The 228869-nt window shown below is 42.4% G+C and overlaps 4 protein-coding genes across 8 annotated transcripts; all 4 read right to left on the bottom strand.

The window, feature by feature from the left end:
- Window positions 1-421: 421 nt before the first annotated feature.
- Window positions 422-36231, bottom strand: PARVG (parvin gamma). 4 transcript variants are annotated; one of them, XM_067558985.1, is made up of 14 exons: window positions 36019-36231; window positions 35625-35668; window positions 30678-30770; window positions 30052-30116; window positions 27503-27605; window positions 25924-26064; window positions 25414-25529; window positions 24064-24119; window positions 20824-20846; window positions 18795-18856; window positions 18628-18696; window positions 17140-17241; window positions 2426-2498; window positions 422-673 (listed from the first exon to the last, which is right to left on the bottom strand). In XM_067558985.1, exons 2-14 carry the CDS (start codon window positions 35626-35628, stop codon window positions 594-596), a joined length of 987 nt encoding a protein of 328 aa, XP_067415086.1. In that variant the 5' UTR covers window positions 35629-35668; window positions 36019-36231; the 3' UTR covers window positions 422-593. The 4 variants fall into 4 exon arrangements, with proteins under 4 accessions (XP_067415086.1, XP_067415088.1, XP_067415090.1 ...); XM_067558987.1 differs by lacking the exon at window positions 35625-35668; XM_067558989.1 differs by lacking the exon at window positions 2426-2498 and having other exon boundaries at window positions 586-673.
- Window positions 36232-39430: 3199 nt separating this feature from the next.
- PARVB (parvin beta) lies at window positions 39431-131915 on the bottom strand. 2 transcript variants are annotated; one of them, XM_067559341.1, is made up of 13 exons: window positions 131389-131915; window positions 103082-103171; window positions 95664-95734; window positions 83954-84056; window positions 79071-79211; window positions 77737-77852; window positions 69153-69211; window positions 67416-67435; window positions 64213-64274; window positions 62428-62496; window positions 58811-58912; window positions 48599-48671; window positions 39431-43179 (listed from the first exon to the last, which is right to left on the bottom strand). In XM_067559341.1, exons 1-13 carry the CDS (start codon window positions 131501-131503, stop codon window positions 43103-43105), a joined length of 1098 nt encoding a protein of 365 aa, XP_067415442.1. In that variant the 5' UTR covers window positions 131504-131915; the 3' UTR covers window positions 39431-43102. The 2 variants fall into 2 exon arrangements, with proteins under 2 accessions (XP_067415442.1, XP_067415443.1); XM_067559342.1 differs by lacking the exon at window positions 131389-131915 and adding an exon at window positions 107216-107306.
- A 12445-nt stretch (window positions 131916-144360) lies between these two features.
- Window positions 144361-171780, bottom strand: SAMM50 (SAMM50 sorting and assembly machinery component). The gene is made up of 15 exons (XM_067559340.1): window positions 171627-171780; window positions 169152-169262; window positions 166584-166685; window positions 165199-165286; window positions 160740-160846; window positions 158905-159035; window positions 157728-157815; window positions 157006-157134; window positions 156158-156229; window positions 154827-154913; window positions 148824-148894; window positions 147772-147839; window positions 146466-146612; window positions 145390-145531; window positions 144361-144473 (listed from the first exon to the last, which is right to left on the bottom strand). Exons 1-15 carry the CDS (start codon window positions 171645-171647, stop codon window positions 144428-144430), a joined length of 1410 nt encoding a protein of 469 aa, XP_067415441.1. The 5' UTR covers window positions 171648-171780; the 3' UTR covers window positions 144361-144427.
- A 20913-nt stretch (window positions 171781-192693) lies between these two features.
- On the bottom strand, window positions 192694-228511 carry LOC137160648 (1-acylglycerol-3-phosphate O-acyltransferase Pnpla3-like). The gene is made up of 9 exons (XM_067559339.1): window positions 228152-228511; window positions 218582-218814; window positions 217489-217554; window positions 214080-214289; window positions 212814-212874; window positions 204506-204724; window positions 203011-203143; window positions 197217-197333; window positions 192694-195066 (listed from the first exon to the last, which is right to left on the bottom strand). The coding sequence occupies exons 1-9, from the start codon at window positions 228336-228338 to the stop codon at window positions 194775-194777; spliced, it is 1518 nt and encodes a 505-aa protein (XP_067415440.1). The 5' UTR covers window positions 228339-228511; the 3' UTR covers window positions 192694-194774.
- Window positions 228512-228869: the final 358 nt, after the last annotated feature.

Raw genomic sequence — 228869 nt, 5'->3', positions numbered from 1 at the left:
CGGCTCTCAGTCTTTCCAATGTAAATGTATTTTAAGAGGCAAGCAAGCAGATTTTTTTCAAACATTTTATGCCTTGCCAAATTTCATCCAGCTAGCCACTTTTTAAAATGATTATTCTCATCATCCTGCCTGAAAATGTAGTACAGGAGTCATTAATCTATGGGCTTCAAGCCCCCTTGGAGTGTCTCCAGGGCACCTCAGTCCAAATACAGGTGGGACGTTCTAAAAATGGACCTCCAGCTTCCTCTTTAGTAAAATTTGAAGCCAGGGGTGGGGGAAAGCACATTCATTAGTCTTTGCAGCATCTGGATCTTAGATGGAGCCAGGGGTGAATTTTGTGGCAAAATTCATAGCCAGGGAACAGAAGTATACACTGGGCTCTAAATACATGCACACACATACACACCTATATTATAAAAAGTCCAAGCCATACAAGTTCAGCTTTGCATGCATACACATTTGTATAAGCATTTTAATGCAACAAGCGTCATACACAGGGTGTCTGCACATGCAAAGTGGCAAACATACAGCTGAAGACTGAAAATTAAACCCATAATACACTAGCAAGAAAATGTAGTGCTTGGTTTCACTCTTCATGTTTCTTTGGTCTTGTATTTGGAATACAAGCAGTACAAAACCTGCAGTGTAGTCTTCATATCTCTGTTCACAATATCTGTGGATACACAAGAAAGAAAAAAGCCAGCTGGGAAACATTAGAAATCCTTAAAACAGATAGAAAGACTGTAAATGTCAAAGCATTGAAGGTAATCTTTCACTTTCCCCAAATTACAATGTAAACTTAGACTACCTAACTGCATCAAAAACCAAAACAGGAAATGTAGAGTTATCAGATCTTCTTGATTTCTTAAATGAGTTAGGAGAAGAAAATAGGTTCTTCACCACTTTACCACATTGGAATAAGGATCAGTAATATACAATAAGGAACAATTCTTCACAAGCAGACAGCAGAGTAGATAATTTAATAAGAATTTATGGCTGTATTTTTTGTGATGCTATTACAATATGAGTAGTAGCAGGCATTACCTTAACTCTTCCTTTCCTGGTTTTGTAATGTTTGCATTTTGTTCTGATGTGTGTATTTCCTGCTTTTTGGAGGTTGCAGTTTTCAGCTGCTGACTTCCATATCCTGAAAGTGAGGTACTGCTAAGCAACCTCAACTCATGTTTAACAAAGGTTTTTGCTAATTAATACAACAACTTATATGCAAACTAGTACTTCCTCCAAATGATGAGACATGGAGGACTCGATGTTCCTCTTAAAGTAGTGTAAATGTATGGCTGTACTATACTGTACATGGACCAGCAGTAGGCCCATTAGACTAGATTTTCAGCTTGTGTAAACAGTGCAGCTCCATTAAACACCAACAATCATCATCTTAGGATCTGGCCTATGTAGCTGTACATAAATGACACACAGATGTTGGAGTTTACATTTCCCACATTAATCAACAGGACATAATTCTCCACGTTTAGAGAAATGGATATCCAATGGTTTAAACCTACTCACAGAAAAGGTATATTTAATGTGGAGCCCAGAGGCTTTCACAGATTTTCCTTTCTCAGTTTAACTAGAATGGTTCACTAAACTCCAAGTTCCATACACAGGGCATAAAAGCACTGATTTGTCTCTGCACGCTCACAAATCACTTGCATTGACATTAATGACAGTTACGCCTGAGTAGAGCTAGTTGTAAAAAAAATCCAAAACAAAATGTTAATTTAAAAAAAAACAACCAAAAATTTTCATAATTCCCACAGCCTCCATTTTTTGATAGATGACCCCTCCACATGCTCATGTGTACATATACCCCATACTTGTTCATGAGTGGACTACTCAACCAGGAAAAAATGCAATTTTTAATACTGGAACAGCTTTCTGAAGAACATGGTGAAGTGCCCATCAGCTGACATATTTAAATAAAGACTTGAGGTCTGTCTAAAATATATGCTCTAGTTCAGCAACATGTTGTTGGGCCCAATGCAGAAATGATTGGGTGAAATTAGATGGTCTATATTATTCAGGAGGTTAAACTATATGATCATAATGGTTCCTTCTGGCTCTAAAAATCTACTAATCCATTCACATCCTGATACTGGCAAGGAGGCCCCAAAGACATCACACCTACTCCTAAATGGTAATTTCAACAACAACCACTGCTGTATCTTAGATCATTTCAGTCTTGCTTTAAATACCAAACTGTGGGTATTGTAACAACAGAACTTCTTTTTTTAGTGTAGACTAGATTGTTAAAATATGGGATATATACCGGAGATGTGTAGCAAAGGAAATGTTCTGAATATGTGGGTGTCATGTTGCAGAAGATTCTCTAGCTGATTATTTTAGCTTTTCATGAACCAGAGCAAGAATCATGCTCTTCCAGAAAAATTACTATGTTATGACTCACCCTCAGCATTGACAGGAAAATCTAGAACACCTCCATCTGTCAGCAAAGCCAATGCAAGGTTCACATTGTGAAGCTGTTAATCAGAAGATGAGATCAATGAAACAGAAAGTAAACTCTGGCCAAATGTATTTTCTGGGCAGCTGTAAATGTGAACATTGGGTAATGTTTTAACATATAAAGGTCTACATACATACTAAATATTACTGATAACATCATTGATGCCATACTTGAGAGTTTAAGCACACTTCTCGAAATCAAGTATTTTTCAATTCTTTTGTACTGCCTCTCTTGGCTGGTTGCCTCTTCCCATCAGGAAAACAACATTGCAGATGCATGCATTCATTCACTAGTGTCTGTAGATTTTTATTTATCTACAATTAAAATCCAGATCCCATTCGATTTTAATAATCTAAAGACAGGTTGCATATTTAGGTTCTGTTACAAGATTATTCCTTTAATGAAGTAAGAACAAAAACAAAATTTAAATTGTTTCCTCAGCCATTTTACTTGCTACTGATCAATTTATCCTTCAGGAAGTACCATGTATAATGTTGGCATGCTATACTTTTTTACCTCCCAATGCTAAGCACTTATGTCCAACCATGCATAAACTGAGCAAGAGCTGTATTTTATTCTGAACTAAAGTGATACCTTTATGTTTCACCTGGTTTTGTGATTTACAGACAACGACTCAGGGTTTGAAACTAGGTTTAAATTCTTCTCCAAATCTATGGCAGACAAGGAAAATGAAAGGATTATACAGAGCTACAAACTGTTTACCTTGGAATGAATAAATAAAATGATTGTTTAATGAAGTCACCAAGTGAGGAGGGTCATATATTCCCCTTAACAAGTTCATGAGACTTCCAAGCTAAGGTTGAATGCTGATCTTTTATATTCATCTTAAAACAGAGTATAGACATTTACTGCAGATAGGCAAACTAGTTTGGATAAAGTGAGGACATTCATTTTTCTGCACTTGCAGATGGAACCAGAAGCACTGGAATACTGTTCAGCATTTCCAGCCTGATAGGAAGTGGAAAATATGGAAAGTCTTGGATAAAACAAGGTTACTTACCAGTAACTGATGTTCTTCGAGATATGTTGCTCATGTCCATTCCACTATAGGTGTGTGTACACCTTCATGCACGGTTACCCGGAAATTTTTTCCCTTTAGCAGATCCCATAGGGTCGGCTCCAGCGCTCCCTAGAGCCCCGCACACATGCCACGGTATATGAGGTGCTGCCGGCCCTACACCCTCTCAGTCTCTTCTTTCTGCCAGCTCCGGCAGCGGGTACGGGCGGTGGGTTGTGGAATGGACATGAGCAACACATCTCGAAGAACATCAGTTACTGGTAAGTAACCTTGTTTTCTTCTTCGAGTGCTTACTCATGTCCATTCCACTATAGGTGACTAACAAGCAACACCTTGGAGGTGGGTCGGAGTTACCAGTGAGCTGCCCTCAGCACCACTCTGCCAAATCCCATGTCCACTCTTGCCTGCTGGATGATGGTGTAGTGAGACATGAAGGTATGCACCGACGACCAGATGGCAGCTTTGCAGATGTCCTGCAGAGGCACTCTCTCCAGGAAGGCTGTAGATGAAGCTTGGGGCTCTGGTTGAGTGCGCTGTGATGGTTCCCGGAAGCGGAACCTTCACCTGCTCATAGCAGAACTTGATGCATGATGTAATACACGAAGAGATGCGCTGGGTGGAGACAGATGAGCCTTTCATCCGGTCGGCCACTGCGACGAAGAGCTGCGTCGATTTCCGGAAAGGCTTTGTCCTGTCGATGTAGAAGGCCAGGGCCTGTCTCACGTTCAGCGAATGCCACCTCCTTTCCTCCTCCAAATCATGAGGTTTAGGAAAAAACACAGGTAGAAAAAGGTCTTGATTACAATGAAATTGGGAAACAACCTTGGGCAGGAAGGCTGGATGTGGCCTCAGCTGAACCTTGTTCTTATAGAATACTGTATAAGGGGGCTCCGAGGTCAAGGCCCTAATCTCAGAGACCCTCCTGGCTGAGGTAATGGCCACCAGAAAGGCTACCTTCCATGAAAGCATGAGCAGAGGGCATGAAGCCATGGGTTCAAAGGGGGCCCTGTGAGTCTCGAGAGGACCAGGTTGAGATCCCAGGGAGGCACTGGGACACTGGGTCACAGACCTGCGGATAAAGCTTCTCCACCCCTTTGAGGAACCTGACCGACATGGGATGGGAGAACAGTGATCTCCCTTCTAGTGGCTGATGGGAGGCCAAAATGGCCATCAAGTGCACCTTCAACAAGGCCAGCGCCAGACCCTGGAGCTTTAGCTGTAGCAGGTACTCTAGGATCACCTGTGTAGGCAAAAGGCTGGGCAGAATACCCTGGGACTCCGCCCAACAGATAAACCGCCTCCACTTAGCCCGATACACGACTTGTGTAGAAGGCTTCCTGCTGCCAAGCAGGACTTGTTGGACCTGCATCAAGCAGGCTCTTTCTCCCTCCATCAGTCACAGAGCCTCCAGGCCATGCGGTGCAGGGAATCCAGGTCCAGGTGCAACAGGAGACTGTAGTCCTGGGATAGAAGGTCGTGCCACCTTGGAAGCTCCAGAGGTGAGGTGATCGAAAGGTCCAGCAGCATGCTGAACCAGTGCTGTCTCAGCCAGGCTGGAGCGATGAGTATAACATTCACCCTGTCCTTCTTTATTTTCAGCAGGATCTTGGGCAGGAGCGGAATGGGCGGGAACATGTACATGAGGGTCTCCTTCCAGTCCATGAGGAACGCATTGGAAATAGACTCGGTCTCGCGACCCCGGAGCAAGCAAAACCTCAGACACTTCGTGTTTCAGGCTGACGCAAATAGTCCAGTTGAGGAATGCCCCACTTCTGGAAGATCATAGCCACCACCACTGGGTGCAACGACCAGTTGTGGCGGGGTAGAAACGACCTGCTGAGGTGATCCGCCTCGTTGTTCCTCATTCCCGGGAGGTAAGAGGCAGTCAAGTGGAAGCCGTGCCTCATGGCAAAGTCCCACAGACGGATAGCTTACTCGCAGAGGGCTGAGGAGTGCGCTCCCCCCTGCCTGTTTATGTAAAATATGGTTGCAGTGTTGTCCGTCAGCACCTGCACCACTCTGCCTGTCAGGAATCGGAGGAACACCTTGCACGCTAGGGAAATGGCACTCTGCTCCTTCATGTTGATGTGCAGGTGCCTCTCCTCCCCCGACCAGAGCCCGTGAGTGCCTAGGCTTGCGCTGATGTGAGCTACCCATCCTACATCCGAAGCGTAGGAAATTAAGGTAACCAATGGGACCAGTTCCCTGAACGAAACACCTTTCATCACTGCCTGGAAGTCCATCACCAGTTTAGGCAGACTAAGATGGGCGGGGTAACTGTGATTACCCGGTGCAATGGGTGTCTGCTTGGAATATATACTGAAGCCAACCATGCCTGAAGCGGTCTCAGGCTCAGGCGAGCTAGTCTCACTACATACGTGCAGGCCAATATGTGGCCTAACAGCTGTAGGCAGTGCCTGGCTGTTGTCGTGGGGCATCGGTGCAGCTGGGAGATGACAGAGACTATTGCCTCGAAACGTGGCTGAGGCAGGAAGGCTCTGGCCTGGGAAGCATCCGGGGTTGCCCCAATGAACTCTATTCATTGCACTGGGGTTAGTGTGGACTTCTGCTCATTTATGAGCACTCCCAGCCTGCTGCACATGGAGCAAGTGAGGGTCATGCTTTTCTGCATTTAGGACCTGGACCTGCCCAATCATCTAGGTAAGGAAAAATTTGCACACCCTTTCATCTCAGGTGGGCAGCCACTACCACCATGCACTTGGTAAACACCCTTGGAGCCGAAGATAGGCCAAAGGGTAGGGCTGTAAACTGGTAGTGGGAGCCAGCCACCGTGAAATGGAGAAAACACCTGTGGCTCGGGAGGATAGACACATGAAAGTATGTGTCCTTGAAATCGAGGGCAGCATACCAGTCTCCTGGATCCAGGGAAGGGATTATGGAGACTAGGGAGACCATGCAAAACCTGAGTCGTTTGACATATTTGTTTAGACAACGCAGGTCTAATATGGGTCTCAGGCCCTCCTTTGCCTTGGGGATGAGGAAGTACCTCGAATAGAACCCCTTCCCTCTTCTGCCTTGAGGGACCATTTCCACTGCTCCCAGGCTGAGGAGGGTGTCCACCTTCTGCAAGAGGTGTTGCTCATGAGAGGGGTCCCTGAAGAGGGACGGGGGGGGGGAAGATTGTTGGAGGAGGGTAGATGTAAACTGCAGGGCATAGTCCCCCAAGACTACCCCAAGGACCCAACGGTCCGAAGTGATTTTTGCCCATTTAGGATAGAAGGGCCTTAACCTGTTTAGGAAGGGGTGGAGCAGATCCAGGAGAGCAGTCCAGATGCCACCCTCGGGCGCACCATCAAAATTGTCTCCTTTGGTTGCCCAACCTCCTGGGGGGCCCCTGATGGGGGGCTGAGGATGAGCTGGGGCGCTGATTTCTTCTTCTAAACCCCCTATTCCTATCCCTGTTCATATATGGTTTGAGAGGCCTGGGAGGAGGCCTTGGTTGCTGCTGCGCCTGGGACTGTGACTGCCGCCTGGAAGACTGGGGCGTGTAAAGGTCCAGGAGCAAAGCGTGGCCCTGGAGTCCTTCAGACCGTGCAATTTTGCATCAGTCTGGCCTGAGAATAGAGCTGACGCATCAAAGGGGAGGTCCTGAATAGATTGTTGCACCTCCTGGGACAGGCCCAAGGATTGCAGCCACAAGCACCTTCTCATTACAGATGGCGGAAGGTATGGCCCTGCCCGCCGAGTCACCAGCATCATAGGACGTCTGGAGCACTGTCCTAGCTACTGCAGTTCCTTCCTCCACGACAGTGCTAAAGTTTGCAGCCTGGTCCTGGGGCAGGGCCTCAGCGAACCGCCTGGGTGAAATTATATCTGCCCAGAAGGGCCTGATGTTTGGCAATCCTGAACTGCAGGCTTGCCGTGGAATAAATCTTTCTCCCAAACAAGTCCAGCTTCTTATTGTCCTTGTTCTAGGGAGTCGACCCTGTCTGACCTTGCCTGTCTTGCTGATTAGCCACATCTACAACCAGGGTTCCCAGGGCGGGATGTGTGAACAAATACTCAAACCCCTCGGCCACCTTTGATGTAGGGGCGACCGAGGAAGGGGTTTGCCACAGAGCCTTTATAATCTTAAGCAGCCCTTCATGGACTGGGAGGGCCACTCGCACTGGGGCAGCCACCGCCAGCACATTAAAGAGGCTATCTGTGGCCTCTTTTAACTCCTTCACCTCTAGCCCCAAGTTGGAGGTCACACTCTTGAGCAGCTCCTGGTGCGCCCTGAAATCCTCCAGTGGTGCAGAGTGGTCCCGGGAGACTGCCTTGTCAGGTGAGGAGGAAGAGGACTGCAGAGGTGCAGCCTACAGGTGCACCCCCTCTCGGCGAAGGGTTGCACCCACTGAGATTCCCTCCAGGGGGTCCAATTCCTCAACCGAGGAGTGGTGCTATAGGATTTCTCCTGTGCCAGAGGCACGGACTGCACCCCTGACGACTTAATAGATTGGGGCCCCTGCCCCACCTGGATACCCCATGGGGCCCAGTAAGGCCATTGTTGTGGACACTGTCCCTGGGGCCAACCCGGGGCTGACTGTGCCACAGGCTCTGACATTCTGTTGGGGTGCTGGCTCGCCCAACGACTGTCCCTCCAGAGACCCCAAGTCATCGTCATAGTCAGAGGCCCTGAACCGGTGGTGCCGTGTTCGTCCTCGGTCCTGGGCACCTTTCCATGCCGGGGACTGCCCTCTCGATGCCTCCGACCTGGAGGACGATGAGGACTGCCTCCGTCGCCGCGAGCAGTGCCGACGAGTGGGGGTGCGCTCCAAAGAGCTAGAGGTACCGGAGCGTTGTCTTGGTACCAATGATTTCCGCTGCCGCTTGCCTCACAGCTCTGCAGACACCTTCAGTGACTGAGGTCAGCACCGTCCTGAACTCCTCGAAACCGAGCCAGACTCCAACAACCGGGTTCCACGCCGTGAACTCTGCAGTGCCGGGTCTTCCTCTGGCGACCAGGTTCCGTGTCGCCTCGGTGCGGGCGAACTCATCAGTGCCGGGTCCTCCGATGGCAATTGGGTTCTGCATCGTCTACGTACAGGCAAACTCCTCAGTGCCAGGGATCTGGAGCAGGAGCTGTCCAAGCGCCGCCTGGCAGACCTCGATCAGTGTCACCTCCTGGCATGCACTGCCTCCGGTGCCGGGGATTGACGTCGGCGCCGAGAGGGAGACTCCACATCTCGTGTCGGTGCAGGTCGGCTCGACGACGCTGACCTGGAGTGACTACAACGGGAGCGGCTCTGCTCTACCCTTGGACGCTGTCCGGCGGGAGATCTTCCTCCCCGTACCAGGGATCTCCACAGCCATTCAGGGGGACCCAATGCGGGTTTCCCCCATATCACCGGCCCTTTCTCCCTCGGCAGAGGGGGGAGCAGAGGTGGCGAAGGCAAGGCCAACAAGGCTCTTGTCGCCTGAAAAGCCTCCGGTGTCGACGGCATCAACAGGGCACTCTCCCACTCCCAGGAGTTGGGCGAGGCTCCCTGACTGGAGATGCAGGCACCTGAGAAGTCTCAACGGGCCAGGTCCAGTGCATCTCCATACTCGACCCTGCCCGTACCGACGTCTCAGGGGAGTGTCCACACTCCACGCACTGCTTCTTTCTCTTCGGTGCCCGCAACGTTGCGTGGTGCCAAGTCAAGGGCGGCGCCGACGGTGCGCTCTGTACCAAAGTCATGCTCAGTACCGAGGCAGAGCAGGTCAGCTCAGACGGCAGGCGGAGCACTGCCTCCATCAACAGGGCTTTCAACCAGATTTCTCAGTCCTTCTGAGTCCTCGGTTTGAAAGCCCTGCAGATCTTGCACTTCTCTTTTCTGTGGGCTTTCCCCAAGCACTTAAGGCAGCAGTCATGGGGGTCACTGAGCGGGAAGACCTTCCCGCAGGAGGCACACAGCTTGAAGCCCAGTAACCGGGGCATGGCCCGGATGCTTAAAGTCCCCGCAGGGACTTGCCTCATCTCTAACTACTCTTAACAACACTTAGCAACTACTTAACTAAATAGAAGTAACTTAGAATATCAAACAAGTCCAAACAAGGAGATTAGTACTTGCTGAGAGCCAGGCTAATACCAGCAACCATCACGGGCAGAAAGAAGGAACTGAGGGGGCGTAGGGCCGGCAGTGTCTCATATACCGCAGCATCTGTGTGGGGATCCGGGGGGCGCCAGAGCTGGCCCTACGGGGTCTGCTAAAGGGAAAAAAGTTCTGGGTAACCATGCACAGAGACGTGCACACACCTATAGTGGAAAGGACATGAGCAAGCACTCAAAAAAGAAGTCTATTCTAGTGGTTATAGACTCTTCTGCCCCATGCCATTAGCTTGTCTTTGTCCCCATCTCTTCCTCTCCATCATTTCAAATATCCTCTTTCCTGCCTGAAAACAGAAGGGAGTTCATGTTCATGAAGTGCAAGTTAGTGGCTCTGCTGGAGGAAAAAGATTCTTGGATTGGAGGGGCAAATAGAGATGCTCCTGAGAATCAGAGAAGCTGAGTAGTTCCTAAATAGCCCAGTTCAGGAAACACCATTACCCCAGGTTCAACGGAAAATGGAGCTGGTCACCAAGAAATGAAAGAGAGAGGACATCATAGAGGAGGCCTGGCAATTTGTAACCACCAAAGGCAGGATGTCATGGCCAAGCTTGCTTGCAAAGAGTTCTCCAACTGTCCAAGGAAGACAGATGATCCTTGCTGGAGATTCATACTCAGAATAATCAAAAGAGCATTCTGCAAGGGACAGGCAGACAAAAGGACAGTGTACTGAGTTCCCAGAGACAAGACATGAGACACCACTCTAAGACTGGATAGGCTTCTGAAGTCAACAGGCAAGGATCCACAGGTGATGGTGCATATTGGCACTAATGACACTGTGTTGTGGGATATTTGGCAGATAGTAGATTACTTCAGAAAACTCAGAAGTGTTCTGAAGATGAAAATTGTCCAAGCAATCTTCTCTGGGACCCTTTCCATCCCACAAGTCAAGGAAGGCAGAAGATTCTGGAAGTGAATTGATGGTTAGGTAAGTGGTATAAGGGATTGTTTTTGTGGAACATCCACCTTCTGTGGGGACAGAAGATTGAATGGCCTCCACCTCAGTAGTAGGAAAACCAATCACCTTGGGTACAGACAGGCTAGAGTAGTCAGGAGGGGGCTAAAATAATAGCAAAGGGGGGGAGGGATAAAAAGAGGGAAGATATAAGCATTCAGCACAACATTGAGATGTTGAGAACAAAATTAATCAAGGAACCAAAGGACATGAAGAAAAGAAATTACTGAATTGCCTATACACTAATGCTAGGAGCCTGGGTAACAAACAAGAAGAATTGGAATTGCTCATTTATGAGCATAGATTTGATTTAATTGGCATGACTGAAAGATGATTCTCACTATTGGAATGTTAAAATCAATGGTTATAACCTATTTAGGAAGGATCAAGTAGAGACAAGTGGAGGGAGGTGGGACTCTATGTCAAAAATGGCATTATTTGTTTCCGAGTTCTTGATAACTTAGAAGAAAAAATTATCTTGAATTCTTATGAATCAATGTCCTAATAGATAAAACACACAGATGGGGCACTAGTTGGTGTCTGCTATAGACCATCAAATCAATCAGGAACAGGATAACCACCTCTTTGTGCACCTATCTATAATATGTAGGAAAATAAGCTGCATGATCATGAGAGACATATGCTGGAGATCTCATGCTGCCAGTAATAAAACATCCCCGGAATTTCTAAACATTATAGATGACAATTTCCTAACACAGAAAGTGTTGCAGCCTCCACAGGCAAATTCTTTATTAGACTGTCTCCTAAGAGATAAAGAGGAACTGATCAAAGAATTAAAAATTAATTGTAGCTTAGGTACAAGTGATGATGACTTGCAAGCAAAATAAAGTCCCGACCAGTAATACTCTGGTTCTTTAATGGGGCCAATTTCACAAAGCTGAAAATAATTATGAGCCAAATCAGCTAGAAGGAAGAATTTAATCAGAAAAACGTAAATGATAATTGGGAATCATTTAAGAATATCTTACTAGGTGCCACAATCCCACAATTGAAGAACAAGGCTGTGCTGGTTAAAAACATGACCTGGTTTAGAGAGGAAGTGAAGGCAGCTATAATATATATATATATATGCTTTTCTTATCACTTTTCTACAATTCCTAACTTCAGATTTATATTCATTATTATCACCTTCCCATTTCTTCCATATAAATCTGAAGTTAGGAATTGTAGAAAAGTGATAAGAAAAGCAAAGGGACACAAGGAAAAATCTATGGCCAGCAGGTTAAGGACAATAAAAAGAAATTTAAAAAAAAATATTAGAAACAAATAGAATGCTGACAATGGTATTGGTCCACTGCTAGATGGGAATGGTAGAATTATCCATAACAATGCAGAAAAGGCAGAAGAGTTCAATAAATATTTCTATGCTGTATATGGGAGGGAAAAACAGATGATATAGTCTCTTCATATGGTGAAGATAACACTCTTTCCATTCCATTAGTTTCTCTGGAGGATGTTAAACAGAATCTACTAAAATTAGACATTTTGAAATCAGCAGGTCCAGATAACTTGCATCCAATAATTGTAAAAGACTTGGCTGAGTAGCTCACTGGACCATTCATGTTAATTTTCAGTAAGTCTTGGAGCCCTGGGAAAGTTTTCAGAAAACTGAAAGAAAGCTAATGTAGTGCCAATTTTTTTAAAAGTGTAAACAGGACGACGCTGGTAATTATAGGTCTGTCAGCCTGACATCTATCCCAGTCAAGATAACGGAGCAGCTGATATACGATCGATTAATAAAGAATTAAAGGAGGGTAAAGTAATTAATGCAAATCAGTGTGGGTTTGTGGAAAATAGATCCTGTCAAACTAACTTGATATCTTTTTTAGTTGAGATTACAAATTTGGTTGTTAAAGGTAATGATGTTGACATAAGTATACTTTGACTTGGTACCACATGACATTTTGATTAAAAACTAGAATTATATAAATTAACATGGCACACATTAAATGGATTCAAAACTGGCTAACAAATAGGTCTCAAAATGTAACTGTAAATGGGGAATCATCATTGAGGGGGGGTGTTTCCAGTGGGCCCCACAGAGATAGGTTCTTGGCCCTACGCTATTTAACATTTTTCTCAATGACCTGGAAGAAACCATAAGATCATCACTGATGAAGTTTGCAGTGACACAAAAATGTCAGTAATGAAGAGTGGTCAGTAATGAAGAGAATAGGTCACTGATTCAGAGAAAACTGCATTGTTTGGTAAAGTGGACACAAACAACATGCATTTAATACGGCTAAATGTAAATGTGTACATCTAGGAGAAAAGAATGTAGGCCATGCTTACATGATGTAGGACTCTGTCCAGGGAAGCAGTGATTCTGAAAAGGATTTGAGGGTCATGGTGGATTATCAGCTGAATACAAGCTCCCAGAATGACGCTGTGTCCAAAGAACTAATGTGATCCTTGGATGCATAAATAGAGGACTCTCAAGTAGGAGTAGAGAGAGGTTATTTTACCTTTGTATTTGGCACTGATGTGACCATTGCTGGAAAATTGTGTCCAGTTCTGGTGCCCACAATTCAAGAAGGAAGCAGATAAATTGGTGAGAGTTCAAAGAACAGCCACAAGAATGATTAAAGGATTAGAATACCTGTCTTATGGTGACAGACTCATAGAACTCAATCTATTTAGCTTAATAAAAAGAAGGTTAAGGGTGACTTGATTAGCATCTATAAGTACCTACATGGGGAACAAATATTTAATAATAGACTCCTAAATCTAGCAGAGAAAGGTATAACACGATCCAATTACTGGAAGTTGAAGTTAGACAGATTCAGACTGGAAATAAGACGTAAATGTTTAACAGAAAGGGTAATTAACCATTAGAAAAATTTTACCAAAAGTCGTGATGGATTCTCCATCATTGACAATTTTTAAATCAAGATTGGATGTTTTTCTAAAACAGTGGTTTTCAACCTTTTTTCATGGGCGGACCCCCTAAAAATTTTTGAATGGCAGTTCAGACCACTTTGGAAATCTTAGATATAGTCTGCAGACCACATTTTGAAAACCACTGCTCTAAAAGATATACTCTATGAATTATTCAGGGGAAGTACTATGGTCTGTGTTATACAGGTCAGATTTGATGATCACAATAGTCCTTTCTGGCCTTGAAATCTATGAACCATCCTCCATCCCAATTCTCACAGACTTATAGACTTTAACATCAGAAGGGATTATCTTGATCAGCCTCCTGCACATTGCAGACCACAGAACTTCACCCACGCACTTCTGAAATTGACCCTGACATCTAGCTGAGTTACTGAAGTCCTCAAATCATGATATAAAGACTTCAAGTTACAGAGAATTCATCATTTACACTAATTTAAACTTGCAAGTGACCCATGACCCAGGCTGAAGAAGAAGGCGAAAACCCTGCAGGGTTTCTGCCAATCTGACCCGGGGGAAAATTCCTTCCTGACCCCAGATTTGATGATCAGTTAGACCCTGAACAAGTGGGCAAGACCCACCAGGCAGATACCTGGGAAATAATTCTCTGAAGTAACTCAGAGCCCTCCCCATCTAGTGTCCCATCACTGGCCATTGCAGATCTTTGCTACTAGCAGTCGCAGATCAGCTGCATGCCATTGTAGGCAGTCTCATCATACCATCCCTCCATAAACTTATCAAGCTTTTCTTGAAGCCAGCTAGGTTTTTTGCCCCACTGCTCCCCTTGGAAGGCTGTTCCAGAACTTCACTCCTCTGATAGTTAGAAACCTTCATCTAACTTTGAGCCTAAACTTCCTGATGGCCAGTTTATATCCATTAGTTCTTGTGTCCACATTGGTGCTGAACTTAAATAACTCCTCTCCCTCCCTGGTATTTATCCCTCTGATATATTTATAGAGAGTAATCATTCAAGCTACCCTTTCCCTGACTCCTCTGCTCCTGCTCATCCTCTGGTTCCTGAATCCCTCCCTTTCCTCATTCCCCCTAGGGTGACTTGACATCCCAATAGTAGGGGTTCTGCCTCATATACGCAACTATACCCCTCCCGCCCAAAAAATGTGTCCCAATTTTTCACCCTTGCTATCTGGTCACCCTGACTCCTACTGTGGCTGCTTACTCCTTTTCCTCCACACTGCCTAGGCCCAGCAGCTGGGAACATTGAGAGAACAAGAGAGACTGACTCCAGTGTTCAACCCCACAATAGCCCCCAACTACTGGGAGGAGCAACTGCCAGGCAAGTCTTGTGCATCCTTGCAGCTCAGGGCTTGGAACATACTTGGCTGCTCTGGGAGGATGGTGCATGCACAGTCCTGTCACCCACAGGAGCAGTGAGAGGACGGAGCATGCTCAGTGCAGACAGAATCTTCAGGGAATTTAGCTGCCAAACTCAAACAACTCTCTACTGACCATGTACCAATTGAGCGGCTTAAAACTTGGCCAGATATGGGCAGTTTTTCACAGGAATGGCAAAGACACAAGACATCCCCTGCTCCCAAGAACATAGGAGCTAGGACTTCTCAGCAAATCAGTTGTGAAGATGTTTTTAACATTGACAAAACAATATATTTCCCCCTAACCTCATTCTCAGAAACAGGTGAACTGTTTTAGCTGTGTGTGTGTGTGTTGGGGGGGGATTCACCCTGAGGCAGATATCTTGCCTGGAAAAGTACTGCCCAAATGGTTGAAGTTTGGCAAAGTTATGATCCACTGAGAACAAGGACTTATAATGGGATTTATGTGAAGTATCAAGGCAACTTTAACTATAGGTGGCCCTACCAGCTCCACCTCTAATAAAGGACAGGGAGGAAGAGATAGTATCATCCTCTGATATCAAAGGGAGGATGGTGAAGCAAAAGATCAGAGACCGCTCCATCCACTGATGCCACAGGGTGAGCAGGAGGTAGATGATAAGTGCATCCACTGATGCCCTGATGAGGAGATCTCTAAGAGGGAGAGTTCCGTCCTTTGCTGAGAAAGGTCCTGCCACCACCACATTTGATTTCTTTTGAAATTTACATACAATATTCTAAACTGCTTAATATAGCTTTTGCTTTATTTTTCCGTGTTTTCCCCAACACTAGCATCTATTCCAATTTCCTCTGCCCAGGATACATAAACTGTATGTACTGGCTTTGAACTATCAGCTTTCAGCTTGAGTGAAAGACGAAATGCCATAATGTTCCTGAAGGTATGGCTGGTTGTCACCACTTTTATAACAGGAATGTCATGTTTTAAATCTCAGACGAGTTCTGCAGTGAAGGCTACATTGTCATGTTCTACTGTAGCAATTAATGTCTAAAATGTGGGAGAGTTAGAATACACAAGGGAATTCGGGGAAGTGTTTTAAATTGAAATAAAGTCTCTGAGCTACAGTAGTTAGCTTTTTATATTGCTTGGTGTATATAGACATGAAAAAACTAAGTAAATAATGCTTTGACCAAAAGTTCAATAATATGTCTAGTACCTAAGATTAACTTTGCTAAAATGAAAATTCTTGAGATGTACGGTATCACAGCAGAGTGCTTCACACCCCAATGGATTCCTCTCTGAAAGTAAATGGGCAGAGTCTAGGACGGGGAGTCAGTAGTTAACGATTCTAATCCCAACTCTCTACCACTATCTTATTCTGTAATTTATCTCTGAAAAATAGAGATATCTACCTTCCTCACCAGAAAGTTTTATAGCCATCATTGACTAACAGAGCTGGTCAAAAGAATGGAAATTCTTTCCTACAAAACTTTTGGAACAAACCAGAAACATTTTTATTTGTTCAAATTTTTTCATGGGATTTACTGATTTTTTTTATTCTAGAATTATATGAAATTAAAATGTTTTGTTCCCAATTTAATGGAATCAGAGCCAAAAAAAAAAAAAAATAGTGAGGAAGGGAGGTTGAAAATGAAAAATTTTCATTTTGATTCAATTCAAATATTCCTCCCACCCCCGAAGTCTAAACAGCGAGTTTTAAAACAGGGTCAGTATTTGACAGGCTGTATACACAAGGCTCTCAGCTTTGCTAACAGAGGTTCAAGTGAACTGATGTTAGCAATAGCAGGAAACTTTTAGAAAAGTCACCTAGCATATGTGGGGCTTTAGAGATGGTTCTATCAGGTCATGGTTGAGGTACATTTGTGGGACAATGTGAGGGAGTCTTCCTGGCCCTTAGCCCTGCTGGGTCACCTATGTAGCTAAATGGAAGAAGCAATTTCTAGGGCTGTTGGTCTAACATTACATTCACATTCACACCCACACTGCACACTTATGTTTATTTAAAGTACTTGGAATTCACTACATTGATCTGGTTAACAAATGCAAATAATGATTGCTTTCATTTGTAGGGTCATGGTAGATTTCAGTATAGCCTTTGAGGCAGGGACCTGTTTTTTGTTGTTGTTTTTTTAAATCAATTTATAAAATGCTTAGAGCACTCTTGTATGTTGTATAAGGCTGTTATCCTGAAAACACTTGTTCATATAATTAATTTTACACATTGTAAATAATCTCAGTGATTTCAATGTAGCTATTCATGTACATAAAGCATGTGTATAAAGCATTTGTCGGATCAGGGCCTAAGTAAAGAAATAATAGCCTACCATTTCTGTATCACAGCATGGAGTCAGGAAGAATTCTCTTAAATTCAGGAAATACCCCTCAAGTTGTCCAATTAACAAAAGCAAGATAACTCCATCTGCAAACTATAAGAAGAATGACCTGAGCATTATTTATTAAATTGGCTTTTACCAAAGCCAGAAAAAAAAAAAGATACAAAGCGTTTTACTCAAACAGATTAATGTTGTTCTATGGCAAGAGGAATTGAAAATATACATTATTAATCATACAATCTAGTGACTTATTTCCTTGACCTCTGATTTATACACAGAAAGTCATTTCTATCTATATAAGGCTCAAATTCCTATTAGGAATGTAACACTGTATAGAGGATAGCAATACAAATTACCTTTTTGAAATGTCCTACATTTGAAGAGATTTCAAACAAAAATAAACAAATATATATCACTACATAAAAGGGAATTCCATCCAGGATTCCTGATAGCAACCCCTCTAAAACTCCATTCTCAGTGGTTGATGGTCCAGTCTCCAGTCATACAATGCAAGCCACTGGAATTATTATTGTACCAAAGATTTTCATGGTTAGAATGAAGTTGGAGGCTAGATTTTCCCTCAACCCTTGCATGTGCATGTGAAGAAGGAAAAGAGTACAAGGAACTTCCCCATCCCAATCTGCTCCAACTTGTTCACCCTACTTAGGGGCATGGGAGAATCACAATCCCTTCACTCTTGCAAGAACAAGAACTGTTTCCCTCCCACTCATGTGCCCCAAGAGGTGCCAGTTGCATCGAAGGGAGGTGGGAGGAGGCAGAGCTATAGTTCCACACCTCCTCACTGGAGTGAGCAGGCTGCACTCATTTTCACAGATGGTGCAGTGTGAACTCTTCCTTGTGCTCTGTGAGGAATTGTGTCTGATGAGGTGCAATCCCTCTTGGAACTCTTCCAGTGGTGGTGGCTCCACATTGTCCACAGAGCAGGCCTATGCCTCTAGAACAATCATGCCCTATAAATTAAGGCCTAAATTTTCAAGTATCTAGTGATTTTGGGTGCCCACCTTCAGGCACCTTAAAGGGGGCTGATTTTCAGAGGGCAGATGTTCAACACTTGGTGAAAACCAGGCCTCTCTACCATATCTTAAATTGGGCGCTCAAAAATCACTAGCCACTATTGACAATTTAGGCCTATGGGCCTAATTTTCAAAGGTGCTGAGCACCCACATTTCAAAATTAAGTCATTGTATGGAATACCTTCCCCTGGTTGTAGTCATATAAACTCAAGATCTATATGATTACAAGCAGGGAATGGTACTACATACAAACCACTTATTTTCAATTACTTATCATAATGGCATTAAAAATCCTCCCAAATTGACACTTGATATGCTTGACCTCAGGCTAGGAATGAATTTATGTATTTGCCAAGTTTAAAAGAGAAACATAGGGATTTTGGAGGTGACAGAGAACATTAACATAACTGACAGACATGTTAACATACAGCTCAAAGCGTTCTACCTGAGAGTCAGCATCATTCACATATAATCCTAATTTTCCGACATGCTTGTTGACAAAATGTAAAAACACCTAAAGAATGGAGGGGAAAAAAACAAAATTTTCAGAGACTGCATTAATTATATCTTATAATGCAAATGTCCAGGTCTGTTTAAAATGTAAAAAGTTACCTCTTTCACAGCATCCAGTTTTTCCGGTACATGTGTGAATAATTCCTCAAAGGCATCCGCTTCTACAGCAAAATATTCAATAAATGTGAATTAGGATTATCTGGAGTAACTGCCAGACCGGTGGTTAAAATAAATTAAACCAGGAAGAGGAACCCTCAATACATAAAACAAGGAGAAGTCGAGTTGTGGGAGACCTCTGCTCCCCAATATTCTCTCCCCCACTGCAGATGAGAGAAGGGGGAGTTGTGCATGCCCTTACTTTAATTCCTTTGTCAGACAAAATAGTTTGCTTTAGTCAGCTTCCGTAATGTTCACAGGCATGGGTTCTCATAGTTTGTGCTGCCACTAACATGAGCCCGAGGCAAGCTGAAGTTCCCTGGGTTCTATAGTTCATCTCTTTTCATTTGCACTCCTTAACCCTGAACATCAGGAATAAAAATCAGTAGAAAATAAGGAGCGTATATTACCATCCTTCAGTACCTGACATTTCCATTGGCATCACTGGGAATTTTCCACAAAAACTGGGGGTGGAGAATGGTCCTAAATTCAGTGATAGAAATATTTGCCCATAATTCTAAATCCATAGATTTTTAAGGTCAGAAGGGACCATTACAGTCATCTAGTCTGACCTCCTGCTTAACACAGGCCATAGAACCTCATCCAGTAATTTCTAGTAGAAATTACATGAGAACTAGGCCTGGAAATTGGAATGAAATTTGGACATTTTAAATGAAAAATGGAAATGAAACGTTTGTGAATTCCCATCCTGATTTTCTAACCAGCTCTAATGGGACCTGTGCATGTCTCCTCCCAGTGACCCATGCACAAAATTGCTTTTGCCTCAGATGAACGAAGTTCTCCAACTCCATTAACATCCAGGGCATTATGCCAGTGTAACTAAGAGGAGACTTTGGCTTCTATGGTGTGGGAATTGAATTCAGCTTTTATTTAGGAGACAAAATACTCATCAAAATTAGCAACTATATTATATAAAAAGTCTCCAGTATTGAGAAAGTGCCACTGGGTTTCATTCTCCCTATTAAATTGTTGGTTCAGTATTGTTAGGAAACAAACAAAGTTCACAATAAATCAATAGCTGGACTGTGTTTAAATCCTACAGCATTGTCACAAATCAGAGAGCCTTCTGGAGCTGAGCTTTCTGGTTTTCTTCCTTTATTTAAGCCAGGTTTTGTTTTGTGTTTTTAAATAGATGAAGACTGAAGAGTGAATTTTAAGATTTCTTCCTTTGACAGATTAACACACAGACGCAGACACAGACATTTAATTTTTCTGCATTGTCTCAGTTTATAAATAAAGACCACTTAATGGAATAACTGATAACAAAATACATGTTCCATTAAATACTTTGTCTCTGCACTAGCTGTAACTGGGCATATGAATTGCACATAAGAGAATTAAAATAGCCCCATTTATTCATTGAAGGTGAAATTTACTCCTTTGCAGACAGCCAGGCTCACACAAGCTTATGCCCCTTGTAAGTCCTCAAAATAGAGTGTTTGTGGTATTTAGGTCTTTTACTGGCCCTCTTCACATGGGTGAATTTCACAATGAAATGTTTTACTTCCCTCAGTAGTTCTGATGGTGCATTCTGCTTTGGATTAAGCTGGTTGTTAAAGGGCTGTTGTCAAGTGATAATAAGGTTTCAAAACATTTTTTGCAAACTAAAGAAAGGAGATCTGAATGCAACTGGCAGCAAATCTGCAGCCGTTACACACATAAATAATTCAACTGAAGTCAATAGGATTCCTCTCGCTTCACCCCTTCATCATTTTGCCTCCCTCAATTTTACTTCTCATTGCCAGAATGGATTTGGGTTCTCCTGTGTGAGGATCAAGTAGAACAATGTGGAGGCCAATTCTGAATTCCTCCCCTCCCATGTAACTCCACTGACTCTAGTGGGGTTAGTCCTGATTTCTCATGATGTTAGTGAGATCAGAAGTGGATCCATACAGCTTTTGAAAACAATAGGCAGTAAAGAAACACTGAAGTTAGCCTTAAGAGTACTTACTTGACTTATCTTCTAAATTCTCTCTAAAGATCCAACAACAACAAAAAGAGAATTAGCAAAAACATATAGCAGAATTAATCCTATTTCTAAGCAAAGCATATCTGTGCCATAAGGATCCTTATGAAGTAGGAGATAGAGTACAAAACCTCACTAGTTGTTTGCCAGAAGTAGCTTCCCAACAGACAGTTTTACAGTGCACTGTATTTATGTGTTCTTGGAACAATATAAGATTTTAATTGGCACACAGATTAATACAAATTTATTTTATAAGCATAGTCTGTAACACGCTCTTCCAACAAGCTGCTCATAATACTAGAATTTAAAGTTGTATTAACATATAAAACATAATAGTTGATGATGGAACTGTAGCAGGGAAAAACTGTTTCTAGTTCCTGGTGCAACCTCCATGTTTTCATTGTATCCCATTGCTGAGCTCATGTAATAAATAGGGAATCTCACAAACTGAGCAAGCTAAGTTTGTTCTTTCTTTAGCACCAAAATAAGGAAAAATTGCTTATCTCTAGAAATATATTAATACAATAGCTATAAATTAGTAGTAAGTAAACTGGTTTTGTTTTATACAATTGCACTTTTAGGCTATGTCTACACTGCAGCACTAATTCGAATTAGCTTAATTCAAATTACAGAAAGCGATTTATAGAAAGTGCTGCAGACTGTCCACACTACAGTGTTTGTGCTGGTTTCTTGCGTCCACACTGGCCAGCCTTAATTCAAATTAGAAAGCAGTGCAATGTGGGAAGCTATCCCACAGTGCAACTAACCATAGAGGCTGTTGTGACAAGTCTCATCATCCCAGGATGCAGCACTGCTTCCCCCACCCTCTTCCCCCACCCCCACACAAACAGGAAAAGGATTTTCATGCTGTTTTTTTAACTCCCCCAGTCACCATTGCTGCAGGCACATGGAGCCAGCTGAACTATGCTCTCATTTTGACCCTGACAAATACATCGCAGCTTATCCTGAATTACTTTAGAACTGTATGCTGTTTGTCTTTTATGCTCCCCCCACTAACCCCTGTATATTGCTTGCCTTTGATTTTGATTCTACAGGTGTCTATAGAATGTAAGATAAATAACGGAGTCAGTTAATATATTAATACAGTGATACAAATGTTTCCATTTCACTGATGGAAAGCATGATATAATGTATCCACATGTAGCACTGTGAATAAACTCTTAAGAAAGCATCAATTTCCATGATTGGCCAATGAAACAATGTAGCAAAGAATTTCCTGTCACTGCTGGCATTTAAAACACAGTAAACAAACTTTAAAGGGCTAAACTTTCAAAGGGACAAATCTTAAAGTGACAAACTGCAAAGGGCTTGCTGGGCAGTTAAAACGCATTCACCACGCGGGGAGGGGGGGGTGAAATTTTCAAACCCTTAAAGGGACAAACTGAAAAGGGCTTGTTGTGTGTGTGTGTGGGGGGGGGGGGGGGGGGGTGATCGCAGCTTGGATTTTAAACCCATTCACTGCAGGAAATGAAGATTTAAATCTTCCCGGTGCTGCTTTGGGGGAAGGTACTGAAATGGGGCATCATGGGATACAGTCTGGAGGCCAATTAATTCGAATTAAGTCCCATTGCGTCCACACTCACACTAATGCAAATTAACTGATGCGCTTCAAGTGCTAATCCACTTGCAGAGGTGGTTTTATTAATTCTATTTTAAAGGCTCCTTAATTCGACTTAAAAATGTGCAAGTGTAGACGTGGGAGTAATTAATTCGAATTAAGGGACTTTAATTCGAATTAAGCCACCAGTGTAGACCAGGCCTTAGTCTCAGACGTATAAACCTAACATTAGTTTACTAATGATGTCACTTGTCAGGTCTTGCTGAGACCAGCAAAAACCCAATAAGGGCCCTGCAAGATGAATAAGTGCCTCTACTTCATGCAGTAATTCTGTGGCAATAGTGTTTACTAAACCCTGCAAATACTTAAATTACTGAACAGATTGTAACTAAAGAGCAATCAGGTATGATGTATAATTGTACTTTTTGGTAAAAGCAACTTAAGAATTTTTTTCTGATCAGGTCAGTATGTTGGTGTGACATAGTTGGAATCTGTCTATATGAATTTATAACTTCCAGTTTGACTTTATGAACTCTCTGTATGATTCCACCCTTACTAATTCTTTCACTTTATGCTGTCATATTAAGATTACTTAAGGGGCTGTTCCTAAGTAAATACCTTCAATAGCTGAATAACCTTGCCCTAGCAGGACAGTGGAGACCACTGGCCAGAGATTACTGACATGGCTCTTATTCATTGTAGCTACTACAAAGGATGTTGAAGGCCACAGCTAGAGCTAGTTGAACATTGATTCATTGAAACCTAAATGTTTTGATGGAAATTTTGTCAGGAAGGTTTCTGGGGTCCAGGATGGAATTTTATGACACACCAGCCTACCTCAGAATAGCCAATACCCCAATAGTTAAGGCACTCACCTAGGATATGGGAGAAAAAGGTTGAAGTCCCTGCTCCAAATCAGGCAGAGCAGTGACTTAAACGAGGTGAGTGCCCTAGCCTCTGGACTATTGGCTATTCTTGGGGAATTCTTTTTCTGTCTCTCTTGCATTCATTCATAAAATATTTTGAAAGGTATCACTTTTGATCTGATGCAGAACAAAAACAAATTTTGAAACCTTGAAATTTTTCATAAAACAGAATTTTTGCTTTCCAGCCAACCCAAGCCACCGCTCATAGAGGACCAGAGACTAGAATAACCCCAGGGGAAGAACAGGAAGAGACAAGATGTAAGAAATGACTGTTAAAAGGAGATTTACTTTAGCAAGGGAGGCCAGAACCAGAAGACAAGGCTGAATAGGAAGAGAAGGAGTGTCAAAGAATCCTGGAATCCCTGAAGGACATTGATTAATACCTAGAGAGCTCTCAGGAGGGATGAGTAAAATGAGGGAAGGTCTTGTGTGCAGCTATTTGTTGTTTTAGATCTGAAGATCTCTTGTGATTTTTGTCTATGAGTAAAGACTAAGGAATGGACCCAGGAGGCTTAAAAGCATGTGGGAACCAAAGGTTGGGTCCAGTACAACAGCCTGGTTTCTGACCACAAAAGGGAGATTAAACAGAACTATAACATTTGGTTGCTGGGGATTTTTTTTAAATAGCCACAAGTACACTATTTTTTTTTAATAAATGAAGTGATCATTTCAATCTTCCTTTGTTATACAGTGTATAAAACAAAATATGTCTTCTCTTACCGGCTATGAGTGATACATTCCACTGCATTTTCTGTCCTTAATCCATTTGAGGTACGCTGTTAACAGAAAGCAAATATAGAACAATGCTGTTTAACTGCAGCGGACATACAAGGAAATCTGAACTAGTAAAGGCAAATTCTAGTAACACTTTGCTGCCATAAAACGTTAAGTGTAAAATTTTCAAAAGTGCTTAAGTAACTTAGGAGCCTAGGTCCCATTGACTTTCAGTGAGATCTTGTTTCCTAAATCACTTAAGCACTTCTGAAAATGTTACCCTACAATTCTGAAGCCTACACTGATTATTTGTATATGAGGGTGATGAGAAAAAATCATTAAGAGTTCAGTCCTAAAAGGTACTGAGCAATTTGGTCCTGATCCACTAAAACATATAAACATGTGCTTAAAAGCTACTCTTTGTGTAGTCTTGTTGACATCAATGGAACAATTCGTGTTTTGATGGCTCTGGGCCAGATTGCTCAGTGTCTTGTATGGTCGAGATCTAGATCTTTCTGTCAGATGCTATCCATACAGTAAAGCATTTAAAATCCAGACTCTCCTAGATTTAAATGTGCAGTGAGCAAGCTCAAGGCATATGCATCACTTAAGTCCCATGGGCAGCCCTCGTGCAGTGTTCTATATATGAGTGAACTTCACCCACAGTTAAAAATCTGACCAGTGTTGCCAACTTTCACAATTATATCGCAAGTCATGTGATAGGTGATGTTTTTCTTAAAGCCCCAGATCCTGGAGTCATGTAACTATGTGAGAATCTCAGTTTTCATTTAATTACCTAAATAAATAAAATTTTATTTATTTAGTTAAGTTCCTAGCCCTCATAGGCATAGAGAAAAGCTTGAAAATCTGACCTGAATACAACCTAAAGTCACAAAAAACAAAAAATAAATTAAAACCCCCACATTTTTAAAAGAAAATCTCATGGTTTTTAGGCCAATGTCATGATTTGGTGGAGGGGGGGAAAGACTCATTAATTTTGAACAGTTGGGGTTATAATCAGTTATAATTTTTCATCCACATGAGCCTCTGTCTGCTTTCAGTCTGAATGCCTTTTATTTTACATTAAGTGGAAACAGCAAAAGAATATCAGTAAAGCTTCATGAGAAAGCATAGTGTTTGTAGCCTCTGTAGAACACTACCTGTGAACTGAACACAAAATGGCTGCTTACTTTTACAAACAACAGATTTCTATAAATTAAAAGGTGTAGTACACAGAAAACAAAGGCACAACAGTTATACAGTAATAGATACCACACTTTTCTTCCACTGTGTTTTTTTAATTTCTTGCGAGAGATTTCTGTGACACACAGTAGCAAAGGAGAGAGCCATAATTACCTCAGTGATTATTACTTCCACATTAACATTTGAAGGAATAGCCAGATCAGGTTGGAAGTGCTTTGCTATTGCAATCAGAAGATATAATGTGCTCAGTAAGTCCTTCTGGAAGATAGCTATTTCATGTAAAGAAAGCAAATTATAAGTAATGTGCAAACTCATTACAGCCTAATAGTAATTCTTTGCATTCCCATTGTGCCCTCCACCTGAGAAAATCCTAGTGCTTCACAAATAAAAATGAAATATGCCTCCAAATACCCTTGTGAGGTAGGGAAGATTTTACCCATTTAATAGCTGTGGAAGTGAGGCACAGACAGATTAAAGTGACCTGCTCAGGGTCAATTAGGAAGTTTGCAGTGAGACACAGGAGAAGTGGGTTCAGTTCCTGGCTAAAGTTCAGTGCCTTAACCCCAAGATCATCCTTCCTTTGGCAGCATCTTCTTAGCCCAGTAAAACCCCAGAACAATATATTTTATGAGATAATTTCCCTGCATTTTATTCTGCACGTACAATCAACACTCCATTTCAGTTGGCTCTCTTCAGGTTGTAAACACTGGGCCACGGCTTCCAAAATAACTTCAAGTTTACGTTTCTGTTTTTTTTCTGTCAGTGCAATCTTCTCAACATCCAGTTTGAGAGATCCTAGTTTTTCTGAGAGGGAGAAGAGTTAAAAAAAAAAAAAAAAAAAAACATGGTTGTGTTTTAACAGCGCTGTAGAAACAATACAAAATCATAGCAGAAGTACCAAAATATTCTTGATGTAAGTGTTCAGCATAAATTATATAACACAGACCCGAACCCTGCAACTGGATTTGAATAGATACACCCATGGATTCATGAAAAATCTCAATGAAGTCAATAAGGCACCGTATATGCAGGATTGGGCCATAGATTGCAGAATGACTTTTAGCTACAAGCAGTCCACACTCTGCGTTTCACCAGTGGAAACTGGAGGAATCCAGTGAGTGAATCTGTCCTATAGATTGGTGTGTGTGCTAAGCACATAGGGGTTCATATAAAAAGGAAAATCTCAGGCTTAGTACACACTTACCAGGAAATTCGGCGGCAGTCAATGGGAGTTACACAAGCTACGTAGAGCAGCTAGTGTAACTCTCATTGACTTACTAAATCCTCTTCTGTGTGCTGTCTCCACTACGCCACGCTGACAGGAAATGCATTCCCGTCGACGCAGCACTACACCTTTTGAGGAGGTGGTTTATTTAAATCGACTTCCGGATCGATTGAACAGGTCTTCACTGCCACTCAATTGATGCAGATAGAACAATCTGACAGTGGCGAATTTGCTGCTGTCAGTGTGTACATACCCTTAGCTCATAGATGTGACAACACCTCCCCATATTATAAAAGTAAACCAATCCTATTCATGGGCCTGATACCACCACCATGATTTATCAATTTGATCAATCAGCACCAGCAGATTAGGTGAGACCCACTCCAGTTGAAGTCAAAGTAGACTAGAGAAGAGGGTAAAGGCAGCCATAATTAGAGGGAATGGTAGACTGTAACTTTAGCTGGGCATTGATTCAAGAAGCCAACCTTCAGCTAGCATAAATTGATTCAGCTCCATTGAAGTGAACATAGCCACGCTGATTTACAGCAGCTGAAGTTCTGGCATGAGAGCTCAGACTATGCTTTTATAAAAAATATAAAATTTAAACAGAAAAAAATGGTAATTGTCGAGCTGATTCCAGCTAGTGTTTATGGTAATATCATAAATCATACTCATTGTCATGGTTTATAATGTCATCAGCACCTCTTGGAGGTGTTATAACCTCAGACTTCAAAGTTAACCTTTTTACTCTCTATAGAAACAATGGAATAAAAGGACTTTCCAAGAAGTGGGGCGGAAGGGGAGGTCAAGCATTTGTTCAGGATTGCAATAACCACATATGGTTCACAGTGCAGTGTACTTCTCTATTTAGTCAGAAAGGCATTAATAGTAAGATACTGGCAAGCAAAGCTGTACTTACAGTTCAGTGTGTTTGTTTTTTGTTTCATCTCTGAGCTTCTGCACAGAAGAGCATGCAAAAAGAGTTTTTGGGGAGCAAAGCTCAAAAAAGCGACTTACCCAAGAGATGATGAAGTATCAGCCCATCAAATAGGTCTTCTTCCAGGCTTTTTACTACTATGTGTTCCTGTTGCAGGGTTGTGTTAATCCAATCTATCAAGCACTGCAGGGAAAAAATCAAACAGTCAACAATGATATCCCTGTTGTTAGAACAGAAAGTGGGAAAATAAATGGTGACATTTAACCATCACAAGAGTGCACCTTCCTCTCCATATCCTAGTTCCATCTTTTATTTTGTTTTCATTCTCTATGGATTTTCTCCTTTATTATATTTCAGTCTTCTCTCTCACAATCACTGTGCCCCCATCTTCTCTTTCCAACTTTCTTCTCTCCATTTTCATTCTCTCCCCACTTCCTCCTCATCCACTTTATTTTCATTTCATCTCACTGAATGGCATAAACACATTATAGCGTAACATTACACCTCTTTATGTGAGAAAAGGAGGTGCTCGCACTGTTGGTGTCCCCTCTACTGGGGTTGATGGAATGTGTTTCAGCACTTCAGAATATTAAATGCCAAAAAGGTAGAATTTATCCAGTGCAGAAAGCCAGTGAAAACCACAGGTGAATGTATGTTACAAGTCTGCTTGTGTGCCTGATTCACAGAGAATATTAGTCGGTTACAGCCCAACTACAGAGATTTGGCTCTTTAGCTCAAGCGATGACAGCTCATGTTTTTCGTTCTGGAGGTCCCCAGTTCTATGGTCTATGCTCATGTCTGTCCCAATTAAACCATACTTGGAGGGCTTAACTGGTGTATTAGCTTTGTGCTGGTTCTCTGTGCAGGCTGAGTAATCCTGAATAATCCTATTTTTCTTTCATTAGACTGTTCCACAGGCTGCAAAGTTCCAGTCCATATTGTTACTCTGCAGCCATGCTTCTCAAAGAAAAGTATACAAAAGAAAAGTTCAAAACACTCTGAGATGTTTGTAACTTCACAAGACACTAAAAAAACCTCTCTGCTCTACACTATGAGCTCTCAAAATGTGTGTAATGCACATTTAAAACCAAGAGATACCAGGATTCCACTCAGTGAACTGTGGTTATCCTCACTTAATGCCTGGAGTTCAAGTTCTGATGATGCATTGAATTTGTGTAGTTTGAACTGACAAGCTGAGGGCAGTGGCATAAGCTGTTGAGCCGCATTGCTGAAAACTGAGTTGCAAGCTTCCTTGTTCATCTGTCTTATCTTTTAACTGCCATCTCCCTAGCCTACAGCTTGGCAACATTGCCTGACCTCTAGCTACCAGGGTATCCCTGGGCAGCAGGACAAAGAAGTGTATCTGAAACTGCAGGAGCAAAGAACAGGTAGGGAAAAGAAAAAAGTATAATTGAAGCAGAAGTTTGCTACTCACTTCTTCTTGCTTTAAGCACTTCACATTTTACCTGTACTTTAATATTCAGTACCAGTGAGGTGACCCATCTTGCAGCTTAGATTTCCTTGCCCCCAAAAGACACCCTCATGAGAACACTCAGTTGAATCAGGAAATTAATGTAATATTTTCCACAAGTGAGTTTCTTTGCTTCTCTAATGAAGCCTTTGAAGATACTCTCATGTCTCCTATTATAATCTCCTCTTTAAAAGCTTTGTGTCAGAGCTGTGAACTTTCCAGATAGGGAGGACAATCCCTGCCACTCCTTGATATGCTCAAAGATGTTGTTGATGAGCAACACAAAGCGTTCTTTTTCCCCTGACCAGTGAGGAAACAGTCAGTCAAACTCATGTTTCATGCTTTTGTAATCATAAATGGGGTAAACAGCAAAGCTCACCGGAATCACAGACTAAAGAAATCCTTTATTTTGGCAATTTGTGAAGAATGAATTCAGTATTGTTAGTGGACCATATGATTCCTTCTTGCTATACTATCTCTCAAATTCTTTCTTTTATTAAAATATGGTAATGTAAAAACCTGTTGCAAGAATTAAATCCTTCATGAACTGATTGAGAGCTCATTAGGTTTGAGGAAACATATAATATAGATACACACAAACATATGGTTATGGCTTTGTGAATATGATATATACATTTACATAAACATTCAAAGGCAATTTGTAAAATACCTGTCAGTTTTAATATCTCCATAACTGTGAAAGGTGCTTGTGTGCCTCCAAATGAGATCTGCCATGTTACTTACATTGCCGTTTTCTTAACAATGAATTATCTCCTGGATGTTTGGGGCTCAAAAGTTACCCAGCTGGACACCTTGGGCGTGGCTCAGAAAAAACGCCAAAGTTCTCAAATGCTAGGACTACATTCCCCTTCACACCAAACAGCAAAGTCTGGTTTTTTCTGAGTTAAGCATCTGAGGCTTGATTCTGCCAGGTGCTGAGCACTCAGGCACTGATCCAGCAAATCACCTGGACGCACATGTGTACCTCTAAGCCTGTGTGTAGTCCAGTTGATGTCAATGGGACTACTCATGTGCTTATGTACTTTGCTGGACCGGGGCCAAAGTGCTCAGCACCTCATATGACGGAGCCTGAATACACAGCATTTAAAAACAACAAGGGTTTACATGTAAATAATAACTTAGTAAAAGAAATTATACCATTTGTAGTTCTACCAATTTAGGCGTATTGCGGGAGGTAGGGTTTATGAATTTCCTCTTTTCTCCTATAAATAAAAGTGAACAATATCCATTACAATTCTCTGTTGTGACTAATTCAGGTTTTCTATAACAACTGCCATCAGTTCAATATTACCCCATTTTACTAATTACAGCATGAAAAAGTATTGCTATTTGTAATTTTATAGATTCCCTCTGAGGGAGAAAATGGCATATCAGATCATTACAATTGCCTGTTGGAAATCATATTTCCAGGGAATTCAGATCAATGAGACCTAAGGGACACTTTCTAAAAACAAACAAAAATACAATTTGGTTTGGTTCTTTTGTGTGAAATGTAAGCCTCATTTAGAGGATTAGCTGGAATTTGCATTGACTCTTCATAACCCGCCTATGTAGAGCTGTATACCAAATTCCATGCAAAAGGATGACTTACTTACGCTTGATTAAACCTGGGAACAGTGTTGTAAAGCAAGTGAGATTCATTTGAACTGAAAACTTTCTTTCTTTCTTTTTTTTTTCCTTTCTTTTCTTTTCTTTTTTTTTTTTTTTTGGTTGTTTGGGTCCCCCCTCTCTAGTTCTTCATGACTGGGTCCTAAAACACATACCTTGAATGTCATTCTTAAGTGGCAACTGATTAAGAGCAGTGGACTGTGCAAAACCACTGAGAAAGTCTGGCTCCATTGTATTATTTTTTGCTCCTGGAAAATTGAAAAAAAAAAACATTTTCAAAATGTGCTAGAGCAAAGTAAATAGTAATGAGGGAATAAGCACCAAATGAAATTATTTCTTTCAGCAACTTTGAAGTGTTTATGGATGACTTACTTTTAAACATTCAACAACATATATTTAAGTGACTTTAAAATTAAAATGAAGTTAATCAGGTTCTTTTCTCTGTTTTTTCCTTTAGAAGCATAGCATTACAGTATTAAAAAATGTTTTAACTCCAGTCAGTTCTGCTTAATCTGAATTAGATCAACAAAATCCTATTTCAGTTCAGATGATAAATCCTTCAGCAAGAGACATCAAGGGTACAAGCTTTAAAAGAGGTCAGTACTTAACTCTTTGGGATGAATAAACCGAGAATATATCAGATATAGAAGACTGTATGTATTTTAAAAGGCAGTTAAAAAAAGTGCAAGCTTTGACGTTATTTCCCTTCCCGACCATTGCCATCCTCAAATAAAATGGGAATGACAACACACAAAGGAGAAGAGACCAAAGTATCTTGGCAACATAGAGAGGACAAGAAAGGGATTTTTCAAAAATGGATAGGAACAGTGCGAGAGGGCAGGAAATGCCAAAGTGGGGGTGGATTGGATAGGAGCAAAGAGGGACAAAAACGTCTATAACCTAGTGGACACTAGAGAACATTTCCCTACAGCACCTGGAATTGTACCCTTCAAAATCTTAAACGTATCAGGGAGAGCAGAAGAATAAGTTTGCATACACAACCTTAATCCTGGCATTTCCTAACTTTAGAGTGCTTGACTTTGCAACCTTAACATTCTTTTAACATAGGGTATTTTATATATAGTATCAAAGCCTGAGAAAGCTAGGCTTGCTTGGTCAGGAATGGTAAAGAGTTACAGGAGATTTAGAATTTTAAGATTTTTGAAGAGTATAGTTAAAAACTGAGCAGTGTCTCTTTATTTTGTCCTACAATACAAGAACAAGGGGCTACCTTAATACATTAATGGTAAGTAAATTCAAATTCACTATGGCAGGAAATCAATCACATATTGTAGCTGGATATTAAGGGGTTGGATAATAACTCTTGTAATTACAGTAGGCAAGCTAAAAAATAGGAATATTAAAATCTTATGCTCCAGTGTACAAGATGACTATCTGCAGGAATCAGAAAGGACTACAACTTGCACCAACCTCCAGACATATATAAGCATTATTGCTTATTATTTAGACTTATAGACTTTAAGGTCAGAAGGGACCATCATGATCATCTAGCCTGACCTGCACATTGCAGGCCTCAAAGCCTCACCGCCCACTCTTGTAATAGACCCCTAACCTCTGGCTGAGTTATTGAAGTCCTCAAATCATGATTTAATTATTTCAAGTTACAGAGAATCCACCATTTACAGTTGTCTGAGATTGGGGCTACATCATGCTGGATTCTGTACAAACACATAGCAAGAGCCAGTTTCTGCCCCAGCAATCTTACAATCTAAACAGACAAAGGGCAGGAAGGGAAACAGCACTGCACAGCTAATCAGGTGCATGCTGGAAGTGACGGCCACAGTTCACCATCCTCTGAAGCATCAAATCTTAGCTATTGCTGGAGCCAGTATACCAGATGTCACAGATAAATAATCTCTCCAGTATTATTAATGCTATGTTCCTATGGCCTAATGGATAGAGCACTGCACAGGGACTCCGCACTGCCACAGGCCTGCTTTGGGCAAGTCACTTCCCTCCACCCCTCTCAGTTTCCCCATCTGTAAAATGGGAGTAACAATATTGACCTCTTTTATAGAGCATTTTGGTATCTGTGGATGAAAAGTGCTGTACAAGAGCTAGGTATTATGATGAGGAAACACATTTCCCTCTTACTAAAAAAAAAGTTCCAAGTCCCAAAAAAATGGGGGAAGAAGTACATTTAAAGGGAAGTGAGGCACCTCTTGTTAAACATTCACCCTGTGAGAACAGGAAAGCAGAATAATCCATAGGTGAGAGATCCACTGCAATTGTTATTGCACATCTGACATGGAAGACCTCTGATGTATTGTCTCTTGCTTTGACAGCTTGAAGTTCCAAACAGCATTGTGAGGGTCCCTTTAGAATCTAACTCACATATTTATCAGAGGCTCCAATACAAGGAAAGTATATTAAGAGCATTTGTTGTATTTTAGTACAGCCTTTGATGCTTCTGTTTTAAACATAGGCTTGGAGAGCCAATACTAGCAGAAAACTATGATTATATATTTTTACACATCAGTCTTGTACAACACAATAGACACAAGATTCACAAAGCTGCTGTGGGGAAAGTATTTCATCACTATGGTCGCAAAACCAAATGAAGCTCTAAATATGTAGTTGGCAAGAATAAAATAATTATGAAAAATGGAGCCTTTTACTGCCTGCGGAAGAGTAACAACTGTGCTATTTGAGGAACAGTGGACCAAGGGAAATGAAAAATATAATTAATATAGGGGAAGATTTTCATATGCACTAGTGGCAGTTAGACACCTAACTTGAAAGCCAATGGGGGTTTGGTGGCTAACTGCCACTTTTGCCTTTAAAAATCTCTCATAACAGTTTGTACACTAGCTGTAATTCATACCCTATAGTGCCTCAGTTTTGCTGTACCCCTTACCTGTTATATCGGTCACCCTTCCTTTAATACGTATGTTGGAAAATAACTTGGACTGTCAACAATTATGCTTTGCGCTAATAAGAAGTTAGTAACTAAAACCATCCATGGGATATTGCGGGGGGGTCCCAAAAATCAGAGGCCACCATTGAAAGTCTGGACTTTGGCATCTCAGTTTCCCCATCTGTGACATGAAGAGAGCTACGCCTACCTCCAAGTGGTTGTGTGGGGATTCATTCGATGAGGGCTAGAGAGAGGTTTACTCAGCCCATAGCAAGGTGCAGCAGGTAGCCCAGGCTCGGACTGGAGACTGAATTGTGACTCAATCACCATTCAGTTCCTGCTCCCCCAGTCTGGCTCCCGTGAGGGAAGTAAGCTGCTTTAATGGGATGCCAGCTGTAAATTACTTCCCCCTCTGCACTGGGTCAGCAGTGCTGACTGGCAACTACAGGCGAGACTCTGCCCATTTCCTGTCCTGGCCTGTCCATGTGCACAGGAAAGGAGGGTGTGTTTGGGGGTGGGGGAGGAGGTAGTGGCTCCAATGAGGTTGCTCTCCCTGATGAGTTGTGGCCCACCATATGACTAACCCACCCGGAGGAGTGAGGAAGTGCCCGACACCCCTTTACTTGGCTGCATGGGCATGTAGGGCGAGCCACGATCTTGCCCTAATTATTCATGAAGCATATAAAGCATTCAGGATATAAAGGGACTATATTCATCAGTAGGTATAACATTGTAATATTAATCAATGTATTGATGGCTGCTATCTTGGTTGATACGGTATGTATATTGAGAAATGTCCCATTACTTCTAGGGATAATATTGATATGGAGTTGTTTCAAGCCTTTATTTTACAGCAAAAATAGGTTGTTGGGCAACGTCTGGCAAGTGACCCAGCACTGCATAGCCAGCCCAGTGGAAACCTAGATTCTAGATTAGAATTTGCTACAACCCTCCATAGGTGCTGGAACGTAGCTTGAAATGGGTTCCATCATATACAGGGTTTACAGTTTGGACCAATGGCTTTCAGCACCCCCACAATAAAAAATGTTCCAGCAGCCCTGCAACACTCTCCCTCACAGTCTCTTCACCTCAGCTTCACCCCATTTCTGCCCTTCATACTCTCATCTTCACCCGTGGCCTGTCACCCTCATCTCCACTACAGTGGCCCCTCCCCCTTCGTTTTTCTTTCCATTTAGCATATTTCCTTCTACCTAAACCCACAAAAGTGGGGGGAAATCACATCACTTACATGACATTTACCATCATCATACTGTTCACTCTGCTTGTATATTCTACCCTTTCCCCCTCCCTGTGTCTGTCTTGTCTATTAGATTGTTAGCTTTTAAGAGCAGGGATTATCTGCTACTCTGTACAGTGCCTAGCATCATGGGGTCCCATTTGTTTGATGGTCCTTAGGCATTACCACAATAAATTGATAATAATTATATTATTTTTGCCACTCTGTCCCTTCCCAAGCCAACAGGGGTTGAGAAGGCTATGGGACCTGGCTACTGGGAACCTTGACTCCTCTAATTTATTAAGGAGCTGTTTTGACAAGCCGAAAAACCTTGAGGATCTCATACAAATTTATGACTTAAGCTGGCAAGATGCTGAGTTCCGACTGCTATAGGAGTTGGAGATCTCCGCATGTCACAGGAAGAACTTAGAACCGTGCAAAAACAGGCCTTGACATAAATAAAACCCTTAAGGCTCAACGCAAGGGCCTGCTTAGCAACTGAGAACTGAGGCCTCAGAATTTCATAGGCGCATTAGTTATTATTAAATTGGATTCTGGATCCAGGCCCCAAGTTACACTCTAATGAAAAGCTCAAAAACTTGATACAGTAAGTTTCAGTTTCACAAACCCCCCAGGATGTTTGTACACATCCCAGACAACTGCCTGCTTAAAGTTTATATATTGCACAAACATCATGGGGGAACATGACTGTGTTCGGAATCCCTTTTTCTATTTCAGTTCCTTAATTGTGGGAGAAGTATTAAGACTTGGAGTCTGTCATGCAGGCCTGCTGCAACGGGGCGCTGCTGACCATCTTTTCTATTTTTCTTTTCACTTCTTTTGCTCTCAGGCTATTTTCTCCGGCCTTGTATCCATGTATGCATTATTTACTGGTACATGGAGAACACCGGTTGGAATGAGACAATTGCTTGCATATTGATTGCAACAGTACTATGTGCTGGAATTTTTAAATCATATTGGCCTTACCCATGACTCTTGTAGCAAAATGGCATCATTTGGTTCTGCGTTCTCTGTTACCGAGACAAAATCATAAATTTAGAGCTTGAGACAGGCAGAAGCTATTTATTTATTTTTCTGCATTCTGCTGGGGGTGATCAATTCATCAGCTTTTAGCTGGGTCAAGAGTTGCTAGAATATTCCACGCTGCAATGCAACAGTTCTTTTATTGCCAAAAATAACAGATAAGATGGTTCTGATGGTAAAACAACTGTTTTCTATTAACAGTTCAAATCACCTAACTTTTCCTCTACTGTCCCTTCACAATCTGGTTCCCCCAATTTCATTGAGATATTAAATATATTTTACTGTCATAATGCTACCGTAATTATAATCTACTACAGAATATACATGAAACACTTACTTTTGCAGATGAGGCCACCAAGAAATTGGAAGTGATTTATTTACTGTTGGAAAAAGCCAAAAGCGGTATTCCACATATGCTCAAAAATAGCCCAAGCCCAAGAAAAGGCTTTCTAATCTGAAAAAATGAAACCTGCATGTGCCAGGAGTCAATCAATCCACCTAATTTTATACTGTTGCCCTTACCAGCGATGAGAAAAATAAGCAAGGAACAAAAAGAAAGATTAGTTCTTTGCACTCAGCTTAGAACAACCCCTTCCTTCCTTCCTCATTTTGCACTGTGGTTTTCAAGAGAAGGTTTGCTTGTTAGCAACAGGAAAGAGACAGCTTTATGCCTTGGTTTTAGCCAATATAATCACTTTGCGTATGAACTTATAAAAGAACTGACACCATGTCTTTTTTAATAACTAGGTGTCCCACGAGAGGTCTTTTCAAGGCAAGGTCATGGGAAAGGTGTATGAAACCTATCGGAGTATGACGTTTTGGGCAGCTTTGTGTTGAAATTGCCGCTTTCCATTCAAGTCAGCTTGCAGATTATTAAGAGGCACAAAAGGCAAGTTGCACATAAGAACTATGTGATGTTTTAAAAACAAAACCACAATTCTGGTCAGAACCCTAACGCCAGCAAATATGGCCTCTACTAGCATATATAACAACTGTATTGCAACTGCAGTAAATATGCTTCCAAATTCTGTAGGTGTGACACTGGCTGCATTTCTCATTTCGCCCTTTCCCCCTGAGTGAAATATGAAGAAATCAAAAGTATTAGGAAGTTGTTGCCAGTCTGTACTGCAGTACTACATGACACCTGCTAGGCTACATCCTTGGGGCAACACAGAATGTGTATTTTCCTTGCTTAGTAGAAAAGTCACATGCACCACTCACTTTCTCCAGGCTCTTCTTCCAAACAGCGATTATAATTTTTTTTTTTTTTTTTTTACTCCCATAGAGAAGGCAAGCAAGCCTGAGACCTGCAGCCCTCTGCAACTCCACAGAATGAGACAGCAAGCAGCTATGGTGCTCACTCACTCATAAAGTCACCTTATTGTAATGGTATTAAGAAATTGGACTCCCTATGTTTAACTCTCTATCCTACACAATAAGTGGTTATTCTGCACAGAAGTTGACTAAGCTGAATGGAATATTATAACCAAGTCAAAATGGAACAGAGATCCCCAGTCAATGAACCCTTCGATATTAACAGTTCAGCATGGTATGCTTGATCTTTGGGCCACCACGGTAAACTTGGGTTGTTCCCTCGCAGACACACTTGGAGAGCAGGGAGAAAGGTCAAATCAAAAGCTCAAAACAAAGATATCTGTCTTACCAATCTAACAGCAAGTGTCATGGCCCTGGCACTAACTAAGATGGAAGTATAAAAAGAATTAAGCAAAAGAGATGAAGCGGTGAGCAAAAGAAGAGAGATAGAGACAAGGATATTCAGTGTTGCTGTTGGCACCTTTAGATAAACTGACGTCAGTGGTGGTGGTGAAGTTTGAGGGAGGGGAATGTGTCTGTAATCAGTAGGTTTTAAACTGCTGTATAGATGGGGACCTGATTTTTCAAATGTATTTAGGTATCTAAAGATGCAGATAGCTGCCCACTAGGATTTTCAAAAGTGTGTAAGCAGACTAGAGGCTTCATTGGCACTTACACTTCTTGAAAGGCTCACTAGGCACCTATCTGCATCTTTAGACACCTACATACCTTTGAAACCCTGGCCCATAGATGCTGAAGAGCCATTGAAAGTAAACTAGAGGTAGCTCTTAAGTCACTTTTGAAAATGGGACTCAGGTGCATTTAAAAAATTCAGTCAACGTTATGTGCTCTTTTAAATATTGGTATTTTACTGAAAGGGAAAATTGTGGTCATACTGCACAGAACACTGCATGTCTAGTGTAAGAAGTATACGTGAGCGATTCAATACTTTTCTTTATAAAGAAAAAAAGGTTTTCTTTAGGGTATCATATTTAGATTTTCTCCTAGTCTAATTAACATTTAAAAATATCGAAATGGTCTTACCAATGGGGAAAGCCTATTAGGTCATATCCAACCTGCTGCCAATGCATGATGATTCCCTGAAGTATATTAAAGTGGTTAGTCCAATTTAATTTTCTGCATCATAAGCAATAAGGCATCCCTCACTTCCTTTGGGAGATTATTTCACAGCCTAATGGGCCTCACTCTGATATCATACACCATAATATTTAGGCTAAATTTTCCTTTTTTTTAAATTTCACATTCTTACTCCAAGTTATAGCCCCCAGGCACTACACAATTTCTCACCATACATCCCGTCAGACAACAGTAGATGATTGCCATAGCTCTCCCACATATGCTCACTTATCATTCAACCAAACTGAGTGGGATTTGTTGTCTAAACCCTTTCTCTCATTAACTTCTGCATTCAGAGTCCTTTTTGTTACTGTTTCCCAATTCCCCTCCAATTTGCCCCATATCTCTTTCTACTGATAAGATGCCCTGATCTAAGTATAATAGTCTAAGTGGTGTGTGATGGTGTGTCCACACCACACAAGTCCTGAGCTGGTTAATAAGGGTCAGAAGGAGCCAATTAACCTTAGATACTGCACCTGGAGGGGAATCAGGGCTTGATAGGGCCTAATGGCAGATGAAGCAGAGCTGGGGGAGGAGCTGGGATAGCATCATAAAGACAGGAAGTGAGCATAGGAAAGGGATACAGGCAGGAGATCTGTAGTTGCTACTTAGAGTGAAAAGGTGTTGGCCTGGGACAAGGTGGCGATCCAGGGAGCAAGTATGTCCTGTGCTGGACATTCAGAATAGGCCTAGCAGGTATGGGGATTGGTGGAAGCTCTGGGGTTAACCCCAGAGATAGGCAAGGAGATGGGGGCGGAAATAGCCCAAGGACACTGCAAAAGAGTCTGAGACTGAGCAGACCTCGGTTGCTAGTCATAAGGTTCCTGGGCTGGAACTCAGAGTGGCAGGCAGACCTGGGTTTCCCTACCAGCCACTGGCAAAATGGTGCTGGAGTTGGAATAGAAGACTGCCTGTGAGAATATGTACAGCTTATCTGGGCGGATTTCATTACTCTGGAAGGGTGGAGGGGAAGACTATATAGTGACTGGCTGGAGGGCTGAATCATAAAGTGGAAGCATTCCAAGTCATGGAGGGGGAAGGACAAGAGCAGAGAGAGAGCAACTGATGCAAAACTAATTCCCAGACCCAGGCAGAAGGAGACACACCTGCAGTGAGTGGACCCCTTCCTATGCTGTCCTGCCAGTGTCATACCCCAGCTCTGTTTTTTTACAGCCTGTGCAAATGAATATCTCATCGACAGCTTGGTAAACAGGCAGAATTCATTAAATGCATTCATCATTCATGTCCTTCCTTTTATTATGACTTCATTCATTAAGCAGGGAAAATAAGATCAAGAAAACTGTGATCATCATTTATTTATTAGAATAAATACAGTTGTCACAAACCATGCAATAAGTTCCACAACATTCCTGCTATGACTTTAGAAAACATAAGATTGCATTGTAATTTGCTTACAGTACACTACTTTTACACTCTCACTAAGCCAGACTTGTCCAAGGTATGACAACAAGTGCAGTCTCTCATCTGCAAGGTTTTTTTTAATTTTGTTTTGATTTTTTAGTAACAGAAATGGAGTGAACATTGTTAAAAAATATTAGAAAAATTCTTAAAATACATTAATACACAAAGCACTGGGTTTCTGGGGAGGGGGGGGAGAAAGTTCTGTAAATCTTTACATTGATGTATACTCTGCCTTTGTTGCTTTGCAGTCTTGTGAAATATTAGGACTCAGCTGACCATAGCTCAGGCCTCTTCTGAGCCATACAGCCAATGGTAATACTGAGTCCTAATGAGTTCCAGTTGTAATACAACTGGCTGGAACTGAATGGTGCAGGCATCTGCAGTTCTGCTGATGACTCTACAAGGCACGTTACATTGGCTGCTTTTACCGTATCTCATTAACCATATATAAATGTGGACGCTTGAATGTGGGGCATGTAGTGCTCCACTATGCAGCGGGCCTCAGAATTCCCTTGTCTTTTTTACCCACCTTTACACTGAGGCAGAATTCAAAAACTCCAGTAGCACAAACAAAATACTATCCATCTTGTTCTTTGGCACTGATTGGGGGGGAGAGGCTATATATTAAGCTTTAAAAACAAAACATATTAGCCCATTACAACCCCCAAGTGAACAATGTGATAGACTAGGCATGAAATAAACAATTTTAGGTGGTGGGGAGCTATATCAAGATGATCCTGTTTTAAAACCGATTGCTTTTGGAAAAGCCCTGCTTAAGTTAAAAGCACCCTGTCAGCAATTTGCCCATGTCATAAAAACTAAAAGTCTCAAACCTGCAGTCCCCTGTTCACAGGAGCACTAATATAAGGACTGCAGACAGAGTATAATTTCTCACAGTGCAAGAGCCGGGTCCTCTGCATCCCAGCAAATGGCCAGTGCAGTCCTTAAATGGGCAAAGTTTGGTGCCCCTCTCTTAAAGATGACCTGCAAAGTTTTTTAAATTGGTGTTGTGCCTCTTCATTGCTTCTTTATGATGAAGATAGCTGCTCTTACCCCTTTTCCTAGCACCACCCTAAACATTTTACTTTTACTGCTTGTTTTTTAACATTGGAAATATCGGGAATGTCAAATCTGGGCTTCTCTGGAGGATTCCTGGAGCATTGCAGGCAATGGAAGGCATTGGCCCTCACACCTGAACTGCAGGGATGATGAATTTTTAACAGACTTTTTATTTCTCAACTATTCCCTGAGAAAGTATTCCTTACCTAATAGCCCAGTGGTTACAGCACTCACATGAGATGAGAGAGACCAGGTTAAGTTCAAATCACCACTCTGCCTGACCTGGAGTGGGGGCTTGAAGTCAGGTCTCCCAACTCCTAGTGTAGCACTAATTGCTGGGCTATAGGGTTTTCTAAGGTGGGGATCTCAATCCTTCCTAATGAAGCTGTTCCACGTCCTATACAATATTAAAGCAGGAATTTAGGCACCTACAGAATTAGACAGCAGGTGGAGCAGGGGGTTGAGGATCTAAATTTTGGATTTAGGTGCCTAAAGTATCAGTTTGGCACCTAAATTTCTTTGTGAATCTAGTCCTTAGGATCTAATTCACTGGTTCTTCAGTCACCATAGCATCTTCCATGGTAGATGTGACCTGAATTTCTAACGGAAACAAGTAGAAACCTCTTCCCATTTTTTTTTTTTTTTTTTTGGACAACAGCCCCCTTAGGCCACTCTTATTCAGCATAAAGAAACCCAAAAAAAGTGTTTTCTCCTTTTGCAAGTCACTGCTAAAGTGTCAAGTTGAGAGACAAAAATATTAAGGAAGGGAAAAATATCTTCTGTACAATTACACCACAGTTCACATAGCACAGTAAGGGGACATATGTTTCCTCTTGGTCTTTTAATGCTGAAGTGTAAATTCAGTCCTGGTGTAAGCAGATGTATTTCATTTGTAGTCAATGAGAGATGGGCCTCTGCTTACAACAGGACTGAACTTGGCCCAGATAATGCAGTAACACTGTCTTCCTTGATAGGTCGCTCTGTTAAATGCTTTACATAAAACCTGGCGGCCCATATAATATGACTAATGTGATAAATATAAAGCAATAATATAGTGGTTTTGAATTTCTCCTCCACGTTCTGAGGGAAGGAATGCGATAAAACATATAGCCCACAAATAACTTACTTTAGGATGATAATACTATTTCTTTTAATAGCCCTGCCCATAACCTGCTCACACAAATCACATCCTCGCATTGCCTTCTTTGTACTTTTAACTACATCTATTGCATTGTTGGACGCATAGATAGGTCTGTACAATCAGGTGAAGTCCATCAAGTACTGTGACAAGGTAGATACATTCAAAGGGTCTAGTCTTTTCTCAAGCAGAACTCCCATAGACCTCACTGGGAGTTTTGCCTAAGGGTTACAGCACTGGGTCCAGCGTTCATAGCAGTAGCAAAGTATCATTAGGGATGATGGGATGAAGTCGACTCATCACAGCATCACTGAAAGGAAACATATTATTTTCAGCCCTAGGATTGCATCCCCAAGCTCAGTGCAGACCAGTGTGTTTGACACTGCTGGACACTGTATGGAGGCGTATAACCCAGGAAGCAGAGGCAAAACCTTAGTGAAAAACAACCTGGCTCCATTTTATTTTTAAGACAAAACCTGTAGTTCTGTTTCCAAACTTTGGGCTCTACAATGCTATAACTGCCATTGACTTCAATGAGAGCAGGAGCAGGTGCTTCAGCTTTTCCACATGAAAGTAAAGGCCAACCTTGCACCTCTAAGCAATCAAACTCTTATTCCCCCTGCTCATTCTACAAAGGGTTTTAAAAAGAATGAATATATCCAGCCTATCCATACTGACCAGCTCCTGACCGAGCTGATCCGGCCTGCACCCATGAACAGATTAAGCAATCATTCCATTTCTAGGCTGACTGTGCGTAAACATCAAGTGGCGATAATACTGGGTGGCACGAGGTTAACATGAAAGGTAGAAAAAGTCCTGAAGTTTTCAGGTGGTGTCCTTGGAAACAAATACAACAACACACTGAACGGAAAACATGCCGTTGCTAAATAAATTATAATGCAAGGGTCTGGTTTTGTATTTCTAACACTCAAGCCTAGTGTATCCTCCGACACCAATGGTAACCAAGTGGTTTACAAAAGAAAGTATATTAAGGCATTGCCCCATCAAGAAGGGTTAAAGTTTTCCCTGCTTATTCAAGTAGCTAGTAGTATATTTCTTTATCAACAGAACAAGAAAACTGGTTGACCTTAGCAAAGAGACCCGCCAGATTCTCAGAGCAAAGATGTAAAAACGATAATATTTCAAAAGAGAGCTACATAAAACACACAGAGTATTTTCAGTGGGCATGTCACGCCAAAGAGTTACATAGAGATAGTGTTAACAGAAGGAGGAATGCCATCATGCAGCATGGAATATAGTGTAAGGCACAAAGGGAACACAGAGGGTGTTGTTTTTCCTTTTTTCTCCCCTAAGGAGGTTGTGTGGATTAACCTCTCAGCAGCTTCCAGGATCACTCGACATTCTTGTACTTTGTGAACAGGTTGTATAAAACCCTGAGGGTAGACTTCAGATCCAAGTTAACAACATCTGTGGAAGAAAAGGAGAAATTCTTAGGTTGCTTTTGTGTTTCCTCTGAATGGAACAAAGTGTCTTCTGATCTGTGAACTCAAAAGAATAAAAAATTAAATCAAATTTAACAAAACCAGATCCAGTTCCCTTGGATCGCATCATACGAAGGACTTCAAGAAACCTTAGCCATTACTTTAGTCACTGATATTTTTAAACTTCTCTCTGGGGTGGAGGGGAAGGAACCACCATCCCTCCCTGATCTACAGTTTATCACAGGATGAAGGGTGCTTCTGTCTCAGACCTGATATCTCATGGAAAAACTTGGAAAAATACTCCATGTTAGATACCCTGTCACAGCTTTAACAATTTCTAGTGAGTTTCTACCAGGGACATTGCTAGCCCGGGGTCCAGAGTGGGGGTGTAAGCCCAAATTATATACTTCATGGGAGGTTCTGAACCCACCATTTCTAGACCCTCTGCAATGACTTGCTATGCAGCAAGCAAGGCTTAAACGCCAGCAATCCCCTCTCACTGTGCTGGAGTGTGGGTACATTTTCATTAGAGCAAAGAAGGGAAGAGCACACCAACAGTTACAGCCCACCATAACAACAGGCCTTCCTCCATCCTTCACCTTTGCAAGCTCCAAACTTAACGCTCAGGGGCTTGGTATTCTCCCACCTCAGATGGGGAACAGAGAGCTTCTCTCTTTGCTCTCCCTGTTAACACATTAACACACACAGGAAGCACTACAGAGAAGTAGATTCCAAAGGCTGCCAGGGGAAGGTACAGCACAGATTGCCCTTAAAAGACTGAAGAGAGGATCTCCCAACATAGGCAGCACAGGAGAAGGGAAAAGCAGCAGGTAAAGATGTGGGAAAGGGAGGGGACAGGAGAGAAAAGCAGGGGGAACAGGAAGAGGGAGAAAGCGAGGAAAAGCAGTGCAGATGGAAGAAGAGGAAGAAGGAGAGGGCAAAAAAGAAAAAAATCCCCAACAACAAAACCCCTTCCCAAAAAAATGACATGTGAGAGAAGAACAATAAAGAGCAAAGACGAGAGAAGACAGAGTTATCTGAGCTGGGGAAACCAATCTGAGGTGCAAACCACAGCCGATTTGGAAAAATCATTTCCCATGACACCCTCTCACACCTGCTTCACTCTTCAGATGACAATCCACAAGCGCCCCCACCCCGTGTACACCTCACACCAAATTTTCAGCCTCCTCTCACCCTCTCTTCCTTCGTCTGTTATTGTGCACAGGTATGTGAAAAGAGGCTCTTGGTCTCACTTGGTTAACGTACGGATTGAAGACATGAGAATGGCAGTGGCTGAAGAGCCCCACAGAGAGGACAGAGTGAACAGACTTCCCCACCCTGCCCTGCCATCGTGCCTGACCTGAAATGCACTCTCATTCGGTCGGAGGGATATTCATTCTCCATGAACACATGCTTCTCGGCCTCCATGACAGGACGGCCAACTGGCTCTCAATTAGCGCCACTTCAGGGGCAAGATTTGTGCTTTGCGTGCTTCTTTGAGAAGAAATTAGCTATTTTACGTGAGCCTCTGAACAACTACCAGCGTTACTAATGACTTGCAGCCTCTATCAGCTTGGCCAGATTTGAAGTAGTGACTCAGAAGTGAAAAGTTACATATCCAATTACCAGTTTCCAGAGCCATGCAATCCCCCCATGCTGTCCTCTCTTCCTGACACTTGGACGTGTGCATAAGCATAAGTAGGCGAAGGCCTAAAGAAAGAAAGAGCTTACCTGCACAAAAAATGACCACTATCATAAAGCATGTAAGAAGAGGCATGTAGTTTCAGCAGAAGGGTTTCTGTATATCAAAGGTTTCCAGAAGGCGTAGGAAGCTGTTTAACGCCACAGCATCCCCAGCAGCACAACACTCCCAAATGGCCTGGGAATATGTTCTGAGCAACATCTCTAGCTGCCTCAGAGACTGATTTAAATGTGAATTTAGCCGTAAGGAGCAATGTGCTTCTTACCAGCCACCTCATCCACAATCAGCAAGCCAAGTGGAATCTTTGGTGTGGGCCAGGGAAATTTACTGGCAGATTCAATCCAGTGGTGCTGGCAGCCAACTTGACGTGCCAATGCCAAATGCATAGCTCTGGCAGTGCAGCGTGACCTTACAGCTCGCCTAAGTGGCTAGCTGAGGATACTGTGGTGTGGGCAATCCCCAACTGGCATAGAGCCTGCATAGCCAACTCTACAGCATCCAGCCAACACAGAGAGTGATCCAAAGGAGGGAAGGGTGGCCAGAAAGCATGGCACTCCACCAACCCCCAGTAAGTCCACCACAGGCAGCTGAAAATTAGAGCTGCTCTGACCTCTGCCTGAGACAAATCAGCCTCCAGCAGCCCAGTGGCTTGGGGGAGCATGAAGGTGACATAAAGCCCCTTTCTACTGCTGAACCAAGCACAGCTCAGCCAGAGCCAAGGATCAAGGACTACATCTCCAGGTGCCCAATACCAAGATTAGTTGTCTCTGTTCTTTGTTTTAGTACCTCGTCTGCAAGACAAGTGAACGGTGCAGTTTATTTGCGATCATTGCTTTACAGGTGAAATAAAATGGGATGATTGTTTTTTAAGGTGGCAGGTAGTTCTCCGCCTTTAGGAACTCTCCAGGTATCTGCACCATCTCCCATTGCTTTATCTCTTCCCTTCCCTCCTATTCTCAAGGTCCTGCCTCCCAGAGACCTCCTTTGAACACTAGCTGGGTCTCCTTTCTGAGTCTCTGCCACCACTTCTGCCACAGCTGGTGGGAGGCGATGGGGAAGGAATTATGACATGGTGCTCACTCCTCCTGCTTAAAAGGAATAAACCCGAGTCTTTTACTTGATAATGTAATGTAATGCTTCATAGAATTTAAGATCAGAAGGGTCTATGATCATCTAGTCTGACTTCCTATATAACATAGGCCAGACAACTTCCCCATGTAATTCCTGGATTCAGCTTAATAACTTGTGACTGAACTAGAATATATCATTTAGAAATACATCAATTTTTAATGTAATGCCTTCAAGTGATGGAGAATCCCCCTTGTCTTTTGATCATTCATTCTAGTGGTTAATTACTCTCACTTATAAAATGTACGCCTTATCTCCAGTTTAATTTTTCTCACTTTCAAAGAACTTCCAGTCATCGCATCTTGTTAAACCTTTGTCTGCTAGATTAAAAAAATAACATAATATCAGATATATCCTCACTGCAGAGGTAATTTTAGGCCATGATGAGAAGCACCGACAAGAGGGACATGCCCAAGAAAAAGCATAATCTCAGTCTTCCGCTTCTTCTAAGAGGACATTTGTGCAGTCAAAACCCAGCCAATGCTAACTGACCGAATGCAAACAAAAGGAGGCAATAAATCATAAAAATAGCTTACAATCGAGTTTAAATTAATGACACTTCTACAGCCTATCAAAATCTCTTTGGGGGAGAATAAAGCAGCCCACTAAAATCCACTCAGCTTTAATAACTTGGGGACAAATTTTGCTTTCAGTTGTGTCTACTGTATTTAATGGATGTAACAGAAGCCAGAATTTGGCCTGTAATTTGTGCAGTGTTGTATACGACCTCCAAGATGATTTTTTATATTTTATTGGAGTGGAAGGGAGTGGTGCAGGATATACTAAAATATTAAATTGGACAATAGACCTGTCTCTTGTGAATACTGCAGAAAGCTCTTCCACTGTAAAGTGGTGTTACAGTGCCCCACCCCCAGAAAATCCTACAACAAATAATTACAAAACTTTACTACACAAGTCAAAGCAATCATCCATCAATGTAAATAAATGGCTTCCACTGGGGTGCTTTCCAGTCCATTCAGGAACAAAGTGACAACAGTGAACAGCGCGCACAGCAAATCCCACACATAAAACGTTCTGTGGAGCATGAGAAACAGCACCAGAGTGAATTGTTATTTGGAGGGACGTTAATGTGTGCAAGTGCCTGTCCTTCAGGATTCCACAAAAGGATGAAATGAAACTACTGCAACAAGCACAGCCTCAGATGCTACTGTTCCTTCCACAGAAGCAGCTGTACAAAATCAGTGTCTCCTCTGTTGGAAATCCCAGCTCTGTATGGTAAATCAGCATGCTCACTCAACCCAGTGTAGAAAATGTGAACCTGTGCCAGAGGAGAACAGTTCACATGAGACTGTACATCCCGTAATAGTGGGGGATAATCAGACCGAGAAGATTGCCATATTAGCTAACCTTGCCTTCCTACTTTTATCAAATCAATTTAATTTCTAAAGGGAGCAATGATCCTCCTCTGTACACTGAATCAGAGGGCAAACCACATGGAGTCTGGAGCAAACAGTAAAGCAACATGGCTTTCCTGCATTAATGGTCAAGCTAAGCTACCTGCCTTCTCCTCTTATCACTCTCACCCCCTGCACTCCACCAATGCCAGTTGCCAGCTGCTGCACCCACAACCTTCCCCAGCCCCAATACATGGAATGTATTCCCGATTCTGGTTCTTCAGGCTAGTACGTTCACTTCCTTCAAAACTCTTCTTTAGGTGCACTTTTTCCATAATGCCCCGAGGGAAACAAGAAAAAAAAAAAGCCTGAGCCATGAAGACATGCACATGCCTAAACTGAGTAACCATGTGATCCTGATGCTGTAACCTTTGCCCTTCCTCCCCTCATCTCCTCCCCACTATTTATTATCCTCAGTTATCTCATTCAGACTGTAAGTGCCTCAAGCCTCCATGTCTTTCTGTGTGTTCTGCAAAAGCACCTAGCACATTTCTGGGGTAGGAATAATGAAAATGAAGACTACTTGATTGACAGTCAAGGAGACATAATTCCTCTCTTCAGCCAAAGATCACGCTGTGCAGAGGCAGTGCAAGCTTCTTGACACTGCTCCATTCATTAGCTTCAGTACTCAGAGGTACAACCCTTAAAAAGGCAAAAGGGTCACTCTTCATGCTCATTCAGTACTTAACCCTGCACCAGAAAAGCCAATGGGAGTTTTTGTCACTGATTTCTGTAGGAACAAAATTGGCCCCTCAGTTATTTGTCTCTGTGATCAGGCTGCTAACAAACTAGTACTGATTATGAGGGTAACAGTTTTTATGTAAACTTTCCACTAGGAAAAGGTTTGAAAGCACCAACTTATCTAACAAGTTACTGAACAGCTGTCTCAGAGCATTATCATTTACTAAAATCATGGGCCAGACTTGAACCTGTCAACAGATGAGTCGACTCCAGTTATGATGCACATCAAAGGGAGACAAAGCAGAAATTCATGATAAGTCTTTTGGACCAGAGGAAGTCAGATAAAGTTTATACATAATACATGCACCCCACAATATTATTTCTGATGTAACCCCATTGACTTTAATCTCTCGCATTACTCCATATAACTGCCACTATGTCTGTATAAATAATTTATGCCTATATGGTGTGTATATTACCTTCAGGGCGAGCCTTTGGTTTCTTGAGCCCTCCATCTTGCATCAACTCAAAAGCAAAGGACACGTTATGGACCTGCAAAAAAACAATGTATTTAAATTCCCAAATTCTAACAAATTAATAATAAAAAAAAAAAAACTTCAGTTACTTTCTTCTCCCTTCTCTTGATGTCCAAAATAATGATGCTGGCATTTATTTTGTTGGCTTTAAAATCAACAACATCTATTGATCTGAGACCCACGTGTTTTCCTCCCAAAAGTAAAGGCAACATAAATCAGTTCTACAGAAGGACTCATTTAAGAAAGTTTCCAAATTCAAAGAGTCAAAAATGTAATATGAGTGCTATATGAACTAGGAAACCCCAGGAAAGTTCCGCAGAACAATCAAGTCTCTGTGTTGGAAACCGGTGTGCTATTGAGATCATAGAATCATAGAAACGTAGAACTGGAAGGGACCTTGAGAAGTAAAGATATCACCGTCTTTATACGAGGGCAGAAACATTTGCATTTCTGGTGAGCTCTTCCTGTCTGTATACTCAGGATAGCTTATAGTGTTTCAGACTCCAAGAAACAGATCAGCTACCATGCAAGCAGTAAGAAACTTAACAGCAGTTACTCAACAGAAAACGTGACAATTAGAGAGGAAAGTAACGTCAGGCTTAACATTTTCAAATCTTCACTAGATCATTACAATCTAAGTACCAAGCAGCGACAGTAAAGGGCTGTTCCTACAGTAATAATTAAGAGCAGTATTTTAACAGAGGGAAAGAGTGTTTCTAGGTTCTATGAAAAGGAAGGCAGTCACATTAACAGAGAATCCACAAAAACTACTCTTACAATTAAGGTAAAGTCAGAGTAGAAAACAGGGAGACACAAAGGAAAGAAAATATGAAAAAAGGATCAATCAGAAGAGAAACCTGTTGGGGAGGCAATGTTAGGCTGAAAGGATTTAAGGTGAACAATCAGCTTTCCTACTGGGTGCCTATTGAAGTTTAAGAAATTCTTCCTCTCTGCATGTGGAAAGATAATTTGGATAAAGAGATCTCTGTATTTTTGTCCCTGTAAGTGACTGACTCTGGAGATTTTATGTGGCATGAGGCGGGAGATTTGATTAAAACTACTCATCACAGTGAGTTGGGAAATTATGCCTACAGAACCCCTTTGCGTTAAGATGAGAAAAGGCCCCCTATGTTGGGTTAATTGCTCAGAATTTTAATCGTTCCTTCTACTCCTGTTTTTCCTTGATTTATTTAAGCAAAACCAATGTCAGAGCTAAAATAAAAATAATAAAAATAAAATAAAAATAAAAGCTAACTAATCCCTCCCCCATACTCACATACACAATTTCTTCTTACTACTAAACACTGTTCAAAACAATAAAACAGGGTTACTTACCAGTAACTGTTGTTCTTCGAGATGTGTTGCTCATATCCATTCCCATATAGGTGTTTGCGCGCTCTGTGCACAGTTTCCCGGAACTTTTTTGCCCTTAGCAGTCCCGGTAGGGTCGGCTCAGGCGCCCCCTGGAGTCCCGTGCCCATGTCGCGGTACATAGGGCACTGCCGACCCCACCGGCCCCCAGTCCCTTCTTTCTGCCGATTCCGACAGTGGGGACGGAGGGTGGGTGTGGAATGGATATGAGCAACACATCTCGAAGAACAACAGTTACTGGTAAGTAACCCTGTTTTCTATCCTTGAGTGATTGCTCATATCCATTCCCATATAGGTTAGTAAATAGCCATACCTGGAGGTGGGTAGGAGTTAGCGTTGCGCCGCCCTTGCCAGGACGGCTCTGCCAAACCCCGCGTCCTCTCTCGCCTGCTGTACGATGGCGTAGTGGGACGTAAAGGTGTGAACCGACGACCAGGTCGCTGCTCTGCAGATGTCCTGCAGGGGCACTCTTCCCAGGAAGGCCGCTGATGAGGCCTGGGCCCTGGTCGAGTGCGCTGTTACAGCCCCTGGAAGCGGTACCTTTGCCTGCTCATAAAAGGTTTTGATGCAGGCGGTGATCCAGGTGGAGATGCACTAGGTGGAGACAGGTGAGCCTTTCATCCGATCCACCACTGCAACGAACAGCTGTGTCGACTTCCGGAAGGACTTGGTCCTCTCGAGATAGAAGGCCAAGGCTCGTCTGACATCCAGGGAGTGCCATCTCTGCTCCTCCTCCAAGCCATGTGGTTTGGGAAAAAACACAGGGAGGAAGATATCCTGGTTATAATGAAATTGGGACACCACCTTTGGTAGGAAGGCCGGGTGGGGTCTCAGTCGGACCTTATCTTTCTAAAAAACCGTATAGGGAGGCTCTGAGGTTAAGGCCCTTATCTCAGAGACCCTTCTGGCTGATGTAATGGCCACTAGGAAGGACACCTTCCAGGAGAGTACGAGCAATGGGCATGTCGCCAAGGGCTCGAAGGGGGGTCCTGTCAGCATGGCGAGGACCAGGTTCAAGTCCCAGGGAGGCACCGGGTCATGGACCTGGGGACATAGCCTCTCCACCCCCTTAAGGAACCTAGATGACATGGGGTGTGAAAACAGGGATCTGCCTTCCATCGGCTGGTGGAAGGCCGAGATGGCCGCCAGGTGTACCCTGAGAGAGGCCAGGGCTAAGCCCTGCAGCTTCAGGTGTAGGAGGTACTCCAAAATCGCCTGTATTGGCGAGGAGCTCGGTAGGATACCCCGGGTCTGAGCCCAACATGTAAACCGCTTCCACTTGGCTCGGTACACCACCTGGGTGGAAGGTTTCCTGCTGCTAAGCAGGACCTGCTGCACCTGAATGCAGCAGGTTCTCTCACCCGCCGTTAACCACAGAGTCTCCACGCTGTCAGGTGGAGGAAGTCCAGGTTTGGGTGGAGCAGGCGACCCTGGTCCTCGGAAGCGGCAGGGGCGTGGCTATGGACAGGTCCAGCAATATGCTGAACCAGTGCTGTCTCGGCCAAGCTGGGGCGATCATTATGATGTCTGCCTTGTCTCTCTTGATTTTCAAGAGGACTCTGGATAGCAAGGGGACGGGGGGAAAAGCATACATGAGGGCCCCCGTCCATTCTATCAGGAACGCATCGGAAACAGAGCCCGGTTCGCGCCCTCGGAGTGAGCAGAACCTCGGGCATTTCCTGTTCGAGGCCGATACGAACAGGTCCAGATGGGGAACCCCCCACCTGTGGAAGATGGAATTCACCACCTCCTGGTGTAGTGACCAATCGTGCCGGGGGAGGAACGATCTGCTGAGGCGGTCCGCCTCGTTGTTCCTGACCCCCGGGAGGTGAGAGGCAGCTATGTGGAAGTCGTGCCTCACCGCTAGGTCCCAGAGCAATGTGGCCTCCTGGCACAGGGCCGAGGAGTGTGCTCCCCCCTGCCTGTTCATATAGAACATGGCTGCCGTATTGTCCGTTAGGACCTGTACCACTCTGCCCCGGAGGAACCGGAGGAAGACCTTGCAAGCGAGGCGGACTGCTCTGAGTTCCCTGACATTGATATGCAGGGACATCTCGCTTGGTGACCAGCGCCCTTGGGTGCTGAGGTTGCCAGTGATGTGCGCTCCCCACCCCACGTCGGAGGCGTCGGTGATCAAGGTCACCGACGGTACCATCTCCCTTAAGGGAAATCCCTTCAACACCTCCCTCGGGTCCTTCCATCAAAGTAGGGAAGTCAGTACTGGGGTGGGTAAAGTGACTATCTTGTTGAGAGGATGTCTGCTCGGGGTGTACACTAAGGCTAGCCACATCTGAAGAGGCCTGAGTCTGAGACGAGCTAACCGCACCACATACGTGAAGGCTGCCATGTGTCCCAACAGCTGAAGGCATCGCCTGGCTGTCGTCGTGGGGGACCTGTGAAGGTCGTCTATCAAGGCAGCCATCGCCTTGAAGCGGGGCCTCGGGAGGAAGGCTCTGGCCTGGGTGGCATCTAGTGTGGCCCCAATGAACTCTATGCGCTGCACCGGGGTGAGAATGCATTTCTGCTCGTTGATGAGCAGACCCAGGTCAGTGCATGCCGTGCACGTGAGTTCCAGGCTGTTCCTGACATGGGCCCTGGACCTGCCCCGGATCAGCCAATCGTTCAGGTATGGGAATATCTGGACTCCCTTGCGGCGCAGATGCTCTGCCACCACCGCCATACATTTCGTAAAAACCCTGGGGGCAGACGAAAGACCAAATGGCAGGGCTGTAAATTGGTAGTGGACACCAGCTACCATGAACCGTAGGAACCTTCTGTGTCCTGGTAGGATAGAAATATGAAAATATGCATCCTTGAGATCGAGGGCCGCATACCAGTCCCCTAGGTCTAGGGTAGGAATGATAGAGGCCAGGGAGACCATCCGAAACTTTAGGCGTCTGATAAACCTGTTCAGACGGCGGAGATCTAGAATGGGCCTCAGGCCCCCCTTGGCCTTGGGGATTAAGAAATACCGGGAGTAAAACCCTTGACCCCTTTCCCCCGGAGGAACTTCCTCCACCGCTCCCAGCTGGAGGAGGGAGCAGACTTCCTGCGTGAGGAGTTGCTCGTGCAATGGGTCCCTGGAGAGGGACTGGACCGGAGCGGAGTCCGGGGGGAAGGCCGTGAGCTGTAAGGCATAGCCCCTGCGGACTATACCAAGGACCAATTGGTCCGAAGTGACACTTTGCCAGTGGGCGTAAAATGGCCGCAACCTGTGGGCAAAGGGTCGGTTGAGAGGCAGGGGGCAAGTAAGAGTACCACCCCCTTGCGCACCGTCAAAAAGACTTTTTATTATTTTGGCCCTTATTCGAGCCTTGGGTCCCCGCCGAAGACCCCGAGCGGTTACGGCCTCAGAACCTCTCCCGACCCCTCCTGGGTTGAGCGGGTCTGGGGGGCTGCCTCGGTGGTGGTTGAGGCTGCCGCTGGCCCTGGGGCCGAGACTGTCGCCTCGCAGCCTGAGGGGTGTAAATCCCCAGGGAGCGAAGCGTGGCCCTCGAATCCTTGAGGGCGTGCAGCTTGTTGTCAGTTCTGTCCGAGAATAGTCCAGCTCCATCGAAGGGAAGATCCTGGATGGTGCGCTGGGCTTCCTGGGACAGACCCGAAGACTGGAGCCACGAGGCCCTCCTCATAGTGATGGCCGATGCAATGGCCCGACTGGCAGCATCCGCCGCGTCACTGGAGGAATTTAGGGCTGCTCCTGCCACTGCAGCCCCTTCCTCTATCACCGCCATGAAATCCGCGGTCTTGTCCTGGGGCAGGACCTGGGGAAGGACCTCGGCAAGCCTCTGCAGAGAGGACCATAGGTTGAGGTTGTACCTCCCTAGGAGCGCCTGATGATTGGCGATCCTCAGCTGCAGAGACGCTGTTGTATAGGCCTTCCAGCCGAAGAGGTCCAGTTTTTTGGCGTCTTTATTCTTAGGGGTGTTGGATTGACCCCCTTGTCTCTCTCTCTGATTGACAGCATCGACAACCAGAGAGCACGGTGCAGGGTGAATGTATAAGTACTCCACCCCCTCCACAGGGACGGAGTACTTCTTCTTGGCTCCCTCGGCAGTGGGAGGAACCGAGGCTGGAGTCTGCCAAAGGGACTTGGCCACCTTGAGCATCCTCTCGTGGATAGGGAGGGCTACTCTAGATGGGCCTACCATCCCCGAGGCTCCGAATAGGGGATCCTCCTCCTTGGAGAGCTCCTTCAGGTCTAGTCCCAGGTTGCCAGCAACTCTTTTTAGCATTTCCTGGTGAGCTCTGAAATCTGGCCATGGGCCCTTGCGACCCCGGGAGGTGACATCGTCCGGGGATGAGGAGGAGGACTGAGGAAGGGGCCCTGTGGAGGGGCCTTCTTCCGGATCAGATCCCTCGTCCGAGGGATGATCCTTCTCCATGTGGGACGCTGGAGGAGGCGGTGGCGGCGCTGCAGATGACCGAAGTGAAGCCGTCGCCTGTCCCACCTGTGTACCCCAGGGGCCCCAATAAGGCTACTGCCAAGGTCCCTGGGGCCATGCTGGATCTGGCATCGGTGCCGAGTGGGCTACCTGGTGCCTTGATCTGGAGCCGGATCCGCTGGAGCGGTGCTTGCTCCCGGTCACGGGGGAGCAGCTCCTAGAACCAGAAGACGATGGCGAGTGCTGCGTGAGCGGTGCTGGCATGGAGAGGAGCTGCTCGAGCCCGAGCATCTCCTCCCCCGTGACGACTTCTGACGACGTTTGCCCCCAGGAGATCGGGAGCGGTGCCGTCGGTGCCGGCGAGAGGATCGGGACCGGGATTGGTGCCGACCTGAGGAGCGGGATCGACCGCGGGATGGACTGCATGTCGGTGTCCGGTGAGTCGGTGCCGAGGACGCCAGTGCTGGGTGCAGCGGTGCCAGAGATGTCGGTGCCGCATGTAGTGGTGCCATGGTCGGCGATGGTGCAGCCGGCGGTGCCGTGGGCGGCGATGGCAAAGACGGCAGCGGCAGCGGTGCCGATGACTCTGGCTGTGCTGCCGTGGAGGGCACCGGGATCCGCGCCGGACTGGGTGCCGGGGATCTAGACCGGTGCTGCGTGCTGTGGTGCCGAGCCGGGCTGTCGACGGAGGATGGTGTCGTGGACCCCCGTGAACTCCTCGACCTTCCACAGTGCCGTGGTGTCGAGGAGCTGGACTCAGTGCCGGAGCTGGGAGGGGAGCCCACTCTCTCAACCCTCCTCAACCGTCTGGGGGGAGACTTCGACTCCTGTCTCCTCCACCCACCGGGTCCACCCATTGCGGGCTTACCCCGAGACGCAAGTCCCAACCTCGGCCGAGGGTGGGACGGAGGCGTGGGCAGGCCCATGAGGGCGCGTGCCGCGGCGAACGCCTCCGGCGTTGACGGTCCCTGCAAGGGCTCTGCCCCACTCCAAGGAGTTGGGGAGGGCTCCTTGCGCGGAGATGCCGGTGCCTGAGTACTCTCGACGGCACGTGGCTGGGGCATCTCCGGACTCCCCCGGTGCCGGGTCGGCGGTGCGGAGGAGTCCCGGTGCGCTGTCTCCTTGTGGCGCTTTGGTGCCAGCCCATTGGACGATGTCGGTGCCGGCGGAGCGCTCCGCACCGAGGAGACGCTCGGTGCCGCAGATGACCGCGCTGGCTCGGGGTCCGGACGTAGAGCGGACTCCATCAATATCGCCTTCAGCCGCGCCTCTCTCTCCTTCTGGGTCCGTGGCTTGAAGGCTCTGCAAATCTTGCATTTGTCCCTGCGGTGCTGCTCCCCGAGGCATCGGAGGCAGCGTGAGTGAGGGTCACTCACAGGGACCGGCTTAGCACACTCGGTGCAAGGCTTGAAATCCGTTGAGCGAGGCATGGCCCAACGCAGAGAAAAACCCCTGAGGGTTTTCCAAACTATCTAACTAACTGTACTTGATTTGTAGAACAAAAGAGCTAAGGGTTTGCGACTTGCAAGCAAGAGGCAATGTTCCAGCAACCGTCAACGGGCGGAAAGAAGGAACTGGGGGCCGGTGGGGTCGGCAGTGCCCTATGTACCGCGCCATGGGCGCGGGACTCCAGGGGGCGCCTGAGCCGACCCTACCGGGACTGCTAAGGGCAAAAACGTTCCGGGAAACTGTGCACGGAGCATGCACACACCTATATGGGAATGGATATGAGCAATCACTTGAAGATAGAACCAATAATTTTGGTTCAGCATGAGTCTCATGCAGCTAGACAGTTAAACAAGCAACAGCACAATCACAATCACAGCTGAGTATCTATGGCACTACAGACAAGCACCATATGATTTTATACTCAGGAAAATTCACCCATAAGAAAGAGAGTAAAAGTGTAGGAAGAAAAAGCTAAGCAGTAGCACGGAGGTTTTTTTATGAAGTAATAAAACCAGCCATCTTTCCCAACCTGCTCTATAAACACAGTTCCCACAGAATATGAAGTCCATCATCACCCACTCCCTTGGCATTTCTTTATTAGGAAAGAAAACTCTAAGATAACAAAGATCAGCTCAGATCTTATCCTCAGGTTTGGTTGCTCCTAGGGATTTCTCTCACAGGACTTCTCAGATCACATCCTGGATCCTCTTCTCTCCAGGAAGCCACCCACACTTCCCATACATCCACATCTGTCAACTAATCACCTGCCTCAGTGAGTCAGCAAAATCCACAGAGCTGTTTCTCAGTGGGATCAATACTGGTTAACGGGGCAGGGCGTTTCAGGAAACCACTTCAGCCAGTTACAATACTTTCCTAATTTGGTACAATATATTTTTCACCCCGCAATATTTGTACGATCCCTTCTGATGAGATTGAGCTATATTCATCAAAAGTGAGTTGCAAAGTGAAGACCTGGTCCTTCAATGTAGACGCTGGGCCTCCTCAACCTTCACTAAAGTCACCAGGAACTGAAAGTGCTTAGCATCTTGCAGGATCAGCCCCTTAAAGAGTAGTAAGTTCCTGTAACTTTACTAACATGTCAAACCCGGATGCTGCCAGTTCCGGCTCTGATTCAAACCCCGGAATGCACTATGTGCTCCTATCAGAACTACCACCAAACCACACCAGACTAAGGAGCCAACCTCGCAGGGGAGGGAGCTCCCTGCTACCCCTCTCCCAGCCAGCCACCCTGTGCTGGCATTCACTGCAGCTCTCCCTACTTGTAGCAGGTCTTGAGGCTGTCGTTGAGCAAGTCCTGTGGGCAGAGCAGAGGGGAAAGTTGCTAGAAGTGGGATGAGGGTGGACAAGCCCTGGTGCAGGAGCCAGCCCCACCGCAGCAGCAAGGAGAAGCAGTGCTGGCTGCCTCTCTGCCTCCTCAGGTTTGGCCCTGCTGCCCTTCCATCATGACGACCCATGCACCAGGTTGCCATGCCACTCATTCAATTGTGGCCCCCGCAGCACTCCCAATCATGAGGAAGGGGACATGGGGCCCGGCCTGAGTGGGCAGTCAGCAGCCAGCACTGCTGCTCACCACTGCAGTGGGGAAGGCCCAATACGGACGACCTGTCGCCCCTCCAGGTGGTGCGCAATGTGCATAATATGCATATGGCTCTAGGCGCCAATGGTTTATGCCACCCAGGGGAACAACCTCCTTTAACCAGCATGGCAAATCCTCACCCTCACCTCACGGCTCACTTCGTTTGCAACGCCCATCCACAATAACCCACGCTAGCTCAGATGCTGTCATTCTCATCTTACCAAATGGAAAGAAAGAAAATTCAAGTGCTTAGCTAGAGCCTTGCTCTGGGTCCCCCAATGTGCCATCTGCCTACCTAGGTTATAAACCCAATGGGGGAGGAACAATGGCTCTCGATCTGCAGTGACTTGTGCACCAGCAGATCCCCGAGCCAGTGTCGATTCCTATTGATATCAGCAGGGCTTTGTGCTACATGCGGCCTACGTGGCGCTCACTGTAGGATCAGGGCCCACATCTTGTTGTTGTCTGGTACAGAGTCAATCCCACTATCAGTACTCAGCAAGTGAGTTCTAATCCCCGTACTGTCAGAGACCAGCTGTGCCACGTGACTACTGCTCTGCCTCAGTTTCTCAAGTACCCAGGGGGTAATATGACTTACCTGATAGGGAAGTGACAAAAATTGGGAAAGATAAAAGGATGGCTTTGTGGTGAAGGCACTGAAATGAGACTCAGGACTGGGTTCAATTCCAGGCAGTGTGGTAGTGACTGTCTGTGCTACCTTGGCCAAGTCACTTAGCCTCTTTGTGTCTCAGTTTCCCATCTGTAAAATGGGAATAATACTATTTCCTGTCTCCCCCCTTTTTCCTTTCTTGCACATTTAGATTGTAAGCAGCTCAGGATGGGGATTGTGTTTTACTGGGACTATGTACGATGTCTAATAAAATGCGGCCCTGGTCTCAGAGGGGCCTTTAAGCATTGCTACAATAATAAGTAAATCAATTTGAACATGTAAGAGTTCTACGTAAGTGCAAACTATTTATTATTTTATACCCTTTGGGTTTATAAACATCATTTGACCCGAGCTGTGCTGGACATCAAAGGACCTAGCTTTTCTTCTCTTAAATACCTTTGTAGGTAACAGCATGCTGAATGCCTCTCTTAGCCTAGCTGCTGAGGTCATTCAGGAGGTGTTAGTAAAGTCACTGCAATGGACACCTTTGTTTCACAGGCAACCTTTAAAGTACAGATTGTAGTGACTGCCAAATGTTACAGCGAATGCACTTTGCTACAGCCTTTGAAAGAAAAGATATACTATACTCTGGCTTAATAGGGCATGAAGAGCACAGAGCCAATGGGTGGAAAATAGCTCAGGTGATTTGGTAGCGAGAGGAGCACAAACTGGAATTTCTTACTTACCTTCTGATCAAAACTTTCAGGCGTTAAATAGAAGTTGTGCAGTGGAACAAAATAGTCTTCAAGCAGACCCATGAGCAATACCAAGTAGACGCCATCCGCAAACTGAGGAGAGAGAGAGTGGTGAAATTCCAGATGGCAGGCAGGAGACACCTGGTTTTATGCAAGGCTTTCCAAGCAATGAGAAAAATCAAGATAAATAACCCAAACCACTTACCTCTGCTTGCAGCACTTCATTAGCTCGTTTACAGACCTTTGATAATCTACTTCCTGACCCATTCAGGACTGGAGAGAAGTTTACTGCACTGGTGTCAGAAACAGTAGGATCCCCGGCCAGTCCCTCTTCTTCACAGACTCAACCATCAAGGTCCTGTCTCATGGTCAATATCCTTTCAGCTAAGAAATGCCAAACAGGTTTTTCTTTGGAGTCCATTGACATATCCCTGAGTGGCTAGACAGATTGCTGCAGAGGGACACACAGATGCCTCCCCACATCTGGGAGCACTGGTTTCACCACCCTCTCACTACGAGTAAAATAACGATGAGCTACACTGACAATGGGAAACCACATCTTTAAAACACACCCCAGCAAACCACACAAAACTTTATGTATCTTTTCCTTGTTTTACATCATATATATGTTCACTTGACTGGGGAGGGAGTGCTCCAGTGCAAGAGGAGAGCCACACTCAAGCCTATAAAGAGAGTCAACAGTACAGTTTCTCTGCTGTAAACCAATACAATTCCTTTTAAATGTAGGTAGGTACTGCATATTCCAAAACAGAGTTCCCTATATGGGTTCCACTGTGACCTCTGTGACATACCCTGGACCTTTTATCAGAGATAAGGACGACACATGGCAAAGAGTTCTCTGAGGCCAGGACTGTCTTTTTGGTCTGTGTTTGTACAACTTCTAGCACCATGGGGTCCTGGTCCACGATTAGGGCTCTTATACTCTACAGTAATACAAATGATAAAGCAGTAACAATCCATAGATGCACACACTTCAGAAACCAGAGCCACAGAAATGTGGTATGGAATAAGGATCTACCACGTAAGCAGAAGCAGAACCTCCTATTAGCTGTCACTAGGCTTACAGAGGAGATTTTCAAAGGCACAAATGGCAGAGAGGTGCCTAACTCCAAATGGAAATGCCATTTGTTCCTTTAAAAAAATCTTCCTCTACATCCTCTTTGTAAGCCAACCACTAGAGGGAGAAATTATTTCAAACACTTGACCAAGTCTGATTCCATCTAATAAGGGACGGTAGTACAGATACACCCAAGCCAGCCCGGTAATGCACAATCTGACCAAGGTAAGCAAAAGTTCAGTGATCAAAATTCTGTGTGATCTAGTAACTTTTCAGACATGATAGTTTCTCAACCTACTCTCCAAAGCATAAAAATCCTTGTTAATTCTGACCACTTGGACTGCAGACAGTTTAGCAATTACTTTCACAGTAAGTGCAATGTTAAGAGTTCCAAGACTCTGATCAATTCCTAAAATAGTAGGGTGTCTCATATAACCAATATTTCCACTTACTGTAACCTTCCCTGGCCCATTTTCTTGTACTTTTTTACATTATTTGCACATTTCATCACTTGTGAATGGTGCTGGATTGACAGCCCTTGGAGATCAAAGACCTGTATCCATAAATCAGATACCACATTGACAGGAATCATACAAGACTCTTGGGGCAAGAGAGTTGCTCAAGTCTCCATAGCCCAATTAATCACTGGTGTCTTGGCAAAGATCTAGAGTGTATTTTTGTGATACAGATAGCCAGGTCCCAGAACTGGACTGAAAGCTCCCATTCACTAAAGCCACAAAACTAGGGTTTTCACCCGGACAGTCCTGGTTTCAGCTTGTGTGTCCAGGTGCCATTTCACAAGCCCTGATATCCAGGGGTGGTTTTTTTAATCTGTTTTCCACGGTGGCAACCCTGCTGCCAATTTGAATTTAACTCGCTGAGAGACGCTTACCCAGCAAATGCTCAGTACCCTCATGAGGAGGGGGATAGAGCCCAGACAATCACAGCCCAGTGTCCTGCCCACCCAGCCAATCACAGCCTGCAGCCGTCCCTGCTCTGCCCACTCCCAACCACCCAACTGGGGAAAGTTCAGAAAGTTTCTCAGCCTGGAGTTAGGCAGGGTGCAGGAACTGGGTGGCATGCAACATATGGGTGGGGTGCTCCCTCCTCTTGTCTCTCGGGTGGGTCTGCTGCAAATGGGGGAGCACCTGTCTCTCTTTCTTCCACACACCCACTGAGTGTGATAGTGGGTGGGACCTTCTCTCTCAGGTACTACTGCAAATAAGGGGAGTCTCTTCCCCAGTCTGGGCATCCGTGTAAATGTAGGGGGGAGTCCTCCACCCCAGCTGTACCTGCAAAAGGGGGAGCTCCCTTCCCCTGCTCCCACTGAACAGGTGTGCTCATCTCCCACTCTGTGTGTCTGTGTGCGTGTAAATCAAATCTCCCAGTCTGTGTGTGTCAAATGAGTCAAATGAGTGTCCGTAAAGGAAAATCCCTCCGTGTGTGTGCAAATTGTGCTGATTACCCCTAGGATGTGTAGGCAGATGTACCTCAGAACTGGAAACCCTATGGGGTTGCATGGGAGAGAGGAGCAAGCGATGGGGGTGGGGCCTGCGGGAAGAGGCAGAAAAGGCGGCAGGACCCAGGGGAAGAGGCGGAGAAGGGGCCAGAGCCTCAAGGGAAGAGGAGGAGAAGGGGCAGAGAAATATCACAACCCTACACAGAACATCAATCAATGGATGATCAATTTAATCAACATCAGCCTAGGCTAGATTCAAACCAATTACCTAAATGAAATGCTCACTATTCTGTTACCAATTCTCTAACTATCCAGTGCCCACACTTACTCTCCAGGGCAAACAGCAAAGAATACGTTAATCACTTTGTCCCAATTTAAAGTAGTCTTTATCTTCAGTGAACTCTCTTTCATAACACAGTGTAATTGTTTCTATTACTGCAGTTAGTTATGCAAGCTTCTGATATATTCGCAGCTGAGTGAAAGCAACATGTCCGTGTCTACAGAACTCATGTTTGATTGTATAATAGTGTTTCCAAGAATATCCAACACCTAATCTGAGTGAAACACAGACAGATATATGCCACATCAATTACTGAATCATCTGGGGATTCTTCCTGGTTCAGATCAACAGCCTGAATTCACACAACTGGGAAAGTCATGCTGTGACCTGCTCTCATCCATAAATTAATTAATACAGCTAATGCTTTGCAAATGTTTTCTTTGATGTGTTAGAAAAATTGGTCTGAAACCCAGCCATATATTACAGTCAATAATATAAACAAATATTTAATATTCTAAAACTTCCCTAGTTATTTGAAGCCAAGCATGGTTACAAATTACCAGCAGTATCTGCTATAAGTCATATGTGCAACAGTGGGAAAAGAGAAGCAGCCAGAGGCAAATACTACTGCAAATTATGATCGCCTACAAGGCAAAAACTCTTACACATAAATAACCCTAACTGAGCTACACACCTGCATAAAGATAAGCACATGCATAAGAGTTTGCAGAATCAGGACCTAAATTAGTAATTTATACCTTGAGATTTAGTTTCTTGTATAAAGCTCTTACCTGTGTTTCTAATTCTGTCACTTCCAAATTCAGCTTATTTAGGTGTTTGTTCACAAAGGTGATCAGAGACTGTAAAGGAAGATGACAAGGATCAGTGAGATTAGAAACAAGAACCAATGCCCCTATGGTAGGATTAAATACCGCATTACACTAAAAAGATTGGTGAATTAATTGTCACAATACAATCTTTACCAGTACACAAAAATAAAAGAATTAAAGAGATATAATAGTGTAAATTACTACAGTATCTCCATCACAACAATATTATGGCAGGAGTCACCAGATGGTGCTCTTATACATCTTACAGGCTATTTTTCTTAGCATGCAAGCACATTTTTAGTCCTGGAGGAAATGCTGTGGTGTGTTGGTTCAGTTGCAGGTCCTTTGGGAAAGCCCTGGCAAGCAGCAGGAGTTTGCGCTTTCTGCCTTAATTCTCTAAACCAGAGTCAATTTTTGGGCTAGAATTGTTCTATGGGAACTGGACATTGGTATTAGGCTGAGATTCTTGAATGAAGGGGCTGTCGGTGTGCTCTTTGTGACCACCTCTGTTCCAGAACTGATGTCTATGTATAAATAAACAAGTCACAATAAGAATATATCCAGGCCCTGTGTCACTGATTTCCATCCCAACAGGAAGTTGACCTGCAAGGCCCTGGACATCTGCTAACATTCAGCAGAGAGACAACAGCAGCATAAATATATACTAATGTATTTATCCCAGCAATCTAGCCATCTCCTTAAAATATTTTTAAAGGGGACATGGAGTCAGATTTTAAAATTTATATTAAATCGACAGCATTAACTTAAAATTCAGTCAACTTTTTAAAAATGTTTTTAACAATAGTTTCAGAATGGAAAAATAAAAACTTGTCCATGCTACAAGCCTAAACATATTAATTTAAATGTATACTGGGAAACACCTATTCTGTCCTGGTCCATGACTAGGGCTCCTAGGTGCAACAGTAATACAAATAAAAACCACAACAATCATCATTTAAAGCAAAGAAGCAAATTTCAATTCCAATTTCTATGTAAAATAGTTACTCAGTTTTATGAGTTAAACCAATAGTTTAACATTGGTATTTGGACAAGCTAATGGAATAATGCAAAGTCTTTGTGCTCTATTAACAAAAACCGACACAGATTAATGGCTATTCTTCTTTTTCCCTTTGCCGCCAAAACGAGGCACATTGAAGTGGAAGAGAAGGTGGCCTGTGATCTTATATCGGGAGAACAGACCCAGTGGGCTGTCCCAGCTGTCATAAGTGAGCATCCCAGTGGATGCACTAATAAAAGTGAAGTTTAAGAGTGCAAGTTAAACAAAAGTTCTCAAACTTTTATAGTGTATGTATTACAGCTTCTTGCAGTCATAACGTATGAATCACAACACATATATCTATCCCTCTGACAGATGTGGAAAGGCACCCCTGTTACAAAGCAATTGCTCAGATCAGACACTGGATGATTCTTTTGGATATTAATACCTGTAGTTTTCTTTGAAGTACTATATGGAAGTGTGCAGACAAACACCCAGGGTATGATCCAAAACCCACTTAACATTATGAGAGTCTTAACTGACTCCAAAGAGTTTTGGACCAAGCCACAAAGCTTCAAAAGAAGCACTTCAGTTGTAACTTTTCAGTGAAATTTGTATGATTTTGATGGGCTTATTTTTTCCACTGATTCCACAAATCATTTTCTACAGTTTTCAGACTTTTGGGAGCTCTTTCTGCTTCAAAATCCACTACTACCCACAGCAGAAAATGAAATTTGAAAATATTTTACCTTTTTCACTACACTGAGTTTATCTGGTGCGTGGTCAAAGAGCGTGTCAAAGGCATCTCGTTCTGATTTACAAAGAGATGAAAGCAATGTTAGAAAAATCAATTCTGCCGTACAAATCATATGTGGAAGCAAGTTATGCGTGATAATTTTCTTTGTTACCTGTCTTAGGAAACACACAATGGAGACAAACAAAAATTGGTCAGCCAATATAGGTTTCTAAAAGTCAGAGCAAACTGCATTGGGAACTTTGGGAGTAGCTGAAAATGGTGTCTTAAGTTGGGAGGGGCGGTGGCAGCAGGGGGGTTCCCTACTGCATTTCACATACAGTACAGAAAACATACACATAAAAACAAAACAAATCAGTTAAAAACAGAAAGAAAAGTTGCCCTATGACCTATTTTTCACTTTATCAAATGGCCATTGAATATCACCTGATGTTTGTGCTATTCAGGATTTGTGTATGACCGCTGTTGAGTGATCAGCAATGAGGCCCTGATTCAGCAAGATACTTACTAGCAATCTTAACTTTACGCACACTAGTAGTACCATTGACTTCAATGAAGCTACCCACATGCTTGAAGTTAGTCGCACAAGTAAGTCTCTTGCTGAATCAGGGCCTGAACACAGACATGATTTTTCCCCATCCTTCACCCGAGTTTTAAATATTAAGAATAAGCATTTCGCACTTCTACTGCTCTTTACACTTTCATAGGTCTGCACAAACACTAATTAATGTACATTGATTTAAACTAATTAAATATTAGTGCATTACTTCTGTTGGTATTGTAAGTATAAATCCACTGCATTTTATGAAGGTTGTATTAATGCTGAAGTCAAAGAAGTCATTTTCCTTCTGTATGAAGACAGAGTGTGATTTCCCAGCAGCTCCATATCTCCATGCTCCAAAGGGGTTGCCCAACTCTAGCCCCTCACCCCCTTTTTCTTGGCCTTACATCACTTTCTATGATCTGGATTCATATCACACTATGGAGGTTTCAGCCTTTAGCTTATTATTGGAATGGATTGAAATTTCCCAAAATGTTGAGGGTTTGGATGAAATTTTTCATTGCAAACTGGATTTTCAGCAGAAAAACTAACACCTGAAAAATTTCAAAAAAAAAAAAATTTAGTTGAAAAATGTTCAGTGTTTTATTCGGCTACGGAGCAGGTTGGAATTTTTGGATTGTTGAAAAATTTCAACAAATTTTTGACATTTTGAAAATTCATTAAAATAATTACAAAAAATTCCCACGTCTGTTTGTTTAAAAGCAGGTCTACTTATTATCAAAGTTCATTCACTATCTCTCTAAGGCAGTGTTTCTCAATTATATTTCCCCCCGGAACCCTTGCCCAGACATGCCAGACCCTCCGCCAAAAACTCCAAGAAATCTACCCCTTTTCGGTGGCACGGGATAGGCGGCTTTCGGCGGCACGCTATCTAAGCTGTTTTCGGCGGCGCGCTAACAGCTGTTCGGCGGCCCCATCAGCTGATCGGCGGCGCGATAGCAGTTGATCGGTGGCGCGCAATTAATGTTTATTTCGGCGGCGTGGTTCCGCTTTTTTGTGGAACCCTTCAGCTCAGCCCTATTTGAGAACCCTATTTGAGAAACACTGGTCTAAGGTATATGGTCCCCACATGGCCATAGTATCTGAGCACCTCACAATCTTTAATGTATTTAACTTCACAACACTCCTGTCAGAGAGGGAAATGCTACTATCCCTCACGGAAGGCAAATTGAGGCACAGTAAAGTTACCTGACCTGACCAAGGTTGCAGAGTTTGTGGCAGAGGAGGGATTTGAACCTATGACTCACAAGTCCTTCATGCCTTGAAGGGTTCTCTCTCTCACATTATTTTAAATAAAAATGAGCTGATGCACCTAAGTCCCACACAGTGTGAGAGACACTAAGAAAGGAAAACAAGACGCTCTGTAAGGCAATACCAAAACGCTTGCTTTTCATTAAGGGATCAAATCTAAAGGCACGGAACTAATGCACAATATGGAAAGTGCCATAGCAGAGTCTCCACCACAGGAGAATGGAGTGAGGAGGAAGGACAGAAGGGAAGCTAACTATTCCACGCTACTATATTGGAATGAGGCTGGTTGGCTATTGGAGGCAGCTACCTAGCACACAGATAGAGTTTTCTCAGAGCTTATTAGCTACAGTTCTCACACACTCCATATAGCCTGCTGGTTAGGGCTCTGGCCTGAGATGCAAGATACCCAAGTTCAAGTCCCTGTTCTGCTTGATTGAGAGTAATCCGAGATGGAAAACTCTGTGCTCTCAATCAAGCTGAACAGGGATGTTAATCTGCATCTCCCAGATCAGTGCCCAATCACCAGACCATACACACACATGCCTTTCTGAATAAAAAAAAACTCTGCTTTCGATCTGAGAATGGACATTTTGGATACAGAAGAAAACCAAAATTCAAAATCTCAAAAGCTGCTGTAAAATGGAATTGTTGTCCTCCAGTCAGCTCTACTTATACTTATCTGCCTTTCCTTCAGCTTTTCTAGAGTGCTTATTACCGCAGTGCCTAAATGCTAAGGCCCTAGGGTTGGGGGGCATAACCGCTCCTTGTCAGGGAGCTAGAGAGACCTTTGGTGGGGTTCATTGAGCAAAATTTCTTCTTTAAAATAGAAAACCTTCTTTTGGAATGAAAATAATACACTGAGGTCTAATGTCTCACGGGCAGAGCAGAAGACTCAGGCCTGGTCTACACTGCCGCCAGTGGTCAATGGGAGATACGCAAACATCTCCCATCAATTTACTTAGGTTGCCGTATCGCGGCGTCTTCATTGTGCTGCATCAACTGCAGACGCCCGCCAGTCGACGCAGCCTTACTCCATTCAGAGAGGTGGTTTAATCGCATTGACCGGAGAACGCTACTGGGATTAACTGAGCGGATAGTGGAGACCCGCTCAATCAATTCCGCTGCATTGATCCCCAAGTCACCAGCATTGAAGACATACCCCCGAAGTTCCGCCTCTTTTGGTTGCTGTTCCTTGTGCTCCACCCCCACTCCTCCTTTGTGTTTCAAGCAGGACCCCCCACAGCCAGTATCAGAGTTGTTGCAACCATGTGCTCCCACCCTCTGCAATTGCTTGCTCCACTGTCCTGGATTACTCGAGACACATAGACAGATGCTTTGTCAATGTGTTTGGTGGGGCAATTCCCAAATGCTGATGCATTACTTACCAAATCTTCCCATCATCATCCTGCAAGTGAGAATATGAAAAAATATTCATTTAGTTCATGAATAATTACCTTCAATAAAAAACCCTGGGTTAAATGGGCCTGATCCTGTGCGATGCTAAGGATTCTCAACCCCCACTGAGGTCCAAGTCTCCAGCACCTCACAGGATCAGATGCAACATACTGGAGGAAGAAACTAGGCCAAATTTATCATGGATGTAACTCCACTGATGTCTGTGGACTTACACCAAGATCAAGGAGGCCCAATGAGCTTACACAAAAAGCATAATTATTACTTTTCCAAGTCTAAGGGTGAATGACTAAATATATTAATTTATATTATATACCAAATGTAGACAATAGGTTACACAGTTCAGAATAAGCATTGCCATGGTTAGCTATATCACAGTTTTGTTTAGAGAATATATATCATATATGGTATACATACTTGTATGTTATGTAAACAACATAGGCACATACTACACATGAACCAAATCCTCAGCTAGTGAAATCAATGGAGATATACAGAGTGACATAAACTGAGACTCTGGCCTATATATGTACAGAGGAGTTTTGTGGACACTCTGTACAGGGTTTAGTTTTGTTGGTTGTTATGGGGTTCATTTTTATTATTATTATTATTATTGTTTCTAACTTGTGTCAGAGCACTTAGGATTTTAGATAAATGTCTTATTAATTTATTTAGATTTACACCATATAAAAATATACATTTAATTACACATACACACACACACACAAGCACCTTTCCCCCTTAAAAAAAAATCACTTTACAAACTACATACAGAACCACTGAACCACAGCCACCTCTGAGAAAGAGGATTGCCAAGCACACCACACAAGCTGGCGGAAGAAGAGGAATTTGGGCCAAAGATACCATGGCAAAACTCCATCCCTCTGAAAAGGACCATGAGAGCTTTCATGCCCACACAGAGAAGCTGTGACCTGATTTCATCCAAAAGGACCCCCACTGAGCAAACCACATGGTATTCTATTTATCTACAAAATGATAAAAGGTTGAGACATCCCTACAGGGAGCCTAGACACTGATGAGCTGGAGAGGGTTCATGTAAGCCCCTTGTTAACACTGCCTTTAGGGCCCATGATGCAGAGTCTGAGCTTTCATTTTTAGCCAAAGTGCATTTCTATCCCTTTTCCTTTGGGAGGGCTGTAAAAACAGAAAGCGATGTAAACCAGCTGCAGAGATTAAAAGGACTATGCTGCTGGGCTCCCACTCTGCAGCACGAGGGTGGGGAAATTTACAGATCTTTCCAACACTCAATTTTCATGTGAAATCAGGTAATTAATTTTGAGGTGTCGTCCTAAGGAATCATTTTGCTGACCCTCCCCAAAATCCCTACACTGGTACTTTAGCAGAGTCGCATGATAAGGATGGACAGAAGTTGATTATACACAGTGGGGTAAGGGGACAGCAAAAATTGTTGCACAAAGGTCATCAATGAGATGTTAGGGTAAAGCTAAAATCTTTTGGAACACAGATTTGTCAAGGAGAAATATTTTTCCTTTGCAGTGTATTTCTCATGATAAAGTGATTTCTGCATGAAAAAAGTTGTGCATTAAGGTTTACACAGAGACATTTAATCTGATAAACAGAATTTTTTATGCTTTCATTTTAAGTAATGATATACCACACACACACACACAAACACCCCCCCCCCACACACACACACACACACACACTGATAAGGATTTCCTGCTTACTCTGTTGTGGTTGTGAGCTCCTCTGTAACATGAGCTGTCTGGAGAAGGCCTTCCCGTTTCTGGAAACCAAGATATAAGTCAGAAAGTGGAACTGTAATGGAGGACGAGTTCATAAGAATTGTGCAGCATACACTCCCATTAGAGTCCCAAAGGAGTGCACACATTTTATCTAGCTGTTAAGATTAAGTTTCTGTAGAGATGGGGGCAAGGCAATTGACACAGGAGGTTAAGATTTAGAACAGTGGCATTTATCAGACTGACAGCCAAATGAATGTTGAGGAGGCATATATATATATTTACAGCCTATAAATTCACCAGCAAGTGTTCCTCAGGAGACAGGAATCTAAATTCTGCCTGGATCACAACTGAGAGAGAGAGTTTATCAACCCCATCTTAAGTCCCCTGTGGATATTTGTTCATGACCCAAAAATCAAGAAATGATTTAAATGAAGTGGCAGTCTCCAGCGAGGACTAGGGTTGGGATCACAATGATTGTGAGCAGAGGTCAGGGTTGAGGTGCACTGGCAGAGCTATCAGTGGGTGAAGGAAGCTTGCCCAGCACAGGAATCTAAATGGGGTTATGAGTCAGTCTCTCTCTTTCAGGAGCAACAAATTCACCAAGGAATTGCTGGAAGAAAAAGAATGACTAACTATATGATAATGGAAGTTATTTTCCCTTTACTGGACTTCTCAAATTGATTTGCTGCATGACTAAGGTCTTGCTCTGCCCTACAGAAAGCTACTAGGTGGCAAGACCCAGTTACAAAACAATTTTCCCCAGACTCTATTAAAACATGGCCTTATGATGTAGACAAGACCAAGCTGTGCTTTAAGCATGTCCTTGCACCACGCTGGAGCCTTGGGGACACACTTCATTGCTGTAATTGGGTCTTCCCACATGACAGTTTTTTAACTCAGTACAGAGCCAGTGCTTTTACTTGCTTATTTCACACATTTATAGCTTGCCCTTCCACTAAGTATATGGGAACCCTACAAAATTAAGGGATATATCATTTTCCCCTCTAAAGGAGGAAAATTTCTTTCCTCTTCTTTCTCTCAGAGCTTTAGATGATGTCTTAAAGAGCTCAGATCCCAGCAGCTGACTTTCAAGAAAGTCTTGTCAAGGTGACTTAATACTTGGTTAACTTGGATTGCTGCTTCAGGCTAGTTCTAGTTCTGGTATCCAAGGCAAACCAGCACTAAGCCTGAACCCCTCCTATTCTTCCCATGTCCTCTACTTGATTCTTGCCAGCTGAACCACAAACACCAACAAGAAATGGTTATTAATGAGAACAGTACAAAAAAAGAAGCATCCTTCTCTAAAGCAAAAACAATGAGAGTCCTGTAGCACTTTAAAGACTAACAAATTTAATTTCTGCATTTCATTTCACCCAAGAAACGTTGCAGGAATTCCTTCCCTCCACCCCTTCTTCACAAAACAAGAACAGTTTTGCTGTTTTTAGTGAACCAGTGAGCCTGGCCTGTAGCAATATGAAAGCAGCTGTTATCTCCTGCCATTTTACTGTCATGTCTGCTCTCCAGGGCCTGGCCCTGTGCTGTACTAAGGGCATCTGGTCCACTGTTTCTTAAAAAGGCATCAAATCCACCTCATGAATACATCTGATTCTGTTCCCATCAGCAGGCCAAAGGATTACTGCTTGGAAGGTGTGATAATGTAAGATGGGATGACAACAGGGATGGACAAATAAGGAAGTCTGACAGAGTGCCAACATTAAGTGCTAAGCACTGCTGTCTTGTTTCCATCCCATCATTCTGCTGCTCTGCTTCCAAGATGGGTTTCTGCAGCTTCCAGATCAGCCTACAGCCCGGAGGCAGGAAGCAATAGCTGTGAGGGAATGAATTCAGAAAGTAAAGCTGGTGAATAATGGGCCTGACATTTTAAAAAGGAAGAGAAACAGAAGTGAATCCTGCTCCTGGGTTGGCTGGAAGTGGTCACTTGAGGAAAAAGTGCTGCATTTTAGGAGCTGAGCATGCTGTTCCTACAACAGTCTGGGACCCTTGTCCCAGAGACCTTAATCACTTGTGCCTGGGCTGGCAAGATTTGGTCCTGACCCTTTGCACTGCAGTTACTGAATGCACATGTGGATGTGGGGAAAGCGGTGGACGTGATATACCTTGACTTTAGCAAAGCTTTTGATACGGTCTCTCACAGTATTCTTATCAGCAAGTTAAGGAAGTATGGATTGGATGAATGGACTATAAAATGGATAGAGAACTGGCTAGAGCATAGGGCTCAACAAGTAGTGATCATTGCTCCATGTCTAGCTGGCAGCCGGTCACAAGCGGAGTGCCCCGGGGGTCAGTTCTTGGTCCGGTTTTGTTCAACATCTTCATCAATGATCTGGAGGATGGGGTAGATTGCACCCTCAGCAAGTTTGAAGATGACACTAAGCTGGGGGAAGTGGTAGATACCCTGGAAGGTAGGGATAGGATACAGAAGGACCTAAACAAACTGGAGGATTGAGCCAAAAGAAATCTCATGAGGTTCAACAAGGACAAATGCAGAGTCTTGCACTTAGGACGGAAGAATCCCATGCACAGCTACAGACTGGGGACCGACGAGGTAGGCAGTAGTTCTGCAGAAAAGGACCTGGGGGTAACAGTGGATAAGAAACAGGATATGAGTCAGCAGTGTGCCCTGGTTGCCAAGAAGGCGAATAGCATATTGGGCTGCATTAGTAGGAGCATTGCCAGCAGATCGAGGGAAGTGATCATTCCCCTCTATTTGGCATTGGTGAGGCCGCATTTGGAGTATTGTGTCCAGTTTTGGGCCCCCAACTACAACAAGGATGTAGAAAAGTTAGAGAGAGTCCAGCGGAGGGCAACAAAAATGATTAGGGGGCTGGAGCACAGGACTTATGAGGAGACGCTGAAGGAACTAGGCTTGTTCAGTCTACAGAAGAGAAGAATGAGGGGGGATTTGATAGCAGCCTTTAACTACCTGAAAGGGGGTTCTAGGGAGGATGGAGCTAGGCTGTTCTCAGTGGTGGGAGATGACAGAACAAGGAGCAACGGTCTCAAATTGCAGGGGGGGGAGGTCTAGGTTGGACATTAGGAAAAAGTTTTTCACTAGGAGGGTGGTGAAACACTGGAATGGGTTACCTAGGGAGGTGGTGGAATCTCCATCCTTAGAGGTTTTTAAGCTGCGGCTTGACAAAACCCTCGCTGGGATTATTTAGCTGAGGTTAGTCCTGCTCTGAGCAGGGGGTTGGACTAGATGATCTCCTGAGGTCCCTTCCAACTCTATGATTCTATGAGTCTATATTTTTCCCTGAACACCACATGCCAGCCTCACCTCAGGCTTCTGACTTGGGACTCCAAGTGCTGGAGGATTACCTCATGGATACCTCAAAAATCTTTTAAACAGCATTGAGGCCACATGGGCTGCACATTTCTGACATTAAGTGGACTAGGAGAGAGATGGGCTCTGTCTAGGTAAGCCTAGAACACAAAACTCTTGAGCCCCACAAAAACTGTGTATAGTGAACTTAAGCACTGTTGTTCTGATGATTTATGAATAAGTCTTTATACAGTTGCCTGATTTAAAATATTTCTCTATTATAAAAAAAATTAGCTGATGTGAATTTATCTTTCAAATGAGAGTCAAAACCCAGGAGGCGGAAGTCAGGATTTCTCTGCTTTAGGCAGCTACATCAAAGGTTTCCTCTTTTTTGGGGAAGAGTGCTGAACTACTCAAATACTAAAGCAGTTCAGCAGGTGCAACCTTAGCCCTGCTAATTCAGCATCCGAGGCAGCTGCTAATACGATTGTACAAAACAAGCTATCTTGAGCTCTCCCCATGTAGGGGGACTTCATGAACAATGTTGAAAGTGAGACTGTCATGCTAAAAACAGTTTATATTTAGACTCAAAGCAATCTATAAAGAAAAAAAAACAAAATAATTCCACTGGTCAATTTCAAGAGGAGATTAATAGTGTACTGATTTTGCAACAACCCACCCTGAAGTTAGACACAGTGCCATCTCGTGGTGTCTGTCATAATACAGCTACTAAGTAGGAAGTAGATGTTTATGCTGGGTTAATCTCCCTGTTATGTGAAAAATATTTCTTGTTATGCATGGTGCACAGATTATAATTCTTCCTGGAAAGAGAGATAAAGCAGAAAGACCTCTCTGACAGATGAACTTGCATTCTGCATATACTGTGCAGAAGGCATTCAAAAGACTACAAGGTATGAATCCAGATCAAATTGCAGTTTTTCCAGGTCCTACATGTCCCCACCTTTAACTGAAAAACTAAATCCAGACAGCACGGGAAAGCATTGGCCTTTCTCCTCAAATCCCAATCAATATTTTAAAGGAAAAATAGAAATGGCGCTACAATTTCAGGACCTGCATAGACTACTTTCTCTCACCCGCAGTATGGTACTATGATAATTTTGTTTTATTTTCGTGAGTAGGCTCATAGAAACCAGAGAAGGAAAAGACCTATTAGATCACAGACTGGCTACCCAGAGTATCACTTGTTAATAATACTTAGCACTATTGTAGAGTTTCACCTATGGATCAAAGTGCTTCATCAATGTGGATATGTTATCCCCATCTAAAAGCTGGAGACATTGAGAAATCAGGAAGGTAATGGCCAGATTTTCAAAGGCACTGACCTCAGCTGTAGCTGTTAGTGCTCAGCATCTCAGGAAAAATATAATCAGACCCTAGGTGACCTACCCAAAGTCACACAGCAAAAGTCAGGAACAGAATCCAGTTTTCTGACTCCCAGTGCCACGCTTTATACACTTGACCATGCTCTCTCCCTAAGGAAGCTACTGCAGGTTTACCTTGCAGACTTCTGAACCAGCAATGTAAATGCTGGGAATTCTCCTCTCATTCCATTCCACTCATAAATTTTGCCTTAAACAAGGCAAAACACGTCTATAAGCATACGCGTGCGCACGGGGTGTCCTGGGTGTGCCCAGGCGCACCCTAATGCAGGGCCCAAGATACCTGGAAGCAGCTTTTCCGGCGGCAGGGAATCACGTGATGCATGCTGCCACTGAAAATAAGGATGCCGTCATTTTTTTCGGCAGCGGGGAAAGACCTGGCGCGGTGCTACTTACTGCCGAACATCAGGACGCTAGTACTTTTTACAGCGGCGGAGAAAATGGAGGTAAAATTCCATAGATAATGTGTGCACACCCTAATCAAACATTCACATCCAATGTGCACACCCTAATCAAATGTGCTGCGCACGCCTATGTCTATAAGGGAACCCGGATCTGTAAGACCACACTCACCGAGGGAAGTCCAAACATAATGGCTGGAATTACTTAGGGTATGTCTATACTGATGGCGGTGAAGACCCACTCAATTGATCCAGAAGATGACGCTGGTAAACCACCCCCTCCTCAAGTGGCATAGCACTGCATTGACGGGAACACGGTTCCCGTCGGCGCAGTACAGTGAAGACGCCGCACAGAAGGGAAGCACTGCAGCCGAATCACCAGGTAAGTGTAGACCAGGGCTTAGATTTTTTTAAAATGATAATAAATAAAAAACTGAAAGATAGATAACATGCCACTGAAGAAAACATCAAATGTGGTGATAAAGAAAAAGAAATTAACTTACAGCAGAATTTAAAAACAACAAAAACTGGAAATACAGCTAGGATTTTTTAAAATGTAGAGACTGGCAGGTTATTAAATTAATAATAAAATGGAAATAGGCAGAGATGAAAAAAGTAATAATGAAATGAAACCGAATCATCAAGGTGTGGATTACTCTGTCTATGTAACCTCATGATCTTATCAGTGCTACCCTTACCCTTCCTCCCATTTCTCCCTCCTATTGTTTGTTAGGACTTCTCTATATTGGGCATGGTGACCCAGTTTAAGTGAGGCCTGGTCTACACCACAAATGCTTTGCCAATATAGCTATACCGGCAGAGCCCCCTAATGAAGACGCAGCTTATACTGACAGAAGGCATTTTTCTGTCAGCATAGTAACACCACCTCCCTCTTCCATCAGCATAGCTGTGTCTACATTGGGGGTTCTGCCAGAATAGCTATGTCAGGTAGGAGGTGTGTTTTTTTCACCCGGCTGACTGACACTGCTATGCCCACAAAACTTTGTCATGGATACCTGGCCTAAGTCAATTTAAAGCTGACTTAGTTAACTTGTGCAAAACTCCCTTGTGGACATACTTACCAGGTCTAAACTACAAAGTTTTGTCAGAATATCTAAGTTGTTCAGGGTGTGGGGGGGGGGAAACAACTCATGCCCTAACTGCCTGTTGCTATGCCAGCAAAACCCCCAGTGTAGATGCAGCTATACCAACAGAAGAAGGCTGAGGACACAGCTAATGTCTTCTGGGGAGGTGGAGTTACTATGGCAACAGAAAAATGCTTTCTATCACCATAAGTTGTGTCTGCACTAGGGGGGCTCTGCTGGTATCGCTATATTGGCAAAAGCATTTGTACTGTAGAAAAGGCCTCAATAGAAATGACTTGTGTTGGTAAATTAGCAAATTAAGCTAAGCCAATTTTAAGTAAGGGTTAAACCAGTTTAACTGAGTCTACATTAGGGGTTTGAACCAGCTGAACAAAATTAAGGTAAGACTTTTTAAAGGGGTAAAAATGTGAAAAGGGCCTAAGTGATTTAGGAGTGTAAGTCCCACTGACTTTCACTTCTCGCAACTTTTCTTAAGGGAGGACCAAATTCTGCAGATGCTTACATTCTCCAATCACTTCACATGATGTTGAGCAATTCCCTGGAACGCGCATAAAAGGATTTGCAGGATCAGAGGCTTTAGATGTAAGTTCTTCGGGGAAGGGCTCTCTATTACCCTATTTGTATAGCACCTCATTTAATGGGGCCCTGATCATGACTGGGGCCTCTAGGCAACACAACATATTATATGATTAACAACAACATTAACGATTTATTATTAAAAATGTCATCAATGCTGATACATGCTTTAAAAACCTAAATATATTATTGAAGTATCATATATTTCCTTAAGACTGAATCATGCACATGTTGAACTACAAATATTTTACACCTTATTCAAACCCTGTAAAAGACAAATATAGTAGCAGGATAGTAAATTTAAAAGAAGTTTTTCAGAGATGCTACATACGTATCTAGTGCGCACATGTACATAAACACATCCTCTTGCCCCTCTCAAAGTATGTCTACATTGCAGCTGGGAGTCTGCTCTAGCTAGCATGCTAAAAACGGCAGTGTGGATGTTGCAGCACAGGCAGAGGCTGAAGTGAGCCATCCAAGCTCGGACCCAGGAGAGTCAGGCAGGATTGTACTCAGGTGGCTCGCCTAAGCCACTGCCCATGCTGCAATGTCCATGCTACTATTTTTAGCAAGCTAGCTCGAGCAGAGCTAGCGTGAGTCTATCTACGTGGGCTGGGAGGCACGCTGCCAGGTGCAGTGAAGACATACCTTAAGCATTCAGGCTGAAAAACATCAGTGTTTAAAATAAACCAAACTAGATGCATTATCTGTCACCCTCTAATTTCATTTTACGAGATGATCCATCTTTGCAGAGCAAAGGCCTGGGACTCTGTATCAACACATCTTTTATTGTCTCATTCCTGAAAGGAATCCCACTACAGCAAGGGTGACCTCCCATTGCAACTGCCAAATCCATATCTGGCTTGTGAGTGCACAGAAGACTTCCATGGTCAATGCCTTCAGCCATGCATACATTACAACTGCATATTTAAAGCAGGAGATAAGAGAGCAGCCAGCCAGAAGGTTTTGATTGGTAGGACAGTGGTTGTTGAGGAAACCTGGGTTCAGGTACCATTTTGGGGCTTTTGCAGCTTCATTAGTCAAAAAGTCAACCACCCGGCCAGGGAAGAGTGAGTTATAATGGAAATGGAGACAAAAACAAGAATGAGAACACCCTAGAAGTAGCAAAATGCTCTTTGTGGACCAAGAGAAATGGGCAAAAAAGACCGGGTAGCAAAGACAGAAAGGATCGTTCCAATGTCTAGAGCGGGAGACTCAAAGTCAGGGTTCCTTGGAGACCCCATCTCCCACAAAGGAATGGAGCTATGAAAGAAAATGATCAAGGTCAAAATGCAGAACCAAAGGAACCAGAGTGTCACAATCGACAGGATGAACTGGCCTCTGGAACACACAACAGGCTTCCAAAAAAGAGATTCTAAACCTCTCCCCAGATCCTGATGGCGTTTCTGTTTGAATGGTTCCCTCTTCAGTGGGCAGGAGGTAAAAATGATTTAACTTTGGTAAAAAGCCAACAAATGGAGCTCTCTGGCATATAAATACCATTACATACTACTCATTTTTTTGTATTACAGAAGCAACCGGAGGCCCCGACCATTATTAGGGATATATTGTTCTAGGTATCTTGTAAACACGCCATAAAAGTCTGTAAGATCCATAGATTCCAAGGCCAGAAGGGAACATTGTGATCATCCACTCTGGCCTCCTGAATAAGACAGGGCAGGGATCAGCTAACTAACAATGACAAAGGATGGGGGGAAAGGGTTGCAGCATATAAACAGAGTGATCGGGGTGATGGATGGCAGTCATTATGATACACTATCCTGGGGAGTTCATACTTACCCTTACAACTACCACTTGCACAGAAACATGCTCAGGAAGTCGGATGGGAGCCCGGAAATGCATAGCTAAAGCTACCAGAAGATGGAGAATGGAAACTAGATTCTTGCCATGGATTGCTGAAGTAAAAACAAAAAACACAAGTTGAAAACAGATTTAAAATAACCAGCCTTTTTTTTCAGTGGGGGGAGAGGGAAGTTTGAAAAACTTTATTGGTTAGCACAGCTACAGGTTAGGCCTTTCACATATTGATCACAAAAGAATTTTACAAACATTAAGGAATTAACCTGGGTCAGATGGATAAATATTATCCCCACTTTACAGATATGTTAAGAGAGGGGAACTAATTGTACAAAGTCACAAAACAAGTCAAAAATAGAGCCAGGTATTGAAACCAGACCTGCTGACTCCCAGACCAGTGCCCAGATCATCACCCTCCTCACGGAAGAGTAAAAGAACTGGGGGAGAATACTACATGTACTAACCACGTATATTACTAGTTTAGGTGTACACACACCTAGCTACAGCTGAGTGTATCTATAAAGTAGTGCGTTTTCATAAAAGCCATGTCGACAGAAGTACAAAACTACATTGGCTATAAAAGTGAATTAGCACATCTCCTTGGGCAAGTTCAAATATATTCAATTGTATTAAATCAGACCTTTACTTGAGAATGCACACTCTGAACATATCTGTAGGAAAATTACAGAAGGTGGACACAAGCTATGGTGCCGGCTTATAAGCCACATTAAGATGTTTCACTCCCTGGCTGGAAACACCTCACAAATCCTGTCCTCTCTTTCATTGTAGATCAAGGGCCACACTATAAAGGGATGTACTTTCTGCTTACTCAGTCAGAAATAGCGTCTCTAAACAAGACTTTGTCGTCCTAAAATGAATAAATGGGTCCAAGCTCTCAAGTCTCCACCTTGAGAGGCTAACAAGTTTCTCAGATGTAGAGATTCAATTTCAGGCAGCAAAACAGTATTTTAATGATAATACATTCTGAAAGGAATGACACACTTCAAGAAATGCAATTATAACATCTCCCTCCTTATCTGAAGGAGTTCGCACAAGTCCGTAGAGGTAGATGGGTGCCTAATATAAAGCCAACCTTCTCATGCTATGTATACGGCCTAGGCATATACATTACTATTACTATTAGTATTCTCTAAAAACACTGCACTACAGAATATGTGATCTAGTTATTGGTTAGCAGGATGGATGCTGCATTTCTGAAATGAGCAGCAGAAATCAAGGGGCAATCATTTCCTCTTTGCATCGATGAACATAAAACAGTCTCACTTCAAAGCAGACCTTTTGCACATAGCACTTACAGTCGACATTCCACTTGATTGTCCAACCATGGGGTCGGAGTAAATCATGGACAGCTTCCAGAACTGTCTGCAGCTTCTGCTTCTGACCAATTTCAGACTGCGTCACTTCTGCCACATTCAATTTACGGTCAGCCAGCTTTTCTGCATTTAAAAACAAACAAACGAACAAACAAATAAAGCAGGACATGTTAGACAAGCCTGGGAGGAGAGCACAGAATTAGAAGGCAGGACCCCCATGTTCTAATCCGCAGATCTGTCACCTTGGAGAAGTAACCTATCTGTGAAATGGGAACATTTACCTTCCAAACTTCACAGTGATGTTTTCTGGTAACTTCAGTGTTTGGTAAGACACAGAGGTCCTCGGCTGGTAGTATTTTAGAAGTGTTATATTATAATAATTTTTAGAAAAGTACAAAAATCATTGCAGTCATTGTACGTTCTCTTCCCTCCCCTACAGTTAAATGAGTTCAACACCGTAAGGCCTTGTCTTCACAAGAAAGTTGCATCACTTTGACTAAATGTCTGATTTTGTTAACCTGGTGTAAAAGGCTGTGTGGATACTCTTATTTTGGATTAAACCAGAGTTATTTCAGTTTAGCTGAAGTCAGTTAGGAATCAGTTTAAACGAAATCTAAGTAAACCAACTCTTATAACTAAATAAGCATTTACCCAGTGGTTTATACTGGTTTAACTAAATTGGTTTAAAAATAGATTTAAGTTAAACTGGTGTAACTTTCTCATATAGACAAGGCCTAAGTTGGTTGGTTGGTTTTGGTTTGGTTTGGTTTTTTTTATAGTGGACAAGGCACAGCAAGCTTTGGTAAAAATCACAGATTTTACTAAAATTTGGGACTCTTCAATAGTTCATCTCAACTATTCCCCTAGAACCACACACTAATGGTTCTTCCTTTCCCTTACCCCTCTTCGCTTCAAGCCAAGGAAAGTGGAGTTTAGCTGCCTCTATCCACTCTTCCTTAAAATTGATGGGGGTGAGGCAACAAGGCCAAATTGTCCTCCAGTAAACTGTACGGCAAAGGAGAGGAGCTGGTATCTTCGCTTTTCTTCCTCAGGCCAGGGAAAGAATGGCCAACTCACTATGCTCTTGGGGCAAGGAGCCCAGAGCCTATCTACACTTGATATCCAGCTAGGGAGGGACAAAAAGCCCAACATCCTATAGAAGTGAATTTTTTGCCATATACTTTGTTATTGATCTCCTCTAAGGGCACAAGTTAGGGATCAGGTGTTTTGCTCCCCAGCAAACAGGGATTTTGCTAATCTTTCATGCTGACGCTGCATATATCGTGGCATCCCACTGGCACTACTTATACATGTGATCAAATTCTGTAAACGAAGCACAACCCCTAAATATGTCTGTCACCTATTTGGTAATCTGCCACTCTGCTTCAGAATTCCCCAGATGACAAGTACCTGTCTTTCACCTTTACAGAATCTGAATTCTGTTATTAAATCTCAGAGCATCTTTCACATGCATGAAACAACAACAATCAAACCATGTATGAGGGTTAAGGACCCTACCTTACGAGCCTCTTGTGCATGCGAATGAAGGGTCAACTTTGCTCACATATTGTGAGATCCCAAGCAAAAGAGGCTCCTACAATGCCACACACCTCATTGCCTCTTACTGCCTCACTAGTACAAGAGGACAATAGCCTCCACAATGCAATGACTATGGCTATAAGCAATTAAGAAGCTTGCCTGGAGCACAAGATGGGACCCAGCTGTGATGGCTATGGTTCTCCTGTGAAGAATTTGCTGTCAAATGACAGGCCTGCCTGGCAAAAGATGGGGGAAAAGGCAATCTGGCAAGGATCCTGCAAACACATATGTACATAACTTTACTCACAAGACATCTCACTGAGCTCAACAAAGCACACACGTAAACGTAAGCATGTGTCTAAGGGCTTGTCTACACTTACAGCGCTGCAATAGCGCTTTAGTAAAGACGCTACTACACTGTAAAGCTTCTCCCACTGGCATAGTTACTCCACCTCCACGAGGGGCGGTAGCTTCTCCCATCAACTTAGCGCTGTCTGCTTAAGTCAATATGACTACATGACTCAGGGGTGTGGATTTTTCACATCCCTGAGTGACCCTTATACCGATGTAAGTTTGTAGTGCAGATCTGACCTGAGTGTTTGCAGAGTTGGAGGAAATGAAGTAGAGAGTCACTGATTTGTATAACTCTCCCTATGATCTCAGAATATTTAGTACACTGCCACTTGCTGAAGTAACAGTGTGTGGAAGGGCGAGCCGAGACCACACTTCTGCCCTTTTATTATCCCTTGCCACTAGTTGGCAGCCACACACCAGGAATTCCCATAAGCAGAGAATTCCCCATTTCTCACCGTTTACCCATGCCAGTCTCCCAGCCTGCTGAAACTGACTCCTAGAGAGCAGGCAACACACCACAATTATTCTGAAATGCTTCCCAAACAGCACACTTTGCAGGAGAGAGCACCCTGATATAAAAATGGTGGACTGGGGCAACCTACGTGGAGGGAGCCCTGCCAAAACTTTAGATTTATATTGATGATTCTGAATACTTGTTATTTTCAATTGCTGAGGCTGAGGGCCATTGGCTAGGAAGAAATTCTATAGAAATAATATAATCTACTGAATGTAACCAGAGATCCATAGCCATTCGCATTTGTGCAAACACTCTCAGCTAAGATGTACCCCCACCTCCAGTCATAGCCTGACCAGCCAGTGTTTAAAACTCCCCAATTTTAAGTCAGGTATTTTTGTTTCTCAGTGCTCTAGAAAACTTGATTTATTACAGATATCTAACTTTAATAGAAGCAATGGAGTCTGGTCAATTAGGACACACACAAAAATAGAACTATTTTATATCAATCTTTGCAGACAATGTTCCTAACAAAAAAGTATCCATATATGACACGCTGGCAAAGGGATGTGGATAGACAAATTACTCCAGAGGAACAAGGTTTGATCTGGAAAAGAGGACCAGCAACCTCAGTCTGTAGCACAATAAAAGAAAAATTCTTTAAAATACTGTTTTAATGGCACCTCACATCAGTCAGATAAAAAAATATAGAGATTGAATGTGGGGAAATGTTGGAGAAACTGTGGCAAAAAAGGAGATTTTATGCACATATGGTGGACATGTCCAGTCATTAGAGAGTATCGGGATGCAATTTGTAACCAAATATCACAAATGGTTGGACATTTATTACCAAATGATCCTTTGGTTATCCTCCTGGGGCTTCCTACTGTAAATGGTCACACAAAGGAAATGAAGAAATAATCTCTCATCTGCTAGTAGTTGCTGGGTTATTGGTAGCCTCTCATTGGAAAAACAAAAACAGACCAACCATTGAGGAATGGTTCAAAATGAAGATAAAAGGTTGTGGTTATGAAAAAATTCACACAACAATTACCCAGCAAAACAGACAGAGGACAGATGGACACTTAGATATTGGGTTACCTTTCATTCAGTACTCAAAGTACTCACAGACAAAGACTCAAAGACACTTAGATATTGGGTTACCTTTCATTCAGTACTCAAAAAAACCTAGCACAACTGTCCAATTTTTTTAATATTAGCATTCTGGTCTGTTAACTACATGTACATAGAGATTTCACTCCATTTCATAAAGTCACTAGAAACAAAATAGGTGTTATAATGATGGTCACTCTCTAATATGGTAACGTTCTGTAAGATAGAAAGAGCCGATGACTATACTGCTGGATAATGTCTCTTTAAACAAAAACTAGTTGTTGTAATGATTGTTTTGTATTTAACATTTACATGGCAAGGATCTGTAAACTTGTTAAAACATCCTAAATAAATAGTTTTGTTTTTTTAAACTTTTAAAAAAGCTCTCGTCCCATTTTACTGAGCTGCCTCAAGCTGTGTTTTGAGTTTTAATTGCACAATAAAGGCATTATTGTTAATCAATGTTTAAAAGATTGTGAATGTTTACTGGAACATTATGGGGCTCTTCCTAAGTGGCACATGGGGGAAATTCAGCAAGCAGCATCCATTAAGGCCAATGAAATTAGCATAACTGAACCCCCCGCCCCGGACCACTCTGACAATGTTCCATGGGCAGTCAGTCTCAATCTGCAGGTCACAAGAATTAAGGGAACCATGAGCCTGTTTCTGTAGCATGTCTCCAATCTTCTACCACTTGAAGTTCTCCATGGAGTGCTTCTAGCTTATGAACCACTGTACTGATTCCTGCAGCACCTCCTTTGAAACACAAAGAATTCTGGGTTGAAGCTGTTAGGGGAGAATGGTTGCAAATGGAGATGTGAAGGTGTAAGGGGGATAGCTAGAATAACTATTTACTTAATCTACTGACTGACTGAAGATCCTATCTTTCCCAAACCCCAGACGTGTAAGGGGACAGTTTGTGTATCCTGATGCCACATCATCCAAAGTTAACTTTTGAAATAATATCTACTCTGACCTGAAAGATGACCCATTTTAATTTATTAAATGGATTGGTCACAGCCTACAGATTCTCAAAAGTGGACACAATAGATCTAAAGTTAGGCCAGCTTCACTTAGATTCACCAAGATTAGCACGTCTTCTTATCCCGTTTTGTCTATCTGGGCTGTTCTCCTGAGCGGGTTGAGATTAGACATCAGCATAAAATCACTCATTTAGGGGAGCAGGCTTCTCATCTATTCCAATCCTCTATCTAGTCACATGAAAGAACAGATGGGCAGAAAGACAGGACAGGCTAATGCTGATTGCCAAGATGGATGGGCTGAATATTTAACTTTACCAAAGCTGTAGATAGCTAGTCTCTGTGTGTGTGTAGGGGGGCAAATAGCCATCAAACCAGAGGTGCTGACTTATTTGCTAAGCACCCCTTCTGTAGTAACAACTCACCCAAAAGCTTCTGCAGCACTTGCCCATCATAAAGGTCCTCTTCAAGATGCTTAACGATGATTCTCTCTTCCACCAGGACATCATTAATCCAGTCAATTAGAACCTGGGAGAATGGAGATGGAAGACAAGTGTCTAACCACTGAAGCGTGCTACTTGTATCACCGGCAGCCATCAAAGTAAGGACTGGAAACAGGTAACCCAGCATGAATAATCACCTGGTATATTTACTTCCAAACAATAGGGGGATCCAGTGGTGAAGACAACAAGAGTCCTGTAGCACCTTAAAGACTAACACATTTCTGCAGGCATAAACTTTCGTGAGCTGCAACCCACTTCGTCAGATGCAACAGTGGTGAAGAGAAGCTTCAACTTTTTTTTGAACCCAGATCTCGCAAAAGCCATGGATTTCCCTCTACAGCTGGTCAGTAATACGTGATGAACCTACACAGGTCACTGTCACCTATTATTCCATTCAGATCCTTTTGCTCGCATAACACAAACCTCTACCACTTGAGCTAAGTCTCTGTTACATGCAATTAATAGTTTTGGGCTTTAAAAAGATCTCTAAACCAACCACTAGAGGGCAACAGTCACAAAGACCTGAGCACAGCAGACAGGCTACCCAATGAGAGCAGCCATAACACACACACACACACACACACACACACACACACACACACACACACACACACACACACCCCCCCCCCCCCCCCCCCCCCCAGTGTCTTACAGCTGTTTGGTCATTGGCCAGAAAGTATTTCACAAAGATAATATGCACTAGCTCTTACTATGGGCTAAACAGACGCCCTGAAGAATGATCCCAGTCCTTTATCAGCCCAAGCAATAAATGGATGAGATGTAGGGTGACCAAATAGCGAGTGTGAAAAATCGGGACACTTTTTTTTTCAGGGGCGCAGAGCGAGGAATAGTTACGTATATAAGACAAAGCCTCTAATATCAGGACAGAGTTGATCATTTTTGGGACATCTGGTGACTCTAGTGAGACTTTACCTAGCACACATACAGCACAATACAGACAGACAGAGTGGTGTGGAACCAAAATTCTAGCCAGCTAAGCCAGTCTGACAGTCACGCTGTACTGTGTGTGATAGTTCCCACATGCTAATTAGCTTAACTATAAAATCTTGCATGTGTTAACTGAAGCACAAAGGAGCATAAAGAATGCTTTTAAAAGTAACATTATTAAGTTTGTCAGGCCCCAGACAACCACCTTAAAAGTAACAGACAAAACAGTGTCATGTCTTTGTTTAGTTGGCAATAGTATGGGAAAAATGTAGCACATCACTTGTTTTATTGCAGGTTAGTATGTTAAGCATATTTTGCTAAGCATGTTAAGCATATATTAAAGCATATTTTGCTGAAGTAATGTAGTTTTTGTAATAAGAGACAGCACGTTCTGCTATTAAATCTTTGCTTATAAGCAAAGAGAGCAGTATTTCCAACCTCAAGTGTTCAAAAACAATGAGGCAAGGCCCCCCAAAAATAATGAGATTGGCTTAAAAATCATAAGGTTTTAAATTTTATACATACGGAATTGTGGATTTGCTTTCTGGCCAGGATCTACATTTTCACCTTTTCTCTGCAATCATGAGCACTTGGACCTTACTTTGCTTTGCCTTTTTTTTTTTTTTTTAAGTGAAAAATGAGATTTGTATATAATATATAATATAATATATTAAATAATAATATATAATATATAATAAATCACAAAAGTCAGCAACACTGACCATTTGCGCCACTCTGATTACATGGTGTATTTGGCTAATTTATACAAGTTAGTGAGGTTCATCTGTATTAAGCTACCTCACAGCAGCAGAGAGACACTTATGGCTTGTCTACATGGGCCAGCAAAGTGCACCACAGGGATGTAATTTGTAAAGCACACTAATTTGCTGCACTCCAATTTTTCCATGTAGACACTGCTGGTTCACTCTAAAAGGTATCTAGCTCGTGTTAACACAAACTAGGTACCTTTTAGACTGTGCCGACAGGACCTACATAGGCCAATTAAAGTGCAGCACATTAGAAGGCTTTAAAAGAAAATTACACTCCTCTAGGGCGCCTTGCCAGTGTTATGTAAACAAGCCCTTCATATTTATAAAGCCCTCTAATATAATTCTTAAATGTCTCCAGGATACTGTTGAAATTAACAGGGCTAAAAGGCTAAAAAAAATTTCACAAGTTTCAGCTGGATGCCATAGCAAGCCCTTGACTCTGGGTGAACTAGGATTGTTGTCAGTTTGTGGGCATGAACATCACATCCACCCTTTGCTCTAAAGTTGTCTGGAGGCAACAGAAATTTGGCAATAAAAAGGTTGTTCTAGAAGTCGTTTTTTTGTTTGTTTGTTTTTTTATTAAAAATGTTTTGAACAGGTTTCTATGAGGCAGTCTTAGTAGCTCTTTAAGGCTGTGTAGAATATAAGCACATGACTAAAGAGACTCAGGTGCTAAGTATTTTTTATAAGGGATGTGGAAAGGGACAAGGAGGATATAAGAGTTTAAAGGCATCTGATGACTAAGGGCTCTACAATAATTTAGACATTGCTCCTCTGTGTGCTCATAAAGAAGCTATGTGTATCTGCTGGTCATTCACTCCAGCCAGGCAAACATCACTTCCTCAACATATACAATAAAGTGCCTGTCCTCTCCTTCTTTCTGCACCTCATGTTGTAGCCCTTCAGTGATCTCCTCTCAGGACATATCTTCATGGGACACCAACCCCTCTGTTCTTCTCAACATTTAGGCTGAGATTTTCAAAGGAGCCTAAGAGGGTTAGGTACCCACATCCGATCAGATTTCAATGGGAATTAGGTGCCTTACTCCCTTAGGCTCCTTTGTCAATCCCAGCCATTGTCAGCTGGCCAAAGATTACACCGTGCAAGGGCAGAGTAAGTGGGGGAGCAACCTCTATAGAACAATTTGGAAGGCATTATTCAATAGGGCAGAGCACATGACGAGAGCAGTCCTTGTAGACTAGGTCAGCGAACTCCAACCTACTAATTTATAGTCCCTTTCTGGGGGCAGCGGGGCTGCATAGACTCATTGGTAAGAATGAGGTTATAGTGTTTTTTTAGGGTAGGAAAGGACCAATACTGTGAAAGGAAAATGAGCAGGAAATGGGGGCCAGTATGGGGGAGGAAGAGAGACCTTCTTTAATACTACAAACTGTATTGTTTCCAACAGTAAAAAAACAACCCCCCACACTCCCCAGTTAGCTAGACACATTCGTCTCCCATGGTAAAACAGAGCTATTGCAGCCTCTTTCTGAACTACACTATCTTGATACTGTTGAACATCAATAGAAAATGTTTAGCGAGAAAGAAGCCATAAAGAAATACATGGTTGTGATCATTCCTTAAAAGAACAGAGCCAGATATTTGTTTTAATGCATTTAGTGCCTGAATGAAGTGGTTAGAGTTTCAAACATGCAAAAGTAGTCAGGACTCAGCAGCTTCCATTGAGAACAATGGCAATTTTTGGAGGCTAAACTCTTGAAAATCTGGCACAAAAGGCTGCGATTGAAGTTACTTCATCACCTTTCTAATATCAATAGTTACAGAGACGAGATTGGGAGACTATGGGTAAAAAGATTTCAAAAGGATCTATGTGAATTAGGAGCCTCAAGGGCCATTTTCAAAATAGGACCCTAAATCCCATTGGTTTTCTATGTCACTTAAGTGCTTTGGAAAATGTTATCCTATATAACGGGTTAAAAAAAAGTTACAGCACTCATTGCTTAAATTTAGAATAAAAAAAGACCTCTTGGCAAAGGCACATAAAGGAGAGAGAATAAAACAAAGACTAGTTGTAGCCATTTTATTCTACTTTTTAGAACCTGACATTTGAAAAGGGAAAAACCAAAAAAATGTTAAAATTCATTTAATATGCATCCCACAACTCCAGCCCTCCTAGAGAAAATGAATTTATAACTAAAAAAATTATCCATTCAAACCTTTTTGAAAAAACCCCCAAAGACTGATAAAAACTGCAGTTTTCAAAAAACAAAATTAGCCAGACCGCCCCTTGATTTCTTGATGGCAAAAGCTTGTGCCTCACTGAGAAAGCCTGGAAAAATCCTCTCTGCACTGGATCTTTTTAACTCTTTCAAGGGGAGAAACTCAGTCATTTGGTTTTATTTAAAATGTACAACAAAGATGATTTTTTTCTGATTCTTTTCCCACAGAGGATGAACTGTTCATGTCTTCCAAGTCTCTCATTTACACAAAGACAGAAGCACAATTTAGCCAATTATCTGCAATAGCTGAGTATTTAAGCAGCTCGATAAGTGCTTTGCTGTGTCTGCCTATAAGCATGTACTTAACTAAGCATGAGAATAGTCCCATTGGAATCAGTAAGAGTGTTTGCATGCTCAAAGCTACACACATGCTTAAGTGTTATGCTGGATCAGGGCCTTAAATTCCTAAAAGTGGAATTTCTCTTAAGTGTTCTATAATATTTGGCTAGTAGCAGTTTTAAAACTGCAGTAAAATCCACTCTTGCCCCCACCATCAACTCACCGGCTGCCTGATACAGATGTAGATATATAAAAACACTCCCCAACTGTATCAGACCCCAGGCACATATATTCATAATAAATTGCACAACTATGCCAGTGGTGCTTTAAATACTGACACATATATTTATTGAACCATTTTTACAACAAACTCTTATGTCTGATTAAATGAGCCATGTTTTATTACCAAGTGCTGGACTGAAAATTGAAATTGCCACCAGGCAGAACCCAAAAATAAAATGGTGTGAATAGCCTACAAGGGAAAAAAAAAAAAAAAAAACTAGTCTGCCTGTCTGACTTTGTATTACCTGCAGGCAGGATCATTTTTTGCATCACACTTTACCAGTCCAGTAGAGGGCTTTGTCAGAAAGTCTGCCTGCCCTGAACACATTGAAACTTGTTCAGAGCAAACTTGCAGAGATCAAGGACAAAGAGCCCTAGGCCACCACCGCAAATAAAGAACACAAAATAAAAACAAAAACAAGTACATAAGAGCATCTGGCCCAGTGGGAAAGCAGGAAGCCCAGCAACCAAACAGAGCAAAGAAAGCCAACTCCAACCAATTAAATTTAAGCAATCTAGTAATTAAAACTAGAATTGGAGGAGCCTTCTGCACGAGAATGTGAAAATATTTAAAAAAACAAGATAGTTTAGCTCAGTGTGTGGTTGAGTGTGGAAACTGCTGGTGTAAGCCGTTCAGGTTCACAAGCCTTTCGGCTAAACCTTAAGTGTTGGCTCTTTCCAGACAAGCAAAAGATTTTTTAATTTTAAGACTGAACATTTAGCTTTTTTGAAACAAAACTTGCACCCGTTAGTCATGTGGTAGGCCTTTGTAAAACCTCACAGACCCATGCTCTAAGCCAGTGGATCCCAACCCGTGGCCCGCAGGCCACAGATCGTTCAAAGTGGCCCGCACCTCCTCTCCCACTGGCTGAAGAATGGAGCCACTGCCTAAGGGCCCAGGTGGAGTGCATTGCTGTAGGGCTACAAGACCAGTACAGGCTCCTTGCTGCAGCCCAGGGGGTGGGAGATCAGAGCTCCCCTCCCTCTGGCTGTAGCAGGGAGCATGGCAAAGCGCTCCGCCTAGGTCCCTAAACGCTGAGGTCCCTGCTGGAGCCAGAGGGAGGGGAGCACTGATCTCCTGTCCCCCTGACTACAGAAAGGAGCCACTGCTAGGGACCCAGGTGGACCACATGGGGCTACAGGACACGTACAGTTTCCCTGTTGCAGTCAGGGGGACGGGAGACGAGCGAGGAGGCAGCCTCCTCGCTGAACTCCTGTCTGGCTGCTGTTGCGGGTAGGGGGGTTCCAGCGGAGACTGGTGGCCTTTCAGGGTTGTAAAAATGATATCTGTGACCCTCAAGCCAAAGAGGTTGAGAACCCCTGCTCTAAGTTCACAACTCAATTGTTTCATTTTGTCTTCATCATATTTGATTGATACAAACGATGCATTTAATCTTGTTGAAACCAGTGATTGATCAAGGAGTATTGCTTGGAGTGGGATTCAGTTTAGGAGAGGGTTGGAGGGCCAAAACATCTTGCAACATCAGCTGATTTACAAGGTTTCTGCCATCTGGGGCCAAAATCTGTCAAACACAGCTTACAAAATGTGGTTGCTCTCAAACTTGAACCAAAAGAGATAGGTTTCAGGTTCAAGTTTGACAGCAACAAAATTCCACAAGCTATCTTTGCAAGATTTTGGCCCCAAATGGCAGAAACCTTGTAAGATCAGCTGATTTTGACAGATGTGAGATTTGGGAAGTGTAAGGAGTTCAAACTCCTTGAAATACGTCAGACAGGCATGGACTTTTGAGACCATAAGTGGGGAAGCCCCATGGGGAGTAGTTACTGCAAATTACACAACCCCAGTTGTGCAAACACCTAGCCTTTCGAAGCTACACCCTGAGGAGAGGCCTCAAAGGCCTGAGAGCTGTATAAAGAAACAGCTGAGTTGACCAGTCAGTGTCCAGTTCTCAAGCTAAAAACTGACATAAACCTGTAACCAAGGAGGCAAACCCAGCTGTGGGGTTTGAAAGACTGACACCTACCAGACCCTTATGTTGGGGTTGGGGGTGACCTTTGGTAAGCTTTTACCATGCATCTAGATTCTTTTATTGTATTTTATGTGTTTTCTCTGTAATGCTTTTGCCCAAAGAATAAATGCAGTTTGTTTTGTGAAGGCTGGTTGGTAACTGATGTGCACTGTTATAGCCCCTGGAGAAAAAGTTAATAACCGGTTCTGGACCCTGGTCAGAGCTCTTAGAAAAAAAATCAGTGAGGTGCAGAGAAACTGCAAGCCTAAACCCCCCCAGTCTGAAGGGAGAGAGACTGGTTCTCCGCCCCAAAAGAGGTCACTGCTGGGAATCCTAAACCTTAAGTGGGTGCCATCAAGGAGGGAGATCAAAGGTGCAGAAACCATGACACTGACATTGCAAGATTTCCCTCAGCCTGAATGGGGAAAATTCTAGAAGGATAGCTGTTTACCTGAGATTTTAGATAATCTTTTCAAAAGTGCTAAGTCATTTAAGAGCCTCAGTCCCCTTGACTTTCCGTGAATAAGTCAGATAAGCATTGCAATACTGAGTAGAGCAATGTCTACATCTTTTAAAAATCTGGGTCTTAGATACTTTTGGAAGTATCTGAACCAGAACCAAGAAACAGGCTCCATCCGGTTTTGGACCCTATGGAACAACAGAACAAAATGTGAGAGTTCAAGGGGATTCAAATCTGTACTACTACTCTCAAGATCACAATATTTGAAGTTGTTCAGTAGAACTGGAATAGCTTACAAATAGCCCTGAGTATTCATTAGAATTATTTAAATGGATTGGTTTCAGTTGCATTCACATCACCTCGGTGTTTACTCTAGTATACAAGTTTAATGGCAGAAACGTTCTCCGAAATAGAGAAATTTAAACCCACGATAAAGGATACTAATGGGAAATGAATTTTAAATACGTAAAACAAGAAGATTCATATTGCAAACCTGATTGTAAGGACTTGCCTACTTGGCTCCGCAGTTTGGTCTACAAGGGCGTGAACTGCAGCGCGCACCGAAGTGCTGCAATGTAACTGCATCGTGTGGCTATAAGTTAATGCGCACTGGGTACTTTTTAGTTTGCGCCAGCAGTGTCCACTTGGGGCAGCTACAACGCAGCACTTCGATGCACGCTGCAGTTCACGCCTCTGTAGACCGAATTGCAGGGCCACGTGGACAAGCCCAAAGAATTACGACGTACTTATCTGATCTGATCAGCAACCCAAGTGATCAATCAAGAGTAACCATCAAAGCTGAATTCCAAATACTCACATAAAATAATTTGCAAAGCCGCCACAGATCAAGAATTATTTGAACAAATGATTTTTAGAAAAGTTTAAACATGTCACCACCACCAACAAAAAAGTCTAAAATTGCTGCATAAAATATTTACTATGAATTATTGGCTCAGCTCTTGTGTTTTGATCTGAAATTCCAGCTTTGGGCCATCTTGTACATTTCATAGACCTCTAATCAGAACCTACTGTTCTACCAAGACCAGAACTGTAATTCACTACATGCAGCTGCAAATGAAGTGGAAAACAAGGATTGATGGCCACTGATGGGATTTATTTGATCACCTAATTGCTCTTTGCAGCTGGATTTCCTACTGACCCATTGTGCCAGACTATTTTTAAAATATATAATTATACTAAACATCACTTTTTTCTCTTTTAAGCCCACCTGTAGCTTCTGATCATTTTCAGTTCTGTAAGAGCATTCAAAGTATCTATTATAGCATCCTCAACACAGCAGCCATTCAGTATAAGAGATTTACTATGCTTGCGGTAGCTGGAATGAAAAGTTATTTTCCCTTTTGTTCTTGCTGCACTACAATGGGACTCTACAGTCTCTCTCCCCCTGAGCTATGACAGTTATGTTTTAATCACTTCCAAATGCACACAAAAGCCTGCAATGCTTAATCCACTACGGATACAATTCTTACTGCAGCAGGGAAGAAGAGATTAAACAACCTTTTCTGTGGAGCCAAAAGGTATTAAACAATGTGTCACCATTAGATCCCCTGGTTCATTTTCCCAGGGGCTTCCCTGCCCTCACTCTGTTTTTCGCGGCTCTGATTTGTGAGTGTGAGAGAAGGGAAGTTAAAAATACTGTAGATGTATCCACTTTTTAGAGAGGGCAAAGAAATTATCAAAGTTTAAGATCAAAATTAAAGCTATAAACAATAACTATTCAATTTCCCTTTCCTTATTTAATGGTGATCTCAGACTTTAAACTCTGTGGAGCAAGGATTCTGGGTTTGTACAGCAAACCCCTGGCACAATGGGGTCCTGGTCCACAATTAGGGCTCTTAGGTGCTACCTCAATTCAAATAATAAATAATAATAGTAATGGGCCATTTAAATAACTGTTAAAGAATACAGAGCAAACAGAAGATCAACACCTCACACTTTCATTGGGTCATTCAGGCATCATCACATACAAGGTGTTTTAACAGCATAATTTAATCCCCTCTCTGCCTCAGTGTCTCACATCAAGGTAGTCCTCCAACTCCTTTCCAACTATGCCACTGTATTGACTCCTGCTTTAAATAATGCTTGTGAATGGTTAACGAATATTTAAATTTATACATGGCTCTTCTCTCTGGAGTAGCCTCACAAGAAGACATACAAGGCTCTTTTGGGATGGTCCAGAGGAGACAGCCCCTAGTTGCTTCCAGCACCTGGGCCCCAGTTCTCAATTGCCCTGAACATTGTACAGTCATGTGCACATGTACCAAGTGAGAGTAAAATGTTACCAGTCCGATGTGAAAGTGACTGTGTTGGGTAACGGTGAACCAGGCCCCGATCCTGCAAGGCACACAGACCCTGTGCCTGTGAGGAACTCATTACAGTATGAGGGCTCAAGTTTTCATCTTCGCTCTAATTAGATTTTGCGTGGAGCAGGACCTTGCTAATTGGTACTTAAAGACTCAAAAGATTCATTGTTGACCACAGCATAAGGGCTCCAAGGCCCGTTAAATTCAACAGCAAAGCTCCTGTTGATTTCAACAGGATCAGGAACAGACCTTGTGGTGAACGAACAAGATTTTCAATCAAGTCTACTGCATTGCAGAATGTGCTTGGTTCACTTATTCTGACCACACTGGTTCAGTTTTAATTATTCGTAGTAATAGTTCATAGGACAGCCATGAACATCCCATATTACAGTTTGGAAGAGCAGCATAAGACCACTCTGCAAGCACTGTTGGGTTTGAGGATTAACACAGTGAGAATGAGTGGGATTCTACTTGGTTTCAATCCACAATATATTCAAAGGGAATAATATCACACAGCCCTTTGCTAAAGCTGGGTTTGCAACTACTTCAGCTGGACAGAAAGCTGGTTTTATATTCCCTGCCATTGCAGTACTGATAATACAATGATGAGCGCGTTATAATACATACATAGGCTGCTGGGATGGTTCTTCGACACATGCATTCACTCCAGTGATGTACAAAGTAAAGATCCCTGAAAAGAATGCATCAAAGCACACGTCCTTTCCTCCTTCGTGGAATTACATCATCAAGATTTCTCTGACGCACTGAACCATTATTATTATTTGTATTGCATCAAAAGCAATACAAATCAAAAGCCCACACACACACACACACACACACACACACACACACACACACACAAGTACAAGAAATGTAGTAAGACAGTAGTATGAGCATAAAAGCTTCTGGGAAGAAAGGATGCATTAGGGTACAAACCTGTCAACACTTCTCTCTCTGCTCCAACCTTCTCTCTGTTAACCTCAACACTCTAGCCCTTAAACTGGCCCTCCCAAATGCTATGCGCTTTGGGTTAGGCTCCTCCACTTCACACAGAGCATGAAATTAGCATTGTGTGGGGAACTCTACTGTGGCTGGAGTGGGATGGAGTCCACAACCCACTATAGGACAGGCTGTGGGGTAGCACCACAAATGCTGGGCTGGAATATCAGCTGCTACCCCTCCACAAACCTAGTGCAGATACTCCCAGCTACTGGATACATGACAATCATAGACCCAGACCCTCTTCTAGCACACAGGTAGGTCAGAAGCTCCTGTTCTCCTGTCTCATAGCACAAGAGCAAAGGGACATTCAATGAAACTGAAAGGAGGAAAATTCAAAACCAACAAAAGAAAATAATTTTCACACAACACATAATTATACTGTGGAACTCATTACCACAGGGAATCATTGAGGCCAAGAGCTTAGCAAGATTCAAAAAGGGACTGGATATTTATATGGATATCAAGAATATGAGTTGCTATAATAAATAACAAAAAAGATTGTGGAAGGGATGTTAAACCTCAAGCTTTAGAATTTAAGCCAATCTCAAGTTTTTAGAGACCAGAATGAGACACCTTATGTGGGGGGCAGATTATGCCACATCTGCCTACTGTGGGTTCTTACACCTTCCTCTGAAGCATCTAGCTCTGGCCATCATAGAGGACAGCATGTTGGCCTAGATGAACTTTAGGTCCGCTAATTATGGTAATGCCTATGTTCCTACACTTTCAATGCTCATCTCCACTCAAACCTGGCTTGGAGCATAGTGCAGGTATGAAGACCATTCTGCACAACCATTTCAGCTGCACCCTTGCTAAAACAGGGGCACTGCTGGGGCTCCACAACACAGACATCCTGACATGGGCCCTCCTCCTTCATGGCAGAATTTCACACACAGTGAAAAGTCCAATTCCTCCCCAACTGATCACTTTATCCATGTGCTCTTCTTTCTTGTAACCCAAACTCATTCCTTCCAAAAGGGTTTGCCCTGCTACAGTTACAGGGAGACCCGCCTCTCACATCATGCAGAATGGCATGGTGATCATTGCTAGATTCAAACTGAACTTTGCCTCACTTCCGTACTTAAAAGGATGAGACTGTAGCCTTCATCTCCTCCCCCTTAGCATCCTGAGGCTCTCAGATATCTGCCAGCCTCTTCTCATATCTTCCTCTCTGTTGGATTCACTTCCCCCAGTCTTGTACTTGAAGGTGACCTCGATATCCAGGACAGTTCATGAATTATTATCCCCTTACGTAGATGTATTCTCAGTAACAAATCTCTGGTTTGCAAAGGATTACATCTAGCCATCTATAGATTTTTTTCATGAAAGAAAAACAAGACAAGTATTTACTTCCTACCTTGATCAGTTCTTTGAACTTGGAGTCTTCTTTAGAGTTGGGATCAATCATGGTACGTTCCTCATTTTCCTCTGCCCATGGAGAAGGGGAAACTCTAATTAGAGCCATGATATGAAAACACTGTCGAGGATATTGCAGGAGCTATTATTTATATAGCTGGCTGGAAGTTGATTAAGAAATGGCAAAGTCTAGTCATCACTCTAGTGAGGGACTATCAAGTGATCAAAGCATTGGGCATTTTTAGAGATACTCTGAAGGATTACACAGTACTAACTTCCCTAAAATAAGATTGAACTGGCCTTCATCAGATCACGTAGCATAGTGTGTGTCAGGCTGTATCATCTAGACTCTTGTATCATCCTTTGGGCAGGACCATGTCTTGCTCCATACAGAGCAGAGCACACTAGTGGCACCCACTAATAACGATGACCACTTTATCCTTTCCTCAGTTATTTAATTTTCCTTTTAAGCTATATTATCAGCCTGCAGCATCCTGAAGAACCCAGCAAACTCACTGCATTACGCTCCCTGTAACAGGGGTGACATGGGATTATGGGCCATCCTCCCTTCTCCTGCTCCCTGCATTTTCAAATCACACTATAGAATTTTCTAGCTATCAAAGATCTCCCTTACTCTGCTGCAACTGCACACAATGCTAAATCAACAGCGGCAGCCGTGACAAGAGTGAAACCGATGAGGATTTAGGTCAAATTCAGTTGTGCCTAGGGAAAAAATGCCCAGAGCAAGTCTAGCAGAGGTGCAATCTGCTCCATTGCTGTGGAATTGAAGGGTGAAAAGAAGAAAAATATTTTCTCCTTCCACCTCCAAGGAGCATCCAGACAGATGGAATTTGGGATGGAGGGAGGGGAGGAGGAGGAGAAGGGAAAGACACAGAAAGGAGGGGGATATGGAACAGACACACAGAATAGGAAGTCGGGTGGGATGAGTGGAAGAGAACATGGAAGACATACAAGTGAAGTGGGGTGGGACACAGTTAGAAGGCTTTGAGAGGGTGGCTGGGTACATCAGAACTGAGGACCATGCTTAGTTCCTCAGCTTCTTGGCAAGGAAGTGTAGTGAGTGTCTTTCTACACAGTTTCTTGGCCCTGCCAAAAGAACCACGCCAATGGGCTCTGGGGAAAGGCCTATCCAGCTCTTCTCAACTTGAGGCGGGTCTCCATAACACATGGGTGGGAGGGAAGGAGAAGAGGGGAGACAGATAAAACAAGGAAAAGGAAGACCAGAAGAGAGAGAGGGTGAAAGACAAAAAAATCCAAAGGAAGGGAGTAGACAAAGGAACAGAAGGGAGGAGTAAAGATTACTTTTAGAAGGGATGATTGTATTTGAGGTTTTGCCCATTGAGCCAACACTTCATCAGACTGGTAATAAATACATTCAAACAAAGCCTCTCCATACATTTTTCCCCACCACAACTGAATGCATCTATAGGTGCAGACACAGACATGAACATTAAGGAGGCAGACGGACCAATGTTGTTACTGCCTTTTAAATTCCAATCCTCGATTTCAAATAGCAAACTCAGCCTCCCCCACCTTTCCTCATTTTAATCTCCTTTGCTGCTGAAATGACAGTTGTGATTTAGTTTAGAACAGCTCCTGTAAGTGGAAATAAAAGCATGGCTGCTACACTGCAACAGGAAGGCAGCATCGCAGCCTTGTTAGATGATCCACTTCTGCAGCTGAAATAAGCATTTTTTAACAGAGCCAGAAGGCTGAACTTCAGCTGTGCACACAGACATGCAGAGTGAAATCCAGGCCCCTTAGAAGTCAATAGCAAAACTCCCATTGACTTCCGTGAGGCAGAATTACACCCAGAGCGTACACTTGCCAAAGATTTATGAGGCAGAAATCTCTGATACATGACACAAGCCTCACTGTATCCATTTAAGAAGTCAGGCCTGTTTGAGTAGGTCTATGCTACGGCTGCGAGCAAGCCTGCCAGCCCAGGCAGACTGACTGATGCTAGAGTTGCTCTAAGGCCTGGTTCACACTGGGGACTTAGGTCGATTTAAAGTCCCTTAATTCGAATTAATTACTCCCGCGTTCACACTGACACCACTGTTAATTCAAATTAAGGTGCCTGTAAAATCGAATTAATAAAACCACCTCTGCAAGTGACATAGCGCCTAATTCGAATTAATGTTAGTACGAACATAATTGAGCTTAATTCGACTTAATTGCCCTCCGGAATGTATCCCATTATACCCCATTTTCACCACTCTGGCCAATTGCGCTGTGCTGCTCTGTGGTCACAACAGCAGGTAAAGTCCCCTCCACTCCCCTCAAACCCTGAGGAAGATTTGAATCTCCATTTCCTGAGCTGCCAGCCTGGAGAGAGCTTTGCCACTGTTCTTAGCATGGCTGCTGCAAAGCCCAAATGTGCTCCAGCATGGAGTCAAACAGAGGTCTTAGACCTCATCAGGCTGTGGGGTGAGGAGTCCGTTCTGGCTCAGCTCAGAGCCAGCAAAAGGAATCTGGACATTTATGGGAAGATATCCCAGGGCGTGCTGGAGAAGGGACATCTGGTGAGTTTTCTTTCTTCAGTTCCTGTCTGTGTGTGTGTTGAATGCAAACAGAGAAATCAACCCCCTATGCCCGATCCTGTCTGTGTGTGTTGAATGAAAGCAGACAAATCTATCTCCCCCACAACCCCCGTTTTTCCTATCTATGTGGGTTTGGAATGCAAGCTGAGAAATCAACCCCCCCACCCCCCGCCCTAATCAGTTCCCAATAGCTCTCCATTTTTGTTTGAACTGCAGGCAGAGAAATTCCACCCCCCGCAAACCCTGATACTGTCTCTGTGGATTTCTGATGCAAGCCCATTACCCCCCCAGCCCTCCATGTGGTCTGCATTAGAAAGTCACTTGCTACATTGTACAAAAGCATAATTATGGAAACTGAAACATATGTATGTTCTTCCTCTTCAATACACAAGCTAGAGGCAACATTGTATCAAGCCATCATTGTTGAAATTGATACATAGATATTTTCTTCCAAACTTTAAAAGCTGTGGCTATATTGTATCAATGCATGAGTATTTCAAAATGTTACATATGTATACTGATCTTCACTAATTTGGCTGTGGCTATCTTGTTATTTTTCTTTCATTCTGTAGACACCTCGCCAGTGGCCCGACCATTAAGCAGTGCTGCGCACAGACTGTCTCAGATTAGGAAAAGGAAAAAACTAAACACCCTACCCCTGGAGACAGTGAAGGAACCCTTCCCCCCTTCACCCAAGACATGACTGTTCAAAAATAAATGTTTGCATCTTTCCAAAACGTTTCTTTATTAAAGAGAATCTTGTTCATGAGGGATTTGTTGGGCACAGATCTGGAAGGGCGGTGGGGGGAGTGGGTATCATCAAAGGAAAACATACAGGAACCAAAATCAGGCTTCCATCAAAGGCAAGCAACATCCAGAGGGGTGGGTGCTGGGTGGATGAGAAAAGGCAAGCAACATACAGGAACAGAAATCACTAATGCATCACTCATTGCCTGCAGCAATCAGGAATTGTTCTGCTGGGTGTCTTGAAGCAGGGCAGCCTCGGCTGCTTCTCGTTCTTGCTCTATTTCTCAAGTACTCCATGATAAGCCACGAAGTATTTGTCACGATCACAATTATAGTGCAGAGTAGAGCTGGCTCCCTGTCTCTAAAGCAATGGCAATCGCAGGGAGAAAGAAAAAAAAAAAACCAAAAAAAAAAAAAAAAAACGGTGCTAAATCCTTTTCCTGTTTGTTCGGGAGGGGGAAAGAGTGGGGGAAGCAGCGATGCATCCTGGGGCGATGACACAGCCTCCGTGGCTAGTTGCACTGTGGGATAGCTACCCAGACTGCACTGCTTTCTAATTCAAATTAAGGCTGGCCAGTGTGAACGCAAGAGACCAGCTCAAACAGCATAATGTGAACAGTCTGCTACTATTTCTTTAAATTGGCTGCTGAAAGTCGAACTAAGCTAATTCAAATTAGCGCTGCAGTGTGAACATAGCCTAACATGCTAAAAACAGCAGCATGGACATTATGGCCCAGTAGCAGCTCCACCCGACACCTCCCCACCCCCCGAGCTGCCGCCTGAGCTCTTCTACTCAGCCATTTTAGCACTCTAGCTTGAGCAGAGCTAGCATGCGCCCTGCTACGCGGGCTAGGAGGCTTGCTCCAGATGCAGTGTGGCCTTACCCTTTGTGTTGCTTTGATGTACATACAGTTGCCAACACACTGTGGTATTTTGGGGTCCACCACACTAGCCGTATCATGGTCACCAAAAGGAGTTTGGATGTCCACGGGCCCGGACACAAAAGATGCCACAGACAGAGAGCTGTGCTGGCACAGAGGGAGCTTTTCAACCTTCACCACTATTCAGGCATCAGACTACAACAACCCACTATCCCAGTCGTACAGTTACATGGCCGTTAGCGATGAAGCACTGCACTCACACAGGACGGTTATGAGAGAATGTACAGTTGAGTGGGGTTTCCTTAGACCTGCCCAGACATTTGGGCTCAGCACTTTGCAGGGTCCACAATCTATTAAAAAAAAACAAACCTCAAAACTGAAATCTGAAAACATTTGCCAGATTTTCCACAAACCTAGGAAGAGCTTCTGATTCTGTAATTTCCAATTTATTTCGGTTCTTTACTTCCTCATGATCACTGGGATGAGTCAAGCAGTTAAATGCTGAGGAAGTTGCACCCAGCACACACCCAACCCAGGAGGCAGCGAGCTAGCACTCTGAATAGAGGACTCACCCTGTTTGCACGACACTTGCCTTTCTAGGGATCCCACCACCATGCCTCTCGCCACCAGGCAATCATGCCTCTTGTGTGCTGGACCCTAATCTCTCTCAGTCTCATTCACCCACTTTTAATAGTTAACAGAAGAGGGAATTAGAGAAACTCTTTTTATATAAAGGCCTGATGGGGGCTGCTTTTTTTTGTTGCTTCAGGGGAGAAGAAACAGAATCACACCAACATTCCATCTAATCCAGTATCCAGTTTCTGAAAAGAGTCAATACTGGATGCAGCAGAAGGCGTTAGGTCCCCTTAATGGTTAGTTATGGAATAACCTCTACACAGGTTAGGTTTCTTCCTGACCCTGCTCAGCCAGTACCTGGTTTATGCCCAGAAGAATGAGGGTTTGTCTCTCTGGTTTCCTTTGCCTATTTACTGTAACTGTGGATTTTCTCATTTTCCATATAAACAGCTATTCCTTTTTTCAGCTGTTCAGAATTATCTACCTCAGTGTCATCCTGTGCCAGTGAGTTCCACAGGTTAAATTATATATTGGGAGGGGCATTTCGTTTTATCATTTTAAACTTTGTTGCTTTTTAATTTCAATGTACACCTCCTTGTTCTCATAATATCAGAAAGGATAAAGAGAAGCTCTCTATTACCTCATCCATCACATTTTTTATTTTACATGCCTATAGCGTAGCCCCTCTTATTTGGCTCTTCTCTGAACTAAACATTCGTCATCCTTTCAACCTCTCCCTCCCTCTGTTCATTCTCTATGCCCATATTTGGTCCCCTTCTATTTCTGCTATATCATTGTTTGTGAGATGAGATGACCAGAACCAAATACAGTATTCAAGACCAGGATGTATTATCCATTTATTTAATGACATGGTGAATATTGACCTGAAGAAGAAGGATGGAGTGGTTAAGTCCCTAGACTGGGAGTTGGGGCACCTATTTCAAGTCCTAGTTCTGCCACAGTCTCTGTGTGAGTTTGGGCAAGTAACTTAGTCTCTGTGCCTAAGTACCCCATTGGTACAACTTGCCTACCTCACAGGGGTGTTATGAGGATAAATACATTTAAGGTTGTGAGGTGCTCAGTTATTATGGTGATGGAGCCAGATAAGTATAGCAAGATATATATTCAGAACTATATTCTGTCTAACCATTTACACATCCTAGCATCTTGTTTGTTTTTTTAACCACTGCTACGCTATAAGCCGATGTTCCCACTGAGATGCCCACAATGACACCAGGTCTTTTTCTTGTTTATAGTTAATTTAGACTCCAGCAACATGTGAGTATTTTAAATTATTCTTTCCAGTGTGCAAAACCTTGCATTTGTCAACAGTGAAGTTCATCTCCCATCATGCTGCCCAGTCATCCAGGTTAATTGGGTCCCTCTAGATTTCCTCACAATCTACTCTAATTTAGCATAAAATTATTTAAAATAGTCTATCTGCTCATTTTTTCAACTCAGCGCTATCTCCTTTTTCAGATCATTAAAGGAATATCCTAAAAACATTAGACCTAGCAGAGAACTTTGGCACCATGAAAAACTTTTGGCATGTTGAAAATTGACCATTTGTTTCTACTCTATTTTTTGTCTCTTGACTAACTTCCAAATCACAACAGTACTTTTTATCTCATCCCAAGACTACTTAATTTCCTTAATTCCTTCTTATGTGGCCTTTTGCCAAATGCTTTTTGAAAGTCCAAATAAAATTATATTTGAGTTCTCTTTTATCCACTGTTTCACTGACATTCTCAAAGAATTATAGTAGATTGGCAAGGCATAATTTTCCTTTACAGATGCTACGCTTGTCTGTCTTACCATATGTTCATTTAAGTGTTTTATAATTCTGTTTTTAATTACTGTTTCTTACAATTTTCCTGGTACTGGAGTAAGACCCAATGGTCTGTAATTCCTAGGCTTATCATTAGCACCTTTGTTAAAGATCGGTACAATATTTACAACTACACCAGGATTCTGGAGGGTAAGTAAGTGATATTAATGAAAGTTTCAATATTTATATTAGTACCTCAGCCAATTCATTCTTTCAAAAGTCTTGGAACAACACCTATGGTGGCTTGTTGCTCTTTAATTTAGCTGTTTGTTCCAGGGTCTCCTGTTTTGATATCTCAATCTCTGACAGTGTCTCATCCTCATTACCTGAAAAGACTAGCTCCAGGTTCGGTATTTCCCCAACATCCTCTGTGATGTGGAATGATGCAAAGAAATCAGTTAATTTCTCCACAGTGCTCTTGTCTTCCTGATAGCCCAGTGGACCATCCAATTCTCTTGCTGGCTTTCTGGCTCTAACATATTCAGGTAGTGGGCTCACTGCTGTTTAAGGGGGCATGGAGCAGCATTCATGTCGCACTCCTCATCAGTGTTCAGTCCAAGCCGGGGAAGCTAATGATCCAACCAGCAGAGCAAAATCACTGATGAATCCTGGTCATGTGCCAAATGAGACACGTTGCACATACACTAAGAAGAGTGTTGTTAAAATTTCCTCTTAGCCCTTCTAATTTCTATCTTACATTTTAGTACCACAGTTCATACTCATTTCTATTGGCTTCAATTGATCGGGTTTCTCTTCAATACCTACGCACACACTGACCTCCATTAACACATACTAGTTTATGCCTGTAGCATTAATACTGTACCTAATAAGGTATCTTCAGGATGGATATCAATGGTGGTGGGAGACATTGGCGCGTTGATAGCATTTTTACCCTCTTCCTGCAGGTCGCTCACTGAAGAGAAGAAAGGAAAAAGAAAAAAGTAAAACCTTTTGTAACCGCAGTGTGTGTGTACATTCATACAATTTTTAGCTACAATGGGAGAATACATCTGGCAGGCCCATTTCAAAGCGAGTTTACAGCTTATGAAAATAAGAACTACAGCTGCTGTGGAAAAGAACCAGAGTCAAAACATTTTGTAATTTCTTATTAAACAGCTGGTTAGCCTGGTGATTTAGCAGAAGTTATTTTGCAGGAGCCTTGAGTGTGCAGTAAAGGCTAACTCAAAATTTCCATTTCCCATGCCGGAAAGAGTTTAGAGTGCTCTGGCTCTCTCAGTCTGAAACAAAGATTGTTCCTTCTGTGCACCTCATGGGGCTGCACGTCGGACAGAAGAGAGGAACTAAACACTAGTTGACTAGACTCCTATGACAATAACAGCAATCTTTTCCACCTGCAAAGCACCAAGTATTACTATGTGCTACTGTAATTAACAAAAAGCCTGAAAGAGCCCAAGGAAGACTTAAGAAATAGTAAAAGGACTTTATTCCAACACACAAAGAGACACAGCATGCTAGGATTGAGAAAAAGACTGGAATTTTTTTAACTCAAACTGTAATCTCAAAATCTACCACTAACCTCACTGTATGATCTGGACAATTAGCCTACGTCTCCATTCAGCCATCTGTAAAATGGATCTATGCAGTAAGATTGTCACTCTGTGTGTCCCTCTGAAGCCTAGAACGTCTGTTGAGTCATGCTGAGATGATGGAAACAGCTACAAGCATGGCAGAGAGCTATTTTTGTCCAGAATACTACAGGGTTCAATCATGCCTGGCATTCATGTTACCATCCAATTTTCAAGTTCCAGGAATTTTAACTTTATTAATCACACCGATACGACAGAAAAGCATGCATCTGCTATGCCAAGAGCCCTACACCATTACAATATCAGAAATAACTCATCCAATCACCACCCTTTCTTTACAGTTAATTTTCAAACAACAATTTCATTCGTTGTATGAAGGAGACTGCATAGATGGTGGATTACTTGGCTCAACTGATACAATTCCTCAAAACCACCCATACAACAACACAACAAGCACATACAATAACCCAAACATACATAACATTCATGGCAACCCCCCACACCCCTCATACAAATCAACACATCTCCCAGCACAATCCTCCTACCAACAAATCAACACAACCTACACACACGATAAATAACCCCAAACATCTCTCTGAAACCTAGAATGTCTGTTGAATTACTGTGAAGTGATGGAAATGGCTACAGGCGTGGCTGAGAGATCTTTTGGTTTAGCATATCACCAGGTTCAATCATCACTGGGATTTAGAGGTGAATTAAGGTAGAAGTCTTAGGATCTGGTCCCCCTGAGTTATCCCACTTTGAAGAAAGATAAGAACTCAGGAATGGAAGAAAGAAAATTATCAGGAGCAGTGGGAGTCAGCAAAGAACAATGGGATGAGGAGAGAAAGGACCTATGTAATGGGAAAATCTCAAAATTATGGTGGATCCTGGTCCTAGTCAGCCTTATTCTGCATTTACCAAGAAGTGCTAGAAATCTCATGTTCTCATGAGATTAACAGACCAAGAAAAAGTTAGGATACATTAGGGTGGGTAGATAAACGGACACATTTGTGGATGCTTCCCCCAATCTTTTTGGTTTTGCCCATCACCAGCTTCACATAGCATTGGCCACTGTGGAAAGGTGTGGTGGAAAGGGATGTGGTGGAAAGACCCAGGTTCCAGGGCACAGTAAAAGCAAAAGTCTGCAGATAACCAGTCTTCCTCCAACCTACCAAAAAAAGAACAACGTGTCTTCAGGACAGACAAGAATGTTTTTCATTCTCTGTGCAAGAGACTTCACGCGAAGCCAAAGTCCTTGAGGCCCCTCTGGGGCAAAGCAAGGATTTCCATATAAACTGGGAAATAACCACAAGCTCAGCAGAGCCGTCCTTTCCTGAGGAAAAGGGCAATCTAAACCCCACAGATCTCCCATCAGGCAGTTCTTTTAAAAAAAGATCCCTATCCCCTTTCCCGTAGTGAGATCAACCCATACGCCAGCCATTTGTACATATATTACACACGTTATAAAGCCCCATGTCACTACTCTCCATCTCCCCACCACCATAGAAAAAGGTTAGAATGCCCATGACACACACACGATAATCTCCATGCAACATTTCACTGCCATCCAAAGAGAAGCCACTTAAAACCATTTACCACTTTTCCTAATGATTATTCCAAGAGGGGAGGTAGTTTCTGCTTTCTGGCAGGCTATCAAGCAAGTATAAATTCCCTGAATGCGACATGTTGTCCGTATGTCCCCAGAAGCGACAAATGCCTGAGTCATATTTTGAGAGCCTATGGATTAAGATCCACAGTAAAGTGACTTGCTACAGTTAATATGCCACAAGAGTATTGTAAACTGCTTGCAAAAGGACAGGAGCAAAATTGCATCATCTACTATTTATGGAATATGATGTACTGTAGCTTTTTACCTAAATATATTTAATTAAAAAAAGACACTGAGGACTTCTGGATTTTATTCATTTTTTGCATTAATTCAAATATTTTAAAATCCCTCTAAAAAAATATCAGAGAAATAAAAAGTCACATGCTAAATTGAGTGCCTTTTCAGAGCATGTCATCCTCTCTATGTTGTATGCTGCCCGCTTATGGCTCAATCCTGCAAACCCTTACTCCTTCAAGTGGTCCTTACATTAAGAAGTCAATGGAAATACTCTTGCAAGTAGGAATATTCACAAGTAAGGTTTTGCAGCCTTGCACCTTCAGGTGAAGATTATCAAAGATTCCCAAGAAATTTGGACACCCAAATCCCATTCAATCAAGTTGCCTTTGAAAATCACAGCCTAAATTATTAACTCTTCATGGCAGAAGCTTTATTCTTCATTATTAGTAGTATTTACATCATTATTGTAGCACTCAAGCCTCCAGACATGACCAAGGCCTCACTGCACTGAATGTTGGGGAAAGATAGATCTGAGACAGTCATCACTGTGGAAAGCACATTTATTTTAAAGCCCCTGGCACCCACTGTGCGCTTAATAAATAAATAAGTTGCTTTCCAAATTAGTAATTAAATAGGCCTGGAAGGATTACATTTTTTAAATCGGGAAATGTTGGCAAATGTCGACTTTACCATACACACACAAACTAACAAAAAATATTGCAATCAATAATCAAAATTTACAGACAGGAAAAGTAAGAAAAATACTACTTGATAACTTCTTAGAGTTTGATTTAAGGATATTGTATATTTTGACATCTGATGTTGACAATTTGTATTTTAATTATTATAAATCTTTAACATTCTGAATCACTTCTGCTGCCATTAAAGCATTATTGTATGACAGCCTCTCCCCATAATTTGCCACAACTATCATTTAAATTGGAAAAAAAATAATTTTAAATGCTTTGAAATAAACATCGCTATTATCCATCAAAATTATCAAAAAATCAAAATCAAATTCTGGCAAGCCAACTTTTAAAACATGGCTAAATTGCTTTTATTCCCCCAGGAGTCTGCTCGTAGCTCTCTGATCAAAGTAGATAAGAAAGGAGGTATTTTTAAAATGCAAAAATTACATTTTGAAACCAAAATGAAGTAAGGTATTTTCAGCAAATAAAATCTCCACCTTTCCACAACACCACTTCTATGGCTAAGGGCTCAAAACCAGACAGAAAGAAAAAGTTAAATGTGGAAATAAATACAATCATGCATTATACAGCCAGCCCCCTTCTCTCACACGGCTGAAGAAAAAGGTTTGGTCTTAAAATCCAATTTGCTGGGCTGAATTCCACAAAAGCAAAAGGTTTTGTCCTATTTCTGAAGGCAAGAAGCAAGTTCCTAATCAGAGCAAAGTGCTACCATTTCAATAAAGTGAACTCTGTAAGACAGTGACGCAGACAGAACCTCACTCACAGAAAGCCAGACGCTCACAGCAAGAACTGTGCTCCACACAGGTAGATTAAAAACCTTAGAGTTTTATGCATGACAAATCCTTTCATACCTCCTTTTTTGCGCTTTTTACAAAGCAGTCCTGCCATTTTGGCTCCCTACAGTATGCAATGGTCCGGAATGTACTCCTGCAGTCCAGTTTGGGCCGTGCAAAGGAAGGGCGGCAGCTGGACAGGGACTGAAATGCCTGGACAGACAAACTTGGGTTAATTTGGTCATGGTGACTTGGGAGGAGGCAGCAACACAGCAGCAGTTATGGGGAGGGGAGAGTAGGAAGCGAAAAGTACTTTGCTTGGTAGCATGAAATTCAAGAAGGATGAACTGCCAGTGTGGAATTCGCAATATACCTCATGTGCTGCAAGTGAGACAAAGAAGCCACAAGTCCATCACAGTCAGCTCGGAGCAACAGCAGACACCGGATTTTTAAAGATAGCACTTGGCAGACTGGAGTAATCTATACTGGTATAACTGCATCCACACTGGGGAAAGTGAGGTATTGGTGCTCTGATTATACTGGTATAGTTAATGTAGCAAAATGTTTTAGTGGAGACAAGCCCTAAGTCCCATTTATAAAGTCATTTAGGAGCCTGCACATCACTGAAAGTCAATGGGATCTAGGTGCCTATGAATTCTACCTTAAATCACATTGAAAGGCAATGGGATGTAGACTCCTAAATGCCCAGGTCATTGTGAAAAAGGGACATAGCCACTTTTGAAAATTTTCCCCTAGTTCTGCAATCAGACCCGTGTGGGCAGTGCTACTGGGGTTCCCCATTGGTTTGGGGTCCCATCTGTGTGGACCCAGTTGCAAGACCAGGGCTTATGCTTGTTCCGGTGTCTGGCCATCAGTTGGCCAAAACACACGCACACGCACACCCATCTTTGGGGAGGAGGGGGAGGAGGAAATACATGCCACTATTGCCAACTCCAAAACATACAAAAATCATGATCTAGGATCCCCCAAAATAATGAGATTTCAGTAAATCCAGAGTTCCTCACCTCCCCACTTCTGAGCCTTTTTGCTACATTCTAGTCAGGTTTTCAGGCTTTTCTCTGCACCCAGGAAGACCAAAAAAGGTTTTTTGTAAAATAATGAAATTAATAAAAGCTGAGATTCCTGTGTAATCACTCCAGGAAGTGGGATTTAAGAAGAATAATGTGAATGGGACACGGTCATGAGGCTTGCGATAAATCGCCTTAGTTGACAACCAGTTGATACCCCGAACTGTTCAGCTCTAAGATCCCTATTGTAGTCCAATACCTAGTAATACAATAGGTTAGGTGCTCAGTACAACAAAGCAAAACAAGGGAATCAAAGGTAGCATAAAAGCAGCAGTGAGAAGTCCTCAACCACAGTTATGTGTTTTGGGACTCATCAACACCTACACCTGTTCCAGTCTGAATTTATCATGGTCTTAAAAATTAGTGCCCTGGAGTGGACTATGCTCTCACATTGTTAGTGGAGGGCATTCAGACAGCAGCAAGTTTCACATTTCTCCCCTCATTTCTTTGCCATGTACTGTGCCTCTCTCAGGCACTAAGAGTAATGAGAACGAAAATTAAACAGCACATGCTGGGATTTGAAAAGGGAAATAGGAGAAACATATATATTTAGCCTCCAAAGATACACGTCCTGAGATTTCCATGGAAAGCGCAGAAGCGGGCATTCAAAACCCAGGACATCATCATTCCTTATAAATCAACCAGTGGTAATCACTGCTGTAAAACGGGAGTAAGAGAGACTAGAATCAGTCCTAAAGACTCTGCAATGTATCCACTCCCTCTCTTTGCAGAATCCCCTCTATTTACACATTGCTTAATTTAGCCCAATCCCTCCTCCCCCAACTGACACTGAGTTGTAACTTACCTCTCCAGTAGCCCCTCTGAAATCAGAGTAAGGTACAACTATCTCAGTGTATGACTGGCAGAATTCAGCCCTTACCTTTTAAACTCTTCACAGCAGGGACCTCAATTCTATCATTGCCTAAGGCATGGGTAATCAATTGGCTAACAGTGGGCCAGGGGTGTAGCCAGAAGTGATTTTCTGGCAGGCCTTGTGGTTGATATAGGTGGGCCGGCCGAAAAACAAGTGCTTCCCAAACTTCCGGCTTCCGGCCATGTGACCAGAAGCCGAAAGTTCAGGGAACGACCAGCCGAGAAACTAAGCTGCCCAACGGTCCAGCTGCCAAGGTAGCTTGAGTGGAGCGTCGGCAGCATTGGTGGGCCTCCTTTCAAAGTGGGTGGGCCATGGCCCACCCATAGCTACGCCACTGACGTGGGGCAAATCCGGACTGTCAGACGCTTTTGAACAGACCTCAAAATCTTTTTATTTACTTATTGTCATTATTGTTACTGCGGTGTGAAAAATGTTTCTCTGGAGTCTGGACCTTGACTATACCTTGACCAAGAAATGTGGACCCTGACAAAAAATAATTGACTACCCTTGGCCTAAGGAGAGGCATGCACTTACAATGGCACTACTGAAATAGTAAACAACAATAATGGATCGTCAAGTGGCCAATGGGCTTGTCAGATAACATGGAAGCTGCCCTAAGTCATCCAGTCAAGAGAGCATTTTCAGGCCTAGGGGATTCCCACGGTGACACAAGGCTATAAGCCACCTCTCTCACAATCCTAGTGAAGGGGCATGCAGATGCCATAACAGGCCCTGCTGATCACTGACAGCCAGCATGGTCTTGTTGCGCTCACTGGACTGGCCTTACCAACTTAAACTAATATACCGTTCAGACTCTATATCCACTGTGCAGTTTTCATCCACAACAGTAAGTTGTGCTGTTAAAGGCACTTCAGTTCCAAAGAGCTGGCTGCTTCAGTGCATGGGAATGCACACAACTGCACAGACTAGAAGTGATCAGTAGCAGGAAAGTGAAAGCTCCATTGAGATTTTCAAGCTTTTCTCAAGAGGCATTGAAAGTGAACTTTAGACTCAGCTTGAGCCCAGTAAAAAAAAGAAAGAAAAGAAGAATTCCAATTAGGCAAATTCTACTGCCCATGTAGGTGAGAACAATTTGATTTCAACACAAGATACTTCACTATCTGTGTCCTCAATAACTTCAAATTAGGATACAGTATAGGCCATTTTTAACTCAAGGCCATTAATGTTCTTGTTATAAAGGGCAATACTAGCTCCTAACTCTTAAAAACCAAAAACAGAGTGATAACTGCTAATTAATTTTAGCTACAGTTATTTCTGACCCAAGGACTGAACCTCACCCTAAAAAAAAGCAACAGCTGTCACAATGCTAATCATGGCACTTTGGATACACAGCGCCTTCCACTTAATTCATATGGTTGGTTAATTTCATCCTCTATTTCACTTGTTCAAAATTTCCAAACTGCATATGTAAAAAAGTAACAACTGACAGCTTTAAGGAAAAATTTGGTCTTGTGGATAAACCACAGGTCTGGAAACCAGGGCTACATTATATACAAATCAACTAAGAACATCACTTCTCCTCTCTGTCTTGAATACCACCCACATCAAAGACAGTGCAGATGCGATACTTCTGTAACGCTTGCTAACACAATGTGGCTCATCATTGGCCACTAGAGTGGGACAGACACATAGAACTTGACAAGCCTACTACTGCATTACTAACAGGTTAATGTTTGGAAAATCCAATTAGATCTTTGAATTAAAAATGAAAGAGTCATGCAAAATATTTATCAGTTAGGATACAGAAGTAGCAACAATGATAGGCAGTTACTTCAATCAAAGTGATAGGAACCGAGTTGATCACATTCATAGGAAGACACAGGGTCACTTAGAGACAGGAAGATCAGAAAGAAGTCAATGCAGACATTTGGGCGTGGGCTGGTGCCCGAGTCTGGGACCCCACGAGGGAGAAGGGTACCAGAGCTCACAGTAATGATGGGAGATAGAAGAACCACTCATTGTCCGGGGCTCGTGTCACTTTTCCTTTGCCATGTAGTTAAGTGGCTGTTTCTTTTCTATAGTTGCAATGATCTCTGACACAGTGTGTCAAAAAAACAGGAACTCTGGATAGATAAATGAAGTCTCAAATCTGATTTCTATTTCTAGCCCACAAACAAATCTCTCCACACCCTCAAATAAAAGCAAGTGCCCAGCTCTTTTCCCTAACAGAATCTGCTTTTAAGGATTCAGCCATTATGAATCTTTTTAAGTACACCAAAAAGATATTAAATTTGATGCCTGAACTAAACAGAATGGAACCAGGACAGTTGGGAACTTATTGCTGAAATAAATGCTGACCTGGTCCTTATATAGCTATGGGGCTTAATGGGGATGAGCATGTGGGTAATAGAGGAAGAAAATACATGCCTATTTAAATACAGGGGCTCAAATTCTATGTTACAGGCTTTGCCAGGCCGTTGATCACTGGCGTTTTTTGTTGTTGTTGTCGTTTTTTGTGTGTCAGAGATCATTTCAACTACAGAAAAGAAACAACCATTTAACTACATTGGAAAGGAACTGTACCATACACAGGCTGGCCAAACAGTGAATGGTTCTTCCCTAACTCAAGGAGAGAGGAAAACAAGAGTACCCCTCATTTAGATAGTCATCATCACAGATCAACAAGCCCAGCTCCTTCATTTATAATATATGTAACACTCCCCATGCATCGTGGCAGTTCACCTGGGACACTTTGCACTATCACAATGAAATTGCCTGCATTGCAGTTGATCTTTTTTATGCTTCTGCACTTTGGAACAGAAAGTTATTCAACTCAAGCTTGGCAAGGGAACAAGAGAACATGGGTCAAAAATGTCCTACTAACATCCCGTATTAATTGTTCTGCAATGTGGGACCTTCCTCCTATGTTTCCTGCTTCTTGTCCCCAGGGCCCAAGCATAATTTTTTCAGGCTCAGCACAAACTTTTAACATGGGCCCCCTCCTGTAATGGGAGTAATGGGGGTTGCAGCCTGGGCTGGGCCCCCGGTAAAGTGTACCCTTCCCCCCCTCCCCCATGTGGGGGCCCTGCTTGTCCCCACCTCTTCCCCAGTTTTGAACGCCACCACCTCAAGAAGATAGGTGATGATTTAAGGATGACTGATAGCTAGCTATCTCTCCACTAGCTTATTCATCACTAGTAGAGTGGGAAACTCTCCGAGGCAAATGAAGGCCATCCATTTCTAGAATTTGAACATTTTTAAAGGAGAAAAAATGTATTTATACAGCACTTAGCACAATGGGGTGAGAGTCCATGAGTGGGACTCCTAGGCAGTACCACAATACAAATAATAAAGCTTCTATCCTTCAAGATGTGAACTGAATGGATGCAGTGAAGTATCATCTTCCTGAGCCTTCAAAAAGATTGCTTCAGTACATGAGTTTGCAGGCAGACAAACAGAGGGTGGGGCTGAAGTGATGTCTACAACTTTTGCTGGTTCTCTGCACAGGGGTGAATTTCTCCCTGAAAGAACACCGACAGCAACTAGCAAAACAAATTTCTGTTTGAAGATGAGGACATTTATCCCCTCCACCCGTGCTCTGTTAAAGTGCTAAAGTTCTGCCATAAAGAGCAAAAGGGATTTTCCACTCCAGAAACAAGGCTCCACTGATGGTGGAAAGGAGGTGGTGGCAGTCTGTGTTTCCGCCCACACCACGCATGGACAACAGGAATCTTACATTTTAGAGATAGGTGGAATAAGAATGTTGTCTGTTAAAATGTTAAGGAAAGAGAGAGTCTAATGTTCAAAGGAAAGATATGTGGAGAGACCTACTGAGATAAATCCGTCATCCTTCAGTATCCCTGTACTGGCCTCGGACAACATCAATACTCCCTTTGGAGACACTTGTTCCCCTCCACCCTCCCGCCTTTCTAGATGGTTAATAATTCAGTACAGCAAATTCTATATAAAACATTGCATATTACTATGTAGTCCATAATACGACTATGGACTTCTATATCATCCTACTCTAAAGAAAAGTTCAAAGAGATTTACCAGAATGAATTAATCATCACAACAGACATTTTTCTTACTGTATCATCATCTCCATTTTTAAAAAGATAATAGACACAGAGAAGCTGAGGGCAAAGTTTGAGAACCCAACTTAGGCACCTAAATAAGGGGCTTGATTTTCAGATGTGATGACACCCACAATTCCCATTGCATGCTGAGCCCTCTAAAAACCAGCCCACTGACTGAGGTGCCTAACTTTGAGCACTCAAGTTTGAAAATGTTGGACAAAGTGACTTAGGAAGGACAAATCAGCCAGTTAAGCAGCAGAGGCAAGAATGTAACCAAAGAGTTTGAACACAGTTCCTTAATCCCAACCTCTCCCATCACACAGCACCATCCCTCACCCACCCAAAAAAAAAAAACAACAACTACTACTACTACTTAAGCTTGCTAACCTTCTGTACACTTTAAATCTGGCCCCAAATAAGGTCCCAATGCTGCAAACCCTACCAAGGACAGCACTGGTTACCATTAGCAATTCCCACCACAGTTAATACGATTCCACAAGGTAGTAAATATTACAGCGAGCAGTATTTGCAGAAACAGGTTCGAGGATAAACATTTCTCCGGCCTTCTCAGTTGGATACGGATCATCAGAAGCAATTTTACATGCTTCACCTTATTGCTTTTCTTCTTATTTGTTCTAATTGATACAAAGTGTTTTATAGAATTTTACATTAAGCGTATACATATTTGCACACATCAATTTTTTTTCTGAATATGTCGAAAGAAATAAAAGGCAACAGAACTCACTGATGAAAACAATGACAGCAGAAAAGCACAGGCAATAGCAGGAAAATGGCACGCTCCAATCCAGCCTGTGATGTGGAAGTCAAAGAAGCCGTGTGCCAAATATGAATTTGAATGTACAGAAGGAGGGCTACAGCTATGACTTGCAATTCAAGGAAAGCAACTTTTTTTGGCACAGCAAAGTGACTCTGCAGGAAGAATACACAGAAGATAACAGATGCTACAAACCACAAATATCAGTTCTCTCTGAACTGTTACTAACTGCTCTAGATGCACAAACATACATCAACAAAAAAACAAACAAAACCTTGCAATTCAGATATTCAACTCAACAAAATTTTAGGGTTTTAAAGTAAATACGAGGTTTGAACCCGGTACAATGTAAATAGGGTCCAGCCTAGGGATGGGCAGATTATTTCATGAAGTTGGAAACCACACCCAGAAACTCAACCGAAGCTTCCAAAGTGCTTACCACCTCTCCCTGTCTCGTTTTCACATACCACCAAAAGCAACAAAACAGCAGCAGCCAGATTCTACCACTCGTAGCCTTGACTCTGTGAATGCATTCAGTGATCTCAGCAGAGCTACTTGCAGATTAGGGTATTACTCTATGTGACTAAAAGTGGTAGAATCTGACCCTTCAAGTGGTTTTTCGAATGGTTTCCAGCTGTATCATATTCAGGAAATTATCATTTGTATTACAACAGTATCAAAGGGTCCCCCCAAGAGCAGACCCCCATTATGCTGGCTGCTATATCAGCACAGAGTAAGAGATAGTCCATACCCCAAAGAGTTTACAATCCAAGTAGTCAAATCAGATGAAAGGTGAGAGCTAGAAAGTACTTGTATTCCCATTTTGTAGATGGGGAACGGAAGCACACAAAGATTAAGTGACCTGCCCAAGATCAAATGGAAAGTTTGTAGCAGAGCCCGAACTGGACTCAGGTCTCTTGAGGTCTAATCCAGTCCAGCATTTCAACCATGTGACCATCCTTGGAATTTCATGAGAAATATTAGCCCAAGTACCAGCCAAAAGAGGCTCAGAGATTTGGGTAAGCATCCAGACTTTTGGATTATAGATTTGGTGAGCAGCCAGTTCAAATGCTTCACTAACCAGGAGGTGCAGAGTTTTAGAGATTTTAGAAATTCCTCGTGGTCTGTCAGGCTAGCCTGTTGCATTCCCCTTTATTCTAAGGACACACATCAGTGACATCAGGCACCAGTCTACTCTATATTTCTACCCTATAGTTCACATAAGGCAAGTCATAATTTTGTGCCTTGAGGTGCAGTAGCAGCACAATCTTGAAATGCAGATGTTCAATGGGCTTGGGCACCTTAAAGGGGGAGTGAGACCTTCAAATCCAACTGCTGGCCAGAATTTCCTTTTAAAGTTACACAGCCTCCCTGACCCGAACTCAGGCTGCTGGAGAGAAGTGGGCAGAATAGCTGCCCAGTGAGATACACACCTTCCTTTTCACCAAGATGGTAGCCACAAAACCAGCTCCAAACAGGCCTGGAAACAGAAGTCGCTTTGCTATTATTTATTGTTTCTCATTTAGTAGTGTGCAAGGACCCCAAACAGGAATCAGGGCCCCATTGCTCTAGACACCGCACAAAAGCCACAGACAAAGGCAATCCCTACCCCAGAAAGTTCACCCAGTAGAAAAACAACCCCCTTGAATCACACTTGTATGGATCCAGCAACAAGAATCATCACATAGGGGCTGCTATAGGTTCGCATGGGCATCTTTTCCTCTCCACATCCTGCTCAGGCCATGCAGAGAGCAGAATCCTAATTATTTGGGTTCTGTTCTGCCATTAGAACTCCTCCTCACTCACTCTTGGAACATCCATCTGTGTCGCTTGTGCTTTCCTGTCCATTACAAAAGTGAAATTTCCCAATCAGGACAGATTCTTGTTACCTTCATTTTCACTTTCTTGAAAAAAAACTCTCCACTGTACCACGCTACCTCCCCATGGCTGGATTTGCTCTCAAGCAAAATCCCCTAGTGCAGTGAAACTCCTTTTACCGTAACCTTGGAAGTCCCATATTGTTTCCCGGCACTTCAGCATGTATGTAAACTGCAATTGTGATTAGAGTGAAGTTAAAGGGCTTCACTCCATGATGAACACCTGAGCTGGGTGTGAAACACCTTACCAGTGAGTCAACAGCGGCATACATCCCTAAGGGGTTGGACTCAGCGTAGATCAGCCACTCCTTCCCTGCCCTGTAGTGTCACTATGTCACAGTGGTTCTCAACCAGGGGTACGCATACCCCTGGGGACATGCAGAGGTCTTCCAGAGGTACATCAACTCATCTAGATATTTGCCTACTTTTACAACAGGCTACATAAAAAGCACTAGCAAAGTCAGTACAAACCAAAATTTCATACAGAAATGACTTGTTTATGACTGCACTATAAACTAAATGAATGTAAATGTAAATACAATAGTTATATTCCAATCAATTGATTTTAAGGTCAAAATTAGAAAGCAAGCAATTTTTCAGTAATAATGTGCTGTGACACTTTTGAATTTTTATGTCTGATTTTGTAAGTAAGTAGTTTTTAAGTGAGGTGAAACTCTGGAAAGGTTGAGAACCACTGAGTATAGCAGATCTGTGAGGCAAGTACAGGAAGGCAGGCATATGAAGGGAGACAAATGGTGATCCCAACAAGACGGTGCATGAATGAAGACCACTGGATAGTGTATACACCTGTTCTTGAATTAGGAGAGATGCATTAAGGGAAAGTCCATAATCAGATGCCTTCCACAACTCCACTGCCTCTGAAGAAAAGAAGATTCAATCCTCTCTGCATTCTAGAACTATGTATTATATCCATACACCAGTATGTACTCCTGGGGGAATTCTGCACCACTGCATGCATGCAGAGGAAATGGGGGAAGCAAGGCAGGGTGGTTGGAAGAGGTGGGGGGAAGAGGAGTGGGATAGGGCAGGGGAGGGGGATGTGGGAGTGAGGGTAGCAGGAGGTGATGAGGAAGAAAAGAGGATAAAAAATAATGAGGGGGAAGCAGGAGCAGATTGTCCCACACAGAACCCTCTTAGCCCACACCTGGAACCCCCCACATTAAGCCCCTCCACACTTGGATCCTGCTGGGCTGAGCCTGCCTGCCCACACCTGGTGAGCCAGGCGTGGAGGAGCAGGGCTCCAGGGTGTTCCTGGGGCAGGCCTGGCCCTCACATTGTGTCAGAGTCAGGTGCAGCTTCAACACCGAGTCCCGACTTTTTGCAGAATTTTAAAATATTGTGCACAGAATTTGTGTGTGTGCGCGCGCGCGCGTGCAGAAATCCCTCAGGAGTACACTATGCCAGGCAGACACTAGAGTATGCAAATGCCATTCTATTTTAAACTCAAAATGACAGCAATCTTTGCATCTATTTAATAATATGTCTTCAAACACTTGCCAAGCAGGCTAAGTGGGAAGTTGTGTTTTGAGGATGGCACATTGTTTTTATTTAAAGATAGTGAGAAACAGACAACATGCTCTATAAAGAGACTGTAATACTTCTCCATCTCATCCACATTTCACGACACCAGGAGTTTATTTCCCCACCCCAAATAACTGGCGTACATCTTCCTCTCAGCTAATTAAAAGTTTTCAATGCTAATATATGGCAGCTACAGTGAAAAGTACATAGTTTCTTTTCAGTATATTTGTATTGCAGTTCAGTCATTTTAAATAAGAAATGCTAAATGAGGAACAGGAAGTCATTAAAGCCAGAAGGCCTTGCCTGTTTCATGATCACTTGAAAATACATTTTATGGGGTGTTGAAAAGTGTTTTTATAATACTAATAACGAGCTCTTATAGAGATCTCCAAGTGTTTTACAAAAAGAGCCAAGTATCAGTTCCTCTTTTTAAAGATTGAGAAACAGTCACTGAAAGATAACTGAATTGCTCAAGATCTCCCTGGCAGCCAATAACAGGGCCAGAAATATAACCCTGCCCAGGGCCCTATCATTCAGGCTACACAGCCTTTCTTCTCCTCTCCCCACCCTACCCCATCCCACTTCTCCAATATATATAAATAAATAATAAATATTCTGCCAACCAAATTAAGGCGAGACTGAAATGGGCTCATGTTGCACACAAGGTTTTTCAACTCATCTTCATGCAGCACAGAATCCCTGACTTCCAGCTGCAGAAACACAGGTTTCTACATGGCTAAGGCGGACTCCAAGGGTTGTCTACATGGTGACTTATTGCACAACAAGCCAGGATGTGAATGTGAAGTGCACCATATTGCTGCACAGATATTGCTATAGCACACATACAATCCCCAGCATATGGCTTAGCATACTACTACTTCAAAGCGCAGTATGTTAAGCCACACTTCCAGACTGTCACAGAAGCAGTGTCCACATAGTGAGTCACTACCCAGCTAGTTGGTGTGCTGTAGATCCCCACCCTGGCTTGCCACGCAATAACTCACCATGTAGACAAGCCCCAAGTCAGGAAATACATACGTGGGGAGGCTGGACACATTCCATCCAGTAGAGGTTAGTAACATGTACACACACGTGCATACGTACACACAGATTAGCCGTGCAACAGGTGATAACTAAAGAAGGTAACAAAAACAGCATGTCAAGCAAGAGGTATTCCATATCTACCACACATGTGGACAGGAAAACCCATTACAAACTCCGTATTTTGTGTATCGGAACATGTAACTCAATCTCTTCCATCAACTGACCTAATATAGCCCCCGTGGGAATCAGTAACCTCTAACAGTAACAACTAAAGTATTTAATACATTTCAAAGACAAAATCCACCCAAAGTAACAACGCATCCCTCCCAACAGTCACCAGCCTCTGCTGGAAAACCATGTGATGGGGTGGAGCGTTATTGCCGCAAGTGTCACCAATGAACATATTATTCAGAGCCATGCAGGCCTCACATGACAATAAAAACTGAATAGAGAATATATTGTGGGAGGGAGGGAGTGTCAGGTACTAATGAAAACATAAGAGCTCCATTAGAGAATCATTCAGAGAAAGGCATCTACAGAATCGACACAGCGATAGCTGACTGGACACAGCCCGTTACATCAACCGGGTTCCAATAGGCACGGACTCAGGTTGACTAGCAGGTCAGGTTTTTCTGCTTTAGATCCAGCAAGATGATTCTTAAGTCATTGGTTTCAGCAGCAAATTATAAATAATTGCATCCAGTTAGCCCAAGATGTCAGAGAACAAAATCTGCTGAAGGCATGACTGCTTCGATGACTTGAGGTCAGCACAAGGGAAAGCCTGCGGATAACCAGCTTTTCTCTTCCCTACTTCCTGCTGTCACTGAAGTAATAACTGTAACAGGCTTGAGGGATGGCTCTTAGCCTGCTGAGAAGGATGAACCACTAAAACAGGAACATCATAAGGTTGAAAATGTGAAACAGCGATGCACAACTTTGAGGTTAGCAGGGAAAGCATAGAGCAGATCCAGTTACAGGCTCTACTAGCTGTAACGATGATCGAGTCCCAAAGCAACACTGCTATATGAAAGATAAACCTGGGTCCTCCTTATGGCATATGCCAGTCATGTCAATATGCTGTATTCTTAGCTTGTCTGATGTCCCTAACAAGTAATCATGAAGGATTCTCTATGTACCATGTACCCTCACATAATAGCCCATGCTTTCAAATTCATGAACGCAGGCTGAGATTTTCAACCATGCCCAAGGGATTTGGAAACCCAATTGCCTTTAAAATAAATGGGTACTGAATATCCAGATCTCCTAGATGACTTTGAAAATCTCAATCATATACTTTTACCCCCTCCCTGCCTTCAAGTTTGAGACTCTGGACTTCTGTGTTCACAATACTGACCCTATGTATACCTGAGACTTCCTGAACCAGGGCATGGATAAAGTTATCACATAGGCTGAGCAGCAAGCCTGAAGCTACTAAAACACTGAACCCTATAACAAGCAGAGACTGCCTTACCTTGCTCTTGCCCCAGAACACCTGGCTCTTGAACCTTTACCTAGAAACTGTCTTGATACATTTTGGCAATGGAAGAAGTTCAATAGTTGAACCCCATTCTTGAGAAATAAAAGCATGATCCAAAGCCCAATGATGTAAGTTGAAAGACTCTCATTGACTTCAGTGGGCTTTGGATCAAATCCTAAAAGCAGAATATTTTGGACCACAAACAGAACAATCTCTTGATTGAAGAATAATGGAGACAAGTTTGTTTTGCCACAGAGAATGAAAAGATGACAGGACACCAATCAATCATAAGCCAACATTTGGCCTAGGCGGCTGCTTTTAAAATATGCCAGCAATTTAATTCTACAATACTCCTCATGTATCTAAAACTTAGAACTGTATTGAATAAGCTCTCTGTACTCCCACATTACTGATCTGAATCACTTGAATAAAATTTACATTAATGAAGAGCCCTGAAATGTTACAATCCATAAAAAGCAATGAAGTAGGTATGATATAGTCCACCCTAAACCACCAGAAGACAGCATCTGCAAAGGAACTGAGTAGTCTATAAAATGCCTTTTCCCCCCTAACAACAGTTGTGAAAACCGGTTTTCTGGAAATGAAGTATTTTGATAACTATTTTGTTAATATTTTGATTAAAAACATTAATAAAATCCAAAAATTTAGTGAAAACTTTTTTTAAAAAAATATAAAACTACTTCAAAACACTTTGAAATGAAAACAACTTCAGTATTTCAACTTTTTTAAAAAAAAAGTTTTTTGTTTTTCAACCTGCTTTAATAAAGATGCACAGCTATTCTGCTGACTCTTGCTGCTGCCAGACCAGCTGAAGGTTTTTAACTACAACCCAAGGTATGATATAAAAAAAAATGTCCACATTTCTCTCAGAGGCTTGTCCACACTTTAAAGCTATATAGGCAAAACCCTCCTAATGCAGACACAGTTGTACCAGCAAAAACTTGCTTTTGCTAGTACAGCTTAGACAAAGTTCCCTGAGTGAAATAAACTATACTGGCAAAAACGTTATTTTGCTGGTATAACTGCATCTACAGCACTATCAGCATAGTTACATCATTAAAAAAACCAACAATCAAACAACAAACACTACCACAAACATACCCCTAACTGACACTATCATGCCAGCAAAACGTTTATGTGTAGACCTAGTCTGATGGGAACTAGAGGGAACTAGTGGCAGAGGGACCCTGCCGGGGAGAATCTTACAAACAGCCAAGCTCAGGAGCAACTTCATGTTTGTTATTTAAGGAAACACTAGGAAGGGGACTAAAATGGAGTCAGTCCGGTGTGTGTGTGTGTGTGTGTGTGTGTGTGCACACGCAGCAAGGCAGGAATGTCACCTGCCTCCATATAGGTACATGTATCATTTTAAAAGTACAATTCTAACAACATGTAAATTCCTCTCCTAAAAACAATCAGTTCTGCTTAACTAGATTCCATTCTACCTTTGACCTACTTATTTAACTTTACACAGACATGAGCAGCAATGATGCTGTGTAAATAGATAATAAAAGCTAACCATGTGCAGACCAAAGATTCTGTGCTCTCTCTCTCTTTCTTAATATATCATCCTTTCTATGCAGATCAACTAGAAATCACTGTTTCTGACTCTGATGTTGAAAGCTGTGTGCTGCTCTTCCATTAGCTCAGAATACCTCACTGGCCATACATCAATAATAAATGATACTTGGCTCTTACAGTGCTTTTCAGCCACCAATCTCAAGAGATGAGTTTACAAGAAGTGAGCTAAGTATCATCCTCCCTCCCTCCATTCACAGGAGGAAAACAAAGCACAGAGAGGTGAAGTGTTGACACAAGGCAGGTCAGTGCCAGAGCCAGGAATGGAATTCATGTTGCAAGGTTCCTAGTGTAGTGTGCTATCCATTAGGACATACTGCTGCTCCAATGCTTTTCATCATTAGATACTGGAACTGAAAGAATCCTGCACAAATGTTGGGTTATCGAATACACAACATTGGTGAAATACGGCATTTAATACCTAGAATCCTTTCCACCTTATTATTAATTTTGCCCTTTATTTAGGAATACTCATGCTGCAGATCCACTGGTTGAAATGATGTAAAAATGATTCTAGTCTGTTCTTCCACTTAAAGTTGCATTTCATGGCTATGGCATTTCAACTGTATTGCAGCTGTGAAACATGATCCTCCAAACTGGCAGCGAGATTTGTGATCATTTGTCAGAAATATCACTGCAGAGCCTTGCGGCAAGATTTTTTTACTCATTATTTCCACATGGGACACAGTGGTGGATAAGAGGGGGAGAACTTAGAAACAGGAGGAGAGGAGCAAACATCCGGACAGGAAGGCAGGAAACAAAAAGGACACAGTGCCTTGTTAACAAGATAAGGAGGATACAAGAACTACAGCATTAGTTGTTTCCTGCTATGAGGCTGGCTCTATGGAACACGAATGGGAGGGACTCCTTCTGTTATCAGCAAGACAGAGGAGCTAGTTCACATACACAGAAAGGCAGAGAATCATTGAGGAAGAGGTTCAGAATCACAGTTGTAGCTAGGGAAGGGCTCAGTCCTGCAGCTCTTACTTGTAAGTGTAGCACCTCCTTATCCAAGCAGTCCTCTTAACTTCAATGGGACTACTTGCATGAACAAGGATTGCAGGATGAGGGCCCTACTTTTTCCCCCCTTTTAAACACCACTGCCACCTACATTTAAACACAAGCTTCCAAATTACACACAATATGATCCCTTCACATACTTAGTGACATTAAAAAGCAAGATCTAACACTGGTCTCTGTTAACAGTCTAAACACAGAGAACACCATGCCAGAACACCATAAACAGTGTTTGGCAGAACCTTATCTCCAGCTCCAGGATCTGCAAGAAACACGTTAACTCAAGAGGTTTCCTGCTGGGCAAGAAATACCACGACAGTGCCCAGTCTCTTGCAGTTATTTGGCACCCTGTATCCCTGCTTATAAAATGAAGACACATCAGACTAAAAGCAACAGCACAGGCAGCAGCAGTGGAGGCTTCCGGCACCGTCCCAGTACCTGCCTCAATCCTGGCCACTGTGATGACCATAGGCCTAGCCCCAGTGGTTACTTGCTCAACTTCAGACAGCTGGTCACACCTTGGATCAGATTTTTGGACTGGAGGTTAGGCAACTGGACCTTAAACCCATACCATGGGCCCAATCATTACCTCCTACGCTTTGAAGTTGGGGCCAGTTCTCCTACCAGGTTGAGGAACCTGTTTTGATTGTCCAAGCTCAGCGATTAATGGACTCCCAAAAGTTCCAGAGAGCTCTGAGGGAAAACCTTGTTCCTCCAAAAGGCAATCCCTGGATGGTGTGCACTTTTGTCCTCCACCACTGATGAGGTGGCCCCTAGATGCCCTCTTCACCAGCTCTATTTTCACATCACCCTTGTTTTTTTATGGATTATCTGTGACAAGTGACGCAAGACGTCAGCTTTTTGCCTCCTGCGTCTGATCATTTCTTTCAGAGGTGGATTTTGAAGTTAGCCAGGCTTTTGCCACCTCAGGATTAGATGACTGCAATGTGCCCGCCTACGTGGGCTACACATGAAAACCATTCAGACACAAGTTGGTGCAGAACAAGCAACCTACTTAACAAGGGGAGCGCATCTCACTGGAAGCACATGACATCACTGCTCTGGTATTTAACTGTCTTCCCTTTAGTCTGCAGATGGAGTTTTGGTTATGGTCTATAAATCCCTAAATGCCTGGGACTGGCCTACCTGAGGGATTGCCTCTCTCTCTGTGCCATGCTGCTACAGCTCCCAGCAGCAGGGGGCGCTACAGCTGGATTCCCCTTGTTATAAAAGAGAGAGGGTAGCTGGCAGGGCGCTCTTTCTGCAGGCTGTGGGTCTCGGAAATGCCCCATACACACACACTTGTGATCCAAAATGGCATAGATTTGTAACCTTTAAGGTTTGCTGCAAAAGCCATCTGTTTGAAAAGGTTTGTGGAGAGGGCTGAGGGTATTCTCCCACAATGACAAAAAGAAAGAAAGAAGTTTCTGTAGGCAAGTTCCCATTGAAACTATTACTTTAATGCTGCTGGGATTTCAATGTATTATTAATGAGGTGTTAAGGTGCATAAAGCCCTGGCTAGGCATCTTCTCAAATAATTTAATCTAAATAAAATAAACAAACTAGCTAACCACAGGGCAGCAGCAGGAATGGAAGTTCAGCGCAGAGCATCAGTACACTGGGAGTTAAAGAAGTGTAGTTTTTTGGTATATCCTCTCCCCCTTTCAGGCATTGTAGGACCAAATTAATATAGATTTGATGGCTCCAGAGCTCCCACAATAACAGTTGTGAGGCAAGTTTGGTCAAACTTGGTTAGGAAGTTCTGCTTCCATCCATTCTTCCATGTAGATGCAGTCCTATGGAGGAAGTCTATCCTGAAAAACAGTGGCAAAACGTTGATGTGGTAGGATTGGATGGACAGAGGAATGATGACTGTGTCGCAGCTAATTGACATTGATAAATTTAAACCATTTGTAGATCTTCAAGACTAATTTGGGTTGCCCTGCTCCAGAACATTTACTTATTAACATATTTGGACCAGATGCATTGGGAACTCCAGACCCTCCAGAAATTCTATGGTTTTGGAGAAAGTTTACCCGATTTACTCAGCCAGTGGCATCCTTTTACGATTTGCTGCCCAAAAAACTCTACCAAAGATTGTATGCAAAGCTTGTCTCTCACCAACAGAAGTTGGTCCAGTAGAAAATATTACCTCACCCTGATAGTTTGAGAGATGCTTGGAATAGATATTTGGATACACAAGTCTCTCTGACCCAACAGAATACAATTGTATTGAATGTTAAAAAAGCGATTATGGACCTGAGACTACAGCTTAATCACCAAAAGACACTTTTTAAAATATATTAGTCCCCACACAAGCTACTGGTAATGGGTCTCACAAATACTGACTTCTGTTGGAAATGGAGCTCCCTTGGTGCCTACATTAACTCTTATGTTTTGGGAGTGCCCCTGGATCAAGAATTTCTGGTATGAAGTTGATCAAAGGACCAATTTGATATTGGATGCTAAATTAGAGCTCTTCCCCTTAAATTTCATTCTTGGATATATTCCTGATACCAGGAGATTACCTGATTACATGGCAGCGTGGGTCCAATGTGCAGTTTTGGTCACTAAAAAAATTAGTCCTGAAAAAATGGAAAAGTCAATCCCAAGCAAATACTGATGTGTGGCTCAGCTATGTCACTTTCCCTCCCCTTATCCTAACCCTCTTTATTTACTTTGTATATTACGATGAATCTGCTAATTCAGTATATTTGTTGTATTTGGAAAAAATAATAAAAAAGGAGTAATTTTTTGCAGCATATCTATACACCTACACTTTCTGGAGTCTACATGACAGATACTGTAAAAAAAAAAAACTAAGACATTTTAAAAACCATATTCCACATAATCTATTCAAATAAAAGATTAAGTTAATTTTTCTAGTGAGTCCAATCCAGCCATCCTCTCGATTGCAATGGCGCTACTCACAGGGTAAGGTAGCACCCAGCATGTTGAAAGGGGGTGACGTGAGGCCTGATGGACCTGATTCTGAACCCTTTACTCCATACTCACATAAGCAATTCCATTGATTTCAGCAAGATTGAGAAACTCTCACCCCAGCGTTAGCTCTGCTGCTGAGCTCATTTACGTCTCAGGATTCCCCAGCCCCCCTCCCGGGCCCCCAGCCAGGAGAATGGAGGAGATGGTAGGAAAGTCTTAGTCTGTTTAAGTCATGGGGGGCTTTAGATTTGGAGATCGATTTCATTTGGTGTGACGACCTATGCATCAAAATGAGCTAACCAAAGCAGTAAAATGGCTGTAGGGTGCATTAGTCAATGGACATACAGCTGTTTATCATGCTGACCTGGCTGTAAGTGAACCTAGCAGCCAAGCAATATCCATTTCTATTTCTACCGAACTGAGAGAGCACTATTGATCCAGGCTACATCTTCTCTTTCACAGGGGGCCAGCCAGCTGCTGTCAACTGGGCACCAAGCCACTGGCTGCTCAGTCTCGCTGCTGCACTGAAACCGAGATCCCAAGGAGCTTCCCTTCACCTCCACTGTGTGTGTTACCATTGGGATCCATCAAAACCTTAGCATTATTTAGATGCATTTAGTTCCATTAATTGTGTCTTCTGCAGCACTGGCAACCTGCAGCACTGGCAACCTGGCCCCGGCCTTTCCTCAGTAATATTGATTATGTTGTAAATCATAAATTGCTCTTTTTCTGTAACAAGTTCCTTCACCCTACACCCACTTTCAGTTACGTGCATTTGGAAATAGCACTTAGCAATTAAAGCTGGTGTCTTTCTCTCACCACTCCCCCATACAGGCATTATATATAGCAACAATAATAGGAGGTTTATTTAACCAGACACCTGCTGCTCAAATCTGTCCCACAATCTGTGTCGAGGGGGGGAAAAAAAAAACTTTGCAAGAACAAAAGAAGTGAAGCTTGCAATGAAACACTCTCCCTTTTTATTTCCTCATGGGAAGTCACTCTAATTTGACAGACAGGTGTTGGGGGGTTAAAAGCTCTGTTATAGACAAAGATGACATACAGCTTTATCTTGCATAGTATCTTTTATATGGTGTGAGCGAAGCTAAGGGTCCATGAACACTGCAAATTTGACTGGGCTGGGGGACCTGGTTACATCAGGTTCCTGATGTGGTTAAACCATGTTTTGGTTTTAAATATGGATGGGTCCAAATCAAGTTCCTGAATCATGCTATAAATTTGTATTTCAGCATGGGACCGAACCACATTCTTGTGTAATTTACACCAAGATCAAACCGTGTCATGGCACTACCATGTTATGTGCAAGTGTGTCAGCACAGTACTTCCTACAGCGCAGATTTGATACAGATAAAAGAAAGGAAGAAAAAATAGTTTCCACCGAGGTGGGGAACTGCAGGAAGGGTACAAGGGTATGACATTATTTTTAAAGTCAGGAATGCCTAATGAGCCAGTTCAGCCATAAAAATCACATCAACCTACAATTAAAAATTGCAGTTTTGTTTTCTGTTCCACTGCTGTAAATCCAAGGACTCTGAAGGATTTATTCCAGATTTACTGGAGTTCAATGAAATACAAATTTGATCACAAAAGTTAACCTTCCTCCAAAAATATCTACGTGTCACATATATGACCATTAGGCCCTGTCCACAATAGAGCTGAAACAGCACTGACAACAGCTGTATTTAAATGTGGTAGGTATCTTAGATCGACTACAGTTGCCCTGACCAAAGTGGGTAGATATTTTATTGAAGAACAATGTTACAACAACATTATAAAACCATGTTATGGGTTTAAAAGAGTCATCCATAGCACAACTGGCTAACACAATTCTCAAGAAAAGAGGTGTGTATAGACTGATTAGGAAAATCATGTTAGAAATTAGTTCATTGCAACTTCATTTAAATATAGTTGATTTTGATCTGATGGCTGTCCTCTTGGCCAACACCAAGGATTGAACCAGGGACTACCAGAGCTAGAAGTATAACCTTTTCAGCTTGAGCTAAAGAACCAGACTGAGAGTTATGGATCAGGGACACGTAACATACCAACCTCTGGGTTTACATTAATATGGTTCCCACTGCAATGTGGACAAAGTTGCAATGACCAGTTACATAAATAAACATCAAGTTAACAATCTGGGGCCAGCAGTCTACCATTTATTTTTCATTCCTTTAAATAAAATGTAGCAATTTCCAAAAATCTGCAGTACTGTGTGATTATACCAGTGTTGAGTTACAAAAGGAAGTCCACTGTGTGCATGAGATACTTATCAATTAACAGTATCACTTTCTTACATTTTATACTGCTAGCAAGAGGCAGGTTTGGAACAATCTAGTTGTGGTGGTTGTCTTTTTTGTAATCTTGATATAGTAGTACTCAGACACAGATCTTGGGACCTGTGATGATGTGGGAGGAGGAATTAATAAGGGATATTTTAGTTTGCTACTGCCAAGAGTTCTTTAAGCAGCAACCTGTTGGCAATGAGTAGTCTTAGAGAGAGACTATGGAGCCCTCTGCTGGCCTGCTCTGGGAAAACATCCACCAGCTATTGCCAGCAGCCTTTTCCTTCGATTGACAGCTATGAGATTGCTCCCCAATCTCCCACATTTCCAACCATAGAGGAAAGGGATTGGTCACATACTTCTCAAATGTCTCATTTCAAGGGATGGTACTTTTACTCTCAAAGTTCCCCCTATTCCACGTCCTCTCACATTACCAATGAAAACTTAGGCCAGAACTACCCAGAATCATAGTATTGCCGATTTATAGGACCTCTCAAGATCCCTCCCAGCCTTACATTTCCACAAGTCTGTGAAATCAAGCAACTTTATCCTGAGTCTTGTGTGTGTGTAAATCTGCAACTCCTGGAATGTTTTGCTAGATAAGAATTCCACATTTTATTTTTATTTTTAAAAAGGCAGCTTCTCGCCCTGATGTTTGCAGAGCAACACTTGAAAAACGTGTACCCAAAAGCCTCAAAAACAGGAGGCAAAGAAAGAGAGCCCAACACTTAAAAAAAAAAAAAAAAAAATCCCATGATTTTTAAGCCAATCTCATGAATTGTTTAGATGCAACTCATGATTTTTAAATCCTTGTAGTTTCCAATATTGGAATCATTAAACTAAGGTTACAGAGAAGGCTATTTATATTAAAGAAATGAAATCCATCATTTGGGTTCTTTTAAGTTTTCTGTATGTGCATTTTTGGGACTCTCATTTTGGATCTTTGCCACATGCTGCATTTGGGCCTTGGCAGGTTGAAAGGAACAATTAGCTGGCATAGGGAAGAAAGTAGAAGAAGCTAAAGGAATGGAAGTTACTTCCCCTTACAGTAAATAACCTCCATGCCCTCAAAGTCATAATTTTTTTTTTCATTTCCATTCATCCCATTTAAAGGAAAAAGTCATGAATTTAGATTTCCTTCCTGTCAAGAAAAGTAATACAACTCAAGCAGTTTCCACCTCAACACAAAAGACGGTAATTAGAATAAGAATTCTATAGCCAGTGGGAGCTGTGGCCACAACCAGAGTTGGCAAAATAATAGACAAGCTCAGCAAAACATGTGTTTGGCCTCGTCTGAAAGTGACTCCAGCAGCGGATGTCCTGAAAAATAGTCTTACAGTGTGGAAATTGTTTGTTTCAAAGGGATGCTGCCAACCTATTTAGGCTCAAAGAGTCACTTTCAAAAATTTAAAAAACAAAACAAAACCAGTTGTATATTTAAAGATTTGGGATCCCGGTCCAGAGACTGATTCCTCCATCCCTTTCTTTTGAATTGACTTATGTCAGGGGATGTTGTGACTATATTTCTTCTGTACTTCAGAAATAGAATAGCAGGACAAAGTCTGAGACACTCTGGATTTAAAAAGGATACTAATCAAAGGAAATGTTGTTAGGCCACACTAAACTGCAACCCGGGAGAAGAAAAGCAATTTCCTTTGATCCAAGTTTAGAAGTCAAACATTGACATTTTTTTTAAAAACCAAAAAAAAAAAAAAAAAAATCTACCTTCTAAAAGTTAATTGCTGTTCATAGAATAACTAAATGCAATTAAAACATACACAATTTCAATAGCCAGTTGAAAGGAGCTTCAAATGGAGTGACTTAACCTCCTACCCCACCACCACCTTAATCTAGACCAGAACCAAGAATGTCTCTATCAGTAAGGAGATCAAAATTAGATTCAAACATAAGGAAATGACACTCAGATTTCCTGCTACTAGCTGTTTGTGAGTAAGGATAATGAGAAATACTTCCTGTCTAGGACTCAATATGCATTCAGAATCAAAGGGCAAGAAAGTGAGTTATCCTTAAAAGGGACATTGTCAAGTAGTTTAGGGAAAAAAATCAGTTTAGTTTATAAAGAGTTAAAACCAATTTTACAAAAATCTAATCACATCTTCTTGTTTACACAAAAGTTGCATCACTTTAACTACACTTAGAGCCCTGCACAGATACAAAATGTGTATCCGCATCTGATTTGAAATCTGCAAAAATGATCCACGGATACAAAGTGGATATCTGTGGACTTGCAGGGCTCTAACTATACTGTTATAGTTAAAGCAGTACCACCACCCTGTGGTCTTGTCTACACTTAAAAGGTAGTGACCAATATAGCTATGCCAGCAAAACGTTATAATGTAGACCTGGCTTGGGTCACCTTTATACCAGTATAGCTGTGTCCACACTAGGGCTACATTTACACTTAAATCGCTACAGCGGCATAGCTGCAACACTGCAGCTGTGCCACGGGAGGACTTCAATGTAAACACTCACTACATCAACGGGAGGAATTCTTCCATCACAGTTGTTAATCCACCTCCCCAAGAGGCAGTAGCTAGGCTGATGGAAGGATTCTTCCGTTGACCTAGTGCTGTCCATATCAGGGATTAGGTAGGCTGTCCATACCAGAGGTTAGCTTTGGCTTTTTCACATCCCTGAGAGACATAGCTATGCCCATGTAAATTTTCAGTGTAGACCAGCCCTAGGACTTTTACTAGTATAAATATTTTGGTTAAAAAGTCAGATCCTTAATCAAAATAATTATACCTGTAGGAAAACAGCATGGAGACCAGTCCTGAAGAACAACCAGTTGGATTTAAAGGTTCATCTTGCAATGTTTGCAACCCACACACAGCAACATTATGCTAGAGCAGTGGCCCTCAGCCTTTCCCAAACTCATTTTCCGACAGAAAAAAGTTTCAGGGTTATCCCCCCTACTTGAGAGTCCATGTGCAAAAACATGGGAGCAGGACATAAAACGAAACAGAAAAAAATGGCTCATCCTAGATCAGCGAACAAGGAGTAAACAAACAGAGAGCACACAGTGAGTAGTAAATGGGATGTTTCCAATATTCAGTAAGCTGCAGCTTCAGTGGTTTCCTTCCCACCGTTTATAATGTTATATTAGTACATTACTATGCAGCCTGTGACATTAGTACAGGCAAAACAGGGAACAGTTTTAAGTCGTTTAATGAGTGGTCAAAGTGAGATGGCAAAACTCTCTCTGTTGACTGGACGCCTCCCCTCCCTCCAGCAGTGAGCGCTCCCCTCCCCCAGCCCACATTGCTACAAGCTGCAGGGCTTCCTTGGCTGAGCACGGCCTCGACAACCAACCTCTGAGGGCAAGGGCAAGGACAGCGGGGGGGCCTGCCACACACGCCCCATTGCCCCGGCAGGGCAACAAACCAGCCTAGGAGGCTCAGGGAAAGCCGGGCTGCCTTCAGGCTCTCGATCCAGTCCTCCCCTTTTCTCTACGCCCCAATCAGCCCTCAAGCCAGTGGAAATAACAAAAGGGGGGAGGGTTGTTCCAAAGCCTCCCTCCCCCCAAGATTTCCCTGGCAAGGGGGGGAAGGGAAATGCACCAGCAGCTGCGGCTGCTCACGTTGCTCTGATTCGCTTTCTCCCCCCTTGAAACTTGCAGCCAGCACAGCACGGCACAGCGGGCAGACTCACCCTCCTTGGCTTTCTTCTTTCTCGCCAGGGTCCCGCCCAGCTTGCCCAGGAAAGATTCGTCCTTTTTCATCCTGTGGGGCCGCAGCGTGGGGGAGCGGAGGGGCGCGGAGGACATTTGGCGTGTCCGGGGGGGCCTGGGAAGCTGCTGTCTCGTTTCTCTCGGCTGGGACGAAAGAGCCTCCGAGCCACGGGGCCGCAGCAGGAGGAGGAGCGGCGAGGGAAGCAGCCCGCAGGCAGCGGAGGAAAGCAAGGGAGGCTGGGCTGGGCTGGGCGGCGTGTGTGAGCCCCACACAGCGGGAAGGGGGCGGGCTGGGAAGCCGCAGGGATCAGCCGCTTCCCAGCCTGTCACAGCGCCCTGCCATGGCCTGGAAGTCCAGGGAAGCCCCTGTCGGAAGCGCCCTGCCGGTGCGGGAGCCTGGCGCTCATCAGGGGGAGCCAGCCTCGCTGCTGGGGCGCGGCCGGGGCCCTTGGGGAAGCAAATCCCGCCATGCGGCCCCGGGCTGACTGACTGACATCCACACGAGGGGGTGGCGGTGTGTCCGTGAGTCAGCACCCTCCCCCCCCACACACACACACAGACAGACAGACGGACGGGCTGTCCGCTTGGGGTTGCGGTATGGGACGGACATACAGGAAAACCCCCACGGACAAAAACCGAAACGATCCCCTAAAGTTCAATAAAAGATCCGAAGGGTCGTTGCCCTGCTGGATCTCGCTGGCTTTCCTGAGCATGTTTTCATGAGCGGGGGGAGGAGAAGGAAGGCTCCCGGCTGGAGAGGTGGTTATGAAGTGTAATGCAGGAGGCAGCTCTTCGAGGTCCCCCGCTGAGCTCTGGGCACTGCACACAGAGTGAGGAGCCAGGCCCGGCCCTGAAGAGCTGACAAGCGACACTGACAAGACAAAGGGCAGGAGGGGAGGCAGGCACAGAGACGTGAAGTCATCTGCCCCAAACCCGGGGCAGAAGTGGGAATACAGAGCCTGGTGTCAATGATCACAGCTCCATTGCAACCACAGCGACGGTCAGAGCTCACAGGCTGGTCTCCTACTCCCCAGTGCAGTGCCCCATCCATTACACCACTCAGCCTCTCAAACAGTAGATCTTTTATTGCCTCCTTCTCTCCCATCCTGTCTTGTCATCTTAGGCAGCAACCCTGCAATGAGTTCCAGGAGGCTGGGTGGCTGCACCTACTGAAACCCCACTGAGTTCAGAGTGGCTCCCCCTGGGCACAGATGTGCAGAGCTGATTATAGGATTGAGGTCATTGCTCTTTGGAACAGGAACTATGCCTTGTTCTATATTAGTACAGCACCTAAGGCAAAGGCATGCAGATCCCATCGGGGATCTCTGGGCCCTACTTCTATATAAATAATCAGTCCCAGCAAACAAAGAAAGCATACCAGGCAAAGTAACTCATGATCCTGCTGAAATCTATTATTTATCACTTTCTAGCCACCATGAGTGTGAATAGGTGTTTCATAGAACACACATAACAACAGATCCCAAAGAGGTTACAAATTTTTAGGCTATAATCCTGCCAAGTTTTATGCATATGTTTAATTTAATAATTACATTGAGGTCAATGAAACTGCTCCAGTACTTAATGTTAAGCACATGCCTTAGGCTCCAATCCTGCATGCTGTTCCATGTGAGTATGTGAAAGTCTATGCTATAATGGTTACCACTTTTACAAGACTACGATCATTTTTTTTTACGAAGTATGCCTTGTGAGATATCATTTGAAAAGTCATAATCTGCTGAACATCATTGCCCTGTTAAAATATGCATAGCTATACTATATGCGGAGTTATAACATCCTACTGTATGATTATTACTGAAATGTATTTTAATTCTGGTTAACACCCACATACCAATTTTTTCAGAGTCAAAGACACAGTAGCACGCTGGAAAGGTGTTAAAGGACCATCACCTACTTAAGCAGCCATCCTTCAGCAGGAGGAGGGGAGGAAGCTGTAAACAAGAAATTTACATTTCATCACAGGGATGATTAAAACCTCACATCCACAACAGACTGTGTGTTACCATGACTCAGCAGGGATGTTTCTAGCACAAGAAACTGAATTATAAAGAGGAAGGAAAATACTTGACTTCACCTCTCCTCCTCCCATCTCTCTGGTCATGACAGCGACAATGCTCAAAGAACTGAACTAGGGGGGGGGCGGGGGGAGTTGTCCCAGGCTCAAAGGAGATGCAACTTGTGAAATTTACAGAAGTGTATGGTGAAGAAAACCTTTGCTTTTAAGTTCACATAGCTTGTTAAGTTAGACATTAGCTTGCATATTACTCTTTTGTTTTCTTTTGTAACCAATCCTAACTTTTATGCATCATCACTTGGAGTCACTTCAAATCTTTCTGTAGTTAATAAACTTCTCTTATTTTTTCATCTTATCTTAACCAGTAAGTTTGAATTAAAGTGTGTGGGAAACTCCATTTGGGATAACAAAGCTAGTGTGTATATCATTTTCCTTCGATGGAATGAGGGACTTTCTATGAGCTTGCATTGTTCAGTAGTATGCTGGACAATACAAGATGCACATTTCTGGAGGAGCAAGGTGGGGACTAAGAATTTGCAGGTGTTGCCCTATATGTAATTCATGAGTGACTGGTCAGAGTGCTCACGTATTTAGTTGGGGGTTAGTTGCATGCTGAAGGCTGTGTGATGAGGCCAGGAGTGGCTGTTCAGACAGCATAGTAGTGTAAAAGGCACCCCAGACTTGAGAATTCAGGGAACACAGTTGTTCAACAGTTCAGACTGTACTTCAGGGAATGTCATAGAGCAGTCCCTTCCCTCCACAGAGAGCCTCACAAAAGTCAGTGGGGCTCCACGCAGGGATCCACCCATACAGAATAATTTGCAAGATTGGGACCTTAATGATGAATAGAGAAGTGAGAAACTAAGAGGGTGGGGAGGGAAAGGGATATTTTTCTGAGATATGACTAGATGGTGACTCATCTGAGGCAGACATAACCCTTCATGGTTGATGTACAATGTTTTCAAATGTGAACACTTGTATTTCTTGTGGTTGATGCAGCAGAAGTGAGTTTTTAGGAGCAATCCAAACACTGGGAGGGCGGAGGGGACTAACAGATTTTGGAAGGGCCTTCCTACCTGCCAGGGCAGCATGGAAGAAGGCCTGGAGGCATATGTCTGAGCAAGAGAAAAAAGGGGTGTAAGGGCTGATGTCATTGACCAAGTGGAAGTGGAGGGAAAATACAAAATGGAGATCAGATTAGAAGTATGTAGGGGTTGTGTGAAAGCAAGGACGAGAAGTATGAACTCTTTGCATATGGAGAAACAGAGAAGAAGGTGCAGTTTTTTTCTGTTTGTTTTAAACTTTTTACAAGTTATGGAAGTTATGAGGGGGGATTATGCTAAGTGGGGGTGATCTAGCTCAGTAGTTTGTGTTTCTATAGCAACTTTCACTGAAGTAATTCAGAGCAGTTTTTAAATATAAAGTGACTGTTAATTAACAATCCCCCTTCTGTCTGAAAATCTTTTACCTGCTATTGTTACAAGTAACATATAACATGAATGTAACAGAGATTTTTTTTAAATTCCCATATTGCTTTGGTTTGTTTTCTTTGTGATTTGACAGCACTTTGGGTATAATCAATTTCACATTGTTCCTTGCATGATAAATTTAATCAACTGTCCCTGTTTGTGTGAATTTTTCACAAATCAACAGAGGAGAGAAACCTTTTAACATTTTATATGAAAACTGGATTTTGAAAAAGCACCAAATCTGACAGCAAGTCTCAACTACATGTGGACAACCAGAAGCTACTTTTAACTTTTTTTTAAATTGACTACATTTCAAGTTTTACCCTCTCCCTTTATTTAAGCCTTCTACTGTCCCTGTGAATCGGGTAAAGTTTTCAATCTGACTTTCAATCATCTCAGTTAGTGGGTGCAATCAAGAGTGAATATTTTACTGTTATACATTCTGCATATAGGCAACAACTCATAAAGTCAGTACTGCAATATAATAAAATATTTCTTTACCTTTTAACATTGCACTATAAACTTTGCTATTGTAATGAATTTGTTGGGTTTGCCATTCAGTAAATAGTTTTGTTTGGAAACGACAACCTCTAATAAACTTAATTACTTTTGCCTGTGACTTTCATGGTAAAAGTATGGTTACTAAATCTTACATCTTGCAAAGACTTAAGAAGCATTTTAGCACCATGAGCAGTCCCATTGGCAACACATAGGATCAAGGCCTAAAGCCAGGCAGTATCTACTAAAAACTTCCAGGTTACAGCCCAGGTAGTTTACTGTGTGGTTACTAGATGAGTATATCTTGAAAATAGACATGAAATATTTGTCCTACAGAACCAACTTGTCAAAATATTTGATTCATGTTGTAAAACAACATGCCTACTTAGTGACACAGTGTCACGGTGTGATGGAGCATTACAATGTCCAAGATATAGTTGAGAGTCACTCTGAAAACTGGGATTGGCCAGTGGCAAGAGGATAAGGGGCAAAGTCACTTCCATGACCTCAGTTCCAGATGCAGCATCTGGCTCACAGTGAGCTTCTTGCTCCTGTCTAGTTTTCTCTCTGGGATTAACAGAGTCACAGTAGACAAGCAACTTGTCAAAAATCTCACTGTTCAGCAAAATTAGAACCCCGGAGCTCCATGCCTTCCATCTTCTTCTCATGTATCCTGCTCACCAAAGACTAGAACTCAGGCCCTTCTGGCCTGGCCTGCCATTTGATCATATGCCTCTGTACTTATCAGATGTGAGCTAAGGTGGTTTGTGAAAAAAATATTTTACTGAATTTGGCCTTTAATGATAAAAGTACACACTTGCATTACATTAGGTATATGTCTTGGTTGCTAAGCAGATAAATTGAACAATTATATACTATTGTATGGTATTTCAATCAATTTTTCTTCCTGCCAGGAAAAGGATGGTTCATGTGGTTAAGGAAGATAACTTGGAACTGGAGACCTGGTTTTTGTTCCCAGCTTCGTCAGACTTCCTTTCTTTATGCAAGACACTTCTCTTCTCTATGCCTCAATCTCCTCATCTGTTAAAATGTGAATAATGGCCACCTCATAAGGACACTTTGCATCTTAATCCATTAATACTTCTAAAACATTTTGAAAGCTTTGGCTGGATAGCACAGTGCAGTGGGTACCATAAACACTTATTAGTATTTACCTACACCACTGTATTTACCTTTTACTGCAGTATTTTCTCTATCCTGCTTCTCTGGTGAGCCAGGAAACTTATTCCCATTTTACAGATGGGGAAACTGAGGCACAGAGGGAGTAAGGTCCAGATTCAATAAGTTACTTAGGTGTCTAACACCCATTTAAATCATTGGGAGTTGGGAGCTTACATACCTTTGTGGATCTAGGCCTAAACAATTTGCCCATGGTGCTGCCACAGTGAGTCACTGAAAAGCTGGGACTGTAATAAGGACTCAGAACTCCCACTTCCATGTTCTAATCACTAAACTATCCTCCCTCAGGTATCCAGATGTCCCACAACCTAGTACTCTGTTTCCTCAACGGTTACTGCTGTACTAGGGTGCAAGGGCTTTAAAAAAATATTAAGCCTTAGCACACGGATGTATTATGTCTTTTGAAATCTGCAAGATTTTCTGGAGCAGCTCATCTTGCTGTGCTACTTTTCAGTATTCACTATAATCCTAAACACAAAACAAAGTAGTCTGTGGTCTCTTAGATGCCCCGTTATCCCTATTTTAATCAGACATCCCTCCCTCAAGCCCTGGAGGTACTTGATCTTTGGCCCTGACTGTGGATTGATCCTGTAGCATGTTTGTGTATGAAGACTCTTTTGAGGGTTTTTTTTTTAAGCCTTGGTACTTCTCTATTGAAGGAATAAATAATCCCTGTCTCCTGAAAAAACAGTGCAGCAGCTTTTAGAATTTCTGAGTCAGAGGATAAGGAAATGATGCATGATACCAATTTTACCACCTCACTATGGGTGAAATTGTCCCCTCTGCCAAGGACCCATACAAGGCCTATGATCCTTTAAGTCCCACCTAAACACTCAAAATGGGACTTAAGTGATGCACAGGTCCATGCTGGCTTTCTGCCTAGGGCTGAATTTTTACCTTGTGTGATCTGTTTAGAGAATCTTGGATAAAGTGTGCAGAAAGCATTAAGCATTCCAGTTTGCTCTCTCTCTCTCTCACATACACACATTTCAACTGAACTAAATATTAAATATTTCTGATGAATGTTTCTCTTCTTTGAGCTGTAACCAAGATGCAGATCTTGCTGCCTAATTTTGCATATTGCATTAATAAAAACACATATCTTGTTGAACATTCCTGTGTTTCAAAGATTTCAGTAAACACACTGCTGCCTATTACACTGACTAAGCTTTACTACTGAAGCATATCATTGCATATTTTAGCAGAAGTATTTCCATAACATGGGAGGGTGGGGTTGCATAATTTTTGTGATGCAGCTATTGTACTAGGAAGATTTAAACACTTTATAGATGTACTTCGGTAGTCAAGCTGCACTTTACTAAATGGAACATATATCCTACGAGCCTTTTTTATGTGCAATACAAATACTTACAAACAATCACAAGGTCTATCCACCCATTAAGTTGGGAAACCTGTGATGTACCTGGGTTGTCTGCACAGAGATGAATTTCATCTTTAGAGGGTATACTGGTCACTCTGCACTATTTTTCCATCCTAAATAAAGTTAACTTTCATACTACTGCAATATTTGTTGAGGGGAAAAGAGGACTTGCACAAAGAGCAAATAAATGGTAGTTTTATATAATCTAGAGAGGTACAGAGAAAGCATTTTATTGCCTACCTTGTTCACACAATATTAGATCTGCATACAGCTTTGGGAAAAACATGCAATTAGTAAAGGAACTAATTGCATCTTATTTGCATGGAGCAAATGAGGCAGTTTTCCAAACTGATGTTTTCAGTCTTTGAATACATTGAAATAAGGTAACTGAATACAGAAAATATATACTAGAAACTGCTAAAGGTACAAATGTTGATCAGCAGCATGACTAGCAGAGTGCATATTTCATTTGCTAAAGTTTCCACTGAAGTGTTAAAATATGCATAATTTTTAGGACCCATTGAAATAAATGGGTGTGCAGCTGACAGAGTAGATTATATGGTTGATTCAGTAAAATATGAAAGCATGAAACTCAGTCAGTAAAGCTCATGAGCTAACATGCAGTCTAGAGAGCATAGAAACCTTCACTGATTTAAACCAGCAAATCAGAAAAATACAACACTTGAGATATAAAGTACTGTATGCAAATATCTTCTAATCTAGCTGTGATTCTTTTGGGAAGGGAGGTAGTATTTATAAACAGAACTGGTAACATTTAGAGAATAAGCAAAAATGGATTAAATAGCTGCTGCATATACACAACAAAGAAAGGTAGGATTATTAGGGAGCAGGAAAGGGAAAGTGTGATGGAGTGGTAGGACTCAATACCCAGCCAGCACTCTGATCACTTAAACACCAATTAACTCCCCTGGGGTGGACCTGTCTTGCCTAATTAGTGGATTAGAATGGGGTGGAGAAGACTAGTGTGCTAAGTAGCTCATTAATTCACAGGGTAAAAGAAGAAGGCTAGTAGAGCCAGACCCAAGAAAGTTCTGAGTGGAAAGATCACTGCCCTTCACTTGGTAGTTAGCTGAGATGAAACTGATGTCGTCAACTCCTGTATGGATCAGTAAGGGGCTGGGAAGAGTAATGAAATCAACTGCCTTGGAGTGTTTAACAATGAAAAGTGTCTGAATACTCTGTGGACAAAGATGACTTTGCCCTGCCAGAGAGGGCATAAGCTTCTCACAGGGAAAATATTTTAGAATATTGGAGATCTTCATTTAAGTCAGATCACAATGAATATAAGCAAGTGATCCACTTTTCTACATAGGGGATGAATAACTTAACTCTCTATAATTCTACTAGCTGTTTTACACTCCTTAAAAACCTTATTTAGTTAATCTTTTAGGCAAACTGGCCGTGGCTTTTTTAATCCATGATGCAGAAGGTGTAGGAGCTTGAGTACAAAAAATACAAGGTGTCTCTAAGGAGAGGATCGCTAGAGCACCAGAAAGGCAAACTACATTAGCCTTCTAAACAATTACCTTCCAGAGTGAATGATACACCAGTATTTTTTATCCTAGAGAAAAGATCACATCTCCAGAGTTGCTCTGCATACTGGTTATGCAATTCCTTTGACCGAGTATCCATTAGGAAATCTACCCAAGAATGTACGAAGAGCGCTGAAAGCTTGCTGCTTTCATCAGCAGAAATTGGTCCAATAAAAGATATTACCTCACCCACTTGGTCTCTCTAAGAGCATATATTAGGAATAAAGGATTACATTTGGAACTTAGTTCAGGATCTGCTTTTGATTTCAGCACATATTGTTGGTTTCGGGGTTGAGAAAGTTCAGGATGTATCTTTAATAATTCAGAGTCATTTGAATGTTGCCAAAGTTCTTTTCCCACAATTTTTCCATTTGCCTCTATTTCAAGTTGCATGCAAAGTTTTGTACTTAGTTCAATATTTTAAAGTATGTGAAGAGGTCATTATAAATAAGCATGTCAATGGAACTATGTTTGAAACGTCACAAGATAATGGTCTCCTCTCACTCCATACATATACAGGGCAAAGGTCTCCTATTGTCTTATGTATGTTGAGAAAAACCAGAGACATCTATTTTCAAACTAGGAAACCATTATATAGGACTGGTGTTCTATTATGCATAGATCTAGCTGTACTAAACGATAAGCCCCTTACATACAGTTGACAATATTACAGTTACAATACTTTTTTTCTGTTATATCAAGTGACTGACAGGTTTTATTGAGTCCGGACTGTGCTATTTAACTGATGCTACTGACTTGCTTCAGAACATTTTAAAGAGCAGATGTAGTGTATCTTCTTGAATTGAAGACTGGCTTATGCATGGAAGTAAAGATTATTTTATTTGTATGTAAGCTAAATTGACTGGCTGCAGGCTGATTTCTCCCTTATGCCCCCTGGACATGAGTGTACGTGAAACAATCTGACTGGCAGAGAATCCATTCAGTACCATAAGGCTGGCCCCAGCATGGGTGAAACATTGCTGATAGCTATAGCTAGTAGCTAAAAGAGTTCTAGCACAGACCACTTTGGACAGGGTTGTAAAACTGCCATAGATTTGATTGCACAGTTTTAAGAAGAAAAAAAATCCTTAGGTTGTGGTCAGGAGGTATTACGAGGATGGCCATGAAGTTCTCTGTGTTTGCAAGCAGTCATAACCCATCTCCCATGAGATTTCAATCTGCCAAATGCACATTCAACAACCATTCTATACCTGATGAGAGTGTAAACAAACTGTCTTTTGCCAAGACCTCTATCAAAGTACAGTTTATAAGTACAGGCCATAAGAGGTATGCAGCATCCCCTCAAATAACGGTGGCACAGTAACTCCGTTTGTGAGTGTCATTTGGTGGGAATAATGCCCCAGCCTGTCCATGAATTAAGATTCCTGATCAGCAAAAAACATCATGAACTTCTCCAGTGTGATCTACATTGACATTAACAGAATGACCTCTGTGATCCATGAGGGCCTGCATGACAATGGAGTAGTACCCTTTGCGGTTTATGCAACTATGTGCTCCTTGAGGGCAAACTATAAGCACGAGTCACATAAATGGCCCCAGCACAATTTGGAAACCTTATTCTCTCAAAGACAGCAATTACTTCAGGAATATCTTTTATGCTGGTCACCTTGGGATAAACCATATGCCTGATTGCCTCAGAAACCTTCGCTACCACCACTCTACCCTCAGTCCACTTTCTAATACCAAACTGGCTGGCAATGGACCTGTAGCCATCTAGGGTAGCCAGCTTCCAGAGTTACAGTAGCCTGCTTATGGACCGGCATGGCCACCCTCATGTGTGTCTAAGTGGGAGGGACAGGGCAAGATGCTCACAAAGTTCCAAAAATGTAACTTTCTTTATAAAAAATTCTGTACCCATTGCTGCTCACCTCGGGTCTGTATGACGATGTTACCACCACTCTGCTCCAGAAGCGCCAGTCTACATAGGAGCAGCAGCCTCAGCCAGTTTGACTCTGCCATGTGCATCCTCCTCCATCATAAACTCTGTCAGGTGCCCTTTGGTGGATCAGAAAATTGTGCCACCAGTGTCTCATGGAAGCTCTTCCCATTCCCTGACACAGGAGTGAAAGTGCAAGTGAGTTCTTCAAAAGGCACCTCCTCCATGTTGCTCACTTCAGCTGCTGGAAGTGCACAGACCAAAATGACTGCTCAGTGGGCTGTGTTGTTCAAACTTCCTGTAATGTGTAGGGTGGACAGTCAAGTTTGCCCACACTGCACCACAGTCAAAGAGCTAGTGGCCACATTTTGGGAGGGCACTAGGGAGTCGGGGAAATGGTTGGTTTGACTGCAGTCTGTGTGCTGCAGCTTGGACACCAGAGTTTCAGGTTCAAGCCTAGGTTAGAAAATTCTTAACCGAGGGCTGACAATCAGTGCAGACACTCAAGCTGTGGGTTCTCTAACACAAGGTCAGATGACTTGAGTCCTACTGACTCATCTTACAATGCAGTGTAGACATACTCCCAGAGGCCTCAGCAATAAGTTTCACTTAGAGGTATGTCAACTACAAGCATGCTAACCTGGAGTGATCCATGCAAGTAAAAGTGTTTGATGTATATGACTGCTTCAGGGAAATACTTCCACACACAGCACTTCAACTCTTATAAAGGCAATATATGCCAAAAAATATATGCCACTCTGTCTCTCATAGCAGTTCAATATTAGATCAAAATTTTCTGGAAATCAAGGTTGAGATTAACTGTAATTTCTTAGTGTGAAAACAAATTTTTTATAGATGTTTGTGACTCAATTCAAGAATGTCACCTTGCCTTTTAAAATGACTGATGGTTGTGGATTTGGTATTCTCTAGCCCTAGAAAATAAAAGATTTTAATTGACCTGTCTTTCCATCTGGCAGCAAGCCTCATGTGTATATAAGGAGCTTTTTCATATCTCTGGAGAAAGCGATCAAACTAGTAGAAACTCATCTAATTTAGAAACTTGAAAAACTTGGACAAATTATACTTTGAACTCCCATGAAAGAATGCTTACATAACCCTACAGCATTTGTTATGTAAATATTCCCATTCCTACTAAAAAATCTTTTCCTACATCAAAATGGGTAAAGAACACTATAGGGAAACACTCATTTCTTGAGTCCCTTAATCTAATGAGACTTCTTATAACAGTAAAAAAGTTGTCCATCACAATTACTTTGTTAAATATGAATTTATCATGTGGTAAATTTTAATTTCAAGAAGTAAATTGCATTTTCTTTACAATATGCTGCTGCTAATGATTCAATCATATAAAGGTTCTTTACAATGATACTGTTACTCACAATCATATCACTATGAGTGGAGCAGCAACTTGCATTAACACCAAAATGTGTGGGGTGAAATCTTGGCCTCAGTAAAGTTAATGGGAATTTCACCAGTGAGTTCAGTGGGACCAGGATTTCACTCCTGGGTTTTACAGCTTTAGCCATTAAAGTCACAGTATTTTGTAAGTGTGATAAATCTGAAACTTCAATAGGATAGAGCGAGTCAAGAGAATGTGTTCCTGCTGGATGATTAAGTAGGCCCTGGACTATTTTCAGGTAGAGGATCAGTTCTGGACAATGGCTCAAAAGGACTTAGACATCAGGAAAACCAACTGAACAATGTAATGTAATTGAGCTGCATTAATTGATGTGCAAGAATCTACTTCTCCAGTAGGAGTAATTTTATTATTATTTTTAATTTCTACAAAAACAAGAGAGTAGATTTTGATGTAAGGCAAGCAGATTTTATGCCTGCGCTGGTACATTTCAATGACAATTTAGCAAGCCTGTTTTAAATTTATATGGAATAAATCTATTGAAGTATCTTGAAAGCATTCATTAGAACAGGGCAAGTAATTTACATTAGCATCCTTAAATAAGAGTACTTTTAAATCTCAAAAATATGCTTAACCATGATAGCAGAGTGCAATTTTAAAGTGAAATGAATATTTAAGAGAATAAAAAGTCAAAGCTGGCTTTTGATATACAACCAAGTAATATAATAGTGGTATCTGGTCTCAAATATAGAAGTTGACAACATTTTTTTGCAATTGCTGCAGAAGGTATTGAAGTACAAAATGCAGCTTTTAAACTTGGCACTGCAAGATCTGACTACAGCACAATATGAGAAAGTATTTTAACTACCTGCTTCACAGATTCTAAAGAATCAGCTGTTTTTCAATCAAGAACATCTAGTAGTTATTCTTTGAATTTTACTATTTACTCATTCAGGACAGTTGGGTTCAAATTTTTCAAAAGGGCTGTCAAAGTTTTTAGGGTTCAATTTTCGATATAGCTCATTCTACAATATTCAAAAATAATATTTTAATCAAAGTACTTTCCTTCAGGTATAACCATTATGCTTGTTGCACACTGAAAAATGCTTGATACTGGAATTTTTCATGGTGTTCTCCCTACTTATCCAACTTGGCACGATTGAAACATAGAAAAAGAATATTCAAATGTATTAATGTTTAGATGGTATGTATACAGTAGGTCATCCTAAACATTTATTTGGCTTACAGTTGAAAGGGTTAGGGTTTTATGAAACAAGCAGTCCAATGACAATTATAATGCTGTAGAGTTATCCCAACATTAGTTTCCAGTGCACCTATTTTTTCAATTTAATTATCAACAGCCGCAGTAAAAGTTAAAAGCTATAATAGCTTTAAAATCCCATGAAAGGGTCCACCTGCCTTTGATAAAAATCATAGGTACAATACACCTTTCCAGCATAATTCTTTAATGTAGTTTAATGTAGTGAAGTCTGAAAGGTTAATCACCCAAAGGCATATTTATACTTCAAGGATAAAAAACTGGAACCATTTTGAGCCATATTTTATTCAAGCGTTCTCTTTTTTGACAACAGTATGAAGTGTTTCTGTAATATTACAGGAATCTTATTCCAGCTCCAAACTGGACACCATCACATATCCTGAAAGAAAAAGGCAATACATTGCACAGAATTAGTGTGATACACAAGGTATTAGTTTATCTTTGGACAATTCCCTCCTCCTCAGATTTTCACTATTTCTAATCTTTGAAAAATTAAATTACAATTCAAATATATTTTGAGACTGTTGAGCTGACAAAGGTTCCTTAAAAGAAAAAGAAAACAAAAAAACAAAAAAAAAACCCCAACCCAAAAACTACCATGAAAAATTTCCATCCTTATTGGCCTATCGGTAATGGAAGATTACAGGACAAATTCTGCACTCACTCACACGACCTCTAGCTCCAATGAAGTAATAGAATTTGGCACTACAAAACTTTAAAGATCCAGCTTAACTATGTCAACAATTCAGAAAATAAAACCTGAGGTGAAAAGTCTATTTACAAAATCTGAAACTGTATTCCCACTGAAGCTTTCCCATTGTGTATTATACCATTTGCTTGGTAGATAATATCATAGCTGTCTGCAAAATTCAATTATAACCTCTTCCCCCATTATCAATGCCTAACTTTCTGAAAAACTCACTTTTTCAAAGTGTGAAATTCCATGTCTGGTAACCTTTAAACATTTTTGGATGGATAAGGAAAACACCATCAGCTGGTTGAATCTGAGTTTCCATATTGTAAAGAAATAAAAGCTGCTATGCTTTTATTCATACAATTTCAAAAGATGAACTCAAAGTTCAGTGAACTTTGAAACCTGAGAAATAAATGGTTCTAAATTGAGAAGTACTTCTGAAACCAATGTGGAAAAAGTTGGCTGAAAGAAGAGTGCTTCAGTGCTGAGAAATCTCCAAAGAATAAGCAAAACTCTAAAATTCTCAGTGAAGCAGATAAATAAGATTCTAGTACTCTCAAAAAGTAGTCAATATGCTAAAATAAGCTATAAACACACAAACCTGTCACCACTCTGTACTCCCATAGGCATACAGTAGTTAAGTTCTAATCTAGCAATGTTTCCAAGTCTGAGCACTATTCCAGCACCATAAGACCATCGGATGCACTCAGCCAGCTTCCGGAGATGAGCTTTGGGACCTTCACCTGAGAAGTGAAAGAAACATTTGGAGAATGGGAATCAAAGCATAGAGTCAAGAAGTTCAAGAGTCAACTATGTTTTCAGGGCCAATAACCCAAGCACTTTGGAACATCCATTACAAACAAAGTGTCTAACCCCTTGTACATACAAAGTGCCTACAACTCCCAAGGATCCTCAGCATCTCAGATCAAAACCACACACTTCTGAGATTCAGAAACCACTACTCTGCACTCCCTTTCTGGTGTTTAAAAGCCACTTTCTAATTTCCATGGTTATGGTATCCAGTATTAAAGAGAGCATTTAGAATCTTCAATACATTTCTAATTTTAAAGCAGATTCCTATGCTGTTCAATTGTGTATTCAATGCACCTTCACTGCATGAGTTAATTTGCCTCTTCCTTCAAACTAGACAACAAATGTCACTATAATATTAGCTGCTCACCCATTATCTCCAGCAAAAGAGCTGAAGAGACTTTGGAAGAAAAGGAAGCCGAAGGAGTAAAGGGGAGAAGAATCAAACTAGCTATTGCAACCTCAGACAAGTTATAGTACCACTACTTTTTAATCCATCTGAGCATAGAATTCTAGTCTGATTCTTCTGCTTGCCTCTTGAGAGTGGGCATTAAGCAAGCACACCAGAAGGTGAACAAATAAGTATATGGAAATACCACAATTAAACTTCCAGCCACTGCTTCTGCAACTGGCCCAACAGACTTTAAAATTAAGCGCTATAGATAGAGAACTATTAAAGTTACCATTCTACCTGACAATCTTTCAAATATATGGGCTACCAAAAGTTGCCTTTTATTAGCCCACTAAATTATATGCTGTAAACCAATAGCTTTGAGTAAACAAATGTCTAACAACTCTATTCTGCTATTATGCTCTTTGGACTTGGAGGATCAGGTTGTCATGGTTTATAAGTATCTTGCTTCTTACCATAGTTAAGATTGCAGAGGTTTCCAGCATTGAGGAAGAAGTGTGTTCTAAAGAGGTCTCCAAATCCCCCACGACCTGGCCGAAAAGGGAGAGGTGTGTACAAGTGCAGGCCTCCAGCCCAATAGGCTTCTCCTCCCAGGTAATCACCTATATGGGGAAAACATTTCAAAAACAACATTTACTATGGAATATACCAAAAGGAAACTTTTCTACATGAGATACAGGAGGAACTTCCTAAATTATTTAATATAGCTACAACCCATTTACTATAGGTTCCCAACTCTCCCCATCCCCACCTCAAACAAGGATAAATTAACACTTATCTAACACTCTTTAATTGTCCAAAGTGCTCTTCCCTTTTTATCTCTGCCTTTAGACAAGCTATTTGAGCAGGGACCCATTAGGTGTTCAGCATAGTCCACCTACTGTACACCTCTGAAACAGATATCCCCATTTTAAAGGAATGGAAATGATATGGTTAAGTGACTAGCTTACAGTCTCATCAAGCAGCTGAGCAAGGATAAGAAGTGAGGAAGCTTCTGGCTCCCAAACCCCTATCTCAGCTTACACTACACCTCTTGCCTAAACAAAACCCCATGATTATATATAAACTACATGAGTACGTGCAATTCCAAATATAGATTCAGTATGATCACTACTATAACCACATTTCGTTTTGATTTTTAAATCTTGGAAGGTAGTTTGCGAAAAATCAAAGTGACCCACTGGAGACTGAAATCTACGTCACTCCTGTAAACAAAGATCAATAAATTCAGATGAAGCTTCTGAAGGTCAAAGAGATTTTGTTAGCCCTGTCTCTTGCAATGATGTCTTAAGAAAGAAGCAGGGCTACTGAAGCAGTATTAATTCTGTCTCACCCACAACTAGTTTTAGTACTAGCCACACACACAAAATCTTGATACCTTTTGAAGGATATTAGGAAGTTTAAAATATTCCTTTAGAAAAGAGAAAGTTTAGAGACTGTGTAAGGGGTAGAGATACAATACCCTAACCATCCCTACATGCACAGTCAGTTTAGAGAAGTATAAGTAGTCTAGAAATATAACTTGGGGCTACTGGCTTTGTTCCATTGTGAATTAGTAACATAATGAGAGATCCAAGACACCTAAAACTTCTCACACTCTTGGGATTATACCCACCTGTTCTGAGAGAAAATGTCAAAGGCAGAGTGAGCAATTTCCAGTTACTTCAAATCTGTAATAAGTGTAACAAAGATACAAACCCTAGTCTTAAAATGATTAACATTATGGTGTTGATATTAGATTGGGATTTAAGAGTCTCAGACCTTCACTTTGGGGTCCAATGCTGTACATACTGAATCCACGCACACTTGTTGGTCCACCCAGGTAAAACCTAATTAACAAAGTCATTTTTAATCAAATAAACCATCCTTAATAAAAGTATTCTAATTAAATTGTAAAATATACACATCAATTCTTTGAAATTTATATTCAGAGTTACAGGAAACCTTCTTACAAGTTAAATGAAATGCTTTTAAAAAATACAAGAGCTGTAAAAAACTCAAATCAATGACAATGACATATTTAGGCTTCATTTTAAAATGTTTTTTTAAAAAAATTAAATATTTGAAAAAAATCAATCTTTATTTACCAAGACCAAAATACAGAGGTCTGGCATTTCCCTTCCTATGACTGATGTCACAATCAGTGTAAGAAATGCAGTGTCTTTACATGGTTAGGTGCTGGTGGTATCCACCTTTGGAAGAGACATGCAGAATCCTGAACTCAGTTCTCAGTTAAGTTCCAACTATCTTAATATTTTCTATTGCATCTGTAACATGGTATGTAAATACTGCTTGAAAAGTTAAAGCAGTTCCCAGGAAAATTATTTACAAGTATCAAAATCTAAATATTTATTGTTACAAACCTTAGCAAATTTTTGTATTTTAAAGCCTGAGATAGAATACAACACCGTTAAAAGATGGGTTTTACCTCTCAATGATATTTACCTTCTCTGCAATAGTTCCTAAATTTACAATGAGTAATTCTGCAAATATTACAGTAAATTTAACTACTGAAGGTGACATATTTGCTATTGAATAGCAACCAGTGCAAGTTTATATTTATAACAACCTTTATTATGGAAATGATAAATATGAGGTATGCTTAAAATGTTAATGTGGTGCTCAAATTAAATAGGATCTTGCCTTGTTTAGTACCCATAACTATAAATAAATAAATAAATAGATACATACATACATAAATAAAATCTTCCTCCCCTTCTTAATGCAAAAGAAACAGCAAATATAGAGTTTTCACACTATATTGCCTGAGTTTACAGAAAACAATGGAAACAGGAATTAAATGCATTACTTGCCTATCGGCAATACTGGAGGGCTTATCTCCAATAGGTACCAACATTCCACCCCAGAGAGATGTGGACAAAACCTTAGGAAAAAGCAAATTTGTTTTTTAAATTCTGTATTATTCAGATACTGTACAACAGTGTTGGTCAAATTCTGCCAGTCAACACACATGCAGAGCTCCCACTGATGTCACTAGAAGTTACATGAGATCTGGATATGGCTTGTATGTAGAATTTGATCACCTCTAAACAAATGTATTTTCAGAAGAACTGTTGGTCACTGCTGCCCTCTTTCTAAAGTATGCAGCGTTACATTATTAAAAAAAAAAAAAAAAGTTAAAATACATGTAAAATAAAATAGTGCTATTTTTCAGTTTGAAAGTCTAAAGTCTGGCTCACACTCTCCCAGCCATTTTCATATCCTGACTCTTTTATGCTTTTCCCCCAAAATAAAACAAACCATCATTCTGACATCAACTACTCCCTGTGATTGCAACATTAGAGCACACTTTTTCCCTAGTGAACATCTATTAAGAATGGAAGCTATAAGGCCCCTGTAATTTAAAAAAAAACAAAAAAACCCAACTATCTCCTAGCTGATATAACAGAATATGTCAGGTAAATTTACAGGTAACCAAATCACAATAATAAACTGTACTGGTTGTTTGCATTGTGTTCAGAATAGAAGGAAAATACTGTTGGGCAACTGGGTCTCCCAAAGACTATAAAAAAATCTATAGATTAAATTATAAAAAAGTTATAGTTTTACTACAGATACACAGACTCTCAGTATATACAACCTAAACACAGAAGGCCAAATTCTTAAACACTTACTTACATTTAATAATACTTTAACTTCAGCCATTTTCTTCAGTGGCACTACTTGCAAAGCACTACTCTGAATGAGTATAGGTGACAGAATCTGGCTCAGGATTATTAACGGAAGAAGTAAGTAGACAGCAATTCAGAGCCATGTGTGCACTGCTGTAATGCATTTTATGTTAAACCTACTCAAAAGTTTACGTTCTTGTAAATCAATGGAATAGCAGAATGTAGCAAGCAACAGCAACAAGGAGGCCGTATTGATCTTTACAACTTCTGCATGACTAAAGCATATCTTCCAGAAAGGCATTCAGTTCTGATCTGACGACATCAAGAGATGAATAATCCAGCATTCTCTTGGTAGTTTGTTCCAGTGGTTGTTTGTCCTGATTGTTAAAAATGTGTGCCTTATTTCTAATTTGAATTTGTATGGCTTCTGCTTTCAGCCACTGGTTCTTGTTGTATCTTTCTCCACTAGATTAAAGAGTCCTTTAGTACCCGATATTTCATCCTCTTGAAAGTACTCACACTCTATAAACAAGTTACCTCTCAATCTTCTTTTTGATAAGATAAACAAATTGAGCTCTTTAAGTCTCTGACTAAGTTATTTTCTCCAGCCTTCAAATCATTTTTGTGGTTCTTTTCTGCACCCTCTCCAATTTTTCAGCATGTTTTTTAAAATATGGATTCCAGCACTGTATGCAATATTCCAGTATTGGTCTCACCAATACTATACAGAGGCAAAATCACTTCCCTATTCCTATTCACTGCTCTCCTGTTCATATATCCAAAGTTGCATTTGCACATTTTGCCACACCACTGCACTGGGAGCTTGTCCACTATGACCCATAAATCCTTTTCAGAGTTACTCCTTTTCAGGATACAGTCCCCCATTCTGAGAGTATGGACTGCATTCCTACTTTCTAGATGTATAACTTTGCACTTAGCCATATTAAAATGCATTTTGTTTAAATCAGCCCTATTTACCAAGCAATCCAAATTGCTCTGTATGATTGCACTGCTCCCATCATTTACCAGTCTGTCAATCTGTGTGTCATCCACAAATTTTATCAGCAGTGATTTCAAATGTACACTTCCAGATCATTGACGAAAACGCTGAATACTGTCAGGCTTAGGACTGATCACTGTGGAACACCCCAGTAGAAACACCCCCATTCAATTATGATTTTCCTTTGACAACGACAGTTTGAAATCTGTCAGACAGCCAGTTTTTAATCCATTTAACAAGGGGTCTATTGATACTATATAATGCTAATTTTTTAAAAATCAGAATGTTGTGGTACTAAGCCAAACACCTTACAAAAGTCTCAATGTATTTTATCTATGCAGTTACTTTTATCAGCTAAACTTGTAATCTCAACAAAAAATTAAATCAGGTTTTTCCGACAATACCTTTTTTCCATAAAGGCATGCTGACTGGCATTAATTATATTCCTATGCTTTAATTCTTTATCAATTGATTCCACAACCAGCTATTCCATTATTTTGACTAATTTAAGGTTAATTGTTACCTAGTTACCTGGGTCATCTTGCTTGCCCTTTTATAATATTGGCACATCATCAGTGTTGTTTGTCATCTGAAATGTTTCTGATATTCAAGATTTATTAAAAATTAACACCAGTGTTTCAAAAGATCTCCTCAGCCAATTATTTTAGGACTACAATAGAATCTCAGAGTTATGAACACCTCAGAAATAGAGGTTTTTCATAACAAATGTTCAGAACTCTGAACAAAACGTTATGGTTGTTTTTTCAAAAGTTTACAACTGAACATTGATATAATACAGCTTTGAAACTTAACTATGCTGAAGAAAAATGCTGTTTGTAACCATCTTACTTTAAATGAAACAAACACAGAGTTTTCTTACCTTGTGAAATCTTTTTTTAAGCTTTCCCTGCCCACCCCCCCCCCTTTTTTTTTTAAGTAGTTCATGTTTAACACAAGACTGTACTGTAATTGTTTTTTGTTTTTGTTTTGTTTTTGTTGTTGTTGTTTTTTTTGGGGGGGGGGAGGGGGTCTTTGGTGCTGCCTGATTGCATACTTCTGGTTCCAAATGAGGTGTGTGGTTGACAGGTCAGTTCGTAACTCGGAGGTTCTACTGTACTGGGTGCAAGTTATCCAGGCCAGCCAATTTAAAAATATTTATCCCTAGTAGATTATATTTAACACCCTTCTTAGTTACTAATGGACTGGAAAGTACTTCATTCTCGTATGATATGTGGCCTGCATTGTGCAGGTCAGACTAGATGATCATATTGGTCCCTTCTGATCTCAAAGTCTATGAGTCTATGATACAGGTACATCATCCTGATTCTTTCCAAGTACAGATCAGAAACATTTAACGAGCACTTCTGTCTTTTCTGCATTACTATTAACAATTTTACCATCTCCATCTAGTAGTGAGCCTACACCATTGCTAGGTTTCTTCTGTTCCTAATATATTTTAAAACTTTTCCTTTACTGTCCTTAGCCCGGCCACCCATTGTTTTTTCCTGATGTGTTAAGCTTCTCTTATCAGTTCTCTGCACTTCATAACTGCTAATGTATATTGATTGCTCTCTATTTTCCCTTTCTTCCATTTGTTATACATTGCGTTTTAATTTCTTATTTAATTGGAGATACAGGGTTAAAAACAGAACATATAACTTTGAAAGGCCCCAAATAGTACCATTTGCCTTTCCTCCCCATCTGTTTTCAGTCACACCTTGATACAGACAAGAAGTTGATTATACATCAGCACTACTAAAGTAACTCAAATAGTGCTCTATTCATAATCACAACAGCACAAAATTTAATTGAACCTCCCAAAAAACCATCATTTTATAGCATATTAATGGTTTCCTGAAGGGTTTTTATGGTTGAAACTTGTATTATCTCATAATGTTCATCTTGCTTCCCCAAATCGAGGGCCCTCTCTTGTACTGACTCATGTATGAAGCGTAAAAGATGCCTTCATTTGTTTTTCATGGTATATTATCTCCTTCTCCCCCTAACATGCCTGACCTCAAACATTTCTTTTAACTAAGGACGGACCTCTTCCAAAACCAGTAACATTGCCCCATTTAAGACAACCAGTGGGTCAGTGAAGAATGATGCTGTGTGGAATATGAATGACCAGTCATAACATTTCTGATACCAATGTCACAGATCTGCAATAAATATTACATAGGATATGCCTTGCAAGATATTGATGGAAATGTCATGATTCGCTAAGACTGAAAACCACAGTTAAGTTCTAAATATGTATGGTAAATCTGTATTTCAACTTGTGCTGTGTTTCTCAATGACACCCCAGACAGGATGACAGCAGCACTAAGCCTGCTTCATGGCTCATCAAGGGAACTCAAAGATACTATGAAAGAAAGTGAAAGAACCCAGGGGCTACACTTTGTAAGTCACCAGGACATGTAAGAACATGCCCAGACACAGGGGACTCTGGGGCTTTTCCATGCCATGTGCTGTTTGTGTTTGGGGCAAGCCACATGGCAAAGGGACATAAAAGGCAGCTGCATCATACCCATACTGTCTTCATTCCTGCTTCCTACCTCTGGATCAATTTATCTACAACTGAAGCTGTGAAACAAAGGTGTGAAACCCCATCCAGGTACTGGATGCGCACCAAAGGAACTGTACAAGTCTGCAAACTGCACAATTCTGCTGAGAATCTGATATATGTGCATTTTACAGTTGTTTGTATGTATCTGATTGCTTTGACCATTTAACATTTCTCTTATCATTTGTTTCTTTCTTTTTATAATAAACCATTAGTTTAGTTACTAAAGGATTGGCTGGCAGCATGGTATTTTGGATAAGATCCAAACTTATATTGATCTGTCAATGTGGCTGACTCTTTGGGGTCAAGAGAACGTTTTGATAAAGGGAACAGAGTTTTAAATAACTTCTCTCTTTACTGGACCTAGTTGCTGACTGGGAGCCAGAGACTGAAATGCAGTAAATGGGGCTGTGTAATTTTTTTGTTTTAGCTTCTTGATAACCAGTGTGGGGAATCAGAAGCACCATTTGTAACTGGTTGGGGAATCTAACTGCAGTGTTAGCCACCATTTTGGAAGAATCTGCTCTCCTTTTTGCAGCCTGCCCTGACCTTAGCATTTTCAAGAGGGCTATCCTAGGCATAGACAGGTCACAGATGCAGTGAGCTATCCTCTACCCATAGGCTAAGAGAGTACTGCCTTTCTACTACCATTCCACTCATATATTAAAGTGTTCAGTGCTTCACCTTAAAATTCTTCACTTCTATCCTACCAGTGAAAGTGAAAAAAGCTTCAGAGCAAAATATTGTGCTAAAGTTATTAAAAATAGGGGGCCTTGGACAACTACATTCAAATGTAGTTTGATCTCACACAATGATAAATTCCAAGGTGTTAGATGTAAGAAGAATTAGTGTTTGCATGAAACTTCTGGTATTTATCCATCAATCTGGGACATCTGCAGTGGAATCAAGAGAATAGAATTACAGCCTAAACAGAGGTTTCTAAACAGATACATTCAAGTGTGTGTGTGTGCTTAATTCTTTCCACAGCTGTGTTTGGGGGGGGAGGGGGGGAAGTGTCAGTCGGCATATAATGTTGTTAGTTCAATTTTGAGGTTGGCTTTCCAGTTCACCCTCAATAGTTTTATATTGAAGATAATAAACCATTATTATAATAACGGTGATAACTGGTACATAATCATGAATTCATAATGCTATTACAATCAGACTAAAACCAGTGTATAACTAAAAGCTAGGCACACTAGACTAGCCAGAAGATTTATAAAAAAGAAACAATATGAGCTAAGGGGTCCAACCATCAAAGAGAAAGCTAGTAACAGCAACCAATCAGTATCAATGGACAGAAGATCCACATAATATAGACATGTCAAACTGAATTCCTTTTTAAGGGAAAACATTTCTCACACCTAATTGTTTGAGTTGTTCAAAAAATCCACCTTCCAAATTTCTATGAGAGATGCAGAACTGTCACATAAAAAAAAGGAGATTCATCCAATGAGAAAATATTACATATTAATTCTGGGGCAAATCAAGGTATCTACACATCTAGCTTTAGTCAGTAAAATCTTTTTGAAGGCATGGTGAAAAAGGATCATGATAAACATTCAAATCACCCCATTTGTTACTTTAGCAATTGAAGTGAAAATGTTTAAATACTTACTGAATCCCATAAAAGTTGCTTATTCAGCTGAAGCTCAAAGTCCTCTTTTAGAAAGGTCACATCTCCACCTGAGTAGCCAGCTAGCTCCTGAAAAAGACAGAAACTTTCAACATTGCAAACACACATATTTTGGTGACTCCCCGCCCTCCAACATAATTCATCTAAGGCTGTGTTTCACCACCAGCAGTGTTCTCTACGTAGGCAACAGCAATTTCCACACTGGCATGGATGAGCAACCAAATTCAACACCCGTGAAAAAGCATAGCTGACCCCTACAGAAATGAAAGGTCAACCACACTTTCTTACCAGAGGTGTTAAATATAGCTATCCCTTTCTACATCAATTGTTGCTAACAAGAGCTTGGTGGGATGGGACTACAGGGTCTGACACTTCATATCAAACACGTGAAGCTATTTCCATGAGATAGTAAGGTTTCAGCTACTAAAATGTAACTGAAGACTATAAAAGTCCAGTTGCATTATACTAAAATATAGGTAAACATATAGAGCAATTGAATATAAACAGCAAAACATGATATTTTATTTTGAACATATAACAACTGATTGGCAATGATCAAGAGTTTAGTAATCTTATTCAGAGGGGGCACTTTATCACACATATATCCTTGAAAGAATCCCCATTTCCCCATTTTATACTCTATACCCTTTCCTTATTAAGGCCCCAAATCAAAGCCAGCATCTTTGCTTAGGGGGAACGAACAGGAAGTTGTTTAGTCTTACTCTTATTTGACCCAAGTTGCTGCTGTAGCACTTCCAGTCTTTGCTGGAAGGGAGGATGACATTTCAATCCAGCGTATTATCTAATTGTTAACGCATATATCTGAGAAGCTAATTGTTTTAAGCTTTCTGAAAGGCAAGTGGATAGTAGAAACCATTTTCTAAACTCATGCATATATCCTGAAAGCTATTTTTATAAAAATAACAAGTGTAATGAACTTTAAAACTCATGAATAGCTACATAGTCTGGCAACATTAGGACGCAATGGTACAAAATGTTATCTCAATGTCTAATTTGCCAGATACAGTTCTGGCTGGTGATGATACTTTTTAAGCAACAAAGGAGTTAATGCCAATGGTTGAAGACTGTTTTACAATGATCTTATTTATTTTTATATTTATATAGGTCTCTATAAAGAGAATTAATTATTTAAAAATACACACTGCTACTGTAAAGTGAAAGCAAACAATTTTGATTGGATTTTCTTGTATTCAATTTATTCTTGCTTAAAAATATATAAATTCAGAAATGAGCAATATGAGCTAGAAAAACAAACATCTGCTGCACACACTTATTACTGAAGTCAACACTACCTGATTAATTTTCAGCAAAGCACCTCTTCTTGGCAAGATTGAAGAGTTCCGAGAATCGATTATCATGGTATGCTAAAAAGACTCAAAAGAGTTATTCAACTGGTACAAGAAGCTAGACATATATTACACAATGGATGAGTTATTTGCCATCAGAAACTGGGCACATGTTAAGAGACAAGTAGAAATCTCAGGCTAAGGCTAAATCATCTACATGGATTGGAGAGCCAAGAGAGGTCCATGTGCCTATACAATAACCCAATTCTCAAAGATTCTCAAAGATGCATCTGCTCTGTTGGCTGTGCTAGGCCCCTGAAATGCAGTGACTACAGTACCCCAGCAGAAATTACTTGGTCATATGCAACGCTCCTCAGATCCACTCACAAACCTGCATTTTGTGAGTTAAAATCAAAGACTGCAAAGTACTGTAGTGATACAATGCTTATAAACAATAAAGGAGCTCTGCCTCTCTAGATGGGGAGCTCTGTAGGACAGAGGGAGGAATCCTCTCTTCTACTGTGAACAGCAGCTTTGCAGTAAAAGATGTGGAAAGAAGGGAAGGGAATCACCACCAAGGAGCTCTACAGAATGAGGAAGAGGAAGCTAATCTTCCCTCCAGCCATGCAAAAAGCGGTGGTCAGTGAGGATAAGTACTTTGTCTAGTGACCTGCTGGGTGATTTGTTGAGAAGCATCACACTACACAGTAGTTATCTGAGCACCACCTGTAATAATAATTATTATTTTTAATGTTTCAGTTAGAAGCAGCAGAGAACGCTCTTCTGGCAACATTCACAATTCCTATAGCATTCAGAAGCATGCGTCTACCATTTACAATATGAAAAAGCCTTACAGAGAAAGAAGATTTAAGAGAGTGTCCACTTTCTTCTCGAACAGAAAAGGATGCTGTCCTTGCAAGAGAGCCAAGCTCTCGCCAAACACCTTCCCACTTCAGTGTGTGATTGGTCTTCCATATGGGAAACTACAAAGACATTTGAACAATACAGAAACACAGGAAGTGTTACAAGGTACAAATACAACATTTTCCTCATAAATTTTCATTTTTAATGCCTCTTTTCTATGTGGAGGAAATGGGTAAGTTTACCCTTTCCAAATTGCTGTACTGAATGTTGGAAAGTAAGTAATTTTTCCCCACAAGAGTAATGTAATTTCTACAATCCAAAACAATTCATCTCTTTATGAATGGGAAAACATTACTGAATCTTCTCCCAAATGAAACACATTTTGAATTGTGCTCATCTAGGAAGTCATGTAGACACCTCTCTGAGATGGGGACATCTTTAGCACTAACAGTTTTGTAAGCTGAAAAACTTAAATTAATTTTTGCTATAGATGAAGCAAGATTCAATTCCAAGTAATACTTTTTAATCCTTTTGATAGACCTTATCTCAGAACTATTGTCTTTTATGTTAACGCAAAACGATCACTGTCATATGTATTTTAGAAATCTACAGAAAAAAATAAAATCTATACAGGTAAATTACATTTACATGATGCTTCAACTCCACAAGTTCTTGCAGCAAAACGGGCAAAGAGAGACGCTACTGTGCTTACATTAAATTCTGTCGATATGCCCCTGTCAGTCTCACGAAGGGAGCTCCAAGGGAACTGTCCAGTTACTTTATACAGGTTAACTGAAAAACTAAAAAAAAAGTATATGGAGATGTGAAGTGAGAATTGTTATAACAAGTTTAAAACTAAAGCATGTGTTTTGAGAGCCATGTGTGTGATGTTAATGTAGCAAATCAGTAGGTGGCCCTCAATGATGGCATAAATAATAAAAACACAGATTTAAATAGTCAATCTGTATAATGAGGTCTCTAGTTGTTTTATTTACTTAATTACCAAAAGTGAAAGATAAACTTAGTCAGTTTCTCTAGCTCTCAAGCTAATTCTTTTTCGTAATTTCACATCCCCACCTTCCTTTACGGCTTTAGCAGGCAGCTGTCTACATCAAAGAAATCTGTACCAAGTATAGAATTGTGGCTCACTTTATTGCCAGAAACAAAAAAGCTGTAGTAAAGAGTGACTAACATATTCATTTAGAACAAGCTGTCCTTTCAAGTGAGAGGTTACTCAACTGAGAGGTCCTCCTGTTTGCAGGAGACTGATGGAAACTATTGCACGGTTACAGATGCATGAAAAAGTAGGTCCATTTTCACTGCTGAATGCAGCGGAGTAAGTAAGATTGTGAGTTGCATTCTATTAGTTCTCTGTGCATTACAGTGAAAAATTTACACCTTGGAGATTTTATTAATGAAATCGTATTTTGGATATATTTACTGACAAAAATTTAAAAACAAAACAAAATTGCAATGTTACTATAATTTTATTATCTATAAGTTAATTTGCCATGATATGTCTTACAGTTAACCACATCACAAGCATGGGAAGCAAAAGGTTAAGATGTGAAGGTGGTAATTAAGCATTAGCCATAAAGAACCCAGTTTCAGATCCCAAACTGAGTTCACAGTGCTGGCATTAAAAAAAAAATTTATATATGGAAATTAGAACAATGAACCCAATTCAGCTTGGCATAAGCAAGCACTACTTTATTAACGTCAAACAACTCATGTCACTTTTACAGGAAGTGAATTTGGGTCACTGAAAAATAAAATGTGGGAGCCCATTATGCCATTTTTGTTATTCTTCAGAGAATAACCTCACTTTAAAATATTTCTATTCTTATGAAGAAACATTAGTGTATTCAAAAATTGTGTCTGTTTCCTACTTTCTTTCAAAGTTTCCAGGCTGTGGTTTGAAGAACGACAGGCCATATGAAGTTTCCTTTGTTCCATAGGAAAACTGGAAGGTCACCTTTTCTGCACGTCCAAAGAGATTAGGGAGTTTGAGCCCAAGGACCTAGGAGAAATGGAAAGGATATTTGCTTCTATTGATTTTACTAGAATAATTAAAGGAACAATGGCAAACAATTATATGTTATAGAAAAATGTATTTATGGTAATAGTATTCCAAGACATGGAAGCATTTTAAAAAGCCAATTTAACTCATCACTATTTATGCTCTTTATATACTTTTTGCATTTCTCACATCACTGACAATGAAAATTAATTACCTCAATTTTATTTTTGTTTATAGCCAGTATCACTTCCTGGTTCTCAGAGCTGTCCTATTTTCATTTTTCACTGTTTAAAAAATCTGTTTTTATTGGAATTTTGAACCATCATTATATTATTCACTTTTTAAAAAACGTAAATTGTGTGTCTGATTTGAGTTGATAATGCCGTTTGTTCTGCTTAAAAAGATCAGAAAGTACACAGCCTTTACAAATTGGAAACATAGTAACATGAAAGATTTAAAGTATCACTAAGGCATTACACTAATGCCCTCCTCTGTCATAAAGTTATAGTACTACAATATTTTGCTTAATGCTATTTCAAGTGTTACAGTTAACTTCCCCGCCTCCTTAAATGCAAGCTGCATCCATTTCATGATAGTGCCTCTCCTTCAGCTGGGAAAATGAAGTAAGTCTCAGACAGAGCTGTTATCACTACTGTTTCACTGAGGTGTGCTTAGGAGGGTCCCTTTTTTATTAGGAGTGCAAGGCTGCTGAAAGGTATGATCTAAAGATCCACAGATCCAGTGTATCAAATCCAGGTTGCCTTGGTCTAACAGCTGTTGGGAAAGTGTGGAGACTAGAGCCACAGATTTCCAGTTTATTTTTGTGATTTAGACTACTACCGAGAGGATTTTCCAAGCAGCTGTAAAACACTAATATAAAATGATATCAGTACAAAGTTCTAGTTCTATATATTTCAAACAAATTTAAGAGGAAAGAATCAGCTTAAAATCTAGTTAATTCTTAAGAAAACTTAAATGTGATTTTAGTCTTACAGCCAATTTTTGTGTTTACAAGTCACATTATCCTACGGTTTAAAATGTTCCTCTCCTCCACTGCTTTGTGTGAAATGCAAACCAGCAGAAGGGGACACTGACTATAAGAGGGGAAATGGAGTTTTGTCATATACACTAGAACTGAAAGAGATTTTCTTCTCTTTCGTGTCATTCAGTTATAACTATGTAAATTATATCACCAATAGGTAAATAGTTTTCAGACAAGATTATTTATGTTGATATAGTGAATTACATATTTACATAATACATTTGTGAATCATTTATAAATTATTAAAAAAAAATTAATTACTGGGCTAGGGGCCCTATGTACTAGGCCAAATTCAAAACACAGCACCTTAAGCACATATTTAAGTGTTTACCTGAATTAGGGCCTTAGCATCCTAGACTAGCTTCTGAAAATATAGGTACAGGCATAAATTACAAGTGAAAGTGAGTTATGATCTCAGCCTAGCAACCATTTGGACACAACAAAAACATGTTCATTTGAGTAAAGCCCGTCAGATGTGTCAAATACAGTCCTAAAATGAAAACAGTAGGGACATCTGTAGGTCAAGATGACCTTTGGCAAAGCTATATCAAGGAAGTAAGTTTGTGAGGATCAAGTCCTCACATGAGCACCAAATTCACTTTCACATTAAAAAAACTAAAAAAAGTTACAACATAACAAATGAAATTTAAAACATGCCATACCATACTGCCTTCATTATTGCCAACCATAGTGTTATAGCTTCCAGTTAGTCTTCTCAGTTCTGTTACTTCAAATGTTACATCTAACCCATTTGGAAGGGCATCATCTCCTAAATAAATACATACATTCATTAGTGAACTCCGTATATGTAATACATTTCTTAAAAGTATTCAGTTCACACAATATTGATTTATATCTGGATAAAAAGCAACCTAAGTTCTTTGTAAAACATTTTTTTGGGAAGCAAAAATTGGTTGACTCCGATCTTTATGAATGGCTAAACCATACAGAAAGATAATGTCACAGAATTCGAAGTCCTAATTAGAATCTGAGGATATGTACATAAGAGTTTGATTCAGTCATAACATTTGACTTGTCCAGCATCAGTCCTTTAGTTATGAACTAGTTTGACGTATGTTTGGTAACCTATCCTATGCAAATATAAATTTATACAGATTTTATATTAGAAGAAGGTAGATCTGTCAAACAGTCACTGGAAATATAGTGTTCCTGATCTCCATGGGAAAGTACCATGTAATGTAAGCATTTCCCCCTCGTTTTAAAAATAAAAAAATCTTTAGTCCACTTATCTGTTAACTCAACTGCTCTAAACTGTGATGGTAGAAGGCATCTGCTTTGCTCTAAGCAATTAGGCAGCATGCTTTCATGGAACAATCTGTCATGTCACACAGACCTTTCACTTTTAGTAATAGAATATTTCCCAAATTAAACAGTCTCTAGAAACAGTAAGCCATTTCAACAGAAGTACTGTTTTGATAAGAGGAAATTCAGATTCTCCGTACCAACACATACTGCAGCAAAAGAGTGAAACATACAACTGAATTAAAATTCTCAGATAACTAATTATTTTTATTTCTACCAAATGACTAAATTTACACATTAAAAAAAACAACTAACAACTCAAAGTGATTTTTCCACACTTCTGAAAGATGCTAGACTAACTGACAGCACCAGAATATGAATTCCTCTATTTAGTCACAGAACAGATATAGCACATAAGTTTCTCCACACTGCATTGACTATATGTCTCAGTCCTGACCTGTGGAGGTAGCCACTAGGAGTGGAAGGATAATTCATTCTGTATGTCTATTCAATCTGTGGCCTCTCTGTTGAAACTGCCTATAAGGTATGTTTTGATTTAAAGGTAGTGTGAACCAGTAGTTAGTGCTGAGGATGAGTATCAGGAGGCCAGACTATCACAAAGACTTGCTGCGGAAACTTAGGCAAGCTATTTGATTTCTATGTGCCTCAGTTTCCTTCTCAGTTACTTAAGAAAAATACCAATCTTTGTAAAGCACTTTGAGATCCTGGGATGATAAGGGGTAAGCATATGTATGATGGGGCATATGCCCCACACTGCCAAATAATGGATTAACATGGAATCTGAGAGCCCAATTAGCCCATTCTGTGACACCTGGAAGAGCACAGCTAATTAAGGATTAGACCCAATTAAGGAGAACCAGGCTGAGCAGTTCCTATAAAGGAAGGATCGCAAAGTCAATAGAGGAGGACTGAGAGAGCAAAGTTACAGTAGGGAACTGATACTCCAAGACTGACCCTGAAGGGAGACGGCAGCAGGGGGGATTTGGCTCCAGGCACCTGACAGACAAGCTAAGTGACACTGTGATAAAACACCTTAACTACACTCAGGGAAAAGCTACACAGTGAGAAGAAACTCCAGGGAGAGAAGACTGGAGACTGCAGCTCCGGAACAGGCACCTGCAAGCAGGCAAAGGTAGGGAACAGCCCAAGAAACCAAAGAAGGATCATAAGAAACAGACCCTAGCTTCTTATTATAAGGACCCTGGGCTGGAACCAGGGGAGGTGGTGAGCCTGGGTTACCCTACTACTCCTTTGCAAGAGGGATGGTGTACATCTTTGGAAAGGGGCAAGGGTTACAGAGACCAGGCCAGAGCTAAAGGCCTGTTATGTGGCCATTAAAATTTTGGATTTTCATTTGGACTAATTTTCTTTTGGTTATCTCAGAAGGGGACTGTACTGAAAACTGATCTGGCTGGAGAGCTTGGGGAAGATGCTGACAACTACAGAACTAATATGGTGACCAACTGCGGTTGCTAGAACCAATGACCCTTGCAATGCCCCAACCTTATTTCAGGGGTTGCTATGGAGTGAGGGTAATCATTTACAATGTAAAAAAAACCAAAACAAAAAAAAACCTCTTGTATGGATACTTGCCCACTAATACTTTCACAGCCATACCATTTCACATAGGCTATCGAGTTATCAAACTGTATGAGTGTATTTATTAGAGAAATAACTAACAGCCCATTAGAGGATTACAATCCTAAACTTTCACCTCCAATTCTACACTTTTCACCCTACAATCTATCTGTTTAGGTCAGAAGTAAATTTAGGGGCAATATAATTTTAAAAATGCAACAAAATATACAGAAACACTCAGTATTCTTAAACTACAAACCCTTCAACTAAAGGTCGAAAACTGCAGTCTGGAAAGGATTATATGAGGACACAATTGTGTCATCTGACTTATGTTATCATTGGACTTATAAGCATGACTTATCATGCTGTTAGTGTTGGGTGGGCAAATAGCTAAACGCTTCCCTGAAATTTCAGGCACATAACAATTTTGAAGGAAGCTTCAAAGTTAAAACTGCATTTGTGATTCATGGTGGTAGTTCACATATTTCTAAGATGAATACTCCCCCTGCCTCTATAACCTTGTAGTTGCAAAACTCTTGTTGCAGAACCCATGTATATCTCATGCAGGCAGGCTATGTACACCACTATCTGAACTCCCAGCATGCTGCTATTTAGCAGAGATTTGGAAATGTGGATCCAGACAGAAATGGATTCATTTAGCATATTATGTGTGTAGCAACTACTGCTTAAGTGTAACCTAGGAACAAATATAGAAGAGAAGGATTCCTTTCCACCACAGAAGCAAGGACTTTGGCCTTCAGCAGTTCACATCTGTCTCACATCAAGCTATCTGCAAACTAAGGCAAGCACCGCTGCATCTGTCACATTTGGTAAGTTGTCTTAGTTTATCCAAAGCCCTAGAAACTTTAAAAAAATAAGCTTAACTACTGCAGAATCTGATGGTAAGTGAGAAAGCTTTTTCCTCCTCACTGGCAAGTGTTTTTGACAAACCGTTTCATTGTTCAAATTGGATAAAACAATAGCGCCCTTCAAATTAGAAATGTCATTAGCACACAGACTTTCAAGGAGCTAGATAGCGTATATAGATACAAAAAGGCTAAATTATGCATTTATGATATCTTAGAAGAACTATGAATGAAAGTTAGTTTTGCTTTCCTTTTTCAAAGCTGATTTCAAAGAGATGAACTTGTATGTACAGTTCAGTAGAACAGATACAGGCTATAAAACAGAAGATGTTGACACACAGTAATTTACAGATCTTTTTTCCAGGGTCATTCAAATTAAAAGTTGATATTAAAATGACATATTTCAAAATGTACAGTAAAAAGTTGAATTAAGGGGAATAACTGAAAACAATGCAACCCTGATGCTGCTTCGGATGAGTAAGTCAGACAGGACACATATTACATCAGGAATAGTCAATAGGAAGATGGGGGGGTCAAATCCAGACTGCCAGGAGCTTTTGAATGGATCGCAAAAGCTTTTTATTTACTTATCATTTTTGTATTATTTTCTCTGGAGTCTGGACCTTGAATATACCTTGTCCAAGAAATGTGGACCTTGACCAAAAATGATTACCCCTGTATTACATACAAAAAAAAAATCTATGGTAAAAGAATGCAAAGGATGCAAAATCAAGCACTCAAAAGTTAAGAAATTGCCTGTGCAATCTTAATTCAGCCCCCTTTGTACATATGAATTATGATACAGCCTTTAATTACATGATCACATACTATGTTTTGCAGAGAACTCCTGCCTTATTCAATGAATTCAATATTTTTATTAGCACTCCTGTTCAATGTGTGGACAAAAGCATACCATCCATAAACCACTAAATACAAAATTATTAATTTCCTCATGGGCACTTCTATGGTGGTCTCACCAAAATATCAGAATGCTTCAAGCATGAACAAATTTACCTTCACAATCTGTCCATGACATGAAGTCATAATATCATCTCCATTTTACACCAGGAGAACTGCGGTACAGGGATAAAGGACAAAATTGTCAAGTATCCACTAATTTTGGGTGCCCTACTTGTGAAATCTAGGGCCTGATTTTTCAGAGTAGTTAGAATTTGTATAGCCCTTTACATATTTAAATGACTGTTCCACCCATTTCGGTTGCACTTGTGAAAGCTCAACACTTTTACAAATTTGGCCCCAGGTTTCACAGTGGGCACCCAGAAAAAGAGGAACAAAAAATTAGTGACTATCTGTGAAGATTCTGGTTTAAATTACTTGCTTGGCATCACACGGGAACTCTGTGGCAGAGGAAGGGATAGAATCCGATTCTTACCTTGACATGTATCAATCAGAACTTCCACCTGTCTAAAAATTCCTAGACGGAGCAACTTTTCACGAGCTTCATGCGATTTTCTCATTACCTATAGAATGAGAGAAGGAATTCAGATTTCATCTTGCCAAGGAATAGCTGGTACAATGGCTAAATAGCACAAGGAGATTCATATGTCATTCATAGACTTTGAAGGGCTTTTATAAACATCACAACATAAATCAACTCAGGATCTACTTCAATACCCAGAAGATAAGAGTAAACACAAGAAGATAAGTTAAACACAAAGCAACCATCTCAATTTCCTGATTATGTTAACTTGCATCACAAACTTTATAATACTTAAGCATCTTTGCATATCCATTTTCTTTAAAACACTTTTAAAAGTAAAAAACCCTTCTGAATCATATCAGAGATGACAAGGTAAAATATTAATGTCTCCTTTGGATTCTGACTATACATTAACAAACCTAAAATGCAGATAAAAATATCTCACGTGTTAATTACTTCTGCCTCCAGCATAAACAAGTAAGGGCATGTCTACACAGGGAAACTAACCAAGAGAACTGTTGCATACAGTGTTATATCCTAGGACCAACACGACTACTAGAGAGACAAGGTAGGTGACAGAATATCTTTTACTTTAAAGTGCCACCGAACTCTCGTTGTTTTTGCTGTATACAGACTAACACGGCTACCCCTCTGGAACTTCTCTTAGTGAGAGAGACAAGCTCACCAGACATGAAGAACTCAGTGTAAGCTTGAAAGCTTCTCTCTCACCAACAGAAGTTGGTCCAAGAAAATATATTACCGAAGCAGATCTCTACCAGTATAAAGGTGGGAAGCAGCTATAAAAGCTTCTTAACATTATCCTGCCAACCTTATTCTAGAAAGACCTCTACTTAAGAGTGTGAGAATATCCATGATGATTCAGACTTTGATCCCTGCTGACACTGCCACCAAGGTACTAACTCTGATAGCTGCTGTCTTTTCTTTTAAAAAAATTGAATACAATATAACAAACTACATAAAGTGTGATTCCACTCTGAAAAGTGACTCTGAAAAAACATCATAGTGTTGTGTACGGTATCATCTCAGTTTATACAAAAACAAAATGATTTTTCTATCAGTTCTTCACACTTAACCTGATATGAAAGTTAAACTGGGGTTTCTTTCTTGGGAATCATCAGCGGTAACAAAGATATTGCAGACTAGCAGCCCAAGTAACAGGAGGCTGAGCAGGTGGAATCCCCCTGACAATCACCTGATTTTTTTAAACTACCTTTGGCTCATAGGTTTATGCATCTAACTAGTATCTGTAAGTGCCTGGTAAATGTTTCAAGACTGGAGTGTTATGGAGAGCATATGCAATTCACTACAATACTTACATCAATGAGGTTTTTAGCCTTGAAAAGGTCACCAATTTCATATATGATAATGTCATCTTTAGTCCTTCCAAGTCCATCAAAGTGTACATGTTGAACGACCACCTAAACATAACAGATGACTATTAACAACAATAAATTAAACCACTTAGATATAAATAATACTGTAGTCTGACTGAAGCTACAAGACTACAGGACTCATTTGTGAATTACTACTAATATATATGATCGGGGCCAACATGAGCATCAATCCTGGATTGTAGTTAATAATTTCCCTTATTAAGAATTACGTTGAAAAACAGGTATCCTACTCCAAATCAACAACTGATTATAGGAAAAGACTACACTAAGAGTAAATAGCTACTAGGGTTTTAGTCACAAATGTTTATGAACAAGTAATTGGCTGAAACCATAACACATAAGATAAACATACAGTCCTTCACCATTTACACATAAGCAAAGAGTTTAAATATACAGTTAAAAATAAATCTCAGATACCCGAATAAATATTAAACATTCCATTACCATCTGAATATTATAAACTAAAACACATAGCAAAGTCTATACTACTATAAGATACTAAAGGATTTTTTAAAAATCAATTTTTTTGTCTATATAGCAGAGTAGCTAGTTTATTTAGTTTGAATACACAAAATTAATTAAATTTCTCCAGCCTTTTCAGCATACAACTTTGGGGCTTATTACACACTGCCAAACCTCTTCCTTCCTCCCCCCCTTCCAAATGATTAGATGGTTCCTTCTTCTAATAAAAAAGAAAATAGCAACCTACCACCACTGGCAACCCAACAATAATAAATTGGTGTGCACATGTAACGGAATAAAAACTTTTTTTATTAAGGAAAGATTTCATTTCCAAGCTTCCAGTGTGGGCAACTCTGGACAAAGTCAAGGCAAGGAAACATCTTTAAAAATTAGAGCATTATGAGATGTCTCTTCTTTGCCATATTGTTAAACATATTAAATATATTTAACAACAGCTCTCGTAGGAAAAACAGGTAGATGCAAATTTATTTTTTATTTTATTTGGATTTTTTATTTAAATTAACCACAGGGTTTTGTTTTGTTTTTTAAAATAAACCTATTTAAAATTAAGTTTGAACCTGACAAGCTACATTAAGGCTAGGCTTAGCAGAAATCAGGTTTTTTTAGTTTTTCATAATTTCAACATATCGGTGTTTACTTTTCAGCTTTTTTATATTTTTGTCAATTTAAATATTTACAGTAATGAGACATTATGGAGGGTGAGAAAAGAATTGTTTAATGACAGTAGATGTTGAGATTCTAAAAAGTTAAAGTTTTATAACTGTTAAAGCACGAATTGTCAACATCACATCAAATGTACAAAGTCAATATCCTTAAATCAAACTCTAAGAAGTTCCCAAGCAGCATTTTTCTTATTATGCCTATTTGCACATTTTTATTATCCGTGGAAACATTTCTCATTGGTTTGTGTGCATATGGTGAAATTGATATTACCAACATTTACCAATAAAAATCCAAGCCTTAAATTAATATAATCTATTGAAATTTAAATTAAAAACAAAAATATTAACCAATAGGTTTGTTGCCAAGTTTTAAAGAAAGTCAGACACTGAACTGCTGGATGGCACTGGCTAAGTACCTTGAACTAGAGTTTATTGAAGTACCGAATCAGCTTTTGATCACAGTAGCCTTTGCTGCAGGTGCAGAGAGAACATTTTTTTCATTTTAATTTATTCAACTAGTTCACTTGAACAATTAGTTAATTCAAAGATAAAAAACCACTTGGGAGCTGAAAAAGCAGGAAAGCTTGTTTTCCTCTTCCAATCTATGAATAAAGTTAGGTGTGAGAGGATGAAATCTATTAGTTCCAAAATCTTGAAGAACATGGTGACCAGAAACAATCAGTTCAATTCATCAACTACAGATATTTTGTTTAATAATCAGTTTTAAATATAAAACATGTTTTTCTAAACTTTGATAAATTTCTTAATGTATCCAGCACTTTTATTTTTAAAAAATTCTGTTTGTACATAGAATTGAATTTCTATCTAAATAGAGCTTGACACAAATTGCAAGTAAATAAAAAATGCATAATTCAGTCTTTTTAACCAAACAAAAATGTAAAAGTTAAGAATCTGAATAAACGTAAGTTAAGCTATATAATTGCTTAAATAAATGTGTACAGACATAGTGCATCCTCCTGGTTAGCAAAAAGCAGCACTGAATTTAGTGTGATGACTATGTTTAGTTGAAATTCAACATGTTTTAATAGTTATCCACCAATAAGAATCAATATTTTAGTAGGAAAAGAACTAAAGAGGACGAATGCAAAACATGATTAAAATTGATTATTTAAATCAAGGTTTCCCGCTTGCTGATTTACATCATGATTAAAATCAGTGATTTAAATGACTATGATTAAAATCAATCCACTCTGAGGAATAACAAAGGTAACCAGATGTTACTGGATTCATTCTCTTCTTTTATATTTCATATACTGGTTTGGAATATTCCCTACAAATAAGATTTAAATAAAAAAATATTCAGACCCTTTTATTAGGAACTCACATCTTTGTTTTCAAGGACTTCCTGCTTAGCTTCAGGTTCAACTTCAACGAGTTCAGCTTCATCTCCTAAAGCACCAAAATCAGATCCACCAACTGGAAGAGGCTCCAAACTCTGAATAAAATACACACACACACAAAAAAAAAATCTGTATTTTCTATTTAAAATTAAACATTTTGTACCACATCCAAAAGTCTTTTCTTGTGAGGAAAAATCTTGACATTCTGCCCATCATATTATGATGAATGACAATACCATAAATAGAAGCGATAAAATACTGGACATTACATTTGTGTTTTTACAGTATATGTTTTCTGAAAGTTTTACTACATATTGAATAATGTCCATGTTGAGTGTTTTCTTAGTAAGATATGACATACTGTAAGTTATGTTTGCCTCGGTTGTATGTGTTTCTTTAAATCTATACACAGTTTTGCAGGAGAACAAGTTATTTTCCTTTGTAAAATTTCATTTAACTTTTCTGATGTTATTCACCAGCTCTTCAAAATCACTTGTATAATTCAGTTTTTAACGGGCATCCACCCTTCAGCCAGTCATCTTATTTTTAAGGCATGCTTTCACTATGTGAAGTGATATGCAAGATATCAGACTATTTGGTTTACATGCCAAATGTTCAGAGAAACAAAGGCTTTTTTCAGCATGTTTCTTTGTTGTGTGGCTTACATCTTTTTAGATTTGCAAACACAAGTTTTCCTCCCTATCACCAGTCCTCTAAACAACATCTGAGAACATGACTCATCAGTGCTGGAGTCTGCTTTTGAGGTGAGAAGGTAAGTCAGTTCAGTTTCCCAACTAAAAATGGATTTGTTTGCTATAACATACTTCATTATGAAATAAGAGCATCGCAAACTTCACAAAGTCACGGAGTATCTGCTTACATTACTGCCGAGGACAGACTTCAGCAACAATCTCTATTGTGAAGTCACCAGCAGGAGTATATTCTGTATTGTTTCAGGGAGAAGCTTTTTTTTTTTTTGCAACAGAGAAAATACCATACTGCACTAGACCCAAGGTCCAACTAGTTCAGTATCCTGTGTCCAAAAATGTTCAGTACCAAATGAGTCAAAGGGAAATCTTAGAACACTGCAGTAGGGAGATATGGCATAGTCTCCTCCCACATTAGGTTTTATTCTGGTCTCTAACAGAGATTTGTTTAAACCCTGAAGAATGAGGTTTAATACCCCCTCCCAAATTTTTATAATTAATTATAACTTTGGATATTCTTGATAGCCATATAAATGTCCAATTACTTTTAGACTCTTACTAAGCTCTTGGTCTCAGTAACTTCCCGTAACAAATTATACTGTCTAATTACATATTGTGTCAAAAATAGGCTTATCTGTTTTTAATTTTCCATCTTTTCATTTATTTGAATGTCACCTTGGGGTTCTAAGACCAGAAAGAAAAATACAAGCTAAAGGCAACATATATGCTGAAATTATAATATTCTATGAGTCAGCTAATATGTAGCCCTACAGCTCTGATTTTGTGCATATTTTGCAACTTAAATCTAGGTGTGGTACCTTAACTTCATGTTTCTTGACCTCAAAATGCTATTCTGAAAAGCCAAATATTTTAAATTATTTTTAGTTTTGGGGATACTAGTGTGAATGTATGAAACACTACCAAGAGAAAAAAAATCCATAAAAAGCCACCCCACTGCCCCCAATTCTTCTATGATCTCGATCCTTGAGATTTATTATTTTACATCACCACTTCCTGCAGGTTTCAGATTACAAAAAGCCTGAAAACAGTAGCAGGTGCAGCCAAAAGGTGTGTACCTGTCAACCCTAATCAGGGGCACTTGAGAGAAAGAAAAAAGGAGCTAGACAGAGCATTAATTCCTTAGTTCCTGAGGAAATCAATGTGGAAAGCAAACCCAGACCCTGGGCGCCGGCCTATCCACCACATCAGTCTTTTCCTCCTCCTGGAGCAGTCAAATGTCACCAGTTCTGGAAGAGGGCCTGTCCCGAGCTGGCGAACTCTGACACCGCCCGCCCCACATCCCCAGGGGTTCACGGCCCACCCGCAGACCCACGCGGGGCGTGCGTGGAATATTTCAGGTTACTTCCTCTGCCCCGCGGTTCGCCTCCCCCGCGCAATGACCCCCCGCTGCTGCTGCGGACGGCCAGTGACACGCGGGGAGGGGCACGGGGCAGGTCCTGTCCTGCCACCCTGGGCCCAGCCACACTCACAGGGAGCCCCGGGCCCGTCGTCAGGGGCTGTGGGCAGCGCAGGCTCACCGCCGCTCCGGCTAGAGCCACAGCCCCCGGGGCCTGCGGGGAAGGGCGGGGTTGGGAGGTTCCCAGGGAACGTGCGTCCCTCCAGTCTCCTCCTCGCGCTGTCCCCGTGGCCAGAGGACCCCGGATCCGGACAGGGGCCGGCCCCGCTCCCGAAGGTCGCGGCTGCCTCGGCACCCCGCGCGCCAGCCCAGGGGGGAGCCGCCAGGGATCTTACCCGCGCGTGCACAGTCCCCATGGCCGCGCCGGCGGGGGGAGAGCTGCAGCAGCGAGGTCAGGCAGCGCCTGGCTCAGGCCCACAGCGAAGGCCGCGGCACGGAGGCGGCCATGACACTCCGGCACCACACCCACCAGCAGGTCCCGCCCCCAGCTCTCATTGGCCAGCAGACCTGAGGGGGAGGCCAGTCAAGTTCCCGGATGTACGTCGCGGGAGGGAACGAGGGGAGCGCCGAGGACTGGAACGGGGCGGGGGAAGCGAGGCAGGCGCGAGGGGAACGAACGACGGGGGGGGAGAGAACAGGGAGAGATCAGGATGTTCCAAGTGGCAGCCGGGGGCGCCCTGGTCCCCGCACGCTCCCGCAGGTGCCGAGCCAGAGGCGCCTGAGAGGGCAGGGCAGGGCACGTTGCTTGGGGGCGCGGAGATGGTGCAGCATAACTGGCGGGGGGAGGGGGCACCGGCAGCAGGCGCTCTGCGGGAGCTAGCGCGGGACGGTCCCAACGTGGCGCGCCTGCACGGCAGGGCCCAGGGCTGCCACCATGCAGGGCAGTGGAGGCGGAGAACGGAGCGTTTCCAACTAAAGGTAGAAGAGAACCTGTGCCCGGCCCTAACAGCACCCCAGGGCGGGGTGTGTGCACATGTGCAGGTGACAGCGACAGAGGCGTGCGCGCGGTCAGCCGACCTTACACCGTGCAAGAACCGTAGTGGAGCGTCAGGCCTGGCCCAAGCTCTGGGCGTGAAAAAACAAGATGTTGACAGCAGAGGAATACACCGCCAAACGCTGTCCCGGCCCAAACGAAGGCCTGGTCTACACTGCGAATTTAGGTCGACGGAAGGCAGCTTCCGTCACCCCATAATGGACGCGTCTTTGCAGCCAGGTCCGTTCCGCCGACCTAACTCAGCGAAACCAAGGACTCAATAAATCCACCTCGGCGAGAGGTGTAGCACTAAACTTGAAGTGGTTGGGCTGAATGAGAGGGAATGTAGGCTGGGTGTTGCGTAAATTGACATCATTGGCTTCCGGAAGGTGTCCCACAATGCTCCGCTGTGACTGCTCTGGGTGTGTTTTTTAACTTTGCTGCTCTGTAGCAGCATGCATAAGAAAAAAACCTCTCCCCTAGTTAAGCCCCAGGCAATTTTGAATTCCCATTTCCTGGTTGGTCAGCGTGGAGAGAGGTTGCTAGCATAGTTGATCATGGTGACTGCATGCCCCAACCGCACTCCATGCTGGCGTAGACCTAAGGTGTTGGATCTGTCTGTGGGGAGAAGAGTCTATTCAGGCATAGCTCCGATCCAGCAGAAGATACTTCAATATCTATGAAAAGATAGCGTGGAGCATATGGGAGAAGAGGCACAACAGGGACATGCAGCAGTGCTATGTTAAAATCAAAGAACTCAGGCAGGCATATCAAAAGACAATGGAGGCAAACAGTTGTTCTGGGTCATCACCAAAGACATGCTGCTTCCACAATGAGCTGCATGCAATTCTCAGCAGTGACCCCACCACAGCCCCCAAATGCAGCATTGATACCTTGTAGGAATCTGGCTCTTGGGCCAATGATGATGAGACTGTGGACGAACAGCAGCAGCAAGATAGACTCCCCCTGCAGAACTTCCAGGAACAATCACCCTCTTCCCAGCCCCCTTCCTCCAAGCTTTCCAGTAGGAGGTGGGGCAGGATGCAGTATGTGCTCCACTCGACACCGGAAGAGGAGAGTAGGAAGAGAAGGTGGCCATTCTAAGAACTTCCAGTGTGCAGGCTTTGGTGCTTGTGCAGACAAGCAGCATTTGTTTCTCCCCTTCCCCCTCACTTCCATGAGAATGGTTGCTAATAGTTAAATTATTTTCCTTTATATATGTGCAATAAAAGACAACTTCTTTGTAATTAAATATTCTTTATTTAAAATTCAGATGGGTGGTGAGGGAAGGTACTGTGACAATACTGTAACTGAGAGGATGATATGGGAAGGCAAAACAGAAGTGGTACTCATTATAAAAACGGGTTTTGAAAGCCTGTGTGAGGTGCAGAGCTCCTCATCGGGCTCTCAGCATTGCGGCTGATATCTGGCTGCTCAAAGTTTGCAGCCAGCCGATCTGCCTCCATGACCCAACCCAGCAGAAACTTCTCTCCCTTTGTCTCAGTTATGGAGCACACAGCAGGCAGAGGTAACTGGGGATATTGCTTTCACTGAGGTCTAACCTAGTGAGCAAACTGCACCAGTGAGCCTTTAAACATCCAAAAGCACATTCCACCACCATTCTGCATTTGCCCAGCCTATTATTGAACCACTCCTTATCGCTGTCCAGGGGTCCAGTTTCATGAGCCATGGGAGCAAGGGGCAGGCTGGATCTCACAGGATCACTATTGGCATTTCAACATCATCAATAGTTATGTTTTGGTCCGGAAAAAAAGTCCCCACTTGCATCTTACTGAACAGACTTGAGTGCTTGAAGATGCATGTGTCATGCCCCTTTTCAGAGCACCCCATGTTGATGTTGGTCAAATATCCCCTGTGATCCACCAGTGCTTGCAACACCATGGAAAAAAGTATCCCTTTCAGTTTTTGTACTCTATCGTAAGGTGGTCTGGGTGCTAGGAAGGGATATGCGTGGCATTTATCGCCTCACCACAGGGAATCCCCTCGCAGCAAACCCATCTACTATGTCCTACACGTTTCCAAAACTCACTACCATTCTTAGCAGAAGTCTATTAATGGCCCTGCACACTTTACCACAGCAGCTCCCATGGTGGATTTACCAATTCCGAATTGATTCCCAATTGACTGGTAGCAGTCTGGCATTACTAGCTTACCCAGAGTGATGGCCACTCACTTCTCTGCTGTCAGAGCAGGTCTCAAGTTAGTATTTCTGCACTTCAGGGCTGGGGACAACTGTGGGCAAAGTTCCAGGAAAGTGGCCTTATGCATCCAAAAGTTCTGCAGTCACTGCTCATCATCCCAGACCTTCATAACAATGCAATCCCATGAGTCAGTGCTTGTTTTCTGGGACCAGAAATGGCGCTCCACCGAGTTCAGCTGCTGTGTGATAGTCAGCAGCAACCGGGAATTTTTCGTTCTATGGCTTGTAGCAGGGTGGCTTGAGTAACATCACAACTTTCTGTGCTGTGGCTCTTTTCTCAGCCTTAGAAATACTGCAGGATAAGTTGTGAGATGTTTGTGATGCTCACACTGATAGTGCAGAGCTGAGCAAGCTCCATGTTTTTCGGGCAATGGCATACACATGGCTGAGCCAGGGTTTCGAAAAGCGGTGCAAAAAAGTGATTGTTGTTTGCTGTTAACAATGGGACGGAGGGAGGACATAGCATGATGGGAGTCCCAAGGCTTTCCCAAAAGCCCCTGCGGCGAGTTGCACTGTGGGATAGCTAGCCACAGTGCATCACTCTGTATTGATACAAGCGTGGCTAGTGGGGACGCACTCCCCTGACACAATGAGTGTGGTGTGATCACGGCCGACAGACTTCATTAGCTCAGCGGGTGAATGTCAACTGAAATTAAATAGACTTCACTTCACAGTATAGACAAACCCTTAGTCTACCTGCATCATACATGGGCTGCCTTGAGCCAGTGATATGTGAAAAAGGCTTTTAGGGATGGTGAGATGGTAAAAAATGGATAAATCAGGATGGCTCATATACATTTAGGGATAAAGAAATGGCAAAGAATGGCGAAGTTGTGTCCTTGCCTCACTGCACTGTAGCAAGAATTGTGTCCTCAAAACTCAAGACAGTCATTGAAAAATGTACCTGTTTCAGTAATCTAGGAGGGAGTACTGAGGCCTGTGCCAACAGCCCACTATTAATTTTTATCCAAATTATTGATGAGTTTTCTCCATGCATGGAAGTACTGAGGTAATAGTTACAAAGCCCTTACTTCTGCTGTGAGCAAATATGGAGGTTTACAAGTGTGCTTTTGCACCATCTGTGAGGAGGCATGAACAATGAGCAGCTGTATAAGTGGATGAGTAGGCTTGCTAAAAGAAAATGGAGTTGAACACCCTACCTTCTGCATACTCCAGGAGGCATGAAATATATTAAAACAAGTGATGTGATAGCTAATGTGATAAAAGTGGTCAATGTTATCTGTGGAGAAAACAGAGCAAAGAGATACAGAGAATTTATCAGTTTCCTTCACACACTGAATGCAGAATATGAAGATTTTCCTCACCATTCACAAGTGTGATAGCGGAGTGCAGGAATGTGCCTTTTACATTTATTTTTCCAAATTAGAAATGTGATCCATGCATTTCTGAAAGAAAATAAGCAAGAGCAGTTGGAAAGCCCAACATTTCTCTGTGTATTTGCCTTTCTATCAGATAAGCAGCTCATCTCAATACACTCAGGTACAGGCAGCAAAGCAGAAATTAGAATGTTTCTGTTGTGGTGGACCATGTTGATATGGTCCACAGAAAGCTTAGACTATTCAATGTGTCCCTTCAAAAGATCATCCATTTTCCATCATGCAAGGAACTCTCACCTCAGACTGAAGATGCTGATTCTCAGCTTCTCAGAAATGATCAGATCTCAGCTGAGTTCAGCCCCAGTTTAGCAGTTTGAGAGTGAGAGATGCAGCATTCAACAGCCAGATGGAGGTACCAATTGAGCAGCATTTGCACCATCTTCAGCTTGATCTGTGTGAAATACAGAGTATTCTTTTCTTTTCAAGAACAATGAATTGCATGGAAACGTCTGAAAACTTGTCCCTAAGGATAAGTTTCCTAACTTAAAAGACTTTGCTCTGAAGCTTTGTTCAATGTTCAGAAGCACAATTGCAAAAGCACGTTCTCAGTAATGAAATGTGAAATCAAAATACAAGCTAGAGTGTGACACCCATTGGCTGCTGCCTCTGTCTTGCCACTACAAATATCGATGTCAACATACAAGAAAAGCCTTTCTCTTAGGGGTCTCACTAAGATGTGAGGTAATCTCTTATTTTTGTTACTACCTCTTAGCCCCATTAATGCCTTAATGGCTAAATCCTTGTAAATCTAAAAAATTTAATTCCAGATCATAGAATCAGATATTTCTGTATGTGGCCCTCAAATGATGGCCATTTGAGATGCTCCAAAATTAGCATTCAGGCCACAGCACTGAAAAGGTTGGACCATCATGATTTAAACTGGACTCAAGCTGTGCAGTGGATCTATTTGCAAAATAGAAATATGTTCATCATTATGTATTGCCACAGCATTTAGAGACCCAACCCCCCCTCCATTGCAGCCCTAAGCCTATTATGCTAGATGCTGTACAAACATAAAAAAATGGACTCTTCCCCAAAGAGCTTCCAGGCCACATATAAGGGAATTAAGTGGATACACTAGAAAGGAAAAGCACAAGGCATGGTCTACACTTGATTTATTGCAGCAGTGCTGTGTCAAAAACCCCACTGTAGAACACAGCTATGCCACCAGAAGCATGCTTCTATTGACAGCGTTCCACAGAGGATAGCTCTGTAAGAGTGAAAGCTTATCTCACCAACAGAAGTTGGTCTAATCAAAGCTATTACTTCATCCACTTTCTCTCTCTTGTTCCTATTCTGTCAGAAAAACTGTTGGTGTATCTCCATTAGGAAGCTATGCAGGCATAGGCGCTGTAGTGTTGAAATAGCCTACACAAAGCATGGGTCAACATTGGTCCTCAAAGCAGTGTATTTGGTGCTGGAGGCTTTGGATCAGGCCTCTTTTCAGTTCACAACAAAAAACACAGCTTACAGTACTCCTTATCCAGTTTTCCTCTCCCAAGAGAAATAAATACCCTAGAGAATCAATATTTATAAACAGCTTCTTTGTGTTTCTCATTCTGAGTGATCTTACATGTATCACAGTAATCATCTTAACCTGATGCAATTCTCCAACCAAGAACCTATGTAAGGAAGGATTTCACTCCTGCCTCCTCTCCTCCACCCCCTCCCTCCCAAAACACCAACCCATTAATTGATTGCTGTGTTAGTTTGGCATATTTAAGTGCTTTTTGAAAGTGAATTCAAAAAATGGATTATGTCAGTTTTGTAAACTGGTGGATAAGATGTCCCTCGAACAATACATTCATATGGAAAGGAGAACGGTACCCCGTTGTTCATGAACCTGTATCACATGATTTAAAGCAAGGGTGTCAAAAGTACAGCCCACATGTTGTACTTGTAGGGCCTGCCTTACCTATTCTAATTCAGAAGCTAAGATATCATTAGAAAAAAGTTTTTAGCCTGCACTGGTGCAAAAATAACCTTTCAAAGGTGAAGAGTATGACTGATACAGTGTCCTCTATACAAGTCTTAAGGCAGCCTGAAACAAGACTCAAATGCCAACCATTCCCCCCTGCTCCCATTAGTCTGACCTGAGTGCCAACTCTGAAGTCAAATGAGGATACTTCAGACTCAACATTAACTAAGCACCGATCATTTTAATGGAAGGAAAGACAGAGGAAGCAAAAGATGCTGGGTTGGGAACTGGATGTTGCTCATGAAAGAAAATGCAGAGAAGAAAGACTGGGAAGGAGGAGAAAAAAAAATAGGATGGAGACAGAAGAGCAACAAATGGTTAGACTAGCACTAGGGTAACTGAAAAATATTAAAATGCAAAATTATAAACATATTTGATACTTCAGTTGGTAGTCTCAGCAGAGAAACCTATGAGAATGTATGAAGCAAGATTAATTAATACACTGATTTCCTTGATGACAAATAGGTCCTTTAGTTCTGACAGGAAACATATTGAGAGGACAGTGGAAGGCAGCTTGCACAGTTGATACCCTTCTGTATCTGTTACAAAACTAAAAAATGGAGTCAAGGTTTATTATTCCAACATCTTTAATTACCACTAAATTAACAAAAAATTAAAAACCAATTAGTGATTAAAAAAGATGCTGGAGCTTACACAGGTGTAAGAGTGCACATAGCAGTTGGAAAAATAAGTCCAATACAATAGAATCTCAGAGTTACAAACGTCTTGGGAATGAAGGTTCTTCGTAACTCTGAACAAAACGTTATGGTGGTTCTTTCAAAAGTTTACAACTGAGCATTGTCTTAATACTGTTTTGAAAGTTTACTATGCAGAAGAAAAATGCCACTTTTAACCATCTTAATTTAAATGAAACAAGCACAGAAAAACAGGGTTACTTACCAGTAACTGATGTTCTTCGAGATGTGTTGCTCATGTCCATTCCAATATAGGTGAGTGCACACCACCGTGCACGGTTCCCAGAATATTTTTCCCCTTAGCAGACCCCGTAGGGTCGGCTCTAGTACCCCCTGGAGTGCCACGCATATGCCGCGGTACATGAGGCATTGCTGGCCCTACGCCCCCTCAGTCCCTTCTTTCTGCCAACTCCGACAGTGGGGACGGAGGGTGGGTGTGGAATGGACATGAGCAACACATCTCAAAGAACAACAGTTATTGGTAAGTAATCCTGTTTTCTACTTCGAGTGATTGCTCATGTCCATTCCACTATAGGTGATTAAAAAGCCATACCTCGGAGGTGGGTAGGAGTTACCGGTGAGCTGCCCTTGGCACGGCTCTGCCGCAACACGTGTCCTCTCTCACCTGCTGGACAATGGCGTAGTGGGATGTGAAGGTGTGCACCGACAACCAGCGGCGGCTTTGCGGATGTTCTGCAGGGGCACTCTCTCCAGGGTGGCCGCAGAGGAGGCCGGAGCTCTGGTTGAGGGCACTGTGATGACACCCGGAAGCGGCACATTCGCCTGCTCGTAGTGGCACTTGATGCAGGATGTCCTCCATGCGGAGATGCACTGGGCAGAGACAGGTGATACTTTCATCCGGTCGGCCACTGCGACAAAGAGCTGCATTGATTTCCGAGCGTCTTTGTACACTCGATGTAGAAGGCTGGCTCGTCCCACGTCCAGCCAATGCCATCTCCCTTCCTCTTCCAAACCATGCGGTTTGGGAAACACGGGGAGAAATATCTTGGTTACAATGAAATTGGGAACCCACCTTGGCAGGAAGGCTGGGTGCGGCCTCAACTGCACCTTATCTTATAGAACACTGTATAAGGGGGCTCCAAGGTCAAGGCCCTAATTTTGGAGACCCTCCTGGCTCAGGTAATGACCAACAGGGAGGGTACCTTCCATGAAAGCATGAGCAGAGGGCATGAAGCCATGGGTTCAAAAAGGGGGCCCCATGAAATCCCAGGGAAGCACCGGGTCACGGACCTGCGGATAAGCCTCTCCACCCCCTTGAGGAACCTGACTGGCATGGGATGGGAGAACAGGGAGTTCCCCTCTAGCGGCTGATGGAAGGCCGAATGGCCGCCAAGTGAACCTTCAACAAGGTCAGCACCATACCCTGGAGCCTTAACTGGAACAGGTACTCCAGGATCATCTACCGAGGCGAGAGGCTGGGCAGAATGCCCCGGGACTCCGCCCAAGAGGTAAATCATCACCTCTTAGGCCGATACACAACCTGTGTAAAAGGAGGTGCTGGACCCACACCGGGCAGGGTCTCACTCCCTCCATCGGCCACAGGGTCTCCAGGCCATGAGGTGCAGGGAGTCCTGGTCCGGGTGCAACAGGCGACCATGGACCTGGGAGAGAAGGTTGTGCCACCTTGGGAGCTCCATGGGCAGAATGATCGAGAGGTCCAGCAGCATGCTGAACCAGTGCTGTCTTGGCCAGGCTGGAGCGATGAGTGTGACGCCCGCCCTATTCCTCTTAGTTTCCAATAGGAGTTTGGGCAAGAGCGGAATGGGTGGGAGCGCGTACATGAGAGTCCCCGCCCAGCTGGCGAGGAACGCGTCGGAAATCAACCCAGTCTTGCCCGCAGCGAACAGAACCTTGGGCACTTCGTATTCCAGGCTGACACGAATAGGTCCCATTGGGGAATACCCCACTTTCGGAGGGTCGTAGCCATCACCTCCAGATGCTGCGACCAGTCATGGTGGGGTCGAAACGCTCTGCTGAGGCGATTAGCCTCATCGTTCTTCACTCCCAGGAGATGAGAGGCAGTCAAGTGGAAGTCATGCCTCATGGCAAGACCCACAGACAGGCCACTTCCTTGCAGAAAGTCAAGGAGCGCGCCCCTTCCTGCCTGTTTATATAAACCTAGCTGCGGTGTTGTTCGTCAGCATCTGCACCACTCTGCCTGTCAGGAATTGGAGGAACATCCTGCACGCTAGGCGAATAGCCCTTAGCTCCTTCATGTTGGTGTGCAGGCACCTGCCCTCCTCCAACCAGAGCCCTTGTGACTCAGGTTGGCTGCTGTGGGCCTTCCGTCCCATGTCCAAGGTGTCGGAGATTAGGGTGACCGACAGAACCAGTTCCCTGAATGGGACACCCTCCCACATTGCCCTGGGCAATCTCCACCAGCCTCGGGAGGCTAGGACGGGTGGGGGAACTGTGACCACCCAGTCAGTGGCTGTCTGCTCGGCCCGTACACCGAGGCCAACCATTATGTGCGGGCCACTATATGGCCTAACAGCTGTAAGCAGCGCCCGGCTGTTGTCGTGAGGCATCGGTGCAGCTGGGAGATGATAGAGACCCTAGCCTCAAGACATGGCTGAGGCAGGAAGGCTGTGGTCTGGGAAGCATCCAGGGAGCCCCCAATGAATTCTATGCGTGTTGGCTTCTGCTTGTTTAGGAGCAGACCCAGACTGCTGCATGTGGAGGGAGTGAGGGTCACGCCCTCCTGCACTTGGAACCTGGACCTGCCCTGATCAGCCAATCGTCCAAATAAGGGAAGATTTGCACATCCTCTTGTCTCCGGTGGGTCGCCACTACTGTCATGCATGTGGTGAACACCCCTGGAGCCGAAGACAGGCCAAAGGGCAGGGCTGTAAATAGGTAGTGGGAGCAAGCTACTGTGAAGCGGAGGAAGCTCCTGTGGCTGGGGAGGAGGGACCCATGAAAGTATGCGCCCTTGAGGTTGAGGGCTGCATACCAGTCTCCTGGATCCCTGGAAGGGATTATGGAGGCTAGGGAAACCCTGCGAAACCCCAGTCGTTTGACATGTTTGTTTAGACGCCGCAGGTCTAGTATGGATCTCAGACCCCCCGTTGCCTTGGTGAGCCATAACCACCACTCCTATGTTCAGGAGGGTGTCCACCTCCTACAAGAGGAGTTGCTCGTGGTGGGGGGGTACAGCGTAGCCCCCAGAGACTATTCCAAGGACCCAATGGTCCAATGTAATCTTTGCCCATATGGGGTAGAAGGCCTTAACTTGTTCAGGAGAGGGCGGGGCGGGTCCAGGAGAGCCATAGGGTGTCACCTTCACGCGCACCATCAAAACTGTCTCCTACAATTGCCCGACCCCCTGGGGGGCAGAGGACGAGCTATACGCTAAGGGATGGATACGCGTTACAGGTGAGAGGGGTCTTGACCCTACCGCATCTATCAACGGAACACCACGACAAGACAGTTGGTCTCTTTCCAAAACAGGGACAATTTATTGAAGTGACAAAGATAACAAACACGTGGGTCAGATAACAAGTGGGATTGAACCCCCGGAACCCAATACCTCCAGAACACAAAACCCTGATGAAACACCTCCTCCCTTGAGTCTTTGCACTTTGCTCACAGTCAGTCTTTGCCTCCTGGTGTTGTTATTACAACTTGATGTTAGGCCATCTACTTCTCTTCCTCGTCCGACGCCGTCTGCTTCTCTTCCTGGTCTTGATGGATCCTACCCAAGCCAAACTTTTCAAACCACCCGCCACACTGTCACCAAGATGGACAGCCCTTGTCGTTGGGCTCAGGTGACTTATATAGATTTCGGTGGCACCAAATGCACCAATAGGGTGGCCGGGATTTTCCCGCTCCAAGGTTTTGCACACGACAGAGTGCTTTTGCACCCGGCACTATGCTGTTGTGCGCATGGCACGCTACCCTACTTAGGTCAGGGCTATCATTGGTCAGCTGCTGTCTCTGGGCAGATCTGACCTCGAGGTGATAGCTGACCGCACTCTGCCCATGCTGACCTTTTGAACCCTGCCAACTGACTGTGCCTACTGTATAGAGACAGATTCCATTAAAAGCAATATGGAGTCTGGGCTATTTAACTATAACTGTAATTATATACAAGACAGGGGTCGAGTCACAGGCTTACAGAGCTGGGGGGCTGATTCCATCCTCTAAACCCCCTAATTGTGTCCCTCTTTTGTAGGGGTTGAAAGGGCCTAGGTGGAGGTCTTGGTCGCTGCTGCGCCTGGGGCCGTGACCACCACCTGGGAGTCAAAGGCGTGTACTGGCCTATGGTGAACCATGGCCCTGGAGTCCCTCCGACCATGCTGCCTCACATCGGTCTGATTGGAGAAGAGGGCCGACCCACAGACGGAGGTCTTGGCTTGATTGGTGCACCTCCTGGGACAGGCCTGAGGGTTGCAGCCACGAGCACCTCGTTGTGGAAAAAGGTGGAGGCTATAGCCTTATCCGCCGAGTCAGCAGCGTGACAGGACATTTGGAGCGCTGCCCTAAACATCGTGATTCCTTCATCCAGGATTGTGGTGAAGTCTGCAGCCTGGTCCTGGGGCAGGGCCTCAGCAACCGCCTGAGGGAGTCCCACCATTTAAAATTACATCTCCCCAGGAGGGCCTGATGGTTGGCAGTCCTACACTGCAGGGCTGCCGTGGAATAAATTTTTCTCCCAAACAAATCCCAACCTGTTATCTTTGTTCTTGGGAATGGAACCAGGCAGACCATGCCTGTCCCACAGGTTGGCTGTGTCTACCACTAGGGTTCCCAGGGCCAGGTGAGTGAACAGATACTCGAACCCTTCAGCCAGCCATAACACTTTTTCCAGCCACCTCTACATAGGGGTGACCGAGGAAGGGATTGCACACGGCCTTAACAATTTTGAGGACCCTATCGTGGACTGGTAGAGCCACCCTCACTGGGGCAGCTGCCACCAGCACATTAAAGAGGGTATCAGCCTCCATTAACTCCTTGACCTCCAGGCCTGAGTTAGAAGCCACCCTCTCGAGCAGTCCCTGGTGCGCCCTGAAACCCTTCAGTGGCACCATGTGGTCCTGTGAGGCTGTCTCATCCAGGGAGGGGGAAAGAGGACTGCCTAGGGATGTCCTGTGGGTGCTCCCTTGCCTACCGAAGGGACCACAGAAGGGCCTTCCATGGGGTCCGACTTCTCATCCAAGAAGCGGTGTCTATAGGCCTTCTCCTGTGTCAGGGGCACGGACTGCACCCCTACTGACAGGGTGGATTGGGGCCTTGGTCCCATCTGGATGCCCCATGGGGCCCAATAAGGCCATTGTCCCAGGGGCCAAATCGGGGCTGACTGTGCCACCTGCTTTGACACCTTGTGGGGGCGTCAGCTGTCCCGATGACTGTTCCCCGTGTGGGACCCTGAGCCACTAGACAGGTGGTGCCGTGTCTGTCCTTGGCCCCAGATGCTGTGCTGCACTGGGGACTGAGTTTTCGCTGCCTCCCATGTGGAGGACGATGAGGACCGCCTCCGTCGCCGTGGGCGGTGCCCATGGGCGGAGGCGCACTGCGAAGAGCTCTCGGTACCGAGGACGTCAGCAGCACTGCTTACCCCTCGTTGATGGAGACCGGTGCCGCTCCGCAATCCACGGTGCCGAGCCTAACTCTGGTGACCGGGTTTTGCGTCGGGGCCTACACCGAAAGGTAGCCGGAATGCCTCACCACCTTCGTGTGGCGAACCCCTCGGTACCGAGGCCTCCAACGATGACCGGGTGCTGCACCGCCTCAGTGTGGGTGAACTCCTCGGTGCCGGAGATCTGGAGCAGGAGCCCGAGCGCCACGTGGTGGACCTTGACCGGTGCCGCCTCTTAGCGTGCGCTGCCTCCGGTGCCAGGAACCAACGTCGGCATCGAGAGGGAGACTCCGCATCCAGTGTCGAAAAAGGCTGGCTCACCACCGCCAACCTGGAGTGACTGCTGGGGGAATGTCCTCACTCTATCCACGGTGGCCGTCTGGCAGGACATCTTTCTCCCCATACCGGGGGTCTCCACTGCCCTTCGTGGAGGACCCCATGGGGGCTTGCCCTGGGACACCGGCCCCTTCTCCCTCGGCGGAGGGGGGGCAGAGGTGGCATAGGCAGGCCAACAAGGCTCTTGCCACTTGAGAAAACAAGGTTACTTACCAGTAACTGTTGTTCTTCGAGATGTGTTGCTCATATCCATTCCAATATAGGTGAGTGCGCGCCCCGTGCACGAGCCTCCGGAAGCTTTTCTGCCCCTAGCAACCCCCTGCGGGTCGGCTCCTGCGCCCCCTGGAGTGCCGCGCTCATGTTGCGGTATATAGGGCACTGCCAACTCCGCGGCCCCCAGTCCCTTCTTTCTGCTGACTCCGACAGCGGGGACGGAGGGTGGGTTTGGAATGGATATGAGCAACACATCTTGAAGAACAACCGTTACTGGTACGTAACCTTGTTTTCTCTCTTCAAGTGATTGATCATATGCATTCCAATATAGGTGATTAAATAGCCATACCTTGGAGGCGGGTAGGAGTCACTGTCGAGTAGCCCTTCTTAGTACGGCTCTGCCGACACCCACGTCCTCTCTCGCCTGTTGTACGATGGCGTAATGAGATGAGAAGGTGTGGATTGATGACCAGGTCGCTGCCCTGCAGATGTCCAGCAGTGGCACGTGCTCCAGGAAGGCCGCCGATGAGGCCTGGGCTCTGGTCGAGTGTGCCGTTACGGTCCCCAGAAGCGGCACCTTCGCCTGATCGTAACAGGTACGTATGCAGGCGGTGATCCATGCAGAGATGCGTTGGGTAGAGACAGGTAAGCCTTTCATTCTGTCCGCGACTGCCACGAACAGTTGGGTTGATCTCCTGAATGGCCTTGTGCGATCAATATAATAGGCCAGGGCCCATCTGACGTCCAACGAATGCCATCTCTGCTCGACCTCCGATCCGTGTGGTTTAGGAAAAAACACGGGGAGGAAGATGTCTTGGTTACAGTGAAACTGAGACACCACCTTAGGTAGGAATGCTGGGTGGGGTCTCAGCCTCACTTTGTCTTTATAGAAGACCGTGTAGGGGGGTTCCGAGGTCAAAGCTCTTAACTCGGAGACCCTTGTGGCCGATGTAATGGCTACTAGGAAGGCCACCTTCCAGGAAAGGACGAGCAAAGGGCATGTAGCCATGGGCTCAAAGGGGGGTCCCATTAATATGGAGAGAACCAAGTTCAGGTCCCAGAGAGGTACCGGGTCACGGACCTGCGGATACAGTCTCTCTATCCCCTTAAGAAACCTACAGGACATAGGGTGAGAGAAGATAGACCTCCCTTCCATTGGCCGGTGAAAGGCCGAGATGGCCGCCAGGTGTACTCTCAGGGCGGCCAATGCCAGGCCCTGCATCTTTAAGTGTAGCAGGTACTCTAGGATCGCCTGAATGGGCGAAGAGCTGGGCAAGATACCCCGGGACTCCGCCCAAAAGGTAAAGCACTTCCATTTAGCCTTATACAACACCTGAGTGGAAGGCTTCCTGCTTCCCAGCAGGACCTGCTGAACTTGTGCTGAGCAGGCTCTCTCTCCCTCCGTCAATCACAGAGCCTCCAGGCGGTCAGGTGGAGGGAGTCTAGGTCCGGGTGCAGAAGGCGACCCTGGTCCTGGGAGAGGAGGTCGTAGCGTTTCGGAAGCGGTATTGGCTCGGCTATGGACAGGTCAAGCAGCATACTGAACCAGTGTTGTCAGGGCCAGGCTGGTGCAAAATGACGTCCGCTTTGTCTCTCTTGACTTTCAAAAGTACTTTGGGAAGTAGCGGAACGGGGGGAAATGCATACATTAGGGGCCCCGTCCAGTCTATTAAGAAGACGTCCGAGAGGGAGCCCTGCTCGCGCCCCCGGAGCGAGCAGAACCTCGGGCACTTCTTGTTCCACGCTGAGGCAAACAGATCTAGTTGGGGAACACCCTACTTGTGGAAGAGAAAAGTTGCCACCCCCCAGTGAAGCGACCAGTCGTGGCGGGGTAAGAATGACCTGCTGAGGCGGTCCGCCTCATCGTTCCTGACCCCAGGGAGGTGAGAGGCAGATAGATGAAAATCATGCCTCACTGCAAGGTCCCATAGTTGTATGGCTTCCTGGCATAGGGCCGAGGAGCGTGCCCCCCCTTGCCTGTTTATATAAAACATGGCTGCCGTATTGTCCGTGAGGACATGCACCACCCTGCCCGTTAGGAACCTGAGGAACACCTTGCAGGCCAGCCGGACAGCCCGGAGATCCCTGACATTGATGTGGAGGTGCAATTCGTGAGGCGACCATAGACCCTGCGTGCTGAGGTCGCAGCTCATGTGGGCTCCCCAGCCCACGTCTGAAGCGTCTGTTATTAGCGTTATAGAGGGGGTCAATTCTGCAAAGGGAACCCCCCGCAGTACTTCCCTCGGGTCTGTCCACCAGTTGAGGGATGCAAGTACCTGGGCTGGGATAGTGACCACCTTGGAGAGTGAATGTCTGGATGGGGCATATACAGAAGTCAACCAACCTTGGAGAGGCCTGAGTTTGAGGCGAGCTAACCTCACCACATATGTGCATGCCGCCATGTGTCCCAACAGCTGAAGGCAATGTCTGACTGTTGTTGTGGGGGACCTGTGTAATTCCGAAATTATGGCGGTCATGGTCTGGAATTGAGGCAGTGGGAGGAACCGCATCGAGGGTAGCCCCAATAAAGTCCATGCGCTGCACCGGGGTGAGTGTGGACTTCTGCTCGTTGATGAGCAGCCCCAGTTTGGTGCATGTCGCGCAAGTTAGGGCCAGGCTGTTCTGTACATGGACTCTGGATCTTCCTCGTATTAACCAATCATCGAGGTAGGGGAAGATCTGGACACCTCTGCGCCGGAGGTGGGCCGCTACCACCGCCATGCATTTTGTGAAGACCCTGGGCGCTGAGGAGAGGCCAAAGGGGAGGGCCGAGAATTGGTAGTGGGCACCCGCTACCATAAAGCGGAGAAAACGCCTGTGGCCAGGGAGGATAGAGATATGGAAATAGGCGTCTTTTAAATCGAGGGCAGCATACCAATCCCCTGGATCCAGAGCAGGAATAATAGAGGCTAGGGAGACCATACGGAATTTGAGGTGCCTGATAAACTTGTTCAGACGACGAAGGTCCAGAATAGGCCTCCCTTTGCCTTGGGAATAAGGAAATACCGGGAATAGAACCCCCTGCCCCTTTCCATAGGAGGAACTTCCTCTACCGCCCCGAGGAGGAGGAGAGAGTGCACCTCCTGGACGAGGAGTAGCTCGTGAGAGGGGTCCCTGAAGAGGGACGGGGTAGGGGGAAAGTCCGGTGGGAATGCTGAGAGTTGGAGGGCATAACCCCGTTTCACCACGCTGAGTACCCAGCGGTCCGAGGTTATCCTCTGCCACTCTCGGAAGAATGGGCGCAGTCTGTCTGCGAAAGGTAAAGTGGGATCCAATGGGATGGGGAGAGAGCCGCCCTCGAGCGTCCCATCAAAAGGACTGCTTATTGTTCTTTTGCTGGCCTTGCTGGGAGCTCCCTGCAGGGCCTTGGCGGTCTCTGCGGTTAGCCTGCCTAAAGCGATCTCGGCCCCTCCTTGGCTGGGCAGGCCGAGGAGGCAGTCTGGGGACAGGCTGCTGCTGCCTTTGAGGGCGCTGTTTGCCCTGGCGCCTTGTGGCCTGCGGCACATACAGGCCTAATGACTTCAGGGTGGCCCTAGAGTCCTTTAAGGCATGGAGTTTATTGTCTGTTTTATCTGAAAACAGGCCTATGCCGTCAAAGGGCAGATCTTGGATGGCCTGCTGAACTTCCGGCGACAGACCGGAGGATTGTAGCCAAGCAGATCGTTGCATGACTATTCCAGATGCCATGGCCCTCCTTGCCGCATCAGTGGCGTCGCTGGCGGATTGGAGACCGGCTCCTGCAACTGTCGCGCCCTCCTGGAGAATGGTGTTGTAATCCTCCGCCAGGTCTTGTGGCAACGCGCGAAGGATCCTCTGGAGGGAAGCCCAGAGATTCAAGTTATATCTGCCAAGGAGCGCTTGGTGGTTTGCTATGCGTAGTTGCAAAGATGCAGTCGAATACATTTTTCTCCCAAAGAGATCTAATTTTCTGTTCTCCTTATTTTTGGGAGTGTTCGACTGGGCACCTTGTCTGTCCCTTTGGTTGACAGCATCAACAACCAGCGACCCTGGGGGAGGATGATTATATAGGTATTCAAACCCTTGAGGGGGGACGTAATATTTGTGCTCAGCTGTTTTAGAGGTGGCAGCTACCGAGGCAGGAGTCTCCCAGAGGGGCTTGACCAGCTTAAGAACCCGGTCATGAACTGGGAGCGCGACCCGGGAAGGTCCCGCTGAACCTGAAACCCCAAAGAGAGGGTCCTCCTCCTCTGAAAGTTCCTTGAGGTCAATTTGCAGATTGTCAGCCATCCTCTTTAGTAATTCCTGATGGGTTTTAAAATCAGAAAGCGGGGTTCTCTGGTCCCTGGATGTAGTGTCCGGGGGGGAAGAGGAGGAGGACTGTTGGAGGGGACCCGTGGAGGGACCCTCCATGGGGTCAGACTCTTCATCTGAAGTTTGTGCCTTGTCCTGGCTGGGAGGCGGGGGTGGCGGTTGGGCTGCCACTGAAGGAGCTGACGCTGTGCCCTGGGTCGTTTGTTGCGGCCACGGGCCCCAATAGGGCCATTGCCAGGGCCCTTGTACCCAGGTCAGCACCGTTCCCGGTGCCATATATGAACCAGGCCCGCGAGGTGCCGGACTGCGCGATCTAGGGCGCTTTGTCCGATCCCTATCCCGATCAGGCAGAGATCTGCTCCGGGATGATCGGGAGCGGCCGCGACGGTATCTACGGTGACATCGGGGGAGTGACCGGCTGGAGCTGGTGGATGAGTGCCCCCGGGCCCTCTTGGTCTTATGGCGATTATCTGCCGGAGACCTGGGGCGGTCCCACTCGCGACTGCGCCCTCTATCGTGATGCGGTGCCGGAGAATCTCTCGGTGCCAAACTGTGCGGTGCTGAGGGCCGCACCGGGCTGCGTGCAGGGCTAGTCGTTCTCGATGTCGAGCGGCGACGGTGGGGCTCAGGAGCAGCTGTGTAGCGATGGCTGCTAAGGGACTGGGAACGGTGTCTAGTTTCCCGGGACTGAGCGCGAGTACGATCCGGGGATCTAGACCGGTGCCGAGGTGCTTTGGTCATTTGCGGCACCGGGATCCGCACCGGGCTGCGCACCGAGGATTGGGAACGGTGCTCGCATGAGCGCGCCGAAGGTCTTGGCGCCGCAGGTGAACAGGACCGGTGCCAAGAACGGGAGCGGTGCCTGGCGTCCTTGGGCGAGGTCAACCGGTGCCAGGAGCTGCGCACCGAGGATCGAGGAAGGTATTCAGTCTCCCTCGGTGCCGCATAGCTGGTGGTAGGACGGTGCCGGGACACCGATGACCTGTCACCTGAGCTGGAGCGGCTGCTCCCAGAACCTCTGGACCGCTCTTGGTGCTGCGGTGTCGAGGTGCTCAACGACCTGTGGTCGGAGTGAGGAGGGGGAGTTCCCTTTTCCCCCTTCCTCGACCGTCTGGGGGGAGACGTTGATCCTTGTCTCCTCTGCCCACCGGGGTAACCCAGCACGGGTCTACCCCGAGACACTGTCCCTGACGCCCTCGGCCGAGGGGGGGACGGAGGCGTAGGCATGGCCATGAGGGTGCGTGCCGCTGCAAACGCCTCCGGCGTCGACGGCCCCTGCAGGGGCGCTCCCCCACCCCCTGGGGTCGGGGGAGGCTCGCTGTGCGGAGATGCCGGTGCCGGAGCTGTTTCAACGGCACGTGGCTGGGGCATCTCCTGCGGCACCCCCTGCTGTACCGGTCGCAGGGGGGAGTCCATGGACACGGCCTCTGGCCGTTTCTTTTTCTTCGGTACCTTGTGTATCGGTACCGAGGTCGGTGCCGGGGGAGCGCTGTGTGCCGACGAAACACTCGGTGCCGTCGGCGACCCGGAGGGCTCGGAGACAGGACGAAGCGCCAACTCCATTAGAATAGTCCTGAGGCGGGCATCGCGCTCCTTTTGAGTCCTGGGTTTAAAGGTTTAAAGTTACAAATTCTACATTTGTCCTTCCGATGCAGCTCCCCCAGGCATCGGAGGCAGCAGTCATGCGGGTCGCTGACCGGAAAAGCCTTCAAACAAGCGGCACAGGCTTTGAACCCCGTGGAGCCCGGCATGGCTCCGTCAAGCCCCTAAGGGCTAACTATACTATTTTAACTAAAAACAACTAACTTTTTTTTTTTTTTTTTTTTTTTTTACTATAAAACTACTATAAAAAACTGAACTTTCTAAACTAACTAAGTGGAGATTGCTACTTGCAATTGAGCAAGGGGCAGCGTTCCAAAGACCGTCACGGGCAGAAAGAAGGAACTGGGGGCCGCAGGGTCGGCAGTGCCCTACATACCGCGACATGAGCGCGGCACTCCAGGGGGCACAGGAGCCGACCCGCAGGGGGTTGCTAGGGGCAGAAAAGCTTCCGGAGGCTCGTGCACGGGGCGCGCACTCACCTATATTGGAATGCATATGAGCAATCACTCGAGGAGAGAACCTCCGGAGTCGATGGCATCGGCAGGGACACTCTCTCACTCCCAGGAATCGGGTGAAGCTCCCTGCTCAGAGATGCAGGCACTGGAGAGGACTCTACAGGCCATGGCTGGTGCATCTCTGCCCTCGACTCTGCCCGTACCCACGGCGCAGTGGAGCGTCCGCGCTCCATGCACTCTCGTCTCCGTCAGCACCGCTGCTTGGTGCCGAGTCGAGTCCGGTGCCAGCGGTGACCTCTGCACCGAGATGACGCTCGGTGCCTAAGTGGAGCTAGACGTCTCAGATGCTGGGTGGAGTGCTCCTCCATAAGAGCAAGGCTTTTAACCTAATCTTGCTGTCCTTCTGAGCCCATGGTTAAAAGCCCTGCATATCTTACACTTGTCTTTCCTGTATGCTTTCTCCCCAGGCACTTAAGGTACTGATGGTGGGGGTGGCTAAACTCAGGCAGCTGGGGGCATAGCCTGACCACTCCAAGTCCCTGAGAGACTTCTTATCTAACTGTACTACTTAACAACTACTTAAAGCTAACTAAAGTACTTTGAATAACAAAGGGGAATGGCACTTGCAGAGAGCAAGGCTAGTTCCATGCAACCTTCACGGGCGGAAAGAAACTGAGGGGCCGTGGAGTCGGCAGTGCCTCATGTACCACAGCATGTGCGTAGCACTCCAGGGGGCACTAGAGCCGACCTTATGGGTTCTGCTAAGGGGAAAAAAGTTCCGGGAACCGTGCACAGTGGCGTGCACTCACCTATAGTGGAATGGACATGAGAAATCACTCGAAGTAGAACACTTTCCTTCCCTTTTCAAATCTTTAACTTTCCCCCTTTTTTTTAGTAGTTTACATTTAACATAGTTCAGTATTGTATTTTTGGGGGGGGTCTCTACTGCTGCTTGATTGCATAATTCCGTTACCAAATGAGGTGTGTGGTTGACCATTCAGTTTGTAACTCTGGTGTTCATAAATCTGAAGTTCTACTGTACATGATTAGCAAAATAGAATTTCAGAGATCTTGACAACAGTGTTACAAGAAAAGGAAAAGACTTTAGCAAAGGGACAACAAGGATTAAAAGGAATTATCTGCTCTATCATTTTCCAAACCAAGCTCCAGATTCTGTTAGAAAATTTATAGTATCAACCCTAGTAAAGTGCATTTTCCTATACTATGTTTGAAACAAGACTGATTATTTGTAACTTGGCCTTATCCACTGACTGAAAAAAAATAGCTGTCTACAATACTTGATATAATTGTGTAGTTTTTAACCATAATTTGAGAATTTCAGTAGCTTTTTACGTATTTTCTTACTATTTTGAAGACTCCACTCTGATTTTGAACAGAAAATCTGTAAAACCAATTAAATAGGGGGGAAGAGAAGTGTGTTGCAGGAAATGCAGCCCACAATCCTGCAAAGACTTATGAATGTGTATTAGACCCATTGAAATCAATTGTTTTCTCATATATGTTTGTAAGTCTCTGTAGAATTGTAGCCTAATTATCATCATCTCAAAGAAGACATTAAAATAATCTACCAAGCAGTATGTTCTGGAACATGACAAGAAAGAAAAAAAAATACACTCCATAACATCAATTTGCCATTACAAGTGAGACTATATAGAACCACTGCTTATTTTATTTTTTGAAATAAAAATGAGTGGTTATAACAATATTTTTCTTTTAACAGGTCACCCTGCAGAATCAAAAACATGTAAGAGTCCAACAACAAAAATCAAGAACCACTTTTTCAAGTGAAATAGCACCAAAGATATAAAAATGATTATGTACAATATAAAAATGCTTCAATACTTTATGGGGGAAATACATTATAGTTTTACAACATTTTAACAATTTTTAAAAGCCTTTTAATTTAAGTTTATTCTTAGATGTAGCACTTTCAGTTGTGAATTTTCTTTGAAAACCTAAAGAACTGTTTAACATTTATTTCAGGTTGGGCAAGTTAATGTTCTGACAACTCAAAGACCTGGAGATATTAAAAATTTACACTAATACTCTTATCAAAAAATAATTCTTCTCCCTTCCATCTGCAGCTAGTTTTCTTTACAGTTGCTCCCAGTAAATACTTGAGAGAGCTTTCTCTTCTCCCTGGAGTACAGCTGACTTACTCCAAATTTACACACCATACTGGAAATAGCATTTGGCCCTTAAAGGCTAAGTCTCTTTCATACAAGCTACAAGAGGTTACTTCCATTTATAATTTTTTTAAAAACCATCATTAGCCCAAAACATTACTAAAAAAAGGAAACTTATTTTATCATTAAAACAGTGGTTTATTAATTATATTCATTACTATTAGAGTTTTGTCAGATGAGTTCATAAGATACTTAATTTAAGGCCCTGTCTATACTGATATTTGAAACCACAATGGCACCTTCATAGAGAATAATTTTTATACACTTACAAATTTCAGTGTAGATAGGACTTAAGGTTTTGGGGGGAAAGGGCAGGGGAGTTGATTTTTTTTTAAATTGTGGATTTAGACCTGCATGCAGCTCTTTATGGTACACCACGAATACATTTGTGTTGAGCTTGTTTTATTCTTTTCTGATCTCAAGAAGGGCACAGATGTTAGGAAATTTCCCCACATTGCTTGTGGTAAATTAGCACAAGAAGTGCCAAACAAACAGAATGGAATCACTGGGATCCCCTTTCTGCTCATCCAAGCAATAAAGAAAGCCTCCTATTCTGTTTTACAGAAGATAATGTATATAATCCACAAATCAGAGCATGAACCTGACACTGCTCAGTGTCATAATGTAATGTCAAAGATGTTTTGCGATGGTTGTATTGTGACAACTTCATTGTTTTCTCTATATCTCCATTCAGTGATAGTCTTTTCAAAAGACACCACTGTAGCTATTTTTCTTTTTTAAATAATTTAATTTGAACTAATGTTTTTAAATAAGCCCTTGCCAAGCATGCACTCCACTGAAGTCAATAGAGTTGTGCCCATCAACACTTACGGCTGAATGCGGCCCACTTCTTGTGACTTTTTTCCTTCTCAATACTTAAGGAAAAGAGGCACTTAGTAAAACTTGTTAACGCATCACCTCTAGATAAGCTTGATGGGGATGGAAGAGAATTTGGATTAGAGTATGAATTGTATGTTAGAGTATGTAATGGAAGTTGGTGGCAGTTTTCTACAAAACAGTACATGTAAACGTAAGGCAAAAAACAAACAAACACAGATATTGGAGGCCCTCAAAAGTTCCTTATGTACACTTCTCTTTATAAAGTACAAGTTGTCTGATTTTCATGCCAGTGCTAAAAATTAATCTAAAAACACTATACAAATATTTGTTTTAAATGATGCCTTTTAAATGTTTTTCTATAAATGCTTGTTTTAGTTTTGAACAAGCCATTTATAGGGTTTGATTTTATGTTGCTTTTTAATTACAGGTAGCTTAGAGTGAAATCTTTTTCTAGATATTGTTCTATTGTAATTTTGACATGAAACTGTTGGTTTAATACATTAACAAGAATGTGACTGTTACAAAGTACAGTGACAACTGTTTGTATAATCCTTAGCGTTGTAAAGGCCCCAGAGGCAATTTGTCATTCAGCTGTAAACAAAACAGTATTCCAGTACTTGTTGGCAATATGGAAGAATGAGTTTGCTTCACACGATTTAACCTTCGCTGGTAGCTGGATTTCAGAATTTTCAAAATTAATCTTCTGAGGCAGTTTGGAAACTCTTGTCTGAGGAGGAGTCAAAATCCATTTCCAAGCCAGATTCTTCAGAATTCATGAAGAAAGTAGGATGAGAATCAGAGTCTGAGAGTCCCTTTATACCAATAGAAATTTGCTTCCTTGTTGAGTCTCTGCCATATGGAAAATCCCAGAGCAAACCTTCAAGGTCTGCAGAAGAGTGGGGCACTTTAGAATGGCAGTAGGGAGAATGTAACTCTACATTAGGTGGGACAGTCTGACATTTTCTTAGTGATGCATAGCTCTCTTTACTGTGTGGGGGGAAAAACAAAAACAAATATCTATTAGCAATATTTTAGCGAGGTTTCTGTTTCAGTTCAAGGGGTGATGGAATAGGGGTTTTTCCTATGTGCAAGAAAACTTAGATGACATTACAGCTTCTCCCAGGGAAAACAGAAAATAAGGCATCAAAAGTCTGAACTTGAATGGAGCACTTCCTGCAGGGGTGACCACTGTTTTGAAACGTGATACAACTCAAGTATGGAAAGGTTGTATGAAGAAAGTCACTGGGATGACCCGATAACCTCTATCATTGAAGCAAAATTTATACAACTCCTCTCCAGTGCTATTGAATGAAATCAAGGATGGTCAATAGGTGACCAAGTCTCCCTATTAGGCAACTAGAGGACAATCTGCAGTGATAAAATGCTGTGAAGTCTGTTACCTACCTCTATTATTTAAAAAAAAAAAGTTAAGTATCAGCATTAATTTGTTTACAGAATAGTCATTTTAAATTGATTTCCTATAAACAATTTATGTAGTTTCAATTTACACACAGTTATACAAGTTCTATGCTTACAGACAGGGTTTCTATTCCTTATTCAGGCAGTAGTTAAAATGCTACCAATTCTAACAAAACCTGTTAGTTTCCTACATTTTAGAACAGTAGTTCACAATCAGAACATTATTCCTCTTTCCTCAGACAAAGGACAGTCAAACACCAAATATATTTAGTACTATTTTCCTTTAAATTCCTCCTCCCTCCTGGAGACTCTTTACTTTGATGACTACTTTATTAGCTGAAATTTGGATGTGCCAAGAAACACTAACTACAGAGTTAAAATTTGGGGACCGTGTTAAGTTCCCTAACAGCACAAATTCCCATGAAATTCTGACTTCTACTGAGAATTGAAAGGTAGGGCTTGTTGTCTTAAGGAGGAAGAGGAGAAAAAGAAAAAGTAGAAATTTATGGAAGAAATATTGTCAGTTGGTGCGAGAGGCAGAAAAATCAATTAATTCAAACAGGAATTCAGAATCCCACAAGAGAAAGTTACCCCAGGATGCCAGAAACTAGAGCTTTAAGAACTCATCATCAGAACAGAGTCAGCCAAAGCGAAGGAGGAGCAGAACCAGGATTTTCCTTTTTATACTTATTTTAAAGATGGGAGGGAAACTGTAGTTTCAAGCAATGGAATGGCATCTGATAGATCCATTGGCTGCCTCCCTCTGAATCCTCCTCTACAACGTGCTTCTTTTTTTAAAGTGGATTTGCATGCATCAGACTTAGGATTGCTATGAGGAGGTGGTGTGGTGTATCAAAGCTGGAAATCTGATGGTCTATTCAGAAAAACTGGACTAGAATCAGCAGGCAAGCTATCCATGGGTAAAGTACCCTGAGAAAGCCCCTGTTGAGTATGAAACCCAGCTCTAGAAGCTGTCAGGAGGTTTACAAGAACACAGCTTATTTCCCCACTAGCTACCAGAATCCCTCAGTAGCTCCCAGTTTCTCTGGGGACAGGATTTTCATGTTCCTCCCCACAATTGTCCTACTTCCCAGTCAGCAGCTCTTTATCCCTGCACCTAGATAAAGTTGCTTGGTCTGATGTTCCATTCCAGCAGTGATGGCCAGAGAAAAGAGGTCCACACTAGCTGGGCTGTCCACCCCTCTGAAGACAATATGAAGGAGTTCTAGATACTTCCCACTGTCTGATGTTCATCACAGTGCAGGTAAAAGCAAGACATTGAAGGACTCTCTTCTGATGAGAGTCCATCTGCAGAGGCAGAGAAAAGACTGAGGAAAGAAAGAAGCTAGGGTGGTAGATGCAGGAAAGAGAAAGGTGAATCTAGAAAAATAGGCACTACAAGTCCTTGCTGCAATTGCCTCAGCTATTATTAGTCCTGAGGAAAGAGCATGAAGCTATTTACTGAAGAAAACTCTTGATCACTGAACATTGTGATTGATACCAGGTCTAATGAAGAGAGAAAGGAAAAACAATCCTTAGTCAGTATACTGAAACACAGAGAGAACAGGGCTTTCTCTGTGAAATAAATTTCTACTTACCCTTGAAATAATCTACTAACAGCTTGTAACAGAGTATTAATAATTATGCTACATTTTGTTTTGACTGGTAACATAAATGTAAAAGAAATCAATCAGTTTGAACACAGCAGCACGAGTTACCTGGATGTACGGAATATCTTATTTCTTGCCCGAGAATAAACTGTACTAACAATCCGACGTAGTTGTCCCTGCATCCATTGCACATCATCAGGGATATCAGGAAACCAGTGTACTAACCTGCAGTCATCAAAAAATAAAGTGTTTCAGCAACCCTAAATTTACATTGAAAGTGCCATATGAGTTCTGGAATACAAACTAACACACACACGCATAATCCCCGCCCTCCAGCTAATATGGAAGTTATTTACTCTAACTGGAGGTTCTTTGAGAAGTGTGGTCCCTATGCGACCGACTCTGGAAATTCTTCAAAGCAGCGTCCACTGGCCTGCACATGCACAGTAACTCTCCTCATGCTCCCAGCCAAGGGTATTAAGAGACAATTGAAGGCGGGGAGAAGATCAACATCTTTTCACTTCCTCCTCTTATAAATCCAACAGGATCCAAAGCAGAGGGGATGGAAGACAGGTAGTGGAATGCAGATAAGGGCCACACATCTTGAAGAACTTCCAGTTACAATAAGTAACCTCCACTTCTTTGAGTGATGGTCCCTATGTGTATTCCACACCTGGGTGATTGACAAGCATTGTTCAAACCAGAGGTGGGTGCGAGGAAGCTGCTGGTAGTAAAGATGCTTGCAATATAGCTGTTCCTACCACTACATCCACAGCCACAGCCAAAACTAGGGTACAGTGAGTTGTGAACATGTGGATCAAACCCCAGGTGGCTGTTCTAGAGATGTCCTTCAATGGAATGTCTGGCAGGGATACCATGTAGGCAGCCTGTACTTGCGTGGAGTGAAGGAGGAATGTTTACTATCTTGTAGCAGTCTAAGATACATCCAGAGACCCATTCTGAAATCCTCTGGGAAGATATGGCTTGCCCATGCGACCTCTCTGGTATGGCAACGAAGAATCTTGGTGATTTCCTAAATGATTTGGTTCTTTGCTGGAAGAACGCTCAGGGCACGCTAGACATCAAGGGAGTGAAGTCTCTTGTTTTCAAAGGAAGCGTGGGGTTTCAGGAAAAATACAAGTATCATTTGATAGATGTGGAACTCAGAAACAATCTTGAGGAAAAACTTGTAATGTAATTGAAAAAAACCTTTTCTTTGTGAAACACCATATAACAAGGGTCCACCATGATGGCTTTGAGCTTGCTGACCCTCCTAGCTGAGGTAATAGTTACTAAGAACACCACTTCCATGGACAGCTGGAGCATGGTTCAAGTGGCCATGGATTCAAAAGGTGGACTAGTGAGCCTGGACAGGACAAGGTTAAGATCCCACTGAGGGGTAGATTTAAACACTGGTTAGAAGGTCTTGATCAGGCCTTTCATGAATTGTACTGTAGCTGGGTGAGCAGAAACACAGCATGCTTCCACCAGAGGAAGAAAGGCACTAATTGCTGCTTGGTGTTCTTGTAGCAAACTAACAGAGAGATCTGAAGTCTGCAGGGATAAGAGGTAGTCTAGAGTAGTGGTTTGCAACCTTTTGTCATTTGCAGACCCCTAAAAAAATTTAGAGGTGTGAATCCTTTTAGAAATTCAACCTGTGGGCCACAGACCCCTGCCATAGAAGTCTTAGACTGAAAACTGACCGAACAGAATTCAACTATAAATATTGCATCTGCTTGGCACAGCATTTGATGCAGTGTGAGAAAGGGCACTAAACTGGGCTTCTATGGTAACGACAACACGCCTGGGTTTTGACCTGTAAGTGGGGGTATACACATACTTTTGACTGATCAGAAAAGCAGAACACCTTTTCTGGGATTCGAAATGTTATTTTCTTAGTCAGCTTTCATGGATCCCTTAGATATAGTCTGTGGACCCCCATGATTGAAAACTACTGGTCTAGAACAACCAGAATGCTTGGAGTATCTGGGGAATGTTGGTACAGTCATGCCCAGACCAGAAAGAGTTTCCATTTGACCCAATAGCAGGTTCTAACAGACTCTTTTCTTATCACCTGAGAACAGGGGCTGAACATGAGCGCTCTATTTCCGACGCCCATCCAAAAACCAGCCCATGAGGTGAAGTGAGCCCAGATTGGGTATGCTTGGTCTTCCCTCTCCCCCCGTATCTTGGGTTAGGACATCTGAGAATAGGTGAACTCTGTTTGGTAGGCAGGCAACAGTTCATGGAAATTCTAACAATCTGGACCAGTGGGGAGCTAGAAGAATGATGTTGGCCTTATCATAACATATCTTCACTATGACCTGTGGAAGCAGGGGAATGGGAGGAAAGGCTTATCAGGGGCCATTCATCCAAGACATCATCAGAGCATCACCTTGGAGTTGCAACCCATGGCTCCCGTGGAGCAATAGAGAGGGAACTTTCTGTTTGTTTGGGATGCAAAGAGGTCCTATGGCAGGGTACCCCACTGTATAAATATCTTGCTCAGGATTGTCTCATGACTCTCTCACGTGTGGTCTATTGAGAAGCTTTGTCTATTGGGCCTTGTTTTCTGTGGGAAGCTTGTCCATAAAGTCTGTAAACCTGGAATAGGTATTAAAATCTTATTTTGCTAACAATGCTGTTAGTTAGCGATATGAAATTGCAATCCTGTGGAGAAGACCACCTTCCTTCCCAGGAGGTCCAGTTTCTTAGAGCCTTTGTTTGCCAGGCTGGCGCATTAATACTGCAACTGAGCCTCTTCAGCAGCCACCTGAACCGCAAGTGAGTTGGGGGTGGGATGGGAAAAATAAGAATTTGGCTCCCTTAGCAAGCATGAAATACCATTTCTTGGCCCTCTTTGGTGTAGGGGCACAGGATGCTGGAGTGTAGCATAGTGCTCTAGCTGGTTCTAGTATGGTCTTGATGAGTATGGCCACTTTACTCAGTCCCTCAGTCAGACATTGCAAGATGTCCAGGAGCCAGTGTTGAGGGTCCTGGACCTGGGATCTGTAGGTCACTGATCACTCCAACAGCTCCTGGTATTGGCGATGGTCATCCAGTAGAGAAGGTGAAGGAGTAACTGCTTCATCTGAGGATGATGAAGAGGCACCCATTGAAACCGTGGGTACCTGTGGATCTGGTTCTACCTCTTTACACCGTCATACACCAACAGACCCAGCTAGTGAGAGGAAGAGGAGCAGTATGACTTGAGAGGGGCCTAGACATCTGCTATAGGGATCTCACGGGAGCTTAATAAGGCTAGAAAGAGGAGCTGATCGGTTGCAAGGGATCCCATGGAAATGAGTACCAGTGGTCCCTAGGGTCATACCTAATGGAATGGCAAGCATAATGCCTCGACTATCTATCAGCATCCAACTGCCTCTGTGGAGATACCGGTGTGGCCATCTCCTCTGATTCCGATTCCAAAAACTACTCCATCAGTTATAGTGGTGTCATCAGTACCAGGGCATGCCTGTCAGATGGTTGGAGGTGAAACTTCCTGGGACTGTTATGGAGATTCCTCCTCCGGAGTAAAAACATCCCTCAGGAAGGCAAGACTGAGAAGAAATAGAAACCGTGGATAAGAGAGGAATATATCCTCGGGCATTATATAACTATGCCCTGGTGTCTCAGGGGTTCCTACAGTTAAGTCTGACATATCTGGTGCTTCTATAGCAACCAGACCGTTCTTAATAGATGAAGTGGTAATGACAATGGAACCAGCACCTTTAGATGGAACCAGCTAATGCCTATCTTTGCGCTTCAATGCCAAGGTGAACAACTGAACCAGTGAATCTTTCTTTTTATACACCTTGCCTTCCGATCTGGGGATCTTTGTTGGAGCTGGGGGGGGTCTTCATTACAGCTGACTCCTTAGGTACCATTCATGACATCTCACCTGACCTGGACTAGCTCACGGAGAAAGTGTGTTTTTTATGGACAATCCTCAACAGGGCTCTGTCTTTGCCATGACAGTATCCTTTACTCCTGGGGAGCCCTGAAAGAAGAATTCTTGAGCTTACATGTAGATGGCTCTGCAGCAAGGCAGGTGCTTGGAGGAGCATTGCTGGGCAGCTGAGGCTGATATACATGAGGGTCTCCCTGCTGCAGATCACAGAGGGGCCTCATAGCCTTCTCTATCAAGTGCTTCCATAGGCAAAACTCCCAGGCTTCTTGAGTTCTGTGTGGGAAGGACTGACACTACACTTTGCAAAGATATGTGCCTCACCCAGAGAGTACAGGCAGCACTGATGTTCATTATTGACAGAGAAGGATCAAGGGCAGGGGATCCAGTTCTTGAATAGTCCCAGAGTCAGGGAGGGGTTCCCCAACCAGGGAAACAAACTACTCCATACTGTACTATAAACGTTTTAGCTACTAACTATTAATCTAAGAATACAACTATTTACAAATGGTTTCTTTAGAGGTAACACAACGACATGAAGGACACAATTCTGATTCAAACTACAGAGTGCTAAGAAGGACCTGGAGAAGCATCGATTTGCACTGCCTCCTGTACCCTCGGCCGGGAGCATGAGGAGAGCTGTGCATGTGCGGGCCAGTAGACAGTGCTTTGAAGAATTTTAAGCTGCAGGTGCATGGTGTGCATGTGTACCTATGTATGGAATATATATAGGGACCATCATTCGAAAAAGAACTTTTGGCTGTATATTTTCTTCCTAGTCCCTTACAATATTTTCTTTAGAGAGTTATTGTGATGAGGTTCTGCTGTTTATGCACTGGGATGTACTCCATGCTACTGCAGTTTAAGACCTTGGGACAACTTAATTTCTTTGACTTATGTCAGAGATACACAGGCTATGTGGGTTGTAAAATATGTTTGGACTCCAAGGGCAGAATTCTGCCTCAATAAGTAAGTGAGGTGTAAGGGCTTGCCCACATGGTATGCACCAACTGGGGTGTAAATTCTAATGCACACAAGTATGTATCAGCAGGGTCCTTAATGACAACATGCAACACACTGAAAGCTCCCTAGTGAGCATTGACATAGTCCTGTTTCAAACAGTATTATGTCCCCGTGCACTAAAGAACTTGTAGTGCGTGACATGCCAGTATGCACTAGAGTTTACACCTCAGTCTCAACCATGTAAACAAACCCTTATTGCAACTCTGACTGCATGACTATAAAGATTTTTTATTTGGTTTTTAAGTGATTACAACACAAGTGACACCTGGATACAGGTTGCTTTATTCTCTGGTGATAGTTAATGTAAATGAAATTGTTATATTTTGCTATGGGTAGCACATTAAAAGGCAATCTGAAGGAAGTATACCTGCTATAACGGATTACTATAACTGAAAAAAGTTAGCAAACAACAAAAATCCAAACCAAAAAACCTGACCCTTTCTGATTTATTTTGTGTATAATCAGTTTCTCCCTTGCTGAGAGAGAACGTTATAAACAGGGCAAAAGAAATCTTTGATTTTTTGTAAACAAAGTCTTTAAATATAGAACTCCCTCTTTTTTTAAAAAAAAAAGATATTGCTTATTCGAAATTAGAATTTTTTAAGATCAAACAATTAAAAGATATTTCATATATTAACAAGAAAGTACATGTGGAATTCTAGAAATCTCCCCTTTCTCTATTTGTCTAGCCATCTTTCAGTTAGCAAGCTTTTATTAAAGGCTGTTAGTTGTGCACAGAAAACATCTGCAAGATGAAGCAATACGGGGAAGGGAACATAAGCTACAAGTTATGTACAAGTTAGAGACAGTCTTAGAACTCAAGGATTTAGGAATCTTCAAGTACGTTTGAGAACACTTCAATACACAGCTAGCTTGTTACTCACAACTTTAAAAATAATTAATGAAAAAAAATAAACAGTCTTAACGAGCCAAAAGTATGGGTTCTATAATGATTCTTAAATAGAATCTCACCTTAAAGCAACAGAATAGGCAGACTCCACTGGCAGTGTATATGGCAGTATCATATAAGACATCACTCTCATTGGTAAGAATTTAGAAAGCTGGGCATAGAACCCACTCTTCTCTTTACAAGCGTCTTGTAATGCTGCAAAATAAGGGTTTTTTAAAACAGCCTTTAGAATACATTTTTGTTTTGAATGTACTGTTCAAATGAGTATTCTAGGTGTAGAGAGTGGAGATGTCTTTTAGTATTCTACAACTGACAAGCAACATTAAGGACTCGTCTAAACGAACATTTCATTTGTGGCTGTGTAAATCTATCCCACACTTGCGTGTTGCACACTAAGTATCTGTGTAGACCTGGCTGCCACACATTAAAAGTTCCCTAGTGCGCTTTGATCTATTCCTGTTTTAGGGAACTTTTAGTGTGTGGCAGCAAGGTCTACAAAGATGCTTAGTGGGCAAAACCCTAGTGCGGGATACACTTACACCCCAGTTTATTGTGAACTAATATGCTCATTTAAACAAACACTATACTTTTTCTATATAAAATGCACCACACTATAGAGGAAAACTATGATAGTACTTAGCCCTTCTATAGTGCTTTAAAGCTATCAACTTCAGACTACATTACAAAGATGGGTGAACATCAACATCCCTATTTCACTGACTGATAAAAATCAGGCACATTGATTATGTGAACTTGGGCAAGTCACCTAAAGTTCACAGTAGAGCTGGCAATAGCATCCTGCTTTCCATAAATTCCAGTTCTGTGTTTTGTCTATCAAACAACTCTGCTTTCACAATTTTCATTTTTCTAGATGTAATTTAATTGTTTTCCTTAATCACAAGTAATAAATTTCAGGCTTTAAATTGCTGGTCTTGGTCTATAGACATCTCGCTAACTGAAGGTAAATTGAGAGACAGCATCCCAGAAAAGCTTAATATATATCTTTAACTTTTGTTCTCTGAAACATAAGGGTTTTGTTTAGTCAATAAAAAAGGTCTGTTTTGATGACGACTTGACCAAGTTCTTATTTGTCCAATTTTAGTTAATAATTATAATTAAAATATTAGAGATTAAATATTTAATTTTTAAGATATTTTAAATAATTCTCTCATAGAATTGTTCATACCATATTACTGTGATTATTATAAAGATATCCACAAAACTAATCTGTATCCAGGGTATGGCACTTCACCTCAGTTATGCTCCACTAAACTACAGTTAAGTGATTTACAAAATTACCTTCCATCTTGCCAGTTTCTGAAGCCAAATACAGCTTTATTTTTTTTATGTGGTCATACCTTATAACTGTATTTAAAGAACTGCTCTAAGTTATTTTAATCAATGAAAATCTCCAGTAGATTTTACATTGTTATCTTATGCAAGATAGTTTTGTATTTTCTTTTATCAGAAGGTAATGTCAAGATGGGAGCCAGTGTAAGTCATTTATAAAAACATTACTGGCATTGAAAGTTATTGGAAGATATTCTCAGCCTGTACCTTTACGAAGTCTAGGAGGCAGATGCTCAAAAATTCTTTCATCCAATGGCCATGTGTTTAGCTTTAGCTGGTCACTAAGCATTTCTGCCTTCAACATCTCCTCTGTGCCCTTAGTCTCTGAAATAGTTTTCTTGTTTGTGAAGTCAGTGTCTTCTATGAGTTCCTGAGGGTCTCTCTTTGTTAAGGACAAGTCAACATAAACTGAATCACTAAGAATGTCTGGGGAAATAAGAAAGTAAGAATTTACATTTATGACAGCTGTCGTCCAAAAGATCCCAGAATGCTTTACAAACAGGCAACACTTCATCTGCCAGAGATGAAATGCAGGACTTTAACACAAGATAGCAAACATAGGCCTGATCTTGCAAATCCTTACTCACATGAGACAATTTGCAGGATCAGGCACCATTTTAGTATAGAAGCTGGAGAAAAAATGAAAGCTATTGACTGAATCTACACAGGGAATTTACATAGTTATTCAATTAAGTTATAACCTGGCAAGGGCATGGAACCATTTTAGGCATGTGGCAATTCTTCAAAAAAGGGCCTTATTTTTGGAGTTTAATGTACACATGCCACACACACTCACATCATACATCATTTGCAAGTTTTATTCTATGTCCATTTAGATGAGGTATGATATGGAACAGTCAAGTGGTGCCGTAAGCCTGCAGGCAAGGTGAAACAATGGTACCCAAAATATGAGAGTGCTATTTTTTGCAGTTCCAGAAACACTGCAACATGACTATGATTACAAATTTTACCGTTTCAGTCAAGTTCAACTCCTTAATGAAGTGTTCATTGGTCAAAGCTACCAAACTATACATCAAAAAGGTATTTACTGGTTTTGCAAGGGCAAGTTTGTCCCCCATTCCCCTCAGGAATGATGACACTGTCTAACACATGCAAAAATAGCAAAGAAGACATTGAGATATACTAACATGAAATGTTTTCACATCTCATATTCTTAACTATCAAAGTATCTAACAAGTGATAACCCCTTTCTATATTTTCAAGTAAAATTGCTGACCAGATCAGGCTCACGTTGAAAGTTGTGCAGAAGTAGCAGTCAATTGTGTGACCACTATTTGTACTACACAGTGGATATATAATACAAATGTATGTGAATTCCTCATGTAATGTTTCTCCATTTGTAATCTATTGTACATAAAATATAGCATGAGTCTGCCTGGTAGATGGTTTTAGTATGTAATGGTCTATGCATGCAATATTACACTTTGAAATATTCTAGAAACTAGCTTTTAAATTCAGTGACACTTATGCATAGGTCAGTGTTCATATTAGAGGTGTGTGGAAGGAACAGTTTTATATACTTTATTTTTTGTATTCTACTTTTATACCTAGTTATATATTCTATTTTGTATTAAACTTTTAAGACTCCATCTTGTATGCTGAAGATTCCATCTTGGATTTTTAGTAGCTTTCTCAGCCTTGAAACAGGTACATTTTGCAGATGTTGCAGGTTTTGGCAGCTGTCAGTAGATAACGGGACATTGCTAGCTAGCTTCAAAAGATAGTTGTTATGGTAATCAGGGGCCCTGTTCAATTAGCAATATGGAGGAATTTCTTAGTATATCTTAGTGTAGAAAAGGTTGAGCTAATGGAAATGTACTGCAATACATCATCTTTTTCTTTGTTCTCTTTGTCTGAATACTGTATAAAACTTAGTGATGTGAGTCTGTAAGGTAGAAGTCCTCGGGAGCCTCAGGGTGACCGACACTTCTCCGAGCTGCTCATAATAAACTGCCTCAAAGAACTATGCACTCAAGTCTTTATTTAGGAGGGCCCTGAGCTTTCCTACGACAGGTAGCAATACACAGCTTCATATTATAACTATGCAAAAGTTAGGAGAGAAAAAAGTGGGCTAACAAGAAGTAGTGAAGACAAAGTCTGCAAACAAGTGTTTGCCTCTGTAGTGAGCAGGGATGAAGGGCACTTTACAGCTCTCACCAACCATGTCATCAACATAACAAAACCATTTGACCCTGAATCACATCCAGAGGTTCTTATCAATATATCTGCTAGACTACATGTAACATCAGTTGTTCAAGAGTCTCTAGTGAAAATAGAAGACGCTGGTGAAAAACAATGGAGAGATTTGTGAAAGATGCACTTGATTCCAATGGGACACATAGCTTCATCAGCCCAGTCAAGAAATCTGGCATCAAAACATTTGTTGACATGGCTCAGAAGACTACATTTAAGTCTGACAAGGTAGGAACAATCACAACTGCTATGAGTCCAGAAATTGTTTTCTACAGAGTCTTTTCCTTAGCCAGATGCAGAAACAATGTTTCAATGGCAAACTGTGATTAGGTTATCCAATAGGACCTGTGCCGATGACCCTCTTCCATGCTGATGGAATAATAAGACAGAAAAAGCTGAAGTAGGGCATCAGCTGGAAGCTCAAGCTGAAAGAATCCATGAGCTAAGAGCATGCAACAAAAAAACCACAGAGTGCATCAGTGATGCCATGGCCGTCATACAAATGATGGCTGGAGACAAATTCCATATATTCAGTGAACTAGCTGGTGAGTAGTTAAGGTAGGTCCCAAAAGGATTTGGCAAAGCTATTTCAAGTAACTGATGTTTTTGAAAACTGCAGAAAGACAGTGCTGGATGTAAGGTTGGATGCAAGAAATACCAGATGTTTGGTAAATGCTTTGTGCCTCCATGGAAAGAGTTTCTAAATGTGGTACCCAACATGCAATCACTTGTAAAATTATTCCGTGAATATATGTTCCAAGTACACCAGAGAGTGTAGGAACACACCCAGCACAAGAACACTCCTCCTTGCTGAAGACTTTTCCAGTGGTGAAGTAGCAAAGTCCAGCACCGGTAGAGGTGCTGATGAGGCTCACGACTTGTATAGTACTCAGAAGGAAGAAGAGGACACAAGGATACAATATGGAGAAATGTGTGCCACTATGACTTTTGGATCTCTTGGTATCAAAGGAAACATAGTAATTACATCACCTGATACAGATGTTTTGGTCCTTGCAGTTCACTACTTTCCAAAAATGGAACACACTGATAATGGTGACTGTTTCAATTCACATTTTATCAGCCCAACTGACAAATGTCACTTCATAGTTGTGCATGAAATTTGTGACACATTCACTCAAGACTTCTGCAACATAATTCCTGCTTTACATGCATTAATGGCATGTGACTCTGTCTTTCCTTATTTGGTATTGAGAAAAAAAACCCTGTATTTAATGTTGTCAAAACAAAGGGAGCTTACCACTTCAGAAATCTTGCCAAATTGTGGAACAGTGATGGACAAGCCTCAATTTCTGAAACAAGGAAGTTGATAGCAGTGCTCTATGACCAGAACGAGAAAGAAAAGGAGACCCACGGAGACCTGAATTGCTTGTGGCTCAATCTAGCCATCAAAAAAAGGACAAGTCACCAACCAAACTCCCACCAAGTGAGGACAGTTTTGAAAAGCATGTTAAAAGGGCATCTTGGCAAAGATTTGGAGGTGTCTGCAAAAAGGTAAAACTAGATACTGGTTCACCATCGCAACATGGATGGGAAAATGTGGATGAGTAACTACTTCCTATATTCAAGGACATCTGAGTCCCTACAATGTCTTATCTGCATCTGTACCAAGCGGGGCCACTGCACAATTAACTATGTTGTCAGAACAATCTTCCTTGCACAAAACTGTGTACATGCCAAGGCAATGAAGACTGTGCAACTCATGCATTCCCAACAGAGATCATAATGATGAATAAGATGATAATGATGTTGACTAGAAATGTCACCAATGCTATTACATTTCAAGGATACGTGTAAAAATTTATTATTAGATTGTTGTGCTGCTTTGAGATCATAAAAAATATCTAATTTTATGTCTTGTACTAGAGTCAAATGAATAATCAAATGCAAATATTTCAAAGTGGTCACTACATATTGGATACCCCATTTCTATGGTAATAGCCCTATCTGACAGCTCCAGATCATACCTCATCTTAAAGTAGACATAATAAGCTTTCAAATTATGTCTGATGTGCATGTGAATAGAGGAGTACATTAAGTCAACCAAATTGGTGGTGTCTGCTGCTTACCTATTTACATCTACATTTGCAAAATGTGCCGTAAGTTTTTTTAATGACACTGGAGATTGATTTTACATCTTATTTGAAGATCAATGCCACTGCACACTATTTTTGGACCTTGGCTCAAAGTATGAGTTACCTATCTACAAACCTGAGGGACAGTCCTTCAAGGTGTATCCAAGTATTGACCGATCCCAACTGTTTATCCTGAGAAACTGATGGGTTCCCAACATAAAGGTGGTACAGCTGCATTCTTTCCACATCTTATTGCCAAACCTCTAGCAAAGTTCTTTCTGAAAACAGTGCTAGCCATTGCATGCAAAATTAAGAATCCAAAAATATTCTTTGAGTTCTCAATTTCTAAAAGAGCAGCATAAGTAAGCCACTGTTGAAAATGTAGTATTTCTGTTTGCATACAAGAGCTGCAAAACTTAATTAGGTGACAATATAATGCATATTGCACTTCAAAGTATTGCTAGAAAATCAAAAGCAACAGTATATAATGTAGATTCATGCAAATTCTCAGTTTAAGTGAAACTAAAGATATAGATAAGTATTTCTTAAAACGTATTCAATTCTGATAACATTCAGTAATTTCAACTATAGGCAGATTTTCAGAAGGAAGATCATGATTGAGGGAGGACTGGGTGGGGAGGGATTTAGTTATTGTGATAATTCATGGGAAGACTTCTGATTTCCATATATACTGATCGCAATTCTGATCAATTGTCAATGGTATCTGGAGTCACAGATCCTTTTTTGTTTGTTTGTTTGTTTCTTAAAGATCTAATTAAGTTACTTGAACACCAAGTTCACAAGCAGAAAATTCTTCATTTAAGTTGAACTGTTACACACAACAAGCAACTGTAAGAGCATAACTGTATTAAGCTATGGCTACACTAACGAACTGCATTGGTCCAAGTTGCCATAGTGCAGTGCATCCATACAAGACATCCTACTTCACTCTTTTCTTATTTTGCAGGTGTGCAGAAGCATTCTGGGAATATTCTGAGAGGGCCAACAGCATAAGTACAGTTGCTGTACTAGCACTTGATAGTACATCAACAGTGCACCAACAGAGACGGACATGCCAGTAGATAAGCTGGTGATTGAAAGCTCGTGGCAACAAGGGGAGGTCCCTGAGGACTGGAAAAAAGCAAATATAGTGCCCATCTTCAAAAAAGGGAGGAAAGAGGATCCAGGGAACTACAGACCGGTCAGCCTCACCTCAATCCCTGGAAAAATCATGGAGCAGGTCCTTAAGGAATCCATTTTAAGGCACTTGGAAGAGAGGAAGATGATCAGGAACAGTCAACACGGATTCACCAAGGGAAAGTCATGCCTGACCAACCTGATTGCTTTCTATGATGAGGTGACTGGCTCTGTGGATGTAGGAAAGGCGGTGGGTGTGATATACCTTGACTTTAGCAAAGCTTTTGATACGGTCTCTCACAGTATTCTTATCAGCAAGTTAAAGAAGTATGGGTTGGATGAATGAACTATAAAATGGATAGAGAACTGGCTAGAGCATGGGGCTCAACGAGTAGTAATCAATGGCTCCATGTCTAGCTGGCAACCGGTCACAAGCGGAGTGCCCCAGGGGTCGGTCCTGGGGCCGGTTTTGTTCAACATCTTTATTAATGATCTGGAGGATGGGGTAGATTGCACCCTCAGCAAGTTTGCGGACGACACTAAGCTGGGGGGAGTGGCGGATACCCTGCAAGGTAGGGATAGGATACAGAGTGACCTAAACAAACTGGAGGATTGGGCCAAAAGAAATCTCATGAGGTTCAACAAAGAAAAGTGCAGAGTCCTCCACTTAGGAAGGAAGAATCCCATGCACAGCTATAGCCGGGGACCGACGAGCTGGGCAGCAGCTCTGCAGAAAAGGACCTGGGGGTAACAGTGGATAAAAAGCTGGATATGAGTCAGCAGTGTGCCCTGGTTGTCAAGAAGGCTAATAGCATATTGGGCTGCATTAGGAGGGGCATTGCCAGCAGGTCGCGGGAAGTGATTATTCCTCTCTATTCGGCATTGGTGAGGCCGCATTTAGAATACTGTGTCCAGTTTTGGGTCCCCCACTACAAAAAGGATGTGGACAAGTTGGAGAGAGTCCAGCGGAGGGCAACAAAAATGATTAGGGGGCTGGAGCACAGGATTTATGAGGAGAGGCTAAGGGAACTGGGCTTGTTTAGTCTGCAAAAGAGAAGAATGAGGGGGGATTTGATAGCGGCCTTTAACTACCTGAAAGGGGGTTCCAGAGAGGATGGGGCTAGGCTGTTCTCAGTGGTGGCAGATGACAGAACAAGGAGCAACGGTCTCAAGTTGCAGGGCGGGAGGTCTAGGTTGGACATTAGGAAAAAGTTTTTCACTAGGAGGGTGGTGAAGCACTGGAATGGGTTACCTAGGGAGGTGGTGGAATCTCCATCCTTAGAGGTTTTTAAGCTGAGGCTTGACAAAGCCCTGGCTGGGATGATATAGCTGAGGTTAGTCCTGCTTTGAGCAGGGGGTTGGACTAGATGACCTCCTGAGGTCCCTTCCAACTCTAATATTCTATGATTCTATGATTTGCAACTGCTCAAAGAAGTGTAAGCCAAGTTGTAGCATGATTGACTATGCACTGTTGGGACCCACTGTGTTTGTGGATGCATGGTATGTTACAGGGAAGCAACGGTGTCCAAACAGTGGTTAGCACATCTGTTTTGCTAGTGCAGAGAAGGCCTTACATAAGGAAGGGGGACAATCAGTTGCCATTACAGATGATAGTTATAAGAGCAATAGTGTTAATTAAAAAGTTCTCATATCTTAATACTTAACCTCTGCATTTAGAAATACATTAATTATACAAACTCTAGATGCTTATTGACTGTGTGTTGAGATATCAGTACCAGTCAAAAACAGATTTTCTAATCTCACTTTCAAGTAGTTTACTTGCTGTTCAACCATAACCCCCAGTATTTTATTTAGCACTTTTCCAGGTGACATTTCTCAGAGCCAGCCTAAGATTTAAGTCCCAACAAATCGATTTAAGAATGCTACAGTCAATACGCTTTCTTAATCCATGAACAGGACTATAGGCTCTATTCCTCTATGACTTTGCCATCAGATCTGAAGTTCAGTGGGAAGTTACAAGACCATCAGGGCATGTCTATACTACAAACCTAAGTTGACCTACGTTAGGTCGACTTACAGCCACTGCAAGTAATTACTGAGGTGGCTGATGTCCACACTATCCTCCTTCTGTTGGTGGTGTGCATCCTCACCAGGAGCGCTCCCACTGACTGAAGGAGGACAGTTGGGGGCGGAGGGGGGGGGGAAGAAGAGACACGGATGGCGGACCGAAAGCTAGGGCTCTCAGTGCCTCGCGACTCTGATCCCAGCCAGAAGCAGCCCTGCTCTTAGTATGGAGCGGAGAGGCAAGAGTGGGAGGGGGAGGGCAGCAAGGCAGAGAGCAGGGACCCTGGGGGCAGCTGGGCTCCAGTGGGAAGCCAGGCGGCAGCATGGCTTGGAGCAGCAGCCCAGCAGGGGAGCTGGCTTTCTTACCAATTTCACAGCCAACAGCCTAAGTAACAGCAATGTCTACAGAGACTTTTTATTGCCTTAACTACATCGACATAAGCCCCAATGCCTCTCATGGAAGTGGAGTTATGTCAGTGTAATAGGGCCCTTATATGAGCCGGAGCAAGGCTGTAATGTAGACACTGACATAAGTAGGTCAACATCAGCTACATTATGTCGACCTAACTGTGTAGTATAGACCAGGCCTCAGTCTCCTGGTTATGAAAGCCTCCCAGTTTCATGCTCTCATATTCCGCTAGAGTACAGCCATTCCTCTACTCCTCTTCTACGATATTTGCTTCTTTGAATAGTCATTTACATCTATGCAAAGTGGGTGTAACAGTCTCTTTTCTGGTGGCATTTTACATCCCCTTTGCACAGGCATAAGTGACTGTGCAAGGTGAAAGACAGTAGAGGACAAGACTGTAGGAAATCAGACTCAAGGTAGGACCTCACATGACAGCATGAGGACAGCAATTTCACCAACCTAATAAAACCGCTCAGGTAAATTGTTACTACTATTAAAAGATTGTTGCCTACTAAACGGCTGAACTAAACTTATCTTCGTGATGAAATTCACTTTGTCTCAAAGGCTTTAACTTGCAAAAAAAGGATAAGAAGAGTGACACATTAAGTATTGATAATGACAAACAAATTTAACATACCATTTTCTTTCAAAAATCTAAGTGCATCTGAATATCCTTGTTCACAGATCTCTCCTAGTACCTGCAAACACAGGGTACAGCACGTCAGTCAGCTATCAGAAGAAAGATTCAAAGTGAAGACTACCAGTTTACAGAATGAATGGCTCCTTCATCCACTTACACTAGTCATATGAGGAAGACAATCCCTATGACTGTAAGACTTTCAAACGAGAATAAAAGTTTTGAAGTGATGAATTCACACCTGCTGTGATGATACCTAAATGAACACATCTTTCAACTTGCTGTCCATCAAGATATTGCTAAACTATTCATCTTGTAACTGTGCTCTTCTAGTTGTGTCAGAGCATCAAATGAACAAATTAAGCTTTTAGGAACTTCCTTCCTTACTGTCTCCCTAAGTAGCTTTTTTTGATCAAACATACAGATCACCCCCTCAACTCCTTCCCTTTGCCATTTCTCAAAATTAAGAAGAGCAAACTGTGCAGTTCTCCCAAGAAGGTTGAATTTCATGATTAATCCCAAACTTGGGTCTCCCAGATAACCGGTGTTAACAGCTGAACCACCAAGCCACCTAGTATTGCACATTTTCAAAGTCCTAGATAAACAAAGAAACAGAATGTTTAAAACCCATGTAAGCAGAAAAGTTTAAGAACAAAGTGAAGATAAACTCATCACCTATAAGAGTGTTCATGCACAACTAGCCAGAAAGAAAAAAAAATTCTGATTTTAAAGCATCCAAAGTTATCTTTTTTTTCTCCGATACCTCCAATTCCCAGTCACCTTCAGCAGTCTCCATTCTGAAAGAGGATCCCCCCTCCCCACCAAGTTCTGTGTTGGTCAATAATTACTTTTGAGCCGTCTTGGCTCATCATGGATGCATCAGTAGTATTTTGAAGACCTTCAGCTTTAATTGTACTAGTTTCAAAGCCTGTGCTGGTTGGTGGCTGGGCATGAAAAGACTATAAACTTGCACACTCTACTTTAGATTTGTACAATACCACTTGTACAGAGTAAGTTGCAGTGCTAAAAAATGTAAACAGGAACCCAAGAGCAAAATATTTTATTTTAATCATGAAAAGCAAAACTAAAAAAAAAAAAATAATTCAGTATTCATGGAAGTGATGAAAGAAGAGAAGCAACACCAGATGTCATCAGAAAAGCTTATTTGGCTAGATGTTAAACTAAGATTCCTGCCACTCAGATGGTTTCTGCAACAATTGGCCTTTAAATACAGAACATTCTATTATGAACCATGTCATGTGTTACCTTGGGTTCTGGTGGAAACAGTGCTTGTGTTAGACGATAAAGGTTGCCTATGCTGAACTGAATGCTGGTATTAGTAACATTCATTTCATGAAAGTTTGCAGAGTTGCCTTTTGGACAGATATCACACTCCCCAGAGAAAGGAGAAATCGTGATGGTATTCTTAGATTCATACTGAGGTAAGTTGTCACTGATTCCACCATCAACATAACGCTGCAAAGAACAAAAAAAGGGAGCGTTTAATGCAAGACAAACAACTTCTACAAAAAACAATCTTCCTGTATTAACACCTAAGATTTTAAAATAGAACAAGTCAGTAGTTTGTCTCTGCATATGCACTGAAGCCAATATTTTTGAATTTGTATAAATATATGCTTCCTTATTGCAGTTTTAAAGCCAACAGATTTCCTAATTCTCTGACAAATGAGAATACAGTTGCTTGAAGTTTTGTAACGGAGAAGAAATTGCTTCACTCTTTGGGTCATAATTCTGCTCTGCACAGAGCAGGCAATGTTGGAGCTGCCTCTGCTTCACCAGAAGGGAGCACAATCCAAGAACTGCCCAGGGTGCTCTCCCACAAAAGAATAAAAACAGGATGAATCAACTCTCTAAAAGAAATTTTAAGTATTGGAAACTAAAGTTGAGTTCTTTGTTACTAAATTAACTATCCTAATAACTATAGAAGATGTTAGACTTGAAAAAACGATTTCAGAATATTAATTATAAAAAATCTCCAAAAACACCTGAAAGGAAAAAATTGTAAGTGAACTGTAACTTTTTCGAAACCTTGAAGAAAAAAAAAGAAAAAAAGACACTATCTTGATATCTAGCCATTTTCAAAATGTGAGTTTAGAAGTGGTTTCATGTTCTACACCAGATTCCACCAAGTCCAACTGCCAATTTTGTTAGTTGGACTAGTCACAGTCCTGCACCTCTAAATAGCCATGTTCCACATATGTAATGTTTTCTAATCACCTGCTTTTCCTTAAGCTTAAAGCTTAGTACATTACTGACAAAGGATGAAACACACTCATCCTGTTAACATTGCTGTAAAAAACCTTAACGTCAAGTTTCCTACGCACATTTTTAGAAAAACATAACTAATGTTCTAATGTTATTGCAGATTAGTGAATAGTTTTGCAATATTAAAAATGTTCTTAGAATTTTTTCTAAAGAGATTCTGTTTATCGGTTTGGAATGTCAGGTGTATGTGATGCTGCTAAATTCTTCTGAGCAAGACTACAAAGTCTATGGACTTTACAGGCTAGCAGCCTGCGGTGTTTAATCTCTGCAAGAATTAAGTTAAAAGCTCTACCAAGACCATCTAACACCAAGATTAAAATATTCATGGCACATGGCTACAAATTTCACCACCAACTCTTCTCAAAAGATTCCTATGCACTAACTCTTAAAGTAAATCATTTTAATATTTCTATAATATCCTATTTTTGATAGACTGTTACCAGAAAAATCCAGCTTTTCAAGATGTGAAAAGTCTCCAACACCTATCCAGAATTATCATATCTGAAAGAGATCTTGCTTGATTACCAATCACCTGCCCGCAAGAAAGTACATGCAAAGTTTCAAGCAGAGAGGAACTTCTGTATGGTTGGATGTGTGTTAAATGAGGCTTATAATAGCAACAGTCTTATAGTCTCAGGCCCCCACTTGGAAACACATAACATAACACTATAACATAAGTATTTGCAGAATTGGGGCCTTAATTATAAAATCGCTGACTCCATAAGTTAGCAAACAGTCTCCTGTTCATGGCAGAAATAGAGCTCCTCTCTCTCTTCTCTTCACTATGTATGGAATGAGAAAGTCAATTTTGAAAACAATTGGGGTCCTCAAGACACCTTGACACAAACACATTTAATTTTTCACTTCCATTTCCTTGCAAACAAGAATCAAAGAGCCTGTTACAGAATCTTTATTGGGCAGGGTAGGTCAAAAGGAGGCAGCCACCTTTTTATACAGAGAGGATATTAGAATCAGAGCATCAGTCCTGGTATGTTTTTGTAGTCTGAACTAAGCTCTTTTAGATAACATTATTGTCCATCCAACGAGGACTGAGTAGCCAGATTAGCCTGGATCCACCTAAACCTTGGATCCAGTCCAATGTCCTATTTCATAACACTTTACTCCAGCTTAAAGAGGTAAGGATATAGGAAAGCTTTAGAAACATGGTATAAGGCAGCTTTTAAAAATGCTTTTGAGTCAACTTGAACATTGCTGCTCTCTACTGTTGTTACGTAAATATGAAGGGGGGATGATGTCTTAATGGTTGTTATCCTGTACCTTTCAGCAAGTCTCAAGGAGTGATGTTTGTAAGGCAACATATTTCAAGGCCATTTTTAGAAATGAGAGATATCCCAATAACAAAGTGTTGCAATGAACTATTATTTGGAATGCCTTCAGTTCTCTTTCAACACTTTACCCTCTTCCTTCCTTCCCCTATTTTTACTAAAAGTGGCAAAACAAGTAAGTTCATGCAACATTATGGTTTAACACAAAAAAGGCTAAGGTCATAATATTAACTTCCCTACAATGCACATGCATCTATCTGTGCCTTGTGTTAAATAATAAAGTTGCAATAAACTTGTTCGGCTATTAACTTCCCTCTTTAAAAAGAGGGGAGTAGAAGGGTAGCAGAGAGTAGATGTTGCATAGGTGTTGCAAGAAAACCTGAGTCATTCCAAACAATGGCTCCTTGCAACTATTTGGTATAGACAGTCATTGATGGCAGATCTCAAAATTCTAAGGATGGGTTTGAAATATGTTGTCTTAAGAAAGAGGCCTTGTAACCATTACTCCTTGGGATGTACTTAAAGAAGAGAACAATTAACACTTCACCCATCTCCCCTACTGAAGTTAAATTGAGAAATATCTCTAACTCAAATCTAAGTTATATCCTGTTTAAATATGTAACTTTAAATTCATATTAAATAGCTTATTTGCATTTATGTTACTGCATATTAAGTAGATCTGTTGTGAAACATACAGAAGTGCAATGTGGTCTTTTTCTATGATACTTATTTCCTGACAAGTGTCCTTACAGGCATGGATGGTCTCACTGGTTGTGTCTACGCTAAACATTTTTCTTAAGCTTTCCTACCACAGCTAAGAACAGGTTTAGAATTAGCTTGTGTCACCTAGCCCAGTTTAGATGGAAATTTAAGGGGGAGAACTGCTGTAAACAAGGCCACTACCTTCCCTTTCATATCTTCTTTCATATTTAATGTTACTTTACTATCTGCAAAAGTTAAAGCCAGATATAGTTTCAGTACCATGAACTCTGACTAAAGTACTCATTTTTAGTAGAGTAATCAAAAATGTGTTGTATATTATCTTTCAAAATGCCCTACATGCTTATCAAGCTAAAATTTATCAGGAAACAATGCAGACTTACCACACCTCTGAATGATGGTGGAATTAGGCCACAATAAATAGGGACAAACGAGCTACAAATTAAAGCCTATGAAGAAATGAGATTATATAGGTAAGTTGCACAGCAATTTCACTAGTATTGAAAACCATTGTATAATGACAATACACTCAGATGTCTCCATTTAATAAGTTGCCAACTTTATTTCAAGTAAATTTCCTACTCACTTTTTAAGTTAGTTTAGATATATGCCTGCCTCTTCCCACTCTCCAGAGTACCTATGCCAATTTGTAGTTTTGCAATCACTTTGCTTTTTTAAAAAGTTTCTCTCCTATTGTTCTGTGAAAATTCCACAGAAACAAAAAGAAATGACTGGCTATGCACAGGAAGCACTATCAAATCCATAAAGTAAACTAGAAAACGAAAATACTTAAAATTAGAGGGAGAAAAATATTATTTTAACAGGAGGTGAAAAGTTTCCAGACAGAAGTGTTTTCTGTGGTTGGGTTTTTTGTTTGTTTGTTTTTTTAAAGTGTCCCTTTAAAATAAAATTAATGTAGGTCTCCAGATTACCCAAGTATTTATTAAAAGGCATCTTTACCAACCAGAAGCCAAAAAATTAACCATTCCATCTCCATAGAGATGCTCTGAGTCTAACAGGTATAGTATTAGATTCAAATCCAAAAGACTGCAGTCATTGCATGCTTGCTCTTTCATTACGGATGAGATTAAGAGATCAAAACAGCAGTAGTATTCTTAGTTGGTTCTCAGTCATTCTGCTCATCACAAACTGCCTTTCAGCTTTTACAAATAAAAGAGTTTGCACCGTAATAGGATATACAGAGTTTTTCAAGCAAATGTTCATTCTACAATATTAATCTTTTATAATAGCACAGGTATGGCATTAATTCATTTTTGATGTTTAGTTTCCCCAAGAACACACTTTATGACAAATTTCAGGTGACCTTTCTTCCATTATTCCTTGGGTTATTCCATGATTATTCAAGGATTAAGCAAGATGAAATTGCAAGGATCAATCTACACTTGGATTTAAAACTTGGAAAGCTAAATTCTGGCAACTTTCCATGTTGTCATAATGGTGACCAGAAACACATACCTGAACAATTTCTTCTTTAGAGTTAAAATTGGATACCAATACATTTTTGCCATCTGACACTCTAGTCAGTGAAATACACAGCTTGCCTGATGACAATTGGTGAGTATTTTCTGGAAGGTTTTTGAATAGTCCATCTTTTATTATCTTAATCACATTGAAAGAAGGATGAAGAGGTCCAAGACTTCGCTTTCTGGCTTCTTTGGCTAGCCCCAGAACATCTGCACAAGCTTCAGCTGAAAAACAGAGTATGTTTCCTTTGAGACTGGAGAAAATTTCTACAGAGGATAAAAGTATTAAAATTATTTCCCCAGTGACACTGTCTCAAGCTTCTAGATTTTCTCATTCTTGTTAAAAGCACTAAAACAAAAACACTGTATAAGGTATAGTGATAAACGAAATGAGTCATAAATAGTAATAAGGGTGTAAGCTTTCAAGTTCAAGTTGTTAAACTTGAAATTTTGAACAGTGACACTAGATTAATAACATATGTTATTGTTTATTGTAATACAAGATGAAAACTCTCTTTAAAATGTGATTTATATCAAGAGCATACATAAATATTAGGATGTGTCATTATCAAGTCTATTGTATAGTTTATGCTTGAGAAATCTGTCCTTTTATGCAGTAACTAGTAAAACTACAATAGAGTTGTCCATAAGTATACTTCTATGGAAAAAAAGACACTAATGAAAGTTCTACAATATACATGGCGCACGCAATTTAAGGTGATTATTCCACAATGTAAATGTTGAAGATATCAGAAAACCAAGGGTTCAATCAGCTAATACTTGTTGAAATACCTCGTCTTGTGTATACTACGTTTCTACGACGTGTTAGCAGACATTTATTTTAGTCAATATATCCTCAGTGATGAAAGCTAATTCCAGAGTCTGGGCTACACCACTGAGGAAATTCCTGCCACCAGAAGTTTAGATGTAGAGACTATTAGTTCAGATCCCCCAAGATCCCAACTCTTCCCAGAACATATGGGACGGGACGTCCTTTTGTAGCTAGTCAAGCCCTAAACCATATATGGCTTAATAAATTAGTCTGTAACTTGAACAGTACCCAGAAGTAATTAACTAAGTCAAAACACAAGTGCAACATGCTCCCTACAATTACCACCACCACAAAGCAATCATACTGCTGCATCCTGCACCAGTTCTGCAATACCGCATTAGGGGAGTTGAGGGCTGTCTTAACATCTGTGACTCACGAGAACGTCCTTAGATTTACACAGAAATTACACTTTAAAAACCACAAATAGGTCATCTTATAGTAGAACTTGGACACTGATATTGGGTATCATATTATGAACCTCTGTATGTATGTTATTTGAAATTGTCTGCTCTACAATCTTACCACCCATCTCCAGCAACAGACCTCCTGCAGACAATGGTGTTATATCCATACCCAATCAGCGCACAAAACAGCAGTATTCATCTTATACCATATCCAAGAGACTGGTATCTGATCTTTGTCTTACACCATCTTAGAACCATTCAGAAATATGTTGTCTAAGGACTTGTCTATATTAGGGAATTTTAGGGGAAATTCCCACCAGTTTTGTTCAGCATCTATATAGGAGAAAAGCCAGTACACAGACCAGTTTGGGAACTATCTCTCTCTAGAATCTTCCTGCCGATAATACATCTGCTTGACAAATGTTTTACAGAAAGATTCAGTTACTTCCACTCCCTGAATTTTTGCTTTAGTTTGTCTTGCCAAGTGATAAATTTCTCTTCCACAGACATGTCAATGTTATTTCAGGCACTACATCCACTCATTTATACCACAACTAGATATGAATAAATTTAGCTGCACCAGATATATCAAACCCTGGCAGGAAATACTACATTCACAAAATACTTAAACCATCCCAACAGTTTCAAAACTGGTCAGCAGTTACCCAGGATAGCAGCCCATTCAGGTACACTGTTCTCTTATTTTGGTAAATATTTATTTAAACTTCTTATACTGAGTCTTTTGTGTGTACTTTAGAAATGGTTTGAGGAGCTTCCCAGGGCTTATCAGTGAGATTTGTTTGGTTAAAAAAAAAATGAATGACAAGTTCACAAATAGCAGGTTATTATCCCCAAACTGATATGCTGCAAGGTTATCTCTGAAAATGTTTTTCAGAACTTATCTATTGTAGAAGTGAGCTATGGAGCAAAAGCATGTAAGGATTGACCTACTGAAATAAGTGTGTGCAGAGTGCCTTCAACTCCTAACAAGATTTACTCCCAGATGGGTCAGCTGATTTATGAAAACAGCACCTTTTTGCATCTGATGTGTTGCAGTTAGAAGTTAACTTACTCCTGGCTCAATGAAGCCAACTCCGATACTAACAAATTATTTTGGAAACACTCCTACAGATTAGATTCACCTAGAATATTCAATTTCCACTCATGAATTAAGTCTGTTTTATTCTCCTCTCTAGTCAGAAATCTTGGATATGCTTAGAACCACACAGTTCAGTGATCTTTAAAACTCAAGATTTTTAGCACAGCTGCAATTGATTCTATATTTGTTTCCAATAAATTCTATATTTGCTTCATTGTGAAGTTTGTAGCATCCAGTACCACTAAAAATTAGGTCCTAAGTGACCCAGCAATGATTGCCCACTAGCTCACAATAGAAATGGCAGGAGAACACAAATCTCCTGACTTTCTGCCTTGTGCTCAAGGGCAGATGTACATTATATTAATATATTCTCCCACCCCTCCCACACACCTATGTAGAGTATTAGGACAAGTGGAACTTAACATAATTGTTTATAGTGACAAGCTAGAACATTCACACTATAGCCAAGATTATCAGAAGCAACTAGTAATTTTAGGCGACTCAGTTTGTGTGTACTCAATTTTAGACATCTTAGTTTTCCCAAAATCTGATTTACTAAAGTTGTGTATTCTGCACTCTGAAAATCTGACCCATAAGATACATCAATCTGGGCATCCAAAATCATTACTCACTTTTGAAAATCTTGGCTTAAGTGTAGAGAGACAAATTAATTAGTAGACTGTTTACCAGTAACACTATTCTTAGAGTTAACTCACCATTGTATTGTTGCTGTACAAGACAAAAAACAACCACCCACACCACAAAACACACACACACAAAAACCCAATAAAATGTTGTTAAGAAAGGTTCTGCTTTCAGTGACAGAAACGTATGAAAAACAAATACTTCTTTGCAAACTAGAAGTTTCTAAACAGACATATAAACTTGGATTTCTGATCTTACTGGAATATTCTAAATTCAAAGCATCATTCAATTTTTCATTTAAACTCTCACAGTGCTGAAATTATTTGCTAATATCTTTGGTCTGGGTTTCCTCTCCTACATTGCCTCTCTAGAGGCAGAAATTGGAGCAGGTCAATGGCCTGTAGTAACCCTGTCTATAGCTCAAGTTAGTCAAACCACAAGTCACCTGAGGCTCAGCTCACCTTTCTTATCCAATCATAGGCTGAAAACCTCCAACAGTTTACTAGGGCTGCTGTTCATCAATATCAGATTGACATTTGCCCTTTTCCCCAGCCTAACTTCCATAAAGGAAGTTTAATTACCCATCGGAATGCCTAGAAATTCAAATCAGTAAAAGTTTACTCAATTCTCATGTACAAGAAGTTTGCACAACTTAAAACATAATATAAGTTGTAAACACTGGGAGACCTAGAAATAAGTATTTTGCTGTTTAATAACGGATACAGGTAGTTAGCACTTGCTGCTGTACTTCTCAACTCAGTAATACAGCATTAAGAAGCTGATTAAAATTAGGCACTGTGGCTGAAGAGTAGGGACACTTGTGGGGGGGAGGGATTTTTTTTTTTTTTTAAATAAACAGTGAGCTGGTCTAAATCTTGGTAGTTTCTAGTTTTAAAACTTTGCCTTCAATGAAAAACAATAAAGATTTTCCTACAAGAACTGCAGACACTTAGATCTGTTTGCTAAGACAATACTGAATATTAAACCAAAACCAGTATTAATCAGGAGTCTGAAAACTCACTCTTCCCTCTTCTATTAACGTAAACGTCTTTCAATAAGTTATACAATCGCTTTGAAAACGACACACTCTGGATGACCTTGTGCTAGTCTAGTGACCTAGAACACATTTACTCCCGTTTTATTCTAGACCATGTAAACCCCAGGCATGACAAATCCAAGCAGTGGAAAAATTCTCTGTTGAGCATGGGAGACAAATGAAAGTTTCCAACCCTTATTAGTCACAAATAAAGCTTTTTAAATATTAACTGATGCAGTGTCACCCACCTGAATTTGCAAATAGTTCCTGTTTTGCCAAGCAATAGCAGCAAGATATTACAACCATTTCTGATCAGTTGTTCTGCTGCTATTCAGAAACTTGTGGATAGTAGTGAAACTACCAAGAACCATTTCAATTCCATGTTACTGCAATTTGAAAAAGCTTTGAGTAGGCACACTAGTTTATCTGAGGGGGAGAAGGATAACCCCTCCACCTCACACAACAAAAAAAAACCCATAGGCTGAGGAAGAAGGGAAGAGCAGTGCAAGCATCCTCTTGCAGCAACCAAGAGACAGAGGGAATGAATGGCGTAGTGGAGACCATGCTCCTCACAGCAAATTGGAGGCTTTGGAGGTCAAGAAGAGACAGAGCTTCTCCTCCCTCTCAGTAGCTAATAAGAAGTGGAACTTCAAATTTACCAAGATACCTACCAGTCAGTGGCTTACAGGAGATAAAACCCCAAACAAGCTCCACGAACAGCACCCTAGTTGAAATCTCAGCACCCTCCCTTATCCTAGTACCCAGGAGTGGGCAAAAAGACTGGCTTGCTGGTAAGTCCATTCTCACCGGAAACCCCATCCACCCCCAAAAAACCCACACACTTCCAGAAATGTGTCTCCCTCTTACTAATGAGTTTAAAATTCCAGCAAGTAGGCGTCTGGTAAATTTTGAGGCCAGATGGGAACCGTGTTTGATACATTAAACAGAAAAGGCGTACTTCAATTGATTGTGCAATGCAAATTTCATATGAAAAATTAATTTAAAAGAAGAAATGTCAGAAATTTCAAATGTCAGGAAATTCAAAAGCATCATTATCAGAAAAATGCAATCACATTGTACAACATATAAAGAATCCAACTTATTGTGGCAACACAAAAAAATCACGAAGGAGGAAATTTTAAAGTCTTCAGTCATGATCAGCTTGTTCTCAAATACAAAATGTGTGTGAGTTTGCAGGGGTGGGAGGCTGGACATTTTTAAAGGCAAGTCATAAAGTTATCTGAGTTGTTTTAAAGAGACTATTTTCTCAAATAGCTTTTACAAAACAACTTCTAACTTGCAATAGACCTAGTTCTCAAAGATAACCTGTAGCATATTTGAAAGACTCAGGATATAGGAATTAAAGTATTACTTTAAAACTGAACACAGCACTCTCCCCTTAGTCTTTTTCAAATATGATAGATTTAGGGAGGGTGTGGGGTGAAAAGAGAAACTAGATGGGAAGGTTCCTGAGTGTTGGGTGTTAAAAGGACTAGTGAGGTAAATCACCACTTAGTGAAATGCATCTGTTTGGTACTACTGATATACAACTGCGTAAGCATTTACTGTACTAAATGTGTGAATTAGCTGTACTAAATGTGTGAAATCAAGTATTGCTCATGAATTGTACAATTTTCAAAGACCCTTATTTTCTCTTTTCAAAGACTGATGATATCCCATCATTACACCAAAAAGCAATAGGCATCTGAATATATGGGCTTATAAGAAGTGTCTCCTCAACTTATTGACTAATAAATATTAATGGTTCTACAAGGGACTAAAAACCTGTCACTTACTCAGTATGAGTAACATTTCTAGTCAAATGTAGAACATAGTTTTAATGTGGTATGTATGATCATTTATTAAAATATTAGTTCTTATATCAAATGCTTTTGATTATTCTGTTTGAAAACTAATGGATTCTGAGACTGGCATTCTATTTCACAGGGGAAGCCAAAAGTTTGACATGGGGTATATACAAGTTTAATTTGTTTATAAGCTACTCCAACAGCCTTTTCTAAAATGAGCCCATTTTCCTAGATTGCTTGAAGCAGGATGGATTGATTTAAATCAAAGCAATTAAAACCACCAGCCAGGAAAACTTCATTATTTAAATCAATTTTAATCTTGTTTTGCATTTGTACTTTTTAATTATTATCCTAAAGAAAGGATGATTCTCATTGGCTGGTAACCATTAAAATGCTGATTTTCAACTAAATATAGCCTTTACACTAAATGTAATGCTTCTTTCTGCTATCCAGGAAAATCTGTTATTTATTTAAACAATCATATAGCTTAGTTTACATTTATTCAATTTTTTTTTTTTTTTTTACATATTTTATTATGTTAGGCATCAGTCACCATTTTCTTTCTTATTCACTAGATAAATTTTATATTTGTGGTTTGTGTCAAGCTATATTTGGATGGAAATTTTAATTCAATTAAAAATGCACAAAACCAGCAATTACTTTTTAAAATAACTAGTTAAAACTACCTTACATGTGCTGGGTACATAAACTGTATAAAAAGTTTATCAAAGTATATTTTGCATTTAAAACTAATTCACTTATTAATGAATTGGACTGATTAGTCCCCTTCAAGATTTTTAGAATTAATAGATCTTATCCTCTCACACTTAGCTTTATTCATAGACCAGAAAAGGAAAACAAGCTTTCCTGCTTTTCAACTCCGATTTGATTTCTCAACTTTGGATGAGCTAATCTGTTCAACTATGAATTGAACTTGTTGAATAAACTGAAATGAAGAAACTAGTCTCTCTGCACCTGCAGAAAAGGCTACTGATGTTCAAAAGCTGACTTCGCCCTTCAACAAACTCTGGTTCCATGCACTTAGCCTGTGACTTCTACCTGTTCAGTGCTGACTTTCTTAAAAACTTCAGCAGCAAAAATATATTGCTTAATTTTTTTTATTTAAATTAAATGACTTAAATAGATTACATTAAGTTAAGGCCTTAACATAGGTTGTCATTTCAAATTTAATTTTAAATAGATTTTTTAAAAAACAAATCTGTATTTAATTTAAATTTTAAAAAACATTTATTCTTTATTTTTTCAGAAAAATCACTGATTTTTATCCACCCTGGTTTTAAGTGTATGTGCACCTAAAATTGGACATACTTTAGAAATCTTTTTTTTTTTTAAATCATATGCTCCTAGACACCATATGCTACATGAGTATTGGGAGTTGACTAAGGCAGAAAAGCATGTTAAAGCTAAACTAACCCCTGACCTTAAGTCTCTAAACTCTATCCCAAGAAATTAGAAGCTTTAGAGAAAGCAAGTTAAAGCTAACTGAAACTCTTCCATACAATCAGTCAAAGAGAATTATAGGAAAAGTGAGAAGTCACCCCTATGTAAGACAGAAGGAACAAATGAGAACTAATTCAAACCCTTAATACTTCTGCTTTAGTTGGCAGGTTGGTGGGAGGGAGATGGAGGGAAGAGAGCAAGGGTTTCAGCTACCTCCTTCTTTTCCTATAGTATTCAACTTTTCTACATTTTTTATTATTATTATTTTGGGGTTAAAGAGCTTTTGGCCTAGATACTGTTCTCCCTGAAGTCAATAGGAGTGTCCTGTCATTGAAACCAATGACAATTATAGGATTAAGCCACAAGGAGGAACAAGAGTGTAACTCCAAGAAAGGAGACTGCATGAAAGCCAAATGCCTCCAAAAACCCTATCTTCCACAGTACCAGCCTCCACAGTATTTAGGTGCTACACACAGCACATCTAATTGTGTCATAATATGTTTAGCAACCAGAGTGTGTCAAAATATAATTAGCAATTGAAAATAGCCAACTGCAGAATGCTGAATATAGAGAAACTGGGGAGCACATTCCCTGAGGCTGGAAGGTTGAAATATCCCACTTCAGCTTACTTTTTCCTCCCTGCACCTTATGTGGACTCAAACTTTTTAAATTCTTCTAACTCCTAAAGAGATGGGGGGAGGAGTGGGGGGAAAAACTAGAAGACTTTACAATCCTTGCAGGTCTCATTCATTCAAGAAAGGAGAGTCCTCTCCTTTAGGATTAATTTTAAAACAGGTTTTTAGAAGTCTCTCTCTCTCTCTCACGTTAAATACATGGGAAAATTTACCAGCATAATTACATTGATATAACTATATCTTTAGTTATACCAGTACGATTTCCCAAATAGATGCTTTTATTCTGGAATAAGAATATCTTTTCCCAGTTTAGTTAGTTTACACTGCTTCCAAAGCAACAAAGTGTAAAAATGCCACTTTTCTTACTCCAGAACAAGAGCTTTCCCACACAGTCTATAGCAGTACTAGTAGTAGCTGAAAGCCCATGCTGTCCCGTACCAGCGTAATTTGTAAGGTCATGAATAAAAAAAGGCAGAAGTGGCTGTAAACTTAAAAACTGCATGGTGACAAAACCCAAACCCCAGTGATGAACATGGCAATATTCTAAACAAAAACAGCTCTCACCCATGCTTGTAGCTGTTTCCATCGCTCCACGCTGACTCTACACTCTTTTGAAGCTTCAGAGTGATGTTTGGGGTTATTGTGAATGGGTTGTGTTAAACTGGGAGATTTGTGCAGACAGTGACTAAGAGGTGTCTGCTGCGGTAAGGGGCCATGTGTGTGTGGGATTATTGCCTATACCAGTTGTATTGTGTGGGTGGTTGTGTCGATTTGCGTCTGGAGCATTATGCTGGGAGATTTGTGTTTATCTGCGCAGGTGGCAGTTGGGCCAAGTAATCTATCATCTGTGCAGTCTCCCTCCTACAACCAATGACATTTTTGGATGCAAGTTAGCTGCTGAGTAAGGTGGTGATTGGCTGATTTGCCTTTGCTATCACAATGCTCTAAGAGACGCAATCCGGGCATGACAGAGACACATGCTTTGCTGTCCGTGCCTGGGTGTCACTGGTAAACGGAGGAGGGCCGAGTGACAGCCCGGGGGCCGACGACCGAACCCGGTGATGGTCTGAGCAAGAGCAGCGCTGCCAGCCACGCGTGCAGCCGTGTCCATCGTGGCCGCCACAGACAAGATAAGCCGGGGTGCCCGACCATGCTGCCGGGAGTCCTGCTGTACAGATAGCGGTGCGGGTGAGCGGCCACTGGTCCTGACACACGGCCCACGCCTAATCCCACTGTGTCGGAAACAATTTTCTGATCAGAACAGTGGAGCAAGAGTTTCCATTCACCCTCCCCCCCCCCAAACACAGACAGACAGACACACACAGACAGACAGACACGCGCTTTCGACCCGTTACGATGGTTCTGTCGGTCAGTGACACAGAAACAGCCTAGCTCCGACCTTCCGGCCAATCCCGAACACCCCTCCCCCGCGCACACGGACACAGACACTCCCCCCCTCACCACCCCAGCGCCCCGGAGACATCCCCAGCCGCTGCGCACAGGCCCCCCCTCGCCGAGCCCCCGGAGGGAAGGGAGCACCCGCGCCGATTCCATCCTCAGACCCAGCATCAGCGCCCGGCCCCGTAGACCCCGATCCAGCCCCTCCCCGGGGCTGCCAGCGGGGGAGGAGGGGGTGACGCACCCAAAGAGCCACCTCCGACCAAGACGGCGCCGGCGAGGGCCCCGGCCGAGGCCCCGAAGATCTTGCGGGCGTCGCGGATGAGGTGCGGGGCGCGCTCCTGCAGGCAGGTGGCCGCCCCGATGTGATAGACCCCCAGGAAGCCGCAGCCGGCGAAGGAGACGCTCCAGCCGCGCTCGCGGTCAAACATCCCTGCCCGGGGAGGAGAGGCGAGACACGGACTCGACAGCAGCCAGACGCGGGGGTTGGGGTGTCACAATGAGGTGCCGCTCCCGTGGCCGCGGCGGACGAGACGACAGAAGAACGCTGGAGCCGGCAGCGCTCGCCGGCCGGTTACTTAAGGGCCCGGCCCCCTGACTGCTGAGCCAGCCCCGGCGGCGGTCTGGGAACGGCTGGGATGGCACCAGGAGCTCCAGCCAATCAGCGGGGATATGCAAATAGGTGCCCACCTCCCCCTCGGAGATAACGGCAAGGGCTTGAGCACGTGCGCGCGCTGTGGGGCAGGGTTTGTCCAGGGACGCGCGAGCAAGCTGAGCCCAGGTGAGTGGCTGCAGCGGCGGCGCGGGCGCAGCGTGTCACCCTACGCGCGCTCCGCCGGCCGCGAGGCGGATCCGCAACGGGCCACTTACGTGGTCCGCCTCGTGCGAGCGTCTGTTCCACACACCCCACCCCCGCGCCGCTACTAACAGCCGGTTGCCTTCTGCCCCCCTGTGCTTCACGG

Source organism: Emydura macquarii, unplaced genomic scaffold (genome assembly GCF_026122565.2).
Source record: "Emydura macquarii macquarii isolate MOO-44397 ecotype Brisbane River unplaced genomic scaffold, CSIRO-AGI_Emac_v2 contig_2205, whole genome shotgun sequence".
In the NCBI taxonomy this organism is placed as follows: Eukaryota; Metazoa; Chordata; order Testudines; family Chelidae; genus Emydura; species Emydura macquarii.
This window is presented reverse-complemented; position numbering and strand designations above follow the sequence as displayed.

Coding starts and splice junctions, on each gene's coding strand:
- PARVG (XM_067558985.1), bottom strand. Junction 27,606..30,051: donor AATTGGTAGAACTACAAATG/GTATAATTTCTT, acceptor TTTTCCCTGCAG/TGCTTGATAGATTGGATTAA. Junction 24,120..25,413: donor TGGAAGTAATAATCACTGAG/GTAATTATGGCT, acceptor TTCTGTTAACAG/CGTACCTCAAATGGATTAAG.
- PARVB (XM_067559341.1), bottom strand. CDS start 131,503: ATGTCCTCCGCGCCCCTCCGCTCCCCCACGCTGCGGCCCCACAGGATG. Junction 103,172..131,388: donor AAAGAAGAAAGCCAAGGAGG/GTGAGTCTGCCC, acceptor TCTTCTCTTCAG/TGAGCGACCTGCAGGAAGAG. Junction 77,853..79,070: donor AATCAAGTGGAATGTCGACT/GTAAGTGCTATG, acceptor TTTTTACTTCAG/CAATCCATGGCAAGAATCTA.
- SAMM50 (XM_067559340.1), bottom strand. CDS start 171,647: ATGGGGACTGTGCACGCGCGG. Junction 159,036..160,739: donor GCAATAATGAAGGCAGTATG/GTATGGCATGTT, acceptor CATTTCTCCTAG/GTCCTTGGGCTCAAACTCCC. Junction 154,914..156,157: donor CTTTGCTGAAAATTAATCAG/GTAGTGTTGACT, acceptor TGTCTTTTTCAG/GAGCTAGCTGGCTACTCAGG.
- LOC137160648 (XM_067559339.1), bottom strand. CDS start 228,338: ATGTTTGACCGCGAGCGCGGCTGGAGCGTCTCCTTCGCCGGCTGCGGC. Junction 197,334..203,010: donor GCCTATTCTGTTGCTTTAAG/GTGAGATTCTAT, acceptor TGATGACTGCAG/GTTAGTACACTGGTTTCCTG. Junction 195,067..197,216: donor AAGATATTCCGTACATCCAG/GTAACTCGTGCT, acceptor CCCCCCACACAG/TAAAGAGAGCTATGCATCAC.